At 34.0% G+C, this 260,175-nt stretch overlaps 2 protein-coding genes and 1 non-coding gene across 3 annotated transcripts; 2 read left to right on the top strand and 1 right to left on the bottom strand.

Annotated features, from left to right (window-relative positions):
• Nucleotides 1-26,348: 26,348 nt before the first annotated feature.
• On the bottom strand, nt 26,349-35,374 carry LOC147071474 (lysM and putative peptidoglycan-binding domain-containing protein 2-like). Its single transcript, XM_085948113.1, has 3 exons — nt 35,194-35,374; nt 34,743-35,035; nt 26,349-28,927 (listed from the first exon to the last, which is right to left on the bottom strand). The coding sequence occupies exons 1-3, from the start codon at nt 35,362-35,364 to the stop codon at nt 28,687-28,689; spliced, it is 705 nt and encodes a 234-aa protein (XP_085804239.1). The 5' UTR covers nt 35,365-35,374; the 3' UTR covers nt 26,349-28,686.
• Nucleotides 35,375-40,356: 4,982 nt separating this feature from the next.
• On the top strand, nt 40,357-257,471 carry Myo81F (unconventional myosin 81F). The gene is made up of 37 exons (XM_085948590.1): nt 40,357-40,549; nt 104,833-104,972; nt 170,779-170,841; nt 222,487-222,576; nt 224,303-224,501; nt 225,805-225,995; nt 226,294-226,393; nt 227,528-227,667; nt 228,013-228,180; nt 228,644-228,904; nt 229,127-229,252; nt 230,563-230,802; nt 231,089-231,306; nt 232,278-232,505; nt 233,131-233,272; nt 235,116-235,354; nt 235,718-235,952; nt 236,380-236,488; nt 237,612-238,050; nt 238,373-238,445; nt 239,656-239,833; nt 239,943-240,103; nt 241,096-241,224; nt 243,387-243,653; nt 243,808-244,037; nt 244,935-245,118; nt 246,165-246,338; nt 247,494-247,641; nt 248,534-248,705; nt 249,659-249,907; nt 250,034-250,424; nt 251,217-251,399; nt 252,443-252,650; nt 254,065-254,315; nt 254,711-254,971; nt 255,633-255,836; nt 257,349-257,471. The coding sequence occupies exons 1-37, from the start codon at nt 40,522-40,524 to the stop codon at nt 257,469-257,471; spliced, it is 6,942 nt and encodes a 2,313-aa protein (XP_085804716.1). The 5' UTR covers nt 40,357-40,521.
• On the top strand, nt 105,226-105,341 carry LOC147071473 (U5 spliceosomal RNA). Its single transcript, XR_015070856.1, has one exon. It is a non-coding gene; the product is annotated as a U5 spliceosomal RNA (small nuclear RNA).
• Nucleotides 257,472-260,175: the final 2,704 nt, after the last annotated feature.

Genomic DNA, 260,175 nt, shown 5'->3' with positions numbered 1-260,175 from the left:
ATAAGCATTTTTTTTAAATTTGGGATTTCCCTTTTTATCATATGAATGAATATCTACTATTGTTATATTAAAAATTTGTGTTCACATCTTTCACTTATTCTTACAGTTATCATATCTTGATCATTAAAAAAGAAGACACCTTTAGAAATTAGAAGGAAGTTAATGTTAGGCTAAAGCTAAAACAGAAATACTTTTTTAAAATTGTATCGATTGTAAGACACGTGTATTTTTCCTGTTTTGATATCTTTTATCAATCAATGGCGTCTAAGCCAGCTCACACATCTAAACTTGCCTCGTCTGCCGCACAGTCTTAAATCAAGCCTTCGAAGAACGGCGATCCGGTGTTGCATATGAAGACCGCACAGATCTAGCTAGCGACATTCGCACATAACGTTCAAAACGTATAGATATTTGGATGCGGCAATCGGCGAGCCGGTATAGGAATGACCAATTTGTATGCATCCTGGTATCTTCGACTCGGAGCCCAAGAAACATCCAACTTGTCGATTGGAACAGCAGATGTTTTTTTCAAACTAAACAGTCGCATTCGACCAATCTGCGGAGCTCCATTTGGCAACGTGAGTTTTGTGAATAAAGATGAAATGAGTTTTGATGTGAGAGCCGGCTTACAATCGCTGTCTAACACGATATTTTAGAGGAAAATGCAGAGATCAATGACCCTAAGTGAAAATGTGATTGAACAAAATCAGAAACTGAATCAAAAACAGTTTTTGACTCTAATGATGGTATTACAAATGAAAGTAAAAAGTAACTTATAATCAGAGGTGTCTGTCTTATAATATGAAGCTGCGGCTTGTCAAAAGACATGTCCACTATAATAGGTACTGAGATTTTGTATCTAAGGCACTCTTCATTATTAGATCAATGAAGGAGACGGTTTTCTTAAACATCTTTTAATATAGTGTTAAAGTAGAACAATTTAACTTTGAACCTGCATAGATGCAAGTTCTTCTATTGCACACGAATTACATAGATTGAATTTCATTATTTTTACGCATTGTATTCTCAACTCCATTTGTGTCTAGCTGATTGCATCACTTTCTCTCGCTCATTGTACAACTTGTTTTATGTCAAAATTGAAGAACTTCATGCTGGTGTCGTATGTTTATAATAATAACATTGTTTTTAGGATGGGACTGATGAGGCGTAGTGCAGCCATTTTCATCTGCAGTAAAGCGGTAGAAGTTGCCAGTATTGTGCATTACAACATGCCAGGACCTGCATCAAGCAATGCGTTAGCTGCAACAGCAGCATTATTGGTTAGTTCAAAAAACATTGATAATTTCAACTAAAAATCAACCCTGTCAAAATTTTTCATTTTCCAGAGAGATGAAGATTCAAAAGTTTTTTTAAAGATTTAATCGTCAATATAAACTTGTATAATTCGTGGGGTCACTGCCAAAAGTTGATAAGTCCGAAAATCATGTTATAGAGTAATTAATAATTGTATTTTGTAGTTTGACATGCCCTCTAAAATCAGACAAAATGCTGATTTCTTTGTGCTTTATGTGCATGTTTTATATATGGGATGAGCTTGAATTATTTTTTTTAGCATACATATTTATAATAATATATAGACACAATATTATAGTCTGTTGTTAATTCTAAATACCTAAATTATGGACTTACCAACTTTTGGTAGCAACTTCACGGATTATTACGATTGGATAAAGGAGTTAAGTCTAAAATTATCACCTACTTTTCAGGAGAATCGAAACAAGATTGACAGTATGTTGAAAAATATATATATCCGTCCCACATGAATTATTTCTGTTCATCTTTATCAGCTTTTTTCAATCGCTTGACCGCACCCATTTTTATGTTTAAAAGCAGGAGAAAAATTATAAATCAAGAAACCTCTTCCTGGCACTACAATCCTATATAGTCTAAATCTCCTCCAGCATCTTCCCCTTTCAAGGTCAGTCCAAAGTGACTTCCCTTCAAAGTTTATTATACGCAAGGTCTTTAAATCAAACTCTACGCTATCCCTCTCCATCTTGTACGAGGTCGACCAGGCATTGACTTTCTATTTCCCAAATTTCAGTTTATATAATTACGTGACTCATCCATCCTATGTATATGGCTCAGCCATTCGAAGTATCCTAACTGTACGACATGTAGGTAATAATATAAAGTCGGAAGATACCATGCAGTACGCTCCCTTCAAATGAGCTCAACACTCATGCGCCAGAGTAATGAGCCATATTTGAAACGAAGCATCAAGAGACGTCCATTATTAATAATAAAAGTTTTTGTATTTCACTAACTCCACCACACGTATGTTTACACCGCAGATAACAAATCAATGACAATATACATACTTATGATACAATAATATTTTTTATAATTCCAGGGCGTTGTAGTGTTTGGATGTTACATAATAAGAGATGAAACAGCAGGAGGACTTCGAAGATTACTTCGGCCAAAGGAGACAGACTGGGACTGCAGTTCAGACTACGTTAACACCTCGTTGAGTTGTAAGTTGAAATCCATTAATATTGTAGACTTACAGCAAGAAATTAAGTGACATTTGAGTTAAACTTGATGTATTAGTCTCTCTGTGCTTTTTTCATTATTATCTATGGCAGTCCATGAATGAAAACATCACTTATGCTACCATCATGTTACGTGACCACATGTAAGCTCATAGTAAGGTTGCGACATGGCAGTGTTGTCAACCGTACTATAATTATAGTACACAATACTCTAATTTTCATTCCGAGAAAAACATAAAACACTATAATTTTATGCGAAATATACCAAAATGAGGTTTAAAATTTTTCACTATGTTCATTGAACAAACAAAATTCATACTGTCCATGTACAGTTTGGACTCACCTGTGGCTTTGCGATATAAAACCTCATTGGCTGCAAACTGTTCTATACTAATCAGTTAACATCTCATTGGATGCATACCAATAGGCTGACCAATGAATGGCCCTGATAGATTTACTAAATATGAAATTAGCTATAAGCTTATCTTATATTGTATATCAATGAGTTTGACAAATAGTCATTGATCTACGCAATAATTATACAGTTGATCTCGGTTATTACGATCACAAATATAGCGAGATCTCGGATGTAATGAGGAAACATTCGTTGACATTTTAGTTTATGATTTTCTTCATACATTTATTCACTTTTATAACGAGCTACTTATCGGGTATACCGAGCTAAAATACCGTCAAAAATTTTCTTAAAACTGTTAATGTGTCGATCGTTTAAAAACTTTTCGACCCTACGCAGTAAAATCCGACCGGACAGGATGCCGCCGGGATCGGATTACGTTTATGACACTAGTTAAGTATCTAAGTACCTACCTAATTGGTGTTTTCGCCGACAATATTGAAGAAATACCTATCAGCGTTCATTACAATATACAACTTCTTTTGTAGTTTATGAATGCCATGCTTGTTTTGGGGAAAAATTCTAATTGTGTATTTTTGTTGAATTGCGAATTTTGTGTTATGTGACCGCTCATTTAAAAATACCTATTCTCTGATATAACGAGTAACGCTTATAATGAGCAAATTCAGTCGGTCCCATCTTCCTCATAATAACCAAGTTCAACTGTACTTTAGGGGTCTCGTAAAGGGACAAGGGCTTAGGGGTGACAGGTGTTGGAGGAGAAAAAGACTGATTGCAGTTACTCAGATGAATGGAAGAGCAAGGGTTTATTGCTGCGTAACGGTATACAATTGGTACAAGAGTAAATGATACAGAAGAGATGTTGGCGGTCCGAGGCTCGGTGGAAGTGATGGTTGAGTCCCAAGCACAATGAGAGAAAGCTTCCGGGCGAGAGGTGGCGAGAGAATGCGCTGAGAGCTCAGTGGAAGTGAGTACTGTACGGTGTGATACTGAGACTGAGGTATTGGACGGACTGAGCTGACCCATGAACTATGACTCGCTATTTATATAAGTACATGAATATTCGGTAAATAATTGCGAGAGTCATTGTTGATATAGTTTCCGATTGGGAAATCTGCTGACCGCCGCATCGTTGCAACTTCGAGACGTTTCGATGACAAAGCCCAAGATAGTCAACCCTATTGAAGTATGTCACGCCTGCAGAATATCTATGCTGATCGCAGATACGGCGATTGTGCGACAGTTAAATGACTCACTGATTCTTACATTGTCGTAATAACGCTGACAAGGCCTGAGGTTGTTGACCGCTATAATACTATTAACCAAGCTAAGAAAATATTATTTCTCTGAGAGACATTTTAATATCTAGAATCTAAATCTAAATTCTAGAAAAATCTTACTTAGTGACAAGTTGACTAATCAGATTGAAAGATTATTATAATTATTATTTAATAATAAAAATCTCATTGATTATAGAAAAAGACAAAAGATTATCTCACACCAGATAATGTCGCATTTATTATTTGTGATAAAAGTACTTATGATAATCCTGTCATTAAAAAATAATAGCTTTGATTATCGGATAAGTATTATGGTTATATAATAAAACGTCTAACTTATGAGTAGGTACTTTTTTCTTTACAGTTAAAAGCTGTTTTAGGGCATTATGATAACACTATTTACGCATAATTTCCCACAAAGTTGTTGTCATAAGTCCAATTTCTTGAGCATGGTGTCGAATTGAGGTGGATGGATCATTTTGATCACTTTATAGGACAGCAGCAATGTTTTCAGCTGATCTTCTCGTACGTTATGGCCCAAACCTGTACCTATCTGCTACAGAGCCTCTTTCTTCAAAATCATTCACTAAACGATAAATAGTGGGTTTTGATGGCACATTATTTCTAACCAAAATTTTACATTATTATCTAGTCGTCACAATAATTATTGATGATTGATTTTGATAAAATGTTTTTACGATTAAAACACATTGGTTTATCGAATATTTTTCTATAATAAATTTGCCACGTCTATACTTAATGATTTCCAAATATGAACTGTCAAAATTCATTTTTAACATAATGGCGACGAAACAAAGTAGTAAACCTTCCCGGCGAACACCCTGTATTATAAGACGAGCAAGTTTAGGATGTCCAAGGTCTTAAACCCAACTCGATTCTATCTCTCCGTCTTGTTTGAAATTGACCGGGTTTTCATTTGCTATCCAGCTTCCCGAATCTCAGTTCTTTGTCATGCACGACTCGTCTATCCATTGTACATGGCCTAGCCATCTAAGGTGGGTCAATTTGATGAACTGTACAATGTGCGGACCCCCGTACAAAGTTTACAGCTCGTAATTATATCTTCGTTTCCACCCCAACTATATACCATTGATTAGTTCGAAGATACCTTGCGGCACATTTCACAAAAATGAGCCCAACACGATTTCCATATTTTTGGTCTGGTGTTATTAATGTTTTGTGCAAGATATATTTCAAGTGTCGGTTCGATGCCTGGAAACGTAGCACTTTCATCAGACCGAAGCAACATTATTTATTTCCTAGCACAATTCTTCTTTTAATTTCGATTTCTAGGCTACACTCACTATTAATGGAGGACCCCAGCCTATTCTAATGTATCACTTTATGTATTCAGGCAGTTAATTATCACAAGAAGTTAACTGTCAAAAGTGCTATCTTTTAACACCCTCTCATGGCTATGTTAACTTTTAGAGCGAGATAGAGTATGTCAATTACATATTAAGATACAGGTGAAACTATTTTAAAAAATAATCTACATCCACGGGTCACGGCCTCAATTTATAGTTCAAATATCAAGTGTCAAGTGTCAATAGTTAAGAATAGCTCTGCAGGTATATGACATTGTTTACCCGCTTAAAAAAGCTGTTATCTGCCGTTTAAGTTTCACAAGGTTTGTCCGGCCTTCTGGATACAACTATATAAATAATTATAAATGTTTCTTACAGTCTTCATCAAACAAGGGTGTGAAGCAGAGTCTCGTAGCGCCCCTAATGCAGAGAGCATAATGCCCCTCGCACAGCAACCACCGCAGCACTGGAGAACGCCCCCTTCACACGGTCATCATTCGTCAGATCATAGAGATAGGTAAATAAATATTCATTTGATTTTAAGGAGAAATGTTGTAAATTTCGAATTTGTATGTATACTAAGCTATTAGAAGATTCCTTGTAAAATACTTTAAATATTTACATGTTTTAATGGCACCAACAAAAGCAAAATAGTTACAATGAATGATTAACCTTTAGTGTGTAGTACCTACAAACAAGATCAAAAAAACAATTTGTAGATGTTTCTTACAAATAATTAAAAGTACAGAATTTTTTAAAACGTTATTTTAATTTCGTAGGATTTGGTAACTATTCCAGCAAAAATTTACCCAGGAGGAAAAAGCTACTGGTCATAGCAGTGGCGAGGGGATGGAAGTAGGCTGTTAAGATTCAACATAAATAGTGCACACTTACCTTTATCAGTCATACTTATTTGTTTTCATTTAACTAAGAATACAATTTCCAGATAGTGCTGGTTAGTTTTTAAATTCAATTAAACCCTGCCAAACCAAACCATAATAATTTCGGTATGCTATGGGGGATCCGATAGAAATAGTGCACACTTTTTCAGTCACACATATTTGTTTTCGTTGAATTAAGAATACATAATAATATTATTACAGATGGTGTTTTTTAAAATATATTAAGCCCTGCCCACCAACCCATAATCGATAAAAAATATTCATCTATCTATAGATATTTTATAAATAAACAAATAATTTTATACTATTAGGTATCTACTATGGCTTGGATAGTTAGATTAGGCAGGGTTTAATTGAATTTTATAAACTATGAGCAAACACTATCTACACTTAGTAGTCTTAGTTCAATGAAAACAAATACGTTTGACTGACAAAGTTTAGTGTGCACTATTTATCTCAGATCCTAACAGCCTACCTCCATCCTTCACCATTGGGTCATAGTATTACTTCTAGTATTAAAGTCCCAATTTTCTAATGTGCATTTTGTATGAGATTTCATTTATGCAGTCCACATAAGCGTTAATGACTCTATATGGAATACGTGAAATACGGCTGCATTTTACTTGTGTGTACATCGCAAATGTTGAATGTAATACTTAGCATAATTACAACACTGATGTAATTTTATAATATTTACAGGTTGATGGCAAAGCAGTCAGACATAGTGAAAAGTGTCGAGTTTAAAAACATTCCACCGGGAATGGACAGTCCGGAGCGGTCGACCGTTAGCTCATTAGGAGGCCCTGTGTCGAGTGTTTGCGATTTGGTGCCATCCTGCGCCACTTCCATTCCATCCTCGGACCCGCCCCTGCAGCATCCTCAGGAATACGTTACCAGAGTGTGTGTGGAGCTTGGGATTCTCAGTAGAACGACAGCACCTCCACCTGGCCCCCAAGAACCGCCCATTCTGCTTTGTTCTGTTGATTTCGAGCCCTATTCCGATCATAAATATGATCTATCCGGTATGGATACGGCAGATAATTGTGTACTTTGCATAGGGAAGCCTAAACATGAAGCGATAGAACCGCACCCTCCTGCTCCTATGAAGAGTTGTTTAAAAAATAAAGAAGCGCATCCGATATATTGTAAGGAGTCGCAGTTAAAAGATTCCCCGACCACCGAATCGGAAGACGAGAGTAGGGCTGTATCCGAGCAAGACGACTCGGGTGATAATAAACATTCCAATCAAGACTGTGATACAGAATCTGAAGATCAAGCCAATATGGACGGCATGCTGGATCTGATATCTCACGATTTAGACTATCTACTGAATAGAACGGCGCCTCCGAATCCTGCAGTGGCTCCGGGAGGCAGTAAATCGCATTCGAGACAGCCGAGTGCCGATGGGAAAACATTCGGTGTCTTAGATAAAATCCAAGAAGAGAGCTTATAAGCTAAATAATATTATTAGTAATCAGAATCTGTACCATGATGTTTTATACTTGATAAAAGTGTGTTAATAAAGTTAGGTACTTTATTGGGAAGCATCAGACAATGTTAAAAAAACAACATGGCAACTTTGAAAAAAAAAACAAACATACTCTACATTGTTTTAATTATCTATTGAAAGAAAACCTTGAAGTGCTTTTGAAATTCCTAGTAAGAAATTCATTTGACAGTTGATGTGCTGCTTTATCAGCTGTTTGTTAAAAGCCGCCATCTTTAATTTTATGGGGGTTTGGAGGATATAATATTATCTGGTGGTTATCAATACTGTTACTAGGTAATAAGAATCGTTGATAATTAAATTGCGAGAAAAATGTTTTAATTATTTATGAAATATTTATAGAGTTTAATACAGTTGAGAAGACAGACACTTGCCGAATTTTTGTCTGTGGACCTCTAGCCGTCCAGCATTTAAAACATACCAAAAAAGAAAGAACTGCAGCTCTGCCTAATTTATTACATTACGTTGTACAAGTATACCAATACCCATTCTTCTTAGTAGCCTCACACCGTGGAGCAAAGGTTGGTGTATGATCGGAGTGACACAGATTCAAATCCTGCTTACTAAATAAATTCACATTTTGGTTTTAAAATCAATGTGTATTTGTATTCAGGGCATGTCAAAAATCTGTCAAAGTACCTTCATAATTTGGTTTATATGCTCCGTCTGAACGTGATTTACCGTTTTGCATAACTCATAGTCTCCTTAGCCAAGACTGTTAATTTATCATTCAACAAGTTTCCGTCAGTATATTACAATGAAAACAATCAATAACAAATTTCAAAATCTATGTGCGAGAGGAAACAGTAAGTAAGTTTAAAATTGAAAAACACATTGGATTTGGGCCAAGTAAACTGTAATAAATACATGCATAAAGGACAAATGGACAAGTTGAATCAATGTCGCTGAATTAGTAAATTTCACAGAAACATAGAAATGCATATACAGAGTTATCCAAAACTCAATCTTCTTTTAACTATCCTGAAAAGTAGTGAATTTTTACATTATTCTCCCGTTTCCCTTCATACACATAATTACGTATGTGTATGCTCAGTGGCGCACCCAGGATTTAATATTGGGGGGGGCCCAAGGAGGAGAATGTAAATTAGTCCCATAGGATCTTTTTCTTCTTCACAGCCTAATTTCTCGTTTATCGGTCTTTTGTCTATTGCACTCGGTGTACCTACACCATGGTCCCCACATCCTGAAACGGGCCCTCAGGCTACGATATTTGGCGGGCCCCCTACCTACCGCTAAGATTAAAGGCAGTCTGAAACACTACATTGACGTTCTTCAAATTGTGTTTCAGTTTAAATTAAGGGTACTTATACAGTGAATTATTGGCGATTTTTAATACATCTACTTTAATAATAGAGCTGTCGAGTATCGACACATAATAATCAAAAATATATTGCACAATTATACAAGTAATTGAAAATGTTCATGGCCATGAAGAATAATAGCGACTTTTTTTTACTATTAAAGCTAATTTATGATGTGTGTGTTATCTCACTTATCTGGTCAACCCGACATACCGGGCCCCCAGGCTACAGCTCTGTTAGCCCTCCCCAGCCATGACCTACACCACTCCGGAATTCGGGTGGACACCGAGAATTTTTTGACAGTTCCATTAGGGATTGTGTTTCTAAAAAAACCTGACATTAGTGTTTCGAAATTTTTGTGTTAGAAAATAAAATCTAAGACATTTTTCTAAAAAGGGTGCTGGAGAATTATTACAATTAATTTTTTTGCCGTGTCTTTATGTGTCTAAGCCTAAAGGTATAGTTTATTGGCTTTCAATTTCAATGTTTAAAATCATTCTGATGATTTTCATTTTTGGGGGGGTGCCAGGGCCCCTTGGCCCCTCCCCCCTGGGTGCGCCACTGTGTATGCTTCTTCATTGGTTACCGGGGTTACCAGTGGCGGCTCGACGACTTACTAGATGGTGGGGTTTCGTTTAACTATACATACCGACCTACTTTCTCACATTATACATTAACATCTAAAAAGCGTGCTTAAAAATATTAACTTAATTAATAATATTTATTATTATAGACTCACCATTATCAGTTTTGAACAATGACATACAGCGAGCGTTTTAACTCACCTATGGGTTATTTGATTCGCTCCCCAATGCATTCACATCCTTTGTAGAACGAGATTTGTACTGCGGCGAGGGGATCGGACTGGAGTGTAAAAATAATAAATATCTCTATAAATTGCGACGGGTATAGATGGATACAATAAATTAAATAGTTCATTATCATGTAATCAAGTAGGTATATTATGACAATGATAAAATGGTCAGATGTGTATTTTTGACATGATATCGATGTGGGGATGGTCCCTATGAACCCTTGAGGTAGAGCCGCTCCTGGGGGTTACCCTATAAGTTACAGGAAATATTATCACGTGGAATCACAAAATGTAATAAGTTGTCTTCAAAACTTAAAAAATGTTTTAGCATTCCATTTTTAATACTTTTTTTACACGTACCTTCAATAAGTTTCATATTTTTGATTCGAATAATATTAAGTAAGTATACTTCTATGTTTGATAATATTTTTTATGTATCTAAATAACAATACGACAGACCATGACGCAAAGAAAACTAGTAATTGTATTATAATTAATAATATTAAATTATAAAAATGATTTTTTTATACGCATGTTCAAGATAATACACATAAGACCAATTTGAAAACTTACCAATATCAAAAATAGATGTCTAAAATCAGTAGAATTTATTCACAACATACATACAGTCACACTGACTTCATTATTTTCATTGATATTTTGCGATATCACTGCAATATTATTTATATTTTATTTCAAATAACAAAACAATAAACATAATATTAATTTGTAAGGACAAAATGTTATTTATTGATCATGTTTTCTGTAATACATTTCAATAAATTGTGTATATCTGGTTTTAATTGCAATTTTGTTTGACATTTAATATTTATCAGCACAATATGACTAATTATTGATAAATTGGTGTAATATAATATTATGTTATTTTAAGTTATATTAACTTACTTATAAGTATTAGTAACTTCGAGTGTTGCCAACCTCTATGAAATTAAATCATCATTAATAAAGTTGTTATATTGACTGATTTTATGGAAATTAACATAAATTTGAATTTTGTATAGGTACTTATTCGAGTTTGGACGAGACATTTCCATTTGGTGCAAGGAAGTACATGGTAGATAATGTATGTCAACAATAATCACATAAAATTACATTTGGTCCGATATAGCAAAATTATCAAATGCCAAAATGACGAGTCTCGAATGACAGATTTTGTGAACAAGCGGCAATACGAATGTGAAGGCTTCCGTAGCAGATCACAGATTTTGAAGTTCAGATCGGACTGTGAATAAACGCTGCAACTGTCAGTGATTCCCAGAATTTTAGAGGGTGTACAATACAGTCGAACAAATGAAATTAAGAAAAGGTTGTTTAAAGCGGTAAGAATATATATTTTTACAATTACAAAATCCTCATGTAGGTATAATAATATGTAGCATCTATTTCCAAATAGGACATCTATAATTCAATGTAGGTACTTCAGTTGATGCATTTTGGTTACGTATTATACCATATTTATTTGTTTTTATTTAATATATTTAGTGACATTTCTCATTACCCATTTTTTATTAAGTTCCCAATACTTTACCAGTTCCATTGTTCATGAGTAATGCCAATTTAATGCGCTTTATCTAATATAGGTACCTATCTATTACGGTATTTCCAAACACTTCATATTTCCAAATCTAATTTTTAAGAAATGTATGAAAAAGCGAATTGTACAAAAGTGGAACATAGCAAAGTCAAGGACTGCCTGTGGTAGAAATCTTAAATCGGTTAGAATTACTGGTAAGCGATATGTTTGTGCTTCAAGTGTAGCTGATGAATGTTTCAACGTTGTCCATCTTGTCGCATTGCATTTTGAAATTAGAACAATTGACCGATTTTTGTTAACCAATCAACCTTTAATTGCAATATTACAAGTAATGTGAAATTGGACTGCATTTTGTTTGTATCGTTTTTATTTATCAGTGTTATTAAATGTTTTAACATCGATTATATTGTGTGAAATTATATTATATAGAATAATATGTACATATTTTTTTATTAGAATTTGATAATATATGGAGTTGTCAACTTTTGGAAATAGGTGCTTCATATGAGGCATCTAATAACAAAAACCGATCAGTCCACAATTCAATACACGTGGGAAATTACGTTTTAGTATGTCAAGCGTAACGGGTTGGTTTCACACTAGCTTCTTTTATCCATTGTATTTTATTTTCAAACGTTTAAACGTAAGCGATGTGCATATTTCTATTAGCTGCTTTACCGCTTTTTGAAATAAATCAATGAAAAATAAAATCGGACATGTCATTTATATCTTTTTAAATTATCAGTTTCTTTAAAACATATTTTATTTTTTTAATATCAATCTTGCCCACATTGTGTTATACCTACCTGTACTGGCAAATGTGAATGCTGGTTGACAGCAGCCAAGTATTATGCAAATTATGTAGGTACCGACGTGAATTCAAAATCATTATTTACTAATTGACAAAAATACCACTGTGGAACAATTTAACTTTGAACTAAGTCAGGATAAATAATATGATTGTTGTTATAGTCGCAATTCTTGACTCACACTTACATCAAAACTTTGGCATCGCTTTCTATCACTCGGCGCTATTCCAAATATGTCTTGTTTTCTGTCAAAATTCTAGAACCTCACGCTATGTGGAATATTTATTATAAAGATCTTTTTATTATTCCATCTACATCTAGTTTCTATTAACAAAATTATTATTATACTATTTCCTTTTGTCATACTAATTCTTCTATCATTCCCTCATATATGTGAAAATTTCGTTTTAAAAATTGTTATGAATAAAATTCATGTATCATGTCATTTGTATTTACAACGACAAAGCCAACTGTAAAATAAAATAATTAATCCTATCTCAAACATCTGTAAAATTCCCATAGTCATATAGATTTTTTACATTAAGATTTCGCTACCTGAAAGCGACAGTGGGACAAGTCAAAAATACTAGTTTCGAGATAATTTTACTTTAATGTTAGTTTCACACAACTCAAATCGTTAACAATACCTAGCCGGCTCTCACATCGAATGTGTCGAATACATCAATGTGACGTCATCATTATCCACAAAACACACGTTGCCATATGGAGCTCCGCAGATTGGTCGAATGCGACTGTTTCATTTGAAAAAAACATCTGCTGTTGCAATCGACAAGTTGCATGCTTCTCGGGCTCCAAGTCGAAGACGCGAGGTCGTATACAAACACCTACGAATTGGTCATTCCTATACCGGCTCGCCGATCGCCACATCCAAATAATATATAAACGTTTCGAAGGCTATGCGCTACTGTCGCTAGGTAGATGTGCACTGTGTTCACAAGCAACACTGGATCGCCGTTCTCAGGTTTGATTTATGGCTGTACGGCACACGAGGCGAGTTTAGAAATGTGAGAGCCAACTTATGTTGATTTTGTTTTTTTTTGCGGTTTACAATAGATTATAATGGTGAGATTGTTTACAGTGGGTTATTTCAGTTATCCCTCTGTTGCTTCGTACAGGACAATTCGCACCGTGAATGTAAAACCAAGGCAACTGCAAAAGACATATTTTGCTTTATTAGGGTTTGAAGTCTTCGTTTTGTTAGGAAAAATGGAGTTTCTAAAAAAAAACCAAAAATATTTGGTTTATATCTACATTATATTGCATATTCTTTCAGTTACTTCACTTTTACATTATCAGGTTTACGACTTTTGCAGTTGTTTTGCATATTATCTCGATATTGAAAAATTGGCAGATGCGTTGGTTTTACACTCACGGTGCGAATTTTTAATAAATCCAATATTGGTATTTTTCTTATAAATTGGTGTATTACAAATTTAAAAAAAAACCTCAGTGATTAAATAAAATTTTCAGCAATCGATTGGCATACTTATCCCAAAATCGTCTCTTTTCACTTTATGTCAATGTTGCTTTCAGGTAGCGATTTCTAGTATTAATAATAAAATTATCTATCATGTGTCTCTAGTCATTGTATAAAAAATAGGTTTACGTATTGTTAGAAAAAAAGAAGTGTCAAAACTGACTTGTACGAATTAATTTTTAATTTAAATGTTATCTGTGATATAGGGGATATTTCATATGAAATCATGTTAAAAGGGTATTCGTATTATGTATATAGATTAATTTGTCATATTGAGATGATGTTCTTTTTAATTTCAGAATAATATTAATATTATATCGTTTCATAATATTTCGTGACTAATAAACATGACAAATAAAACACACACCTGTATTAATGAATTCCTTCCCATTCCACAACTCCATTTTGATTAATTTATTACTGAACGGTTAGGTCAAGATAAATTATGAATACTAATTACATATTGTCATTTATGACACATGACAAACATTCTTTGAATCGTCTCTTTAGAGTTTGACTCTACCTGTGACAATGCAGCCTGTTGTCACAACAGGAGTGCAGATATATATGATGTTGAACCCAATTGTGGGATCCCAGGGGTATACTGAAAACTCTCTACAATGGCACCATGGGTACGGCAGAAGCGAATTGCAGTTGTAGTGATATTTATTGTTTACTAGTATTAAAATAGGCATTGTACCAAATAATACAAATAGTAGAATGATTCCAGTATATGAATCTGTAAGTCTCTAAATTTTTTTTTTATTGTTCTCTTCAGACTTTTGTATCTTCGAAGGAAACTAAATACAATCTAAAAGGTGTATTCAACATATCTCTACAAGATGCCGATGTCTCAAGAAGATGCAAGAGAACTACCAAACGGAGAATAAATTGAGCCCTTATTCGGAAAATAGGCATTATAAAACAACGACTCTATTTTTCAATAAATAAGTTCAAATGTGCCAAATTTTTGTCTAATTTTGTCTCACAAACAGATTTTTGTTTTTTTAAATAACATGTGATTTTACCAGACCCGGGTTTCAAAACTGAGACCCATGACATTATAGGCCGACACGTTACCGCTTGACCACCATGGGGCAAATACCAGCCAAAAATCATAATTTAATTTAATCTCGATGACAAGATATTGCACTTAGAATATCTCAAAACAAAGATTTCAACATGAGGTTACTTTTCCAGAGAGGGGTCTAATTAATATTGTATATATCGAGTGCTTAAAATCAAACAACGTTATCTACAAAAAAGTTTTTTTTTAGATAATGTTATTTTAAATTCTCGGCTACATGATAGTCAACAACTTTGTCAATCTTTTCTAGTTTCTTCTTAAATCGTCAGTAAAGTTAACGTTAACTACATAAAGTTTCCCCTATTTTCATATTTTTTTTAAACCATACCTATAGATTTTAGCATCACCATAAGCAAGATAAGTGTACAATATACATAACAAATTATAAAATATGAACATTAGGCTTTAAATAAACATCTCCTTCATTGAGTTACAAGAAACTAAAAAAACGTTTTTTGTCCCTCCTGTAAAGTTGCACTTTTGTAGATAGTGTTGTTTGACATTAAGGCCTCGATATGGTCGCCGATAAAGAATATTACAAAAATATCAGTTAATAATAAAATATAAACAAGCATTGAAAGTGTGACTATAAAAATAGTCATATCTTTATTATCCAACAGCATCGTAAAACTATTTTAACAAAAACAACAATTACATTAATTTTTCATCCAAAATAAAATAGTTGTAGGTTTTACATACCGTGTGGTTTATACAAAAAATAGTTCTATTAGTGGAAATGCGAATTCTGACATTTGCATATTGAAAATAACTACATAAAAATTTTATATTAAGTATAGGAATAAATCCATCGTTTATTGATGATTGTGATGTGGGAAAAATACAAGTAATATAGAAATAAATCAGCCATTCAAAACGTTTATGTTCGGATATAACTTTCTTAACAAAAGTATAAATTTTTAAATTTTTGAAACATGTAGATAATAGACTATATTATTATCCAATTCCAAACAATATGCTCAATATCCAAGCTTTTATTATTAATATAATAATTATAAAAATATATTGTACATACAATACAAAAATGTCATAACTCAAATTTTTCGATTTAACAGATTATTTCGGAATAATCAAGTAAAAATATTAATCTTTCCCTGATGAAAACGGTATTAATGTTAGTACACAATTGCTATGTTCCAAATGAGTAAAAATCGCTCTAGGCTCGAAACTAGGATTTTTGACTTATCCCACTTTCAGGTAGTGAAATACTTTTCAATTGTATAAAACATAAAATTTAGTTCCATTTAAATAGAATTTAATCGGAGATTGATTGCAATGTCGTTTATATTATTTTAAAAGCTGCCATTTTTTATATATTACGACTATGTTTAAACATGATTTTTTTATTAATATTAATGACGTTAAGAATATTTTATTTCGCGATTGGCTTTATCTAATTGCAAAAATAAAATATTCTATTTGTAGTTTTAAATGTGCTTGACAATTTTTCGCGATTACAATCTCAAAATGACGGTATATGAAGATTACCAACGAAACTAAAAGCCTCAGATGTCAAATTTTCTTTTCTCTGTTGTAATTTACTATTTTTGAGTTACAACACTTTTCTATGGGGATACAATATAGATGTGTAAATTTCAACGTGAATTACCTACTGAATGACTGATTGTTTCTGAACATAATATAAGATCAAAAATTAGAAACAGTGAGTGATACATTGGTTATTATGATTATTTCTAAGTATAGAAATATATATTATTATTCCTACAAAAAGCATTTCATTAAAAATATTATTTTACAGTTTGATAAATAATATACCTATATTATATTATACAATACAATATTTAATTTGGAATTAAATATGTGGTAAAAAAAAACATTTTTAGAAACTTATTATTCTCATTATCAAAATAAATAGGCCTTGTTGAATCATAATAATATATACATGGTGAATTGGGTCATTTTTTAGAAAATAAAACTTTAGATCCAATAATTTAATGTTATGGTTTGAAATCCCAGTATTATGAAACCCGGAATCTCGCTCGATTTCTTGATCCACAGTATGTTGAAATGCCATATTTCATGATTAGCTTTCATACAATTATTGTCAAAATATAATTTTATGTTAAAAATCTACATTTTTTTTACAGATAACATTAATTGGGATTTTGTTTTTTTTTAATATCAGATTAAATTTTTTGACCAGCGCATCTATTCTATACACAAGACTGCTATCGGCAGCTATCGAGGGTAGTTTTTCATATTTATTAGCACTTATAAGTTAGTTGTAATTGTTACAATAAGTGCTATGTTTTAACAGCACCTTTCTTGACTGTGCTAAATTTTAGAGCGAGATACAGTTTTGACTGTTTAGACGGCTAACTTATTGTAACAATTATAATACTTCAATACAAACATAATTATGAAAAACTACTCTCGATTGCTGCTGATAGCAGTCTTGTATATAGAATAGATGCGCACAGATTGCAATTAGCAGTTAGTGTAGCAAATTACTATTTTTCTACTTCTACTAAAAATCAAAGAGATATCGTAATTAACAATTAGGGATCATCCATACATGACGCCATGCGATATTCAGCATTTTTGACGAATTCATTGAAAATGATCAATTTCAATGAGTTAATATTTCGTTGGTTTTGTGACGTCATATTTTCTACAACCCCTACTTAATGACTCATCACTGTCTCTGCCTCTCCGAGTATGACGTCTAAAATGGATGACCTCTTAATGAACTTATCTTTTTTTGCCGAATTAATTACCTACCTAGAGATAAATAATATTGTCCACAAAATTAATCATTAAAAACATCATTATATTTTAAAGGATTATTTTTTTAGTGATAGACTATTAAAAATACTTTGTGACATAGTGGGTTAATATTTACAGGCAAAATTAACGTACAGTAAACATTAAATAGTTCCATTTTATTTTACTCCAATACAATTCCCAATTCCTCAAGTATACGAAGCAAGTTAAAAGTAATTATTTATTTACACCTAATAGTAAAAATTTGACTATAGATTTACATAAGGCGACATTAATTTAAAAAGAAAAATGAGAAGGAATTTATATTTCAAATGTCAAGTGTTAATATAATACTCTGTGAATATTGGTTTTATCTACATGTACAGAATTTCTAAAATGTGTATAAACTGATGATGTTAATCAAAAAAAAATTATGCATTATCTGATACTTGAAAGTAGTAGACTGTTTAGTAACCCGTATGAAATCAAGCAGGTTCAAAGTCCAATATTTCATCGAGAAAAATATTAGTTCTGGGGCCAATGTTCGACATGTACTCATATGATTTCGTGTCCGTGTGTATAATATTGTGTTGTAGGTACTATGCTAATATAGGCGAGGTGTGTTAATTCAAATAATAAACACATTAAAACACAGCAGGTGCGCACGCTTAAAAATGATTTGGGGGGGCCCATTTTGAAAAAAAATTCATGTTATTTTTTATTGATGTTTAAGGCGGCGGTAGGGGAGGGATTAACAAAATATAGCAGGTGCCTTTTATATTTACCCTTAGATTTTAGTCACTCCAATTGCGGAATATCGCAAGTTCATTCCCCATACCCAGTTACCTCGCACTTTCGTTAAAGCAATACACACCTTGCCTGCAGGTATAACTAAGGGTTTTCACCTATAACGTATTGTGACCTATTGCACCCACAAGTGGTTATCGAATGGTCATAATTATTATGATTATTAGTATGAAAGTGGACTGGATCGGTTACATACATAAAATGCCAGAGGCGTTACCAGCAAGGCAACGTCTGTATCAATCCCTCGAAGGCAAGAGAAAAGGCTACGTCAAAGCAATTGGAAAGCGTCGGTACGATCGACCAGAATGGATTTTTTGTGTTTGATAGAAGCTAAGACTAGTCAAGGATTGTGGTGCCGGAAATGATGATGAAGTAGTTCAATCAAAAATTGACAGTTAATCCCTTTAAAGTGACTAGCAAATGGTGCTGGCTGATCAATATAAATCATGAAAATAAAAAACAACCCAAAAGAAGAATAGTTTCCAGTCCACTACCTCTGAGGTTATTTTAACATTCGATACTTGCAAAGTTGTAATTATAAAAAAACATATCATCGACTTGGGAGAACAGTAGAGAAAGATTTTGTGACATGTGTCGGTGGCCATGATTCTTTTAGAACTGTGGAAAATATCAATTAAATAAGAAAAAAAATTAAACAATCCATTACATATTACATAGTAGGTACGACATGCCCTTCAACAATACAGTTAAACCATTGGAGACAATTGGAGCCAATTTGACACTTGTCATTGGTAAAAATGTTTATATAATGTAACATATTTATTTTTTTTAAAAGTAGAAATTGAAGGTTTTCAATACCTACACAAATTTTGTAGCAGTATTAATAAACTCTTTTAAAATTTAATCAGGTTGCTTGTATCTTCAATGGGTTAAAAATGTCACGAAATAGAAGCGGAAGATAACGTAATCTACAAGCCAAAACAGAACCAAAACAAAGAAATAGAATATATCTTGGCATTCTATAATTAAACTGCATTAATTTGGCTTCTAAATAAAAAAAAATACTAAATTCAATATTTACAATGCAATATAAATCAACCTTGACATTTAAAATAATTTTCAGATTACTGTATCTTACAATAACATTTTTTATATAAAACCATATTATGTTTACGCCTTAACAAAAAGAAAAATATTATATTTAAACGAACTAGCTATATATTATTGTTCAGTGCAAACATAATATAGTATGTTAAAATACAAAATGTACGAATCAGTAACAGTATCGCGCGAATATTAGTTATTTTAACCTTAACTGACTTTTGACTTCTCAATAACATCAATAAAATAATTTCAAATTTGTTCTGGTCACAAAATTTTTAATAAATGAGTACCTACATCATTCTTTGACATGTTGATATTGTAAACAAAAAAGGTAAATTTAGTATTCACCTCGTATCTCTGTAGAGTGCGTTAAGCCAAAAGGGCATTTGCTAACATATAAACAATTTGGAATGTTACAAATGAACACCATTTAAGTGATTAGGTACACAAAATTACGATAAATTCAAAATTGTAAAATCTGTGATTGCAAATACCTCAAAACAATATTATTTACGTTTGCTGATTTTTACTGACTACTGACTCAAACTAAATAAATATACCTAGTATCTTATTCTTTCTTAAAATTGACCTAAAGCAAGTTTTTCATAATATATCCACCTGTAGATCTATTCCAACTACATAACAACATAAATTTTATTTTAATCAACTTTCTGAATTGAGATAACAACTTTGTTACAGTGCACAAGGGTTATCGAGATCGCAAAGTAACATCTGTCAAACGAAAACGTTTATTCAATACAGAATAACTTGACCAGAGTGCTTCTGCATGTGCAGACTGCCACTGACTTTTATTAATTCATTGTCAAAATGACTTTCGACTAACCTAAAAAATTATAGCGCATGCGGAAGATGTGTTCTGATGCTAAGCAATCAGCTGTTGCAATGCCGCCATTTCGTTAAATCGTCGCAATATTAATTGAGATGAACCGCACAGATTCCGATGTCACATATAATACCAATATACTGTCAAAATAAGAATATAATTCCGCATAATAATACCTATAGCAAGATACATTGCCATTCTAATTTGAAGAAAATAGTTTGTGTAATATGTACAGCTAAATATTCTGCCTATAATGACAGCTCCTGGACTTATCTAGTATAATGCGATCGCCACAGGCGCTGTTAACATGTTATTTTTGACATATTCATTTCACGAGAATCGTAACTTTTCGAATACATCATGGAATATTTATCCAGATTTTGGAGTTATGCGTTATGTTGGAATAGATCTATTGACAGTCAGTGACGCAAACTTAACGCAATTCAAGATTATTCAGGTGTTTAATGATGAACTTATGGCTTCACGGTTATATGAATTTCAGGTTTCTGTTATACCTTCAGAAATGTATAATGTACAGTCATAATGATGTATCTAAGAACAAATGATAAGATTTAATTAATCATTTTTTTTATTCAACGAATAATTCATAAGATTTAAGAACCTAACATTCTAATTATTGAACATACATAATTTTGAAAACACTTCTGAGAAAATATATTATAAATAATAGAAAAATCTTTTTTGAAAAAAGTAAGACACCCAGCAGGAATCGAGCCTGCATCTCTCGGGTTTCGCGCCCATGCAGATAGATCACTATGCTATAGGCGTCATACTTAATTGTGACAAATTTTAACTAATGGCTCTTAATACTCTCTGAAGCGCTTTCTAAATTGAGTTAATATTGGCGATCGGCTTTTGTATTTTAAATATCGAAAATGGATAAAAGGATGGAAAGCGGAGACAGGAATAATGACACGTTTTGACTTCATTTCGTGAACATTAAAACACAAATGCGGTCTGTAAGTATATAACTCAATTGATACATGAATTGAATATTTCATAACCACAACAAAAAATGTACTTAAAAAAAGAATTTTATTAATTAATAATAGATAATTTCCCACTCAGGATTCAATATAAATCATGCCGTGTAATATTATGAAAATATTCCATTTATCTGTAAAATAACACCGCCTTATCAATATAATTATTTAATCATCTAGTATCAACTACTATCACAAAACTATTTCCAATATTATCAGGCGTTTATCCAATCTTACAGGTTAAATAATATTACTGACTGACCGTAACTCCTTGGCATCTCCGCAGTACTGTCAACTATGAACTATGCAGGAGGTGCCAAATAGGTACGGTTCGAATATAATAGACAATCCATGGAGGGTAACCTAAGTACCCAATACATTCCCAAAAATTATTTTTACAACAAATAATTATTAAATTCAAAATTATTCAAACTTTGTACACTTCCATACACGACATATTACATAAATCAACGATGGTGAACGCTTTTGCACGAAACTTCAAAAGTAGGTCTATCTCAATTCTTTAATTATTGAAATGATATTGAAAAAATCACTAAGGCATAGATTACACACAAAGCAGCGTGGCGGGGTCCACGCGCAAATTTTGCAAGTGGCGCGGTGAATCATCAAAAATACAACATAATCAAATATTGCAGAGCACACTGCTCGGGGCACACACGGCGCCTTAGCTGTCTCATATTTCAACGCATACAGAAAGCAGCGCGAGCGTCTTTTGACTTCGTAGCACGAAAATACTAAATATTCAAATACGTCAAGCCCATTGAATGCGACAAGCACATGGGCTGCGCGCTTTTTTATTTATCCGCTTCTGGATGCGTTGTCGATAAACGGGCGCCGGGCATTAAAAGAATAACAATAATATCATTGTTTAGTTACTGGCGTGCGATATATTGCTTGCAGAATTGTGTCATCGTGAATATGGATTACAAGCCGCTGATAATAATAATAATTTTGTGCTCCTCACGCTCCGTATTACATAAGTGAAGACTAATGCGCGGGTGGAAGGAGTGTCATTTCGGTTGTATTCATGTTTCACGGGCCTACTTCCTAGTGAGTGCCCCGATCCGCCGCTTTTGGTGGGCTTTGTCCCTGAATGTATGAAATTGAAGCAAAAAAAAGGACCTCTAGTCCACTGATGAAGCTGGCTACAGATGACTTTGCATTGCAGGTTCATTTGCAGATGACTTCACATTACTGCTATGACATTTAAATGCCAATTTGCAGAGTGTATGAAAATACAATCTGTCACGATAAGCAGCCAATAATAGTACACTTTGGCATTATTATTTAGTTGAAAAAACTGTTTATAATATAGCACTTGAGTAAGTAATCACAATGAACATAAAAAATGGCAGCCATTTTGCGTCAGTGAGAAAATCGGAATGGCAACTGAGCGATGTTATTTGCGGAGTTTACCAACTTAACCATGCTTGATGCGTTTGTTAAACAATTTTAAATGTCATAACACTAAGGCTCAAGACTAATAAGGCTCCTTCTATTTATAGTCCAAATTCTTTGATTGTAATATAATAAAATAAAACCATATAAATAACTACATAAACATAATTTTTAATCTTTTTGTGACTTGTTATATAAAATTCTGAAAAAGTTCATAATTATTATGTATTAACATATTTTCAATTTTTATCTTATATATAAAATATCCCCTATTAATTGTGGTCAACAAAATCAAACCTTGTCTGTTATCACAAGTATAAAATATATACCAATGACGAGGTTGTTTTGAAGGCAATTTTTTTATAGAAGCCCTAAATTTGTGCAAATTGTGTGATCTTTAGGTATTTTGACCACCCTTAAAGACATGCAAAAGTGTAAACTTTTAAATAATTTTGAATTTAAGCTGTATTTCTATACCCACCCTCAATAATTGAAAGTATTAATTTTCAATAAAGCATTGTAAAGAAATGTTCACTTCTTATACTAAGCGGATTAGGTTTCACTTAATCATCGTCATTGCGTCTGTGAAAGCGGATATGCTGCCCCACTAAGCATAATTACAGTATCTACTATGGAGATACTGCGTTCACTCTCAGTGAATCGGTAACTTCACAAAGCACAGAAGCAAAATTACAGTAAATGTGTATATACTGTAAATAAGCTTCTTATTTATCTCTCAGAAAATATTTTGTTTGATCCATAATTCACTGGATTTAAGCTTAGTTAAGCATTATAGACTCACTAGTTGTAAAGTAGTATTTTTGATTTTAATAAAAATAACTGATAAATAAATGTACCAAGGAAAGTAGCATAATATTATATATTCGTCGCCATTCAGACAAGTCACTATCAGCAGAAATGCCCGTTTTAGTGAGAAATCCCACAGGAAGCGTCGTGGCAACATGTGGAATTCATGCGGGGTTTATGAGGCATTTGCTCAGGATACATTGTACTCTCTTAACCCATTGGAGACAATCGGTGCCGATTCGGTACCGCTGTTTCATGATGTTTCTGGACATGGTGAAAATAAAACATTTTTAATCATATTTTAAGTTGAATTTACTTAATTTTTTAATGGTGTTATTTATATAGAGTCCGCTATATTTTTTAAGAATTATTTGATTTATAAAATCCATTTTTATTTAAATTTGTCAAAATAATGACCAGTTCAGTAGATATCAGACGTTTGAGAGTAAAAAACATATGGTGGCCCTCCATCTTCTAAATATCTAGAAGCGTATTATATTTAGCTCCAGTTTTAGTATATATTTATTTTATAATTACTTCTATCATAGACTTTTTACCTTTGTCATTTTGTATAAAAAATGGCTTAAAAAACACAAAAAACTATATTTGACATGTTTTATTGATTTCACTGATATAAAATATTAAATAAATACTAGAAAAATTTAATACCTATAAATATTTAAATGATTTATTGGAATTAAATGAATAATAGATATGTTATATCAAGTTTAGTAATCAGTGTTTTTTTAAGTGATCCTGCAAAATCTACCTGTCTCCAATGGGTTAAAACAGGCCAAAGTTTGACTAATCAAAGAGCAATGATGCCAAAATGTTGATTTTTCATACATCAACTTTCGAAGACTACTCTTATCTAAAAAGATTTCTTACGTTGATAGTTACTTTTGACTTAACAGCGATGAATTATTCATCAATACTTGAAAAATAACAATAAAATTTTTCCCCCAGTCAGCTTTGTCTCGCATGTAAAGAAAGATTTTAAAGATAACAGATAGACATTTTCGCTGACACAACAACGTGATAGTAAATTGACGCATGTGTCATTGAGATAGTAAAATTTATCATAACCTAACATAACAATGTGATAGAATGTATGTAGATTAGCAATAATTTTATTATTATTTTTAACATTCATTTCAAACTTAGTAGATTAGCAATAATTTTATTATTATTTTTAACATTCATTTCAAACTTAGTAAATTTTAAAATTATATCTACAGGATGATAATAAATTGATATGTCTTACAATAATAAAAATACATATTGACCTATTGAAGAGGTATTGACATGCAACTTACTGATAATTATAATAAATAAAAGTTAAATATTACTAGAATAATTATATCTAATTTAAAGCAAATTATGCAAGCATATTATATCGGACTAAGTATTAAATTAATTGAAGTTATGCAATATTATACTTTATGACATATATTTAAAAAAAAAAACTCTTCTGTTTAATAATAATAATATGAATTATAACTAGGCATTCTCTGTCTTCAACAAATACCGATACGCTATCATTATATTACATTGGTTTTAGTTAATTTTCTGAAGACAGTGGAACCTTGGTCTTCAATTTTGTTTTTCAAGAGTTGTTAATTAAAACTTAAAACTGAATAAAGCAGATTTTTTAGCATCGTTAGTTTTTTCCAATATTGTTAATAAACTCATTTTCTCAATAATAACTCTTCTGCAATGTCTTGTGAAAAATAAATGGGTACGTTACATACCTACTGCAAAGTGCTTTCGAATTGCCTGTTAACGTGTACAAATTTTTCTACTGGGAAATCTCAATTAGCAGGAGGAAATATAAACATATTATAAGTCGACATTTGTTTGAATTGGCAACTACTAGAAATAGACGTAAATACATCAATTTCTTCCTACGCAAAAAATATTGAATCTGAAAATAACGTAGTGGAAACCGAATTGGCTATCGGTAAGCATTACATTATCAAAGTAAATTGTTTACAGGCTTATTTTTATATATACACCAACAAAGTCTGCCCAATTCGCACTGTTCATTGCGTGGAGTAACAGGACATAAATGCGGAAACAACGAGGCACGGTAAAGTAATCGTCGGGGAATAGTAGGTAGTATGGATTGTGTGGTCTGCCTCAACGCATACTCCTAGAATACATTCTTATTGCCGGAGAGATCACTGATTACCTTTAAGAGCCTTGTTGTTTCCGCATCGATTCTTCATGCCCAGACAATCCATGCAATGAACAATTGGCCCGCAACATGTTGCATATACATCGTAGTTGAGCTGTTAAAACCATGGTTGTGACAAAATTAAAATTTGACATGAGAGACAGACATAAAACTGCCCCTATGAGCACAAACATCATTTGAAAGCCTATGGATAATTTATCTAAATATAACAATTAGTAAAAGACGTGTCATCATTTGTTTGTAATATCTCTGTTGTGATTACAGAAACACTATGTAACATTCATATTACAGTCTTATTAAAATGAGACATGTTAAATTGGAGGTTACTATAATTATTCATATTTTAATTTTGATGGTATATAGAAGATTGAGTTTTACTAAACTATGTAAATGAGCAGGAATTTAAAAAAAAAAAAACCCTAAAATTGTCACATAGAAGGTTTTAACACCTTATAACGATATATTTTTTGCCTGTTTCAATATTAAGTATAAAATATTTAGCTCTAAAACAAGTTAAACTTGGTTCCACTGTGTTTGTTAGAAAGAAAACATGGTCGTTACTGGGGGATTAAAAGATTAATTATTTTATTAAACGCCTGAATATTAAAATTTATCATGACAATAATTATAAAGCGGAATATATCACTATCAGAAATCATATCAAAACGCAGAGTTTTTAGACAATTAATATAACCTTGTTTATTTACACCCACTGTTACTGAGTCAAAACCATAAGTCTAATATCAGCCGCACATAGCAAGGTTCGGTTAAATATTAGGTGTTTTTTTTTTTTTAAATATAAATCGCCAATCGTTTTGGTGCATGGACAAAGATTTCGGCGAAATCGGCAAGCGAACGACGGGGCAATTCTAAAAGTTATTTTACTTAATCGACAACATTATAGGTTAGTGCTCTTCACCCTTTAACGTGCTATTTTAAACCACACGTATATAGAATGAGAGAAAATAAATCACAATCATCAAATGCGTAATCAACTCGAAATCAAACAAACGAAGCCAGCTTATTTTAATTACTAAACTTGTACGTACGTAACATTATACATATTTTAGAAATTTGCAAACGTGTACTTTTACAACAATTCAGTCCCATAGTATATTACATTTCATAGAGATAATAATCATTTTATTAGGAAAGCCTCTCTCAACAACTGTCATTAGTTTATATAAAAAAAAAATCATCAAAGAGACACTTCGATAAAAATAAAGAATGTTCAATTTTGCAATAATACTTTGACTAAATAAGGGGTCGTCCATAAATGATTTTCAGCATTTTTAACAATTTATCACATTTTATGACAAAATCATTTACCCCCCTATCTAAACTGTGTCACATTTTTGAAGCCGCTCCTCGATTGATTTCATTGGAATTATAATCATAATATGAATTATGATATAATCTCTTCGTCACAAATCATCACACTATATCAGACTCCCTGGGGCATGACATCATATATGGACGACGACCCCTAAATACAACTTATTTGTTCGTACAACAATATACTTACTAACTTTGACAATTTATCACTTTCAATATTACAAAACCAAAATTATCAAGATAATTTTACAGAAAACAATGTATTTTCATATCCTTATTGTTCTAATCAAACAATATAACTTGTGTGATCGTAAATAAAATATTTCATCCGGTACATTGTGATTAATATAAACCAAAATAAATGTATTATTACCCATTATCATAATTCATGGTATCGAGGTAAAACTAAATAAGCAACATAGTTTATTATCGCACTTGATGAGTTTTACCTCTGATAAGACTCAAAATTCATTTTATATTTACAAGACAGGGAAGTTTCTCTACTTATGAATGGAGTAGGTTGTGATATGACATTCTTTTAACCAAGTTTTGAATTTATAGATCAAGTCAGTGGTTTTCAAACTGTTTCGTTTCACAGTAAAAATTAAGTTTGGGAGCTTCTTTTTTAGCTCTTCTTACATCTTCACTTCACATCAAAGTGTGCGCCTCTATGATGCAATTAATTCCCATTCTTTTGTCTGCCGGAAATTAGGGTAGTTGTATCTAGTTTGAATCCAAGATTTGAGTAACTGTACGGTTCAACAACAAGCTCACCTATACCACCGACTAGTATTTTTTTTTTATAAAGGTCCATGAAATGGGACAGTTTGAAATCCACTGGGTTAATGAGAGTTTGAATCTAAAATGTCACTTGATCTATGAATACATAATCCAGTTCAATACACACACAAAAGAACATACTGATTCGTGAAATATATCATTTTTAGTACTACACTGTAATAATTCAGGGTCTATACAAATATAACTACTGCTATATAGTGAGCATCAGCAATACTGACGGATACAATATTAAATTCAAACTGCCAGTTTTGGTGGCACCCATTTCATTTTAGACTTATGGTACGGTCCACTTACGATGTTAGTAAGTGATCAATGTTGATTGTAAATAGATCTTACAATACATACGCATACAAACACCGTAATGAGACTGCACCTTTACAATGTACTGATATTTCGTAAGAAATATTTTAATACAGGACGATGTTTATTTATTATTGCAAACAATATTTAATATAATATGAAAAATCAAGACTTACCACGCTTGGCATCTCAGGTACGCTTGGGTGACGAGCACAATTCGTTCGGCCTGATGTAAAAAATAAAACGTTCGTGCTTTGCATTGTTTGATTTCAAATTAGACGAATATCGATGTGGACGCGCGTCGGACAGATGGACAACGTTGAGTTAGAGGGTAATCATTGCAGGCGAGTGTAGGCCTTGCGCTCCATATGCTACAACTGGAACCAGTCGTCTTGGGCGCGTTGCAACCGCTGCAGGGAGGACTTCACTCGTCGCCCCTGCGCCATCACCACCGTTTCTCCCGCGACGGGCCTCTGGTAGCTGCTACCGGCGTCTCTGTCCGAGGACGCTCCCATTCCAGAGTTGCTGCCCACGCCGCCGACCGATGCCGACTGACGCAGCCTAGAGGTCGGTCTCCGTCTTGTGTAGATTTCATCTAAATCACGGCCAAATCTATAAATAAAAAAATATTTAAATATTATTAACATCCTAGAAAACTCAATCAAGGGTGTGCAGCAACAAAACTCAAATAGATGACTATCAACTTCCAATGTCATAATCAGCCTGGATCTATTTATAGCACTTTTGAAAATATTCTTTTGTCAATATGTGCATTATAGATACGTTTAGTTTAATGATCACTTGACTGGTTCTATGCCTTCAGCGAGTCATTTCGCTCTATAAGGCCATGATCGACAGGCCGCACATACAAATTTCGCAAATTATCTCGCCTGACTTTAAACTGAAATTACCAGCCACTGTCAATTGATTAGTATAATCTAAAAATTAAACACACAGTGACATCTATTTGAATAATTATGAAACACTATGCCACAGATTATCAGTGTTACAGCGATTGTAGTAAGAGCTTTATTCTATGTTTAACGTAGGTCGTTAAAAATCTGCGGCCGGTCAGATACAAATTCTTCATTCTTAACCATTATACTGCACGTGGACCCTTAAACAATAATTAATGCAAACTTACGTTTCCATATTTACGATAGTGTAGTACATATTTACCAGCATAACTTGTCCACTGAACGAGGGCGCCACATGCTAACATTTTTCATACCTATAATATAGTATTTTTATACTGTGATGAGCTAAGTTCTAAATTCAAACAGTGGACGATTTATATTGGTATATCTATAGTATTTTACAGCACTAAAAGCTACAAAAATCCTACATACAGCCTTGTAATATTGAAATATAGATTATACTTTCGCATTGGCAATCCTGGTAGGCTTCTCATACAGCGTGTCCGAAAACTTGTACGTATGCAGTTCACCGTATCACACTTCACCGTGAAATGTTGGAAATAAATGGCCGTATATTGAAGACCTTCCAACCGCTTTGGGTCGTATAGTCAGCGCGCGAAATGGAAAAATTTACGAACCGGAGCGCTCGACAGTTTTCTGAAGATTTTTACATAGTAAAGTTATCAAAGTTATGTGTTTTTTTTCATAAAAATAAGTGTGTTAGATTTTCTATTATATGGCCTATCAAGCTCAGATTATTAGTTAAATTATTTATTCCACAAAACAGAGCGATAATTTTACCGATTTCACGAACAGGTACGGCGCTCCGGTGCGTTCCGGTCCATTTCGAGCCCTGCGTATAGTACTGACATAAAATTCATGTCTAAATAAAACACGGTTCTTGTCGGTTTACACTTTACACTTTACAGGAAGCCAGCAGCAAACAAATTTTGAAAATAGCCGATATACTGGATTATTTGTTACGTTAGGTTTTCATTCTTGAATTCATGAATTTTGCCAAAATCAGCTATGAAAATAAAATTAATGTTCATATTGAATCTAAAAAAATTGGAGACAGATACGGCGAACTGTACCACGGTGAAATGTTTTACGTACAATTTACATGTAACCCTCATACGGTTCAGACTCTGTTTCCATACATATATGATTTTATGAAACCTAAGTGTTTCTGTGATTGTTTTACTACTACATCAATTTTAATTGGGCCTCATGACTAGTTGTAAATAGTGTTGTTACTTACTGTATAAAAATTTCTTATTAGAATATTTAAAAAAAAAAATAGTAAACATTAAAGTAAACAATGTTATCGGAATAATAAAGGATTTATTACCATAAACACTTATGAGAATCAAATTTTAATTTATGGTCTACAGCGTGTACACAAAATTTGCATCACTGTAATAATATAATAATAATTTGCATGGTATAGGATTTTTACTTATCAAAGTTTTGATTTTTGTATCAACAAACTAATATTGACCCAGATAATTTATTTTTTACAAGATACCGTAAAAAACATTTTAATTGTCAAAACAATGTCATGAACACGGCATACAAATTTCGTACACAAAGAAATGTAAAAGATTAAGCATGTATATTGGTGTTGGGCTGTTAAAACTTATGATGCGACCAAATTGAAACTTTATAGTAGACAAAGAAAACTGCTCTATACGCACAAAAATGTAGACTTGAATTTTTCTGTAAGTCTGCGAATAATAATTTTGATTATCAGATTGTGAGGGGCTATTTCGGAGAAGTATTACGGTCTTACTAAAATGAGACATGTTAATCAGAGGTTTCTACAATTCATAATTATATTTAATTTTGATGGTACATAGAACATTTGTTTTACGAAACTATGCATAGAAAACACTAAATTGCATGTGAATAAATTTAAGAATATTTTATTAATTCACAAAAAATTGTAATTTTAAAAATAGCAACACTTCCATGTGTTAGTCACCGTTTTGTTGTCATTCCATTCCCATGTATGCATGGCATGGCCGCCATAAGGGGAGGGCTGACAGGGCTCTAGCCTGGGGGCCCGAGCTCAAAGGGGCCTGGCGTGAGGGGTAGACCAGATAAGTAAGATAAACATACATTACAAATTTACACTGAGGCGAGGCGATTTTACTTCGGGAGTGGTGGTTGTGCAATGCAATTTTTGATTATTGTGTCGATACTCGATAACTCCATAATTCAGAGGATATACACATAAACACAAAAAGTCACTAAAATACACAGAATACTTTTAATTTTACCTCCAACACCATATATTTATAGAGCGTCATACTGCCTTTAACCTTAGTAATACGTAGGGGGCCCACCAACGATCCTAGTCTGGGGGCTTGCATTAGGATGTTGAGGCCATGATACATGGTGTTCGTAATTAGTTTGTTTTACATAATGTCAACATTCTATGCATCAGGCCCTTAGAGTAGTGTTTCGTAAGCGGCGGTCCGTGGACTGGTGCCGGTCCGTAAATAGCATTGTCACCCATTTTTAAATACATATACAAAAATTCCAGCCAATTCGTCATTCACAAAGTGAAATATACAAATATTGCTTCAGTTTTGTATATCACTGAAATCACTGACCATGACGTCAGTAACAAAAACTAAATAGAGAAACCGAATGGATGTCAATGCAGCGCTTAAGCCACGGTCATCAACTATTCTATCAAAGATGCAGCACCAGATTTCGCACTATTTATTTACTTATTAACAATTTATTTACTAACTAATTTATTAACTATTTATTTACTTATTAACAATTTATTTACAAATCAGTTTCTGATTATTTCCTTTAACAATATATTTTTTTGTATTCATAATCAGACTGTTATATGTATTCTGTCTATCATTTATAATACAAGATTTAAAAACTAATAAACAAAATACTATATAAATAATAGTTTTTATATTGCATTAACGGTCTGCGAAATATTTCTATTATCACCGGTCCGCATGTGTAAAAAGGTTAGGAAGCACTGCCTTAGAGCACTGTGAAATGAATGAGTTTGACAACTACTGCTTTATGCATATTATGTTAGTATGTAGATATGGCTAATTTTAAAAACATTAAATATGTTGATTTTTTAAATAAGTGCTAAGCAGGGCAAAGAAATATCTACTTAGCGTAATGTTCATTATTTGATAAGCCAATATGTAAAACCCACGCAGCAAAATTGACCAAAACATTTAGTGTGAACTGGTATTATTATTATCAAAGAACAGCATAAAATGCAATTACTTGTGCACTACATGAATTATTTATCCAAAGTATTGAAATGAGACGCAATTATTCTTTTGAACCCAATTAAGACACAAATATTTAGTCAATAATTATACGCACAAGAAAATACTAATAAGGTATTCGTTATTAATAAACTATTGACTGTCATGCTAAATATTACTGTAAAATATTCATATTAGTTACATTGATTACGTTTCAAATGGCTTTATTTAATTGCACTGACAAAAGACAATGAGGGTGGTTAGAAGGGTTCCATAACAAAACAGAGCAACGATAAATATAAATATGACCTTTCAGGAAAAATATAAATTTAATATTGAAATTGTCCTATCTCTATTATGTTGATAGATTTTTAATAGCACAGATTTTAAATACGCCATAATAAATCAAATTATATACCTAATTTCTGCATTCCTAATCGCTAGAAAGCCTCAAATAAACGGGACTTAGCTCAGTGTTGCCGGCAAGCTTAGGATATCTCATCTTAATCATTATAATATGTTCAAAATGATTGGGTGACTAGGTACAACGAGATAATGACCTAACCTAACCTAACTTAACCTAAATAGATTCCACAAAAATTAATGTTTCATTTTTCCCAAGGTTGTTCTGTTTTGTCACTGTTCTGTTTTCTGTTTTGTCCGTTACCGTTAAAAGAACGTACAGAGAGGTGAAAAGGAGACAGAAATAGTTCATATTGTAAAAATTACAGCACAGAAATGAGTAACGTCTTCTTTCTCGACGGCGAAATTATTTTGGAGCCATATTTACATATTTACCGCCATCCTGAATATCTCAAAAAAAATGGAGTTAGTTATACAACTTTTATGACTATTCTGTAGTTATTCGCAAAAACACTGTTTTACTTTTAACGAAATTACACATATGCATTGAAGTAGACTGCAGTAAAATATTTTCTACCGTTTATCCATGGCTCAAAATATATTATTTTTCATTTGCTACATCTACATAACCATCCAATGTCAGTACTATCAGTGTAGTTTATGGGCTCTCTGTTTTTAATACACTAAATTATCTCAACATAGATATACCATCATAAATTGTCCGGTGTTCGAATTTAGAACTAAGCTCATCCCAGTATAAAAAGTATTAAATGGTATGTCAAATATTAGCATATGGCGCCCTCACTCAGAGGACAACTTATACTGGTGCATCTATACCAAATACTCTATTCATTGTTATATGGCAAGCATGTCAAACGTGTCGATCGCAGGATTGATTTTGGTCAATCACACCATAGGAACTGAATCGTGAAAATGTAATAAGGTTGTACATTACATTGTAATATAAAATGATTTCATTGATATTTTGAAAGGGAAGCATTGATCATTCCTATTGTTTAACATGAAAGTCATTTTGAAATTAACTATGAGGGACCCCATGTGACCTTGCCGTATCACTTGATTTTTATTGCATTATTCACGTAAATCCCGTGCTCAGTGCTCGAAATAGAAAATTTTACGAACCGGAAGGCTCGAAAATTTTCCAAAAATATTAACATAGTTATCTAATTTAATGTATATTTTATAAAAATAAATGTTAGATTATTTGGTTCTTGTCGGTTTAAGGGAAGCCAAACAGATTTTGAAAATACCCGATATACTGGATTATTCGTTAGGTTAGGTTAGGTTTGGTTTTCATTCTTGAATTCATGAATTTTTCCAAAATCAGCTATAAAAATTGAATTAATGTTCATATTGAATCTAATAAAATTGGAGACCGTATACCATAAGGTCATCTCTTTTCGCGAACTGTGCCACGGTGAAATGTTTTACGTACAATCTACATGAACCTTATATGGCACGGTTTAGAATGTTTAGACTAAAATCTTTGGATTCAATTATCTGAAAACTATGATTCTTCACATACTTAAGTCTGAATCCTGGATGACGACATACGAAAAAATACCCTCAATTTTTTCATGAATCCAGAGATGAGGTTGAGATGTTTTTTTTTCATCTAAAGATTAGTCTTTAATTTGTTTCGTGACTGATATTCGTGTTTCTTAGGGTAATTGTGATCATTTATCGATTTTACATATTAAAAAAATGCGTATTTTGCTACAAGACAAAACATATTGCTAAGAAGTGAATGCATCATAACAGACTTTCTCTCAAGACATTCTGTTGTTTGCCATTAGAACAGCTTCTGCCTTGATAAAACCTGGACATAGATACTCTTAGTAAAAGTGAAAGATGTGTATTGATACTTACTCGCTATTTTCACTAGTTCTTTGGACATCTTTCTTTATATTTGCTAATGAGGAATCAACCCTATTCAAAAAATCATCGAAAGTCTTTTTTTCATCAGGACTGCCAGGTTCAAAGGAATTGGAAGCACTAGGGAGACCAGCGATCGACGCTCGATGACTAATTAGGTCGGGTTGGCTAGTCCTCTCTTCGGGAGAAAATAATGTCGAATCTCTGGGTATTGGAATCATCAAAAATTCCCGTAAAAACAAGCTGTCCGACGCAAATAAGCGATTCGCTCGCCTTATCTTTTCCGTCTGAAAACACATTAGAAAGTTTAGTTTCATTAAGAGTGCGATAATAAATTAAACACTCAAAACATTGAAACGTCATGTGATATTTACAAAAGAACAGTTACGAAATATGACGTACTTTACGTTATTCGATGTGTTACGATATGTCAAAAAAAACTTACTGTCACTCCGTATTTTAAAGCTATTCCCTGAAGTGTCTCGCCTTTTAAAACTATGTGTTTGACAAGGTCATCCAGGCGCTTTACGTGATTGCTCGTGCTGCCATATTTCTTCAGAGATCTGCCAGAATCTCGAATAGATTTTCTCTCGTCGAACAACCACTCATCCTCCATATTTGACGGCAAATGAAAACATTTACGAATTTTAATGTGCTACGGTTGGTAGAATCAAGTTCAGTGCTGTCATAAGTAAAAATATCTTAAATAAGAAAAAACAGTGGCTCAAGTGGACGCACGAATTTATTCAATTGCCTCTGATCCATTGCCGCACATTGAAGAGCGCACCAAACCACTGTCACCCTGCACTAGACTCCGTCTTAATCGAACATAAATCACGGGAGTCTATGTTCGTATTCTAGTCATATATTTTGAGGTCGTTCGGCGGGTTTTTTTTTTATTTCTTAGCTTCAAAGTCTTTATCTAATGGCAACTAGCGTTCGCATTATTTTGATATTAGTTATCAGTGGCGGCCGGTGGTCTTCAGAATAGCATTTTTTGATAGTGCGCAATGGTTTACCTTCTATACCCAGCATTGGAGCATAGGGCAAGCACAAATTCGCGCCACTTCCCTCGGTCCAACGCCAACTCTTGCGCCTCCCGCCATGTCAGACCTGCAGCACGTAGGTCACTTTTGTAACACCGCTGCAGGGTGAGGGAGGGCCGGCCATGGCAACGGAACCCTTGAGGATGTGCCATAAGGGTATGAAGTGTCACACTCTTTGGCGGCATCAGGAGCACTTGTCCTAGCCACGCAAAGGTCGTAAAGCGTCTCTTCATGATTACCTTAATCACCGAAGATTGCCGTGTTAATAAGCTAAGATAATATCTTAGTGTACAATAGTGACTGCAACGTCGAACTTCTCAGAATGTAAATTAAATATTTCTTTAAACACTTGAATGATTTAATATCAATAAAGAAAAATAAATGTCACGGTTTATGGCTTTACGCTGCGAACAATGAATGCGTCAGCCAAATATGAACCGTTCTAAAAACGGATGACGACGCTGGGTCACTTTGTTAATAGTAAATAGCGGTATGTTTATTTCTTAAATTTTACATTACTATTAATTTAAGTGAAATTATAAAATAAACTAACATTGCATGGGTAATATTTATATTGTAAATCAGCGTTCCTTCGAACTCAGATTTATTTCTGATGTATTTATATGTCATTAAAAGTATGTTTCTCTTATATTATCGTTCTTATTTATTATTCAGCTACGACCTACTACTCATGTAGTGCTGCTGTGTTTTTTTTTATTATTTTGAATGTACTTGAGTGGTTTAGAAATAAATGCGGCAGTTTGTATTTTCGTAAAAGTTTGGCGATTCATTAAATCTTAAATGTGAAATTGTTAAAAATTAGCTCGCCAACATTGTTATAAAACAGAAACTGGCGTTTTTGTTTCTAGAGTCCTAATTTCGTGCGCCGATCATAAAGTGTGTAAAAAATTCTACACAAAACGCTACCACAGGAACATTGGACTACCGTTTAAGAAGTATACAATGACCTCATTGTAATCCTGTGCAAACTAAAAATCCATTTGGAACGCAATCGCTTTACGCTCATGAACGGATTATTTATTGTTCATAATACTGCTACATGTTCTACTTCGCGAAGTGAGTGATACACATATTAGTAACCAGTGGCTGCTCGTCGATTTTCTAAGTGGTGGGGTTTAGTCATTAATTATCAAATATATATACAAGTATGTACCTACCTACCATATCATATTATTATAGGTAGTTACATTATAAACGAAGCTAGTTGTAATAATATGATTTTATTAATGAGGAAATGAGTAATTTTTCAGAGTCGTTACTTACCCACATCTAAAAATCATGCTTATAAATATAAACTTAATTATTGATAATAATTATTATTGATTTACCATCATCAGTTTTGAACAACAACATACAACGAGCGTTTTTACTTACCTATAGGGTCCTTCAATGCGGTCCCTAGTATGCGTATAATATGCTAATGCATTCACATACTTTGTAGAAGGAGATTTGTATCGCAGCAACGGGATGGGACTGAGTGACCCCGATCAGCGAAAAATAGACGCCATAGCTTTCTCAACTTGTACATAGGTGTCACCGTGAAATATAGCGTATTTAATTTAATAGATAATTTATGTACCTCAGAGGCAGACGGATGCAAATGCCAAATACTCAATTGTTCAGGAAAGCCAAAAAACAAACAAAAACAATTTTTATTTTAAATGAATACTCATAACTTCCAAGAAAATATACATAGAATGATCATTATTTGTTGTATTCTAATTCAATTAAAGTACTTCTGGAATATGTAAGAAAGGAAGAAATATAATACAATTTTATATCTAAAAAAATAAAATAAAAAACGTAGTATGGATTTGCATCTTTCTGCCTCTAAAGATATTTTATTAATGTGGACTTGTATCTTATTTACCTAGCCAAAATAAAACAATTTATGAGTTAAAAAAACTTATGCTTCAAATACACTCTATGACGATTGGTCATATATATGTCGAAAAATCCGTTTCTTATGTTGGCGTCCTGTGTCATAGGGTGTCACAGAGTGTAAATACGATGTCATAGCTGTCTTACAATATGTATGTATAAATGTTGGAATGGCATAGATATGATCATAGACACTAAAACGCTCTTAGCATATATGTGCCCGATCGTCATATAGTCTATTTGAACCTTTATAAGTATGAATATAACAAAGCAAAACACATTTATTTTTAAATTGTATTATGTTATCATCATCAGCCTGAATCTATTCACTGCTGGATGAAGGCCTCGCTAATCTCCAAGCTGATTCTACTTCTCTCGGTCCTGTGCATTGCGTTGCCATGTACTTCCGCAGAACTTTATCATTTCATCGATCCAGCGGCCTCTGGGTCTACCTTGCGGACGTTTTGTACTTCTTGAATATTACTGGATGACTAGATTTGTCCAACGATTGTCTCTTCTTCGAGCTATGTGTCTAGCCAATCTCCATTTAAAGCTCTTCTCTTTTTGTCCTTTCGCGTTATGCTCGATACCACGTTGTGCTACTCTGAGTTTCTGGATCTCTCTTTTACTTAGGGTCCATGTTTCACACGCATATGTGATCACGGTAAGCACACACTGGTTGAAAATTTTGCGCTTTAGGTACAGTGGAAGGTCACTTTTGAAGACATTATTCAGGCGGCCAAAAGCACTCCAGCCTAGCTTTACTCTGCGAACAATTTCATCAAATATACATACATCTATAGACACTTGTTGTGCCAGATAGATGTAGTTTTTCACCTGTTAGAGCTGAATGGCATTGATGAGGATCTCTTTTTGGCCCGCAAAGCAGTTGAACATCACTTTATTCTTTGATACATTTATTTTCAAGCCTACTTTGTTGCTTACTTCAGCGAGTTCCTGCATTCTGCTTAGGAGGTCTTCTGAGTCTTGCAAACTACTATGTATTGTCATCGGCAAAGCGCAGATTACTCACGTTTTCTCCATTTATGGGGACCCTTGTCATTCCAGTCAAGTTGCCTGAATAAGTCTTCAAGGGTAGCTGTAAATAGTTTAGGTGAGATCGTATCACCTTGTCGGACTCCTTTGCTGATAGGAAATGCGCGATGGTTTATGGAGATGTTGTTGCGCTACTATATATATTATTGAAAATATTTATATATCACCCGGGGACTCCTTGATTTCTGAGTGCATCGAGTATTGAAAATTTCTTTATGGAATTGAACGCTTTCTCATAGTCTATAAAACTTATGGATAGCGCAGCTTGTATTCCTGTTACCGCTCTGATTTCTTTGATAACTTGAATATGGTCCATAGTTCTATCTTCTTCTAAAGCCGGCTTCTTCTCCCGGCTGGTTCTCGTTTAGTACATAATATTGCAGATAATTGGATTTGCATCTTTCTGCTTCTAAGGTAGGTATGGCATTTGCATCTTTATGCTATTCTTTATATCTTTTTTATTATAGCATCTAGGACTTTCATCTCTCTGTCTCTAATAAATAAAGCCTTTAGCATAACGATTCTTAAAAAAAACTCATTTTCCCCAAAAACGGAGTTGCATCCGTCTGCCTCTGAGGTACAGATTTTAATACCGCGTAATCATTATTATGTTATTACATAATATACAATTATAGGTTTATTTATTTATATAATAATAATAAACATCTCTCTAAAATTGCGACGGGTGTAGATAGATGAAATTAATTAAATAATTCATTTAATCATTTAATTAAGTAGGTATATTATGACAATGATAAAAATTTCGGACGTTTTTTACACACTCTCCCCATGATAACGATGTGGGGATGGTCCCTATGAACCCTTAGGGCTTGCGCAGACAGAGAGCGGTCGGAGTTCTGCGTTCAACCGACCGTTGACCGCTAACGTTCAGGGACAGCAGACAGGTGGCGGTCAACAATAAGCGTTCCATTTGTTTACAAACGTTGTACTGACACAAGCGCTGCATAATGCGAGACCGCTATATTCCGACTGCGAGTGGAAGTGAGAAAGCACCGCTGTTGCGTACTCACTCCCCCGTGTGCTTTCGCTCTATGTTGTGTGACTGCTCAAATTCATATGACGGGACTGGACGGGAGGTACGGCGTTCTTTGTAATTCCGGGCATAGAACTCCAGAACTCTAGCGTTCCAATTGACCGGCGCGGTCTGACCGCCGGCTATGTACCCATACAGTATGAAGTCCATACAGTACAAAGAACGCCGAACTCCGAACGCGGAACGACTCTGTCTGCGCAAGCCCTTAAGGAAGAGCCGCCCCTGTCAGTAACAATGAAAAGTTGAGTGATGTCTTCGAAAATTCAGGCAGTGCGTAGCACTTGGATGGTATTAGAGGAGCCGCCGCTGTTAGTTATCCAATCATTGGGAGTTTGGAAATATTATAAGGTAAGTTCTAATAATAACTTGCAACTATAATTTTCTTTGTTGTTCTTAATAAAATTATACCTATATTATCGCAACAATAGTAAATAATTATTCTACATGAAGTTGGGAAAATATTTTTTTAAATGAGTTAAATCAATATGGAATTATTTTTTAATATACTGGTAGCACTGCGCCAGAATAATCGTCAAGTCAAAAGATAGCCGCAGTTCGCGGGGTGTTTGCTGTTATGAGCGTCTATCGAGCATCTGTCATTTTGTAATGTTTTTATGTGTGAAAAAGTGTTTTTTATTCAATTTACAGTCAGTGTGTGATCATAATGGGATTATTGTGTGAAATAAAGGATTGTTTTATTCATACCAGCTAAAAAATGGTTACACTTAACAACGAAACAAGGGGTGAGTTTCATATTATTTCTCCTAAGTTTGAATGAAAAACAATTACATTTATAACTAAAAAGCTGATTTATATGTATATTTCGTCGCTCTTTCAGAAAACAAAATTGAAAATAATTCTCCGTGCACTAATTCACATATATTTATATATGTATATAATATATATACATTATTAATGTCCCAATTCGTAACGCGAAATAGCATGCGCCCGATTTTCGTACACACCCACCAGGCTATGCCATTTATTTCGAAAGATAACTAAGAATTGCAAAAATAATGTAAACAGTGAAATGTCTAGGGACTTTTGTGATCATTCTTTTCAAATTTTACACATGTTAACCAACATAGTGTACAATTCGAAATAATATTATAATCGCGAAGTTCCTGAAAATATTTCCCAGGATTTCAGCCCATCCCTTCTCTGTACATTTTCTTATAAAATATACCCCACTAGGTAATTTATTAAATTTATTTAACGGTTATGGCTTGTCTACGTAAACATTTTAAATGTTTATTTAAATAGACAGTGTATAGTTTTTTTTACCTTTACCTGATAATTGTAATATGGTAACTAATATAATAAACACTAAACGCTTCCTTCGGTTTTTTACCAAACACGAGTTTTCTCTGCTTGACACAGGTTCTTTCATTTTGAGTATTGAATAGTATCGAACAAGCTTTTCGTGTTTCTCTTATTAGTTAAATTAACATTTAAAAATTATATAATAATATCAATTAAAATTGAAAAAAAATCATAATTCACCGCAATACGTTCAATTGAATCAAGTCCTAATTTAATATGATTAAAAAAATAGACATGTATCTATCTAGTAAACAACATTATAATAATATTAACCAGATAAAATTGAGCTTCAATTTTCAATTTGTACATTGTATTAGGTATACTCATAGGTAGACATGTTTAGGTATTAATTAACAACACCTACCTAATTACTTATTTTAAGAGTTAATTGTAAAAAAATCTTTCTTATTGTCTATTCCGAAAGTCAACCTTATGAAAAAACGTTTTATTTTATTTACTATGGTAGCATGTTGCGTAAACTTTAAATAATGTGATAAAAGCATAATATTTAAACATTCAGCAAAATAAATAAAAATGTAATTTTTAAATGGTGTTTAAAAAGACCATCAATTTATGTGATTTAAAAATCCCCTTGATTGATAACATAATCCCCTAATTCTACCATAGTAATTTGGACAAGACAAGTGGCAACTACATAAAAAAAGTAAATAAGTAGGCAGGTAGAATGGTGTAAAATTCTTGTAGTAGTGCAGGCGACTCGTTTAGGTGTTGGTTTCGTTGCTTTCAAATGACAATAGCAGTGTTCCAAAGTGTTTTAGTCGTGGCCGCAATGCCAGAAGAATCTGTTCATCTACGTACTGACCCTATTATTATGATATTTCATACCATAATAATTTCTAATTAATTTCTATTAATTAATTTCTAATTAATAAATATTTCATTACCATATCATAATTTCATTATTTATTAATAAGTTGGTACTCAATTAATATAACACCAAAATCCCTTGATAATTTAGTTAAAAGGATACCATATGCAAGCGTTCGCTTTGAGAAAGAACTTCGTGTCTATAGTCTTCACATTAATATGCTTCCATTCTAGGTACCTACATAATAATCTAAATTCAAATAAATATTGTAATCCTATGTTTCACAGCAACCTAAAAGACTATAGATACATTAGTAATTATTACAACAGTAATTGAACTGAGTACCTACTGAAGTATTTGCCAATTATTAAAGGACCTTTTAGGTCATAATTACCTATTTATTGAATAATAGGGGATGCACGATTAAAATTAACCTAACTTTTGATTTACATTTTGCATTCCGTGCAGTACGCCATCCATTATCTACGTGCGCTACAACAGTTACCACCCCTAAAATATTAATGCCTTTCCATGCGCGAGCTATTTCGGTATCAGCTGAGTTTCGCCCCAGACGCCCGGGGGTGCATGACTCCGTGGGCCAGTGGCAGGGGGGGGGGGGGGGGGCGCGACGGAGGGAGGGCTCCAGCTGTGAAATGGATCCCCCCGCGCCACCTGTCATGCAGGCAGCTGCGTCATGGATGCACGCATCTTTTGTATTGCACTTTTTTTATCTGCAAAAAGTTTTCAGAAAAATACTCGACGTGTTATGCATGATTGAGTTATAGTGATTCATATTAATTACATAGTTTTAGTCAGCGTTGCCCGAAGCTGTTTAATTTGATAAATTTTCAGGAAGCCATTATAATATCTAACGTAGGTACCTACATATCTAGATAGTTATGGTAACCGGACAAAACATAACATGAAGAAATAGAACGGTGACAAAACAGAACATGAAAAAACAGAATAGTGACAAAACAGAACAGCCAGGGGAAAAATAAAACATTCATTTGTATCGTATCTATTTATTAATTAAATAGTTAAAAAACTTAAGTTTATAAACGAAATATATATAAATATTTAATATCTATATATAACCACTGCATGTTGGCCATTCGGCGTAAAAGCCTCAATTTATCTGCTTGATTTTGATAATCATGCACAACTCCAGAGAATTATTAAACTCATTATTTCGTTGTACCTAGTCACCCACGCATTTTGAACACATTAAGATTGATTGAGACGAGATATAGGTACCTAGCTTGCAGGCAACACCGAGTTGAGTCCCTTTTAATTGAGACTTTCCAGCGATTAGGAATGCAGAAATTATATACATAATTTGATTTTTACGGCGTATTGAAAACCTGTGTTATTAAAAAAATCTATACGACATATAGAGATACGACAATAATTTCAATAATAAATGTTTTATTTTTCCTGAAAGGTCATAGTTTTATTTATCGCTATTCCGTTTTGTCACTGTTCTGTTTTGTCACCGTTCTGTTTCTTCATGTTCTGTTTTATTATGTTCTCTTATATTATCATGTTCTGTTTATTCATGGAACCATATTTATACTTTCCACAATTATTATTCACCCGTTGTATGACGGCGGGTTGACAAAACAAAATTAATGATGATACATTCTAAAATACCTCAGAGTGCTTATCACTACCACCATTCACCACGATACCTGTTATAAAATATCGTGAAATAATATTGCACCGGACAGGACTTGAACCTGCATCAAAATGTTTTTCGAATTCAACCTCTTGCGCCCTGCCTAATTACGACGAAATTTGCTCATTTCGCAAATTCTATAAAAAAAACTTTATATGTGTGGGCCCTGTAGCCTACCTACTTCCAAAAATGACTCTTCGCCACTGATGTAGGTAGGCATTTTTTTCTTGAGTAGTCATATGTTTTTTTTAGTCTATTGGCTCGTCTTAAAACCTCTTTATTGGTTATGTGATCAGAAGAGTGCAGTATAGTTGATCAACACCTCTGCTGTAATAAAACCAATTCGAAATTCGAATTAAACAGATCTTATAAAGAATGTAATAAAATCTCCTAAACTTATTAAATCTGATTAGTAAACAAGGGAAATTAAAGTAAAGGGCAATATGTCAACGACATTATTACAATTGTAGGGTATTTCCGATAATTATTCTGTACCCTAGAACTGTACTATATTAAGTGCCATATCCTAAATTTCTCAGTAGAGCCATTTTAAGTTTATTGAAATGTATTTTTTCTTCTGTATTAAAGTTTTGGCAAAAGTTTTATAGTTCTTAATTTTTTTTGAGAAGACATTTGATTATTTTATATACTTATCACAGTATATGTGCATATTTCAGTGTTTTAACTTAGTTATATAGAAAATAAACACTTAATACTATTTAGCTTTAAGAAATAAATATTATGTTACTTTTAGTACTGCTTCAAATAGTATTATGTGCCATTAACATTCAGTGAAGGGATATATTATGTTGAATAAAGTACACTCAATATTGATTTAAAAATGTATATTAATCAATAATATTACAAAAATAATGTATGTTTTAATAATAATCTCGAATAGTGGGATTGCAAAACTGTAAATTTATTAATATGATCTCGAACATTTTGTTTAATAAATTCTGGTATTTTTGTTGATGGCGGTTGCTTTCCTCTTTTATTGTGTTCAACATTCCAACAGACTTTTTAGATAGTGCAGTAGTAATAAATGTTTGTGAAATATTTAAGGTATTTAAAAAAAATACTTTGCACACTTTAATAGACTGACCATCTAATTCAAAGTAGTATTGACGTGTATGATTTCTTTTATCGATCCTTTTATCATTTGTCTTCCTTTTTATCGGTACGGACTTTACATTTAATTCAACAAATTGCCGTTTGTGGTCAATGTTTTTTCACTTTTCCAAAATGCCTTGTGAATTTCATTTCTATGTTGAGCTGAAAAATGTATGGAACATTTAAGGCGACATTCTGTCTTGCAGGGTGCAAGAACTTTTTGTGCTGGGATAGTTTGTGTTTTAGTCGTACGTTCCTCTCCTGCAGCTACTTTTTGTTTTCTAATGTTATTTTTCCAATTTAATGGATTTCTCTATCTTTTTTTCCCTTTCTCACATTCAGTTGTGCTTCGTCCACGATATTAGTCAAATTTTGATCATCTGTATCTTAAATTTCCGAAATTGATACATCTGATTCAGAACCATTCTCGCTTTGATGGTAATCAGAATCGTCAGCTATACAATCTTCATCGATATGTATAGATGTTTCATGTACAATATTAATGTTATCGCATTGGAGAAGATCTGAAGTCTCGGAAGCGAGAGTGGGTTGTATTGGTTCAACCAATGTTTCCAACACTTCATAGTAAACGATGTTACCACTCTGACTAAATGCATATAGATTATCATCACACACAATATCACTATGGCTTATTTCTTGATAACCACAGTTTTGTTGACATAAATCAAGTCATCAAGGGGTGCATTTATTTGCCTTTCAATTGATGAACTCCCTGCATCGAAAACGAAAATGACCCATTATCAATCCTAAAAAATAAAAATATGAATACTGTATTTTTGTTTCACGGATCTTTTGTCAAATCAAATTAATGGATTTAATACTATGACATTCGGCTAATACAAAATTAAACAATACTATTTCCAAACTCGAATAATCGAGCAACACTATTATCTTAAATATCAGCCAGGTTTAATGTACAATTTAATAACATTGTTTGATTTCATAAAACTGATTATAAATTCCTACCTTTCGTTTCTAAATCGTTGTTTGACACTGCGGTAGTAATTCATCACAGTCATCAATAATATTATTGGTTTGTAATACGTTTACTTCTCTCCGACATTATTGTAATTAACTTTTCTTATTTGGAATAAATGTTTCAATGCAAAACTGTTTCAAACATTTGCACAAAGGAGTCGATACAAAAATGTGCAGTCGTCTGTCAAGTGTCAAACATTGTTCGTACTAACTCTGCAAGATAACACTTAATACTGTTTAATTGTATTGGTTGTTTTGACTGAGTGGACTTAATATCAATAAATAACAAAACACCCACAACTAAAGAGTATTAAAAGACTTAAGTATTCTTTGATTCCAAAATCAAGATGCACTTAATACTTTTTAAAACGCAATATCTGAGGAAATAATTGATATGGGAGTTAATACTGTTTACCATGGGAAAGGAGAGGCAAAATCATGAAGTTTAGTGCAATAAAGTGACTTTTGAAAATTTTGGAGTTAATACAGTTCGGTTCTAGGGTACAGTATTAGAGACTTGCTATCGATAATACTCGCGGTTTTGACGCGATTAACTAGGTTACCGAAGCGTTCACCGGTACCATTTTAATTGAAAAAAAATTGTATATTTTTTTATAATGCCACATTTGCAGTACATACCTAAAGTGTAAAAATCAAAAAGAAAACACTGCTGCGGCTTTTAGTAAACCGCACACCACATCTTTTTATCGTAATTGCATACGAACCATTTCCACAATGCACACCTGATTAACTTTCATAATGTCTAAATAAAATATTAACCTATAAAACTTGTTACATTATATTATTTATTTTATTAGTAGTACCTAGTCGTTGTATCGATATATCCAATTTCCTTCTGATAAAATGATTAATAGTAGGTACTGTATTACATAATGATTATTAATCTGTATATATTATGGTGAGTATTTTTCCCTAGCAAAAGTACAGCTAACCTACTAGTAAAAGATTTTTTTCTGAGTCTATTGAAAATTGCCGCAAAACGCAGCAGGTCGTAGCGCAAACTGCGGTGCGCGTGTGGACCGAGCTTTTGACCTATATGATCGAGCTTTTAAGGAATGTGACAAGTGGGCGTCAGGACAATTCGGCGCCGCACCGTCGAATAAAATAAATATAGGTACATTTGTTAAGATTTTATACAGAAATAGACGAGGAATTTAATCAGTTTCTATCTACTTACTATATAGTAGTTTTAACTCACTTTATTTTTAACATAAGTAATGTTTTTTTTATTGCGGACTGAAAATTATCATGCCGCGTTATGTAAAAATAAAAGAACTGTCTTTTCGTTGGAACTTGAACATAATATGCACAATTAAATCATTATTTACGTGTGCATAAGTAATTTCTCACCCCAAGTATTAAGTAAGTAATAATAAGTATAATAATTTACATAATAATAATAATATAATGTAGGTACTTAAGTATATATTTTAAAAGTATTATTCGAAAATTTTAAGCTTAACATACACAAGTAACATTATTTATTTTTGGGTTATATTTACCCATTATTATTAGTGTTCGAAAAGTACTTTAGCAAAGGTTATTCCTTGTCGATGTTATAATTTAATGAACTATGTTTTATTCAATGAAGGATTCCCAAGATTTAAGAATGTAACACTCTTTTATTGAACATTTATAATTTGAATACACTTTTAAAAAATATATAACCACCAGAAAAAATCTTTTTAAAAAACCCAGCAAGATTCGAACGTACGTCCCATGGGATTCGCGCTCATGTGCTTTAACCACTAAGTTAATTCGTGTCCTATCTAATTGCGACAACGTTAACTAGTGTTTTTACAATACTCTGAAGCGCCTTCTAAATTGCTTAAAACATTAGTTATCTTCGTCGCAGTTACATAGGGCACGTATAGCTCAGTGGTCTGTGCACAGGTTGCGAATCCTGCTATGTATAGATTTTATCTAGTGGCTATATAATTATATTTCTTAGAAGTGATTTCTAATTATGTATATTATAATTATTTTTTTAGGGTAGTTTCTGAAAAATTTATGACGAAATTATTAATATTGTTCTGCTGTGTTGCAAATTGTAACTTTACACCATTTTGTTTTCTGTAATCTTGGGTTTAAAAAATATATTATATTATAATACTTCCGACCAATGTGGACGCAAACAATTAAAAATATTCGCCATTTTTGCAAGGAGAATAAAGGATTCGTTGGTGTAAAAAGTCATTTGTTATATCACCCAAGGCAGGATGTGTGGTATAAACCATATCGCAACGATTCCTTTATCAACATTGTGAAATCCTCATATTTTATGATTTATTATTTTGTTGCCATGACAGTTTTTTTTATTAATTGCTAATTTAGTACTTATCTAAAGCTGTGACAATGAATACTGACTTGCACTACATATTATTATTTATAATATAATTAATCAATTATTATTCTCTTCTACTTAATTAATATATAAATGAAGCAGTACGTTATTTAGTTACTGTTATGTTTATGTATAAGTTGGTACTCTTATGTACCTACCATGTTTACAAGTTCTTTGTCATTTCTTTGTGTCGTATACGTTAATCAACTTATTTTATTTATGTGGTACTTACTTATTCTTACATGCGAATTGAATGCTGTATTTCGAAAACGTTACAAGTCACTAAATTGTGTTTTAGTCAAAATAATGAAAACAATCCTATATAAAAATAAATAGTGAAAAGCTTTTATTTAAAACATATTATTTTATAGTAAATTTTCACGGTTGTCTTCAAAAAACTATAAAAAAGTTACCTCACATTTGTATATTTAGGTAATATGACGATTTTTGCAACTCTCATTCTTTTTTACAACGTTTTTCTTAGCTCGTATTCTTATTTGTCCGGTGGTTGTTTGTCTGGTACAAATCTCGCAATCGATTTTAACTAACTTCCCGACTAGCTAGACATTTGAAACTTTTAGAATATATCAGAACACGGTGCCAATGCATTTTTTTAAATACTTTTAGCCATCTTTAAGTAGAATTGATTTCATTTTCAGTTAATTCTGTTTTGTATGAAAAGTTATTTCGACACCATTATTGGTTGTTAGGGGTCTGGGGTCCTAGCTACAAAAATATTAATATATACGTGCGTTACTATTGAAATCAATATGACATTTCAGTATTATTTCTATCAAGTGCAAATTGTTTTGATCATTTAAGCTAGTCAAGTCAAGTTTATGTGATTCAATAGAAAATTTAAAAACGTTGTATATAAAAAGTTCTTTTTATATTGTAATTATTAAATGTAACAACATTTGTAACGTTTTCGAAATACAGCATTCAATATTCGTGCAGTTATTTTACGCGTATATATAAATGAATCAATACTTACATTATATACATCGATTATTTAGTTACTATTGGTTTTAAGTGGGTACTTCTATGTACCATGTTTACAAGTTCTTTGTGTCATATATATGTAACTCAAGTTACATCTATATGTGGAATCTATGTGGATTTAGTGTAACTATCTGCAGAAATATCATAATCACATCACATCATAATAAGTGAAAGATTATTATGATCCGGAAATTTCAACACTGTAAGAATACTTTAATTTTAATATTATATTATCAATAAGATAGGATGGCTCAAAAGTCCACCAGTATCAGTGGATTGGTCAATCTCTTACTAAATGTGTTTTTTAATATTAATTAGTGACAAAGACAACTAGTACCTACTACTTTTTTTTAGTACCTGTAAGACTGAGGTAAACTAAAAGAATATGAACAGTAATTAAATGTTGTATAATATACATGTAGGTATCATTATACTAAAATACGTTCTGTATAGAATCTAAATCTTTCTTGTTTTGACAAAATGCAGCGTTACCTTTTTGTTCATACAAATTTTACTTTCGATTACGGATCCAATAATTTTATAGTATTTAAAGGTGTAAAGTTAATATCATGGATACTGCATCATTATACAATGCAATACAGTTAGCTCAATTTATGATTATGCTATGTCAGAAATACAAATTTTAAAATTATATTTCTTTAATATTATTTACTGACGGAAAGCTAAAATAAAATTGACATGCTCAATTGTATGCAATAAACAATAAGTTGATTCTTGTCTTTTCTATAGTGGAGCCCTGCGTATCTATTCTATACACAAGGCTTTTATCGGCATTCGGCAGCTATCGAGGGTAGTTTATCATATTTATGTATTGTTGTATTATAATTGTTACAATAAGTTAGCCGTCTAAACTGTCAAAACTGTCTATCTCGCTCTAAAATTAACACAGCTAAGAGAGGTACTGTCAAAACAACACTTTTTGACAGTTCAGACGGTTAACTTATTGTAACCATTAACCGCCTTAATACATAAATATGATAAACTACATCAATAACCGCCGGTATCAGCCTTGCGTATAGAATGGATGCGCTGGTCCTTTTTTACTTTATATTTGGGCTTCTTTTCCTGTAAAGAATTTCTTCAACATCTTTGGACTCGGGTTACCTACTTGTTTATTTTGATTTCCGAAATTTTAGAATACCCAATCCTTTACTGGAATTCCAAAGTGGGTGGCACCATTTTTAGGCAGAATTCTAAAGTGATCTTATATTAAATTTATTGACGCATAAACAGTGAAAAGGACGTTTATAAAAAACCCTTACCAACACATTTTGACTTCTGAGCCTTAGCCGGCTCTCACATCAGAACTCGCCTTGTTAGTAACATGTCGAAAACGTCGATGTGACGTCATCGTTAATCACAAAACACACGTTGCCAAATAGAGCTCCGCAGATTGGTCGCGTGCAATTGTTTGTTTGAAAAAAAAAACATCTCGCTGTCGCAAATCGACAAGTCGCATGCGATTCAAACTACTAGTCGAGATCGACTCTGCCGATATGAGCTAACTTGCGCAAACCGATCTCGTCGGTCATTTTACCTAGACATCAAGATGCACTGTATCAGGAAATTTGTACGTAAACAGTTCACCGCAGGACACGTATTCGTGCACCGCCGTACGTGAAACATGAGTTCGTGTAACATTTAATCAAATGACGAGTTCTTTGTTGAACATTTCACCGTGGAGTATATTTGTACGTATGCTACTAATTTTATGAGATGTCTTTACTAGGTTAGGTTAGGGCTAATGTAATTGGAACAGTACTATTTGCAAACTATCGCCGCATTTTGTAAGATAAGTACAAATGTATTCCACGGTAAAATGTTCAACGAAGAACTCGTCATTTGATAAAATGTTATACGAACTCATGTTTCACGTACTGCGGCGCACGAATAAGTGTCCCACGATGAACTGCATACGTACAACTTCCATGTAACTAAGATGCACTGTGCATCGATATAATATGCCAAATTAACGGGTAAATCCAATATTTTCGCCTTCTACTTAAATTTCTGCAGTACCAATAATAATTGTTATTTCCGCGTCTGATGACATATTTGCGTAATGGCGTTTGACGTCTAGTCAAGAGTATATTTTAACGTTTCGAGAGTTTACGCGCGAGTTCGTGTCGTGACATGCAACACTGGATCGCCTGTCTCGAAAAGTTTGATTTATGGCTGTGCGGCACACGAGGCGAGTTCTAATCTGCCCTTCTTAAGAAGAAGGCTGTAACTCGCAAAATTTGTGAAATTGAGTTATGAATGCCATCCGTTAGGTAATTTTGAAAGCTATATATTCTGTTCACTTTAAAATCAGTATTATCACTAAAATACTGTTAAAATCCTTAGTGAAAAAGTAGACATCTTCTAAAATAATACATTTTTTTAAGCAAAAAGGCAGTAATTGCACATATTCATTGCAGTTACTTACTGCTTGTTTATTATTAATTTGTTTGTATTTTAACTTCCTACTAATAAAAATTACAACCTTTTTTTTTATTCACAGTACTAAAGTTTGAGAAAAAACACATTATGTTATTTATCTCGAAAGTGTGTGAGAGTCAGTTACTGCCTTCTTCCTAAGAAGGGCAGCAATGTGAGAGCCGCCTTACATTTAATTTAGTTTTATTCAAATATTATAATATAATGTTATGTATAGATATATTTTAAAATGCTTAAAGACTTACTTATATAATAATTGAAAGAAGACGTGCTGTTACGTTTGTTGTCCAGGTTCCAGGAATCTAAAATAATTGCCTATATTCATTTATCATTTGGCCGCCAATTGAGTAAGTGTTGCCATTAATTTCTATCTCACAAGATTCTATTGTTATTTGTATTATATAAAACACAATAAAATATTACGGTCTTCCTACTATTAATTTGTTCAAAATGAAGTGAATGCACTTTCTTGTAATTAATATACTTCTAAGGTGAGAATTTCACATGCCAACGAGTCATTGAATTGTTCACACAATGGAGAAGAGAAGAGAAGATGAATATTATCTAAGTGCTCATTTAATTTTTTTAAATACAATTCAGCATATTATATTTTATTTTACATTTCGCCAGAATTCGGAATTGTATTTCAGCACGTTTAGAGATCATATTTTGATTATTTTAAATTGCTAAGTATATCAATTTATTACCAAAATTCAATAGCTAAGACATACCTACCAGTGGCGAAGGGTGTATATAGGCTGTGGAGATCCGACATAAATAGTGCATACTCTGTCAGTCATACTTTGTTTTTATTGAACTAAGAATACAGATTGCAGATGGCGTCCAAACCATAATAGATAATTCTCATCTTACTGTACGATTTAATGGAATAATTATATTATATTTTATTGATAGAAGAATGTTTTTTAATATAATATAATAATACATATAGATTTTTTTAAAATATTAATAACCATATCTTAACCATTGTTTGTAATTTTGAACAATCACAAACATCCAGACTTTGAGCAAATCACATAAATATATTGTGTCCTCACCGGGAATTGAACCCAGAAGCCGGATGGAAGGCCAGCGCCTCGCACTGCACCACGAGATCCGCCTATCTAATATATATCTTGGTTTTTTTGCAGGGTTTAATTATTGAATTTTAAAAACTAACCAATACCATCTTCAATTTATTAGTTCAATGAAAACCATTAAGTATGTCTGACTGTAGTATTTATTACAGATCTCCATAGCCTACATTCACCCTTCGCCACTGAGGCATACACGAGCAAAGTCGTATTAGACTATCAAAATCGTAAGGCCGGTATTAGACTATCAAAGATCTTTGACATATTATATATTTTATAAAATATGTCTTTCTTAAAAGATCTTTTATAAAATATTTAAGTACCTATCATAATTGATTGAAATATAATTTACTCCAACTCATGCGCGGCAGGTGCGTAAGTAGAAGGAGATTCTCTTAGAAGGAGATTCTCTTGGCTATGAAACTGCAAAATGTATACGGAAAGGGAAGAGCCGATGGTCCCATCGGACCGTATCCGGAAGTACCTATTACAATTTTTAATTTTGCCTCTACGTGTTTCTCTCTCCCATGGGTAGGTAACTAGGTACTCTTAACTAGGGAATCCAATCCCGAGCCAAAATTCTGATCCCGGGATTTCGGGATTACAATTTGACAATCCCGAAATCCCGGGACTGGTCCCGGGATTGGCATTTTTTTCCATTGTTAATATAAAAAATTTATATTCACAAATAACATTGATAAAATCGGTCAAAAATAAATCTAGTATAATTTATACTATTTAAGGCATTTATTGTTAATATTGTATATCTACGTTCAATCTTGGAAATACATAATTTTAATGGAGTAAATAATATTGTAATATAAATAATAATGTGAATTTAATATGAGATTGCTGTTTCTGATATTAAAGACTTAATGAATGGATTAGCGAGTTCCATAAAAATTGATAAAAAAATCAATCCCGAAATCCCGGGATTATGTTTATCAATCCCGGGATTCATAGGTATCGAAAATAGCTCGGGATCCCGGGATCCCGGGATTCGGGATCCCGGGATTGGAATCCCTACTCTTAACTTACGTTCATGTAAATTCAACCAAAGCACATTTCAGCGCATGGTGGCGTCAGACCTGGGTTACTGCTCCTGAGACGTTTCTATTTATAAAAAAATGATGCTTCACATCAAACACGGGGCTTGGTGGGGAAATCAACTTCAATGCCCCAGGATAGGGAGGTGTACCTACTGTCAGTTGGTCGCCAACAATCGATAGAAAACGGAACAAAAAGAAGAAAAACGTCTCAACATGTATAATAATAATATTATAGTGTGCTTTAATTTCACTTCTCGTTGGCAACATCCGTGGCGACATTGAAATACAAAGTTACCCCGCTCTGATCTAGAGCGTTATTTATTTATTTTCTCTGCGGTTAATTTTATTCCAGTGCAAATAACTCAGCAATGTTTGATTCTCGCAGTGGTTATAATATCCACTATTCAATTATTTTTGATTTAATTTGTTGAAATCACATTTGCGACGTCTAAGTATATGTCTACTATTTTAATAAGCAAGTAACAAGGGATGATTGTTATCGACTTTTACTCTGAACTCTGAAAACCGTGTATTTAAATAACTAGTTTAATATGTAGATATATCTTGTTTACAAAGTATGTATCCAGAGGAATTGTAACTTGTAACGATATCAAAATTTAATTAGATTCAAATTGTAAGGCAAATAAATACATTGCTTATTTAATTCGTTTGGCACTTACATGTCGACTCCTCGATTCTTCATGTACAGACAGGTACAGTGCAATGAGCACCAGGGCGCCAGGACAATTGGGCGCCGCACTGTCGAATGTAATAAATATACGTTCGTTACATTTTTATACAAAAACTAGACAAGGAATTTTAATCAGTTTCTTTTTAATTTTCAATTTTGCTCTTAACATATTGTTTTTTATTAATTTAAACCTATATATAAAAAATAAAGAACTCTCTTCTCTTTGAAACTTAAACGTAATATGCACAATTAAATCACTATTCACGTGTGCATATTTAAAATTTCACAAAGTATTAAATAATAATTTAAATATAAATAATAATATTAAATAAATATTTTAAAAGTACATGTAGCTGTAATTATTCACGAACGTCTATTTATTTACGAACTTCATAGGATTGCGTGGCGCCCAATCGTCCTAGACCCACCTGCGACATCCTTATAGATAGATAGATAGAGACAATGATTGTATCGACATTGCTAGATGTTATATTCGCAGATCGGGCCAAATATCTTTCGCAAAATTTTACGCTCAAACAAGTAAGTGGTTCTTAGGAAGTTAATGATACCACAGTTAATGATACAGTCTCCGAACCGTACCACAATACCGGTGTCAACGAGGTTTTTACCGGAAGGTACTAATACTAATTGTCAATGGCACTTAGTTACATATTTTTTTGTCATCGTGTCTGTGTTGCGCTTTGTCACTCAAGTAGGTAAGTAATTGCAGAATCAAAGAAATTTTTCACTAACTCTTCGAAACCTTGATCTATAAAAAAAGCCTGGCAACTGATGTTTCTGTTCTTACTTCCTTTAAGCATCGTTCACACTCACACAGTTATTAATACTTGATAATTATTATTATAATCAAAGCTTCACTGAAACGTATCTAAATATTTTTTGGTGAGACCTGAGACTGCGTATGGTTCTCTGTTAAGTTCTCCCAATCCTTTTCTATGACATAGAGGTGTGGACGTTAAACCAGGATATGTCACAGAGAGTTGAGGCTCTCGAGATGTGGGTATATAGACGTATTCTCAAAACTCCTTAGATTGATAGTTGACAACATATTATGTTGATTTCCTCAAACGACTAGGAAATGCCATCTCTTTCAGATATAACAGTTTACGGCGAACTGCATAATATGTACACATTACATCTAACCCCTTATTACAATTCTACCGACCATGTCCGATCCTGATAGGATCATATGGGCCTCCACAGAGTGGAGGTTTGTATTGACAGATTTTGTTTTTTACGAGAAATGGATGTCAGCCACTTGCTCAACCTATTAGGTCCATACCCTGACACACACAAATTGAAAAACAATATGTGTACTTGCCAGACCCAGGATTCGAACCTGGGACCCACGGCTTTGTAGTCCAACGCTTATGCCGCGGGATTACAATATCGGTATTTTACAACCGGGATTCCAGTATTTATTGATATATAAATACCGTTATAGCTATCGAAAATACCGGTATTTGCGGTATTAACCAGGCAGAAACGTTTACTTTTTCGAAAATTCTTCATTACTTTCTACTTTATTGCCTAGTAAATTGAGTGGAAGCTTTGTGCTCCCATAACGCAAATATTTTGAGTATACACGCTATCCTGCACTTTTTATTTGAAGCGTTGATCGTTCAAAATACAACATTAATCAATTATTTTAAAAATTAAGGATACGAGAGAGGTGATTTGATATTTCAGATATCTTTTAAATACATTTTAATTACTTAACATATTTATTTATACATCTGTTAATACCGGTATTGATATTTACATTCGGTATTGCAATCCCTAATTACAATCCAGGTAGAACTCATTTCATCTGTAGGTACATATTTATCTTGTTTATTACGAAAGAATAATTTCAATAAGAGTAGTCGGCATACTTAATTAACGTATGCGGCATGGTGTCGATTTTATTATTCACACACTCCGTCCATTTAATATTTTAATACGTCAAATGTACGTAGTACATACATTGCCCATTAAAATGAATCGTAATTGAACGTTTATGATGAGATATATTATTAAACCTTTCTGGTATGCAAATTCTGAAGAACATTGTAACGTACCTGTACCTACCAAATATTGTAGAATGTTAGTTATATACCTAATCATTCCCTTTCAAGAATCCTTCAGACCGTTGCATAAATTTACCTTACCCAATTGTTCCCAGTTTACAAGCATTTACCTGGGCTCCGATCAATATTGTATAACGTTAACTGAAGTTGTATAACTGGGATCACGCATAGGGATTGCAATACCGGTATTCCAATATTTATCAATACCGAAATACCGGTTTTTAATACCCAACATACCGGAATTTTCGGTATTAAGAAAGCACACTCTACGTTTTTGAAAATGAATTATAAGTTATGTGCTGCTAAAATGCAAATATATTGAGTGAATCCAACAGAGGTGAAAAAATAATAAAACAATTTTCATCAAATATATTTATATGAGTCTAATTGTCGCGATGAATTATCAAAATATTATTTCGAAATAGAAAACATCCGTGACATAAATGTTCAATTATTCTATAATTATTGATGACTGTACAAGCGTTGAATTTAAGAAGCTTTTCCTGCAGCCGGACTTATTTGCACTTGACGAAGTTTTGAGGGCTTTAGTTAAAATTATCAATATATTCAAATTATTTGTAAAAAAATCACTAGTTCTACAATTATGATCAATACATATTTTTAAATGTCAACATAATAAATGTAGGTATGTAGGCTTTTGCTATAAAATAATATTTTTAAAAGACTTTAATAGCTATATTTATTAATATGCACCTACTTCTGTTTTTTTAATCTTTAATAAATACCCGTATTAATACCGGTATTCCATAAGAAATACCGAAAAACCGGTATTGACATTTTCATTCGGTGTTGCAATCCCTAATCACACATAGCTCTTCAAACTTAGATCAACCAGGGAACAGCTCAGGTCAAGAATTCTCTTGAATATAACTACAATAATACTCTCATTAGATCCAATTTTAGTTACCCACTTACAAATCGGAGTGCTTGGACTTTTGAACATTTTTAAAAGAAAGCTATTGAGGATTGTCTTAGAACTCTTACAACCACCATGGACTACCTAAATGTGTCGACCCTCGATAACTCAACGTGTATGCTCGCCATTGAGCATTAACAACCAAAGTCCCTTTGTGAGTTATTTACTTCATTATACATATAATTATTGAGGTACTTTAGACTAAGTTGAATCGAGACACCGGTGACCAAGCCGACTTCAAAATTAAATTTTATACACTAGAAAAAATACTACGTAGCAGTCCCCCCCCCCTCGTGTGCATCTGACCATAATGGTAATATCAGGGAACTCAGAAATAATTGGAACTGAAATACCTAACGGGTAAGGAGTAGCAGGTAATCGATCACGAGTAAGGAATAATCTAATCCGGGATAAACGTGTCAAGAATACGTCATACGTCGAATACTGACAACTGCTCTCGGTTTATTCATTGACGCTCATTTAATATTGGTGTGTTACACACTCTATTACACGTGCATTCAAAACTATGCATCAAAATATTGTGTATTGAATATTGCCTATCGGAATTATATTTATTATCTGTTCTGTGGGTACTATTAAATAAGTCAACCGTAAGTTAGACAGCATCGTGCTACACCACGATAATTGACTGATACGAAATAAATTTTAGGCCCGTTTCAGATGGGATACCGGTATCGCGCTCGTATATAATAAGTAGGCCTTTGTATTCGAATAAAGGGGCCTTTGTATTATGTTTATGAACGCCCCAGAGCTAATAAGTTAACGCGTGTCCGGTACACTTTTCCGTCGGTCGCTACATTCTCAAGCCGCCGATACACTTGTTTTTATTACTGCAGCCAGTTTTGTGTTCTAGTTTATAACGCGAAATTATGCGTTGACAAAGGCCCCTTTATTTGAATACAAAGACCTCTTATATTGTATCGAGCGCGACACCGGTGTCCCGTCTGAAACGGGCCTTATTTTACTAGGTTGAAGCAACGTAGACTATGGAATAGGATTAAATACAGTCATTAAACTAATATCGTATTAATGTCAACTTATTTACATTAATTTACTGATTTTATCACATAAATATAGTAGTCAGAGACGCCTAATCATTATGCGATTAGAATCTACCTCTGCCGAGTAATAATTGTATTATATTTGCGTGATTATTTTGACTTTTCATTCAGTTTAACGCCTTGTGGCATGTTTACGTTCAGTGAAGCATAATATACATTCCATAAACATATACACGTAGACGTAAGTACATACATACAATGAACACAGGCCATTACATAATTTGTATATTGTGTTTTCTTGTATGACAATCTTTGATAAAATGAGAGTTGGAATCTGACTGTATATCAGTAGCGATTGGAGAAGGTAAGCTGTTGAAATCCGCCATAAATAGTGCACATTAAACTTTGTTAGTCGTACGTATTTATTTTTATTGAACTATGACTACAATTTACAGAGTGTGTTGGTTAGTTTTTAAAAATCAATTAAACCCTACCTAACCAACCCATAATAATTTTGATATACTTTGGGCGTTAGGACAAAATTGTGCACACTTTTTCATTCATACTTATTTGTTTTCGTTGGATTAAGAATACATATTACACATATTTTTGGTTCATTTTTTAATAAAAAAATATTATTCTATCTATAAAATATCCAAAGTTATGTATGATTTAATTGCATAATTTTAGATAGACGAGTATTTTTCGCAGGATTTAATTGAATTTTAAAAATTAACCAACACCGTCTGTAAATAATTGTACTCTTATTTCAATGAACACAAATACGTAAGGCGGACAAAGTTTAGTGTGTACTATTTATGGCGGATCTTAGCACCCTACGTCCACCCTTCGCCACTGCTGTATATAATTGGTAGCAGAGAAGTTGGAACCATATTTTTTTAATGGTTCTGTTCTATATTATGACAAGTAAATCACATCTACGCCTTTCTGTTCCTGTTCCTGTTTGCTAGATTATCACTCAAAAAAATTATTGGTACCTATATGTTTTATGTTAATGACTTTATCAATCAATCTAAAACGTCTCTTAATAAAGGTACGATGGCCGAGCGGCTTAAGCGTCGGCCTATAATGTCGTGGGTCCCAGGTTAGAATCCTGGGAACATATTGTTTTTTCAATTTGTGTTTGGAGTCAGAGTATGGACCTAGTAGGTTGAGCAAGTGGCTAACATCCATTTCTCACATCCATTTCTCATATCCATTTCTCATAAAAACAAAAATCTATTAACACAAACTTTCACTCTGTGGAGGGAGGCCCATATGATTCTATTAGGATCTATTAGGAGGAGGAAAGAAGAAGAGAAATAAAGAAATATAATATTTTAAAATAACAAGTATTTATTATATATAGTATAGATTTAGTGCATTTTGGTATGACACACGGATTCTTTCCTTATGATACTGATAATAAAATGAATTTTCCGACACGTTTTCTTTTGAGTATGCTATCAATGTAGGTAATCCCTGTCCACCCGAAGAGTGGACTATCTTTTAAAGCATTTTTTTTACTTCGTTCATTTACAATCTGTATACACCAACTGGAAAATATTAATTTTCATGTTCCGAACTACATACGGTCTTCATGATACCCGTCGCCGGACGGATGTGATGTTTCATGATGCTGTGTATCGTGCGATTAACTTATTTGATAGCACCATAAAGGTTGATTTATTTTTTATTAACTATATCAATTATTTGAGGACGTGTTAAATAGGTTAAATTTGTAATTGTATTTATCATTTTACTTTAATATCTACATAAGCACATGCTCTCTTTTCTACTTTCGTGTTATATTAGTTGTTATTTGTAATTGAGTCATTTTTATAATTTGTATTTATTATGTGTTATGGCACATTGGCCAATCGCTGTAATGGCATACTACTCTTTTCTAAATAATTTTCTAAATATAAGAATTATTTGGTTTTTTCGTTCTGCAGTATTTTGGGTGCTGTTGGACCCATCGGTCCGAACCATCGATCCGACCTGGTCGCCACAAAGGCCAATTTTATTGCATTTAGAAAATTTGCGGCGTCATACTGCCAACGTAAAGATCTCTTCACTTAGAATGTTCGGAATTTTAGTATTAGCTTTAATTTGTTACTTACTACAATTTTAAATATTGCCTCTACGTGCTCGTCTCTCCCATTGGTTCATTAACTTAAAGTCATGTAAATTCAGACAAAGCACATTTGAGTGCATGGCGACCTTAGTCTTGGGTAACTGCTCCTGAGACATTCCCAGTCATAAAAATAAAAATGATGCTTCACATTAAACGTAGGATTCCGTGATACGCCCGATTAAGACCGGGTGTGGTTTGGTGGGGTCATTAACTTCAATGTAGAATTTTCCATTTGTCACATAGCTCTTTTAAACATTCCACCCAACACTATATTATGTCATGGCCGTCTTTGATTCGCGTAAGGTTTTCCTTCATTTAAAAATGGTGTACTTTCATTTCAATGGATATATAACACAACATCTAGATATAAATATATTCTTGTTATATATTTGCAAAGCAACAAGTCACACGAGTGTGTCTCGGGGAAACTGCTGCCTCTCAGAAGAGTCCTCGCAATACAAAAGGGGAAAAGTTTTGTAAGAAAATCATAATAATCTGCCTCTCTCCGTTTATTGCGCACTCTGGAAATATGAGAAACATGTGGCGTCAAATATTCGCATATAGAAATACATTTTTAATATTAACTTTTTATAAGCACATTGCGGCACATTAAACATTGGACATATACCAAATACGTTGAAGATAACTTTTTCGTCCAGAGCCTCAGAGTAATAATATAAAGAGAGTGGCTATTGTTTGGCAAAATGAAGCTGTATTTCTTGCGTATAAGGCCCGTTTCTGACGGGACACCGGTGTCGCGCTCTTATATAATAAGGAGGCTATTATATTCGAATAAAAGGGCCTTTGTATTATGTTTATGAATGCCCCGAGTTAATGAGTCAAAGCGTGTCCGCTACACCTTTCCGTCGGCCGCTACATTCTCAAGCCGCCGATACACATGTTTTTATGACCGCAGCCAGTTTTATGTTCTAATTTATATCGCGAAATTATGCGTTGACTCATCAGCTCTGGGCGTTCATAAACATAATAAAAAGGCCCCTTTATTCGAATATAAATGCCTCCTTATTATATACGAGGGCGACAACGGTGTCCCGTCTGAAACGGGGGTAACGCACAGTAGAACCTCAATATTATTATTACTAAGTTAACTATGAAAAGTTCTACCAACATGTTGCTTCTCAGTACCGCTACCAAATTTAAACACAATACAGTTAACCATATTTTCTACTAAATTAACTAAAAATAATTACCACTAAATGTATATTTAACACAAAAAAAAAAAATTATTAACACGTGCTCGCAGTTTTTAAATGAATGTAGTCATTCAAATCAATATTTACCGGTGACGTTTACAATAAACGTTTATTTAATTCAGCCGTAGAAATGCTCTCTTACTCTAACGCATATTGCGGAAATATAAGCGTGTCAAATGCTTTCTCACTCGCACTTATGGTTCGTTTTTGTAGGGAACAAAAGCATTCACATTGTAGTGAAAATGTAGCTCTAATTAAAGACTCAACTAATATTATTCTACTCTTAACTCCGGTAAAAGCACACTGAAGAAAATCGCGTGACATACGCACGAAACGTCACAGACATCAAAACAGCTACCAAAGATGGCGACAATATGTTTGTGCTTTCAGTTTTGACAGATGCGGGTGACCCCTTAAAAATTCTGTTCGTTTTAGTCGCCATCAAAAACATTTTGTGTTATATTATACCAGCTGACGTACCTGGCTTCGCACGAGGTCGAGTCGTTGATCGATATATTATATTTATCTTACTTAACATAGTAATAATAATTACATTATTCCATATTAAAATATCTGTATCAAGGCATTCCATTGAACATAATTATTCTGACAGCCTAGTCAAACTAAAGAAATTACAATCGAATCCAAATTATGGAAACTTTATCTGTCGCAAAAGTTTAAAATTGGAATTTACAGGAAAGGTAATTTGTACAAACAAACTTTGTATTTTTATATATACATCTCAGTTGAGGCCAAGTAAGAAAAGGAAATCAAACATAATATTACATAATATTATATTGAGTTTTATATAATATATATTATGCTCCATCTGGTAAGGATATATCGAAAAAATAGTACCTACCTATATACCTATAAGTACTAATTTTCGTATTCTAAAATTAAAATAAAATATTGATATCCGTATGTAGGTATACCTTGGTAATTAGTAATCATATTTCTTTTTTTAAAGAACCTGAACTGAACCTCATTCGATTTCTCCACTGGAATCAAACGTTTAAAAAGATGAATCTTCCAACAGCTCTGTTAATTTTAAATGTGAGCTATTTTTTTAGTATATCAGATTCTGAGGTTCGATTCTATAATAACAATGACCTTATTTAACTTGTCTCTAAACCAGTGGTTTCCAAACTTTATGTTACAACGCCCCCCCTAAAAAAAATCTTATTTCATAAAATAATACACATATTTTTAAATGGTAAAAAATGTAGTAATACAAAAAATGAAAAAAAAAACGTAATCTACAGAATAATTACGACGTTTTACTATACTTATATAATAATTATACTCATTTTAAAATAAATAAATTTTTAATGCAATGGATTTGCTTGTTTTATTAGTACAACATTTATCAATTAAGCTAATTCGAAGAATCCAATTCGCAAAAATATGATGTTACAAAAGGCAGCATTTCTTGCATTCACTTCGATTCAATTAAAATTGAATGAAGGTTTTACTCTGAAATTTTTCTTTCAGTGAAGTATCGCAGTTTTTCTTTCTTTTCAATAGTAGTCAATTCAAATTCATCATCTTGATCGCGCCTCCCAGTTTGGAAATCGCTGCTCTAAACAGTCTAAACCTCTACCTAAACGTTATCTGTCAATAAGTTGGCGATAGGGGATGTTTTTTTGGCATTACTACCTACATGTTGCTAAGCTATTAGACGTGCCGTCAACCTCAACATCGACATCATTAATATTCCGCGCACGTTTTCCACTGGCACTTTAAGATGCGCCACTGACCTGAGGACCCCTGACAATCTTATGCAAGTGCACATCATGCCTTCCGGCGGATGCACTTCTGCCGCCCGGCCCAAACAATGCATCAGCATTTTCAAAACGTTTATTTTTGTTTACCAGTTGACAATAAAAAAATATTTTTTTTTTGTTTCGCGGGCATTGGACTGCAGTATAACCCAATTTCGTTCCGGACCCGCGGTCTCAAAACGACCGTCATTACCGTCAAATTGTGATTTTTATATTGTTGAGAATTTTAGGGGGAACAAATAATAACGTTGATTAATTTGTTTAGGAAAGTCAAATGAGTTTGTCGTAACAGGCAATTACACAATTTAAAGGGGGAAAATACTACTTAATATAACTAGAAAAGTGTAACATAACATTTTTGTAAAGCCTAGTCCAGGGGGGGGGGGGGCAAACTTTTTGGATGGAGGGTCAAATTCAAAAATTCAAAATGAGCGGCGAGCCACAAGTAAAATACCATTTTTAGATATACACTATTTATTATCACGAAAAATAAACATTACAAAAAAAATAATGAGACGAATAAAACTGTTGTACATATTTTTTTAAATTTAGGTGTTAATTTTGTAGTTGATATTCTCAACTGCTTGTAAATGGGCATCGGAGATATTTGATCGTAAAGAATTTTTATTGAGGTTCATGATCGAAAATGTTTGTTCACATATAGATACCTATAGGTTGATCCAAAAATAACGAACATTTTTCTTGCATAATCTTTAAGTTGGTCGAATCTGTCTGAATTAAGGGGCATTGTAAAATTTGGAGATTTCTTCACGACGATGCAATTCTCTTAAATCAGTGTCACACTGCAGATCAATAATCTCAAGTTTTAGCTCTGTCGGTACACTATCAATATCTATTGAAAATCGATAGCGTACTATTGCTAAATAAATTTTAATGTATTGTCAATATTTTTTAAAAAAATATGAAAAAGTTATTCGTAATTAGAAGTACAATTAATGATGGCGGGCCGCAAAAAATACCCGGTGGGCCGCAGTTTGCCCTCCCCTGGCTAGTCTATACCAAAATAATGGTTTCCACCCGCGTTGGAAAACAAAAATCGGTTTACAGGAAGCCAGGCAGGAACCGCGCCAATTTTCATGGCCGATTTTAGCGAAATTCAAAAATTCAAGAATTAAAACCTAACCTAACAAAAAATCCAATATACCGGCTATTTTCAAAATTTGTTTGCCGCTGGCGTCCTGTAAACCGACAAGAACCCAAAAATCCAAGGTCATTTGTAGCAGAACGTATTAATATAGGTACGTAAATGTTCAGATATGAATAATTTTGATAGGTACAACTTTCGAACGGTTTTTATCATAGATAGAAATAAGAGAGCCAGTCGCCATAGACCAAGACTTAGACGGCAGTTTTGGTTTATGACTTAATGAGGGGCAAGTCACTAAATGCAAGAAATACAGAGCCCCTAAATGCCTCAAATATTACCAATATTTAATTCGCGATGTATTTATGTGACAAACTTTAATACATTTTATGATAAGTACCTACTAAAATAAATATTGTAGATAACATATTCTTTAACACGTGTTTAAGTCCATCCCATATTTCTCTACACTCGAGAATCATACATCTTCACAACCACACCCATAAGGTAACGCACTCCGTATTTAATTGAGCTCTTGTCTGGAAAAAGAGCGTCATCGCGCTAATGCCAATTTTTGGTAAAACAGTTCAAATCACGCGCCATACATGAGTGACATGGGAGGGGGGAGTGTGCAGACATTAATTATTGAGTAACCCATTTCCAAAAATCATCTTATCTAGTATTGACCGAAAATGAACTGAATATGCAATATTTATTGATTATTAAAAAGGGCACACACATATTATATAAACAATTCCAAAACAAGTCTTGCAGTCAGTATAACGGTTGAAAAACATCGTCCAATTTCAAAATGCATCTTGTCCGTCTGGTGGCCATTTTCAAATATCATCTTTTCCATTGTTACAGAGTGAGTATTTTAAAACTTTCGCTCAATATGGGAAAAAACATGTTCCGCAAAACTTTCAAGTGTTTGTTTGGAAAAGCTCTGTAGTTAAAATATTAAAAGCTCTCGCCCAATGGCCCAAAAAATGGTGATTTTTTTCTATGTAGAGGTTACATACCTTACATACACTTTTTTGTGAATTTCGCGATACAAAACAAAATGGACAAGATGAATTTTGGAAATGGGCGACTCAATTGGCGTCCGATATACCTATACCTACGTAGTTGTTGAAATGCTCGATTTACTCGTATATGCCATTGATGATATTCGTTGTTTAGGGTTTATCAGATACTTGCATAGTGTTATCATATTTCAAGCTGAGGTTACATGTAAATTGTACGTAAAACATTTCGCTGTGGCACAGTTCGCCGTGAAGATATGACCGTATACTGTACGGTCTCCAATTGTATTAGATTCAATATGAACATTAATTCAATTTTCATAGCTGATTTTGGCAAAATACATAAATTCAAGAATGAAAACCTAACCTAACCTAACAAATAATCCAGTACATCGTGTGTACAGTGTTTTATTTAGACATGAATTTTATGTCAGTACTATACCACCCAAAGAGGTTGGACGGTCTTTAATATACGGCCATATATTTCCGATGCAACATTTCACGGTGAATTGTGATACGGCGAACTGCATACGTACAAGTTTCCGGACACGTCAAGTTGAACATTAAATAATCGCAAACCTAAGCAATTTTAAATAAAAAGAAATTTTATAGGTGCATTATAGTAAGTAGGTTAAAAATCTTTTCATCGTATAGCTTAATTTTCCTGCGGCGCCTGTGGTTTTTCTGATTTATTTTATCGAAGTTCTAAAGGTCTATTTTAGAGGTCACGTTATTACATAAATTGCACTCACCCCAGTTTCCAGGACGAGCACTTAGATATATCCCAGACGGGGTAGACGTTTTTCCCCATCCATTTTCAGAGACGTGCAAATATTAAGAACGACCAAAGTTCGGTAATCCAATGATAGGACGAAATCACAGGGCCGTATAAGAAAAGCTTAACGAACCTATCGAAGTAATTATATTGATTGTCATCCATTGTTATAGATTGCTGACAAAACTTGACTCTCAGAAAAGCTTCATCACGACAAAAGTTTTTCGCTATATATTTTATTACACACTTAGGTATACTAATTGACAAGTTCTAATACTTGTTTAACGACGAATTATATGATAGATATTTAAGTTAGATTGATATTATGTCTATAATTATAAATGTCTTCTTAATGGGCGCTCGAGTAGCAGTGGCGTGCTGTTCATTGATGTTGTGGATGCACTGCACCCCTAAATTATTCCAAGATAAAATATTTATTGTTGTTTTAATTTAATAAAACGCTTTTTTGTAGTACTGATTCCACATTTAATCAATAAATTAGGACCGGTTTCGTCCGCCTCAGAGGGACATTTTCAACTTTCAAGGGACAGTTGAAAATGTCTCTCTGAGGCGAACGAAACCGGTCCTAATTTATTGATTAAAAGTGGAATAAGTACTACAAAAAAATGCGTTTTATTAATTTAAAACAACAAAACAATGCAGTTCCACCATGAATTGACAGTTAACAAAATAAAAGAAAATAAAATATTTAAATAAATAAAAGTATAAACCCGTGGATATGAGCAAATATTATCATAATATATTCTACAACCCATTTTTAGAAAAAAAAAATATTTGTGCATGTTCAACTTCAAGTTGGCTGTGAATTACTTGCGAGTCCGTAGGGTATTTTTTTCAATTTAAACGATATTATATTTTGCTAAGATTTCCACCTTCCACAAAACATGAAAAGTTCGTTATAAAGGCTAATATCAGACGCTTCTGGCGTTTGGCGTTAAATCTCGTACACGTGCAACCGCTTAACACTTCTCAAAAAAAAATATAGAATATTAATTACACCAGATTTACTATAAAATCAACGTTCTGGCCTATTGTAGGTACCATAAATCTGACCAATAGAATAAAGGCAACATACGATATTTAAATTATGACCAATTTTCATATCTACATTATTTTTGAGATTTAATTATGACATATTATTATGTATTAATAAATTGCGAAACAATAAACTATTATTCAAGCATTTCTCTCTAAAACATTGTTATAAAATAATTATGACTTATTTTTTGAACTGCTAGTTTCTACACATTATTTTAATTTTGAGAAAGACTATCATTTTTTTTTCAGCTAACTAACTAGAATCTAGATTATTTTTAAGCTCTATTTTATCATATTTTTGTCAATCGCATTTTGGTAACACTGCTTCCAGGTTACAGCCTCTCAAGATCCAGGTTTGTGATATTGTTCTACTAGACAGAACACTAAATGTTAATGACGACTGATAATACTTCCCATTTAGCATCATGTATTACAATTATATAAATTGGTTTATGTTTTAATATTTACGCCAATTTACAACCTATTGTTTTCACTTAGACATCTTTAATAGCCTATTGTCTTTATAACCAATTGTTTAAATTTCTCTCTCAATATTACACTGGAATCTGTATTTATCAAAAAACAAAATAAAAAGCATTCCGAATTAAATGTTTTGTGTACACTTTATAGGTGCTTGCCCATTAATTATGTATAACCGTCTTTGAATATATCGTCTCTGTTCTGGCAGAACACACTAACTGGAGAATACTAGTTTTGAGTAATTTGACTTTGAAGTTGTTAAAATGTTTGAAATGGTCTATTATGTGAGTTTATTAAGTAATAGTAAAAAGGATGACTTTAAAATAAAGACTGTTTATTTATTAAGAAGGTTTCCAGACGGTAAAGTTTGAAATAAGGAATATTTTGTTATAACTAACTCAATATGTCATTTTTTCGAATTAGTGTCTTCTGCCAGAACAGTGACGATATTTTGTTTCTATTTTTAAGTTTCTGGGAAAATAGTCGACTTATTGCAATCAGCAATGTTGGGGTCTCGTTGAAGTAGTGCTTGCTCGTTGAGATTTTGTTAATTAGTCGCTGTTACCTGATAAAAGTTTTGTTCACCTTTAGGAAACATCTCCCTGCACTGCATTAGCTCCAGGGATTCGGTGTTTCTTTCTGCAATGTCTATAATCACAGACTAGGCCTCTTGACTCTCCTATTATTGAAGAGGGGCTTTTGGACGGTTGGGAGTTTTTCATCCATGGCCTGTGGGACGGAGTCGTTTCACTTTTTGTATAGTTCGTGGTTGCAGCTTCTTGTGATGCGCCATTTTTCTTGTAAACGGCTCCGAAGACCCTTCCAAATATCTTCCTTTTAAACTAATCCAGTTGACACGCCTTCGAGTTTCCAAAAAACTACATCTTTAGCAAACTTTAACAGACACTTCACTAGTGTCATAAACTTAATCCGTTCCCCGGCGGCATCCTGTACGATCGGATTTTATTGCTTAGGGTCGAAATATTTTTAAACGATCGATCTATTAACAGTATTTTAGCTCGGTATATGCAATAAGTTGCTCGTTATAACAGTGAATAAATGTATGGAGAAAACCATAAACCAAATGTTAACGAATGTTTCCTCATTACATCCGAGATTTCGCTATGTCCGAGATCGTAATAATCGAGTTCGACATTTCAAATGACAACATAAATAATTTATAAGGCTCCTTCTATTTATAGCCGTATATTAAAGACCGTCCAACCTCCTTGGGTCGTAAAGTACTGAGATAAAATTCATGTCTTAAATAAAACACGGTTCTTGTCGGTTTACAGCAAGCCAGTGGTAAACAAAATTTGAAAATAACTGATGTACTGGATTATTTGTTAGGTTTTTATTCTTGAATTCATCAATTATGTCAAAATCTTGTCAAAGTTTTGTCAATGTTGGTTCTGTAATTTTGGAGTTATAACCGAACAAACGGATTAGCAGTATTAGCACTCTGATTTTATTGTCAGTATAGATTTTAATATAATACACGATGTTACATAATATACATACCTAGAAGTAGGTAATGTAATATCGTCTCTGTTCTGGCAGAACACACTAACTGGAGAATACTAGTTTTGAGTAATTTGACTTTGAAGTTGTTAAAATGTTTGAAATGGTCTATTATGTGAGTTTATTAAGTAATCGTAAAAAGGATGACTTTAAAATAAGGACTGTTTATTTATCAAGAAGGTTTCTAGACGATAAAGTTTGAAATAAGGAACATGTTGGTATAACTAACTCAATATGTCATTTTTTCGAATTAGTGTCTTCTGCCAGAACAGTGACGATATAATATGCCATTCAGCTAATATATTATGATTCATCCAATCCAACTTCGTCTATATTGCCAGTCGCCGACATTGAGATGGAGAGAATTTACTTAGGCGCTATCCCACCCTTGGATAGCTTTCTGAGGGGTGTGAGAAGGGATTTTCCAACTGAGGCGCGCGTCACATCTTGTTAGGTGCTTACACTCCGTCGAACCTTTCTGTGCGTCAAAAGAGACGAAATCCCATTTCAGGGAGCTTTTGATAAGTCGACAAATAATGTCGTAGAAGTATCGAGCTTTCATACAATAATATAACAAGAATGCAAAGACTTAGATGGGCTTTCTCCTGTCATCGTTCTTATCACGAGTGGGTATATAGCACTGGCGAAGATTTCCTGTTGGACAGAATCAAAAGAAGAGTAGAATGAAAGAATAATAATTCACACGCTGATAATGAATCAATGTGTCCAATACACTATTAATCGAATTAGTGTGTACGTGGCTTTATGATTGAACGTTGTTAACGTTTAACGTTTTACTTCAAAGTGATGACAGAAAACAGAGTATTGTGTTTATCTATCTTCTTTCCATCGCAAAACAGTGGCGTAGTTCATATACTTATTTCATTAGAAAGGTTTACTTTTACAGTCTTGAAATATCTTTCGGTGTTAATTAAAACAGTTTTGAGAGAAGACAATCGGATAGCTTAAACGTTTACATTAATAATTATGTCGTCTATGGATTTTTGTGTAATGAATTTATTTATCTCAACTTGTGAACCATTACATTAACAATAATTACTCCTTATAAATCCTTTTAATTTATTCGGGTAAACTCAACCATTTCCGTGAATTAGCTACTTTGGAATTTTTAATTTTTTTAATTTGTACGATGGAATTCTAAAACATCTATTAAATTGCCACAACCGGCTTCTAGTGGTCTTATAACTAAGCATTGGCTTTAATTTATATTAGTAATAATTTTAAATTATACCCAAATGACTGGTCAGCCGAATATTAGCGTATCAAAATTCTGAGAAAGTCACGACACCTCAGCTGGCGAGGACTTTGAATAGACGAGAGCCTGCTCAAATGAATATAAACGTGCCAAAATTCTGATCAGGTCACACGGTAAAATGTTGTCAGTTTTCTCTGGCAGTGCAGGCGACTCATTTAGGCTTTTATAAGCGGAAGGAGACGATGGTTAGATATTGTCGTCACTTGTCGTTTACCTGAGATTCGTAACTCACTCGGGTCATGTCTTTGTCGCAGACTGGCCCCCTGTGCCGGCTGGATTTTTAAAATTACGTTCATAAATATTACGCTGTAATCGTTCTTTTTGAAAATAAATACCCCTTCGCCTCAACTTGTCGATTATTTTATTCGCCACCCCCACCCTTAACAGTATTCACACAATTAATTAACCTTGCAATACATTATGTATTATGAAGATATTTAGGTAAAATTCTTTACAATAGGAATAGAACATTGTGTTCAAAATAATAGTAGGTGACAATAAAAAAAACCAATGAAATGCCTTGGTTCTACCACTCAGCTGCAAAACGATGTACCTATTTCAACTTGCTGTACGGACTTAATATTAGTCTGTTGGCACTTATCTCTGGGTTTTGTGTGACAAGATAATCTCGGCGGCATCAAGTAAAGTTATGAAGGGGAAGTGGACGATCAGAGCGACGTACAAGGAGATAATGATATCCTTGCGAATTTTACAATCAATCTCGTAATGCGCAAAACGAAATGCTTTCTCGTGTGACAATTGACGAGGCAATCTCGGCCCGTCGACCTTTTCTCGACTGGTGATCACGCAATGAAATGAAACCAACTATATGATGCTGCAAATGTAGTAGGTACTTACTAGATATAGACTATAGAATCTAACAATTATGCTCTTATACTTCGGTAACCCAGAAGTGAAAATAAGTTAAGTACACTTCTTAAAACCTGAAGTATCATATCTCTCAGGGCCAATTTTATTATTCCACTTTTGACACCTGAAATTCCTAAATCCAAAAGGCCGAATTATGTTTACACTGCGTCTCAGATGCAGACATGATTTAGGTTATGTACCTATTGTTAATAATGAACAAGGAAGATATAAAAGCTAAAAATGCGTTATTAAGGTAAAAATTTAGTGTTTTTTGACATTTGATCCAGTTTGATATTTATTAATCATAGTTTTGTAAACATCAAAAACAATTAATAATGGCGGTACACTGTAATGCTCTTCCCTGATCAATTTATGCCCAAGTAAGTCGGTACGTTGACAACTTTGAAATAATGTGTTTTGTTCAAATTCCAACGTGTAGATTCATCTGTCATTTTTAATAGTCACTAAATTAAAAATGTTTGAACTAGATAAAAACACGTTGATACGAATCGGTCAGCAGAGCAACTTGGTTAGCTATAAACTGATCAGAGAAGAATAACACTTTCATAATACATAATATACACCCGTCATTATGGATTTATTCTGGTGTTTTAGATCTATGTATGTGTAAATCAGTCAGTGGCGAAGGGTGGAGGTAGGCTGTTAACATCCGCCATAAATAATACACACTAAACTTTGTCAGTCATACGTATTTGTTTTCATTGAAATAATAGGTACTACAATTATTTACAGACGGTGTTGGTTAGTTTATTAAAATTCAATTAAACCCTGCGAAACCAAGAAACTTATCAGTAGCGTGCGGTAATTTTGTTCCAGCGATGTAAGTCTTATTCTAATACATAATTATATGTAGTCTAAAAATGTTTATGCAATATTAATAACACAGAATGTAGGATTACAAAAAAAAGTAGTAAAATTTACCATATGATTGTATGAAACAAATACCTTCATAATATTGTTACATATTACTTGGTAGATTATTTCTGGGGATGCCTGCTTCCACAGCATTTGTAGATCGCACGCTATTTGTGTATAGCTAACCATTGCGGTATGTCACTAAAACCAATTCTTCATGATTATAATACATTCGTTATTATAGCAGGTGTGTTCGTTTTAACACGAATGCATTATCATGTTGCTAACAATACATTTGTTAATTATTTCACCGTTCAAATGACCCTAGCTTATTTCAATCCGGCTTTCTCTAAAAGAAAGGTGCTCTTAGTAATCCAATACAGTTTATTGTCCGTTCACCTTTTGTGACAGGTTTAAATACGTAACCTCTGTAGGTAGTGCAAGGGATATCTCTGCCCAACATCGCCCACGGGCCGATGACCTGTGGGCTGTGTTAGTCCACAAAATCCCTGTTGTCATTCGATTCGTGTATATACCTACATACTATCGTCCCGTTCTTTCCTTTCCTATTTGTGGTTTACTACAATAACAAAGGAGTCGCATGGGCGAGCACACCTGTAGGCGGATCACCTGATCCGATCATCGTGCTGTCTCATCTTTTGTGTAATTGAAATAAATTGTAAAGAAACTCGAAGTCTTTTGATAGTTACTGTATTCATTGATTGCCATAGTTACCATTGAAATATAATACAGGTGGTTCATTCCTAAAGATGGTTTAATATGTTGTCGAACTTATTATTTATTTATATCCTTTCAGGTTTAAATGCACGAATACAATTTCTATGATCTTTCATTCAACAGACTACATTCAAATTGTCCCGTTAAGAGATAAAATGGAATGTTATATGGCTGCCTGATTTCCAGGTTGTTCTATGTCACTTTCAGTAAAATGTTCAGGAGAGCAATTTTAAAGTTCACATTGAAATAATAAATTGTACCACTAATATATCGCTGTCTGATTCCCAGGTTGTTCTGTGTCATTTTCTGTAAAATTATCAGGAGAGCAATTTGATAGTTAACATTGAAATAATTGCACAACATATATATATATTAAAAACTGTGTTCTGCATATAAAAGAATAACTTATTTTCGAGATTATAGAGGCGAGATTCGAGAGACGAGAGAACAAATGCGTTCATATTTTTTATATTCTGACTAATGGGTTGAACAGAGTTCTGGAAATAGAACAAAATGGCATTAAAAAGTCATTTTTCTTAAAAATGTGAAATAGAACGACCTGACACAGAGTCTAATATGTAATTATTGAAAGATACGTATCGTCAGGCCATGTAGCGTAATCCTCAATGGCCCACATGCCCAACGTTGGTCAAAATGGAGATTTTATGGTATTTTCAGTGCATAACCTTGAACATTCCTTAAACGTTTCAGATAATCTATTTATACATTTTATCTACAACGTTTAAGGAATGTGCAGGCTAATGCTTTGAAAATACCATAAAATCTCCATTTTGACCTACGTTGGGCATGTGAGCCGTTGTGGGCATTGGATTTACTTCTTATTTTATATATGTACCTACTTAATTAATTGAGTTAGCATTTACTGGGTAGATTTCCATTTTACAAGAAATGAAAATATAATTAATATTAAATTCTACAGGTTTTACAGGTACATGTTTTTTTAAACCTTTAGAAATTAATATTAATTATATTTTCATTTCTTGTACCTACTTAATGTTTATTTATTATTTGATACATATTATTTTATTACAAATTGAGTGGCTTAACTCTGTACGTAACATGTGGATTACGTTTAGATAAGGTTACAGCATTTTCCTGGAATATTTTTGTCAAGTTACAAGTTTTCATTCTTGAATACTTACATGAATTTTGCCAAAACTATACGGTCATCTCTTTCCGATAAAAAAAGCTCACGGCGAACTGTGCTACGGTGAAATGTAATACGTATAATTTACATGTAACCGTGCCCACTACTATTACCAAACAATCAATCAATCGTTAGGATGTTCAAAAAGTATCAATACTTTTTTCGTCTCTTGTGATATTTTTACGATTAGGTACTTAGAGTTTAGACCAATAAAACTTTCACGGACAGAGATCATTTACCGTAAGTACCAATAGATATTTTCTTTCTGTACGACTTCGTTAGCAGTATCTATACGTTTTCTTCCGACGTGACATTTATAGATGTGTGAGAAATCGCACGTATTCGACGCAGTGACGTTGTGTATGTGAACGTCCCATGCAAACAGTATGCGATATGCAGGTAACAGCGTGTGGCAACCAAAGTATGTGGATAGTCTATCCGCCGTAAAAATTCGTATAGCTAAATCGGACATGCTGTCTCTGTCTTTTCACTTTCATGATACTGTCCTTTAATAACTTGTTTTTTTCCAATTGATTTCATTATCAGAACACAGCTCATGAATACTCTCAGGGAACTCAGAAATAATGGGAACTGAAATACCTAACGGGTGTGGAGAAACAGGTAACCGATTTCGAGTGTGGAAGAATATGGGATAAACTTAAACACGTGTCAAGAATTGTTCGCATTCCTTCTGACAACTGCTCTCGTTTTATGCACTGACGCTAGTTTAATATAGTTGTATAACACACTATTGGACGTCTATAATGTATGGTTCATTTTCGTAGGATACACATTCAAAACACTGCGTCAAAATGTATTGTATTAGGGATATAGCCTATTAAAATTCTATGTATTAATCTGTTCTGTGAATACTGCATAATACAAATTTAAATATTACATCGTATTGACAAGTGTTGATATTAGATACCACGTGATGCTGCGTTAAATTTTATTGACAACTGCCGAGGGAAATGTCAAAGCGGGACAGCATGTATATTTCAGTTGTATGCCATCCTAATTCTGACCGAGTGTAATATGTATCGCTCGTGGCTTGAGAGCTTCGGTGGGTGACACAGGCAATATGAAAAAAATCGCAAAGGGTTGACGTCCATTCAGCCCTGTTATATGACTCGCGGTACCTGGTATTTGTGGTAACATCTAGTAATTAATAATAGCTGTCATGACCGTGTGCTGTTTTATTTGTACGCACCCCTGTCGCTTTGAAAATAAATGGTGGATACTATGTTTGGTAGTTTTTCAGATTATGAGATTGTAAATAAAATTCGACGTGTGCAGAGAAACCCTTTATCATACATACGCCATTAAAATTATACGAGTTTTTGTGATTTATACTGACTTATATAAAACTGTCACAATGATTGGTAAAGTTGTCAAAAAATAATATGTTTATTACGGCTTCATATAAAATTTTGAGACAGCCATTAAATTCGTAATATAATTAATATGAATTTGCGAACGCCAAAACTTGTTCCGGAATGAAACTTTATTAGAGGATATAAAGCAGTTATATACAACATTTTTGTTCAGTAGGGCCAATGTATCCTATCTCTGATAACTATTCGCAGGCCACGAATTGTCGCTGGTGATAAAAATAATGTATTCTCTCCCATGTCTAGATGTCCTATTCATATACATGTTACTTGTAGCTCAACAGCCCTGGGTGGATCCTGGCCTCCTTCAATCCGGAATTTCAGAACACTCGTGCATCCTGGGCTATATCGTTCAAACACAGCAATTTGTGTCTTCCAAAACTTTTCCGTCCAGACGGATTCGTATCAAAAACTTTCGGGGTGTTTGACCTAAATCCATTCGTTGAACATGACCAGCCCATTTAAGTGGTTTGGATTATGTTGGTTTCTCTAATTTCTCGTAGCATCTAGACATATAATTTATTTAGTGGTGAATATTTATTTATATGTAAGTATAATGATTTTACATACATCTATGGTTTGTTGTTATGTTCTCTCATTTTTTTCTATGGTATCTACGCTAAACCAAGTATGTCACGTAGGGTTACATGTAAATTGTACGTAAAACATTTCACCGTGGCGCAGTTCGCCGTGAGCTTTCGTATCAGTAAGAGATGATCGTATACTATACGGTCTCCAATTTTATTAGATTCAATATGAACATTAATTCAATTTTCATATCTGATTTTGGCAAAATTCATAAATTCAAGAATGAAAACCTAACATAACTTAACAAATAATGCAGTATATCAACTATTTTCAAAGTTTGTTTGCTGCTGGCCTCCTGTAAAGTGTAAACCGACAAGAACCGTGTTTTATTTAGATATGAATTTTATGTCAGTACTATACGACCCAAAGAGGTTGGACGGTCTTTAATACACGGCCATATATTTCCGATACAACATTTCACGGTAAAGTGTGATACGGCGAACTGCATCTGTACAAGTTTAAGGACACGGTCACGGAGAGTAATGAAGCGCCTAGTTTCAAAAGCCCCTAAAACGGTTTTTGAAATTTTTTGAGTTAGATATGTATTTAAATGGATATTTTTGTTACCTATATGATGGCCAAAGATTGAACTTTAAAAAACGTCAAAAACCGTCAATACGTGTGATCAAAAATTAGGATATATTTCAAAACGTGCTAAAATGGTTGGGTGTGCTTTTCAAATACCCCTAAAATGGACAGCCAAAATACTCCTTAGAATGTAACGAATTAAAAAATAAATAAATAAAGTTCACAGATTTAATAGATATGATTTTATCTCATTTTTTTCAAAACTACCTAAAATAGGTTTTCTCATTTTTCTCAGAACTAACTAAAATCGTTTTAGGGGCTTTTGAAACTAGGCGCTTCAGTTGAAGCTTTCCAGACGTGGCTGTGTAGACGCCTCCTCAAAATTCCTGGGACTGACTGTGTGGGGTTGTTGTTGACTTGTTTCTTGTAGCCCCTGAAAACAATGGCTGCATGAATTTATACGATTACATTGTAATTAAAAAATACGTTGTGATACTGCTCAGAGAATTAGTCCCCTTTGGTCAGAATACGGATACAGAAGAAGGCGTTTCTCACATTCATCGATCTTTTTTACTAAAACGGACTTTCCGCCATCTACGAGAGATGTGCGAAAAATGTGGAGTTTTAAAAACTAATTGACATGTTTCGTCAAATAACTACCTATTCGCAATAATACATTCGCCTCACATCCCTTACTGGGTGATTCAAGATAATCATCTTAACTAATTAAATATGAAAATACCAGATATTCCTGTAAACTCCACTCTGCATTATATATTTATATTTACATCTCGCTATAGCATCCGTAGACTTTCATTTGTAAACAACATTAAAATTAACTAAACTGATGATTACCATGTTTCACTAAAACCCTACTCTATGTAATTGTTCTCATTTCATAATAGAATACATCATGCTAAAAGTATGCTTCGACAAACAGCATGGGGGGTCGTACACGGGCCGTAGGTTGTGTGCCACTGATATGAAGTGAATCATAAACTATTTTATATGACATTTTATGTCATCCGATTTTTTCATCAGACTCACGCATAGGCAGAAACTTTGCTTTTTTTATAAAACGGGTAACCCAACCTAGTTGACCCTACTAGTTCACCCTCCAAACGGGCCGATTTGGTTGGGTCGTGTGTCAGGTAATATAGTTACGTCATATATATTATGATATGGAGGGAGGATTTAATAATCATCGGCCCCATTATAATATATCGGCATATATTTCTTCTCTGGATCACTAATTTACTAGCAGCTATAAATGTCAAAAAACATGCCGCCCTATTTGGAACAATACTCTCGTAATGTTAACAGGTACGAAGCATACTGCGATGTAGAATGGTGTCAGAATCTTGTGGCAGTGCAGGCGACTCATTTAGGTGTTGGTATCGTAACTTTGAAATGACACTAACACAGTTACAAAGTGATTACGTCATGGCTGCAATACCAGAAGAATCTGTCGTTTCTCTACCTATATAATACGTCTGCATCGACAGCGACGAGTTAAGAATTCTCAGTAAAATCAATGATATTTTGGTGATGCATCTACCTAACATAGAAATTTAATAAATTATATAATATGTATTTACTTATAAATATGATAATCACTGTCTACAATACCGGTTTTAATACCGATATTCAATAAGAAATACCGGTATTGCAATCCCTAGCTACGCATGCACTGCGGTGCGTTCATCTAGCCTAGCGAACGAAAAAATGCCCCAATGTAGACTGGCCTCGTCGTGTCTTCTAGTCAGTGACGCCCCTTGACAAAATGACGCCCCTAGGCAGCGCCAAACTGCCGTCCAATTTTTTATACAGTATTTTTTATCATCCTTTCATGACTAAAATATCTAAGAAATGTGTTGTATACATACATTACTAACAAAATATGTACCACTAAATCTAATTTATGGCATCTCTGCTTCAATAGACAATATTGCGAGTCCACGGTTTCAGATACATTTAAAAATACACCTGACAACTTCCAAAACTCGCGAGTGACTGGCAAAAATATTTGGATGAATTTTAAGGTAAGTATGTACCTACCTATGATTCGAAAATCTGCACGTGTCATTGCTGATCGTCAATGAAGTAACCTCCATAGAAAACGGAAGTAAACTAGACATCGCTAGCCCGACAAAAATACGGTCTTGTTAAACCTTGTATGTTAATTAATATCTACATTTTGTTTCCAAGCAGTGAGCTGTTTTTTCAATGGAAAGATATTTCCGTTATTACTAAGTTTAGGTAGCTATTTCTAGATACCTCATGATTCTCCTCAATTTGCCGCCCTTCGAGTAACTGCCGCCCCCAGGCAACGCTCAATTTGCCTATGCCCACGGGACGTCACTGCTTCTAGTAGGTATATTATTTGCTTCGTGATTAACCAAAAATGGTTTCGCGAACGATTAGTTAATACCCATGTTCAACGGACTCACCTATTAATTTAATATTAAGGTGTGCTCGATTAGGTGCTCGTATCTACATTGCGCTGACAGTACGTCCTGTAATATGCATTGGAAATGATAACGATAATCCATTAAAAAAATATTATAATCGTAGTTTTTTTTTAATAATAATGGTGACCAATTTCTTATCAGTTACTGCAGTTACGGTTAAGACGGTACTTCAGTGAAATAATAAGGCAAATAATTTTCAACTATAGGTGCGACGAAATTTTGGACTCGCTGGCAATCGGAGAGCGAACGTCGAGCTGTGAACACATCAATTTGATTCGTGATGGCGACGGGGGTATTAATTCTTAAATCGTGTAAAGATGACTAAAAAACGTTACCCATTTACTTGAAAAAGAAAACATATCAATGAATATATTATTATTGTTACTAATAGAACATTAAATGGACGCATGTTGGATTTATATGACAAATTATATTTCGTTCGGCACGCGTCATTTGCACAATCCGCGCATCGCCTAGTCACGATCTTTTTAGACCATGCCTCAACTGAGGTATAGCCTTAACAGCTATTACGAATGTTTTTGTAACGTACGTATGGGATAGCACAGTATTACATCGATCGTATTATAATGCTGCCGTGTCTCTATTTTGTCAAATTTAATTTTTTACTGGGTTTTTGTCGGGGGTGTTTTTTACACGGAGGGTTTTGTCCAGTTATCCCATAAACTAAATATGAGCCAACAGAGTTTTTTATGTCATAGGTACCTATTACAGTATTTTTTTTGTTATAATATACTTACAATCACACGAGTTGATATGTGTGATGCGGAGTTAACATGACACCGCTTTTCTGGGTGTATTCAACTTATTTATTTTTTAACATATTGTGGACATTACAAAGTATAAATTTAAGACATTCACAACATGACATGAAGCATTATTATAAAGAAGAAAGAAAAAAAAGAAAAGTAATAAAAGGGATACAATTTAAAATATTAAAAGAGAACATACAAACATACAACGACAAAAGCAAAACCAGTCAAAATACAATTAAACATAATATTATATAGAAGTTCAAAGAAGTACACCGAGTTTGCTTAGTTAGCCCTATTTTAAAAATTTATAAAACAGCGTCCACCTAAACTCACCCTCACGCAAGTGAATATATCAACACCCGAAGCAATTTAGCTGAACATAGTTATCGCCCTCCCAATTGGCATTACCAGTGGCAGGTTAGTTCTGCACCTTATAGAATAAACAACTGATGCTCCCTAATTCTAAGATAATTATGAGGGACACACAGGTCAACACTGCCCAGAACGGCAGAGTTCTTATTTATACCTCGGAGTCCTTTTGATGAATTTGACTAAGAGCGGAGTAATTGGAAATTCATTGGAAATAGTTCCGGCTTGTGCAATAATTTATGCCTCGGTGATCAAATTTCCATGTAGGTACCTAAATCTAAAAATAAATTATTGCTATTATTACGATATAGTGGGTATAAAAACCAAAAGGTTGGAGTGGATCTTTTTTTAGCTCCTCAGTTTCGGACCTAATACTTGCTCCAGCTCCGCTCCAGGGTCTGCTCTGCTCCGGGTAAAAATAGGTATTATATGTATACAAATATAAAAAAAAAATAAGTTTTATTATTTGTCATTTTCATAAAGTGTCAAAAAAGGTGAGGTTATTAATTATCACTTGGTAGTGTTGCCGTATTTTAAATAATTCCAGTATTGCAAACTGTCAAATATAATATTTTCATTGGATTTTAAGATGAAAATTTAATAATAAAAAAAAACACCCGGAGCAGTGGAGCACTACAAATTTTCGATGCTCCGGGTAAAATCCCATTGCTCCACTGCTCCGTGCTCCTGCTCCGAGATTCGTTCCATCGCTCTGATGAAAACACAAACAAATTTATTCACGGAAATATTCATGTTTTGTTTTAGTCATTAGACGTTTGCAATGCGAAAAAGTGACTCGAGGCTTAGCGAATTTTGCGCCACTTTCAAGTTTCCACTTAATATATTGACAACAAAATATTCGATAACAATATTCGGTCGATAGTCGAGGATTCTCGAGATATTTTATAATAATATTTATTATCTGCACGCCGATATGCCGGAATTATCAATTAAATACCGTTTCACATCTTGAGTCATTCGTTTCCATGGAATTAATGTATGACGAAAATAATGTATATTTTTAATGTTAGCTTTCACAATACATACGTCACACGGATGCGTAAATAATAATTAATTTTATGTTTACCTGGTGGCTTGGTACTCTCTTATCGCGGTAAATTCGCAATAAAAAGTCGCACCGGGAACCGCCTTTGCGACGGAATCTCCGGTTTTGCACGTTAACACTGTAACAACCGAGCGATTAATGTGTTTGCTTCATTTCGTACCCAGGTGCAATATCTATGTTTTAAAACCTATCTCAAATCACTGTATTTTGTTGTTTTGAATTATAAATAATCTTTTACCACATGATAACGTTATTTTAATTTAAGTAAATATATCTACCTATTGATGGGCAGTTTTTAGACAATTGATATATACAGGGTTTGGTGCAAATTTTACCATGGGACCTCCATTTGGTATAAGTTACCACTGCTACACGATCAATACTGGAAGATGTATTACCATTTTGGAGTCGTCCATATATTATGATGTCACGCCCTAAGGGGGGGGGGTCTGATATAATTTGATGATTTTATGCGAGGGGGTTGTCGAAAATGTGACGACACAAAACCAACAATTTTTTATGATAATAAATATTCCGTGAAATCATAATTTTCGGCGAATTCGTTATCTATCGCATAGAGGGGGGGGGAGGGATAAAAATGTGACATTATGCTTTATCTGTAATTATTAATCCATTAATATATAATAATATACTTACTTACTAAAAGAATGGACTAATACTTGTGTGTAGGTCTTATATTTGTGTGTGTGGAAGGTTGCAAAATGTATTTATGTAAATATATTTGAATTTTACAATAATCTACATAATAATATGTGAACAATAGATATTTTAATAAAACTATCTTATAATAACGAACTAAATTATTAATGTATAAGTAACTACCGACTTTTATCTACAGTTAAGAGCGTAATGCAGAGTTGTTGACGCTAAGCTGCCATTCTAACAAGAAAAACAGGTCACTTGTTCTATCTCTCTTCCACTAGAAAAATATATTAAGTTTTCTCACTGAATTTAGGTATTGGCCTCTTAAAATTAGGCGCGTATCTTAGGGACTGCATCGCGCCCTAAACCCTTCTCAAAATGGCGAACGCCGAACAGCTGACGTCAAAATAAAACAAAAGGCGTCATTTTTCAATTATTTTATTTTTGTTCTATATTTGAAATTTTGAATATGATTAAAAATTCCATTATTATATTATATACCTACCCACATTTTATGGAACCGTCTATTTCAGACACCGCAGTTGCATGCGGGTTAGGCAGGAACAATCATCGCGGGTGACCGAGTGTCGCAGGTTTTTTTTGCATGATGCATTCGCAACATCCGTTGAATTTTATAATAATTAAAACACAGCTATTACGGCTTACCTGTCGTAATGCGAGTGTGACGTCACGGATAGTGCACTCTAAAATGAGACTTATCATATCGACATAATTACTATGTTGTGTATTCTTCTTTTTTGCTGAATGCAAGAAGCTATGCAATTATAATAGACACATTAAATCTAACTAACAACAAAAAGCTATAGAAAGATCAAAATTAAATGACTGAGAAAAGCTTACTAACCAGGCAACATTGCTTTCTGCGTTCAAAATTATTGCCATTTTTTAAATTCAGAATGCCCGATACTTATTAAAATATTTTTTAATTGACATAATATGGTAAAAGTATGAAAACTGTAGGTACACTATAAATTGAATAGTGAATATACATATTTAATATGTTTTATTGTCATTTATAAAATGGAAGTCTAACAAGTAAATGCTGACTCATAAAATATATGAATAAATTAGATAGTTGCTTTATGAGTGTTTATACCTACAGCGTCTTTATCATCCGTGTAGTTTTTTCTATTGACATCGCAATAACATCCATCTAGTGTCGCCACATGAATAGTTATAATAAGACTTAGATTAAACGATAATAAAAATAGTTTTATTTGATTTTTGGCTTAAATATGCAATTATTATTATGACAGCTGTCAGATTTGTTTCACTATTTGCCGCTAGTGGCGCTACCTGTAAACTTGTACGTTGAACACTAAATACGATTTTCCCAAATAGTGGCTGATTCGCGTTTAGTCATTAGTGAAATTCTATGCAACTGGGCTATAGTATATGTACACACACATTGTAAAACTATCGAATATAACACTAATAAAATGTATGTGTGTTGATGTTTTGTTGAAGTTAAATTTTTATGTGTTTCTTTTGTTTTGAATTTTAAATTTTAATGTTGTGCGGAAATAAAAGATAGGTAAGTATAAGTACCTATAGTACGATCCATAGATGCTGTAGATGTGGATAATTCCCAAAAATAATCGATCCAAGTACTTACCTACTATGTAATAATATTGATTGTGCAACTGCGTGGTAAATTTTACTAAGAAGATTTTCTTTAAATGTTTCGCCCTAAAAATATATACACGGATGCCTGATAGTGCCCGGCATGGCTATTCTAACATATCATTTATCTGCAAAATCAATAAAAAAGGTGATACATATTTGATACGTACCTATTCAAGCAGTTAATTATCCCGGGAACTGTCGAGCGTGATATTTTTTAACACGGCCATCCATGGGTTAACCGTGAGCTGTCAAATGTCGTTGAGTAACACAGTTAACACGTTGATAATCGCCTTGCTTATGGAATTGCTCCGAGTGATATCCGTGTTATTTTGAAGCAATAAAATACCGGAAACGTGTTACCGTGTAACTATTTAGAATAGTGAATAGCCCCGAAGGGAAACGGTTTGAGAGTTATTGTAAGAATTTTAAACATTGTCAAACAAGCGGAATATGTCGATATCCTAACATTAACGGATTAGTTCTTCACTTTGGTATAACAATTAATTATTACTGATTCTCCCGATCGATAATAATAATCTATCTGTCACATTTAAAGTGACATTTTTACAACACCAGTTAATTCAATAGAAAAAAAACAGTATCTATAATAATTAACATTGCGAATGTAATTCCTCCTACGTCGAAATTACTAGGATCAAAGCTGTGTGTACATATTCCATATATTTACAATTCTCTTGATTCTAGAAAAGAGCATTTGATAACTGTCATAAAACCTTCAATATAACGAACGATTTCCTGGTATCCAGAGGGTGACGCGTTCCTCCTGGAAATACTAAAAACATATTACAGCGAAGCCTTCCCTCTCAACCTTTTTTGACATTTCAATCCCGACCGCCGCCTGCCATGTGGGAGCTCTTGGCGAGATGGGTGGCGATGTACAGTGTACACCCCCGCAAACAAGGGTGGCTATTGCACTTTTCAGCGCCGCAATTTCGACACGAGTGACGCAGTGCTGCACCCGGGAAATATTATCGCCCAAATATTATTTTTAACGGTGCATCTATATTCAAAATAATCAGTCGAATAATTATACCTAATTGATTTCCAATGTTACTTACTTGTAGTTTCAGAACTACAATAGGTAGGTATCCACTTCCTTAACTTCTTAAGATGTCGTTGAATACGAATTATTAGGATGATACCTATATCATATTTAGATTAGTTTCTAACAATTAAAATAGGTCATATAAAGCTATGTTAAGCTCGCCAGTATCGAAGGGTGGAAGTAGGCTGTTAAAGTCCGCCATAAATAGCGTGCATTAAACTTTGTCAGTCATACCTATTTGCTTTCATTGAAATAAGAATATAATGTACAGATGATGTTGGTTAGTTTTTAAAAATCAATCAAACCATAATAGTTTTAGTATACTTTGGACGATACGACAAAATTGTGCACACTTTTTCATTTATACTTATTTGTTTTCGTTGAGAATACATAATATGTATTACACAATATATTGTATGTTCATTTTTTTAAATTAATTAAGCCCAGCCTGAACCAAACTATATCTAATAGATAATAATATATTATTCTATCTATAAAATATCCAAAGTTGTGTATGATTTAATTGCATAATTTTAGATATCTTATAGATAGACGAGTATTTTTTGATTATTATATAATATTATGGATTGGTTTTCGCAGCGTTTAATTAAATTTTAAAAACTAACCAACACCATCTGTAAAGTGTAGTCTTATTTCATCGAAAACAAATACGTATGACTGACATAGCTTAGTGTGCACTATTTATGGTGGATCTTAACAGCCTACCTCCACCCTTCGCCACCGAAGCTCGGTCTTATTAAGTTGTTAGCAATACTACTTTTTAGAAATAATTGATGTCAATTATTTAGTCATAAAAAAAACTTACTATCTCCTAAAAATACTAGCAACGTACGAAATTATTTTCTCGGTAGAACAAAAACGTTGAATGTCCGAAAGAAATACGAAATACTTCAGCGTGCACTTGTTTTAGCAACAAAGACAAGTTTTGTAACAAAACAATTTGTTTGTTTCGGAAAATTGATATTCACAAAAACAATAAAATTGAGTAAGTAGATGGCGCGATTTACTTAAATAAAAATCCGTTTCTGGACGGGATTTTATGCCTATATAATTTATATCTGGAAATCGACTACAAAGAACCGATTGATGAATATTTCAGATCGATTGGGCCAAGAGCTTCTAGTGACGAAAACTGAGTCTGAATCACTCTTACGACGGTCTCTGCTTGAGTGGTCGTACCGCTTACAAAATTGATACACAACCTACCTTATAATATGGCCTTTGCGCTGACCGGATAGAATGATATAATATTATATCGGTCATCGTGCTTGTTTTTTTCTGGATTTTGATGGATCTGAAACGTACGTTTTATTTTTGCTGTATTTGTTATGCTATGTCCTAGATTACATGTGTCATAATTTATTTATTATTATTGTTACATTTTTTTCTAAAACCTATAACTAAATTCGGATCTGGATATATCACTGCTGCAATGCACATACCAGTGCCCATTTTGAATCAAGCCCCTCGAAATACGCGCTATAAACCGCACAGGTTTTTCAGCCATATCGCTGTCTTTTGTTCAGGTTCAATTTTATTTAGGGCGAGACTTCACAATGTCTACAATGCTGAGCAGTTATATTGTCTAATATACCTACCTTTTCTCCGCTGGCAACTCTTTATTTCGCACAATCCTAGACTACAGTTTTCTGGGGTGGTAGGTAGGTATATGACTAAAAAACAAAAGATCTGTTCTAAATTTGAAATTTGAAGTATTACATTTTCACCTACATACTATGTTCTTGTATCCCTTTATTGTTTTCATTTCGAATATTTTTTTTGTAAGCTTTGATATAAATTTAATTCTCTGACTTTGTTTAGAATTTTGAATCATACCAATAGATTTGTACTTAATTAATATTTTTTGATCTTTTAATTATAAACCTAAATACCCGGCCTCTCGATCTTTGATTGTCCACTGTTTTATGGAGACTTTTCTGTTGGCATGCATGGCTTTGTCCCATGTAGTCACATCACACTGTCATTGAACATGATCCAATTTGTGGAGCCTCATAGCATTTGAATAAACATAAAATGTATCGATTGTTTTGTGATAGATTTTAATTCTTTTTTTCTGAATTGAAAGCACTGAAAAGGTTTAATAGACCGAGCTGCATTTCACGATTGATTTTTTTCTGAAATGGGACTACTTTCGGTATGGGGCGCAAGGCCCTTATCCCCTTCATCTCATGTTTTTATCTCTGGGGTGTGGTGGCGAATTGAAGCCAACCCCTGAAGGTTTCGCGACCGCTTCTAATAGTGGGTATTTGGTGATTTTATGTCACACGGGACCGTCTTCAAATGTTCCATCCTTCTTGCGACGGTTCAGGAGTGGCACTGCATTTGTTGGAAGACTAAAGAAGACATAAAATACAAAATATACAGAATACACAGACGGACAGTTTAATACAAAATAGTGAAACACCTGTGGCGTTGCCGAAACTGTAATATCATCGTAGAATCTGTACTTGATTATTTAATTTAGGGGGTCACCAATTTATAGTAGGTATACATTTTACGTGAGTTGCCATTTTGTAGTTGCTTGTGGATTATAGTTTCGATATGTGGATAATAATTAAGTAATTACACAGAATTTATGTTTATTGTTTGATTTTTCAAATGCGACTGAAGTTACAATGTAATATTAGTAGAAATTATAATGCTATCGTTAGTTAAATCTCCTGTCGATAGATGTTACCTACTATAAATCCACACCACGTAAAAAAAACCGAGAGCAGAGAGCTCTCGGTAAAAATACACGCTGGCGCTAGGATGGTTGATACAGTTACCTCGAGTAGCATTTTATCTTCTACGCTTTGTCCTTGATCTGATATTTATTTGGTATTTATATTTTATACTTAATACTTAATACCTATTGTGAGTGGGTCCTGGCCCTTGTACTTGTGTCAAGTGCCAGGATGACCGCCATCTTTTTATTTTACGGTTGAGGAAAGCTCGGTGTCCGTGAAGGCTGTGTGGAGGTACATTCCATTATGTGTTGCAGTCAAGACAAGTTTGTTTGTGCAACTCCAAAGATATTGGTACCATTGGATGACTATATTTGTCCAGCGGTAGTCTCTTCTTCGAGACCTGCCTATTGCTATTATCACATAGCCTTGTTTGTTGCCCTGTCCCTGTACGCGCGATCAATTTGATTAAATTTGTGTACTGCAGGCTGTGTTTAATCCACCCTAAATAATTGACGTGAAATCGATACCCTCCATAAATAAAAAAAGCTCACAGGTCGCCACGCGGATAAGTTGATAAATCGGGGCAGCTTGTATAAAAATATTTCGGTGAAAATATTGTTGACGGATGATGTATCGAATTTCTCCCCTTCTGACGAACGAGCAGAAGACATTATTGCGATTCGCTATACGTATTAAATTCGATTCGCATGGTTGGAATACCAAATGAATTTGTTTTGTAATATCGATAATAATAGGTTTTGTAATTCAGGGATCTCTTGATTTGTTCACCCCGGAATTGTGTGATTGAAAATGCGGACTCGGGATTAAATATAAAGATATATTATGACCATTATTTTTTAACATGATTTATCATAATAAAAACACAATGCCGCCGGGATCGGATTATGTATATGACACTAGTTAAGTGTGTAAGTACCAAATTTGTGTTTTCGCCGACAACATTGAAAAAGTATCCCCGCATATGGTTGAAATTGCTTGTAAAAAACCAAGCTTTGTGAAATCAGTGGTACGTAGGTGGCTCAGCGCTTCATTACAATAAACGACTTCTTCTGTCGTTTATGAATGCCATGCTTGTTTCGGGGATTTTTACGATGGTTTTCAGATTTTTTATGTTCTATGCTTAAATAGAATGTGGCGCAAAAAATATTATATTACGATATAACGAGTAATGCTTATAACGAGCAAATTCAGTCGGTCCCATCTTCCTCGTAATAACCAAATTCGACTGTATGTCTAATAATAAAAATATCCTGTATTTTTGACATGAAAGGGATGTGGGGATGGTCCTATAGGTACATAATAATATATCAGTGACATCTACTGTCTAGTGACCTTCTTTTGAATATGATGTGTTTTTGTTGACTTAATTAATAATGACGATGATGTATCAAAATGACTGATCTCAATCTTCAAATGTCAGAATGGTAATATTTTGCATTCGTAAACTTGGTCACGCTTCTCTGCTGTTCACCTGTCCGTCTAAACACCTGCCACCACCTGCCTGCAGCGTCGCGAAATTCACATTTCCCATCCACTTTTTTTTCTTTATTTTATTGTTCGACTTCGAACAATAACTTTTTGTGGTGATGTTTTTTTTCCTTTCTAAGCATCGGCTGCTATTTATTAGCCGAATTGGAAGTGATGAAAATATATAGATATTAAATTAATATATGGCAATATTATGTACCTATAGTACCCACAGCATAACTTGTCAATTCGCAAACATGAATATCATTGTCACTTACCATTCGACATAACATTTATGGGGTCCGTAACATTTTCTTACCGTGAGTGGCTATGATTAACACTGTCACACTATATGACTATAACAATGTAGGTATTGACCACGCTGTGTACAGGTAATCACAGCGTTTAATGAGACGGATATAATTTTGGCTTTCTGTCATGAATCTATTCAAAAGAGCAAATACATGATATGGTTTAGGGGATTAATCTATTTAAAAAAAGTACTTACTAATATTCATTTTTACGCCTGGCTTTAACAAAATTTAGACGATGTTACTAATTTCCGGGTACATTTCTCATACCCAGACACTCCGCACTTTGTGTCTACCGATGAACAGCTATAATTAAGGTGCATTGGGGTAATTCCGAATATGGGTATATTCCGAAAGTTCAAAAATTCTACCAATCGAAGCGATATTTTCCAATTGACAACATTTAGTCTAGACGCCATGTTAATTGTGCTCGCCTCGTCAGTCGTCGCTAGTCGCTAGTGTCAACAATGCGTGCATACCATCAAGTTTTTTCGGATAAGTGTTTTTCGCGCCATTTTTGCTGATTCGTAATTACCCCAACTTACATATCTTGGAATTCTGGTAAGTTATTTGAATAAGTGATTGCTTTTACGATAGATTATCGTTTTTTACGAATTTGTGAGAGAACACAACGTCCTAGCTGTGTTTTTAATTTTTTTCGGAAATACCCCTTTGGGGTTATTCCGATATATATTCATTTCGCAATAGCCCACTTAACTTTTGCATAGTAATTGGCAGTGATTCTCAATCTGTAAAGAAACTAAAATTATATCTAATTTAGATGTACATAATATACTTAATAAAAAAATAAATTTAAAGTAAGTAAATTCAGCGTCGTCCTAATAAGAAGCTATCGCACGTCCTATTATAATCTTGGGTAAGTGCGGTAACGCCAGCCTTCACCTTAACAGCATAATTAGTGTATCCGACATCATGAGCGAATATAGCGATTCTGATATTATAGATTATCTTGATTTTGAAGAATTGATGGATGAATATAATAAGAGTAAAGGTGTTGGCAAAAAAAGTAAAGGTAAAGAAAATCAAGCAGATAAAACAGACAAAAAAAAACAAAGAGAAAAGACACATTGAAAGAGATGACAAAGACAACGTTGATGTTTTTATAAAAGGAAAAAATATGACAACTAGAGAAGACTCAAAAGAAAAAGACAAAAATGAACAACTGCTACTAAAACTGAAAAATAAAGATATAGTATACAAAACTCAAGAAAAAGACCCTGCCATGAAGGAAAATTACAAATTAAATGATTCAGTGCTTGTCAGATATTCAATCAGAAAAAATAGAGGTACTATATTGGGTTCATAGAAGAAATAATAAAACATGAGGAAACATACTTCTCTATCAACTTCTTAAAAACTATGAGACCACAGCAGCAGCTAACCTTTATTACGACCAAAAGAAAAGATAGTGACAACGTTCCAGAGTCATTAATAGTGAAGAAGATAGAAATATAAAAAAAAAGTACTGATGAAAAATAATATTACTTATGTAATGATAAAGATAGAATTTATTTTGACTGATTGCGTACCAATTCAATAGATCATTATTATGTATATGTGTGGCTTTCAGACCATGTCTTAAGCAATTCTGTTATATTTTTTTAACAGTGTAACCCGCATTTTAGTTTTAGGTTTGCTAGCAGGAATAAATTATAAGTTTATGCCATAAAAGTAGATCAAAATGATTAAAAAGACAAGTTCCGACTTTGATTTAACATTTTTAATGTTGACTAATTTAATTGTATGGGTATGAAGAAAGTTTATTTTGCTATGCAAAAAGCAGTAAGTAAACAAAAGATATCTTTATAAAACATATTGTTCTATCAAAGTAGTCAAATAAGAATGTAGACTCAAATAAAAATTGATTTTTAAAATTATCACTTTCTTTGATTTTCCTCGTCTTTATTTTATTTATTTATGGTGGTAGGTACTTGTGTCATATTGGGATATTTTTTCTCATTATTTGTGACCGGTGGGAACAAAATTGGTAGTGACAACAGGGAATAAACCTGCTCTGCTCCATCCCGTTCCACAATCCCTATAATCCTAAGTACTTAACTGAAATGTTGAGAATCACTATCTTTTTTTGGGGTAATTCCGAACTAATAGTATCAAAAGTTAGGGATTATGGATACTATTAACAAAATTGATGATATTTTGTATTAGGCGTAATTACGGTCAAAAAAGAAAGGTAAACCTTCGGTCAAAGTGCAATAAAATCAACTTTTGAATAATTTTGGAATTACCCTAAGATAGTTCGTAATTTCCCCAATGCCAAAAAAAAATCCTCAATATTTCAAATTCTCAATTTAAAGAACCCAACTATATATTCAAGAATCTAATATATATTTATCATACATCTTTTCTTTAAGTACACAGAGGTAAAACAATAATGGCAGTAAATATAAAACACTTTGAAAAATTAACCCAAATATATAACCTCTAGTCATCTCATACAAATTCCTGTCGGAATTACCCCAATGCACCTTACAGATACTCCTCGACGATTTTCTGTGACCTTGTCTTCTTTTATTATATGTTAATGAACACTAAACAATATTGCGCAGCAGGCGCAGGGAATATTTTAAGTATTAGCAGTCAATTTTATGAAAACAGCGAATGAAAATACGGCTATATTATTATACTTACTATATTGCGAGAGTGAATAATATTCTAATAGTATAATGATAGCCATATTGGGCCTGGTTAAAAGTATAGATAAATAAATTTTATAGACGTAACCCTACTTAGGTACTAAGATAGATATGATATACTGGCTGGTTCTGAGGTACGACTATATATAATAATGTAAATTCTAATGGATTCAAATTCCATCAAGTACCTCCTTCGGTCGATATTATTAATATATTAATAATATAATAATGTAGTAAGATGGCAAAACACGATATGTCCGTTTTTCTAAATTCTTCAGGAGGGCAATTTTAAACGTAGAAAAACATTCAAATAACGAACAAATAATCACACATTGACATTGCTTATTTCTCCCTACCTATAAGACCTAGACATACCGTATTATTATCATTTATCATGCTGATGACGATTAAGTAATTCGTAGTAGGTTAACAAAATAGTTCAATTTCGAAATTACCAGTTATTATGAGCTTATGACATTATTTTTTAAGTGATTAATATGAAAGAGAGTAGGCTCACTACTCCAATTATTTGCAGCTTTAATAATTAAAACAAGCCACATTACTTGAAATAGCACAACGTAATCGTAATCATTAAACATTCAGTATTAATTATTTATAATTAGTGGTGTCATTCAGCGGGTTCTCGCCGGTTCGGAAAAACCGTTTGTTGAAACATCATCCTGCTCGAGAACCGGTTGTTACAATTGACTCGCAAAGTGTGAATACACATGGCGCTGCAAATCGATACAGATTGCGGTTTTGCCTAATTTCAAATGGATCCAATTGGAATCAATTAAGAAACATCACAGTTTGCGTAAATTTGCTGCAGTTAATTGCAGTGCCATGTCTCTTAGCCCTCTTCATATCATTTACCTCATTACTGAGGATTTTATCAGGTTTTATCAACAATCTTCTTTCATTGAAAGTGATCCTGCGCTGATCATGTTGATTCAGTCGTATTCTTAATAATGGCCTCGATTTGGAAAGTGCATGCCTTCGCAACCTCCTCCCTTCGACACAACCGGAGATCACTCTTCTCTCCAGACTGCTCGGATCTCTTCTTGTCACGCGATTGAAGAATTGGAGAACGCGTCTCTTGCAGTTGGCTGAGAGACGTTCTTTGATACCAAGATCTTCCAGCACAGAGACATTTATACGCCTGGTCATCAGCCAGAACTACACCTCAAACGCATTAATCCTCTTCCTGCCGGATTTTCTGAAAGTCCATGTTTCAACACCGTATAGGAAGATTGAAAAAATATTATTCTTTAATTAAAAAGTGTTTTTCTAGTTGTCTTAACCCTAAGGTATTTTAGTTAAGGCTATACTTCAGCTGGGGCACGGTCTAAAACGATCGTGACTACGCGACGCGAAGATTGTGCAAATGACGCGTGCAGAACAAAACATAATTTGTCATAAAACGTCAATATGCGTCCATTTAACGTTGTGTTTATTGTTCTATTACTAATAATAATAATATATTCATTGACATGTTTTCTTTTTCAAGTGAATGGGTAACGTTTCTTAGTCATCTTTACACGATTTAAGAATTAATTTCCCCATTTGCCATTACAAAACAAATTGACGTGTTCACAGCTCGACTTTTGCTCTCCGATTGCCAGCCAGTCTGAAATTTCGTCGCACCTATAGTTGAAAATTATTTGCCGTTTCACTGAAGTACCGTCTTAATTATTGTTACGTTTAATGTTTACAATGAAACATTCGCTTGTTTTCTTTCGAGATAGTCATGTTCGTTGTGCGGCTGATTTCGCCATTAGAGTCGGCGAAACACAAAACATTATTTCGCATGGCGCATGAACGCATCATGTGTCACGTTGGAAATTTCCGACAGTATTCGGAATTCGTTCGTTTTCGTGACGGTTTTTGCGTCACACTTTAGCGGGATGATGTATTCGCGCGTAAAAAAGTTTCATCGAAAAAACATCTGGAATATAGGACCAATAGGATTGCTTCCATTTCAATTTTTGAATTTGTCAACACTACCTCGAATCATACATTCGTATTATTAAAATACACAAATATACAAAACCTAGCGAATCATTTTTATTTGAATGTTAACAACGACATTAATTTCTTGGCTCCGGCAATGTTTTTTTATTATTCCATAGAAAAGTTTAGTCCTCGGGAGGGGGTATTTTTGCTTTTCGATTTGCTTTAAATAATATTCTTATCATTCCTGTCAAATAACAGGAAGGGATGAAAGGAAAATAAGGGATGGCTCTATTTAAATATTCTGGCATCTTCTCGTAAATGTCACGAACGTGGGTGTAGGTAGCTACCTACCTACCTATTATTTCGTTGGCATGTTCCTACCTTAAATAATATTATTATGCGTGCCTGCTAGCTATTCAGGAAACTATTATGAAACTTCATAGATAAACGTTTTTATAATATTATTTTAATGAAAACGTCTATGGCGAACGTACTTTTCCAAATCAGGTATAGATGGTAGAAGTAAGCTAGCTATTTCTTAAAACTTCGATTTGCACGTGCATTTATTAGTTATTAAATTTAAATTAACTATTCACCACAGACAGACCATGGCACAGAATTGTGAAATACGACGGTAGTGCTAGTTTTTGATTATCTTAAAATGCAATACGGTAACCTGTTCGCAAAAAATGAAGATTTTAGATTGCATGTTAATTCTTCAATAATATGCAACAATCATCATTGTCTACAGACAATTTACTAAATTGCTTTCGAAGTGTCAATAACGTCAATAACTATCACTACGATCAAAGTTTACAGTTACGTGTCACGGTCTGACTATAGTGGGCAGCAACCTTTTCCCATGGAGGATGCATTTTTTTTTAAATCATCAAGGGCACATCGATAATAATAGGTATAAGTACACAACACACATCACCATATTCGATCCTAAGAGAATTCTATGAGTCTCTACGCCTACGGAGTGGAGGTTGAATTAAAAGATTTTACGAGAACGTATTAGGTCCATACTCTGGGCCTAAATACACATTGAAAATACAACATTTGAATTCGCCAGACCCAGGATTCGAACCCGGAAATGACATTATAAGCTGATACGTTACCGTTCGACTATCACGAGTATCACATACAAAATTATCATCATCATCAGACGGGGTCTATCCACTGCTGGATGAAGGCCTACCCTAGCTCTCTCCGCTCTTCTCGGTCCCTATTTCTTTGCTGCCAAGTAAATTCACCGAACTTTATGAGCTCGTCTATCCAGTTGGTCTTAGTGTGTCCCTGTGAGCGTTTAGTACCACTGTATAACGGCATATGTCCAGCGATATTCTACTCGTCGAGCGACTTGTCCAGCCCATTGCCATTTCATCTGCTTAGCGTCGATTTGTGCTTAAAACTGAAAAATATATTTTAGTATTGAGTAAACACTATTAAAATGAAATATGTAGGTATACCTACATAACCTACATAATTATATAGTTACACAAAATTGTGCACAGGCGATTTTTTTACTGTGTAAAGAACACATTTATAAGGAACTATGACTTTTATCAGGTTTAAGAGAAAAATATTAAAATAAATCACTTTTTATGTCAAAATGGTTAGTCACATTTTTGTTAAGAGTCGGCAATACAAAAAAACATTCGATGACCCAGTATTGAACAGTAACAACTCAAAAAACGTAGTTTTGAAATAATCATGTTTTAATATTTTAATATTTTACAATACACAAGATTTGACAAGTTTTAAAAGGAAACATGTCAGATTTTTATCTAGTACTTATTCGAAATTGAAACCTATGGTCAATCGCCAGTTTTAAATAGAAACAATTTGAAATGAATCTGTACAAAACTGGTTTTGTTTAAAAGTTTGTAAAATTTCATATGGGTTTTTTGGCTCTCAAAGTATTTGTACAATACTGATAAGAGCTCATTTTTACGAGTATTTTGATACCAATATCGCGAAAAATGTCGAATTTTTGACTTGTTGCCGTTCAATGCTGGGCAGTGGCGAAGGGTGACTTTTGGAAACAGGTAGGCTGTGGAGAAAGCACACTTGTTAGATGTATTTACGGAAAATAAGAAGATAATCCGACATAACTACTGATGAATAGGTAGGTACACAAAAACCGATGAAATTTCAAAAGCTCACTGATGGTATAAAATTAAGCAATTATTTGAATTATGTATTTTCTTAAATATAAACGCAAGATACGCTCAAAATTTATTGAAAATATCCGTTGTTGTGAATCTGTTCCATAATAATTTATAATTTAACCCGTAAACTATACATTTTAAAATACTTCTATATTTAAAACACAGACAATATCAGATTTCAACGTACATAATTGGCTGAATAAATTGTCTTAGTCTAATGAATAAACTATAATATGAATAAACTAACTGACAAATAAAAATCGCGAGATAAATTATTTATTATTTTTAACAACAATCAATATTTACATATGATTGAATCCCTAGAAATTATTTTTTTAAAATTATATTATAAATTATTTTGAATAAATGTGCACTTACATAAAATGTAAGCGCTCCTTAAATAGTTTACCAATTTATATGGGCCGCCGCAGACGTCTTGAAATTATGCGAAACAAACTTCATATAAAAAAGTTTTCGATTCACGCGAACGTAATCCATACAATATGTGAAGCGAAACGAGATGTCGCTTATTTTTGTAAACCTTCGAGACATGCCATAAATGGTGCTTATTGAAATAGTGGAAAAGATCGTAAAATTATTATGACAATTATACGATAGATGTCGTTGGGCATATTGAATATATGAGTATGTGATTTTATTATTTAATATGACAATATACAATTAAAAAATATTTTTCTTAAGAAGGTAGGCTTTAAATAATCGCCTAGTATGGAGTCTTCGCCACTGATGCTGGGCCATCGAATCAATGACGAATGCATATGTATATGTATAACTTGGAAACACCTCAAGGAAACTCTAGAGGGAAAATACCTTAGACCGAGACTTTAGTATTCATACGAAATGCTGTCATTATTATCTCTGCCACAATCAAATTCTTCCAAAGTCATGGATTTAATATTATCTTATTGTTTCGTCGCCCGTGGCTTGTTGTATTTTTTACCTCGTAACGTTGTTTGCGATTATTTACTCTCAGAATATAAACTCGCGACTGTCAAAAAATACGCATACGCCTAACAAAAGAGGTAAAAAAATTGCGTGTTTCGCCCAAATTGATCAATTAAAAGTTCCGGCCGAACGAACGTGATTCACCTGGCAGACTTTAATCACGATTCGCGATTAGAGAGACAATCACACACTTGCCGGCTTAGCATATTAGCGCGTGTACACGTGCATGGATTTACTGAGACAAATAGTGTGTAAATTCAACTATCGCGATAATAACTGTTTATAATATTAATACTATCGACTAATACTTTGATGGAATTTGAATTTAAATTCTAATGAATTTAAGTTTTGTAATATTCCGTTTGAGTCGTTTTTTGCGAGCCGGGTTTCGCCTTTCGGCATCTCTAGGCACTGTGTGCACTCACCAAAAGGTAAAATAATACACCCTGACAACGAATACAGTTAATTCTAACTTATATAAAGTACTTAGGTAAAAACTTTAACACGTAGGTATATATATATATATATATATATTAAGTCAAGGATCACAATAAAAATTATAAGTATCAAACAAGTTATGAATAGTTGAAGTGTTTGTAAAAAAACTCCTATCACTAATAATACAATCAATAGGCGTATACATCGTCAAAACCCTAATAATAGATCATTAGATAATAATCAATTACACTACTTTATATTACTTTATTCAAGAGGTAGGTGTAAAACCATGTACTGGAAAAACAATAGGTATATCAGTAGGTATTTAAAAGTTCTTTTGTATTTTTAATATTATAAATCCACAAATAAGACCACATACATATCTATAAATATCAGGGACAAAGGGTGGAGGTAGGCTGTTAAGATCCGACATAAATAGTGCACATTAAACTTTGTCAGTCATAAGTATTTGTTTTTATTGAACTCTACAATTTGCATGTGGTGTTGGTTAGTTTTTAAAAATCAATTAAACCATGCCTAAATCAAACCAAAATAGTTTTGACACTTTGGGCGATCAGACAAAATTCTGCACACTTTTGTTTTCGCTAAATTAATAATATATATATTACACATGTTGTTGGTTAGTTTTTTTTTTAAATCATTAAGCCCTGCCTAAACCAAACCATAATAGATAAAAACATATTCTATTTATAAAATATTCAAAATGATGTATGATTTAATGGCATAATTATAGATAGATATTTTATAGATAAACGAGTAATTTTTTACTATTATCTATTATGGCTTGGTTTCGCAGGGCTTAATTGAGTTATAAAAACTAACTAATACCGTCTCTAAATTGTAGTCTTGGTTCATTGAAAACAAATACATATGACTGATAAGGTATAGTGTGCACTATTTATGTCGGATCTTCAGCCTACCGCCACCCTTCGCCACTGCTATATATACCCAATACGTTGCAACTTGCATGATAATACGTGCTTACACGTGAATTTTCTTATTATGCAGTAAATCCATACACGCGTAAACGGGGTATATATTATTATCTAATACAAGAATAGAACGATTTTACCATGTCGTATTTTATAAGGAAATTCATTTGTTTTGTTTACTTTGTTTGAAAATAGTACATAGTATAACACTATTATGATATACATACCATTAATAAGGATTGGTCAATGCCATACAACAAACCAACAGTAAAAATACATAACACGCAATCACGGTGTAATGTGGAGAACATACAATAGACAAAAAATGGATTAATTGCCAATGGCAAGAAAATATGGAACATTGATACGAAGAGCAGGTATGTCCAACTCCAAGTAAATAGGTTGTGATCTAATTTATGTTGTATTAAATAACAATACGTCTTGTCTTTTACCATCACAAAAAAAGTTAGTCGTGGAAATGTTTTGGTCATATTTTTGACACTATCGTTAAATTATAACACCTTATGTGAAAATGGCTAAAGACATAAGAGAAAATTACCCATGATTTTATTTTTACATATATATTTTTTTTAAATAACCATGCCTTTGCTCTTTCGTACAAGGTGATTGAGGGGGGGGGGGGTTATTACATTGATGTGCAATTAATTATGTTCCTCCATTTATATCTAGCCAGAATTAAACATGTTGTGTAGTGTTCTTGTGTTGTTTTGTTGTTTAGTATTTCGTAAGGTTTTAGAATGTAAATTGTAGTCCTGAGAGTCCATCGCTCCTTTTCTAGAATAGGGCAGTCGTTGATGATATGCCACACAGGCCGTCAGTTATGCAATGCGAATCAAGTAATAAGACGACGTCACGCGAGCTTCTTCGTGGTTAATTTAATAACGAGTTTCAAGTTAGCTGGTTAATGAAATAAGAATAGGAATGATTAATGCTTCTTTTTCAAAATCTTAATGAAACCATTTTATAATAATGTACACGTTTTTTATATTTTCACTACTCAATTTCTATAGGCCTATTATGGAATCGACTAAAATCCATCACGCATTGGATATGCCTGCACAACCCAATACATACGCTGTTTTATTTTTTGTCAAGAAGAATTAAAACCAAGAGAATTCTTCTTCACTCAATATGGCCCATTGCATTCAAAAGGTTTGACACCAAGACCGGGCATTGATCTAAACATATTGTATGTTATTAAATTTATTGATTATCATGTTATAAATAACAACCACGGTAGGGTAGTGGCAGACCAGCCGCGCTGAAGCCCTGGATCGCTCATGTGGTGAAAATCACATGCTATTTTAGCAGATATGTAGGTTTCCCGTAGGTATAGCCAATTATTTTTCAAATTTTTCACTTATCTCGATCGGCTAAAAAAAATAGTAGGTACCTATTAATTTCGTTTTTGGTAGAAAAAATTTCATTTTCACAAAATCTAGCGTTTTTTCCTGCCAAATAGCTTGTTTTCGTACCCCGTCTGGCATGGTTTTGTCAACACTGACCAGAATCACCACCGCCTTGCACTGAAAAGGGTTTTTGTAATGTTGTCTGATAGGCCCTGGCCACCGCCATCTTTAGATTAATAAAGCCTGAACATAACTTTTTGCACAAGCAACGAGTGGTCCACTTTTCAGCTGACAAAATCAGATCCCAGATTGCTTGACATATTGATTCGCCCTTTCTTGTTTCAAATTAAAATATAAAAAAATTCTCAAATCAAATATATCAGTGATATTGATATACAATATACATTCCTGTTATTCATCAGCTGTCAAAGTCAGACTAGTCCTTCACACAAAAACCGGTGGTAGTATCGATTTCCAAATAATATGTAACAGTGATAATATATGCATTACATTTGTAGAAGGTGTGTTAATATATGCATTACATTTGTAGAAGGTGTGTTAATGCTAGTGTATTATTTATAATGTAACTCATTTATCCAAATCAAACCATTCCCTGTGTGAACACGACAGACGCGTCGGTATGAGCGCTATATAGAACAATGACAGGCAATGACAGGCAATGACAGGTCACTCATAGACAACAACGGGAGGGGCGGAAAAAGTAAGACCAGTCGTTGTGAATGTATCGGCTTTCTACTTGAGTCGGCAATGCCCTGGCCCAATCCACATTAGCAATACCCGATGCAGGTAAATGAATTGTTGTTTTCAATAAGGCATTTTTGTCACCCGGAATAAATTCCCTTAGACTTAAGCATCAAGTAGAGTAGTTTGCGTGCTACTGTCCTTAAAGAAACTTTGATAGTAAATGCGAGGTAAGTATTCATAAAGGTATCCACTCTGCGGATGTACACAGACATCGAGTATCTAAAGCGTCAATTACATTGAGCTTCTTTACGAGCTGTTTGTTGGCGAATTTATAATCTGCCTGTAAAGTCGCCCAATGTAATCATCGAACAAGCTAACAAGCAGGTTATAAACACTCTACCGAGAAAAGTTGGAAGTCGGTCAACTTTAAACGCTACACGCCGGCGTGTAGGCCTACTGCGTCTGCGCAGTAGAGCGCAGTAACAACCTCCCGGTAAAAAAACGAACTACGTGATGTATCTATAGTCTATGAACTACGTTCTGTCAAAATAGTCGCTGGCTTGTGGCTTCTCAGCGAATGGAAAGTTTTGTGTGTAATCATTAAATCGCAGTAGCTGAATCGCCCGCTTTTAAATTCGCCAACAAACAGCTCGTAAAGAAGCTCAATGTAATTGACGCTTAACGAAAGTGATAATTTACTTTTATCTGTTATCTACAGATAGCACACAAATAAATGATCAATTTGATAATAGTATAGATTTATGGAAATGTCATCCATTCTCTCATTTCGGTTGAATAAAGATTATTATGCAAATCAAATTGTCTTGGTCGTAATCAGAATAATACCATCTGGCAAATTTTGATCTTCAACTCGCGCTTGGATTGATATCAAGTTTTCGGGTTCATTTGTCTTACTCAACTTCAATTGAATTAAGCGGCCAATCATTGTTGAATTGCTGAATTCGGTTTCTGCGACTCGAAAGGACAATCATTTAATTACCTTATATAACCAAATGTAGGTAATGGATTAGAAAAGTTATGCAATTCCATTACATAGAATTTATTCGTTCATACTATATAAATATTTATGAATAAAAATAAATATTTATGTTGAAACTATCTTCTTGTGTAGAGATTAAACCTTAACGTGTGTGATGACACTGATGACGAAGGGATTACGAAAAAGGACTACTATGATAAATTTAATGATTAGGTTAGCTACCTACATGTCAATCTCGCAATTTTTCCAACAGGGCAGAACTCATAAGTTCTGCAGGCCCGAATGAAGTTTTTTTAAAATATAATTCTTCAAAATTTTGTACCTACACTGAACTATAATTTATTTTCTAAATATTTTCTGTCTTAAAAATAAATTATTCATTCCGGGGAAACGCATGGAGATTCTTTTTTCTTTTTCGAACTGTACAAAAAGTTTTTTTCTACAGCAAAGATGCCATTTACAGTAAAACACTATTATTAATATTACTTACCTACATAAAAAACGAAACATAGTAAAAAAGTATTTTAGTACCTACCTACTAAAGTAGTAGGTACTAGTTATTAAACACACAAATCAATTAAAAGCCTTTTAAACAGGTTATAAATTAACATAAATGTTAATTTCATAGTGTATGGTGTTTTAGATTTTTTTAATGTCGATTTTAAATTAAGTTAAGTAGGTACCTATAATTTATATCTCAGAAATAACATAATAATACTATTACAATAAAGACAATAGAGATGTACTTAAAACGAATATGTTCTTCATACAAATTGATCTCATTGAATCGGATTTCGCCTTTCAACATCTTGTTGGTATACTGATCTATGGTAGAGTGGTGTCAGAATATTATGACGATGTATCTATAGTCTTAAAGGTTCAAATAGACTATATGACGATCGGGCACATATATGCTAAGAGCGTTTTAGTGTCTATGATCAAATCTATGTCATTCCGACATTTATACATACATATTGTATGACAGCTATCACATCGTATTTACACTCTGTGACACAGGACGCCAACATAAGAAACGGGGTTTTCGACATATATATGACCGATCGTCATAGAGTGTATTTGAAGCATTGATATATTAATATATCAATGATTTGAAGCATAAGATTATGACAGAACAGGCGACTCATATCGCTACTTTCAAATGACATAAACGCCGCTATGCCAGAAGAATCTGTCCTTCCTTTACCTATATTATATATTATATTTACAATCTTATGATGTCGAAAAGTCAAAACCTAGATAACCGAAACCAATATTTATGCAAGAGTATAAAACCAAAAGAAAAATGTTATTAATTCGACCTCATAATTATTTATTGGGTCTTATTTGTGTATGTAGATACTGAGATAAACATTATAGTTTTATTTGCACCTACTTACCTATTTAGTGCAATATATATGTACCTACATTCATGATAATTTGTAAAATAAAACATGTTATTTATGCGACAGGTGACACTAGTGTTTTTTGATGTATGTACCTAGGTATTTTAAGAAAGTGCTGATAAATAAGCATGTGAAAATGTGAGTGTGGTCCTGTCTTTATCGTCGATATAAAAACTGAAACGTCAGAATTTTTAATGCCGCGCCTTAAAAACACTCTGAATTCCCTTCAATATTTTTGATAAAAAAAAATCAGACAACTCTCCATCTTGTATAATAAATAATATGGAAGATATTTGAGTATAGTGTATAAACTCAATAATATGAAATATGCATAAATGTTGGTGAATATTGACAAATGGATAGGTGGGTACTTTCACATAAAATGTATTATTATTGGGCATTTCACGAAACGGTCTTTTCAAATATAGAATGCTAACTTATAACATGATTTCAGTTGTTTTATACATATACATCTTAGATCTTTACATCAGTGACGTCCCTAGATAAAATGCCGCCCCTAGGCAGCGCCAAAATGCCACCTCATATTTTTTATACATTATTTTTATCATCCTTCATGAGTCCAATATCTAAGAAATGTGTTGTATGGATACATTACCAACAAAATATCAGACTAATCGCAAATCTGCAAGTGTGGTCTCTTGTTTCTGGTCACCAAGGACGTTGAAGGGTAACGGAAGTAAACTAGATATCGTGAACCCGATAAAACCAGTGAGCTGATTTTTTTAATAGAAAGATATTTTCATTATTAGGTACTGAGTTTATGTAGCTATTTCTATATATTCCAAATGATTTTCCTCGATTTGCCGCCCATCGAGTAACTGCCGCCCACAAGCTACGCTCAATCTACCTACCCCCACGGGACGTCACTGCTTTACATACCTTACATAATAGGTAGGATGAGACATCAGCTGTTTTGTATTCGCGATATTGATACATACCTACAGTTGAACGAAAATACAATTAATTATTTTTTCAACAGATTATTTGTTAATTATTAATTCATTATAATTTATATGTAATTATTATTAAGTGATTTATTAAACAATTAATAATTATGTACTTACTTACCTTCATAATTTAATTAAGACAAAGTTAAAAATTTAAAATAATAAATAATAATATGTGGTCATTGTAAATTGCATGTGGTCATTGCAAACATTACAAATAAATATACATAGGCATAGGTACCTATTTATATTGAGTTATTATTAATAAAATAAACTTGTGCAATAGTTTATGTAACTGTCACTTGAATGTCAAGCCAAGATGAACTTTCAAAATGTTTCTGCATTGCATTATCAGCTCAATTATTAATGATTTAAAACGTTTAACTGAATTACAAAACGTGACAAGTTACAGCACTTTTTGCAAGCTTTTGTGAATTCTCGCGATACCTGCCTAGGTACTCCGACACGAACTCGCGGGACACTGGCTTAAAACCAATGGGGTATGTTATATTGGAACCAGTACATATTTTAAAAGTATTTATCTATTAGGAGGAATAGTCATTGACAATACAAAAAATACACAGTTAGGTAGGTAATATTCTAGCTAGCGTATACATTGTTAGGTATTGTCATTATTGTGTTAACAGAGTTTGTTTTTTCTTGTTACAGGGGCGGCTGGCAAAGTGTGCGATGTCCAGCCGGGGTCGGGGGTCGTGACGGGGGTCCCCGACATGACCCTCATGTCTGACATCACGGAGCACTCCATCAACGATAACCTCGAGAGACGATACGACAAAGATCGCATCTACGTATCCTTTTACCATCATATCGGATTAAGTATATATTCACTGCCATAATAATATTAACAAAAATCACCTGGTCCCCCGTGTTGTAGAAAGAAATACATTCGCTTTGTTATTGTCCTATCTCCTACCTGTCGGTCACCTTACCAAAAATTTGGCTTCCAAAAATACTCGACAGATGGCAGTGTTTAGATACGATTCAAAACCGCATGTAAAATGTGTTCTGCAAGCTATAAATTCTCGATTAATATTATTAACGATACTCTGGTTTCCCTTCAATACGTATAAATCTTTCGCCTTTTACTAAAGATTTCCGTGGAGGGGAGCACTCAAATGAGTCTATAGCCAATTTTTCAAATCCCGTCTCGGCGGGTACCAATCTATATCATTACTTCGTGTTGGTGCTGCCGATCGTACTATAAATATTATAGTATTGTTTCTACTATAATTTTGGCACTTAGTATGACGATATTCAACAGATGTCGGAGAATATAATATTTAAAGTATCTGCCAAAAATTCGATATTTCCGTTTGATACAAATTGGTGTAAAATACTCCGTATTGCCAACCGTACTATAATTATAGTATTTGTACTATAATTTTGGTCCGCGTACTATGTACGATATTAAACAGGTATAGTACGCCCAAAATACTATAATTTTGAATATCGTACTATAATTTAATATAAAAGTACTATAATTTCGCATTTGCCATGTCGCAATCGAGTCTTCTTTGAAAAAACCTGCGGCCCGCGGAGACTTTCAAAATATGACAACACTGAAAATACTATAATTTCGTAAATGTATAAGATTTGAAAACTTGGAAAAAAAATTGCAAAATCTCTTGACTGGTTTAAAATGAAATTTCTTGAATTCTTCGGTAGGTAAGCATTTTTGGTCGGAGGGTACCAAAATAAAAAAGGTCTCAAATTCTCCGTTTTTTTCTGAAAACAAAAAACCTATAAGTACATTTTTCATTAAAAATCTTTTTTTTTTTAATGTTTAGTTCTGAAAATTACATAATATTACTCTCTTCCAGCATTTCCAGTAAAAAATATCTTTTTGAGACGACGTTTACAGAATATTGATACCCATAGCCCACTATATTCACGCCACGGCACGAACCTGCGAATTTAGATTGTAGTGCTCGTTATTGCGTATAATAATATGTACTTCGAATGCAATATATTAAACCGTTTGTACAAAATGATGATTGTTTTATATTGAAAAAAATGGTATTACGTTAATTAATAATATGAACGAAATATGCAATCAATAAATCTTCATTTTATTAATCAACAGGTTACTAGCAGTAGCATCGAAACTCGCCATTTAGTGCCGCTGCCTGACTAGAAGATCTTGATTTAACCGGTATCATATCGAAAAAAAGTACCTGTCAATAATTTATATAGGTACATCCCTACTGATTTTACTTATTAACGCCTGCACGCATTATTAGAAATTGGAAGACAACAGTGGCGAAGACTCCACACTAGGCGATTATTTAAAGCTTACCTTCTTAAGAAAAATATTTTTTAATTGCATATTGACATATTTATATACTTAATCACTTCATTATTTTATGTTCTATAAAAATAATTTATTTTGCCAACGAGAGATGTGTATGTGTTACAAAACAATCTGCAAAGGTATTAAAAACATACCACAGCGCGCCATTTATCTTGACGTAATTAAATTTCCGATTATGTGTGAAATTATTCTGAATTTTTTTCCCCCTTAGCCCAAAGCTCCTATCGCAGAGCCTAAAACATTCGCGCATAATATTGTTGTCACGACTGCGCACTTTGTACACAATCATTGATAATTAGATAAATAAAAAAATAATTTCAACGGTGTTTAATCGAATATTAATAAATAAGTAAGTATAGATTGTTTATAAAAATAAAAATAAATTTTATAAAATGATTTTTGATGGGTACCTATAAATGTTTTGAAAAATGCGTAATTTAAACACATCGCTCACTTTTATGTCGTCAATGAGTTTTTGAAGTTTCATTCAATTAGTCAGCAGGGGGGGGGGGCAAACTGCGGCCCGCCATTATTAATTGTACTTCTGATTACGAATAACTTTTTTATAATTTTTTAAAAAAAATATTGACAATAGATCAGTGAGCCAACCGTACTATAATTATAGTACAATACTATAATTTAGATTTCGCGAAAAATGTAAAATACTATAATTTTACGCCAAATATACCAACATACTATAATTTTAAAGGATTTAAGACGAAAAATTTTCCTGTACTATATATTTTTTAGAAATACTATAATTTTTACGCCTTTGTACTATAATTAGCATAGAAAAATATGGCAACACTGCAATAGATTAAAATTTGTTTAGAAATAGTACGCGATTGATTTTCAATAGATATTGATAGTGTACCGACAGAGCTACAACTTGAGATTATTGATCTGCAGTGTGACACTGATTTAAGAGAAATGCATCGTCGTGAAGAAATCTCCAAATTTTACAATGCCCTTAAAGATGATGCAAGAAAAATGTTCGTTATTTTTGGATCAACCTATATATGTGAACAAACATTTTCGATCATGAACCTCAATAAAAATTCTTTACGATCAAAAATCTCCGATGCCCATTTACAAGCAGTTTTGAGAATATCAACTACAAAATGAACACCTGAATTTAAAAAAATGTTAAAAAATGTAGAACAGTTTCATTCTTCTCATTATTTTTTTTGTAATGTTTATTTTTCGTGATAATAAAGAGTGTATATCTAAAAATGGTATTTTACTTTCGGCCCGCCGCTCATTTTGAATTCTTGAATTTGGCCCTCCATCTAAAAAGTTTGCCCCCCCCCTGAATTAGTGTGTCGTTGTCATTAATTATTAGTGTGTACCTATTCATTAGTAGTAAATATCGTACTATTCTCGTAAGTATACCTAACAAGTGTGCTCTTTTTATGAGATCTCCACAGCCTACCTTTTTCCAAAAGCCACTGGAAGACAATGGCTAACTGCATCGAATATTTACTCATGATTCAAGGCAATGCAACACGACATTGACTACCTACTGGTAACTATTTAACCACAAAAGCGTGAACAGCTTCAGATATTTTTACGCCGGCAGTCACGGAAGACACGTCATGATGGAGGAATTCTCCTCGTTACGGAATTACTCTGTTCAAAATCGTGAGTTATGCCGACGATTTGTTGACTGTCCCATTATACCTTTCCAAAAGCATGGCAGCAGCGAGTTTTATCGTAAGTGCATGATTTTTCTATCCCTCAATAAATGCGTTGTTTTTTAAACATTCAGAGCGGAATGCAGAAACATTTGTCATAACTAAAATTTCCTTAGCAGAAAACACTATGCAGAAACATTGTCCTTAGTTAAGATCATTTCTATTGAAAATAATACCATATTTAAAAATTCTCGTTAGGTAAATTAGGTAAATTATTTTATAATTGTTAAACGATGACAAAAATATGACAACTGCATTTTATAAATGCAATAACTATAAATACATATCTATATTAAATTATAATACTCTTATGTTTCCGTTATAAGTCATTATACGTGATTCCACAGGCACCGCAAGATATTTTTTTAACATGGTAACACTAGCGTTAAGCGTTATTCTTCACCTGGTATTTTGTATTTTTGCGGGTTGGCGTATAAAAGTAAAATAATATTCTACAAGTACATGCCAAAAGAATTAACACTATCAATATCCATATTGAGATACATTGTTAAATGAATTTGAGTGTATGGACTGTGTTATGGACATGCGAATTTATTTTGACAGCAGCTGTCAGTGGTAAATGGTAATACAGAAGGGGGCGTGTTCATAACAAAAGTAGTCTATGGTTAAGGATTCCTTAACTCTATACTCAGGATTGTCTATAGTTAAGTCATGCTTTTCGGCGACTTATCCTTAGGCACGAAATCTTAATTGTGCATTCCGCTCTCAATATCTTATTTTACTAACATTTATCAGAGTTCAGGTTATTCATCTTAGGTATAGGAATGTTTTTTTTTGCAATTGTGGAACTTGAAAATATATTTTTTTAATAATTTGTTTTTAGAATCTGTATATAGATGCCAAAATAATTTAAATTAAATTGTTAGTAATTTAAAAATATGCAACTGCCTATGTAATAATAATATCTTCTTCAGTAAAAAAAAGGTTTATGAAAGAATTATCAAATTTAATGATTATGTTTAGAACAATATCCTCATTTATCTATTGTGTATTGTCAGTAATTATTACGTTAATACCCGTTTATTGGTAAAAATAGATCATAGTGTAGTGATAATAGGGTAGTGTAGATATATAGATAAACCACACCCGCCCCCCACCACACCCGGTCTTAATCGGGAGTATCACGGGACCCTACGTTTGGATTTGAAGCATCATTTTTTATGACTGGGAATATCTCTGGAGCTACAACCCAAGACTAAGGTTGCCATAGACTCAAATGTGCTTTGACTGAATTTACATGACTTTAAATTTAATTGTCAATGCTATACGTTTAAATCTTTCCGATATAATACGAGGGTGGGTCAATAATTCCTTAGAAAAAAGCATTAAAACAGTTTTTTTTTTGTATTTTTTTTTATTTCTCAACATAATCTCCTTGGAGCTCAATACACTTGGTTAGACGTTTCTCAATATTTTTTAAACCGTCAGAAAAATAAGTTTTCGGAAGGTCCTCAAAATAAGCATTTGTCCGATCGATGACTTCTTCATTTGAAAAAAAACGTTGTCCACTTAGCCATTTTTTTAAGTTTGGGAAAAGGAAAAAGTCACTGGGGGCTAAATCTGGCGAATACGGTGGGTGGTCGACCAATTCGAACTTCAATTCTTCAATTTTAGCCATTGATCGTAAACATGTGTGAACACGGGCATTGTCCTGATAAAAGAGGATTTTTTTCCTGTTTAAATGAGGCCGTTTTTCTTCAATTTTGTTTTTTAGCTGGTCCAATAAAGATGCATAATAATCCCCTGTTATTTTTTTTCCTTTTTCCAAATAGTCAACGAAAATAATTTCACGTGCATCCCAAAATACAGTAGCCATAACCTTACCAGCTGATTTTACGGTTTTCGCCTTCTTTGGACATGGTTTGCCTTCGCAATCCACTGCTTTGACTGTTCTTTCGTCTCGGGAGTATAGTGGTGTATCCATGTTTCATCTACAGTCACAAAGCGACGAAAAAATTCATCCGGATTGCGTTGCATGAGCGACAACAGGGCTTTAGAGGCCACCACCCTATTGCGTTTATTGTCGACTGTGAGCAAACGCGGCACCCATCTTGCAGAAATATTTTTCATGCCCAATTTGTCATGTAAAATAGAAATGACGCTACCTTTTGAGATCCCTGTAACCTCAATTATCTCACTCAACTTTAATCTTCGGTCACTTAACACCATATCGTGGATTTTATTGATCATTTCTGGTGTAGTCACCTCTACAGGACGTCCTGAGCGTGGTTCATCCTTTGTTGATGTACGACCACGTTTAAATTCATTTAACCAGTTATAAATAGTTGCAAGTGAAGGAGCAGATATGCCGTGAACTAAATCCAACTCATTTTTTTATTTCCTTTGCTGTTAACCCTTTTATATTAAAATGTTTAATAACAGCTCTAAACTCAATTTTCTCCATTTTCCATTTTTCCATTTTCCACAAGCAATTTTTTTTTAAATGTACGAGAAACACACAACAACCCGACCAATCTGATTGAAACTCCGCAGCATACTGAATCGGTAGTGCCGCTGCATGAAAACAAACCGCTTACAGTACTAGTCGCGCCACCTGTCAGCTTTTCTAAGGACTTATTGACCCACCCTCGTAGATCACCGTAAACTGTGATGAGAAATACGTACAATTTTCTGGACACGCCAGTAAGTATGACTGTAAATAACTTTTTTTCGTTTACTCCATAGCCTACCTATCTCCAACAGGGACTCGTCGACACTGTCATATAGATCAGTGGTTCTCATGTGCGGCCACTAGCGCTTTACAGAATAATATTTCAAAAAAATATTTATAAAATTATGAAATTGGTTGACTTGTCTTGAATTTCTGTGATGAGATCATGTGTGAAATAGTCCGTTTCTGAGAATAAAGTCAATTCAAAGAATTGGCAACAATTGCTTTATTAATATTGTCGACTTTTCCTACTACTGTATACTATGAAAGATCATTCAGTGTAATGCTCTTCATATAAAACAAATATCGAAGCCAGTTGACAGAATGATGTAAACTAAGAAGCAGCCATTGGAAAAAAGAAGTAGGTATTGAGGAATTTCCATTTAAATTATTTAAAAAAAAAAGATATGTATGTACTAAAATGTTCAAATGTCTTTTATTAATGGACTTGTCTTTCAATAAATTGATCCATTTTTTTAGTAAATTAAATTTAGCTTTATTTTTTTCAATCACAATAAAAGTGAAGTCTGGTGCGGCCACCAGACGTTTCCATAGTTGTCAATTGTGCGGGCACAGTTAAATTTCACGTGAGAACCACTGATATCGATGCATATTCCGAATGATTTGTTGCGTCGTTGAATTTGTTGATTTTTTCTGAATCAATTTCTCCACAGGTATCCAATCAGAGTAAAACAAATACTGAGTCAAAATACCAGGGCTTTTAATTAAAAATAGGAACATGTACGAATGATAATATATGTCTGATTGACATTACTGTTTATCTAGGTAGTATGTATCTTGTAATGTTTTCTCATCTGCTACAGCTACATGCTATTCCATTTGTCGTTTCACGCTGAACATGTTTTCATAGCTCGCAGCTGTAAAATCGATCACTGAAACCGCAGCCAAATTCACTTCCGATCTAGGATGACATGATTCCGTTCTAATTACAATACATAGAGCATGATTAATTTTCAATCATCTGCCATCCTAATAATATTATTGTACTTATGTAGGTATATGGCCCTTCCCAAACTATATGTATTGTTTTACTTTCGTTTACTACGACATAATATTTATGCGAAGCAGGATTTTCTTATTACCTAGTCCAGGAATGCAACTTTCTAATATTGTGCCTGATATTTTTTTTTTTTTTTATTTTATTTATTAAGGGGGGACATGCTCGTCGAAGGTAAAAATTGAATTTTTATTGTATTTTCAAACCATGATCCTGGACACTCCTTAAACGTTGTAGATAATCTATTTATATAATTTTGAAGCCTTATTATCCTTTATAGTTATTTTAAACATTTGATGACTGCATAAAGTATTTTTGTTACATAAAATAGTATTCTTTTAAACCTCTCATGTTCAAACACGCGCGTCAATATGATTTTACTCCCTACTTCAATTATAGTTTGTCAATTTATGGCTACGGCCGTAAGTTGTAGTTTAACTACTGGGGAATGACAAAAGAAATGGCGTATTTCAAAAAAACACTACCTTATTCTTAGGTCAATAATTATTATAAAGCAATCATTATTCATAAGATGTTTATCACACTTGAATGGTCAAAGACATAGCTTATAATAAGTATCTTTAGAATCATCTTCTAATGTGTTAATCTTGCCGATTTTTTGAATAATAAAATGCCTAATTCTTGTCAAATTTGGGATCACAGAGATTATCAATATAATTTTTTATCGTGAATATTTTACAAAAATTATCTCGTGATAAATTATACTAATGGTTTTATAAATGCGTTTAAAAATGAATGAATGTAAAAAATCTTAACACCACTGCACAGTTATGTACCGAAATATGACTATATTCTAAAACATTAGAGCGAGAGGTTTAAAAGAATACTATTTTATGTAACAAAAATACTTTATGCAGTCATCAAATGTTTAAAATAACTATAAAGGATAATAAGGCTTCAAAATTATATAAAAAGATTATCTACAACGTTTAAGGAGTGTCCTGGATCATGGTTTGAAAATACAATAAAAACTCAATTTTGACCTACGACAGTTACATATTAATTACAAAAATTTAAAATATAATAATGAAAAATTATTGCAACCAGCAAAGTTTCCATGTATACATTATAATATAGTTAAGCATAACAAGATAGAGAGTAAGAATAACATAAATTTTAAGAAATTACATGAGAAAAATGAGGAAGAATAATGAATAATTAAATTATATACAAAAAAAGGTAACATAAAAAAAATATATATAATATTATATTATATAAGTATATATATCTATTTATACAACATTTTGGAGATGGCGCGTTTAAATGAAACAGGTGTATTATTAAAAGGATCAACGGTGGAGAAATACATATTATAATTTAAACAAGAGCGCCTGATATCAAGAAGATTTACAATTCGAAGACCCAAAATTATCGAAATCAGTAAGAACTTCTTCTTCTTGGTCGTACACTCATGGCTGACGATTGTGACCACTTTTTAATTTTACCATCCTTTGAGCGACCAAGACTTTTCATCCTTCTAGATCTTCCGCTTCTCTCAGGGCAGAATGAATGTTGCCCCCAAGTCAGCTCTTTCACTTGGTCCAGCGTGCAGACTCTCTTCCTCCGCTTCGCCTTCCCTGGAGGCCATCCAAAACCACCAGTCTCTCCAGGTTGTCCGGTCCGCGCCATATGTCTAAAAAACCGCAGAATGCGTCTCAGACATATTGTCGAGATTAAGAACTTCAAAAACAAAATAATTTAAATATTTTCATATTTTTTTTACATATGGAAAAGCAAGGAAGAATAAAAAAATCGTCATGCAGTTTTTCATTAATTCAAATATATTTTATTAATATGTATGATACTGTTAATTCTGATTTCAATTGAATGTCCATTTTGAGGTTAGCTAACAAAAGTGTCAACAAACTATCAAATCATACAATCACAAACAAACAATCGACCATTGCACGATTGATACCCAAGCACGAATCAAATCGCGAAAATACCTTTTAGTAAAATTCTTCCGTTATCATACTCGTATTATACCTAGTTCTAGATTTTTTGGGCATAGTAAATGGATATGAACGTCATTGTAGTTATTGATTGGTATATTTTTATATAATAAATGACATTTGACACATTTGGTTAGTTTGATTAGTTGCAAAAAACACCACCGGAGCGCGACCATCTATTTTGACCAATGCATGAGCAATTGACACATTTGGTTTAGTTGCAAAAAACACCACCGTAGCGCTACTATCTAATTTGCCCAATGCATGAACTAAGCAGAAAATTACTGTCGAATTCACGCACTTTGCAGATATTTTGCCTAATTCATGAATAAGGCAACGGGCTTCAATTTTCATGATTTAGGCAAAATTTTGCCCATTTCATGTAATAGTCAATCGCGCACATTCGGCGTAACATGTACCTATAATTAGTGAGATATTTGACATTGTGTATCATTAGCAATCTTCAAATAATTCGGCTCATAATATTACTTGTTGCAAAACGTAAACAGTATCTAAACAAAGTCAAACAAGATCATCCGTCAAATAATGTGTTCGATATTTGGATTTATTAAATTTCTCGTAATAGATTTTTGGATTTTCACCGCATTTCCTTGACGTTTCGGGCTCAAGAAATAACTGTTAATGTGTTATTTCGATGCATATGCCATTGTCTCTTGAGAATGGCTTTTGCAACGAGTCCGAAACGTCGAGGAAAGAAACTGGAAGAACACGTGGTGAGACCCAAAAATCAATTAGGATCGACCAAATTTTGCTTCGCGATTGACCGGTTGGGAACCCTTGTGCCTTGTCTTACGCATTTGACTACGAGACCCGCCAAAGTTCTATTCTGCTAACATGTCCACTAGGATAATATAAAGATTTTGTATATGTTTCTTTAATCTCTTTAACTGCCAATTCTTGGTAGAGAAACATTGTATTAATCAAAATAAAACATAATAAGTATGTAGTACTTCTACTTAGTTTTGTAATAATCCGTCCGCTTCAATAGGACACCGTCAGCTGATAACAAAATAAATATAATATTTAAGATATTTATACTGTCAAATTTTAAAGGCAAAATTATTTATTAAAACTGTGGACATACAATTCTAAGAAATTCTTGTTCAAAAATAAATTTGATTCGCCTACAAATTGTATGAACCTACCTATTTGACCGTGCGATTGGAAAATATATTACCAGCTTTATTTCAATTTATTTTTCGGGCTCCTTTCCCCCTATCTATTCGGAGGCATTGGGCCATAGCCCCTTTAATCCTACGATAAATCCGGCTCTTAGTACCTATATGGGTACATATATTGTATACCTATACTCTTGGGTATGTACATATAGCTGTTACCTATCGTGTTATCGTAAACCGATGGCCGTATAGCATTGATTAAATTCATGTCTAAATAAAACTCTTAAAAATACCTTATAAAAATCATCAGAATATAAATGACTGAAAAAATATGTACCTTGGTAAATAAATTAGAAATAAAATCATATCGTAAGTATATATTTATATAAATGATAAAAATGACAGGGTTATTATCAGATCAAATCTATGCAGCCATCTCTTTCCGGTATGACAGCTTACGGTGAACTGTGATACTTCAAAATGTACACGTACAATTTACACTAAACCGTAACTAACTTTATAAGTCTTTAGACCAGTGATCGCCAAACGGTCGCACGCGAGCTACCGGTAGCTCGCGTAGGATATTTTATCATATTTATAAATTTGACATGACATTGAAAAACTATCCAGCTGTATCGTCAAAAATTTTCAAGAAGATGGAACTCCATCAGAAATGGAATTGATATAATTTCAATGTGATTTGTCGCGTAAGAGTGTTGCCTCAGCTATATAATCTGTACGGCCTTTCGTCTCCACAGAAAAATATCCAATTTTAGTTCGAATTGCGCTCAAAATGAAGGCATTGTTTTGTTCTACCTACACAATGTCATTGTACCTACATATGTGAATCAACGTTATCTAATATGAAGGTGGTTAAAGGTAAAATTTACTTTTATATTTATTTTATTTATATTTAACATAGAAACAGGCTCACAGATGTACCTACATCTTGATAATTGCATTCGGATGGAGCGACAAGGTACTCACCGAGAATTGAAAAAAAATTGAAGGAAAGTGAATGCCTTTCTTTTCACTAATTATTTTAAATTTTACTCACACTTATTTCAAGACATTTTTTAATTATTATTTTGTTTATAAATAAATAATTAAAGTACGCATTTTATGTTTTATTGGAAGTCTGATGTTTTAATTTATGTTAAGCAATATAATAGATAATATTATGCATCTATGGTGCGATAAAGGACGATGATAAAAAATATAAAGATGGAATGTGTATAAGTATCCCACCAGACAATATCAATTTCTGAAAGTAGCTCACATCCTTATTGAGTTTGGAGACCACTGCTTTAGGCAATGTAATACTGTCAAATGTTTGATAATATTATCCGTGTTGCTAATAGGTATATCATTTCGTAGGCAAATTCAGTTTAAAAAGTACACCTCTGAGATGATACAGGAAATAACTCCATATTTACCTGTCTGTCTGTCAAGGTGGATATTACATTACCGACGTCTCGAATACAAAGCATGAACTCGTAGATGTCATTAACATTCAAAGCAGGTGGACACTTTTAAATCACAGACTACGGCGATAGGTTTCTTATTGTTTAATTTTCTATCGATAGATAGCTAAAGACTTACTTAGGTGATATTATCAAATATTAACTCTGCAGTCTGCTGTCACTGATAATTATTAGGGTTTGCAATCCCGGAACCCCAGTCGATTTCTTGATTCCGGGATTGAAAATGTCAGTTTCCCGGTATGTTTTTATTTATAAACAAGATGCCTATAAATTCTAAATTTTAAAAAAATATTTTACTTCACACTGAAAAATGGTATGGAACCGCATACCACTATTTCTAAAAATATACATAATGATTTAATATTGATTCTTTTATGACGGCAGAAGTGGGTAAAAACTATCAGATGCCGCTTAATTCCGCATGTGCCCCCCCCCCTACCCTTGCACTTTTCATGGTGCATCCCCATACCCAAACACTCAAATACACCCTTGCAGCTAATTTTATCAATATCCTTACTATTTTTTTATTTAACGAATAATTGCTAAGATTTAAAAATGTAACATACTTTTATTGAGCATACATAATTTGAAAACATCTCGAAGAAATATATAACCAGTAGAAAAATCTTTTTGAAAAAATACGATACCCGGGGGATTCTAACCCCGCGCCCCTGGGATTCGCGCCCGTGTGTTTTTTTTTTATTTTCAATCAAAGTATTATTAGTACTTTGATTTTAAATATAAAAGCCGATTGTCAAAAAAATAATGAAATTTAGAAAGTGCTTCAGTGAGAATTGTAAAAACACTAGTTCTTTGAACTTCGTCGCAATTAGATAGGACACACATGGTTTAATGGTTAGAAAGCATGGGCGCGAACCCCAAGGACCGAGATTTAGAATCCACTAGGTCTCTTTTTTCTAGTGTTTTCAAAGTGAGGTGTTTTCAAATTATGTGTGTTTAATGTTTTTCAGCTTTACTTTATTATATTAAATAAAATATTCTATATAGAAGAGGACTTTATTCTCTTATTTTTCCTTTTGCAGTAATGCATTTTGCAGATGCCGTAAATATAAATCATGCTCTCCTTTTATGAAACCTGCATGAACGCAGGGGTGCATAATCTTGGGTGACTATAATGTATTTTAAACACATTTTCTTATCGCTGAAGTTTTACGGTTTCTCTCTCTGAGGATCGACATTACTCTTTTGTGCCGCTACACCGTAAACCAAAGACCACATTACACGATGACTTATATTTAGATGATGTTTAAATAAAATTTATAAAACTGAAAGTGATCTTCTTTATTAAGAATAATGATTAAATCATTAGCAATTAATTTAGCATTGCTATATAATTGACTGAAAAAATTAACATCATACTATTATCGCCCGCATCTGTTGAAAATTGCGTTTATTATAATATTTTTTTAAATTCACATTTCACAAAATCATTCAATTCTACAATTGGTTAAAAATGTGCAAATATTTCCATGGTGAATCCTGAAACTATAATGAATAGTACTATTTTATAAATTACTGCCTACATTAATATTATTCCCAATACGAAACATGTTCGACTAGAACCAGAACCAACGCATTAAAAGCGTGATACAAATTTAAAATTATCAAGTATGTGTACATATATATCCAGGCAATACACTGAATCATTGGTATTTATAAAATATAGATAGATGGACAAATATTTAACGCATTATAACAAGCTGTCATTTTTAATTGCGCCAACGTAAGAAATAATATTTTTTATATGACTACGGATTCAACTACGCTGAAAAACGTTGTGAAATCGCCATCAAGTCCTTTAATACATAAAAAGCTTTCAAATACCTTCATACTACCGTATATTATCTGAATTTTTTTAAAACACTACGTACCTACTAGTTTTGAGAAACTCATATAAATATAAATATATTATGATCTCGTCGGAAATCGAACTCAGAGCCCTCGGACCAGGGGCCACCAGTACATTGGACTACGAGGTCTTACTGAATTATTGTTAAATTTATTAAGGGCGGACATGCTCAGCGTAGGTCAAAATGGAGCTTTAATTGTATTTTCAAAGCATAATCCTGGACATTCCTTAAACGTTGTAGATAATCTATTTATATAATTTTGAAGCCTTATTATCATTTATATTTATTTTAAACATTTGATGACTGCATAAAGTATTTTTATTATATAAAATAGTATTCTTTTAAACCTCTCGCTCTAATGTTTTAGAATATAGTCATATTTCAGTACATAAATGTGCAGTGATGTTAAGATTTTTTACATTTATTAATTTTTAAACGCATTTATAAAACCATCAGTATAATTTATGTCGACATTATTATAGTGAAATATTTACGATAAAAAAATATATTGATAATCTCTGTGATCCCAAATTTGACAAGAATTAGGCATTTTATTATTCAAAAAATGGGCAAGATTAACACATTTGAAGATAATTCTAAAGATACTCATTATAAGCTATGTCTTTGACCATTCAAGTGTGATAAACATCCTACGAATAATGATTGCTTTCTAATAATTATTGACCTAAGAGTAAGGTAGTGTTTTTTTGAAATACGCCATTTTTTTGGCATTCCCCAGTGGTTAAGCTACAACATACGGCCGTAGCCATAAATTGATTAACTATAATTGAAGTAGGGAGTAAAATGATGCTAACGCGCGTGTTTGAACATGTACCGTTTAAAGAAAAATCGGTCACAACATATTTTTGAATTTTACAGAACCCTACTTAGTCGACACTATTAGATTCATAAGACGAGTTTGGTTGTGCTTTTTAGTAAGCGTTTGTGAATTCTCGCGGAACCTGGTTTGGAATCACTGACATAGTAGGTACGATAGGTGAAGATTATAATTATTCCAGTTCAGGTTCAAAATTAAAGATGTCGAATCATCCAGAAGGAGCCTTCATCCATCTCTATAATAGTTTAGGATTTGACGTAAATGCTGTTTTATCACGTTTTTCTTAGCTCGTATTCTTGTTTGTCCGGTGGTTGTTTATCCAGTACAAATCTTGCAATCGATTGTTATCTAACTTCCCGACTAGCTAGACATTTGAAACTTTTAGAATGTATCAGAACACGATGCCAATGCATTATTTTAATACTTTTAGCCATCTTTAAGTAGAATTGAATTCATTTTCAGTTAATTCTGTTTTGTATCAAAAGTTATGTCGGAAGAAATCCGTAATCCAATCCACTATTATTGGTTGCTAAGGGGGTGGTCCTAGCAACTAAATTATTAATATATACGTGCGTTACTATTGAAATCAAAATGACATTTCAGTATTCTATTATTGTTTGTTTGTTGCAAAGTAGCAAAAAAATGATTTGTTGACAATTTATTAATACATAGAATTGTCAACGTTTATATGATTCAACAGAAAATTTAAATACGTGGTATATAAAAAGTTCTTTTTATCTTGTAATTATTTGTATTTATGAAGGAAACGACTAGCAAACTTATTAATCTTGACGGTTTGTATGAAAATTAGAGATCCCAGAGATCCCATTTACCCCATTTTTATATATTTCGATTTGTTTGTTGAAAACGCCAAATTTTAACTAGAATTATAGATACGACATAGGTAAAAAGTTATATTATGTTTTTTTGTTATCGTCTTCAGCTCGGATTTATCCTAATTTCATCTTACAGTGTGAAATGAATGCCGCACGAGAATCTTTTTTTTTGTAAGCAGCCGAAAGCACGTGTCATACATTTTAAACACGTGCCCAACGAAAGGATCTTTCAGTATTACATAATAATATAATTTATAGGTAGATTTCAAACAAAGCTTTGTAAGATCTGTGGAAGAAACACATTTTGATGCGTCAATATTTTTACTGCAGTAAAAGTATGTTTATTTTAAATGCGAGAATAAAATATAGCCAATATAATCATCATGAGTTTGTCGTTTCCTGAAAATTGTATGTATGCAGAAGTGGCGAGGGGTGAAGGTAGGCTGTTAAGATTCGACATAAAGAGTGCACACTAAACTTTGTCAGTCTTACTTATTTGTTTTCATTGAACTGAGAATACAAGTTGCAGATGGTGCTGGTTAGTTTTTAAAATTTAATTAAACCCTTCTTAAACCAAACCATATTAGTTTAGGTATGATATGGGCGATCCGACAAAATAGTGCACACTTTTTCAGGCATACGTTTTAGTTAAAGTTAAAATTTTAGTTAAATTCATTAAGGCTATACGTCAGTTGAGGCACGGTCTAAATCTAAAAAGATCGTGGCTAGGCGATGCGCGGATTGCGGGTCGCGAGTGCAAATGACGCATGCCGAACGAAATGTAATTTGTCATATAAATCCAACATGCGTCCATTTAATGTTCCGTTTATTGTTCTATTAGTAACAATAATATATTCATTGACATGTTTTCTTTTTCAAGTAAATGGGTAACGTTTTTAGTCATCTTTACACGATTTTAGAATTAATACCCCCGTCGCCATTACGAAACAAATTGACGTGTTCCCAGCTCGACGTTCTCTCTCCGAATGCTAGCGAGTCCAAAATTCCATCGCGCCTATAGTTGGAAATTATTTGCCGTTTCACTGATATATCGTCTTAAGCGCTGCCTAATTAAACTATTATCGATAAAAAAAACATTCTTCTATGGCATAATTTTAGATATTTTGTAGATAAATGAATATTTTTTGACTAATATGTACTATCGCTTGGAATAGACATGGTTTAGTTGCGTTTTAAAAACTAAGAAACAATGCTATCTAGGTACACATTATAGTAAATGAAAACAAATACGCATGACTGACATGCGACTAATGCGCACTATTTATGTCGGAACTTAACAGTCTACCTCCACCCTTCACCCCTGCTAGGTAGAGTATAGTATAATTTTATTTCCTTAAAACTTCATGGTTTACTAAAAGCCCTCTGGCGTTGTAAGTTTTTATTCAATGTAAGGCTTTATTATTTTTCTTTGTTTTATAAAAAGAATGAAAGAAAGACTCAAAGTAACTCGATTAAATTTATAGAGCAGAGGTAAATTTTACTTTTCAAACTGGATTAGAGTGAAATTTGTGTAGCCAGACGGCTCTTAATCAAAATAAAGCCTTAAGTAAGTAAGTAGGTACTCAATAACTGTCGTTAAAAGGTCAGGGCTCAGGACGAATTTATGGAGAGTTTAAACATTAAATAAACAAGATGGATGATATAATTTTTAACCGACTTCCATAACCAAAAAACAGGAAAGTACATAATATGTTACCTTACAAGAAAATTTGAACTGTGTTATGCATTACATTCGTAGATTAATATCGTTTAATGGGCCATCAAAGTATTCTAAGACAAAAATCTCCGACGAATACTTTTGTCAGTGAAAGAAAACCAAATATAGCGCATCCGCATCGGCGATTTTTTTTTGAATTTCGTTTCGAATAGTTTTGTATTTCGATTATTATTTATCGATAGTTTAGCGCTTTTTATCTGATTCATTGTGTTTTTTTCAGCTTGACAGCTGCCAAAAAATATATAATGTACCCTTGGCCATTTTTAAATTTCGTATTGTACCCTTCATGGCAACATAAGGTTACCGACCTTTGTGGTATCATACATAATATGCACAAACGGAACTAAATTCTGTTATAAGTTACACCACGCTTCAGTTATTTTTCTTTTATTAATTTGCTAATAGGTATAAGTTTTTTTAACTTTCCTAAGTAATTTCAATGATGAGCGTAATTTATGATCCATAAATTCACGTAGTTACTTACCAGCCATAATATAAATACTTTAAAACCAATTCAATACTAGTTTTTCGTACCTAATACCTACTATTCCGTCTTAACTTTTTATTCATGTTTTTAAAATTATTTTTTTGTTCTCTTGCTGAAATAACTTAACATGAGCAAATTATTCATATTATTACGCTAGATTTTGTATAACACTAATATCAGTAATATCTCCTATCTAAACGATACTTTGTTGATTTTTTAACATGTTCACTTCGTTTCAACACTCCCGAAGTACTCGTACCATATTTTTTAAAAACAAATTGCCACTTCGAACTATCGAATACCTATTAGAAAATACTGTTTTCTTCCCGACGCCATACTTTTGCTGTTTACTATCGATGTGTCAAAAACTAGAGTCTGTCTGTTACGGCTCTTCGATACCATATTATTTCTAGAGATTTCAATAATTAATACTTCGAATTCCACGAGAGTATACGCAAAATGAATTTTTGCCGTAAAAAATACAAATCCCGATTGATATTAATTTAACCATTTAATCTAGAATATGGCAGCATCGATTTCCAGACTACATAATGTTCCAAATTTGAGTTTATTTTGTTTTAAATATTTTTATGGTTGTTCTCAATCTACTGATTTCTATGGAAACAATGAAATACAATAATTTAATTTAATTTTCCGAAGTAACCAAGAAATAATCGGATTAACATCGAATAATCAACCGAATTGAATAATCTATCTTATTAAAAAGTAAGTTAATTAATATCTGGTGACATTATATACATATTTACATTACTAATATCAACATCAGCCTGGATTAATCCACTGTTGTATAAAGGCCTCTCTTGGCTGATTTTATTCCTCTATCAAATGCATTACGACCGTTGCGTTTCTATATATATCAAAATATACTAACTTACCCCCGGTGGCCGCGCGTCTTAAGTGTTGGACTATCACGCCGTGGGTCCCAGGTTCGAATCCTGGGTCTGGCAAGTACACATATTGTTTTTCAATTTGTGTCTGTCAGGGTATGGACCTAATAGGTTGAGCAAGTGGCTGACATCCATTTCTCGTAAAAAAACAAAATCTGTTAATACCTATCAAGGCCTGAACAAAAACGATGCATAAGTGCGAGTGAGAAAGTATTCGGCACCCTTACAATCTCTGCAACACGCGCTAGAGTAAGATAAAAGGTCTACATATCTGTGAGCTAGTTTCCAAAAGTATCGCCATCAAATCGGGGCGAAACGCTTCACATAGCGTCGATAACTTGCGAGCTCGAGTTGCTAAAATTGATATTTTTGTGTTAAACATAAAGTCAATGGTAAATATTTTTAGTTAATTAAGTAGAAAAGATGGTTCTGTGTGTTGTCTTAAAATGTGGTAGCCGTACTGATAACCAAGAAGATGGTATTACGTTTCATAGGTAAGTTGATACATGTTCGTGATAATTTATTTGTATTTTATTATATATTTTAATATCAGTGACCTAGTGTTTCTTTAAAATAACTTAAATTATGGATATGTTTACCTAATGGTTGCATTTTGACCGCTTAAAAATACTATATAACGTAAAAAAAATAGAAAATTATATTTTAATTCTGAGCGTCTAGTTCGAGCACTTTGGGCGAGCGCTAGCGAAATGGTCTATGGTCTTGAACATTTGTAGACGAATGCGTTCGCTCGCCCACAAACCAAACGCAAAGCACGCGGCTTCATTTAGCAATGCAACGGGTGGCGTCTAGATGTATCTATAGTCTAAGGTTAATACAAACCTCTACTCCGTGGAGGCCCATATGATCATATTAGGATCGGACATGGTCGAAAGAAGAATTGATAACATGTGTTTTGCGGCTGTTTTGACGTCTAGAAAGCAGCGTCAAGGTAGATGCAATGTCTAGCGAGACACCTGGCTCCGTTACTAAAACTATATTGGGTATCGAATGAATCTGTTGATTCGGTTTTATCGCATAACATTTAATATAAACCAAAATTTCTCAAACTTTTTCGGACTATCGCTACGTTTAGACTGTTTAGAGCATATATTATTTTATCAGCCATGATGAAAATTAAATTGTTTATTTTTTTTTAAATGCTATGTTTATATATTATTTTCGTAAGCATACAGTTATTTACATAACTCCAAACACATTATAAACTGATTAATGCAGGTGAAGGTTAGAAATACCGCTCAGCATTCTTTTGTTATTTTGAGCATTTTATTGTCCCCTAATAACTGACCTCCAACGATTGCTTTTTAGTTTTTTACCGCCTCCCTAAGGAGACGGAAACTCGCACTCGGAAAACACAAAATAAATGTAAAACATCCCAAACGGTGGTTGACTTATAATTTGGCGGTATCTCTATCTTTTGAGTTTTTTTTTAAATCAGCACTTACAGTGTTGAAGGTAACTGCTTCAGGGTTGACTGGCCGAGTTTATCCTACTTAAAACTTGCGCTTAAAAGCTCTGGAATTATACGCTTTTTCCTTTATCATTCAGACACGTCTGAAAGCGTTTAATGGTCAAAAAACTCGAAAGCCAGTGCTAATAATACTTTTGCGGCTTAAATGTTTGCCCGATTTTTGCGCCCCAACGATGTATTTTGTACATACATATTTATATTTAAGCTGAGTTATCATAATATTGTAAGTACCAAAGTACCTGATAATATTTTTCAGCTACCGAGACTCCAACATTTGAATATATATCTTTGTTGGGAATAGTGGATCGTTTAAGGATCGTAAATTATCAACTTAGTTTTTTATATATGATTAACTTTATTTATTATCTACTTAATGAATAATAATATACATAGTTATTATAACAGATTACATTTTATATGATCGCGATACAACTGTCCTTCGAGTACTAACTATTGTCACACCGTACACACAGGTAAACATAAAACAGTAATTAGTAATTGCGTTGGCGCGCAGCCAGTGCCAGAGTTAAACACGTATTTATTTTATTCTAATATTATTACTTAAAATATTTAGTTATGTTATTATTATATTAGACGGCTATACATCAACAATCTTTTCATTTTTACGATTAATACTAGCTGCCCGATACTGCTCCGTATGGAAGCAAATGTGGTGTGGTGTGGGGTTTGCTATTTATGGTGGCGAAAAAAATATTAAGTAGGTACCAATATATTATAATTAGAATATTGTCATTATTATGAAATTGACTAGTAGTTATTACAAGAAAATGCATATCAAATTGCCTTAATTTTGGTAAGAATTTTCTTTTAATAACCACTAGTTAATGTTGTCGTAATTATATAGGATGCCCGTAGTTTAATTGTGTAAAGCACACTTGCAAAAATTCAGTGGTTACAGGTTCAAGTCTCATCGGTCGTCGGATTTTTTCTAGTAGATATATTGTATCTAATGTGTTTTCGAATTATGTATTTTCAATATAAAGAATGTTACATTCTTAATTAATGAATTATTTAACGAAATATGCAATCGAAAATCTTGATTTACTGCGAACATGTTACCGCATTGTATTCAATATTAAGCAATAACTAGCGCTACCATCGGAACTCGCCATTTAATGTCGCGGCTTGACTATAACGGTCTTAACATTTATTTTGTTGACGGCACAATATTATAGCGCCATGAATTTACTGGCAGCAATACTGCGTATTTTAAACTATCGTGACAATAACTGTTTACACGTAAAAGTGCTGATTGTCTCTCCAATTTATTCTTTAAGAGTGAGCGAGACGCGATGTTATCATTTTATGGTAGATACTATTTGACAGGTAGTGAACATCGGTCAACCTGGAAAAAATCCTACTGTCTAAAATTCAGAAGCTTCCAAACTTGTTTGTAACATGCATGTAATATTGCCAACTGCAGGATAATACATGTTTACCCATACATTTTTTTTGTTATGGCCGCGATAATACTTACTGTCAACAGTAAATCCATGCACGTGTAAACGGGGAATTACGGACTAGTGGATAGCCTAAAGATTTTTATGTTATTATTAAATCATTCACGACACACTACACAACTTCTAAGACCATAGTAAACAAATACTAATTTGAATGTAGCGGGCGTTTCGGTGCACATAGTAATCACTTCCGCTGATGTCGGTGCGCGAGTGACGCAGATGCGATTAACGATTAACCCCTTCAGCGCCAAAATGAGAGACGGGTCAATAAGCTAATGAATTGTTTTAGGCCAGTTTCCGGTCATAAATTTTGTCGAGTTTGCGAGTGAAAATTAATTTTGCTTACAGAGTTTAATTAATATGCAGTCAATAAGTATTTCCACAGCGTCGTCAAAATTATATAATTAGTTTTAATTAGTTTGTATTTTGGCGGTATTCTTCAGAATTAATAGGATTTGTTTGTGTGCAGGCATTTACAATCATTATATTTGTCTTAAGTGAATAGGTAGCACAGAATGGATGATTCGATAAAAATATATTGAACTATCAAAACAATATAATGTATCATCGCGAGTGAATATAACGCCCAGCAGCTTACGCGTCGGCTAGTAATGTAGTGGGTTCGAATCCTGGGTCTGGCAAATACACATATTATTTGCTAATTACTTGTATTTGGAGTCAGAGTATGGACCTAATAAATTGGGCAAGTTGCTAACATTCATTTCTCGTAAAAACAAAAATCTGTTAATTCAAACTACCACTCTGTGGAGGCCCATAATATGATGTTATTAGAATCGGACATGGTCAAAAAAAGTGAATTCTAGAATAAGTGAGTGATTAGGCTGCTAGAAGGTAGGATGTTCCAGTGTGGATAAATTTGGGATAAACTTAAACACGTGTTTGTCTGTATCATAATTCATAATATGTAAACGAAACTTACATTATATAATATTGGTAATATTTGAAGGCATTTAGGGGCTTTGTATTTCGTAATGCGTTTACTGGTCTAACCGTCATTAAGTCACACTCAAAAACTGCTTTCAAATATTCATCTATAGAGATAGGCTTTCACATTTATATCTTATTAATCTGTTATGTGGCAAATACATATAGATTGCAAAATGTTGAAATTTTATCAAAATTGCAATCCAATATTACAAACTCCTGAAACCGCGAAGCAGGGAACTCATAAATAATGGGAATTGAAATACATAACGGGTAAGGCGATAGCAGGTAACCGACTCGAGTAAGGAAGAATCCGGGTTAAACTTACACACGTGTCAAGAATACGTTTTACGTCGAATACTGAAAACTGCTCTCGGTTTATGCATTTACGCTCATTTAATGTTGGTGTATTACACACACTATTGCACGTGCATAATGCGTGCTTCATTTTCGTAGGATACTCACACATTCGAAACCCTGCATCAATGTGCGGCGTATTGAATATAGCCAATCGGTATTCTATTTATTATCTGTTCTGTGCTGCGAAGTATATATTATGTACTTATTTTACCATAATATAATGTTAAATAAAATTCAAATTGGAGATGTTATTATAATATAGGTACCTACATGACTACAAAATAATAATCTAAAAAAACCATAACCACGGACATTGGTTATGTTATAGGTATATATGACTTAATTCTCAATTTTAATACAACGACGTATACAATAGTATTCTTTTATGGTGTTAATATAATAATAATTTATGTTATCTGATTATGAAATTTTTTTAGATGGTAAAAGACAATGAGTTACAATGACATATTGTTACATATTTCCTACAAAGTTTTAAGATTTTAAGATTTGGTATTAAGGTTCACCACCTAAAGAAACCACAAATTCTTAATTTTCGACCTTCGCCTATTAGAACTAGAACCGAATCAGGATCTGAACCTTCAAAAGTTAAATCTATTCTAACGTGATCAACAATAATTGAGGCGTCTAATTACAAAAAGCGACAAGTCCACAATTAAATATTTTCGGGAAACAACGTTTTTATGTTTCAAGCTTCAATTATTTGTTTTAACGTGAGATTATTTTCTCCGTTGTATTCTATGTCGAAATTAGAACCAAATGGCAATTTGTTTCAGCCGATAAACTCCTAAATGTAATAAATATAGGTAAAATAAAATTGGGCGTAGCGCTATTTGTACTTCACTTTTTAATTTACTCCGAATAAGGCACATATTTCCGTGGCACTGTCATGAGTTTACCAGATGCTACGGCATGGGAGACGCCCTTTTCAATATTGAACGTTCCCTTATTGGTTGACTTAAACACGCGCGAAATCAACCAAGCTTTAAATAGTATGAAACAGGGACTATTGTAATAAAACGAGACTTAAAATATTTTTTTTCGTAGGGTTATGTCGCGTTTTGGAATTTATAGATCAATACATATTGTGTAAAATTATACAAAGAATACGTGCGTATTTTTTCTCGATTTTGACCAAATGTGGACTTATCGCTTTTTGGAATTAGACGCCTCAATTAATGAATTATTTATCGTTAATTATAAATATTATAAGACAATTATTACTTAGTAATTTACTATAGTAGCTTATTTTGTGGGTTTGTTTCGATATGTTGAAGTTTCATACCTTTATGATAAAAAATATCAGTTATACACAATATCAACTGAATAACCACATAATGTACCTACATTTATTTATTAGTTATATTCAGTTTAATGTATCCAGTTATGTTATTATTGAGAATCTGGTTTTAAAAAAATGCAAATAGCACAGTGTTAACCCAGATGTTTCACTTTAATATCCACAAATCGGTCAGCGGTCCTAGAAATCCAGAATGCGGTCAATTGCACATCGTCTCCGGGCGTCTGCGTCACGCTCAGCTGGCCACGGTGGCAGCCTGCGCCGAGCCGGCCGGCTAAGCGGCCCGTGGGATATTCTCACGGCGTCGACAAAACATCCGAAACGAAGCCATTGCTCATGCATGGTAAACAAAGAAGACCATCTTCTCAATCTTGGGTAGATAAATTATTATTTTATTTCAGTGATTCAGAATACTTTCGCGAAATTTATTATTTTCCCCGTAAAATAGATTAATAAAATATAAATACATATGAAAGCCAGTCGGCTTCGAAGCCAGTTTAGAATTATGACTTAATGACGGTCAGGTCACAAAAGTTAAAAAAAAAATACAAAGCATGACTGAATGTTATACTTATATTATTTTTTTTACTATTAATGCAAATTTGTGCTGTGTGTTTATCTCGCTTATCTAGTCGGGCTCCCAGGCTAGAGCACTGTCAGCCCCCTTTAGGGGGCCATGATCTAGACATTCGAGAATTAAACCTTGTTACAACCTCACCCATAAAGCAACCCGCTTCCCATAATTTTGTTTTCCCGGATTATCCCTCATTTAAAAAAAAAAAGTATATTATATACATAATTATAGTGCTCAGTAAATTAAATCACAATATATGTTACTTAATACATATAATTTAATAACGACCAGAACTGGTTTCGTTAATATGAGCTATTTATGCAATTAATATAGGTAGACTATTTATAGAATATTTTTAGTCCAACAATCTTTCTTTCGCCGTACCCTCTACCGAATAAAAAACAATACATCCGTCTGTGATACCCCAGTGGCAACGAGTGGCAATATTATGCCTGTTTACAAAGCCGTAGGTCGCGGGTTTGAATATCAACACTGGAGCAATGCTCGTGTAGTTTTTTTGATAGGCATTTTGATCCAGAACGAGAACCCATCGGTGTGAGCGAATACACGAATCCGCGAATCACTTGTAGTCCAATACGAAAGACATAGGATTCTCGTCCGGGGTTCCAAAAATAGGAACCCCAGAATCGGGGTTACGATTTCACTGGACTATGGGGGTTTTAACCGCTCTGGTTAAGACCGCATCCACTAATTAGTATGCCCATAATAATACATATGTGAAAATGATTATCTAGCTCTTTAACACCGATGTAGCCGATATTTTAATAAACGAATAATTATTATTCGAGATATCGCAGTATTTTATTATGAGAATCTCTGGTTTAAGTCGTATTACCTGTGCGTGGTAAAATTTGCATTGAAAGGCTTTTTGTATAACTAATAAAAATTGTCTGCAGGTAGTTTTTTGTATGCTAATAATAAATATAAATAAATAAACAATTACTTTATAGCCGGCCTTTTACAATATGTGTAAACATTATTCGGTAAATTCGACAAATTTTGTCGACTTGGCACATTATGATTATTAAGTCCCTAATTATGGTTTGGCACACACACTAATTGATAAAATGAAATATGATTATTTTCAAAGATAAACGCAACCCAAAGTGAGTGGGAAGCACCATGTCAGAGATACGGGGTGGAAACCTTCGAAGAAACGTATAGAGTTGCAATTATTAAATATTTGTTCGAATAAACTAAAAGCACGAATAATTGAAAGAAATTAAATACACATGATTCTATAATATACAATTATAAATAGATATTTATATTATAAAACAAAAGTAAGTAAGCTATGTTTACTGAAACTAAGGATAATAATAATAAATATAGTATATATTTTTGATGGTTTTGGACTCAGAAGACTTCCAAAGCAGAATGCAGGAACTCGCTGAAGTAAGCAACAAAGTAGGTTTGAAAATAAATGTAACAAAGACGAAAGTCATGTTCAACTGCTTTGCGGGCCAAAAAGAGATCCTCATCAATGGCACTCAGCTCGAACAGGTGAAAAGCTACATCTATCTAGGACAATAAGTATCTATAGATGGATTTATATTTGATGAAATGGAGTGCTTTTGGCCGCCTGAATAATTTCTTCAAAAGGGACCTTCCACGCGCTTCCCGTGATCACATATGCGTGTGAAACATGGACCCTAAGTAAAAGAGAGATCCAGAAACTTTAGTAGCACAACGTGGTATAAGGTGCATGCTGGGCATAACGCGAAAGGATAAAAAGAGGAATGAGTGGATAAGGAAGCAGACAAGGGTTTGCAATGTAATAGAGTTTATTAAAAGCCTTAAATGGAGATGGGCTGGACACATAGCTCGAAGAAGAGACAATAGTTAGACAAATCTAGTCATCCAGTGGTATCCAAGAAATACAAAACGTCCGCAAGGTAGACCTAGAGGCCGCTGGATCGATGAAATGATAAAGTTCTGCGGAAGTACGTGGCAACGCAATGCACAGGACCGAGAGAAGTAGAAGCAGCTTGAAGAGGCCTTCATCCAACAGTGGATAGATTCAGGCTGATGATGACGATATACATATATTATATAATAAGGATTAGCCCTGTCGCACATTGAACATTGTCTCGTCTAGAATATAGTTTTGGAAGTGGATGATGAGGTGGAGGTGATAGAAGATCGTTGTTGCTTGGTTGTTTGGAGATTAGTTTATTGATCGATAGAAGAATAAAATAACACATTAATAAAGATGACAATTATAATCGCGGTTAATGATGAACTGGTGAGATCGACATGATCAAGAGATTGATTATAATAATGAACTGAGAGACTTGTATCGAGTGGAATGACGTTGGTTATATCGAGTGAAGGACTCGTGACAATAGTAGTGCATCTCGTGACGGACTCGATGAGGTGAGTTGAGGATTCCTGCATTATCCTTCCAATTTTATAAAAATGCAGTACATAATACATGAGTTATTATAGCAATTACCAATCGTAATAGTATTGCGCATCTATTCTATAATTATACAAGACTGCTTTCGGCCGCTACCACAGCTATCTAGAGTAAGTTTGTATCGAAGTATTACCACGAATTGTAACAATTACAATAAGTTAGTTGTAATTGTTACAATAAGTGCTATGTTTTAACAGCATTTTTCTTAGATGTGGTAAATTTTAGAGCGAGATAGACATTTTTTACTATTTAGACGGCTAACTTATTGTAATTATTACAATAAGTGCTAATATTTTGATACATAGAGTCTATGCGTACACCCGAAGTTGTAAACATTCTAATGAATATTAATGTCAACAAGAAAATTAACGGTAAGGAACTAGGGTTAGTTTAGATTTATTACACAAAAATTCATTGTGTAACATGCCATAATACCTACATTATATTCAGTGACGTCCCTAGATAAAGTGCCGCCCCTAGGCAGCGCCAGAATGCCCCTTAATTTATTATCATTCTTTCATGAGCCCAACATGTTACATGGATGCATTACTAACAAAATATCAGACTAATTATTCGTTAATCTGCACGTGTCGTTTCTGGTCACCAAGGACGTCGAAGAGCAACGGAAGTAAACCAAAAATCGCGAACCCGACAAAACCAGTGAGCTGAATTTTTTTATGGAAAGATATTTCGTTATTACTATGTTTGGGTAGCTATTTCTATATATTCCAAATGATTCTCCTCGATTTGCCGCCCTTCGAGTAACTGCCGCCCCCAAGCGACGCTCAATCTGCCTACCCCTACGGGACGTCACTGATTATATTTGTGTACTAAGCATCATTTTACGACCAGCGGACAGCCTTAAAGACCATAAATAACTATTTATCATCGATTTATCATAATATTATTATGCTGTCAAAATATTATTGATATACCCACAACGGAAATGAGTGCTTCGTGTGCTGGCTCGTTTATCGGATTTTCGCTGCTGGTGCTAAATATTATTATAATCAACTAAAATACAACTACTTATGTATACAACTGTCATATTATGAATCATAGTGCTAGGTCTTATCAAAGCAGGGTTAGAGAAGCAATGCGTATTCGGATGGAAGAAGATGAGAAGAATTGTAGTGGCTGCTTATATAATAATTATTAGAAACGTAATATACATATTCTAGTACCTATACACGAGAATACTATATCAACCGACTATAAAATGAATTAATACAATACAATAACAATAGAAATGTCACATTTACTACTGTCGATAAAACAGTTTCCTAAATCACATTAGTGCTATAATTAGGGATTGCACTACCGAATAAAAATACTAATACTTGCCGGTATTTCGGTATGTTCTATTGAATACCGGTTTTCAATAGAAAATATATGGAAAAACGGACGTATGTATCTATTAATAAAAACATATTATATTATATAGGTATATAATAAGGTCTTTAAAATACCAATTAATATGTTATATAATGTACCATTGCTGGTCTCCGAGGGCGTTAAGGGCATTAAACCACACATCGCGTAACCCGACAAAAATACAGTCATATTAAACCTTTTATGTTAATTAATACATTTTGTTTCCACTTTCAATACCGAATATATCGGTATTGTCCAAATTTTAAAATTATTAATTAAAAATACTGGGATACCGATTTTGAAATACCGGTATTGCAATCCCTAGTCATATTGAAAAAAAAAATATTGATACTAGTATCAATTGATATCATAGCTCTTTAATATATACGAAGACCGCTAAAAATGGTCTGCTAGGATATCACTAGGGAATCCAATCCCGAGTCAAAATTCTGATCCCGGGATTTCGGGATTACAATTCAACAATCCCGGGACTGGCCCCGGGATTGCCATTTTTTCCAATGTTATTATAAAATTTTTATATTTACAAATAACATTGCTAAAATCGGTCAAAAATAAATCTAGTATAATTTATACTATTTAAGACATTTATTGTTAATATTGTATATCTAGGTTCAATCTTGGAAATACATAAATTTAATGGAATAAATAATATTGTCATATAAACGAACATATATCCTTTCCGCTTAAACATATATTTAATTTAATCATAGCATCCAGCACTTTTCCTGATGCATGGAAAATAACCCGCCTAAGGCCGCTTCATGAAAAGGGATCTAGATCAGAGATCTCTAACTATAGGCCAATAGCAGTTCTTTCGGCTCCATGTAAATTATTTGAATCGATATTACATATACACATCAACCGTCAAATAGACTCTCGCCTCTCCGATTCGCAGCATGGTTTTCGACTTAGGCGGTCCACAGTAACAAATCTTATAGTATATAATAATTTTATTTCAAATTCTATGGATAAGTCAATTCAAGTTGATTCTGTGTACACAGATATTTCCAAGGCATTTGATCGTGTTGATCACGATATTTTATTACAAAAGCTTTGTACATTTGGCGCGTCATATAGTATAATATGTTTTTTTGCTTCTTATTTGAAAAATCGCCGTCAATTTGTTGATTACCATGGGAATGAATCGCGGATTTTTAGAACAAACTCTGGTGTTCCTCAAGGTTCAAATCTTGGCCAAATTTTGTTTTTAATATTTTTTGATGATATTGTCAAAGTTATAACCAATTCTTCTTGTTTGCTATTCGCAGATGATCTTAAACTTTTTCGAACTATTGAAACCCCATTATGCTGTGCGATGATGCAGTCTGACCTAGATGCTATCTCGCAATGGTCTATATTGAATAAACTTGAATTCGCTACCTCCAAATTTAATATTATTTCATTCAGTCGTTCAAGGCACACCTTATTGTTCCCATACACATTGTCTGGTATAATATTGAGTAGGGTAACGGAGATAAAAGATTTGGGTGTATTGTATGATGCAAAGTTCACTTTCAATCAGCATATTCTTGACATCAGTACTAGATCTAGCAAAATGCTTGGTTTTGTAATGAGGGTTTCAAAATCATTCGAAAACGTCCGAGTGCTACGTACATTATACGTATCATTTGTGTTGAGTATTCTTGGATATGCCAGCATTATTTGGAGTCCTAATAGGTCCATCCACACAATTAAGTTGGATCGAGTCAACAATAGATTTCTTAGATTTCTCTAATTAAGAACACACGGGTTCTTTCCTTATGATAATGACAATAAAATGAATTTCCCGACTCGTTTTCTTCTGGGTATGCTATCAATGCAATCCCTGTCTACCCGAAGAGTGATTGTTCTTTTAAATCATTTCTTTTTACTTCTTCGTGGGTTCATTTACAATCCGTATATACTGGCAAATATTAATTTTCATGTTCCCACCAATATCACTCGTAGCTCCACGGTCTTCAGGATACCTCGTCGCAGGACAGATGTTATGTTTCACGATGCTGTGTATCGTGCAATTAGCTTATTTGATGGCACCATAAAGGTTGATTTGTTTTTTATTAACTATATAATGTTTGTGGACGTATTAAATAGGCTAAATTTATAATTGTATAAATTACGAGGGTGGGTCAATAAGTCCTTAGAAAAGCCGACAAGTGGCGCGACTAGTACTGTAAGCGGTTTGTTTTCATGCAGCGGCACTACCGATTCAGTATGCTGCGAAGTTTCAACCAGATTGGTCGGGTTGTTGTGTGTTTTTCGTACATTTCAAAAAAAAATTTGCTTGTGGAAAATGGAAAAATGGAAAATGGAGAAAATTGAGTTTAGAGCTGTTATTAAACATTTTAATATAAAAGGGTTAACAGCAAACGAAATAAAAAATGAGTTGGATTTAGTTCACGGCATATCTGCTCCTTCACTTGCAACTATTTATAACTGGTTAACATTGATATTATTGTACAAGAGCTTCGTTCGCTCCGTAATTGACTATGCTAGCTTTGTGTACTTTCCTACTCGTAAAGATCTAATTGACAAAATAGAAGGAATACAATATACAGCTGTGAGAGCTGCACTAGGATATCGCATTAGTACGCCAAAAAATATTTTGCTTGCTGAGTCTAAGCTTACCCTTATTTTAGAGCGTACAAAATTTCTGTGTAATTGCTACTTGAGTAAAACACTATCAAATAGCGGTTCACAAACGTATGATAAAATTCGCAATAGTTGTAATCTTTTTAAAAAGAAAAAGCACAAAAGAAAAATAAAAAGGGTCTTACGCTGTTGTATCGAAAATATAATGGACATTAGTGGCCAGATAAATATTCAAAATAACTATACACCCTACTGCCATGAATACAAAACAACATTTACTTCGATTGACATAAATACTGAGTTAGGCCACAGTCTTAAAAGTTCCAATAATCCAAATTTAGAAATAAACAATATCATTTCTCGGGGTGGTTTGTGTGCAATTTATACAGATGGCAGTAAAGTTCAAGATTCCCCTTCAGTTGGAACTGCATGTATTTGTCCGGAATTGGATATTCAAATAAAAAGAAGCATTAATCAAAATGCATCTGTATTTACTGCGGAATGTATTGCTTTGAATGATGCACTTGACATAGCGCTCAAACACGTCAACAAAAATATAATCATTTTTACGGACTCACTCAGTGCTCTCCAATGTCTACTTTTTCCAAAATTTGGCGTAAAAACCAATTTATATATACTTGAGATTAAAAAAAGGTTTAACAAATTTATACAAACAACTTCAAATAACAGCAAAATTACATTCTACTGGATTCCTTCACACGTTGGAATTCTGGGGAACGAGAACGCAGATAGCCTTGCAAAAACAGCAACTCTTGAGAGGAGCAGTGATAAACTCCCCATACCGTATACAGACGTTTTTGAAACATTCAAGAAAATAGCCAAAACTGAAACAGATAGTTTATTAAGAGAACAAGGTCTAACAAAGGGGAAAAAGTACTTTCAAAGTTATTACAATCCTGAAACCAAACCATGGTATACCAATAAAATGCTAAATAGAGAAACAATCGTCACAATCAATCGCTGCAGAGCAGACCATTATAATCTTGCCTCATCCCTGGCTCGCTTGGGTATAATAAATGACCCTGGGTGCCGGTGCGGAAGTGAGACTGAAGATGTTAACCACGTAGTTTGGCAATGTTCTTTGTATGAGACAGCGGCTTCTTAAAGATTTAAGTAAACAAAACTACAAATTGCCACTGGATCTCACGATATTTTTGGCTCGGCCGAATATCAAGGCGTTCCAGTGTGTCCAAATGTTTCTGAGTGAGTGTGGCCTACAAGTCTAAACTTCTTTTCTTTTTCTCTTTTTTTTTTCTTCTTCCTCTACCGTAAATTTGTATTGTAATAACTGTATGAGAAATTATTGTTATAATGTGTATATTTAGTGTATGTTAAAAAGTAAAGCTAAATAAGACTCAATTGAGACTTCAGAGCTTAATAAAAAAAAAAAAAAAAATGAATTTAAACGTGGTCGTACATCAACAAAGGATGAACCACGCTCAGGACGTCCTGTAGAGGTGACTACACCAGAAATGATCAATAAAATCCACGATATGGTGTTAAGTGACCGAAGATTAAAGTTGAGTGAGATAATTGAGGTTACAGGGATCTCAAAAGGTAGCGTCATTTCTATTTTACATGACAAATTGGGCATGAAAAATATTTCTGCAAGATGGGTGCCGCGTTTGCTCACAGTCGATAATAAACGCAATAGGGTGGTGGCCTCTAAAGCCCTGTTGTCGCTCATGCAACGCAATCCGGATGAATTTTTTCGTCGCTTTGTGACTGTAGATGAAACATGGATACACCACTATACTCCCGAGACGAAAGAACAGTCAAAGCAGTGGATTGCGAAGACAAACCATGTCCAAAGAAGGCGAAAACCGTAAAATCAGCTGGTAAGGTTATGGCTACTGTATTTTGGGATGCACGTGAAATTATTTTCGTTGACTATTTGGAAAAAGGAAAAACAATAACAGGGGATTATTATGCATCTTTATTGGACCAGCTAAAAAACGAAATTGAAGAAAAATGGCCTCATTTAAACAGGAAAAAAATCCTCTTTCATCAGGACAATGCCCGTGTTCACACATGTTTACGATCAATGGCTAAAATTGAAGAATTGAAGTTCGAATTGGTCGACCACCCACCGTATTCGCCAGATTTAGCCCCCAGTGACTTTTTCCTTTTCCCAAACTTAAAAAAATGGCTAAGTGGACAACGTTTTTTTTCAAATGAAGAAGTCATCGATCGGACAAATGCTTATTTTGAGGACCTTCCGAAAACTTATTTTTCTGACGGTTTAAAAAAAATTGAGAAACGTCTAACCAAGTGTATTGAGCTCCAAGGAGATTATGTTGAGAAATAAAAAAAAAATACAAAAATAAAAACTGTTTTAATGCTTTTTTCTAAGGAATTATTGACCCACCCTCGTATCATATTTCATTAATATTTACACATGCTGTCTTTTTATTGTTATTTGTAATTAAGATATTTTTATACATTTGTATTTATTATGTATTATGGCGCATTGGCCAATAGCTGTAATGCCGTAATACTCTTTTATAAATAAATAAATATTAATGTGAATTTAATATGAGATTGCTGTTTCTGATAGTAAAGACTTAATGAATGGATTAGCGAGATTTAAAATAGTAAAGCAAATAATCATGGTGTACTTATGGCGTTTCCGTTTCATAAATCTAATTAGTCAGCCAAATATGAAACTGCCGTAAAACGTATGGGATCTTGGTGGAATTACTTTGTTAAAAGTGCGAAGCATTGTTTTTTTCCAATCTTTCTCATTTTTTTTTAAATTGATGTCAAAAAATAAAATGAATCGGCAACTTACACATAGGTATAAATCAAACTTCATTCAAACTCAGTTTATTTCTAATGTAGTTATTTGTTATTAGAAGTATTTTTTCTGTTATATTTTCGTTTTTATTTTATGTTCCATAAAAATTGATTAAAAAATCAATCCCGAAAGTTTCGGGATTATGTTTATCAATCCCGGGATTCATAGGTATCGATAATAGCTCGGGATCCCGGGATTGGAATCCCTAGATATCACTAAGTGACTCTTGTCCGCAAGAGGTTTTTTTCTGAAAAAAAAAACGCAAAAGATATGTATTGTATCGAAAGAAAGTATCGATAGATACTTTTTTTACATCCCTATCTGTAACCAGCTTTGTATATTTTCTTTCTTACTGTAATATTGAGCCGTTTATGAGTCAATAGTATTTCTCTTTATTACCTACGACGTAACATCTAAATTATTGATTTCAATCATTAATTCATTTCTTTCGTCTATTACGACTCTGTAAACACAGTTGCCAATACAGAAAATATTAACATTTCTAACCTTGCCGCAGCTACTCGCTCATATAACAGTAAAATCATAGCATACCCCACAACCTTGATCAGATTGAGGCCAAGAAAAATAGAGAGGAGATCTATGCCTTCAATGGATCCCATCGCATATAGGTATTGAGGGCAATGGAAGGGCGGATGATCTGGCGAAGGAAGCTGGCCGTTCAGGGATACCATATCAGAGGAAACCAGAAAACCTCTACTGGAATGAGGCCATAAAGAAAATATGGCAAAGCATGTGGATAGATTTTCACCATAGGGCATCCCTAGAAAATGGGAAATTGAGTGAGTCCATTCTACCATTCCCACAGTTGGTGCCCAGTGGGTCTATTCTATTCTTATCGACCGCTAAAGTCATAAAGTGATAAATATTATCAAACTTAAGGTAGGTTTGTATCAAAATATAGCACTTATTGCAACAATAAAAACCAGCTTCGTGTAATTGTTACAATAAGTGCTAATATTTTGATACAAACCTACCCTAAGTTTGATACTATTTATCAATTTAGTGTTCCATAAGTATAGAATAGACCCACTGGTTTGTAGAGTTTCCTTTGAAGAGAAATGAGCTGAGACCTGAGAACAGGTCACACACTGGGTAAAAGATTTGATGTCCTCATGGGAAGAAGCGATTCGCAGCTCTACGATGAATGTGATGTTTTGGAGGACATTATACATATAGCCGTACAATGCCCTAAATATGAACGACACAGAGTACAACTGCGAATTGTGGATATCTTTGAGAATGTCGACGAATTGAAAGGTGCCCTGGCGGTGAGTAAGATGGAAGAGCTTGGCAAAATTGTAAACTTCTTCAACAGAATTGGAGTGAGGACCTGATCGGCGGATCCCCTTCTAGAAGAGAAGAGGCGATAATATTATGACAGCGAGTCGCAGTCAAAGCCTCAAAAAAATTAACATTTCTATATACAGATATATATAAATCATTCTGGAATTGCTGTAATATATTGTAATACAAAAGATTTTCATGAATCCACTTTTCCATAGTTCAATGTCTATTAATTATATATAATTATATACCCTATTATTAAACTAATTAGAGGTCGTCTTCGCTTACAACAGTCTCATCGAACAAAACAAAATTTATTAATACATAATTGATCGTCAATTTACCTCCTATCAAACAATATTGTTTAATTATGGGTAGTTAGTCGTACCTAGTGATTACTGATATTATCGGTTATTAACCCTTTGGCTGCTACGATGTTGTGCAAAATCCGGTCGAGGATTTCTACCAATAATTGTCGATAAATTAAAGTATTGTATTATTTTTAGACACCTTACCACTCTAATTGATTCTGCGAAATCGGAATATTATGAAAACACGTTTCGTAATTAATTTATCGTTTTGAATAGATAATGTGGAATTGGATATCCCCCGCTTCATGTGCCGTTAAAATTAATTGAACTTCTCTTTCTCGCTCTATCATACTGACGATCACGTGTGCGAGCGAAACGAACTATCGAGTTTTGATTTTTAACAGCTATTGGAAACAATCGGTTACTTCAAAATATTATTTTAATTCCATTCGATTGCGTTAGCTAACAACATGTACTCCCCATAATATCTTATTGAGAAAATAATTTCTCAATTGGATTATAATTTTAATTCCTGCAAAATGATTATGGACAGCGAAAGTGATAGCGAAATAATGGCAGCTTTTCGAGGAAATAGTATAATCTTTAGTATTTTTAGGGAAACACTGCTCTAAAATACTTTTCCCACTGTTTCAAATGTATAAAATAAAATAAAACAATATCCTTCCACCAAAAAATTAACTGCAAACAAATCAAAAATGAAATACGTTTATATTGTAATTGTAATAGAAATTTGTATTTGGAACTCTATGTTTTTATTAAAAAGATGCAGATGCTATGAAAAAAATACAGTAGTTGTCATTTTTAAACCTATCCAGTCACAAAACATAATATATCAATCAGGGTATATTACACAACAATAAAACTAAATAGATGGAATATTTCGTACCACTGAGGCAGTAGTATGTTCCCAAATTAACTTTACATTGCAGGCATCAAAAGCAAAACGACGATCGTTGTTAGCATTCCTCCCCATAATCGAAAACAACGATATATCGTTGCGTAGCATTCTAAGGGTTAACGAAGAATTTGCACTATAGCTAGAGGGAGTCATTTCGTATTACAATACTTTGATAGCGATTTCAAAATGTTTTTAGTGTTGTTGGATTGTACCTAGTCATGGAACAAATATATTCTTCACAGACATTGATGCATTGAAAAATGTAAGAACCTTACGTATAGCATACTGTTGTTTCTGATCTTGTGTCCTTGTCCATCCATATATTTAACTAAATAATACTTCTTCTTAATTTCTCTAAACACTTGTACAGTGACGTCCCTAGATAAAATGCCGCCCCTAGCCAGCGCCAAAATGCCGCCTCACTTTTTTATACTTACAGTATTTTTATCATTCTTTCATGAGTCCAATATCTAAGAAATGTTTTGTATGGATACATTACTAACAAAATATCTGACTAATTATTCGCAAATCTGCACGTGTCGTTGCTGGTCATCAAGGACGTCGAAGGGGAACGGAAGTAAACTAGATATCGCGAAATGGGTTAAAACCATTGAGGTGATTTTTTTAAATGGAAAGATATTTTCGTTATTAAGTTTAGGTAGCTATTTATATACATATATTCCAAATAATTCTCCTCGATTTGCCGCCCTTCAAGTAACTGCCGCCCCCAATCGACGCTCAATCTGCCTACCCCCACGGGACGTCACTGCACTTGTAAACTATTATTTAACATCCCAGTACCTACAAATATGTAAATACAAATTACAATACTCTTTCTGAAGCGCTTTCTAAATTGCGTTACTTTTTGTAAATTGTATTTTAAACCTTAATTACTAACCGGTGTCAGGGTCACTCTTTTTTCACACAATTTTTGTTATAACGTACTTGCACTTGCTAATAATTAAATAAACTATTTTTTATTCAACGAATAATTCACATGATTTAAGAATGTAACCTTCTTAAAATTTGTTGTATTGCTATCTAATAATATATATATCTAATAAGTAATATATAATAATAATATCTAATAAGTACACGTACCTACTGTTTTATACGTAAATTTTATCGAACATACATACTTATGAAAACACTCATGAGAAAATATAGCCAATAGAAAAAATCTTTTTTGAAAAAAGTAAGACACCCGGCAGGAATCGAACCTGCGTCTCTTGGGTATCGCACCCTGTACATTACCACTATGCTACGACTACCATGCTTAATTGCGACACATTTTAACTATTGGCCTTTTTAATACCTGTTCACAAGCGCTCTCCAAATTGAGTTACGGTAGGTGTTTTCAGAATTATTATGTATGTTCAAAAATTCGAATGGTACATTCTTAAAATCTTGTACATTTTATCGTTTACTCATCTGGTCTCGTTCTCAAAATTAGCACGGCTAAGCGAGATGCTGTTAAAAGATATCACCTTTTGACAGTTCAGACGGTTAACTATAATTAACCGCCAGAATACGTAAAGTGATAAATGTGATATATTTATCACAGCTAGCTCTTTTTTGATGTTAAGTGATATGCTAGGGCCTGCTGGACCATAACAATAGGGGTTTATTGTAATTTTAAAAAACTGTCTGAAGCGTTCTGTCATTCATAAAAGGTTGGGAAACATTCATATGGATTGAAAAATATTATTTGTTCTTCATTAACAAATTCGCTCTTGACAGTGTGTTAAACAAAGCAAAATTATTGCAAATTCTCACCCAAGTTATCGAAAAATATTGCCTATTTTTTACAACGCTTTTCTTAGCTCGTATTCTTATTTGTCCGGTGGTTCTTTGTCCGGTACAAATCTTGCAATCGATTTTTAACGAACTTCCCGACTAGCTAGACATTTTAAACTTTTAGAATATATCAGAACACGATGCCAATGCATTTTTTTAAATACTTTTAGCCATCTTTAAGTAGAATTGAATTCATTTTCAGTTAATTCTGTTTTGTATGAAAAGTTATTTCGACACCATTATCGGTTGCTAGGGGTCTGGGGTCCTAGCAACTAAATTATTAATATATACGTGCGTTACTATGGAAATCAATATGACATGTTAATAATAAATAAGCTAGTCAAGTCAAGTTTATATGATTCAACAGAAAATTTAAAAACGTTGTATATAAAAAGTTCTTTGTATCTTGTAATTATTTAATTATGGGTAAGTGGTATCTAGTGATTACAATTTTTATTGGTTAATCCTTTATACAGAGTGCTTCAAAATAATACTCGCACAATAAAAGAAGCTGGACACGAAAATAATAAAACTATAAATACATCTCCGATAAAACGAATTCCGTTTTCGTGGGGAAGCTTTCAGTGACGGTTAACCTTTTTTCGAGCGGCCCGACCGGAAAATTGAGTTAAATCATGTGAGGAATCAATCAGAAGAACATAAATATTGAAGTTAACGGGTTCTGCTCTCAACAACATTTTGTTAGGAGTGTATAGTAATACTATACATTATATATTATGTAGGTTTAGTTATTTACCTAGGTCCTAAATCGATCCTCGTTCTAAGAATAGGTACTTGTCGTTAGTATTGACAGGACCTACCTACCTGACCAGTTGTCATGTTTTTTTTGTTTACATCTATTTTACAAACGAAATAAAAAAAAAATAGGCAGATTATACGTTTTATAACTTTGCAGTCTGCGCTTTTTACTACACTGATATCCCTCTTTGCCGGATTACCTCGCATAAAATTAGATTAAATGATATTCACTTGTATTAATATATGTAGGAATAAGAAAATAAATAGATAATACTTAAGTATCTATAATATGTAACAAAAATAGTTTTAGAATATATTACATCATTTTCATCCTAGAGCCGGAGTGCAAAGTTATGCAACTCTAATATTCGAAACATAGCCAGGCTTGCCAGTCGCATAAACTATTGTCATCAGTAAAAAAGCTTCACACATTTCTAATAGTGCCGGTAGGCCCCTTTTTGATTTAAAAATCAAAATGGCACGGTTCAAAAACGCGACAAACGCTTTCGCATGCATCTGTCATCCGATCATACGACGTTGGAAAAAATCAACGTTTTTACATAGGATTAATACACAACAAGTACAATGTAATCGTGTAAAGCAGGGCTAGTCAAGCTTTTTATACCTACCACCCACTTTTGCATCTCTGTTAGTAGTAAAATTTTCTAACCGCCCACCGGTTCCACAGTAATGGTGATTTGTAAAGTAATGAAATAACTTTACTTTATCAAATTTATAAAGCAAGTTAAAGCATATATTAATAATTTTATTTCTTACCAAATACTTTATGTCAGACTTCTGCTAAGTTTGGCAGAATAGATCTTTATAAAACAACTATAGTTAAATCTATCTTTTATATATAGAAGCATGAAGTCTGATGAAAGTACATTAATTTAATTAATTAAATTATTAAGGAGATCCCTGAGGCTGATGCTGCGAAACTAAATACTGGATATCTGGCTCAATTTTTGAATATTATGAAAAATAATGAATGTTTTTATAACCCCTACCGACCACCATGAAAGCTGGAACGCCCACTAGTGGGCGGTAGGGACCAGGTTGACTACCCCTGGGTAAAGTCACACTCATTTTTTCGGGGACTGATATATGAAAGGACCCGATATCCCCGTTTTGTATTTTTATGTAGTGTATTTAACTGCGAATGTTTGTGTTTGAGGTGTTTTTGTTTAATCAATAATTACTTTCAATATTAAATCTTTGTATGCATAAATAACATTGACACAAGTGCAGGTAGTAACTTTTATTGTTTTTAAACGCGCTATCTCTAATCTAATTGGAATCCAGCCTTGTAGCTCTCTGCCGAATAGTGGAAACCTCAAAGGTAACCGCGAGTTCGTAAGCTTTGTCAAGATGTGCGAATATCTCGTCTCTATTTACTATAAATATTATGATAAGTATGTATAATATTAAATTTATGAATCATAGTTTTTACTTTTAACCATCAGATGTTGAATACCAAACAAGAGCGATCCGTGTGGTCGGTCAGTTACAGTGTAAATAATATAAAATTGTCCAGTGGGTTAGTTACGTGATAAAATTATTATATACACATCCTAACCGAACAGGGGAATAAAAAAAACTCGCTGACGTGGTCGCGGCAGATGTCTCATTTTCGGAATAAAGTTTTTTTTTGTCTTAATATGAAATTTAATTACTTACTGCAAAAGCGTCCCAGCGCCATAAGCCACAGCCACATTTACTTATTTTTTTTCATTGAGGTTGTTGTATTATAATAATACTTTACATATTATAAACTTCATGACAAATTACAAAATAGAAAATAAAGAAAATGTGGTTTAAGAATATTTAAATAAAAGACAGAATAATCTGAGTAAAAGTATATACCTACAAGAAAGCACACCGGGAGACCTTATTTTAAAAATTATCAAACAGCGTATATCTGAACTCAATCTCACGGAAATGGAATACATAAATTAGGAAGCGATTTGATTTGGCATTACCAATGGTGGATTAGTTCACCTTGGAGAAAATACGGATACTTCCGAATTCTAAGATAGTTATCAGAGATACACGGAGTTTCTATTTACATCCGCGTCGAAACCCAGTCGAAAAATTATGTAGCCAAATATAAATTCCAAAGGTCTATTTATAAATGACAATTTATTTACCGTTTTTCTGGGACTAACTCGTTGGTTGTGTGGTATGTGACTACGAGGTGGGAATGGTGAAGTTTATTAAATCGATCGAATTCAAAAAAATGTCGGCGATCCGCTCAGCTGAGTCTAGCTAGAGACAGCTGGAGAAAAACGTTAGTAGAATATGAACTGTTTCTGAGGAGCAAAATCCACAGTAATGAGATAACGACTGATGAAAAAAAATATATAGCGGCGTGACTTATGGATGCGAAAGGACACAGTATTGGTACATTGTTTAAACTTACCCTTTAAGTATGACTTTAAATGCCTAGTAAAACGAACTATGTTCTTACACAGTTTCACAGATTTCTCAAAATTTTAACATACAATTTTTAATAAAGAAGTAAATCGTCAATCCATAATCAACCCATCGTAAATCCGGAAGATATTTTCATAGATAGAGTTGCTTCTTTGCTCATTTCATTAATGTCGACTTTTCGTTGTCGATTTTTTTTATATATTTTGATACGGTACCATCAACTGCGGTAAAGTTCATAATTCTGTAAATATTAAATCACAAAATAGTTAACAATTATGCTATCGCCTAAGTGGGAAAGGGGCTGATATAATGTGACGTTGTAAAACCATCAAAATATAAACTCGTTTAGAATAAAATATTCTGTGACGGCATACATAAATTGAACATGTTCAGTGATTGTGGGGTTCAAAAATGTGATGTAACCAGACGGGGTAAAAGGTTTTATGAGAAAATTTAACAATAGATCATATAATTTCGACATATTGGAGACAATAGGTAACCCACATTGACCTAAGCACACTGACTCATCATAGTGAGTTAAGAGTTTTATTTTTAATACATTTTATCTAAAACGACGTACAATATGGTTTCTGAATACTATTAAACCACTTCACTTATCAAATGATTAAAGACATTATTTTCGTCTAAGTCGTAAATGCTTGTAAATTGAACTTTCACATCTTTAAAGTGCCTGAGAGAGCTTAAAAGCTTCCCGTACAACACGCACTTAAGTGATGTTATAAACCGATAGAGAAATGCATTACAAACTATTTATTATTTTTAGTGTCGTAAAAATTGTGCGTAAGTGTGAATGCATCTTTGGGATGACTATAGGCTCTTTTTTACGTCGCCCAGTGGTGTGCGTACTACGAGTCTCTAATTAGGAAAAATACAATTATTATGAATTAATGATATGTCCAATTATTTCCGAGCACTGTGAATCACAATCATTTCGGGGGAAAATATTTTTTTCTGGGAAATGATTTAAAATTTTTAACAGGTGTAAGTATACAATGAATTAGGACTATAAATAGAAGAAGCTTTATAAAATATTTCTGTTATGAGGGTTGTGACATTTGAAATTTATTCACCAAGCGCGTGAAGCATGGTTAAGTTGTTCAACTCCGCAGTTGCCATTCCGATTTTCTTACTCACGCAATATAGGTACTGGCCATTTTTATGTTCATTGTGATTTACTCGAGTGCAGTTTTAACCCACGATGGCCGCGCGGCTTAACCGTCGGCCTATATCGTCACGGATTCCAGGTTCGAATCCTGGGTCTGGCAAGTACACATATTCTTTTTCAATTTGTGTATGAGTCAGAGTATGTACCTAATAGGTTGACCAAGTGGCTCTCTGTGGAGGCCCAGATGATCCTATTAGGATCCGGACATAGTCGAAAGAAGAAGCAGTTGTAAACGGCTTTACACAAATTTACAGATTTTCAACTTTAATAATAACAACGGACTGCTTATCTACTCACCGTAAAGGATTGTCTTTTTATACGCCTTGAAAATTGTCAAATAAATGTAACACCAGTAGTGTGAAGTTTTCTCCAAACAAATCTGCAATGCGAAGTCGCTTGTAGCTATTTTAATCAGTGGATCAGTGGTCTCTTTTTTGCTTCAATTTACCAGTTTTGTGCCGCAGTCTGAATTTATTGGGCTTTGTGGAGACCCACATGTTTGACCCGCTTAGAAGCTGAAATGGTGATTTCTGTTTACTCTGTATTCAGTCTAGAATAAAAAATAAATAAAATTACGTTTGTTTCGTATATAATCCATAGTAGGAATAAAAAAAATGGGATCCGGCTTTTTCTGGGCAACGAAATTTTTTTACATACTTGATGTTTTTTTATTTCTATATTTTCCATTTGCTTTATTATTTTTGTGGTTGGTAACCCCTTTTGTGTAGCTTTTACTTATTCATAAAACAATATTCTACCTATATCAGGAGGCAATTTTCTAAATAGGTCATATCCACTTTTTGAGAAAGTGAAAAAATGCGATATTTTCACTCATCCTTCGTAAAAGGTTTGTGTTCACAAAGAAAAAAATAATCACGTCGTCTCTTTGATCACATTTATAATGTATAGCATTCCTTTGCGATGACATGGTTGGTTGTTATTAGTGACGAAGGGTGTCTGTTGAAAGTAGGTAGGCCGTGGTAGGTTACTGAATAAAATCCTAGATAGCCATATTTTCAGGACTTGAGACAGAATTTGAATTTTCTTTAATTTTAGCTGAACAATGTAATCGTATGTATGTTTTGTATGCGTGAAATGTTCGAAATTACTTGCAGCCTTTTATTGTATTAGTGCTATAATAGCTAGTTACGTATTAGTGCGATGTACGTATCGGTCTGATTAAGCGAGCGGGGAATTAATTTATAGTACTTACATACATACAGATGTCATTGACAGGTAATATTATTTTTTGTAGAATATAAAATATTGATGTTATTATTTAGAGATCTACGTTAATCGACAATTTAAAATATTTTTATTAAGAGCATCGGCTTTAAGTTTTAGCCCTAGTATGGAGTCTTCGACACTGGTTGAAATTTGATGCTGTTTTACCTGCTGGATTTATCCATTTTTGGAATTTTAGTCCCATATTTAATTAGTTCTGTAAGCGATTTGGTGTTCAATTTGGCGTTATCTGAAAATCACAAATTGTCAAGCACTCTTTTGGGATTGCTCTAGCCATGGCCCCCACAAGGAGGGGGGAGCTGACAGGGCTCTAGCTTGGCGGCCCGGCGTCGACTAGATAAGTGAGATAAATACTCTTCACAAATTTACACTAATAGGAAAAAACTCTCCTGCGGCGTTATTTCCTTCAATAGTAGTGGTTATGCAATACAATTTTTGATTATTGTGTCTATACTCGACGACTCCATAATTCAAGTGGATGTCTACATAAACACAAAACATCGCTAAAATACACTGAATATCCTTAATTATACCTCGAACAACGTTTGAAAAACGGTACTATGGAGCGTCACACTGCATTTAATCTTAGTGATAGGTAGGGGCGCCGCCAACGATGTGGGGCCCATGGCTCTAGCATTGTCACATTTTTTTTTATTGGAGTTGACTACTTTTGAAAATTACTTTCTGATACATATTTTAAAATTACATTCTCCTCTTACGGCTACGCTACTGCTATCAAAAGCATCAGCTATTGTGACGATGGCTTGGGAGGGAATTTGGGCCATATGGCATTTCGCTTATATCATTAACTTACTCGTTTTAGGAACGTCATCCAGGATATTTCTTTCGGGCTTTCATGTCCAATTCAGTAACTGGCAACTGTGTTCATTCTATAGCTCAACATGCAATTAGAAACATACTGACTGGTTATATCAGCGATTTCCAAACTGGGAGGCGCGAAAAGATGATCAATGTAACCAGCGGTTTTCAATTTGCAAGTGCATAGTTCATAAAACGACATACTACAGAATCCATATTTGTCGATGGACAAGCTGATTAATTTGGATTTTGACTACTAAACTTGCTATTGAAAAGGTAAAATTGGTAGAATTATAATGCGATGCTTCATTGAAACAAACATTATTAATAGCACTCTCCTCAATGACACTTATATTAAACATTTGATAACTTTGTGCTAATGAACAATCACAACCATCGCAAGACAATTTTTTTTAAATCAATATATTATTGTACTTATAATAATAATACATAGTAAACCATGGCCCCCACAAGACGAGGCTGACAGGGCTCTAACCTGGGGGCCCAGCGTGACGAGTTGACCAGATAACTGATATAAACACACAAATGACAATTTTTCTATAATAATAAAAAAATGCGCTATTTTACTTCGGACGTTCAGATTAACATTTTAAAATATGTCATTGTGTAATGCAATTTTTGATTATTATGTGCCGATACTAAATTTCATAATTTAAGTGTGTGTAGGTATTAAAATATACAAAAATACACTGAATACGCTTAATTTTATCTCGAACACCTTTTGAAAAACGCTGGCGAAGAGTGGAGGTCGGCTGTTGAGATCCAACATAAGTGTGTATTGTGTTTGTCGAAGTTTCACGGATCACCTTTACTATTATCTTTTGGTCTCGGCAGGTTTTAATTAAATTTTAAAAATTAACCAAATCCTACTACAATTTGTATTCTTAGTTCAATGAGTGCTATATTTATATCGAATCTCGACTGCGTCATACTGCCTTTAAATTTAGTGATAGATAGGGGGCGCGCCAAAGGTCCTGGTCTGGGGGCCCATTTCAGGATGTGGGGGGCATGTTCTTATTATTCTGTAAATTTTTTTTTTTTTTCATTTTTTGGACAATTTTTTTTACCATTTAAAAACTTGTCTGTATTATTTTATGAAATTAGAAGGGGCGGGCGCCAAGATTGGATTTTTTTAAAAGGGGGGCGTATTAACATAAAGTTTGGAAACCACTGGGTTATATATTTATTTATTATTTGCTTCATACAAGAACAATGCTAAAAAAATCACAGTAGGTATAACGAATGGAAAAGAAAAAAAATTAAACCACCGAGGACATGACTAAATTAATGTAATAGTTTTTAATTAGTATGTATTTATCATTTTTTATATAAACCTGAATTATTGTAATGGTCCCAATACTTCCACTCGATACAACATTTTCAAGTAACTTTTCTAATATAACACCTCAGATATACCTATAACTACTAGAAAAAATCTTTGAAAAAAATACGACGCCTGACGGGACGCGAACCCGTATCCACTTAATTCGCGTCAACTTACTTTACCAATTAATCCACGTTCGTCATATGTAATTACGACGATATTATAACTCTAACTGACTCTAAAAACTCACACTTTGCAAAAACTGTGTGTTAAGATGGTAGGTAGGTACTTTGTTTCTGGGTGAAATTTACTAATTCAGATGCATTGATTCGGTTCGACCTTTTATTATCATTTATGCATATTATAATAGTATACATTACGGTTAGAGGCAAGGTAAACTATATTCCAGTGGTGAGGGGTGGAGGTAGGCTGTTTAGATTCGAAATAAATAGTGCACACTAAACTTTGACAGTCATACTTATTGGTTTTCATTGAACTAAGCATGCAGTTTTCAGATGATCCTGGTTAGTTTTTGAAATTCAATTAAACCCTGTCTAAGCCAAACATAATAGTTTAGGTATACTATGGGCGATCCGACAAAAATAGTGAACATTTTTTCAGTCATACTTATTTGTTTTCGTTGAATTAAGAATATAATATAATATTACAGATGGTGTTGGTTACTTTTTTTTAAATCCATTAAGCCCTGCCTAAACCAAACCACAATCAATAAAAACTATTCTTCCATCTATAAAATATCCAAAATGATGGAAGTATGTTTTAATTTTAGATATTTTATAGATATACTATTTTTTACTATTATCTACTATGGCTTGGATTAGACAGGGTTTAATTGAATTTTATAAACTAACAAATACTATCTACACACTTAAGTTTTAGTTCAATGAAAACAAATACGTATTACTGTGAAAGATTAGCAAAGCTTAGCATTGACGTCCCGTGGCGGTAAGCAAATTGAGCGTCGCTTGGAGCGGCAGTTACTCGAAGGGCGGCAAGTCGAGGAGAATCATCATTAGGTACTCGTATATATAGAAATAGCTGCCTAAACATAGTAATAACGGAAATATCTTTCCATTAAAAAATCAGCTCACTGGTTGGATGAATGTATTAATTATTAAGATAAAGGGTTTAACAGGACTGAAATATTTTTGTCGGGCTCGCGATGTCTAGTTTACTTCCGTTGTCATTGGACGTCACGTCTTTGATGAGCCGTAATAACACGTGAAGATTTGAAAATTATATTTGAATTATAGGTAAGGTACAACATACCTTCCTAATTTAAAATTTATCCAAGTATTTTTGCACTAATATCACTCGCGAGTTTTGGAAGTTGCCGGGTTTTTAAATGTATCTGATACCGTGGACTCGCAATATTGTCTATTGAAGCATTTGAATTAGATTTAATGGTATATATTTTGTTAGTAATGTATTCATATAACACATTTCTTAGATATTGGAGTTATGAAAGGATGATAAACAAAAATGGGGCGGCATTTCGTCTAGGGACGTCACTGAAGATTAGTATGCGCTATTTATGTCTATATTTATGGTAAACTATTTCTAGACAATGATGATTGTTTCATATCGAAAAAATAGCTATTCTTCGATTAATATGAATGAGAACTGGTTACTAAATTGCATTCGAAGTTAAGCAAAAACTAGCAGAATATTCGTAACCCACCATTTAGTGCCGCGGCTTGACTATAGACGGCCTTGTGACACTGTGCTTTATTTTACATATTAAGACTATACCTCAGTTGAGGCATTGTTTAAAAAGATCGTAGCTAGGCGATGCGCGGATTGCGGGTCGCGGGTGCAAATGACGCATGCCGAACGAAATATAATTTGTCATATAAATCCAACATGCGTCAATTTAATGTTCTGTTTATACCTGCGGGCATGACCACCAAGATGTTGAACACATCCTCTGGGATTGCCCGCTTATGGAACTCGAACGAGCGGAGCTGTTTGCCAGGGTCCGCCCTCACACGGGCCCAATTGGTCATGGAGATCTGATAGCAACCGAGGCCAACTTTGCGGCATTCGAGAAAATTGCAGCGTCGTATGGAGAGCGGGATAGTCCCGACTCTTCTGTAGACTCAGCCATTTCAATTCGTGACACTCAGTATGCGGGTACACAAAGCGCTTAACGTCAGCGGACAGCAGAGCCAGTCCAAAAAACAAAAAAAAATCTCTCTTAACTTTCTTCTTTAAGCACTACGGTGCATGGTTGCAGCATCAGTCCCGTGCGGCTCCGTCTCGGGACGGAATGAGCACTTAAAATCACTTCTTTCAGACACGTTTAAAGCGTCATAAAAAGCGGCCGTGCATATCCACGGCTGTGCATATATGATGGGTGGTGGTGGGAACTTTAACGTATGTTCTATTAATAACAATAATAATATATTCATTGACATGTTTTCTTTTTCAAGTAAGTGGGTAACGTTTTTAGTCATCTTTACACGATTTAAGAATTAATACCCCCGTCGCCATCACGAAACAAATTGACGTATTCACACCTCGACGTTCGCTCTCCGATTGCCTGCGAGTCCAAAATTTCGTCGCGCCTATAGTTGTAAATTATTTACCGTTTCACTGAAGTATCGTCTTAAACTATGTAATATTAAAATTTTTAAGAATTATCTTCTTTTTTTTTCGCACACAGATTTATTTGTTGGTTTAAACTGATTACCTAGTTTTGGCGGTTGTCTGTCGAATGCATAAGAATCGAACGAATTTTCGGTCACATGTGTGTTTGCGTTGTTGAGAGAAAAAATACAGTATTTTTATACCGTCTCAGCTTCTCGTGTAAAGCTCATGCATAATGCATGGGATTCGGGAAAGATCTTCAAAGAAATCTCGTCTGTGAAGTTTGGGATATTCTTCTTTATTTATGTTTGCTGGAGAAGGCATATTTTTCCACAATGACATTTTGTTTTTGTTTTTACTTCTTACAACGAGTTATAAAAGAAACTGTTTTTTTTTTGTATTTATGATATATGTATATATTTAAATAATCAATCGTTATCATCCATCATTGGTCTATCCGATGAAAGCACATTTTTTTTTAAAGGGCATTGAAAATATACAAGTTTTTATAACATTCCATTCCTTTCCCTGTTATATAAGCAAGGTTACAGCCAAGGCCCATTACATCAGTAGCGAAAGATGGACGTAGACTGTTAAGATCCGCTATAAATAGTGCATACTAAACTTTGTTAGTCATACGTATTAGTTTTTATTGAATTAAGACTACAATAATTTACGGATGGTGTTTGTTAATTTTTTTAAATCAATTTAACCCCTCCTAAACTAAACCATAATAGTTTTGGTATACTTTGTGCGATACAACAGAATTGTGCACACTTTTTCATTCATACTTATTTGTTTTCGTTGGATTAAAAATACATAATTATAACACATATTGCTGGTTCATTTTTTTTAAATTCATTAAGCCCTGGCTAAACCGAACTATATATAACAAAAATATTATTCTATCTATAAAATATCTAAAGTTATTTAATTTTGTGTTGATAGTGTTGATTTAATTGCATAATTTTAGATATTTTATAGTTAGACGAGTATTTTTTTACTATTATCTATTATGGCTTGGTTGTCGCAGCGTTTCATTGAATTTGAAAAACTAACCAACACCATCAGTAAAATATTGTACTCTTATTTCAATGAAAACATACGTACGAGTGACAAAGTTTAGTATGCACAATTTATGGCGGATCTTAACAGCCTACCTCCACCTTTCGTCACTGCACTATATATTCATAAGTTTTGAAGGCATCTTTATTTAGCTACATATTTTTTCCTACTTATATTTAAATGTAAATGGAAACTCTTCCTTTCTTGGTAGTATTGGCTAGTGTGTCTTTGATAATAATCTTAGAAATCGGGGGCATCCGTTGTTTGTTCTCCCTAGGTGCAGAACTGACCTGACATTAGTAATTCCAATAGGGCAATAACTATGTTTAATCAAATCGCTTCGGATATTGAAATATTCCACTTACGTGAAGGTAAATTTAAGTAGACGTTGTTTTATAAGTTTTTAAGATAGGGTGTAGGTATCAACCTAGTTCACTATGTGTGCTTCCATGTACTTTTATTTTCATTATTTTATTATTGTAATATTTAGTCAAATTACCCTGTATTTCTATCTTACTTTAAAGGGGACGTGCGCCGCGTAGATCAAAATGGAGATTTTATGCTATTTTCAAAGCATGATCCTGGACATTCCTTAAACGTTGTAGATGTAGATAATCTATTTATAAAATTTTGAAGCCTTATTATCTCATATATTTATTTTAAACATTTGATGACTGCATAAAGTATTTTTATTACATAAAATAGTATTCTTTTAAACCTCTCGCTCTAATGTTTTAGAATATACTCATATTTCGGTACATCCATGTGCAGGGGTGTTTATATTTTTTTAGATTTATTAATTTTTAAACGCATTTACAAAACCATTAGTAAAATTAATGTTAAAATTATATAGTGACATATTTACGATAAAAAAATATATTTTATAATCTTTGTGATCTCAAATTTTACAAGAATTAGGCATTTTATTATTTAAAAAATGGGCAAGATTTACACATTTGAAGATAATTCTAAAGATACTGATTATAAGCTATGTTTTTGACCATTCAAATGTGATAAACATTCTATAAATAATGTTTGCTTTATAATAATTATTGACCTAAGAATAAGGTAGTATTTTTTTGAAATACGCCATTTCTATTCGCATTTTCCAGTGACTAAGCTGCAACATACGGACGTAGCCATAAATTTATAAACAGTAAATGAAGTAGGGAGTAAGATCATGTCAACGCGCGTGTTCTTCTATTACCTTCTATTGCCTTATATTACGGAAAATATGATCGAAGGCACACAATTAGTAACACTTTCTTTGTAAAATGCGATAAATATATTATTGGGTTTTCAAGAGTCATTAAGAACCTTGAAAAATTAGTAGTTATAACAGCTCTGACAATAGGTATCTATCTATCAACCTAGGTACATTCAGATATCTTGGTAGGCTTTATCTGCCTAATTGCAAAAAATCGTGCGAATTTAACCGAGGGAGGCTCGTGGAATCTAAATGAAACGATGACATTAAATTATGCAGCAGACTGAAATAACAACGCAGTGAATTAAAATTAAGTAAGATGACAGGTAACTGATTAGCGGCAGGTCGCGCAATGAACTTCCCACGGCGAAAGTGGCGGTAATAACTTCGTGCCGAGGATAACAAACTAATTAATTAATATTTTGCGCTGAACTTAACTTGTATTCGCTGCATTAGGTATACTTAATTGTTAATTATCCTTCAGTCTTGTGTAGTGATTCATTACCTTTCCCGCTTGGATTTTGGAACAGCACAACCCTCAAGTAGATATGTTGTTTCTGAGAACCTCTGCCTACATCATCACACATTCAAACTCATCTCGACTGCAACACGTCGGACGTCGATGTGATCTAGTTGTTATTCACCGTGGCTCCCTAGGGGCGGCAGGTTATATGAAAGTATGGTGAAGCAGTCAGGTCCCTATAAAAGTATGGTGAAGCAGGCTGGTCATAGACTAATTGAGGCTGGTAATCAAGTTGCGGCAAAACTTCCACGTTAACATTATTATATTATTTGGGTATGTTATAACGACGGTCAAAAGGCCAAAGTAAATCCTACGTGATGCCCTGCATTTTTTTTATCGCGTCGCTATTTCTCGTAAGTTGTCTATTGGTGGCCTGCTTGATTCGTTGTATGAGAAAGCCGATTTCTTGCCCCTCCGTTTATTTAATACCTATATTGTCTCTTCTTTGTGATTGCAATATCTTTGGTAGTAAAACACGCATGTAGGTATATAAATAGTATATGTACAACATGTATATTGTGTGTACTTAGTTCAAAGACTCGCCGCTTTCTTGCATAGAGTCGATACCATGTTGTTACAGCGAATGAGTAGCCTTCCAAGCTAGCTAGTACAGTAGTCAGTGGTGCCAACTGTACTATAATTATGGTACAATACTATAATTTTAATTCCGCGAATACTATAATTTTACGCAAAATATACCAAAATACTCTAAGTTTAAAGGATTCAAGACGAAAAATGTTACCTGTACTTATTTTTCAGAAATACTATAACTTTTACGCCTTTGTACTATAATCAGCATAGAAAAAGATGGCAACACTGACAGTAGTACACATGATCGCCGCACGACTGCGGAGGGCCTGTCAGTGTCAGTTCTCGTAAGAGCAAAAATAACTATAAAGTTAATGGCGGTGATCATAATTAAATATCATTTCAGGTTAAAAAAATATCCTTCAAACGATTTAAATTCTATGCATTTGCATATTTCTGACTGATAATGATTGTACCCAATATTTCCGCCAATACAAATCGCTGCTTCTTTGTCATATTACAATGACGTTTATCTGTGTTGACAGGACATAGCATCAGTGGCGCACCCAGGATTTAATATTGGGGGGGCCAAGGAGGAAAATGTAAATTAGTCCCATAGGCTCTTTTTCTTCTTCACAGCCTAATTTCTCATTTATCGGTCTTTTGTCTATTGCACTCGGTGTACCTACACCATGGTCCCCACATCCTGAAACGGGCCCTCAGGCTAGGATATTTGGCGGCCCCCCTACCTACCGCTAAGATTAAAGGCAGTATGAAACACTAAATTAACGTTTTCCAAATTGTGTTTTAGTTCAAATTAAGGGTACCTACTTATACAGTGAATTATTGGCGTTTTTTAATACATCTACTTTAATAATGGAGCTGTCGAGTATCGACACATAATAATCGAAAAATATATTGCACAATTATATAAGTAATTGAAAATGTTCATGGCCATGAAGTATAATAGCGCCGCAGGTGACTTTTTTTACTATTAAAGCTAATTTATGATGTGTGTTTATCTCACTTATCTGGTCAAACCGACACGCCGGGCCCCCATAACTCGGGCCCCCCGGCTAGAGGTCTGTCAGCCCTCCCAAGCTATGACCTACACCACTCCGGAATTCGGTTGGACACGGAGAATTTTTTGACAGTTCCATTAGGGATTGGGTTTCTAAAAAAACCCGGCATTTTCGAAATTTTTGTGTTAGAAATTAAAATCTAAGAATTTTTTCTATAAAGGTGCTGGTGAATTACATTCTGATAATTTTTATTTTGGGGGGTGCCAGGGCCCCCTGCCCCCTCCCTCCCTGGGTGCGCCACTGCATAGCATTGCACTAATGTCGGGGCTGTGCGCGCGGGAAACACTAGCAACATTACGGGCGGTGATGATTTATGGCCATATTCGAGTCGAATCAAATTTCAATGTACATTTAGAAGCACACTCAGATTCGACTCGACACTGACATGGCTATTCATCATAACTGCCCGTAATGTTGCAAGTCTGCCGCGCACACAGCCACGATAGTGACGCGACGCGACCTCCTCTCAAAACGGGTTAACGTCATTGTACATCCGACGAAGAAACAGCGATTTTATCAAGGCGCACTATAGTCAGGCCGTGATGTGAAACTGCAAGCCTCAATGGTGACCACTGATCAGTTATTGTTCATATTTCAAATGCAATATTAAAAACTATTTATAGAATTAATGATTATCGCATATTGAAATAAATGGTAATAATTTGAACGAAATATGCAATTGAAAATCTTTATTTATTCCGAACAGGTTACCACATTGTATTTGAAGATAATCAATAAGTAGCACTAGCATCCTAATTCGAAATTCAGTGCCACGGTCTGAATATAGTCGACCTTGGATTTTGTATTGGCGTTTAAAGCCGCGTTGACACGGTCCAAGTACGATCCAAGTAGACTTGGATAGGAATAATTAGTATGAAGATGTCTCATCCAAGTGACAGCTTCATACTATTTATTCTATCCAAGTGACAGCTCCATACTATTTATTCCTATCCAAGTTAACTTGGATGAGTAGGACGCGGTCCAAGTAGCTTGGATAGGAATAATTAGTATGAAGATGTCACATACGAGTGCACTTGGATGGCACTCGGTCCAAGTGTACTTGGATCGGGTGCCATCCAAGTTTACTTGGATATGAATAAATAGTATGAATGAGACTTGGATGAGACATCTTCATACTAATTATTCCTATCCAAGTCTACTTGGATCGTACTTGGACCGTGTCAACGCGGCTTTAAAAAAATAATAAGTTAGAAATATTGGATACAAGTAACTATTTGTTTTTTGAATGCGTTAGCCGATCCCGATGTACGATGACAGCTGGTATTGTCTGCCTTCTCGGAAGTGAGCAGCATAGGGAGGCAGGTAATTGGTACATTAAAAAATAAAACTCAATATTACATAATATGTTGAAGCAAATTCTGTTTATTTGTCTGCCACGTGCCGGATTTGGTTTTTTTTTTGAGGGAACCCTAAATATAGACTAATTTGAATATTATATTGTTTTTTGTATCGTAATCAGGCTACAGGATCATCGGGCCCTACTTTATAAGATTATGCTCGTTAGTTTTGACAATAGCATGAAGCAAAAATTTTAGCAAATATACAACGGATATTCTTTGCTAACCATTATTTTTTATTTTTTAAATGAGATATATGTAGTGAATATACCGAAAATGTTGAGCTATTGACATTGTGGGAAAGCCTCTTTGTTAACACGCAGTCATATAATATCATCACAGCCGTTTATTTTCGCATACTGGGCGTAATTTCTAAGGAATGTGTTATTATGGTGGTTTTCAAAGTGTGAGCCTCGTTGCTCTGGGCGCCATGATTAATTCTCAGCGAGGCTATTTTAACATATCACTTAACATCCAAAAAGAGCTAAATGTGGTAAATATATCACATTAATCAGTTTATGTATTCAGGCAGTTAATTATTACAATAAGTTAACGGTACAAACTGTCAAAAAGTGCTATCTTTTAACAGCCCCTCTCTTAGCTGTGTTAACTTTTAGAGCGAGATAGAGTACGTCAATTTTACATAGAGATGCAAGATCCGACTGTTTTGAAAACTAATTACGTCACGGCGCCGCCTTAATTTATAGTTCCCCCAAGCTGTCAAATATCGAGTGGCTAGTAGCAGCCGCCTTATGTATCTTTCCGTGTTAATTTATACCAATGAAAATAATGGAAATAAAGAATAATCTGTAAATATACCTACTTTGGTAATCGGCTTAGATCTACGTTGTATTGTGGGTCATATGCTTATGCGGCTGTTTTCTTTATGCGATCACAAAATTTCAACGAAGCATACTGGTCTTCCCTTACCGTAAACATTCCGCATGGAGTCGAAATCGAACATGAGTGCCCTCTGTCCCAATCACCAATTAACACACTACGTCTCGCTGACTCGGAAACAACAGGCTTTTTAAATACATATTTTATCTTACCAATGTGAAGTTAGGTTTAAGGCGGCAGTTAGCTGTAATAATAGATACCTACTGGTCATGACTACACGTGGAATGGGAAATGATGATAACTGTTGCCCATGATAGCTGAACAGTAACGTGTCGGCTTATAATGTTGTGGGTCCCTGGTTCTATCGCCGGGTCCGGAAAATTCAAATGTTGTTTTTCAATGTTTGTTATGAGTTAGAGTTTGAACCTACCAAATAGATTGAGCAAATTGCTATCCTCCACTATTACTAGAGGCCCATATGATCCGCTTAGAATTGAACTTGGTAATGGTGTATCTATCTTGAATCCTAGATTTGAAAAAATGTGTTGTGAGCAACAGGTTTGTTTATTGCACCGATTGGTTTTTTTCCTGTGAAATAAACAAGTTTTAAGACCACTGGGTTGCCCATTAAAAATGTTTTTTACGTAATTAGATTTAGAACAGTCGTAAACTCGAAAAAAATTTGATATCACATTAATAATCTAGAAGAATTATTGTATTGTTTATGGCTCTTATGCATAATAATTATTGTAATAATATAAGTTCCGGGGGTTCCGGGTAAACAGTTTGGTAAGCCTTAAATTGGATTGGACAGGTAACGTTTCAGGGTTAAGAATCGTACTGCCTCTGTTGGTGAATTTCAAAACTTTAATACTTTTAATATATTACAAAATGTTGATATTTTTCATTTAAGTATTTAATACGTGTCTGAAAAGTGTTTTTTGTTTAATTAAAAATAAACTTTTTAGGAATTTAGAAGAAGAAAAAAACTATATAAAAGACCACAGAACGATTTTTGAAAAATGAAAGATTTTAACCCGTTTAATGTACCGTAGGTATATTGTTTCTAATAATTTAAAGAATTTCGATTTGTCTATAGAATATAACTTAAAATCATTTTTATTTCTGTGTGATATTGTGGTCGTAAGCATTATATATATATACATATTTTATTATAAAAATAGATAGTTTTTAAATGAAAAATAATAGATACGTTAAACTACCATTTCCTTCTATCTGCCGTATCTTCCTCGGATACGACTCCAAGGAAGCCACTCAGTACCTACCCTTTAAAGCTGGGATACTCAACCCTGTACCCTTGAGCGTAGGTGCGCCTTCGAGCATTTTTGTGTGCGCTCACGGACGTATTTGTATATTATTTTATCATTATTAATTTAAGTAAATATTATTTAAAATATCTATAATATATGGTTGTTGAATAGGTATCGTTAAAAAATAGAACTTATACTAATTGTCAAATATATCTGTAAGTTTTGTAAGTTTCATTGGAAATAATGTGCCCACCATTTCATTTATGACATTAAATGTGCTCCTGTTGAAAATAAGGTTGGTAACTAAGAAAGAGTATAGTTTCCTCTCTTCATGTTTTGATAAAGCCCAGCACTCCGGTCCAAAGGTCAATATGGGCTAACGAAAATCTTGTATAACTTTATTTGAATTGCCAATGTATGTCACTGTAATTATTTACGATAAGGGTTAAGAATAAGTTAGCCAAGTAAAAAAGTTTGAGAATCACTGGCCTAGCTAGAAAAAAAGAAATGTCATTTATATCTACTAGTATAAATAATGTGGTGTCAACACTGTTTTACTTGCGGGCTGCCAAGAGGTTGTCTCTGGTACTATTTTATAAAACTTTGTATTTTGTAAATCCGAATTAAGACCAAAGTTTCATTAGAGCTTATATTACGGGCTTCCTAATTAGGTTTATTTAATTTCTTAAACAAAGTATTACCATTAGGTAGGTACCCACTGTGCTAATATGTTTCAAGAGTCTGTGTTGCCAACTTTGTGTTTATATTTGTTTGTAGATATTTATTAATTATAACTCGGAAATTAATTTAGAAACCATTTAAGTACCTACTCGGTAGAATAATATTAAATTTCACAAATTAATTATTACAACGTTTTTATTAGCCCGTATTCTTGTTTGTCCGCTGGTTGTTTGTCCAGTACAAATCTTGCAATCGATTTTTAACTAACTTCCCGACTAGCTAGACATTTGAATCTTTCTGAATATATCAGAACACGATGCCAATGCAATCTTTTAATACTTTTAGCAATCTTTAAGCAGAATAGAATTCATTTTCAGTTAATTCTGTTTTGTATGGAAAGTTATTTCATGAAAATCCGTAAAAAGTAAAAGACTATTATTGGTTGCTAAGGGGGTGGTCCTAGCAACTAAATTATTAATACATACGTGCGTTACTATGGAAATCAAAATGAAATGTCAAAATGACATTTCAGTATTCTATATTTGTTTGTTTGTTTTTTATTTACTTCATATCAAGTACAAGTTTGAGCATAATAATTCAACAGAAAATTAAAAAAAACGTTGTATATAAAAAGTTCTTTTTATCTTGTAATTTTTTAGTATATATTAGGTACCTATATAATAATATATTATTATACTTAGTAGTATATATAAAAATTAATATTTTTTACTTGCTCATATATGCTCATAAATAGCCATAATTATATCACATTTATTATAATCTTCGAGACTTCGAGAAGAGACCCAAAGATGGAGCTGCCCATTGACTGGACGCCGCAAGCGCTATGTAGACGGATGAGGATTTAACTTTATCTTAACTCCGTAATTTTTATATCTCACAGTCTGTCAGGTTAGTCAGATTAGCTCTGACCCTTTTGATCATACATGTCCTCTATTTTTGAAACTAAGCACCTTACATTACCGAGATTCGTTTCTAGTGATAAGTGTGGTTTCTAGTTGCAAATGTGATACGTACCTGAACTGAACTAATTCTTTGGCAAGTTCATCTGGTTATTTGGTCGAGCGATTCATGTGTACCGTTTGAAGTATTCTCTGTTATTATTGATTAAATCTCTGTGAACTCTGAATACATACTAAACCGGAAGTGTTTCTATTTTATAAATAAAACATACTATAATGATCATTACGTTCTATTCTAATGTCCATACTATTTATAAAAATAAATCATTTTTTTACTTTTATTTGGCGCAGTACCTATGTTAAAAGTATGATAGGAATGCAACATTTTCTATCCTTTTTCGTGCAGTGACCGATGAGTTTGTATTCATTAATTAAAATCCAAGTGATGCATCACATTTTAGTCATCCTTCTATGTAAATAATCATACATAAATAAATTAACTTAAAAATTAACCATCCATGCAATTTGTGCCTGTCATGACGATATATTACTTTAGTACATTATGTGCTGTAAACAAGATCATGTCAGTATAGATAAAAAAGTCATTTAATGGAGTTTTCGGTTTGACTTTTCACTGGTATAGGTTATTCAAGAGAAAGAATTTTTTAATAGACAACAATTAATGATAATTTATGACAACGGCATAATATAAATCGAGTGATTATTAATTTTATTAATAAAAAACTCTTAACATACCTTATTTAATGTATGCTTTAGCACAGTGTTTTAATTGGAAAGTCACGCACGATGCTAAAGTATACCTATGTACGGTGTCATGCGCATATATTTTCAATAATTGACATGACAAGATATATGTATATCATACAAAGATAGCGTCTGTTTGCGACAGTATTTGTCAACTATGTTGATAATACAATAAGAATAAGGCGTAGGTAGGCGACTTTAATATCTTTGGTCTTTCGTATTTGCGTATATGCGCACACATTGTGACATTTGCAGATTATCGATCTCGTGCGCACATCGGTACCTATACGCTTGTTTACTTTAACGCTGAGGCCTTGTTCACATGGCGCGATTTGACTCGCATGCATTCCAGGTACATGTGACCTCATTGAGCCGTCCACATGTAATCGCTGCGTGTCATTTCTCGTGCGCGGTCGAGGTGCAGGTGACCTAATTGAGCTGTCCACATGCACTCGCGGCAAGACACGCGTCATCTGGACAAGCTCTAACCGCCAATCACCCGATAACCAGCTGAATAGTATTTTGTGATTCAATATAACCTATATATCGGCCTGTAATTCTGTATATCGATCTCACCACCACTCAACAATTTTCATCAACAATCAATGGCTTGTCGAATTTCATTTTTCATACTAATGTCTTAATTGCAATCTTTATTAGAGAATCAGTGGACTGTACCTATTTGCGGGATGCGGCACTGCATCTGCGTGAGAATTGTGCCAGGAATATATACGCATGCAGGTCGCCGTATCACAGTTCGCTGTGAGCTGTTGTATCGGAAACAGGTGGCCGTATATCGTTGAGATCAAATTCATGTCAAAATAAAACAATTAAAAATACGTAATGAAAACCACGGAATACAAGGGAAATACAGTAGAAAATAAGTAAGTAAATTAGAAATACAATCATATCGTATTACATATTAATGTAAAATTCTGAATCATTCAAAAGTAGGTCAGCAAGTAGGTGCTCGTGAGTTTTTATGTCAATACCATATGATCATCTGTTAACTCATAACATCTGCTCACGGTTAACTGTGATACGGCAAACTGCATACGTACATTGTACATGTAACCCGTGGGAATGTAACGTAGCGAATGTGCATAGACTAGGGGCAATGACATTAATATGGACGAAGCATCTGGAAAAAAAATGACACTCATTTTTTTGTCGGGTCTGCCAAATGGCATAATCTGTTCTAACGCCATTACAATAAAGGTGTATGGTTGCTATAAATTCCCGATGCCTTTTCTCGGGTCTGCCGAATGGTTCGGTTCGAACGGGTTCGCTCAAATGAACATTGACACTACAAACACTGTTCTAACGCCATTACAATAAAGGTCATATTGCTATAAATTCCCGATGCGTGATATCGCATAATGGAAATTGCGTGACGTCTACCTATACATGTGCGAACGTCGCTATGCCCGAATTTACTTGCTAGCTACTGTATTGAGTGCGTTGTTCATTAATAATGTCATTGACTAGGGGTATTAGAAATTTTGTCGTTTCCGTTTATAGAGATTGTCTGTCCATTTGCGCCAAAATCGTACATAGCCCACTGTCAGTTTTGACTACCGCAGGGGTGGGCAAACTGCGGCCCGCGGGCCGCATGTGGCCCGCCGCGTATTTTTTTGCGGCCCACCATAATTAATTGTACTTCTGATTACGAATAACTTTTTTATATTTTTAAAAAAAATATTGACAATTGATTAAAATTTGAAGAATTTGTTGTTTCGTAAATGTATTATCTCAGTAGGTACGTCTTCCTTGCGTCTTGTCTCACACTATGTTACCACACAGAGCTACAACTTGAGATTATTGATCTGCAGTGTGACACTGATTTAAGAGAATTGCATCGTCGTGAAGAAATCTCCAAATTTTACAATGCCCTTAATTCAGACAAATTCCACCAACTTAAAGATTATGCAAGAAAAATTTCGTTATTTTTGGATCAACCTATATATGTGAACAAACATTTTCGATCATGAATCTCAATAAAAATTCTTTACGATCAAATATCTCCGATGCCCATTTACAAGCAGTTTTAAGAATATCAAATACAAAATTAACACCTAAATTTAAAAAAAAATATTCAAAAATGTACAACTCTTTCATTCTTCTCATTATTTTTTTTGTAATGTTTATTTTTCGTGATAATAAATAGTGAATATCTAAAAATGGTATTTTACTTGCGGCCCGCCGCTCATTTTGAATTCTTGAATTTGGCCCTCCATCCAAAAAGTTTGCCCCCCCCCTGGACTACCGTGAAGTCAGCATTTCAATAATAATATAAAATCTCGTCTCGGCTGCACATCAATCCACGTAAAACTGCAAAAAAGTACATCCACATACTGAATGAAGTAAGTATTAAATTCATTCAAGTAAAAATAATCTTTTCATGAAAGGATTGCAGTCAATTAGGCGCCCCATTCGGAGTAGTGAATAGGTACGTAGTTATGTTACGTCCCTTATATGCTGAGTATCGCTTAGAATGTACCCTCGTATTTCAGGTTATTTAATATAGAGCCGTGTTGAAATCTGTCACCCGGTTAAAGCTCGTTCACAATGTGCTAGTTCCATTTTTCCTACCTCCGTAAATAGGTCACACTGGGAAATCAACGCCATAGATCTTTTCTAAGGAAGTATTAGTTATTTTTTTACCATAAAATATTTTAACGCAAGTAAATGTTTATGTAGTATTCTGACGTATTTATTAGTTTTGGGTACGAATTCTCAATCATGGCCCCCATATCCTGAAGAGGGCCCGCAGGCCAAGATGTTTTGCGGCCCCCCTACCTATCGCTAAGATGAAGGGCAGTGTTATGTTCTACAGTAGTTTTAACCACTGGTATTCCATAAGGCAGTGGTTTCCAAACTTTATGTTACTACGCCTCCCTTAAATCTAATCTTGGCCCCTCCTCACCCTTTATTTAGTTTATTTCATTAAATAATATAGACACCTTTTTAAATAGCCAAAAATCTACTACTTAATACAACAATGAAAAAAAAACTTAATTATAAAAATAAACAAGATTTTACTACTTTTATTATAAGTATTCATTTTTAAATTAATTCGTTTTTCATGCGATGTATGTGCTTGTTTATTACCACAAAGTGGTCTTTTCCTACTAAACGAGGTCGATATTTGGATTTCATTGCATCTAATGCAGAAAATCCTGTTTCGCATAAATATGATGTTACGAATGATAGCAGTACTTTACTTACAACTTGAATTGCTTTTCTTGACAAAGTATTATATTATTCTTCACTTCAATTCCATAAATATTGAACTAGGGTTTTTGTTTCCATGGATTATCGCATAATAATTCTATCATTTTTTTTCTTTTCAATAGTAGTCAATCCAAATTCATCATCGTTCATTGACAAATGGATTCTATCATGGGCCCCACATCCTGAAGCGGGCCCCCACGCCAGGATCATTGGCAGGCCCACCTACCTATCGCTGAGGTGAAGGGAAGTGTGGTGCTCGAAAGTAGTTATCATAAGTTATCTAAGTTATCATTTAATTAACTACCTATTTAAAGCGATCATCGTATACATCATATCATCACATCAAATTACAACGGACAACCACATATTTAAAATATTTAATAGTCTTGAACTATTAGAGTAAATTTGTGATGTCTGTTATGCCCGGGCCCCCAGGCTCTTTATAAACTATGCTTTTCCAAACTGCAAAACTGTGGCTACACTTGTGTTAAACTTTTCGCGCCCCCCTTTGCAACACTCCGCGTCTCCCCAGAAAGGCGCGCCTCCCAGTTTGGTAATCGCTGCCGTAAGGTGAAATCAAGGGTATTTTTTGTATTTTTAAATAAATCCTAAATTATTGAGTTGTCGTCACTTGGCATCTTAATATAAAGCGATATAAATCACGATTCCCTTTTGTGGTAGTCAAGTAACATGCGACCTTAATATATTATATATAATCATAAAATAAAATTTTACACTTGAATTTTCATTTAATTATCTCAATCATCAAATCACATTTAATTGCATCGGAAAGCGACATATTTTTAAATGTTATTATTCTTTAAATAAAATAGCACCGCAGCTGACTTTTAAAAACTATTAATAGCAACTTTGTGGTATAGTTATCTCACTTAACTGGTCGAATCGCCACGCCGGGCCCCCAGGCTAGAGCCCTGTCAGCCCCCCCCCCCCCCTTATGGGGACCATGTTAACTTAATATTCAAATGAAATTATGGTGAACATATTATTTTACAAAAAAAAACATGTTCCGTGCGTACCTACTTATATTGTGACGTTTAAGCCTGAACATAAAAAGTTTCTAAACTGTGAACTTCTAAACCTTCTAAAGAGTGTTTACCCATTGAATCGTGTAGGTTAGTTACTATTTAAAATAGGTTGAATATTAATTTATTTACATACTTTAAATATGTAAGTAAAACTATGCTTAATCCATGGTAAGTCCGTCATCGTCATAGATCGGGGTTTCCTCTATGCTAAGTGACATCAGTGCCGAATTAATATGACATAACTTTAAGACTTAATATAGTATATTCTGAACTTATCAACAAGTTTAATATAGATAAGCTATTCTGATAGAAACGCTGGAGTGGTGAGGTGAGGCGTGGGTAGAGTGGTACGCGCCTAGATTGAAACCTTTTTCTATCTCATTATCTAAAAAACAATCAAATATGACCAGTCTTTTTTTTTATTGTGTATATTAACCTAGTTTTTATTTTCTTAATTCATGTCAATTAAGTCGTGGGGTATGGCTGGTAATAAATAAATATATGTACTTACGTGTATTTTTTTCCTAATCGTTCGTCTCAATTCACACTTGTGTCTACCCGCCTGGCTGAGATACAGCCTCCTTTCTAGGGAGTGTCACAAGGGGTTGTTAATATGTATATAAGTACCAACTCGTATACAGCCCAAGAAAACTTAATAACAATCTAGGAGATTTGTTCGGTCTGAAGATTACCTCAACAAATCATCCTTATACGGAACAGCTGGCCTCATAAAATAAATTCCTGGCTTTAACTAACATTTTTGTCAAAACGTTAAAGTCGGGAAGTTGTTTTTTTTTTTTTAAACATTTAAAATAATGATCTTTTTTAAATATAAATCAGTAGGTACCAGTGGCGAAGGGTAGAGGTAGGCTGTTAAGATCGGCCATAAATATTGCACGGTAAACTTTATCAGTCATACGTATTTGTTTTCATTGAAATAAGACTACAATTATTTACAGGCAGTGTTGGTTAGTTTTTAAATTTCAATTAAACCCTTCGAAACTAAGCCATAATAAGAATAGTGAAAAAATACTCATCTATCTATAAAATAACTAAATTTATGCACTTAAATCATACATTACTTTGGATATTTTATAGATAGATTGAATAATATTTTTTATCTATTATTGTTTAGTTTAGGCAGGGCTTAATGATTTAAAACAATATGTGTAATATATTGTATTCTTAATCCAACGAAAACAAATAAGTATGAATGAAAAAGTGTGCACAATTTTGTCGTATCGCCCAAAGATTACCAAAACTATTATGGTTTAGTTTAGGCAGGGTTTAATTGATTTTTAAAAACTAACCAACACCATCTGTAAATTGTAGTCTTAGTTCAATAAAAACAAATACGTATGACTAACAATGTTTAATGTGCACTATTTATGGCGGATCTTAACAGCCTACCTCCACCCTTCGCTACTGGTAGGTACTTAGGTTGTAGTTATCACGAGGGTCTTTAAAATATGGAAATGATTTTCATCAAAACTGTCAATATTACTGATTCATTATTAATGTCAGTAATATTGACTGGGTCCAGGCATATAATTTCAAAATAAACACTTACCTGTAAATAATTTATTAAATGGGAGACTTGTTATAGTATTGGCTAATACCCAGTAACAATATACCTACCAAAAGTCAACATTCGTACATGCTGTGCTACGGCTGCCATCTTGGAAAATGTCGGATGATCTTTAGTTTTTCAGCGATATCCCAACAACACCTGATAATATCAAAAAATGTTTCAAGTAAAAGTTAAAGGAAAAATTAAAAAAATACACCTCTTATATAGGAATACTTTTTATCTGCGCGATTCCGCACACGAAATTCCGGACAGGGTTGCTAAGTCCGTACAAGTCAGACGTATATTATAGCAAGTCTAGTTATAAGTACATAAATACGTAAGTAAGTCCTCACTGACACAAATTAAACTCAAGGGTGGGGTTTTTAAAGGGAGGAAAAAAACATTTTTTCGCTGTGCTGGCTAAACAATATAAAAAAGTTTTGCAGAAATTCTTGTTAATTACTCGCTTGATAAATTTAAGAATAAATTTAAAACTTGTTGTTATTTTTTATGCTCACATTCTTCGCAGCTAATGAAAATCAGAGTTACTACGGCAACCCGTAAATCAGTGGTTCCTAACCCTCTTTCCTTGTAATATTTCGCATAATCTCAGGGAATCCCTAAATGACTAGATTGAAGTAATAAATTACGCACTGTTCGCCTCGAGTGTGGACTTAGGTACTAGTAGGGATTGCAATACCGAATGAATATATCAATACCGGTATTTCGGTATACTTTATTGAATACCAGTATTAATACCGGTATTCATCAAAGCATATTATAGGAAAAAAGAAGTACTTACCTACTTATAAATAAATATAACTATTAAAATCTATTTAAAACACTATCGTATTTATAGCAACCTTAAATAGGTACCTACCTACATTTTTTTATGTTGACCTTTATACCTAAATATGTGTAGATCATAATATTTTAGATCTAGGTACTCATTTTTACAAACACTATAAGTCTGGGTACAGAAAAATCCGTTATGTGAAAATAATAAAACATAATATTATTCACCATGCCCATGGATACACTCTAATTTTGTGAATAAAATGCTTATATCTTTTCATAAAATGCATTAACATGTTTGGATCCTGTGTTTGGTGCATTATGTGTATAGATCATCTTCTTTTAAAATTGTATGTTACCTGTACTTGTTTAATCCTCAGCAATTCAATTATAGGTATACTATTTTATATCGACACTAATACAATTAGCAATAAGACAAAAAAAGCTTATCTATGTTGTTATGATTAATATGTCATTATTAACCATGTCATACCATTATTGATTTACTATGTGTACCTATTTTTTTTTTTTTTTTTAAATATTTTGAAGCGATTTTCCTTAACCAGTTTACTATAGACATACACTGGATCCATCCTGGTGGCTGTGAACCCCTACAAAGAACTCGACTGCTACAATGCGGTAAGTTACATACTTTTTTTTTTATTAATATTGTGTAAATCCACGATGACGAAGGTTTGTCTCATGAGACAAAAATCTCACAAATAACAAAATGGCATACCAACGAGTAGGGATTCCAATCCCGGGATCCCGAACTATTTTCGATACCTATGAATCCCGGGATTGGTAAACATAATCCCGAATCTTTCGGGATTGATTTTTTTCATCAATTTTTATGGAAAATAAAATGAAAACGAAAATATAACAACATTATAACTACATTAGAAATAAACTGCGTTTGAATGAAGTTTGATTTATTACCCATGTGTTGCCAATTCATTTTATTTTTTAATTACCACATTTAAATAACATGCTAATTGCATCCAATAGCTGTTTAACGGGGACACGGCAGTCGTGTTGTTCGCATCGAACGAGAAATGAGAAAGATTGGAAAAAAACAATGCTTCGCACTTTTAACAAAGTGATTCCACCATGATCTCATACGTTTTACGACAGTTTCATATTTGGCTGACTAATTAGATTTATGAAGCGGAAACATTAAACCTATGTATTTCCAAGATTGAACGTACACAATACTAACAATAAATGTCTTAAATAGTATAAATTATACTTACTAGATTTATTTTTGACCGATCTTATCAACGTTATTTGTATATATACAAATTTAATATTAACTATTGAAAAAATGCCAATCCCGGTATCGTCAAATTGTAATCCCGATATCCCGGGATAATGATTTTGGCTCGGGATTGGATTCCCTACCTACGAGGAAACTCAGCATAGTATATCGTTTCAGTCTCCGGTCTTTAAGATATTTGTCTCTTGAGATAGAAACTCGAAACTCGAAACACTCTGTGGCGATCAACGAGTCCTGTGAGAACAAGCTTTGTCAGCAAAATCCGTGACACATGAATCGATCGCGAAAATATTATTTAATTATTTTTTATACAGTAAACTCCCGATTATCCGTACATGAAGTTAATTTTTAAAAAAATCGCTAGCTTTCGTAAACATGAACCTCACTTAAGAAAATTCGGACTGATATTAGAAAGATCCTGCAACCAAACTAAAATCACAGATTTTCTTAATAAATAATGTGTATTAAACATGTTATGTATTATTATTTGTAGTATTTTAAAAAGAAAATACCATAAGTAGTACGGATTATCCGTGTTTTCGTTTATCCGAGCCGTCTCTCCCCACCATTTTCCCAGATAATCGGGAGTATAGTATGAACTTTTCACAAGCCGTCAGCGGTATCGGTTAGCGCTTACACAGTGAGAAACGCTGACGGTGAAAAAAAAGATTGCTTAGTACCTACTTACATACATTTTAGTATACAAATTTCACACGAATCTTATTACCAATTGCAAATAAGAATTTTTACCTCAGTCATCATCATCATCAGCCGGGGTCAATCCGCTGCTGGATAAAGACCTCCCCAAGCTTCTTTCAACTCCCTCGGTCCTGTGTCGTTCGCTGCCACGTATTTCCGCCGAACTATATCAGTTCGTCAATCCAGCGGCTTTTATGGCGACCCTGCGGCCGTTTCGTGCCCCTTGGGTACCATTGGATGACGGCATTTGTCCAGCGGCCGTCCTTTCGGCGAGCAATGTGCCCCGCCCATCTCCATTTCAGCTGCTTGGCAACGTCTATTACATCGCTTACTCCCGTCTGCTTCCTAAGCCATTCGTTTCTCTTACGGTCCTTTCGCGTGATGCCCAGCATACACCTCTCCATGCCTCGCTGTGCGACTCTTAGCCTTTGGACATCTCTCGTGTCGCAGCCATACGTGAGCACGGGCAGCACACATCGGTTGAACACCCTACGCATAAGACATAATGGTAGGTCATTCTTGAAGATACTATTCAGACGTCCGAAAGCACTCCATCCCAGCTTTGTTCTGCTATCAATTTCATCGTGCATGCTTCCGTCTATGGGAACCTACTGTCCGAGATAGACGTAGCTGCTGACTTGCTCGAGTTGGGTGCCATTAGTACAGATAATCGCAGGGTCCGAAAAGCAGTTCCTCATCATTTTTGTCTTTGAGACATTTATCTTTAGGCCGACCGTTTGACTGACATCTGCGAGTTCTTGCATTCTACCTTGGAGGTCCTTCGGGTCTTGTGTGAATATAACAATATCATCTGCAAAGCGCAGATGAATGAGGTGCTCCCCATTAATTGGATCACCTTACCTCAGTAATATTCATTAATATTTATTATGTTAAAATGCATCTCTCTCCGAAGGCTCGATACTCAGTGTCAGCATTATTCAATCTTAAGGGGTTCAATAAATAGGCTATCACGATTCTCCGCATTTTATTATCGTGCCTCGGGCTAAAATATCTACCTCACTGTTATCTTGTATCACTGTACCTACTTGTGTTAATCCGTCAAATAAACACGCAACCGCTGTCAACAATCACACTTCACAGTTCTTCACTCATCTCGTCATCACACCATCATCAGCTTACTTCCAAATATCTGTATATTATATATGGTGTGTTCCAGATAATCAACAAAATTGACTTTTAATTACACTTAAAGTATTATACTTAATTGCTTCCATGGGAGCTAATTGTGATTTTTTTCGAAAGGCATTCGGCAACCCCTACAAATAAATTATTTTTTACTTTGTTGAAGTCTTAGGAGGGCGTCTCTCCAATACGTACTCAAAATTTGCATATTTTTCACTTGATTAATAATAATTACCCTGTTACTCTTCCCCAATTGAATTTTTAAAGAAACAGTTAAGTCGGATGATTTATTATATAGTACCTAACTAACCCGTGAACTGTATAAAGCAGTGCTTAGTGTTTCCCAACTAGTGTGTCGTGAATTTTTTCCGGAAACTATAAGTGCAACTGTGTTATTATTATCTAACTAAAGCAAAACTTTTAAATTTAACATTTTTTGTGCGACGCGATATCCTAATTAGTTTTATTGTGTGTCGCTAACTGAAAAACGTTAAAAACACTACGACTAGAATAAAGTATAGTTAGGTAAAAAAAAATGAGACTTTAATGGTTGTTTGTTATCGTAATCGGGTTTTCGGTTGTCACCGTGTATTCTCCTTCTTTCTCAGAAGCTATTCTCAAGAGATAATTTATTGAAGTGTACTAAGCCATGTTGCTTGTACATTAATCAAAAGCACGACAAATTCGAATCGATAGGATCAGAAACAAAAAAAAAATGCGAGTTGCGCTCACCGTTTTACCCACAAAACAGATTAATCATATTGAATTGTGTAGGCCAGTTGCTAAGAACCAAGGCTTTGAAGCCAGTTTCCGCTTATTATTTGATGATGCTCAGAATATAAAACGGAAGAAACATAAAGAGCGCCGAGTGTCTTCAAGTATTATTAATAACTTGTTGACTGCGGAGCATTTAATTACCTTTTAATTACTGCATTTAAATAACATTATATCGATTGGCCAATTAATAGTGTACAACAGGTGTACGGTCCGCGTGGAATTTAATGCGCGTTTCGTTTATGTGACAAACTTTAATGCATGTTATGATGCTGACGTAACTTTTTAAAATAACATTCTTTAACACGTCACATGTTTCTCCACACTCAAAAATTAATCCTTGTTACAGCCTCACCCATAAGGTAACCCACAGCCTTATTGTTGTATTCCCTGGTTTCACGATACATATAACGGCGTAAACTGTGTGACCTGCATGTCCCTTACACCGCATTGTATTGTTCTAGCTTTGTTTTTTTGTATCTAATATATCATTAAATTATTATTTTTCTCTTAAATCTCCGTGATTTTCCCTCCCATGGCACCTTTTATTAAATTACGTCTTTCATTAAACTCAGTCAAAGCTCCCTTGAGAGCGTGGTGACCTCAGTCTTGGGTATCTGCTCCTGAGATATTCCCAGGCATAAACAACTGCTGATGCTTCACATTAAAATGTACGTGATACGCTCGATTAAGACCGAGTGTGGTGCGGGCGGTGGTTTTCTCCATGTTTGTGTTGTCCCACGCTTACAGTATTTCATCACACTGTATGTTGATTGAGCGACCATACCGCACAAAAAGAGACGCGCACGACGCCATTTCTCCGTCGCCTTCTGTAAGATTTTATGCTCGAATACTTGCAACTTTTGAGAATCGTTGACAAGTCTCCCAACCGTAGCATAAAACCTTCTATTTTTTTTTCTGATGACACCTTCCTTATTTCTACAAAAAGTACCAATAACAGTAAAATAAGAAAACATTTAATTAAATTGAAATACTTCTCGAGATAATAATCTAATGATAAAAAAGTATTGTCACAAATTCCAGAGCCTCTTAATAATAAGTATAACAGAGCGACAAACAACTTCCTATTATAGTTTATTATATTATTTTCTACTGGTATTTTTTTATACGGCAAAAGAATTTATTCCCCACTGAGCCATAGAATTTTTTTATATAGCCTTATTAAATGAGCGTCGCGGCGTCAGCGCCGATGTGAAAATTCGACGCCAGTTTATTATACTGTATTATACTTATTGTATTGAAGGATATTTTGAATGTAAACTCGTACACACATGTATTTTATAATATATTTACATATAATGAACTTTTACAAATCATAAATCTAAGACGTTCACAGCATGACATGAAAAAACAAATAAATATAACCAGTATAACTGTAAAAACTACAAAACTATAATGTAAATGCATAGATGTACACCGAATGACCTAAGTAGACCATGTTTTAATATAAGTGGTCAGATATTAGCAGTGGAGCATTTTAACCTTGAAATTGCGTAGATTGCGACTTCTTCTGTGGCGCACGAATTACAGAGGGTAAATTTAACGGGAAAAAAAATTAAAACGCCCACGGTGGCCGCGCGGCTTAAGCGTTGGACTATCACGCCTTGGATCCCAGGTTCGAATCCTGGGACTGGCAAGTACACATATTGTTTTTCAATTTGTGTGTGAGTCAGGGTATGGACCAGGGAACTCAGAAATAATGGGAACTGAAATACCCAACGGGTAAGGCGACAGCAGGTAACCGTCTCGAGTAAGGAAGAAGCCGGATTAAACTTACACACGTGTCAAGAATACGTTGTACGTCGAATACTAAAAACTGCTCTCGGTTTATGCATTTACGCTCATTTAATGTTGGTGTATTACACACACTATTGCGCGTGCATAATGCGTGCTTCATTTTCGTAGGACACTCACACATTCAAAAACCCTGCTTCAATGAGCGACGTATTTAATATAGCCTATCGGTATTCTATTTATTATCTGTTCTGTGGTATGGACCTACAATATATATATAGTTAATACAAACCTCTACTCTGTGAAGGCCCATATGATGCTATTAGGATCGGACATGGTCGAAAAAATAAATTAATTAATGTTATCGTTATTATTTCCGACTTTACGACTACGAGTACGTCATATTTTCTGTCAAAACTATCGAACTTCACGCTTATGTGATATGCTTACAGTAACGATGTAGTAATGAGGTGTGACGCGGGTTGAGAGGCGCATGTCTAGATTCGATCCATTTCTACACTGTGTAGGTATATATATATATTTACTTTTTATTTTTGTTTTTCACGGTTTAGAAGTCGCAGGCTATGTTGATCCATAATATAATATAATATCAGTAAAAATATTAAATACATTGCTCTCACTTTTTATTTAAATGTCTCAATGTAATGTTTTTGTCTTTTTATACTATTCTTTCAAAGAGCTGGTTGTCGCATGAGGCTGCTATTGTGTAAATTTTATTAATTGTTTGTTTTTAAGTATTCAGGTCTATTAGTCCTACGCGCACGACCCCTGAGCCATAAGGGCCCTGAAGGTCGTTCCGGCCAGGTTTTTTGTCAGAGATTTCCTTAACGTAGCCAGGGGGGTAGTTGTCGCTGGTCCCTTTGCCTCCAGCTATTAACCACAGCCGAAAGAGATACCAGCAGATATGACTTAACGGATATGTTGAGTTTCCCAAATTTGCCATGTGCACATATTCTAACGTCAACGGTCTCCATTTGACCTTTGGAAGCATCTTGTTGTTGACCATACAATTATGCCAATAATTACAAAGTTTGCCAAGAACAATATGTCGGTTTATGTGTAATAAAATCACTGCCAAAACCGGAATAATATGACAATACAAAAACTAAATTTATACAGTTCATATAGCGAAATTAGTATACTTATTCATATTTAGAACCGTGACTATCCATATATATGCAATATGGGATGGAATTCAACCGGTTCGTAAGAAACGGTTCCAATAATTTCTCTTTTTTACCGAACAAGTCATTAATCCTCATAGATGCTGTATGATTTTTTTTAAATACTTGTTAAATTTGGGATCACAGAGATTATCAATATAATTTTTTATCGTAAATATTTCACTATAATAATGTCGATATAAATTATACTGATGGTTTTATAAATGCGTTTAAAAATTAATAAATGTAAAAAATCTTAACACCACTGCACATTTATGTACTGAAATATGACTATATTCTAAAACATTAGAGCGAGAGATTTAAAAGAATACTATTTTATGTAATAAAAATACTTTATGCAGTCATCAAATGTTTAAAATAAATATAAAGGATAATAAGGCTTCAAAATTATATAAATAGATTATCTACAAGGCTTAAGTTATGTCCAGGATCATGCTTTGAAAATAGAAAAAGCTCCATTTTGACCCACGCTGAGCACGTCCGCCCTTAAGGCAGAAAGTGGATTTTCCACAATGAATATTATATTTTTTTATAACCAGGCATGTTTATCAATATTAAGTGATATTATTTATCAAAACAGTTATTAGTCGTAAGTTAGGTACATGCATGTTAAAATATTAGGTACTTATTTTCTTATCTCGCCAATAGTCAATAACTTAAACAATGCACCGATCACAACAAATAATAGTATAGTATTAATTTATACCAAATATGTTTTTCGCCCTGGTTCGAATCCCAGGTCTGACAATTTCACACGTCGATTTTCAATGTGTGTTTGAACCAGAGTAATGAACCTAAGATGTTGCTAAGTGGCTAACATACATTTTTCGTAAAAACAAAAATCTTTTAATGCGACCTCCAACCTGTGGAGGCCCATATGATCTCAGGATCGGACATGGTAAAAAAAATGTTTTTCTTATAATATGATAAGTACCTATACTTATGTAAAATATTATTATGATAACTTTTTCTCATTTCCACAGTTTTTACCTATTAGATATTTTTAATCGTGTATTTTGTAATATTATATTATTTATTTATTAAGAAAACAAAACATTGTAGACATAACAAATCAAAATGTGGGACGTCACTCTCACGAGAGAGAAGAAAAACATAAAAAGTTTTATAAATTAAAATAAAGTTACAAAAATAGTTATGTATGGTTATATAATATATTATATGTGGAAATTTCACTCATCATAACACTTACTTTTCTTCATTCTTTATGTAGGTATGTATTTATCCTTCCATTATATGCATGATGCATATTGTAATCCGTGTACATCAGTGCAAAACTTGCCTAAGAAAGGTAACCATATGGCAGTGGCGAAGGGTGGAGGTAGACTGACATACATCGTGCACATTAAACATTGTATTTATTTTTATTGTCTTGGTTTCGCAGTGTTTAATTGAATTTTAATAAACTAACCAACACCATATGTAAATTAAAGACTTTTATAAATTATAGTTCAATGAAAACAAAATACGTATAACTGACAAAGTTTATTGAGGACTATTTATGTCGGATCTTAACAGCCTACCACCACCCTTCGCCACTGCCATATAGAAGATTTAGGTGATAACGAAAGGGACATTTGAAAGTTGTTATTTGAATAAAACTGAATAAACGAAAAAATTTAGGGATAGAAGAGGGCGAACCCGTTGTTGGAATGTTGAGTCCCACCATTGTCTGCAACCCGCTAACGACGTCCCACGGCGCCCTCCTCCTTCGACGTCGCGTCGTTTTAAAAACGAGCCATCGCGTGACTCGATGACACCACGAACTCTATGCATTCCCGCCGTTTTTTATGTGTACGTACCACCATTTTAAGCCGAACAGTTGCATAAATTAGTATGATTTATTGCTTCTTCTTCTCTACTTTTATCAGTACAATAAATTTCCGGTAAAAAATCCTCCAAAAACGTGGTAAGTACTGAACAATTAAAACCAAGTTAATTTATAGCAGCATTGTCGCATCCGCATTGTCATTTTAGGATCATTTATTATACCTAAGCGAGCTAGGGATGCTGCTAGATCATAGTGTACAGTTATACAGCGATTAATTATTTTATTAGCGTGCCAGGGTTTGGTTTTACTATTGTCTGACAACAAGAAATCGGCGATAACAGGAAGTCACTGTAATCGCATGTAGAAGACTTCTAGTAACGTACCTACCATCATGGCAGCAACGCGTGCTAAAGGCGTGTTTAGAAAATGTATTGGCTCTCCTTTTAGATGCTACTCCTTGTTTTCTTCGCAATAAACCATATGTTTACTAATAATAATTCTAACATCACTCCTGATCGTTTTAGACATTTTTTTATTATAAAAAGCTTCAAATTACGTACATTGACAGATCCGTACGCCACGAGAGCAAACATTGAAATGACTAGCTGCACTGGAGGGGATTGTTAATTAACAGTTTTGACACGTGGACAGAAGTTCTTGTTCGATAGTACTGTAAAGCCTCCTTTAGACCAAGCTTACGAATGTTTGTTCTTCCCCAACTCCAGCTAGATTTTGGTTTTCAGGTATATTTTTTTTAAAAAATCCGTCGTTTTTTGGCCTAAAGCATAAAGTCTTTCGCAGTTAGAGATGTTATAAGTTAACCAACTATTTGAATAATAACTAAAGTTTTACTTTGGTTACTGAAACAGAATTAATGTATTGTTCAAACGATGAATAATTATTCGCGCCATCGCACAAATAGCAGAAGTTCTCGTAAACTTCGTCTACCTTTAATATTATTTTATAATTCGATATTATAACATTGCGAAAGGTAAATTATAACGCGGCGTATGTGAGAGATATTGTTTTTGTTGCGCTCCCACTGGTCTAACCCTCAAATGACCAATGTCCGATTTTCATTTTACCTAAATCTCGTAAAATCTTATACTTAAATAAATCATATTTTCGTACACTTATCTCATACAAAGTGAACTGATAACATAATATATTTTAAATTCTACATGTTCAATTCTTTCGTAGTTTTGTATCACAAATAGATTCATAATGGCCGGTTTCCAGATAGAAATTTAAAAAAAACATGGGTGCTGTCGATCTACTTTTAGAGATATTAAAGTTTTAACATTGTATTAGCGCGCGTTGTCATTTTTTGCGTGCAGCAAACGGAGGGCAAGGGTGGAGCCTCACTATTATATATTATATCGTCATCATCAACCTCGTAAGTCTGTTTGAGAAGAATGTTGAGGGGAAAGAAAAAACGTAATAAAACAATATAATGGATGAATCTGCTAACACTGGTTGTGAAATATGAGGTTTTAATTCCATGTTTGAAACCACGAGACCTACGAGTTTTTTTAATTTGTCGATAAATGGACAGCATACTAGTCAGAGAACTGAGGTTTTGACACGATTTAAAATGTTTTTTTGTTTTAAATTTTGTCTAACACACTTCATTTTTCCATAATATTGGACTTACGAGGTCTTAATTAGTAAATTGACGATTTATTATAATACCTATACATACAACTTTCAAAAAATAATATAAGTAAGTAATTATATTTCATATTTTATCTTAATCTTACGTAAGTCCATCTAATGTCTCCATGAGAAATATTGCAAGCGAAATAGGTACGAGGCATTTTATCAGTTACCTACTATCTAGATTATAGACTAGGGATCAAAATTAAACGTATTTTGTAAACAGCACGACTAGGAACTGTTTTTAAAGTTCGCAAATGTTTTACAGAATCTACAAAACGAACAAGGGCCTCAACCAAACGTTTGTCGCAATGAATGCAAAATTAGAATGACATTTGAAAGTGACAGCTGAGGCAGCCATTTTTAATGGCGCGTGACGTCAGATCGCTTACGTCACAAACAGTGTTATAAGCTATTCGATGGACAATCGGTTAAATAGCTTATAAAGAATTTGGGAATCTCATACATACGGCACTTAGGGTCCAGTCGACAACCCTTTATCGACTCATTTCTGAACCCTTGTTATCACAGTATAAATTAATAAAATAGAGTTGTGAAAGCCAGTCGCCATAGACCAAGACTTTGAAGTCAGATTTAATATACGACTAAATTACGGTTAGGCCGTAAAACATAAGAAGTTAGTACTAAGTCCGCTGGACAGGGAACACAATAATAATGGGAAAAGGGGTGCCTTCTAGGTGAGGTTGTTTAAATCACGAGCGTGGAGAAAGAAATTTGTATTAGCTACGTATGTACTATAATTTATATTCAAATTTGTCACATAAACGAGACGTGCATTCAATATTGGTAATATTTGAGGGCATTCAGTCCCTGATATTATTATATTAAATTATTAAGAGTCCAGGTTTAAAACATTAATCCATGGCGACTGGCTTTTACATTTATATTTTATTAATCTTTACTCTGCCGCTGAGTGACATGAAATATTTCCAGTATTGATTGTGCGTTTGGTTAACATGACAAACTTATTATGATACAGATTTAACTATTAAAAATAATGTATTTTTGTCAAGTGTTTGAATTTATCTTGTATTTCTTGACACTCAAGAATTAAACCTTGTTACTTCACTCAGAAGGTAACCCGTTTCCCTTATTTTTGTGTTCTTTGCATGTTACGTATCATTATTCGGTAATAATTATATGTACATTTATGATTAAACTTAATGTAACCATAATTTTACACCACTATCTCAATCACTCTTATGTTTTCACTGAAAAAAGATAAGCCCGCACATATATTATATGAAACATATTATTATATCACGCCTTTGGATGGGTCACAGCACGGAGGAAATGGTCACTGATATAATATGCATGCCCACTTTACATTTTTCGTTGTAAAATTAAGGCACATTTCATAGAATTGATACAAACCCATTTATCACGTTTTTTACATGCAGTATTTCCTCTTTGTTATGCAGTTAACTCGAGATATGATCATTTATTTCGATGATTTACATGCCAGATATAGTTCACGTTTATATATTTAAATAATCATTCTATTGCTTTTACAGAGAATCCCAATATTTTTAGAATTTATACATTATTTACTTCCTACGTATGCAACAATACATTCATAAATGACATAAAATAGCTCTGGAATCACTGAGAGCCTATCTAATTGAGGTACGATAACTGTTGTCCATGTGGCAGCAACACGTCTCAAACTGTGTGGCATGTCGTTAACTACTGCCCAATACTAGAAAAGGATGCGATATGCTATGCGGACAACATAATCACGAAATTTACCTTCAAACCCCAAACGAAACACTAAACAACAAAATAATACAACAACACTACGCATAATGTCTAATTCTGGCCGTTAAAAAAAATTAGAAATAAATGAAGAAACATTACACAATACAGACTGCTTCTGAAATCTTAATGTAATAACAGAACCATTTTTTTGTGAAAATGCAAGAGTATGGTTCATAATTATTAAAAAATGACTTCCAAGGTGGTATGGTAAAAAATATACATAAGTAGTATATATTTTTTAAATATTTGATAAACGACGCTTGCAGAACAAAACATAATTTGTCATAAAAATTCCACATGCGTCCATTTAATGTTCTGTTTATTGTTCTATTAGTATCTAACAATAATAATATATTCATTGACATGTTTTCTTTTTCAAGTAAAAGGGTAACGTTTTTTAGTCATCTTTACACGATTTAAGAATTAATACCCCCGTCGCCATCATGAAACAAATTGACGTATTCACAGCTCGACTTTCGCTCTGCGATTGTCAGCAAGTCCAAAATTTCGTCGTGCCTATAGTTGAAAATTATTTGCCGTTTCACTGAAGTATGCTCTTAATAAGCTGGCATTCCAGACACATATTCTACCGAATACCTGGCTTGTAGGTGTAAATATTGGCGGAATATTGAACCATTCGCCGCGATCTATTGCAACCACATGTGGATTTATGTTAATAATTTCGTAATTACGAAAATGTCATGGTATCAAATATTATACAAAGTGGGGATACGCGAGTCGATCCGTGGGCTTGATAAAAGATGATTCTCGGCAAATAAATTGTTAGAAATTTCGATAACGTCTCGACTTTCGTTTGGAACGGAATTTGTGAATTTCGCCAGTAAAATATTTTTGGAAAAAAGAGCTTAAAAAAGCTCTCGAATTTCGTTTAACGGTATTGAATAATATTTAACTAAGTACTTGTTTTATCTTTTTAACTTTCAAATGGTATCTGGGTATGTCATTCACTCGTGTCTCTTGGCATCGTCTCTATGATCATATTATAATCGTGTCCGGAAATTTGAACGTATGCAGTTCGCCGTATCATCACACTTCACCGTTAAATGTTATATTGGATATATGAAGCGCGTAGTTTCAAAAGCCCCTAAAAACGATTTTAGGTAGTTCTGAGAAAACTGAGAAAAATGAGAAAAACTATTTTAGGTAGTTTTGAAAAAAATGAGATAAAATCATATCTATTAAATCTGTTAAATTTAACTGTCTAAATTTGTTACATTCTAAGGAGTAGTTTGGTTTTCAATTTTAGGGGTATTTGAAAAGCACACCCAACCATTTTAGCACGTTTTGAAATTTACCCTAATTTTTGTTCACACGTATTGACGGTTTTTGACGTTTTTTAAAGTTCAACTTCGGCCATTATATAGGTAAGAAAAATATCCATTTAAATACATATCTAACTCAAAAATTTTCGAAAACCGTTTTAGGGGCCTTTGTAGCTAGGCGCTTCATATATGGTCGTATATTAAATACCGTCCAATCTCTTTGGGTCGTATAGTACTGAGATAAAATTCACGTCTAAATAAAACACGGTTCTTGTCGGTTTACATTCTAGATACTAAACCATTTCTATGAAGCTGACTCTCAAACAGTGTAGGTGAGGACCTGTAGCGCTGACAGGTTTGGAGGCACTCTTGTGAAAATTTTACCTGTACGATTACCCGCCATTAGAATACAATGGATATTTATAATGCAACATTAAATTTATGCTTCGATTAAACTACAAGGTCGATCGTTTTTAATGAAGCGACCACACCGTGGAAAATCACCACTGCTCTAAAAAAATGTAGTTGAATAATAGAATAGAAAAAAAATATATATTCATCCCCCACGATGGACAAGCGGCTTAAGGCTATGCCTCAGTTGAGGCATGGTCGAAAAAGATCGTGGCTAGGCGATGCGCGGATTGCGGGTCGCGGGTGCAAATGACGCATGCCGACCGAAATATAATTTGTCATATAAATCCAACATGCGTCCATTTAATGTTCTGTTTATTGTTATATTTCTATTTAACCTATTGTTCTATTAGTAACAATAATAATATATTCATTGACATGTTTTCTTTTTAAAGTAATTGGGTATTTAGTCATCTTTACACGATTTAAGAATTAATACCCCCGTCGCCATCACGAAACAAATTTACGTATTCACACCTCGACGTTCGCTCTCAAGACTGCCAGCGAGTCCAAAATTTCGTCGCACCTATAGTTTAAAATTATTTGCCGTTTCACTGAAGTATCGCCTTAAACGTCGGCCTATAATGTCGTGGGTGAGCAAGTAGGTAACATCCATTTTTTTAAACGTAAACTTTACAGGAAACCACGGCAAAAAAAAATTGAAAATAGCCAATATACTGGATTATTTGTTAAGTTAGGTTAGGTTTTCATTCTTGAATTCATGAATTTTGTCAAAATCAGATGTGACCATGTTGTTTTAAGCTTACGGTGAACTGTGCTACGGTGAAATGTTATACTTACGCACAATTTACATGTAACCTCATATAATAGGTACAGTTTATGAAGTTCCATTAATAAGATAGCTGTTTAAAACACCACATAAACGAATAATATTTTCGTCTGCCTTAATTAATGCTCAAAACAATCGTTCTAATCTCATGTTTATTTCCCTAACGTCTTGTTAATCTAATTTTATAACTTTTTTCTCACTATCTATCCAAACAGTCAGTGGCGGCGTATCTTGATAATCAAAAGCACATCATACTTATTATCAATTTAATATGTCTAACTGGAATACGTTTTAGTTTATCTCTTTTTACCCAGCTAAAAAACGTATTCGCACAACCCAGTAAACAAAAGAAGTGTCTTAATTGAGACCGACGAAGAAATGAAGCAATTTATATTAAGCCGCAGAAATTCAAAAAAAAAATATTAGACTACGGTGGAGTACTATTTATATGTAATGCACATATAAATAGTGACCTTATTACGAGACAATATGCTGTTTAATGAAATTAACTTTGAAAAAAATAATTAATAGATAAAAAGAATTTTTTATATATAACGTTTTTAAATTTTCTGTTGAATCATATAAACTTGACTTGACTAGCTTAAACGATCAGAAAAATTTGTACTTAGAAATAATACTGAAATGTCATATTGATTTCCATAGTAACGCACGTATATATTAATAATTTAGTTGCTAGGACCCCAGACCCCTAGCAACCAATAATGGTGTCGAAATAACTTTTCATACAAAACAGAATTAACTGAAAATGAATTCAATTCTACTTAAAGATGGCTAAAAGTATTTAAAAAAATGCATTGGCATCGTGTACTGATATATTCTAAAAGTTTCAAATGTCTAGCTAGTCGGGAAGTTAGTTAAAAATCGATTGCAAGATTGCTTTAAGTAGAATTAAATTCATTTTCAGTTTATTCTGTTTTGTATGAAAAGTTATTTCGGAAGAAATCCGTAATCCAATCCACTATTATTGGTTGCTAGAAAATTATTAATATATAGTAATTAAGTGCGTTACTATGGAAATCAATATGAGTGTCAAAATGACATTTCAGTATTATTTCTATCAAATACATTTTTTTTTGATCGTTTTAGCTAGTCAAGTCAAGTTTATATTATGATTTAACCGAAAATTTAAAAACGTTGTATATAAAAAGTTCTTTTTATCTTGAAATTATTTCTTATTTTATTTCATATTTTATTACTTATTAGCCTGTATTTTTATTTGAAAAATTGTTAACACTTACTTTATACGAGTATCATGTGAATGCTTTGAATGTATAATTTGTTATGTTCATTATTATATGTAAAATAAATAAATTTTAATTTAAAATTGGGGGACGTTAGGAAATATTGGGGATATGTACATTCCTAAATAATTATAGATGCCAACATAAACTTACTACTAATAGTAATTAACACGAGTTTATATAGTACCTATTCCGTAAATCCTTAGATGAAGTTTCCATATAGTTCTTAATAATAAGAAAGTTACATTATTAGATCTTGTGTACATATATATATATATATATTATATGAGGCGTCTAATTACAAAAAGCGACAAGTCCACAATTCAATATTTTCAGGAAACAACGTTTTTACGTTTCAAGCTTCAATTATTTGTTTTAACGTGAGATTATTTTTTCCGTTGTATTCTACGTCGAAATTAGAATCAAATGGCAATTTGTTTCAGCCGATTATCTCTTAAATGTAATAAATATAGGCAAAATAAAATTGGACATAGCGCTATTTGTATCTCACTTTTTAATTTACTCCCCATAAGGTACATATTTCCGTGGCACTGTCATGAGTTTACCAGATGCTACAACATGGGAGATGCCCTTTTCAATATAGAACGTTCCCTTATTGGTTTACTTAAACACGCGCGAAATCAACCAAGCTTTAAATAATATGAAACACGGACTTGGCGCTTTTTGTAATAAATCGAGACTTAAAATATTTTTTTTCGTAGGGTTATGTCGCGTTTTTGAATTTATAGATCAATACATATTGTGTAAAATTATACAAAGAATACTTGCGTATTTTTTTCTCGATTTTGACCAAATGTGGACTTATCGTCTTTTGGAATTAGACGCCTCATATATTCAGTGTTGACTAATATAAATTAACTACATCTCTGGATAGGTATACACCTTTTTAATGTTAGTCTTAGTGAGTACAGACTCTAATCTAAATTAATTATTGTTAACGTACGGAAAATTTCTTTGTGGTATTGTGTGACTGTATAATATTTTTATCTGTTTGGATATGATCTGAGAATAGTTTCTATTGTTGTCTTGTTACTAATATGGGTAATTAAGTGTAATTTTAAATTCCTACAAATGCAAATTGACTTAATTTTGATTAAGTAAATCATTACTTGCGCTCCGTCTTTTAATACAGACTTTTTTATTGTGTGCTCAAGCAGGGTCGGACTAATGTCATCTCGTCAGACCTAGTCAATGTGCCTCAAATTAAATTATACATACTAGTACATATTTTTATATAATATTGTGTTGATATAATAATGAATGAATATTAAACGGAGATTTATTGAATGATAAATAATGGAATTTTCTATTAACCATTAAATCACAATACAATAAAAACATCGTAGAGCCTTCAAAACCAGATAACCAAAAGAAATAACGTTTTTGTACAAAAAATCATCTCCATCGTTCATCAAAACCGGCTATGTACCTATACGTAAAGTTAATTTGTCAGGAAATTATTTGGAATAAAAACGGCTGTGACTTTTTAGTTTTTTTGTTTACATAAGTCCGGTTTTGCAGACAACACACAGTTAGTTTCTAAGGAGGCTCGTGGCAAATATATATCACATAAAATTACGAGTTAATTGTAAACGTCAATATAAGGATATACCGAATATATTTTATGAAGTATATAATGTTTTGAATTTTTGAATAATTGCATAAGTGTATATTGAGAAAAGAATAATTTAAAAAATACTATAACCACAAATGTCTGATGAAACAAAGCACGGACTTATTCTTGTTTATGATAATACTATTTTATGATATAAACATATTTTGTGTAACATTGATTTGAGTAATGAGAAAAGATACAGCATTATAATGACGCAAAAATTTTTTCTTACAAAGTTACCAATTGCTCAGATTTAGGCCCCTAACATATTCAGAAATCTTAATTTTCAACCATTATAAGGCACTCACTTAAGGGGGAGGGTTATACCTACAGAGGCACCTAGTGGAAAAATACGAAGATTGCAATTTGATACATTTTTTTGATAATTTACAATTTCAACTGTATTGATTAATAAATATGTATCTGAAAACATTAAAAAGCTTTTTTTAAGTCAAAGATAAACTTACAATTGTAAAAAAATGTGAATTTGTTACATATTACATTATATTTTGTGGTTATATTTATTTTTTTAATTGTAGTTTATAATTTAAAAAAAATTTATCATGTAGATTTTTGACTAATTCATCGTTTTAATATTTTTTATATTTATTTAAAAAAAAAACATCGATTTTTATAAAAATATATATGTGTATAACTTGAAATCCTTTTTATTTATATCAAACCGAGCTTCAATTATCAAAAAAATGTCTCCAATTGCAAGCTTCGTATTTTTCCGCTAAGTGCCTATGCAGGTACAACCCTCCCCCTTAAGAGGTCACCATTCAGAAGCGGATTAACACAATTTGATTATGGTACTTATAAAACTTTCAATTGCATATTATTGATTATTCATATCTACCCGAAGTGGAAGCTTAATGGCACCATACCATGGAGGTTTCCTATTATCATTATTAAGATTATTGACCTCAATCGTTTTGAAAGTATTGATCTAAATTATTAGAGAAACTATAACTTCATTTCCAGGTCGTTCCACACGGTAGTTGAAACATTAGCAGCATGACTTCGCTGGCTGGGAAAAAGTTACAATTTTGTCCTTTTACATAAATGTAATCATATTGGAAGGAATTTTTGTATTTTAAAATAGTCTTAAGGGCGGACGTGCTCAGCGTGGGTTGACCGTTACCGGTTACCGTTTAAAAAAAATCGATTAGGTACATGTTCAAACACGCGCGTTAACATCATTTTACTCCCTACTTCAATTATAGTTTGTCAATTTATGGCTACGGCCGTATGTTGTAGCTTAACCACTGGGGAATGCCAAAAGAAAAGGCGTATTTCAAAAAAACACTACCTTATTCATAGGTCAATAATTATTATAAAGCAATCATTATTCGTAGGATGTTTATCACACTTGAATGGTCAAAGACATAGCTTATAATGAGTATCTTTAGAATTATCTTCAAATGTGTTAATCTTGCCCATTATTTGAATAATAAAATGCCTAATTCTTGTCAAATTTGGGATCACAGAGATTATCAATATAATTTTTCATCGTACATATTTCACTATAATAATGTCGATATAAATTATACTGATGGTTTTATAAATGCGTTTAAAAATTAATAAATGTAAAAAATCTTAACACCACTGCACATTTATGTACTGAAATATGACTATATTCTAAAACATTAGAGCGAGAGGTTTAAAAGAATACTATTTTATGTCATAAAAATTCTTTATGCAGTCATTAAATGTTTAAAATAAATATAACGGATAATAAGGCTTCAAAATTATATAAATAGATTATCTACAACGTTTAAGGTATGTCCAGGATCATGCTTTGAAAATAGAACAAAAGCTTCATTTTGACCTACGCTGAGCATGTCTCCCCTTAAGTCTTTCCAAAGTAAAATTAGTCATTGATACTTGATATCTGCACTTCCCTACTATAATTCTTCAAGTTATTTTTATTCGAATTCGATTCAAACGATTAATTTTCATATATAATACGCCATTCGAAAATAAACGATAGGCTTCGTCAGATTTGGCGAATAATTGTTTATCCGGATAATCAGCATGATAATCAATATGATCGACGCAATTGAATTTGGTTCAGAACAATTTGCGTTGCCGAAGAGAAAAAGCTTTTGTCATTTATAAAAAAGTATATTTTGACACTTCGTTAAAATCGTCTGTTGATTTTTCCGATAGCTAATATGTATTTATTACAGCGTTTTTATTTGCTCGTATTCTTATTTGTCCGGTGGTTGTTTATCCAGTACAAATCTTGCAATCGATTTTTAACTAACTTCCCGACTAGACATTTGAAACTTTTAGAATATATCAGAACACGATGCCAATGCTTTCTTTTAATACTTTTAGCCATATTTAAGTAGAATTGAATTCATTTTCAGCTCATTTTGTTTTGTATGAAAAGTTATTTCGGGAGAAATCTGTAATCCAATCCACTATTATTGGTTGCTAAGTGGGTGGTCCTAGCAACAAAATTATTAATATATACGTGCGTTACTATGGAAATCAAAATGACATTTCAGTATTCTATATTTGTTTGACTGCTGGTTTTTTATTTACTTCATATCAAGTACAAGTTTGAGCATAATAATTGAACAAAAAATTTAAAAACGTTGTATATAAAAAGTTCTTTTTATCTTGTAATCATTATTATAAAGATTCTTTTTAAATCCGTGGTGGAACATAGCGGAAAATTGTAGAGGTTTCTTCTTCTTCTTTGTGTGTCTAAACTCTTAACTAAACTAAACGACGGTTTTATTCTCCGTTCTATTCATTGAGCATATGCTTCATATAGGAACGAAGATGGCACATTACTTAGCGCCTGTACACCAATAGTGTGTATTTTAAACTATCCCGATAATAACTGTTTACACGCAAAAGTGCTGACTGTCTCGCCAATTTCATTATTCAAGAGTAAGCGAGACGCAATATTGTCATTGTATGGTACTATTTGACAGGTCGTAAAAATCGGTTAACATCAAAATGAGTCTCTGCGCGGTGCAGTTCGTTATTTTACCGGCAGGTTCGCTACTATCGTTCTACTGGGCAGGTGGAGATATTGCACGGTCCAATTCTCGCGGAAAAATTCAGAATCTTTTGAATTTTTTTGATCCATGCATGCAATCTTTCAATTTACACGATAATACGTGTTCACATTCTTTTAAACGGGGTGTAACGGTTTATGCCGATACAATCTAGCTAGGGGCTAGGCAGTTGGCACGGAACAATCGGAACCAGTGTGTGTGGGGGAGGTGGATCCAAAAAGAAAGCAGAAAAATGTTCGTTCATCTTTCATACATACATTACTATAGTTTATAAATATTCACACATCTGTCTAACCACTAAGTAGATATCACTAAAAATAATTACAAGATCTACAACGTTTTTAAATTTTCTGTTGAATTATTATACTCAATATGCTCAAACTTGTACTTGATATGAAGTAAATAAAAAACAAACAAACAAATATAGAACACTGAAATGTCATTTTGTTATTTCATTTTGATTTCCATAGTAACGCACGTATATATTAATAACTTAGTTGCTAGGACCGCCCCCTTAGCAACCAATAATAGTCGTTTACGGATATTTCTGAAATAACTTTCCATACAAAACAGAATTAACTGAAAATGAATTCAATTCTGCTTAAAGATGGCTAAAGGTATTTAAAAAGTGCATTGGCATCGTGTTCTGATATATTCTAAATGTTTAAAATGTCTAGCAGTCAGTGGTCGGCAAACTCATTAGTCAACATAGCCAAATATCAACAGTTCAACAATTGAGATTTCTTTTGAGAGCCAATTTTCTTAAACTGAAATTATATACCTATGTAGGTATACTGTACATTGACTTAAACTTTAGTTCAAGATTTAAGTCTTATTTAAACTATAGGTACACTGAATAAAACTTGATATTATACTTAATAATGATCTTATTTATTGATAAAAATTAAATTGTAAGTAAGGAATCCATAAAATTAAATCATGACAATGACTGACAAACACACTCAATGTGAATAACGGCCTTACATCTCCTTGGAAAGTTTCGGTAAGTCAGGTTTGTATGTTGATGTTTTTAATTTTAAGTCTTATTGATGATTCGAGGTTCTCATCAATTAGACGACTTCTCAATTTACTCTTGATTTCCTCTCTTAGAATATTTTTTCTTACCATAAAACATGCAATGTTAACATTGTTGGAAGATTTTAGGTATTCAGTAATTAAATACAGAACTTTATTTTTCTTGACTCTTCTAAAGTTGTTCAACTGCTTTCTTCCTTACATCACCGACAGAATATTTAGTGCTAAATGACGCGTGTTTACCTGTAAAGTGTTTCTCCAAATTTGCCTTCTTATTATCCGCCAATTTTTCCCGACAAATAATGCAGGTCGGTAGGCCATTTAAGATTTGAATACACGCGAAAGTCTCGGTCCGTTCAACTTTAAATTCACGGTTTTCGTCTTCCGTTTTTCTTTGCTCCTTCTTTGTAGCCATGTAAAATAGGGCAGAGGCATTTGTGGCAGAGCCGCACTCAAGGGGCCAAAGAGCCGCGATTTGCCGACCATGCCATGCATTAATAAATTGGAAGCAGCGCACCAAGTTCTTCCTTCTTATTAGGATTATTTTTAATGTTATTTGCAATTTTTATGTTTCGTTATTTTAATTTTGCGAACATTCCTATGGTTATTTTTAATACACTTATTTATAAATAGCAACATGACATCTTAGAGCGGCATGCACAATCTAAGATTTCGATCCTAAGGATAAGTCGCCGAAAAGCATGACTTAACTATAGACAATCCTGAGTATAGAGTTAAGGAATCCATAACCATAGACTACTTTTTTTATGAACATGCCCCCTTCTGTATTACCATGCGCCACTGACAGCTGCTGTCAAAATAAATTCGCATGTCTATAAAACAGTCCATACACTCAAATTCATTTAACAATGTATCTCGATATGGATATTGATAGTGTTAATTCGTTTGGCATGTACTTGCAGAATATTATTTTACTTTTATACGCCAGCCCGCAGAAATACAAGATGCCAGATGATAGAATGACACTTGACGCTAGTGTTACCATGTTAAAAAATATCTTGCGGTGTCTGTGGAATCACGTATAATGACTTATAACGGAAACATAAGAGTATTATAATTAAATATTAATATGTATTTATAGTTATTGCATTTATAAAATGCAGTTGTCATATTTTTGTCATCGTTTAACAATTATAAAATAATTTACCTAAACTATAGGAAAGAGAATTTTTAAATATGGTATTATTTTCAAAAGAAATGATCTTAACTAAGGACAATGTTTCTGCATAGTGTTTTCTGCTAAGGAAATTTTAGTTATGTCAAATGTTTCTGCATTCCGCTCTTATTTACAACATTTTTGTCTTTATTATGTTCCATAGGTAGAAATATAGAGATAAAAAAGAACGTCTGTTGTCACTGTATCTTTCTGTTTATTCACTTAAAGAAGGTCGATTGAATATTTAAGCGGGTTAAATTAATAAATTTGGGAATTTCTGAAAGATTTTTTTGTCTAATAAACCACTTCAGTAATGCTGTATTAAATTATAATGGTGAAGATTATTGTTATTTATTTCGTTCGTGTTTTTCTGATCATCAGTATACACATTTCGAAAGCAATTTTCCGTATCGACTCTCGGGCAGGATTAAATTAAAAATGGCGTCTCTTGGACGAAATCGATTTCCCCTGTGCATTCCGGGTCACACCTCCAGGAAATTTCATTTTTAATATCAACCTACATACGAGTTCGAAATATTCGTGTCACTACCCTTTGCAATCTATTTACACACCATACACTCACACATTATGTATATAACTGGGCGAATATTAAAATAGTTCACACCCTTATGCATGCACACCCGTGGACGTCACTTTTTTAAGCATCGTTGTATGAATTATTTTAATTTTATGTTCATGTTAGAAAACGTAAGGATTGTAACTGAGGAAACTAACGTTCGAATTTAACGGTAACTGCTAATGGTTTATTGTTCATTGGATAAAAATATTATTATTTTTTGTTATTTTATTTATTAAGGGCGGACGTGCTCAGCGTGGGTCAAAATGGAGCTTTTTTTTCTATTTTCAAAGCATGATCCTGGACATACCTTAAACGTTGTAGATAATCTATTTATATAATTTTGAAGCCTTGTTATCCTTTATATTTATTTGAAACATTTGATGACTGCATAAAGTATTTTTATTACATAAAATAGTATTCTTTTAAACCTCTCGCTCTAATGTTTTAGAATATAGTCATATTTCAGTACATACATGTGCAGTGGTATTAAGATTTTTTAGATTTATTAATTTTTAAACGCATTTATAAAACCATCAGTATAATTTATACCGACATTATTATAGTGAAATATTTACGATAAAAAATTATATTGATAATCTCTGTGATCCCAAATTTGACAAGAATTGGGCATTTTATTATTCAAAAAATGGGCAAGATTAACACATTTGAAGATAATTATAAAGATACTCGTTATAAGCTATGTATTTGATCATTCAAGTGTGATAAACATCCTACGAATAATGATTGCTTTATAATAATTATTGACCTAAGAATAAGGTAGTGTTTTTTTGAAATACGCCATTTCTTTTGGCATTCTCCAGTGGTTAAGCTACAACATACGGCCGTACCCATAAATTGACATACTAAAACTGAAGTAAGGAGTAAGATCATGTTAACGCGCGTGTTTGAATCTTTTTTTCCGGTTAGGTACATGTTCAAACACGCCCGTTTAAAAATTAATAAATGTAAAAAATCTTAACACCACTGCACATGGATGTACTGAAATATGACTATATTCTAAAACATTAGAGCGAGAGGTTTAAAAGAACACTATTGTATGTAATAAAAATACTTTATGCAGTCATCAAATGTTTAAAATAAATATAAAGAATAATAAGGCTTCAAAATTATATAAATAGATTATCTACAACGTTTAAGGAATGTCCAGGATCATGCTTTGAAAATACAATAAAAGCTCAATTTTGACCTACGCTGAGAATGTTCGCCCTTAACGGTAACTGCCAATGGTTTATTGTTCCTTGGATAAAAAAAAAATATTTATTAAGGAAACAAACAGTTACACATTGATTACAAAAATTTAAAATATAATAATGAAAAGTTATTGCAATCAGCAAAGTTTCCATAAAATAATCCATTATGATTGCAGATTGGTGATTAAAATAAGATTTTTAAAAATCGGTGTGTGTACTTAACAGCCTTTATCGACCCCTCGACACTGGTATTTATAATATGGTCAATACAAATTAAAATTACGCTGAAAATAATGGATAACAATATTTTGGGAATATTAGCGTTATATGGCATTTAAATATTCCGACTAGGTAACAAGTATCGAATGATCCCGATATTGACAAAAAATCGGTTTGTGTACTTATGTACGCGCGTTAGAATTTATACTTCTTTGGCGTAACAAAACAAAAACAAAACTTGTGATAAACTAGATTCTTTGACTAGCTCTTAATTTTATTATCTTGTTAAATTACACACTCAAGAAAAGGGATCGCTTATTGGAACGCCGTTGGTTTATTTCTATACACTTTAACTTACATCACTCAATAAATAAATAAATATTACTAATATAATGGTTTCTCGTTGTTTTTATTTTTAAAGTACCAACTGTCAGTCTGACGTTTAATCGTTTGTTTACGTAAGGAATTGCAAATGGCCGACAATAATAAATTCGCTGCCTAGGAACAATCGGTGGTTCGAATCCAATCGAGTGCGTTTTTTTTCGTGTGAAAAAATAAATTAAGTATGTGTTACATGTCAGACGCCAAAAATACACTCTGGTCTGATTTCCCGAACGCGCCAAAAGAAGTACAACTTCAAAAAGATTTTTTCTATTGGTTATAATATATTTTCTCAGAAGTATGTATGTTCAATAATTATATTGTTACATTCTTAAAACTTGTGAATTACTCGTTGAATAAAAAAATAGTTAATTAAAAATTATTAGCAAGTTCAAGTAAGTTACAATAAAAATCTTGGAGTGATCCGTGACCTCGGTTAGTAATTAAACTTTAAAGTAATACCTACGTTAGCCGATCGCCAATAGCAGCTCAATTTGGAAAGCGCTTCAGTGAGTATTAAAAGCCATTAGTTAAAATTTGTCGTAATTAAGTAGGTACGACTCATTTAGCATTGTAGTCAATGTGCGTGGGCACGATACCCAAAAAGATGCAGGTTCGATTTTTGCGGGGTGTCTTACTTTTTTCAAAAAGATTTTTTCTATTGGTTATAATATATTTTCTCAGAACTGTTTTCAAAATTATTTACATTTAGAATGAATTGAGTCCGAGCGAAATTAATATACCATTAGGAAAACGCCAACAATATGAGAATATATCTACAATCTAATTATTTCTTCACTTGGTTTGATACTCGCGTTGGAGCTTTCAACCTCAAAGCACGACGTCGTACATGCATCCGTGCGTTATCGATTCGACAGCCTAAGGATGTTAGTCTATATTAGAAAGTGAGTCAAGTGGCGGTGGAGGTACACAGGAGGTGGTGGTTCGTTGACACCGACGGCGACGCTTCAAGACGCCCAGAGCTTTCCCCGATAATAATATCGCTGCATCGTAAGTGCACCCACGTGTCCAATCCATCTTAAAAGCTCGGATTAGTTTGCTATTAATAGGAGACTTTGTATGAGGGGGCTTAAAGGCGCATGTGAACAGCTTTTTAATTAATACCTCCTACACATATACGACAATAAAATTAGTTTCTATTTTTGTAAGTACCAAATAGTTTCACTATGACAAGAGGGCGCCTTTGAAATGTTTGTATACAAACACCTGCGCGTCTATTCTATACACAATACTGCTATCTAGGGTGGTTTTTTTGTATTGAAGTATTATAATTTTTACAACAAGCTAGGTGTAATTGTTACAATAAGTGATATGTTTTAACAGCACCCTCTTGGCTATGCCAACTTTTAGAGCGAGATAGACAGTTTTGACCGTTTAGACGGCTAACTTATTGTAACAATTGTAATAATTAAATACAAATATATGATAAATTACGCTCAATATCCGCCGATAGCAGTCTTGTATACCTATAAAAAGATGCTCTGATCCATTTTCTGGAAAGTAGCCGGAGCAATTTTTTTTAGTTGGTGGATTGACATTAAAACGTTGGTAGCTTCTCTACTACCGCTAACTGTGTTTACCTTTCGATATAAATGGAAAACGTGTTTGACATATTCGTGATTTTTCATCTAAATATTCTTTAAATATTTGAAAATTTTCTGCGGAATTCACAAACTTCCTTAATACAGGAATAATTTAGATTCAATTTCACAAATTATCTATTATTATACACGAATTTGGTCATTTCAATTGAATGTATTGGGCATTCAATTCAGATTCAATCCGTAGTTTATGGAATTTACTATTTTATTGAGTATAAAACTGTGGTCAAATTTGGTTGGAATGCGAAAATAGTGAAGTTTGCTACAAATGTATTTCATCTAATTTAAACAGTAAACCATTAATGCTTTTTTTCAGCTTTACTTTCGTATATTTAGTCCGGTCCTTTCAACAGAGACAGTATTCCTCAACGTCTATGGTTTTCTGGACTTGTCTGTCAAAATTCGGTAGTAGATATTTTTATACTATCAGTACGCAACACAAAGGACCGGAAGTAATGTAAACAGCTTGTGGGGTGTCGTCACCAAGTGGTGGGTCCATCCAGGCTGATAATAATGCTGATTAGGACACACCGTTGAAGCAGTTTAAATGTAAGATCATACGGTTATGGATTATGATATCAAGATGTTTTTTTTGTAATTTCTTAGAATGAAATTATTTCACATTGTTAGTTAATACCTACCTATGTACTAATTACAAACATTAGGTATCGCGTACGATATTTCGAAACTGTTGATAAAAAAAACGGTGTGTGCGTTAGAAGTTATACTTCTTTGGCGTAATAAAAACAAAACTTGTGATAAACTAGATTCTTCGACTAGCTCTTAATTATCTTGTTAAATTACACAGTCAAGAAAAGGGACCGCTTATTGTTACGCCGTTGGTTTATTTCTATACACTTTAACTTATATTACTAAATTATATAATTATTTATCGTTGTTTTTATTTTTAAAGTACCAACTGTCACTCTGACGTTTAATCGTTTGTTTACGTTAGGAATTGCAAATGGCCGACAATAATAAATTCTCTGCCTAGGCAACGGAACAATTCTAAACTATAATATCGTCTCTGTTCTGGCAGAACACACTAACTGGGGAATACTAGTTATGAGTAATTTGACTTTGAAGTTGTTAAAATGTTTGAAATGGTCTATCATGTGAGTTTATTAAGGTGACGCATCAGTGAAACGCCAAATAATTTCCAACTGTAGGCGCGACGAAATTTTGGACTCGCTGCCATTCACTGAGAGAATCTCGAGCCAGAAGCACGTCACTTTGCTGCGTGATGGCGACGGGTCAATTAATTCTAAAATCGTGTAAAGATGACTAAAAACGTTACCCATTTACTTTTAAAAGAAAACATGGCAATGAATATATTATTATTGTTACTAATAGAACAATAAACAGAACATAAAATGAACGTATGTTGGATTTATATGAAAAATAATATTTCGTTTGACAGGTGTCATTTGCACCCGCGACCCGCAGTCCGCGCATCGCCTAGCAACGATCTTTTTAGACCGTGCCTCAACTAATGCATGGCCTTAAGTAATCGTAAAAAGGGTGACTTTAAAATAAAGACTGTTTATTTATCAAGAAGGTTTCCAGACGGTAAAGTTTGAAATAAGGAACATTTTGGTATAACTAACTCGATATGTCATTTTTTAGAATTAGTGTCTTCTGCCAGAACAGTGACGATATTATACTGTATAATCGTCACGATTGCAGTATCATACTGTGGCGTAAAGGTAGTGCGTTCGGCTGATAACCGAACAATCGTGGTTCGAATCCAATCGAGTGCGATTTTTTCGCGTGAAAAAATAAATTATGTGTTACATGTCACACGCCAAAAATACACTCTGACCTGATTTCCCAAACGCGCCAAAAGAAGTATAACTTCAAAAATAATCTTTTTGTTTGGCTTGAAAATAAATGTTTCTCTATCGTTTTGCTCTTATCACGTACTGTGATATCTCTTACAAAAAAATCGTGAAAAATGAATCAATCAATTTCCGGTGTTCTGCGATTTCAATTACATTTTTTGCATCAAGTTTATTTTCACATTTTACGACGCGACCGAAGAATTGCTCATTTTTTTGTCAAAATGTATCAAAAAATAACGTTGTAATTTCTTTAACCGCTAGAAGTGAGATATTGTACCTAACCTTGAAGACTTTCATATTAGTTAGGTAATAAGCAACAATAATTTGTTATAAACATCCCACATAAGCGTAACGTTCTATAGGTTTGATAGAAAATATGACGTAGTTAGAGTGACGTCGAACGAGGGAAAACGATGCAATAGGCTTCATATCGTCGTTCCCTATTAAAAAAGTCGGATCTGCAAAATGATATTTTTCAGTACGAGCAATCAAAGATGTTTCATCAAATATCCTTTGTGACCTATTGCTTGCCATAATGAATACAAATACGGGTTATAGAAACTTTTCTATACGTTTATAAAAACATCCGTCTGTAGATAGCAGCAACTGTCAGATCCGACGCATCTTGCGCACCCACACCCAGCCAACAATGTCGGTTGGTAAGAACCGACATTGTTATTCGGACACTCTCGGTAGATCCGTCGTTTTTAACTTTCAAACAAAAAAAACTGTGATTGTGGTATAAATGTTTAAAGTGTTTAAATAACTTTTACGTAATAATCCGAAAATGACAAAATTTCAGATCCGACTTTTTTAATATAAGGTGTAACCATAATAATATTTACCCTGTGTGTAATTCATGCGCAGTATTAGAAATCGCAATCTGCGCAATTTCAAGGTTAAGTTGTTCTACTATAGTAAATTCTACACAGAAGTATATACTTACATTAAAGTATTATTTTAATTTTAACAGGAAAACACTGAATATTGTAGCGCCTGTACACGTGCGTGGATTTACTTACACCAAGAGTGTGTATTTTAAACTATCGCGATACTGTTTACACGCTGACTATCTCTCCAATCTCATTCTTCAAGCGTAATAGCGCCTGTACACGTCCATGGATTTACTAGCAGCAATATTGTGTATTTTAAACTACACTAAGTATAATTACACCCACGGTGGCCGCGCGGCATAAGCGTTGGACTATCACGCTGTGGGTCTCAGGTTCGAATCCTGGGTCTGGCAAGTACACATATTGTTTTTCAGTTTGTGTGTGAGTCAGGGTATGGACCTAATAAGTTGAGCAAGTGGCTGACATCCATTCCTCGTAAAAAACAATAAAATCTGTTAATACAAACCTCTACTCTGTGGAGGCCCATACGATCCTATTAGGATCGGACATGGTCAAAAAAAAAAAAAGTATAATTATTATGTGGCTTGATTTGTACGCATCGCATCGTCGTTTTATTCATAAGATAGCTTCAAAAAGTTTGACTAGATATAATTATTATTAAATGTTTTAAGAAATCAAAACATTTTTAAAGATATAACTTTACCAATGCCGAAGTCTCCTGATCATAGACAAACGATTATCTTCTACCTAAGTCATCTTGAGTAATTCCCAATTAGGAGCAGATGGCAAGTTAGACGAGGGCATTAATTATCTATTCTAGTCTATATTGGAAAAAGCCCCTTGCGGATAAACACTCGCTTAGCTCTAGGTCTAATTCTGATACAACGGAGGAGTTAACCGAAATTGTCTTTAAATTGATTGAGCATCTGACAACTTAATTTGAGTTCATTAAACTTCCTAAACAAACAATAAAAATATTTCGTCGGATCATAGACAAACTTATTACAAAGTATCTAGTACTAGGGTCATCAACAAAGTATTAATGCTTTGAAATATTTATGCGTTTTGAGCGATATTTACATTTTTATCGATGTGTTAGTAGTGTCGATTCTTTTTGAAGTTATACTTCTTTTGGGGCGCTTGGTAGAGAGTGAAATTTGAGAGCTGCACGCGCACACCGTTGCGAAAGTGCGCGACAGTATGAAGTTAGCTGCGAATCAGTCAGTTGTATACAAACGCAAGTTTGATAGTAGAATTCTTCCGTTGCCTAGGCAACGAATTTATTATTGTCGGCCATTTGCAATTCCTTACGTAAACAAACGATTAAACGTCAGAGTGACAGTAAAGTTGTTACTTTAAAAAGAAAAACAACGAGAAATAATTATATAATTTGGTAATATAAGTTAAAGTGTATAGAAATAAACCAACAGCGCTCCAATAAGCGGCCCTTTTTCTTGAGTGTGTAATTTAACAAGATATTTAAGAGCTAGTCAAGGAATCTAGGTTATCACAAGTTTTGTTTTTGTTTAGTTACACCAAAGAAGTATAACTTCCAACGCGCGTACATAAGTAGTACACACACCGTTTTTTTTTTTTGTCAATATCGGGATCATTCCATACTTGTTACCTAGTCGGAATATTTAAATGCTATATAACGCTAATATTCCCAATATATCGTTATCCATTATTTTCAGGGTAATTTTACTTTATATTGATCATATAAATACTAGTGTCGAGGTGTGGAAGTAGGCTGTTAAGATTCGACATAAATACTGCTCACTAAACTTTGACAATCAGACTTATTTGTTTTCGTTGAACTAAGAATACAATTTGCAGATGGTGCTGGTTAGTTTTTAAAATCCAATTAAACCCTGCCTAAATACCAAACCATAATAGTTTAGGTATGCTATGGGCGATCCAACAAAAATAGTGCACATTTTTTCAGTAAGTATATTGGTTTTTGTTGAATTACGAATACGTATTACAGATGGTGTCGGTTAGTTTTTTAAAATTCATTAAGCCCTGCCCAACCAAACCAAAATCGATAAAAATATTATGTCTATAAAATATCTAAAATTATGTATGGTTTAATAATAATGGCAATATTTTTTGACTATTATCTATTATGGGCTTGGATTAGGCAGGGTTTAATGGAATTTGAAAAACTAACAAACACTATCTACAATTTACATCGTGTAGTCTTAGTTCAATGAAAACAAATACGTTTGACTGGCAAAGTTAAGTGTGCATTATATTTTTGTCGGATACTGTCGGTGGCCAAACGGTTACAGGCTTATAATGTCGTGAATCCCATGTTCGAATCCAGGGTCTGGCAAATTGTTTTTCAGCATGTGTTTGGACCCAGAGTATGAGTCTAATAGGTTCAGCAAATGACTTAACACCCATTTCTCGTAAACGCAATAATCTGCTTCACTCTGTGGAGGCATATATTATGATCTTCTTAGAATCAAACGTGGTAATATAATATATACATATATTATAAACATTAAGCAGAAAGCGTGTTCTTCTGTGTCGTTGTTCACCAATAATTTTATATAATATATGTATATGGTAAATTGGGGGATTAGCCGAGGACTGAGAAAAGTGTGGAGAGCTAGGGGAGGTCTTTAACAAGCAGTGGATCGACCCCGGCTGACGACTACGATGATGATGATATTGTAAATAATATATATACACTGTTTTTAAGTTAATAATTTCAAATTTGTTTTGAGTCGATGTGTCAAAAACATCAAACCAAAACATTAAATTTGAATTCAATGAATGTGTATAATTAAACAATTCGCCTTAGCACATTAATTCACCGTGAGCTGTCGTACCAGAAAGAGATGGCCGTATAGCATCGAGACGAAAAATAACGCGTTGTTCATGGAGCAAGTGTGATAGATTCAATTAGAACATTAATTTAATACATACGACGTAATACTTACCTACTTACGAGCACCTACCAGAATTTTATATAAATATATACGATATGATTTAAATTCTAATTTACTTACCCACCTATTTTCTTCTGTCTTTCCCTTGTATTTGGATGGTTTTTATTACGTATTTTATTTAGACATACATTTGATCTCAATACTATACCGCAATCTATTTCAGATGCAACACCTCACGGTGAACTGTGATACAGCCAACTGCATACGTACAAATTCCAGACAGGGTGTGTTTACACCATGTTAGTATTGATAGTTTTTTTCTTTTGATATGTCAACCCTACGTATCCTACACTAAATCAACCATTTCATTATTTACTTGGTTGTCGAAGTTATTTGGGACCGGTCAAAAATAATGATTTTATTCGAAAGCTTAGTGGACCTAATGATTTTATTCGAAAGCTTAGTGACCCTTTTACCTGACAGTTTCTTGGCGAATTAAGTTTGAAATTGATTGATTTTTTCTGCTCCGTTATTCGGACATACTTCGCTAGGTATTTGGAAGACGTAACGCGTTTTTTCTTCGTTTTTTTCCGGCCACGGTCCATTTGGAAAGATAAATGACACGGTATAATTTCAAATCAATGGAAACAATGCGAGGCCGGCTCCAGACACAATGTCGTCGCGCGTTGATTCGGAATAATCGTTCTTCTCTTCGCATGAAGTTGGATATCGAAGTGGATAATGTCTTCACATACATTGGACCGTCTAGAATATTCCGAAAACTTAAAAAATCAAAATGGCTGCTTTGGCAAATATTTTTTCTCACTCTATAGCAGGTATGTATGTTTTTCACGATCAGAAAATAATACTAACGGCAATGGGTGTTGTTTTGCTTTGATAGAACTTACGAAAGTGTTACCTGTCAACGAGTCGTGATACTGCACTCATCTCGTGACAGTAGGTAGGTATCTATAGTAAGGTAAATCATCATTAATAGAGTCACGATTGAACAACGCTATTAAACAAATTATCCAAATTTACTTTGATAATCAGTCGTCTGTTCGTGCAACTAATAGAAGTTGTTTTACCGAAAAATTGCGTTCAGCGGTGACGTTCATTTTTGACTTAACGGGTTTGTTAATAGGAAAAATTGCCACACATAGAGTGAGAGTAGTGAGACGAATCTAGGATAGACCCTACAGTTTCCATTACACCCACAAAAATGCTCTGTTTGGTGCGGCTTACTCGCTGGTGGCATCATCGGACATTATTTTTTCAAAGACGAGACCGTAACTCGAGATGAGATGTGGTTTCAAAAATGATGGTTTTGATTTTTTAAAAAATCAGTATTATTACAGGAACTCATTACCCGATAAGTTTAATTCAATAAAAAATGAGTGAACCACCACTTTGAGCATCTATAACATTTCAAACAAGTATTTTCGTCGATGAATTATTTCAAATCAAGTAAAACATCACATTCGTAATGGTTTGCCGTGTCTTCAATTATTCTTCGATTATAAACCGCAAATAAATAGTTTGCCGTCAGGCAATCAGAAAATATCTCAATAAATTGTAAAAAAAAATGTCTTTAAGCTTAGACATTTAGAAAATATATCGTTCTTAATCTTTTTTGGGGGTTTTGATTTCATTTATCTAACTTGCGACTATTTTTTCATGACTTTTTCATACAATTTTGTACACAGTTACACACATATAAAAAGGGTTCGCCATCTTCGGCTTAGTAGGTACATATTTGGCGATCCCTATGGGGTCGATACCCGCATATTAAAATATTGCAACGGAATATGGGCCCAAAATGCTTCCATATTAGCTGTTTGTGATTGACGACAGGTTAATCTTACTGTTATGGAAGCTGTAAGTAGTCCTCCATCACTGGATGCGCACCTGCCAGGACTTAAGTGTTACGGAGACCATTAAATCTTTCTCTTACATAATGTATTCACCCACCGTCGAATCTTTTACCCTTTGAAACAGAAGCCTGTTTACCGACATCTCTCTGTAAACCGGTATATTATTCTTTTGAAATATGCTAATTCTTGTGATATGCATAACGTTTAACACGCGATGGCGGCCGCCTGACTGGTGTCTTTTGATGCATCAGCTTCGTTGCATTGTGTCATTTTTGGCGCCGGATGTTCTGTGTTATACAAATAAAAAAGTTTAACGTGCGCCAACCTGCCATGCATATTAATAACTTCGCGTGTTTGGTCACTTGTGCATCGTCAACGTTACACGCGCGTGTCAATTTTGGAATTTTAATCGACCTGTCGAACCTGGCCTTATTGATGAGATAATACACATTATCAACATGTAAACCTACTGACAGGCCCGCCACAAAAGTCTCGGTCGCCCCTGCTCAAAATCTAAAAAAACGTCCACCCAATTTTAATAATTATTAAAAAAAAAACTATCGAACATTTTTAATTATGATTGGGCAGTTTTTTCGTAGGGATAAAAGCTATAAATTTAATATGTTTAGTACGACACTAAAACATTTCTAAAAATACGTAACATAACACGCGTATTATTTTTATGGGTGGACCTTCGCCACTTCAAGCGGACTCTTCCACTCTATCCGGTCCTCCGCTGCCCTTCTCCAGTCGATCACTCCTAACTAGGGAATCCAATCCCGGGATCCCGAGCTATTTTCGATACCTATGAATCCCGGGATTGATAAACATAATCCCGGGATTTCGGGATTGATTTTTTTATCAATTTTTATGGAAAATATAACAGAAAAAATACTTTTAATACAAAATAACTACATTAGAAATAAACTGAGTTTGAATGAAGTTTGATGTGTAGGTTGCCGATTCATTTTATTTTTTCACATAAATTATTAAAAATGAGAAAGATTGGTAAAAAAACAATGCTTCGCACTTTTAACAAAGTAATTCCACCATGATATCATACGTTTTACGGCAGTTTCATATTTGGCTGACTAATTAGATTTATGAAGCGGAAAGGCCATAAGTACGCCATGATTATTTGCTTTACTATTTTAAATCTCGCTGATCTATTCATTATGTCTTTACTATCAGGAATAGCAATCTCATATTAAATTCACATTATTATTTATATTATAATATTATTTACTCCATTAAACTTGTGTATTTCCAAGATTTAACGTATACAATATTAACAATAACTAGATTTATTTTTGACCGATTTTATCAATGTTATTTGTAAATATAAAATTTTTATATTAACAATGGAAAAAATTCCCAATCCCGGGACCAGTCCCGGGATCCCGGGATTGTCAAATTGTAATCCCGAAATCCCGGGATCGGAATTTTGGCTCGGGATTGGATTCCCTACTCCTAACGCTCATAAGTCTCTTTCTAGACAATCAATCCACCGAAGTCGTAGTCTTCCCGCACTCCACGTGAAGCGCTTTGTGGGCGGCGTGTTCATCCAAACCTGTCACGTGGCCGCTCCATTACAGACGTTGTGTGTTTGATAAATCTGACGACGTCAGACTCAACAGAGTCCCTATAGAGATCATTATTATAGCAACGTGCGTCGCCAGATGCTATCCATAACAATAATTATGAAATAGATCTTTTACGAGATTCTGCACTCCAACATTTGTATTTCTTTAAATCACACAAAATACGCGATTATAGATCTATATTAAAAAAAAAACACTAGATACAGATTCATTGTAGATACATAAGTAGGTATTATGTAAAAAGTAAAGCATTCGGGTTCGAAGATGGCATTGCAAATTAACGGAATCAATATTTACAGCTGAAAACTTTTCATTAAAATGTGTAAGGATCTACTTAAAATGGTATTAGATAACATAGAAATATGTTTAGTTTTACTAAGTTTAATTTCCTCGTTGTTGCAATAATTCACCAATGTTGGAAAATAACTTATGCATGTGTTTGGTAATGCTACAAGTATGAAGACATGTTTGACTTTTAATGTAATATTTTAATATACCTACCTTCCTGTTGTAATATTATAGTTCCTCGCCTATCCAACTTAATTAGCAATGTTTCGCACTCAGGAAGTGACACATTTTCTCTCCACTTAACTAAGACCGATTGTCTATCCTTTCATAGACAACGAATATTTGGACATGTCGTTGTCAAACCATTCGACCAGTTTAATTGTGTTTCTCTTTCGCCAAAGTACATTTATTTCGTGAGTGTTTCTGTTGACAAGAATTGTGTTTTTATGTAATTTCTATGTGTAGGGGTGTGAGGCTTTAGAAAGGACCTCGGAGGGTTCACGCCTTGTTGCAAGGATACGGAAACCACGAGTATAATAATTATTTACATATAACAAGACACACTTACATATTATTACTTTGTCTACTTCATTTTTGTTTCGTTAATGTGACAACCTTTATTGTATATTATGGTATAGGAATATAACATAGTCTTTAATACGTGTTTAAGTTTGTATCCGGAAATTTGTACGTATGCAGTTCGTCATATCTCACTTCGACGTCAAATAAATGTTATATCGGAAATATATGGTCGTCGAGATAAAATCATGTCGAAATAAAACACGGTTCTTGTTGGTTTACACTTTACAGGAAGCTAGCGGCAAATAAATTTGAAAAATAGCCGATATCCCTGAATATTTGTTCGATTAAGTTAGGTTAGGTTAGGTTTTCATTCTTGGATTCATGAATTTTTCCAAAATCGTGTATGAAAATTGGCGCGTTTCCGGTTGGCTTCCTGTAAACCGACTTGTACCTAAAATACTTACAAAATACTTCCGAAATACAGTAGAAAATAATATGTAGGTATGTAATTAAATTAGAAATACAAAACAACGCGTATGTTTTTCATCTCTTTCCGATAAGAAAGCTCACGGCGAACTGTGCTACGGTGAAATATAATACGTACAATTTACGTATCGTAACCGTTTAACTTGATCCCATATCTCGCCACACTTCCGTAACCTGTTATACCACATCCGGCAGGTTAAGCCAGTTTCTGTTAAGAGCATGCATCAGTGAAACGGCAAATAATTTTCAACAGTAGGTGGAACGAAATTTCGCACTCGTTGCCAATCGGAGAGCGTCGAGATGTGAGCACGTCAATTTGTTTTGTGATGGCGTCGGAGGAATATATTCGTAAGTCGTGTAAAGATGACTAAAATACGTCACGCATGTACTCGAAAAATAAAACATGTCAATGATTATTATTATTATTATTACTAATATAACAATAAACATAACATTAAATTGACGCATGTTGAATTATTATGACAAATTATGTTTTGTTCCGCACGCGTCGTTTGCACAATCTGCGTGTCGCGCAGTCACGATCTTTTTTGACCATGCCTCGGCTGAAGTATAGCCTTAATTGTGTGCACCCTCTAATCTGTAATGCCCGTACATATAATAATTGTTTACTGCTAACATATGCACTAATACTAGAGATAATCCTTTGACAGTCTGTTAATGTACCAACCCTACAATCATATTATTGATCTGTGCCGAAAGAGTCGGCAGCACGGTGTGAGGTGAATTTTAATTCATGAATTAAGTGTTGCCCCACTTCTGGGCGCCATTGAAAACAGTTGTTAAAGTCTTTAGTGAAAGTTAATAATGCGTACGGTGTGAAATGCACAATATAATATAATATATATTATGTACCTTCAGGTACTACTACATAACAGAGGTTATTCACTCTTACCGCTATATGTTAAACATTGCCATTAAAACTGTCGTTATATTATAATACAGGAATCTGTTTTTCTTACATCATCTTTATTCTATGGCAATGGCAAGTAGGGAAACTTTTCAGACAGGAAATAAAAAAATAGTAAATCAGTTTTCGCAATCGACTGTCTTTAGTTTTAACTTGTGATTTTGTTCACTCAATTAACAGTAAGTTGTCGAATTTGTCATAAGTTAGTCCCCTTACGCACTATCGATATGTCGCCGGCAAAGACGTTATGCCGGGTCCACACTGGCAACATGTCGCACGACAACCTCGTTAAATTTTACGAAAATTATGATAAAATTTAAAAATAAAATATATTATAAAATATATATTATAAAATTTAACGAGGTTGTCGCGCGACATGTTGCCAGTGTGGAACCGGCATTAGGGCCAAGATACACGGCGACTCAAACGGTGATGTCAGTGAAATCGGAAACGGTGAAATCTTATTGAACATACATAATTTGAAAACACCTCAGATAATATTAGGTACTATATATCTATATGGTGATAAACAACTCAATCATTGTCAGCATATTGATCGGCGATATTAAACAGTCATTTCTCGTAGTGTCTAATTATGGCAAACTCAGTAAATAGCTTACTGCAATTATAATTTCCGCGCTATCCATTTCTCCACATAGTCAGCTATATCCGATGACGCAAATTCCTTATAGTTGCTGACTCAATTATAATAATTATTTCCTAAATAATCTTTTCAACCCATCAATAAATAGCGCATCATAATTCATTGGACATGTCATTCGAATATAACTTCCCAGTCTCTGTATCGCTCCGCTCAACATCTTATCCTACCAAGTTTCGGACCTCGGAACACTAGCATAAATATTGTAACATAACTACTGTAAAATACTCGTGTACCGGCTGTTTACAATGCAAATAAAACTCGTTCCTCCATCCGTCGGAGCAACCACCAAATCACGACCTCATCATCCATAACACCATAGCTCCCAAACCCTGACCCCCACACATATATTAAAAAAGATAGTTTATTAAATTCTTATTGGCTGAGAACTGTTCCATATCAATCAGCCAACACCTCATACTGAATAATACCAATACGCTAACCAATGAACGATCCTGATTATTTTACGAAGTAACAAAAATTATGCACGCTTAAAGCCTATACGGAATTAGCTAAAAGCCTATCCTGTATGGTAAATAAGTAGTAATTTTGACAGACGCGGGATTTGATCGCGCTTTAGACAAACAATTGTAGTGGTAGACCTGGAATTCGAACACGCGACTCAAGGAATTAGATGTGGATGATCTACGACTCATTTTAAAATCTTGAATAGGCTCTATTAATTTGTTTTATAATGACACAAGCCAGCCTTTTATCCCTCTTAATATCTTGCTAATTACATCTTTCTATCTGTTTTATCATTTTATACCGACGCTCGTTTTTAATTGAGTCGCCGCGCAATGAATGCTCGTAAATGGAACGACTCTGAAAGTTTTCGCGCGCTTTCTTTGATCTGCCCTGTCAGTGTGGCCGTTCAAGGAAATTCTTTAATTCGAAAATTAGGTTCGCCCTCTGCGGACGAGCTCATTTCCCGCCACGATCTACCGCCAGTTTCCGCACCCCCTACTGACATCACCTCCCCTCATATTCCTATCACGCTTGAGGCATCTTGTATATTATTATTATCATTATATTTTTCTATTTCAATTATATTTGTGATGGCAGTGTCGCCATCTACTGAGCTTGTTTTATAACTATTCCAAATTTAATTTATAGCTGTACACATCAGTTGACGATTTTTTACCTATTAATTTCTTACTGTACGAACCACTAATGATTATTTTTGACGTATATATTGGCCACTCTGTTTAGAATTAATTTTAAAACTACCCATTGATCACAGAACAGGCTATTAAGATAGAAATACGAAAGCCAATCGCGATAGATCAATAGTTTGAAGCCAGCTTTAGTTTATTACTTAATAACGGTCACGCTGTAAATCTCTAGAAATACAAAGACAGCTATCTTCATATATAACCAATATTGAATGGGCGTTTTGTTTATGTGCAATGTAAAAAATTACACAGACGTAACTATTGAAAATATCATATTCTTTAACATTCATTTAAGTTTGTCTCATATTTCTCCACACTCAATAATTATATCTTCTCATAGCCTCACTCAGAAGGTAACTCATTTCCCTTATTTTTGGTATTGTGTTCCCTGCTATCGATCTATACCAGATATAACCAAACTTGACACAACCTTAACTAGGGCCGTCAAAGACAAAGAAAAAGTATAAACAGTATATTTTTGGCGGCCATAGCCATAACCCAGTATAGTTAATATCATGATATATTATAATAATTGCATGACAACCGAAATAACTATCGATTAAATAATCCTATATTATGGTTCACATGCGAGACTATAATATTATGGTCAATGGTATTGATATACAACATTTACATGTGCCTATGTATGAGGATGTAGGTATGAATACGTGTGTAAAATATATATATATATATATATTAGGTGAGTTTATTTGTGGCTTTCTTTTATTTAAAAAATAATGTATATATATAATAATATATAAAAAGTAGGTATTATGTAAGAATATTAATTGTTTAACTAATAACTTTTAAAGACTGATATCATAGATATATCTCGTTAGTTAACTCCATTAATTCCCAATACGTTACCATTGTTCCCAGAATAGACGATTTTACACCTTTTGAGTGGGTATTTTTATACTAATGATCTATTATTAGGTTTTGACGATTGATTATGCCCATATTGAGTGTATTATTATCGATAAGGTAGGGGTTTTTTTTTACAAACACTTCAACTAAATATTCATAATTTGTTTGTTATTTTTTTTTATTGTGACCCTTGACTTAATAGGTAGTGATAAAGTTTTTACCTACTTTATTGTATTGATATGTTATATAAATTAGAATTAATAGTATTCGTTGTTAGTGTGTATTTGACTTTTGGTGAGTGTACACAGTGCCTGAAGATGCCTAAAGGCAAAACGGATGGAATAGTACAAAACTTAAATCCATTAGAATTTAAATTCAAATTCTATCAAGTACCTTCGGTCGATAATATTAATATGATATCATTACCATTGACTCTACAATCCGATCTGGATCACGGCCGCATCCCGAAGAGAATTATTGGATTATTATCATATTTTAATTTACGATAAATTTGTGGTAGCCTCCCTAATGTAATTTTACAACTCGTCCATCGCATATAACGGATACCTACATATTATGCTTTTTAATCAGAGTAATCTACAATGTCAATTTGTTCTTCACAGCAAACATACATAAGTAATGATATATTGTTTACCTGTGATCAAACATTAGGTATACCTACTTTCTTTCAAATCATTTACCTAACACGCAAATACGTAATCCATCCTATATCCGATAATATGACTCGATGATGACGTCGGGGTTTCCCCCCTATGGCTCATATTGGGCACAGATTCAAACCATCAATGAAATTCGCACCCCCTCCATCCGAGGGTGGCAGCACCCCCGGCAAACTCGACCCACTTCATTTCCCGTCCGTTCATTGAGAAGGTTGAATAAAATACAATACCCCCGAGATAAGGATATAAATTCATTGAAATCATTATTATTTTGCTTTGATTTAATTAACTATCAATATTTTGACGACCAGGGTATTGCGCAGATAATTGGTTTCTCATATCGAGGGATTCGGATTCGATGCCTGCGCATCTATTCTAAACACAAGACTGCTTTCGGCCGCTACAGCAGCTATCTAAGATAGGTTTGTATCAAAGTATTAACACTTATTGTAACAATTACAATAAGTTAGCCGTGTAAACTCTAAACAGTCAAAGCTGTCCATCTCGCTCTAAAATTTACCACAGCCAAAAGAGGTGCTATTAAAACAGCACTTATTGTAACAATTACGACTAACTTATTGTAATTGTTACAATACGTGCTAATGCTTTCATACAAACCTACCCTAGATAGCGGCCGAAATCAGTCTTGTGTATATAATAGATGCGCTGCGGGTCTATTCTATACACAAGGCTGCTTTCTGTCCGCTACGGCAGCTAAATACGGTAGGAAAGTATCAAATTATTAACAATTATTGTAACAACTACAATAATTTAGTTATAATTGTTACAATAAGTGCTATATTTTAACAACATCTCTCTTCGCTGTGATAAATTTTAGATCGAGATAGACAGTTTTGACATTTCAGTGGGTCTATTCTATACTTATCGAACGCTGAAGTAATAAATAGTATCAAACTTAGGGTAGGTTTGTATCAAAATATTAGCACTTATTGTAACAATTACACGAAGTTGGTTTTTATTGTTGCAATAAGTGCTTTATTTTAACAGCAGTAAGATAGGTGCTGTTAAAATATAGCACTTATTGCAACAATAAAAACCAACTTCGTGTTATTGTTACAATAAGTGCTAATATTTTGATACAAACTTACCCCAAGTATGATAATATTTATCATTTTATCACTTTAGCGGTCGATAGGTATAGAATAGACCCACAGATGGCTAACTTATTATAATTGTTACAATAAGTGTTAATATTTCGATACTTCCCTACCCTATTTAGCTGCCGTAGCGGGCCGAAAGCAGTCTTGTGTATAGAATAGATGTACAGGTGTGGTTAATACTTAATACATATATTTAAACTGTCGTACCTGTGCGATTTTCTCCAGCCTGGTTGTTTCTATGACATGTTTCACTACTGTATTTAGGTGCGGCCTCAATGCGGTAACCTTAATGCGGCCCTGGCAAATAAATCACAAAGTATGTGTGTGAAACTTGCTGCAAATGAACCCATAATGCGAAATTACATTCACCTAATGTATATAAAATCACCATCTGCACGGAAGACTTTTCTTCAACATCTTGATTTCACATACATGACATTCTTGTGTTTTTGTAAATTACGATAAGATAATATGTCGCTTCCATAACTTATATTGCAATGTAATCAACAGTATAAATATTTATTATGTCCATGTGTAATTCAAATTTTTCATTTTTTTTTTTAATTTTATTTAATTTTACATATAGTGAATATTACAAATTATCAATTTAAGACATTCACAAAATTACATTTAGAAACAAAGAAATAATATTAAAACAGTATTAAGTTATTAAACAGTAGAAAAGTGTAAATACAAAAAAATATATATTAGATAAGTACAAGGAAGTACCTACACCGGATGAGTTAAGCAGACCCTATTTTAAGATTTTATAAAACGACGTCCATATGTACTCATCCTCACGTAGGTTGAATATATCAACATCCGAAGCGATTTGGTTGAACAGAGTTAATGCCCTCCCAATCGGCATCACCAATAGCAGGTTATTTCTACTCCTTGGGAGAACAAACAATGGATGCTCCCGATTTCTAAGATAGTTATCAGGGACACAAGTTAATACTACCAAGAATGGCAGAGTTCTCATTTACACCACGTATATGTCTAAAAAAATACATGGCCAAATATTGATATCTTCTAGCATTTAAACTACAGTATGTAAGCATACCTAATACCTTAATATCCAAATAATATGTTCTTTGAAAAAATCGCGTGCCAACAGTGCCTACTATCTCTTTTAACTTCCCGCGCGTTTCCTTCTGATGATAAAGATAAAACTATAAAGCGAATTTGTTGCATCCACCTTTCGGACAATAAATTTGAAATTGGAATCGAACTTTTCTTCAAGTGGCCGTAAATAATTTCGTTCTAGTAGCCATAAATTATTGTATTTTCCATGAATGGCCGCGTGTAAAATCGCGAACCGACAACCGGCGATTATGGCGGAAAGAAGAATTTAGGGTTGCCAATCTTCTGCCATAAATTTCCTATAAATTTCTTTCGCCGGATCTAAATTACGGCGATATATTGGTAGAATGTAATGCGATGTCTTCGTGAGTATTATTTATGACTTTCCCATATCAATAAATCGCAATAATAATCTTGTGTAAGTGGAATATATTCGAAAAAAAAATGGCGATTTTTAAAAACTATTGCCGGCATATTATTATGTAGGTAGGTAACGTGTTTAGTGTAGGTCTTTCCATGCTAATATGTATTGTAATTTAGATAATCTTGTCATTTCAGTAACCAATTTCATTTGTATTTAATATTTATATTCCTACATTTTCTTTATTGAAAGCTAGTTTATTAGAAATAAATTATTTGTAAAATGACAGGCGGCCATTTTGGATAACAGGGAAAATTATATCAACATTTTTTGCTAATTCAAGATCAAGATTCACTCGATTCAAGATTCTTTCTACTACATTCTTAAATGTCGTTTACCTACGTCTTTCAATAGTGAATAAAAAAAACTTTTATTTTCTATAATCAGTGAGTAAAATATTCATGCTACAAGTATGGTAACCCTGGGGGTGTGTTTTTCAAACGATTTCCGTCTCCCGCTCGGATTGACATTCTGACGAGTAGGCAGGCAGGGGAAAGTGTGTCATTCCCGTAATCGCGTTGCGAATTTTATTCTTCGCCGTTCGCGCCACTTTACTCTGGCAATATAATGCCTTAAGCTCATTTTTCACGCTCATTTATTTGGTCAGAGAGATTAAACGCGACTTTATCCGGTTAAAAAATCGTATTGACTACAGTTACAAAGTTTTTAGACTTCTTTTAAAACGTTATGCTCCAATAAGAATATCTGAAAATTGATCATCACAATATATTACATTATACTTGTAAACAAGAATTTCTCATGGAACATAAGGGTAAATAGAAGCAAATTTAATGTTAACGTGCTCCGCCCTTATTGGAATACCGCGGAGACATCACTGATTTTGTAATGTTGTAATATTGTACGAGCGTGGTTAAAAATGTATATTTTATATTACAATTTTCAAATTTAATATTAGCAACCGCTTGCTGTCGCAAAAATACTTGCAACCGAACGAAAATCAACAATAACCTCCATAATACGTACTTTTTATAATATAATGCACCCAACATAAACATCTGTTTTAGCCATTTCATAGTAAATATAATATTATATTCAAGATCAGTTAATGCACTCCCTAAAAACATATACATTATTCAATGATCTAAGTACTTTGCGTTTTGTTTTTAATTTTTTGTTTTGTCTTCTTCTCTCTTGTGATAGTAATATCGATAGTAATATTTTATATCCACAAATTTTGTTTTCTTAAATAAATCAATAAAATATTATATTCCTTACATATTATTTAAAATAAAATAGCTAATATATTAATACAAGTGAATATCATTTGATCTAATTTTATGCGAGGTAATCAGGTAAAGAGGCGTATCATTGTCTATTGTCTAAAATCAGTGTAGTATAAAGTGCAAAGTTATAAAATGTATACTATAAGTACCAACCATGACTCACTATAGTCAGGCCGTGACAGAAATTGTAAACTTGTAGTGGTAGTTATCGTGATCGACTGCTAAAGTGATAAATATTATCACTTTATAGTATTTGTGTATTGAGGTATTACAATAAGTTAGCCGTCTAAACTGTCAAAACTGTAAGTATATCTCGCTCTAAAAGCTAAAATTAACAATTAACCTGATAATACATAAATATGATAAACTACCGTCGATAACCGCATTGTGTATAGAATAGATCCGCAAGTGTTGTAATATAGAACACTCATAAGATAAATACTATTCGAACGACGATTCAAATATGTTCTTAATTTGAATACCTACCTACCTAATTAATTCGAATTTCAAATAATATAAATGTTTTAAATCAACAGTGAGTGATTCGCTTTCCCCGTACGCTTGAAACTTTTTAATGACGTGAGCTTTGATTCACCACCTCGCCCCCCTCGTACATTGTGCCCAATTTTGTTTTGTTGGCTGCGGAAAACTCTGGACCACTTAGCCATAATATTTTCCTTTGTGCGTCAATCTCTTCCTTACGCGTGATCCTCATTCTTTTATTATTATCATTGGGCACGCCTCGCACGTTTTGCGTTTATTCTTTTTACACCGTAGGTACTACTCCGCAGGAAGAGCTTTCACGTTTCCGCATTAAAAAATACTACATATGAAGCGACTAGTTTCAAAACCCCCTAAAACGGTTTTCATAAACTTTTGAGTTAGATATATATTCAGAGATATGTTTTTGTCCTTTATATTATGTTAGCCAAAGTTATAGTTTCAAAAATGGCCTAAAATCGTCAATATTTCTGATCAAAAATTAAGCGTAATTTTCAAAACCCCCTAAAACAGTTGGCGTATGAATTTCAAAACCCCCTAAAATGAATAAACCAATCAGCGGCTGCTCTGATAGTCATGTGATAGTATCACAGTGATATATATAGATATATAGATATATATAGTGATACAGATTTCAATATGTCTGCCTGAACAAAATCAAAGTGACTTCGTGTTGATCGCTCTGTAGAATATTAATTGTGTTTTTCAATATTGATAATGAATGTTGAACTGATTAATGTTAATTAAATGTAAACCCAACGAGACAAGAAAGCGTTTGTGGGACCAACATCATAATGCATCGTTAAATCATAGATTTTTATTTCGCGATGGTGTCCTGGACTAGTCATATTACCAATAAGGAGGCTTTATTACGAACCAGTAAGTCAAAAGAACTAATATCTACAATGCTAAATACGTTGGCCGTCGCTTGAGAAGTTTGATTATTTTTTTTCTCAGAATAATATGATTATTGCAGCCTTTGAACGCACGATATTGACCGTAAAAATACGACACAGTGTATATGCGGGTATATATTATATTGCGACAACTATTACATTATATGACATATTATTATGTTTTTTCTGTTATTGATATCATTATCATCATCAGCCTGAATCTATCCACTGCTGGATGAAGGCCTCTCCAAGCTGATTCCACTTATATCGGTCCTGTGCGTTGCGTTGCCACGCACTTCCGCAGAACTTTACCATTTCATCAATCCAGCGGCCTCTAGATCTACCTTGCGGACGTTTTGTACCTCTTAGATACTACTGGATGACTAAATTTGTCCAAAATAAAAATACAATGCAATGGTAATGTGAGTTAATAATACAATAAATAATAAAATAAGAAATAAAATACCATAACATAAATAAAAGTACATGGCAGCACACAGAGTGAATTAGGTTGGTAGACCGTATCTTAAAAACTTATAAAACAACGTCCAACATTTTTAGCGCCTTTTTACAATTAATATCCATATGACCACTAAACGTCAGTTTACTGTCAAACGTAATGTCAAGATCCCTTACAGATGTTATTCTCGAGAGAACTCTGCCATGCATCGAATACTGGAAAAACAATTAATGCTCGTGAGGCTTCAGTAAACAATAACACATTGCATTTATCAATATTGAAGTCCAGTTTGTTACGCCTACCCAAATGCAATATCTTATCTATATCAAGTTGGAGTTGACGACAATCGTCTAAGGTGACAACCTCCATGAAGTGTTTCAAGTCATCAGCGAACAACAAAAACATAGTAGCATTACTGCAGTTTTATCATCAACTTTCGTTAGTGGACATCAGATGGCACGAAAATGATGATAATTAAATTTTACTTATAGATACCTATATCACGTAAGCTTAACCCACTGTATGCCTAAAAATTTGCCGAATATGTTCATAAATTACAGCGATTATATTAATAATAATAATATGATACAATGTATATTAGGCTGAATATAGTCACGAAACTGCAATAAATCACGTGCTATATGGTCATAAGTCGACACATTATTAATATTGTGTTCATGGTATTATTTATCATAGGTGACTACTGCCGAAGAATTATTATAGACTGCTCGTGTCACGTTCAGTTCCTGCAGTTTATTAAGGTTATCCCTAGAGTCGCGCTTCAATACACATTTACAGAAAACTATACATATAAAGATGAAGCTGTGAAATAGTTTATGATTAAATTAGCTACAAGTATTCACAGTATTTTAACAATATTTTTGAAGTTATACATATTTTGGGGCGTTTGGTAGAGTGAAATTGAGAGCTGCGCGCGCACACCGTTACGAAAGTGCCCGACAGTATGAAGTTAGCTGCGAATCAGTCAGCTGTATACAAACGCAAGTTTGATAGTAGAAGTGTTCCGTTAGGCAACGAATTTATTATTGTCGGGCATTTGCAATTCCTTACGTAAACAAACGGTTAAATGTCAGAGTGACAGTTGTTACTTTAAAAATAAAAACAATGAGAAATAATCATATAATTTAGTACCTAATATAAGTTGAAGTGTATAGAAATAAACCAACGGCGCTCCAATAAGCGGCCCTTTATCTTAAGTGTGTAATTTAACAAGATAATTAAGAGTAATTGGGTTATCACAAGTTCTGTTTTTGTTTTGTTACGCCAAAGAAGTATAACTTCTAACGCGCGTACACACACCATTTTTTTATACACTTTTAGATACACCCAATCAAATGGAAACATAGATATGTAGCATTTTTTGCGGCCCGTAAATGACTGACCATGACAATGTAACATGCGGCCCATACATACGTATAATTATTTAAATATTTAAGAGATTGTATACTCAGAGTAATGATATATAGAGAGCGCCTATTTTTCGGCAAAACGAAGCCGTGTTTCTTGCGTATAACGAACAGTAGAACCTCGATTTTATTATTATCAACTTAACTATGAAACGTTATACCATCGTGTTGCTTCTCAGTACCTACGGCTATCAAATTTAAACACAACATAGTTAACAATATGTTCTACTAAAATAACTAAAAATAATTACCACTAACTTTATATTTAACACAGAAACAATAAATTTCACTACTATTTTATGTAATAAAAATACTTTATGCAGTCATCAAATGTTTAAAATAATAATATAAAGGATAATAAGGCTTCAAAATTATATAAATAGATTATCTACAACGTTTAAGTCCAGGCGTATGCTCTGAAAATAGCATAAAATCTCCATTTTGACCTACGTGGCGCATGTGGGCCCTTAATGTTAAAAGAGACAGTGGAGAGTAGAGACGTATTCTGGAGACGGCTTGGTTATTGTGCTGATAATGCTGCTCAAATTGACGGAGATTGACCCAGTTTTAGAAAATATATATGACAGCAAGCCTAGGTTACATGTCAATTATACGCAAAACATTTCGCCGAGGCACAGTTCGCCGTGAGATTTCTTATCGGAAAGGGATTACAGTATACTATACGGTCTCCAATTTTATTAGATTCAATGTGAACATTAATTCAATTTTCATAGCTGATTTAGGCAAAATTCAAGAATGAAAACCTAACCTAACCTAACAAATAATCCAGTATATCGGATATTTTCAAAATTTATTTGCTGCTGGCTTCCTGTAAAGTGTAAACCGACAAGAACCGTGTTTTCTTTAGACATGGATTTTATTTCAGTACTATACCTACGACCCAAAGAGGTTGGACCGTCTTTAATATACGGCCATATATTTCCGATACAACATTTCACGGTAAAGTGTGATACGGCGAACTGCATACGTACAAGTTTCCGGACACGGTAAGCCTAGGCATAGTCATAGGTAAACTTTCGTCTGTGAAAGCATAAACATTGTTTGCATCGCGGGAGTTCCCTGAAGTGTTTGATATGCCGACATATTTGTGTGGGAGTCGAAATGTTGAATGGAATGCCGACGCTTGCCGCTTTTCCTTGCCCCGTGAAGCGACGCCGACATCAAACGACGCCTCAATACAGAGTCGAATTGGAGGATTTTATGAAAATACAAAAACGTTAATTATAACGAACAATCAGATATTAATTTACAGCCGCATAAGTCACCAATAGAACTTTAAAAAAATCGTCTACCTTCCATTTTTGGTCACGATATTTTTTAAATAATCTATCTATTCATCAAAAACTAAAAGACTGGATCGTATTGCAAGATAAATCGTTCATAGTCCAAGCTCCTACATTGTGAAGTAGCTATGTGTATTTATTTTTGGGGTTTGTATCATATAATATCGTGTATTTTACATCCCTATTTTTGAATCGCCTGATCACTTCGTGACTTATGTATAGCCTAAGACCTACTAATAGTCAGGCTGTGACACGACACTGCAAACTTCAATGATAGTGCTAGTTACTTTTCATACCCACGTTAAATGCAATATTGAAAATTTTTTATAGAAAATGATTGTTGCATATTGAAAATAAATGGTAATAATTTGGACCAAATGTGCATTCGAAAATCTTCATTTATTGCAAACAGTTACCACAATGCATTCAAAGATAATCAATAACTATTACAATGGACCTCAAAAGGGGGGGGGGGCTGACAAGGCCCTAGCCTGGAGGGGGGCGTGGTTGGTCGACCATTTAAGTGAGATAAAAACACACCACAATTTCTCTCCAATAGTAAAAAATTCGCGAGCGGCGCTATATTACTTAAATATTTTAATTTATTTAGCTGTGGGGTGGAATTTGATGTGATAGGTTAATATAATAAATTGATAATTCAAAAAATGTAGAATTCTATTTTATAATTATTTTTAATGTGTTTTTTGACTAATAAATTGACAGATTCTGACTAAATAATTGATATATTTTATCAAATATAGCGAAGGGTCGCGTGTTCTTTGACTACCACAAAAAGGGGTCGCTACCAGTGCTTTTAATACAAATTATCGCTAAAGATACACTGAATGCTCTTAAGTTTACCTTGTGGAACCCTGTGGTTCCGTTTAATAACATTTAGGGACACTACTGTACAACAGCACACTGTCTTTAACCTTGGGTGGGTAGGGGGGCCGCAAAGCATCTTATCCTAGGGGTCCGCTTTAGGGTGTGGGGTCCATGACTAGCACTAACATCGTAATTCGTAATTATTCAGTGCGACGGCCTGAATATAGTCAGTATAGATAGCCTGAAGTAAAATAATAGTAATTTAATATTTGTTTAAGATCAATCCAATTTAAATATATATATTATAAATAAGACGTACTGATGCATTCAAATTTACTATACCGTCCCTTCGACTTCAGGGCCAGTTACATACCGCATTTTCCTAATATTACCTCTATAAATATACCCTTAGTTAAACTTTGTAATACGTCTCTGTATGTAGAAAAATACATCATTTCCTCAGCGGAAATTTCACCGGTAACTAGAGATACATTGTCCACGAATACCTATTTACATATTGGCTATACATTACTAATGCTAAGTGAGTTACATATTACTTTTATTTATTTTTAAATGCATTTCTTTTCAAAAAATCTCCTTTGCATTTCAAAATGTCTTCAAATATATCGATTACGCATTTTACTTCACTACTTCTAAGAACACACTTTGATAAGTAACCTTTTAACTAAACTATTTTCTATTTCGATTGCTATATTGCCCCCTCAGGGGTCGTCCATGTATCACGCCCCAAACGTGATCTGCGCATCTATTCTATACACAAGACTTCTATCGGCCGCTATCGAGGTCAGCTTATTATATTTATTGAGTTAGCCGTCTAAACTGTCAAAATATTTTGACGGCCATGGGCATTGCGCAGGTAATTGGTTTGTCATATCGTGGAGTCCGGATTCGATGCCTGCGCATCTATTCTATACACAAGACTGCTTTCGGCCGCTACGGCAGCTATCTAAGATAGGTTTGTATCGAAGTATTATGACTTATTGTAACAATTACAGTCAAAACTGTCTCTCATACTGTCTGTATCTCTCTCTAAAAGTTAACACAACCAAAAGAGGTGCTTTTTAAACATAACACTTATTATAACAATAATTACAACTGACTTATTGTAACAATTATTATAATACCTCAATACATAAATATGATAAACTACCCTCAATAGCCGCCGATAGCATTCTTGTGTATGTAATAGATGCGCTGATATAATGCGATTTCTGACCGAGGGGTTAGGGTGAGGGTGTGTTAAAATGTGACGTCACAACTCCAGCAAGATGTAAACTTTTTTCCCAGAATAAGATGACTATTACAGCCTTTGAACACACGTAAAAATTCCACGTAGGTAGCTTATCTGCAGGTAGATATATTGCAACAACTATTGAAAAAATGACTTCATTCTTTCATTTAAAATTACTACCTACCTACTTATTATATGTTTTTCTATTTACGTCAATTAAAATCTGAAATGTCCTCCGCTCAAGAGAAATTGTATATACCAACTTATTTCTGAATCAATGGAAGCACAGCCCGAGTTCTCCATCTTTGGTATATTAAATTAAAAATACTAATTAAATTTTTTTGTTTTTTTGTAGGATTCCGAAAAGCGGTACCGCGGACAGAAGTTGGGAACTTTGGAGCCTCACATCTTCGCCCTGGCTGAAGCAGCATATTCCTCACTTCAGGTAAATACACAACTGTTATAATTGATTAAAAATAAAATCTTTTAAATCATATTTTAAGACATGTTTTTTCATGTGTTTTTTTTTTTTAAATTTTAGTTATAATCCAGTATATTGATTAAAATTAGTACTTTTTTATGATTTTACCGAGGCTTTGACTGCGACTCGCTGTCATATTGCCTCTTCTCTTCTAGAAGGAAATCCGCCGATCAGGTCCTCACTCCAATTAAAGAACTTTACAATTCTGTCAAGCTCTTCCGTCTTACCCACCGCCAGGGCACCTTTCAATTCGTCGACATTCTCAAAGATATCCGCAATTCGCAGCTGTACTCTGTGTCGTTCGTAATAGGGCATTGTACTGCTATATATACAATGTCCTCCAAAACATCACATTCATCGCAGAGCTGCGAATCGCTTCTTCCCAAATCTTTTCCTTCGTGTGTCCTTTCTTAGCCTCAGTATCAGCTTAAGCTCATTTCTCTTCAAAGCAGACCTACAAACCAGGGTACCAACTGTGGGGTGGTAGAATGTACTTATTCCATTTCCACTTTTCTGCCCTATGGTGAAAATCTATCCACATGCTTTGGCACATTTTCTCTATGGCCTAATTCCACTCCAGATTTTCTGGTATCCACTGATATGCCATCCCTGAATGGCCAGCTTCCTTTGCCAGATCATCCGCCCTTTCAAATTAGTACTTTATAATATTGTTTTATTTTAATTAACACAATGTATTTCCAACCAATATCACTTACGAACTGTGAAAAACTATGTAAACCTCAAACCTACCTATGCGAATGTAGTCATACGTCCATCGTATGCCAAATAGAATACGCAGTGACGTCCCTAGATAAAATGTCGCTCCTAGGCAGCGCCAAAATGCCGCCTCATTTTTTTTTAACATTATTTTTATCATCCTTTCATGAGTCCAATATCTAAGAAATGTGTTGTATGGATACGTCACTAACAAAATATCAGACTAATTATTTGCAAATCTCCATGTGTCGTTTCTGGTCACCAAGGACGTCGAATGATAACGGAAGTAAACTAGATATTGCAAACCCGACAAAACCAGTGAGCTGAATTTTTTAATGGGATGATAATATTTTCGTTATTACTAAGCTATTTCTATATATTCCAAATAATTTTCCTCGATTTGCCGCCCTTTGAGTAACTGCCGCCCCCAAGCGACGCTCAATCTGCTTACCTCCACGGGACGTCACTGAGAATACGTCGATAATCTTTTGCCGTTGAGGGCGTAATACAACAGTTTAAAATCGCCAAGGACTCTTGCTTGTAGATATATTTTGAATTTATGGAAAACTTAAAAACTAAACATTTTTTAAATGCTTAAGTAGAACTTTTAGATGTAGTATTGTCACAAAATAAAATTGAGCCGCAGCCGACTTCCAATACCTATACATGGAACATAATAAGAAAGTGTAAAAAAATATTACTTTTCATCAGAATTTATCAATAGATTAAAGGAAATCTCGTTTTTTTGTTAGGTGTTTTTATCAGGTCAAATGGTTTATTTTGTTACTTCATCTGGCACACTTTTGTCGACAAAAGTTGGCAATACTGGTAATAGATCTTCCGTGGACACCGCGTTGCTGATTCCTGCTATAATAAGTTAAATTAATTGTTAGTCACAATATAATATTCGCACGACATCTCACTTTTCATTGACTTGAGCGTTATAATAATGTAATCATTCTCCATCTTCCAGGGTGATATGCGAAACCAGTCAGTGGTGATATCTGGTGAGAGCGGTGCTGGAAAAACGGAGACCACAAAATTCATCCTACAGTACCTGTGCTCCGTGACGGTGCACGTCGGCCACGTGGCTCCCGCATGCGCCTCGTCTCTCGCCTCCGCCTGGGTGGAGCAGCAAATCCTCGAAGCCAACACTATCTTAGAAGCTTTCGGTAATGATACTATTCAACACACAAGTATTGATATTTACAGAAACCATCAAATTAAACAAGCCTTTTAAATTTCATCTGTACGAAGCGTGCCTGATGGCTAGTGAAATTACTAGCTTGAAATACTCTATTGCACTATTGTCGTTTGACTGCGCCCTTGCAATGGCACGTACAAGAACCACTAGACATTACCACAAGTCGCAAGAAGTATGTAATGGTTAAGAGTTGTTAAAAGGGATGAAGGATAGGTACAGTATGGAATATAGGATTAAGTATGGAATAGCATTAGGAGAGAGCATGGACTATTAATGGGTCCTGAGTTACCTGTTTCTCAAACCACATCTGTCATTACGCCGAAGTTAGCGTGACCGGCAATGTATCGTATGCTACGATATGAGTGTCTGAATTTATTAAAGAGATATCTCCCAGGCTTGTACAATGTACAAAAAATATCCATGTTGTTTTTTCAATGTGTGTCTGATCCAGTGCAAGGTCCCAATGAGGTGGGCGAATGGCTAACAACTATAACCTTATTAAAATCGTTAATATAGACTCCACTCTGTGACGAAAATGGCAATATACTTTTATTTACTTTAGACCTAGGGATATTACATGGGGAGATGAAGAGGTTCTATATGTACATTGATACGTTAGTAAAGTTGTATAACAGGAAGAGTAGCGCAAACGATTTATTGTAACGTCTATTGGTTCTTGTGTTCGGACAGTCTTTGTGTATAAAGATTTTCGCAGCTCCCTTATAATAAATTAATGCGTTGGGTGTGATTTTTAATTATAGCTATCTTAAATCAGCGCAGTTAGAAACAGGGTTCGTTGAGCTTTATCACTAACAAAACTTTGAACAAATTGTTCCAACAATTCCACTACAGCCTTTTTTTTAAATATGCAAACAAGGATCAATCTAATAGATTCAAACAATGATAACCATGACTAGAATATATCGTCACTGTTCTGGCAGAAGACACTAATTCTAAAAAATTACATATTGAGTTAGTTATGCCAAAATGTTCTTTATTTCAAACTTTACCGTCTGGAAACCTTCTTAATAAATAAACAGTCTTTATTTTAAAGTCATCCTTTTTACGATTACTTAATAAACTCACATGATAGACCATTTCAAACATTTTAACAACTTCAAAGTCAAATTCCTCAAAACTAGTATTCTCCAATTAGTGTGTTCTGCTAGAACAGAGACGATATTTACAAAGGCTGTCAGAAAACAAATGAGACTGCACGGTAACAATGTGAAATTAAAACGTTAAATGATAGTCATATTGTAAATTTGCAGGCAATGCGAAAACTGTCCGGAATGATAACTCGTCAAGGTTTGGCAAGTTCATGCAAGTGTGTCTGGATGCCCGAGGAGCCATCGCCGGTTGCATCGTCCAAGATTATCTTCTCGAACAGTCTCGCATCACATTTCAAGCACCGCAAGAACGAAATTATCATGTTTTCTATTACCTAGCCGAAGGTGTCAAGGTTGGTTAAATTGTTTTCCTATAGTGGTAATTCGAAATTTGGAGAACCAAAATTCGAATTATGAATTACAACCAATTACGAATAATTGAATGATATAAGCATTACCATAATATAAAATGGTTTGAATAGTAAGTGGTCTTCTAAGATTATCTTTTGCTTCATCCAGCGATTAACACCGCGGTTTTCCATCACCCTGTCTTCTTGTAGATGTAGACCAACTATTTTAATTCCTACCTCGTAAAAATATATATACAATAGTTTATATTTATTTAAGTTTTCTTTGTAAATCAATTTACAGAGTGACCCCGAACTTCAAACAACTTTGCATCTCCGAGAAGCTGCCCATTACGTTTACTTAAAGCAGTCTGGATGTCTTGGAGGGGCTGGTGCTCCACCGGGTAAGAATACTAATAAAAAAAACTACAATCAATGTGAAATACTTACTCCAAGATGTTGAAGACAACCTTCTCCATGATATAGACAGAGCCCAAGTACATAATATAATGAAATTAAATGTCGGCCAACTCTCTCAAATTCAACGTTTGTTGGATGTACTATCAATGTTGGATCAATAGTAGTTATAGAATAATTGGAAATATTTGCCATGAATATTTTCTTTTTCGAAATATGTTAATTCATCGCAACAATTCTATAAGTATATTTGAGGGATTTTGTTTAATTTTTATTGAACTTTTGATGTTTTCAGTCAATATGTTTGCGTTTTGGCAGCGTAAAACTACAATAAATTTACTACCCAATATAGTAGTATGTAATTAAAAGATAACATTAAATTCATTTTCAAAAAACATAATATTGTGTACGTGTATGCTTTCTTATTAATACCGAAAATACCAGTATTTTGATTTTTTGAAACCGGTATTTCCGGATAAATAATTTAATACTGGTTTTGAAATCCCTAATCTAAACAGAGCCTAATTACACATGAGACAAACGATTAAAGTAGCTGGAAATTATTCTACATTGCAGATTCATTATAGCAAATTTCACATTGCTATCACTTGTAATTGCTTGCGTTTGCAACCTCAATGCCAAGATGAACTCTGAAGCTTGAATTTGTTGAATGGATGATATTATTTATTTTACTACATACATTGAAAATTTCAAATATAAATCATATTCGACTTGTACGGAAACATTCATGTTTTAATAATCCTTTACTGCAAAAATAACCGCAATATTATCTTCAGTTTGTACATTTTTATCTCTTAATTTTAACTTAACTTTTCTAATCATTTTAGTCTACATAATTTTGTACTGCAAATTTCTCATGGGATGTCTCTGGAATTGGAACGCTAATAGTGTTTGAACAAACTTCATTGAATTTGTTATAAGACTCGGTCACGGGAGACTTACACCATATCCAATATCCTTTAATGTTGTTTTAAAAAGACCATAATGAACTTAAATCCTATTAAAGACAGCGAAATAAAATTAAGATATATTTTAAGTAACTTTTCTTTATACATATTTATATGTTTCACTTATTAATGTTTGTATTGTTTAATTTCCAGGAACAGGGTGCAAAGGTGAATCGGAGCGCCTGGAAGCCCTAAGGCTTGCCTTCACAGTACTGCAGGTGCCCCCGCACATGAGCGAAGGTCTTTTCAAAGTGCTCGCTGCTATTCTCTGGCTGGGAAATGTTGATTTTGAGGTTAGATTTTTTTTTCAATTCTTCATGTAAATTGTCTATAAATAGATAGATACTACGCTTTACCACCGTCACCTGATGTGGTACCTTGTTCTATAGAGACAGAGCCTAAATATATGAAAGTGATGATGGAAAAAATATTGCTTATTCTAATATTTAAATTTAATCAACACGTATTTTTCTATTGCAGATTCATTTGTAGCAAATATCACACTTTTGTGGCTCGATTTTGTTTCTATGAAATGGATCTATATGCAAGAACTTAATTTTACAGGAGAGAGGGTAACACTTCTCTCTTATCCTCTCTATATTAAATACAATTAATAATTTTAATGATTTATTTTTCAGGATGTGGACGGGGAGCGTTGTGCCTTGGTGGGTGGGGAAGAAGGAGAGGCAGTGAAAGCTGCGTCAGCTCTACTCGGGCTGTCCATTCAGAGAACCGCTCAAGTCCTGCTCCAGCGACAGATCAATGTGCGGGGAAACATCACCGAGATACCACTCCGCCAACAAGAGGTAATTATATTGTGGCACATTAGCATTAGTTTACTGATTTTTTTATAATATGCTTAACTTTTATTTTACGAGAAATGAATGTTAGGTGCTTGCACAATCTTACTAGTTTTATGCTCTGGGTACAAACTTTCATTGAGAAACATGTGAATTTGCCAGACTCAGAATTCGAAACTGAGACTCACGACTTTAGAAGCCGACATGTGACCATCGTGGTCAAGTCACTTGCTTCATACCAGGTACTTCAAGCAAAATGTATTTTTAAATCAGATGGCTTAATCGAGTAGTATTTTTCCAAGTTTAATTGGATCTCCTATCTGAAACTCAATTTTCTTTTGAGTCATCTGAAAAGTAGTGATTTAAGACTTATCCCTTTCGCACAAAGAAATATGGTACATTTATACTTTAGTGCTTACAAACAGCATGATCCTATTTAAAACTAATGGGTATTGATTATTATTTCTAGGCGCGCGAGAACAGACACGCCATGGCGAAAGCTCTGTACTCAAGAGTATTTGCGTGGTTGGTGTCACACATAAACCGCTGCACCAGACCGCCACCCTCCCCTCCGCCCGCGCACGGCCACGCCCGCTTCCTCGGAGTCCTCGACATCTTTGGCTTCGAGAACTTCTCCACCAACTCCTTCGAGCAACTCTGCATCAATTATACTAATGAGAAGCTGCACAAGTTTTTTAACCATTATGTCTTCGCCCTGGAACAGGATATCGTGAGTTTGTTGCCATTTTGTTTTCGTTTATTAATACTCACCCATCCTTACATATTTTTGTCTGTCAAGGCAGACGGTGTGTCACTGCATTCTATTTACATGTAGGTATGCCAGATGTTTGATTAGTGACCGTAGACGATTATATAAATTGGAAAATTTCATAATTTTTCGATTCGATTCGATCAGGCCTAATTTATTTTAAAAATAATTATCTTTTTTCAGTACCGGCAAGAAGGAATCGTATTTTCTCACATTCAGTTTACTGACAACACCGCCTGCTTAGAACTCATCGAAAGACCACCGAGGAGTTTGCTCAAACTTCTGTCAGAACAGTGTCACATGCCAAAGGTAAATAATTCAAATTACTTGTTTTGAATCATTGTACATTACTTTTATAAAAGAATTAGGTGTAACACCACACTTTTACTATGAGATTTATTTTCCAATCAAAATGAGTAGATAAACAGTCAAACACTTTGGCGTTATTATTTAATTGAAAAATACTGTAAAATCGTTCATAACTGCACAATAATATGAAGTGTAGACACAATATCAAAAAATAACAGTGAAGTGACAGTAAATCAGAAATACCAACTCAGCAAATGCTATTATCTATATAGCTTACGTACTTAACACATTCACTGCTGACCAGTTAATTATCACATTTAATTATCATGCTAATAGTATCTAATGGCCACGCACCAGTCGCGTTGTCAGCGCTAAATGAGTTAACCATGCTTCATTCGTTCGGTAAATGGATTCAAATGTCCTATTAGAAATAGTGTACAGGCGGCCCTCGACTTTCGAACGTTCTACATCCGCACAATTCGCTATTTCGTATATTTTTTTAAATTTAGATTTTTGTTGATAATGCAAAAACTGTGCGTTTCCATGCAGTCGCTCCTCTCTCGTCTCGTCTCGTCATCTTTTCAAATAGGTAAAAGGGTAATTTTCAACTATCTCTTGACAAGTTTATAAAGAAAACACTTCATTGCTAATTTTTTCGACCATGTCCGATCCTAATAGGTTCATATGGGCCTACACAGTGTGGAGGTTTGTATTAACAGATTTTGTTTTTACGAGAAATGTCAGCCACTTGCTCAACCTATTAGATCCATACTCTGACTCATATACATATTGAAAAACAATATGTGTACTTGCCAGACCCAGAATTTGAACTTGGGACCCACGACATTATAGGCCTCGTTAACTTTATTATCTTCTTCTTCGACCATGTCCGATCCTAATAGGATCATATGGGCCTCCACAGAGTAGAGGTTTGTATTAACAGATTTTGTTTTTACGAGAAATGGATGTCAGCCACTTGCTCAACCTATTAGGTCCATACCCTGACTCACACACACATTGAAAAACAATATGTGTACTTGCCAGACCCAGGATTCGAACCTGGGACCCACGGCATGATAGTCCAACGCTTATGCCGCGCGGCCACCGTGGGCGTTAAACTTTATTATACCCATTGATAAATAAATATTTTATAGTACACTTTTTGATGTATTTTTTACATCGCTCTACTTTCGAACAAATATTCAGCAACCAATTTCATGCAAAAGTCAAGGGCCGCCTGTATAAGACATCTTCTATATTTTCCAAAATCTTTGTGTAAGACAAACCAATAATGTTATGTATCTTTGCAGGGGTCGGATGCAGCCTATTTGAACAATGTCCATGGTGAATTCTCAGAGCACAACTGCTTTGTGAAAGGTGAAGACCGCAGACGTTGGGAGTCTGAGTTTGGGGTGCGGCACTACGCTGGCACTGTCACATACTGCGTGGCCGGCTTCGTCGACAAGAACCGAGACACGCAGCAGGATGTCTTCCTGGATCATCTCAGCCGGTCTGAGAACCTCTTTGTCCAGGAACTCACTATGTATCAGGTTAGTCAAAGAGCTACACCACATATCAATACAAAATTTCAAATTATCTTATTGGCATGCTAATTAATACCTACATAACACTTGCTAATACTTGCTTCTTTTGATTGATGTGGATTTATCTTCATCTGCATGCAGCATGCAAGTTATTCAGATGCACTGACGGTGATGATCTTTTGAGTGGACTTGGCATCTATTCATGTTATATTACTTATTGTTAAGGTAAGATTTTGTCAGCTTGGTAGGGTGATTTAGGATTAATACGATGGAAATATTTCTACATTTTCAGGAGAACGGGTACAGCGTAGCAGGATCTCCGCGCCCGACAAGTGCATCGAGTATCAATAGCATCACAACGTCGCCATCCCCCCTCCCCGCAGCCTCTCCCGTTACCCTGTCCGTGTCTACCAATCAGAGAGGCACTTCCAAAGGCCGGCCAACCGTCTGCGATACTTTTCGAATGCAATTGCAGCAGTTGGTTGATGTTCTACAAGCTACAAACCCATGGTAAAAATTAAATTTGAACAGAACTACTAAATGTACAGTCTAAATGCCTTGTTGACTCGTCTTGACTATACGGCAACCTTTTTATGAAGTATTCAGTTCACCAGCAAATTGAGGTATTATTCAATTCACTAATTCGTTTCTTCTGACAGTTAGGTATGATTACCATACGCCTTCTTTTCCCCGAACATGTTCTCTTATTGACTGACGCCTTTCAATTTTATCTGGCTCTCCGTGGTCTCCTTGGCATGCCCTTCCAATACCATAATTATCTCAAAACCATAAATTTTACGCCTTTTTTCCTTTATGGTCTTTTAGAGATACCTGTGAACAAAAAGAACAAGCTAAAACATAGCTTTGAAACTGTCTGCTAGAGGCAACACATAATAACGAAGAAATTGTCAGTCTGTCAGTCACAAAGTATTTGCCCTTCATTATAAACATGTAAACTAATCTAGTATTTCATCTGTATACCTGTTCGCCGTTCGATTTACTCATACTGTGCCTGTAAATGTTCAACTGTAGGCGGCTCTCGTGGTGCAGTGCGTTAGGCGCTGGATTTCCACCTGTGAGTTCTGGGTTCGATTCCCAGTGAGGACGCAATATTTGTGTGCTTTCTCAAAGCCTGGGTGTTTATGAATGTTCAAAATTACTAACAACCACCTTGTACGAAAAAGCAAGGACATGGTTATTAATAATTCTGAAAAACAAAAAAATTGTACAACTTAATGTGGGTAAACACAGTAATCACGGAAATAACATATTTTTATCATTCATCCTATATTTCCAACTTGCTCACACCCTTCGACTAAATATGATCTTGGTCAGTGGATTGATTGTTAACATAATGGAATCGCAACAGAATAATCCATATCTTAATACCATAAAAATGGATGAAGATGATCAGAGTCTTGACCAGGTGAACTTTGGAGATTATAATAACTATATTTTATACAATACACATTATATTCCAGGTATGTGCGATGTATCAAGCCAAATAGTGAAAAGGCTCCAAGAAGATATGACGGAGAGATGGTTTTGGCTCAGCTCCGTTACTTGGGAATGCTGGACATCGTGAGAATTAGGCGAGAAGGCTTTCCTGCTCATTTGACGGCGCCTGCTGCTATGCAACGCTACCGCTGTTTGCTGTCGCCTGCTGCTAGGAAAAAAATTTCCACTATGCCTGTCAACGATGCTGTCAGGTATTAAATAATGCATCACTATTCTTTATGCCTCGGTAGTGAGGATTTAAAACTGTAACATGATTTTATTCGGCTGAGATGCCAAAATGAAAATATTGATGACAGAATAAAAACAAATGATATAGGAAAACAAAAAAAAGCAGATTTGAAAACAGAACAAAAGAGTGTAGTTTTCTTCACAGCAGTGTTGTTAACTGTATAATCAAGAGACATAGACAATGTAATACTTGTTTTCATTCTGATGTCGACTACATATTTATTATATTCATCTACTAACATTTTTATTAAAAATAATGAAACTATTTTGGTAAGAATGTCGCCAACAGTCAAGGGTTGCCAGTGTACATAAACTTTAATCATCTCACATATTTTAAAGTGATCTTTAGTGTAGACATGCAAAAATGATGTTTGAATGTTGAATAATTAAATCGAACATAATAATATAAAAATGACAGATAAAAGATGATGTTAAGTTGATTGTAAGTATGCTTTGGCGCTAACCTAACCCTGTTCTTGTTAATAATAATTACAACTCTGCAAGTTTAGTTTAGTTAAATCTGTAGTACACAGGTTTGTTTTAAGAATATTTATTCAATCGATTGATGAATTAATTTTTTCTTTTCAGTCTCGTGATGTCAGAGATGGGTATCGAAGATGGGCAGTGGCAAGCAGGACGGAGTAAGATATTCTTGAGAAATGGAGCGCATGCATCCTTAGAGGAAAGACGGGCTCACATCCTGGCTAAACAGACACTAGTTATTCAAACAGTAAGTGATTTTTATTGACAGATTAGTGTGTAATTAGGGTAACCCTTCAATTACTATGTCATGGGAAAGTATTCTTTTATTTTCTACATCACTAAATGTTGATGTATAATTTGATGTCAGTTGAATTTATTAGGTATCTAATCCGTATCTAATCTGTGTCCGGAAACTTGTACGTATGCAGTTCGCCGTATCACACTTTACCGTGATCAGAAATATATGGCCATATATTAAAGACTGTCTAACCTCTTTGGGTTGTATAGAACTGACATAAAATTCGTGTCTAAATAAAACACGGTTCTTGTCGGTTTACACTTAACAGGAAGCCAGCAGCAAACAAATTTGGAAAATAGCCGATGTACTGGATAATTTGTTAGATTAGGTTAGGTTTTCATTCTTGAATTCATGAATTTCGCCAAAATCAGCTATGAAAATTGAATTAATGTTCATATTGAATCTAACAAAATTGGAGACCGTGTAGTATACGGTCATCTCTTTCCAATAAGAAACCTCACGGCGAACTGTGCCACGGTGAAATGTTTTACATACAATTTACATGTAACCTATCTAATCTCCCAATGAATCTAAAGTGTATCTTGCAGAAATATTTTTCATGCCCAATTTGTCATGTAAAATAGAAATGACGCTACCTTTTGAGATCCCTGTAACCTCAATTATCTCACTCAACTTTAATCTTCGGTCACTTAACACCATATCGTGGATTTTATTGATCATTTCTGGTGAAGTCACCTCTACAGGACGTCCTGAGCGTGGTTCATCCTTTGTTGATGTACGACCACGTTTAAATTCATTTAACCAGTTATAAATAGTTGCAAGTGAAGGAGCAGATATGCCGTGAACTAAATCCAACTCATTTTTTATTTCCTTTGCTGTTAACCCTTTTATATTAAAATGTTTAATAACAGCTCTAAGCTCAATTTTCTCCATTTTCCATTTTTCCATTTTCCACAAGCATTTTTTTTTTAAATGTACGAGAAACACACAACTCGACCAATCTGATTGAAACTTCGCAGCATACTGAATCGGTAGTGCCGCTGCATGAAAACAAACCGCTTACAGTACTAGTTGCGCCACCTGTCGGCTTTTCTAAGGACTTATTGACCCACCCTCGTAACATAGGGAAAAAACAAAGAAATATATATCAGCATTGATCCAGGTTGATGATGATTTAGTAACAATACGACTATGACTCTAATTTTTTAGTTTGATGCACTGATCCACCGCCATCTTCAGATTAATAAAGCCTGAGCATAACTTTTTGCACAAGCATTGAATGGTCCACTTTTCAGCTGTCAAAATCAAATCCTAGATTGCTTAACATATTGATTCGCCCTTTCTCGTTTCAAATTGAATTATAAAAAAATTCTCAAATCAAATATATTAACTATCAGTGTTATTTATAAATAATGTACATTCCTGTTATTCATCAGCTGTCAAAGTCAGACTAGTCCTTCACACAAAAACCGGTGGTAAAATCGATTTCCAAAAAATATGTAGCATTGATCTATGCATTACATTTGTAGAAGGTGTGTTAATGCTAGTGTATTATTTATCATGTAACTCATCTATCCAAATCAAACGATTCCCTGTGTGAACACGATAGATGCGTCAGTATGAGCACTTTATAGAACAATGACAGGTCATCCATAGACAACAACGGGAGGGGCGGAAAAAGTAGGACCAGTCGTTGTGAATGTATCGGCTTTCTACTTGAGTCGGTAATGACCGATCTGAAAGTCTAGGTCTTCTGGCAATAAGATATAATTTTAGTGAACAAATTAATATAATAGTCGTGCCGAATTGCAATAAAATATTTCAATTCTAGTGGTGGCGAAGCATAGTACAGCGACGCTGGTACCTAAAGCGGCGAGCTGCCGCACTCAGTCTTCAAGCGGCGGTACGAGGGTGGCGGGCCAGAGCGGCCTTCCTCAGATTACGACGCGCAGCTCTGGTACTTCAGAGGCATCTGCGAGGCGCTTTCGGGCGAGAGGTGGCTGCAGCCCTTCGAGAGATGAGGCGAGTCGACGAAGAAATGCAACGCAGGGAGGCTGAGGCGCAAGCAGCGTAAGTTATCACACATTATCGTTGGAGGTAAAACTTCATATATTATGCTCATGCAAAAGCTAATGTTTTCAATGAAAAATGATATCCCTAACGATAGTATCCGATAAGTATCCTATTATTAACGATAAGTATCCTATTATTGTTCAGACTTTAAAATTCAATGATACATATTAAAAATGCTCTGTTTTACACTTAAGCAGAATTTGCTTAGTTAACTTCCTGTTTTACAGTGCTGAATGTCTGAATTGCTCTGACCCACTTGTGGTGCATTAATCACTGTTGTGTGTTCACGATAGGATAAAGCTTAAGTGGAGAAATCGGACGGACGTTAATTGACTAAAACACCATTTATATAACTTCCAGTGCTGAAGCGGCAGCTGCAGCTTTGAAAGAGGGAGCTGTGGCTCCTGAACCCAAACCGGAGACCACAACAACTACCGAAGAACTGTCTCGTCCCGGGGCCTCTGTGGATCTCGACAACCTGTTCGCTTTCCTGGCTGATGTATCCAACGGAGGCAGGTCGGCACCTGCCAAGAACCAGACCATCGAGGAGATCGGAGACCGGATGGATCAGCTCGTCGGAGATCTTGATGAGGAGGTCCATATGACTATTTTTTATATTCAAAATAGACAAATTATTTTTATGCCCATTTGTTGACTTCTTCCTATCAGAAAATTAGACCACCACAAGCCGCTATCGTATCATATTATGATACCATATCAAAATGTAAATCTCTCTTGTAGCATTACTGAGTGATATGGTCAGGCTAGTAAAATATAGTAATTGACCAACGGGACTCTCCGGGGCCTTGTTATTTAGCGTTGCAACGCTGGTCACGTCGGAATAAATATGCTTACATGTTATGTAAAATTATGCATATTCAATAAAGAATGCTGCATTCTTATATCTTGTGTATTTATATTCATTTAAATAGAAATTATTTTAATTATCGATAGTTATCATTTCAATTTCTCTAATAGTCCTAACTCTGTGTTATATAATATACATTTCTATTAATTTTCAGTTGGAGAATGTCCTGCAGGCGGAGATGCGAAGTTTGGCACTCCAAAGAGCAAGCCTACCCGCTCCACAAGGACCCCCTCCACCTCCTCCAGCACCATTGCCCCTCATTGGTAAGTACATTTCACATGCAGGTGGTACGAGTACAAGGACAATTTTAGTAAAAGATTGGAAAAAAATATAAAGTACTGAGATCTTGAAGAATAACATTCTCTATAGAATGAAATTATTCCTGGTTTAGAATGCATTTATTTTTGTAAAGGAAAGGAAGTAGAACCTTGGTTATGCATACCTCGATTATCCTGATTTCTTTTTTATTATCGGTTTCATATTATGACTATAAAAATAATGTACAATAATTTAAAAAATATAATCAGTAAAAAAGTGAATTTTTAAAAAATTGCTGTTATGAAGGTTTATTCTGGATAAATGTTTTCTAATTGTCTGGATGTATTGTTTACTTTCATCCCAAATTTGTCCGGATAATCGATGTCTAAGTAACTATAAAGCAATTTCTACAAAAAAAATTCCAAAATTCAAACCAATTCTGTGGAAATTGTATGTATTTGTATGGAAGTAAATGATTTCTTACGGTCAACTTTCCACGAACATAATTAATTATGACGCATCTATTTTCAAAAATTAATATGTCCATATAATTTTTTAATCTTAAGAGCGAACATAAGTGAAACGGCAAATAATTTTCAACAGTATGTGGGACGTAATTTCGGCCGCGTTGCCAGTCGGAGAGCGATAGTCGACTTGTGAGCACTTCAATTTGTTCTGTGATGGCGTCGGAGGAATATATTCTTAAATCATGTAAAGATGACTAAAAAACATTCCGCATGTACTTGAAAAAGAAAACATGTCAATGAATATACTATTATTATTAGTAATATAACAATAAACATAACATTAAATGGACTCATGTTGAATTTTTATGACATATTATATTTCGTTCGGCTCGCGTCATTTGCACAATCCGCGCATCGCCTAGTCACGATCTTTTAAAAGTTTAGTAAAAATACGTAAATTTAATGCATGAAATATATTGTAATGATCTATAACTGCCGAAAAAATGACTTACAGAAACATATTATTTGAAATGAGAGAAATACTTGTTGATATGATTTTGTTTAGATTCATTTCAATAAAAATAACTGAGGTATTAATGTACTTTTATTAGTTTTAGCGACTTTCAAGTATTTGAGATTACAATACTGTTTAATTTCACAGAAACCACCATAATGGTAAATGGCGCTCTTCCACCAACGAAAAAGAAACTTGGCGGAGTTGAACCTATATACGAGTCAGTCCTACCCCGCACTGAACCCCCATTGCCCCCTCCACCGTCGCCCCCACCTCCCCCGCTACCACTTCTATCACCCTCACCTCCCCCACCTCCACCTCCCCTCACACCGCCTCCCCCACCAGCCCCCTTCACAACTGCAGCGCAACAGGCTCCTCTTTCAGTGCCTCAGGCTGTATTTATGCCCCCTCCTCCGAGTGTTGCTGCACCCCCGCCTCCCCTTCCTTGTCCTTCGCCCCCTCCTCAATTTGCTGCCACTAATAATGTCCTGCAAGTGAACAACGTGCAGCCTGTTATGCATCAGAACGCTGTGACACATCTTCCTCAACAGCAAGAGACAAGGCAGCAAATCACTCAACACATGCAGTAAGTCATACATTTTCTCTACTCTACTTGCCATAGAGTCAAATGCTTAGTCATGTTTATGTAAATAAATGGCATTATGCTTCATGTGGCCGATTTTCTGCGACAAACAAAGAGTCAAAATAAATCTCTTCTTATTTTCTATTTACGCTCCTTAGATATGGTGCTCCAAGAATTCCTATAACTCGTCAGTATTCTCATCTTTTGCCAGGTCATACCACCCGTCCTGTAACTCCACCAAAAGATTATACGTACGAATAAATAATTATACAGATCCGCTGTCATGGAATGGACTAATGCACTAAAAAATTGTATTTTCTTATAGGACTGTTCCGGAACAACCGATGATGAATGGCCATGCAGAACCAAATAGTACCATCAACTCTCCAGAACCACAGGTAAACTAATTTTTTATTTAGTTTAATAATTCAATGATCAATTCGCACGTCAGTGTAAAACCAAGACATGTGCAAAAGACATATTTTGGAGATAAAAAAAACCATAATATTTGGTTTATATCTACATTATATCGCATATTCTTTCAGTTACTTCACTTTTACATTATCAAGTTCATGACTTTTGCAGTTGTTTCGCATTTAATCTCGAAATTGAAAAATTTGCACTTGTCTTGGTTTTACACTCACGGTGCGAATTGTTAACGGGCTGAAAATTGAACAAATACAAGTGCACCAGTAATGAACAGTAAATCGATTTCAAAGTTAAATATGCAATCGTAAATTGTACATAACTCTTTTCAACATTCTGTAAATGAGGTCTTGTTCTTAAAAATAATCCATTATTACTATTCCAAGAATGCTGATATATGAGCACAGTGGAACCCCAATTTTACATGCCTGGAATTCACGTTTTCCTACTACTTTAGTGTAATTTCTTCAGTTCCATTTAATTTTTGTACATTTCATTTCTGGTTTACATTTTTATTTCTCGCAATTTTCGTCTGAATGAACACATTCAATTTACTGCATAATTTCAGACACATTTGTGCATTTCTATTTATAGGCATGTCTGGAATCCCATGACCAAGTTTTTTATTGATTTTTGTACCCGTTTAATGTCTCAGCAAAGAATTAGCATTGTCAGTTCAAGGGAAATGGAACATTCTCGAAAACATTAAAGATCGTGTTGACATAATAATATGCTCCAAGCAAATTTCAATTTTACTGTACCTATTGTTTTATTTTTATTAATGTTTTTAGTCTTTGATGGAGCACAATTCACGATAAAACATTCAAATCAAATATAATTCTAAGAAAATAATAAAACATTTCATGCAACTTGTCTTTTGGGATATAAGCTAATAATGGGAATAAAATAGTTACATATAACTTTTCATACTAAGCAGTTACGTCATGTTTTAATCCTATTTCATGCATAAATATATATCTATGTGGTGATGTGAAAATTCCTAATTACATGTACTCGTTGAATCCTCAATTAATGAATTAGTCTTCAATATTTGATTTTACGTTGAATTTTTATATTTCGTGATTGTCATTTCTCATAATGTAGTCTTTGTCTTGTAATATTTAATCTTATTGACTAATTAATTGTATAGTTATGTACTGATTCGTGTATTTTTCATTGCAGAGATCCGGAGCAGCAGGAATCGTGTGCGGGGAGAGAACAGCCCGTCGAAGAGGACGGGTGGAGAGACGGCTGCAGGAGAGGAACGAGCCTCCTGCTCCCGTTGCCCCTGACGATCTTCACCATGACATCCTTGAATTTGCCGAAGTCCACTTCAATCAACATCCTAGATCTCCAGAAGGTCTGCACCAATATCTCTTTATTTTCTACAATGAACCATTTCCATTATGACTAGTGAATTATATTTTGAAAGTAGTGAAATGATACTAAATGTTTTATTTCATTTTTAGGAACCATAATGGCAACACTCACCCGTAAGAATCGCTCCAAGTCCATTGAAATGATTCCCAAATACGAAATGATAATGTACTATAAGGGCAACACCATCCCAACATCACATATACACATGCAGGATCCGGATAATGTCTCCATTGCTTGCAATATATTCAGGGTAACTATGTTAAATTATTTAATCCATTTCAAATCCAAGTTAATCCGCTCACATGTTTTCATTGCGGACACGAGACTTAAGATATAGTAATTTTACATCATGAATGCCCTCAGTTAATACTCCTCGCTGTAATACCCCGTTTAAATGTGCATGGATTTACTGCTGACAGTACATATTATCGCGATCATAACAAGAAAATGCACAGTGTGCATGTTTACATGTCATGTAAACATGTATTATCATGCAAGTTGCAAGATTGCATACATGAATCAAAAAATTTCGGAAGCTTCTGAATTTTCGCGCGACAGTTGGGATTTCTTCTATATCTGCGCCAGCACATTTTGAGGTTTACCGATTTTCACAACCTGTCAAATAGTACTATAAAATGACAACATCACGTCTCGCTTAGCCGGCTCTCACATCTAAACTCGTCTCGACTGCAACACGTCGAATATGTCGATGTGATTTTGACACAAAACACATGTAACTAAATCTACCGCCGCATACTGCATGATTGCAACCTTTTAGTTTGAAAAAAAAACAGCTGGAGTTACATGCAACTATTTTCACCTGACTTGCAGCGTATATTTTCGAAATATCACACTTCATCATCCATTTTGGCTTGCCGTGTGACGTCACTGTCACTGTGAAAGTTGCATGTTGCGCTCGGTTTTGATTTATGACTATTATCCCAGTCGAGACGATTTTCAATGTGCGACTGGGCTTACTCTTGAAGAATGAGATTGGTGAGACAATCAGCACTTTTACGTGTTGTTATTATCGCGATGGTTTAAAATGCACACTATTGCTGCAAGTAAATCCATGCACGTGCACAGGCGCTATAACTGTATTTATTTTAAGATTTAAATATCCCTACAGACACTATCTACATTCTACGGAATCCATAATTAATAATAATCTTCTGCAGAATTATTTTAATCCATTAGAATTATTTTATTTCGTTGATTAAAACATTCGACTGATTTTTGCAGGAGCTCTGCAAATACATGCGTGGAGAAATGAACGCCGACCGAGAAACGCAAGTGATTCAAAGCATTGTTCGGCACGGTATCGAGAGAGAGGAACTCCGAGATGAGATCATAGTGCAGTGTATGCGACAGGTATCGTATACCAACTTAACAAATATTTTCAATTTATAATGTAATTATGCAGTATGGAATGAATTATTTTATCATTAAGATATAGATGACTGTTATGAGTTGAGGCGTCTAATTACAAAAAGCGACAAGCCCAAAATTCAATATTTTCGGGAAACAACGTTTTTATGTTTCTAGCTTCAATTATTTGTTTTAACGTGAGATTTTTTTTCCATTGTATTCTATGTCGAAATTAGAACCAAATGGCAATTTGTTTCAGCCGATAAACTCTTAAATGTAATAAATATAGGCAAAATAAAATTGGATTTAGCGCTACTTGTACTTCACTTTTTAATTTATCCCGCATAAGGCACATATTTCCGTGGCACTGTCATACGTTTACCAGATGCTACAGCATGGGAGACGCCCTTTTCAATATTGAACGTTCCCTTATTGGTTGACATAAACACGCGCGAAATCAACCAAGCTTTAAATAATATGAAAAACGGACTTGGCGCTTTTTGTAATAAATCGAAACTTAAAATATTTTTTTTCGTAGGGTTATGTCGCGTTTTGGAATTTATAGATCAATACATATTGTATAAAATTATACAAAGAATACGTGCGTATTTTTTTCTCGATTAGACGCCTCAGTTATGGTAATTTATCTAGATATTTACAAGAGACAAAGCATGCATCGAAATACTGAGAATCTGACATTCTAATTGCAATATTTTTAACTGTGTGACTTCATAAAACTACACACACTTAATAAAATTGGCCCCTTTCTCCCTTATTCATTAAAAAATAATTTCATTGAAATTATCTCACATTTTCTACACCCCCTTTCCTCCCTAACCCCATTGTCAGGAACCATCACATTATATCAGACTCCCTCCTCTCCGTTAGGATGTGACGATAGATTACGAACGTAAAATTCTCCTTTATATATATTTGTCTTTTGATGTTTGTCCTATACATATTTTCAAAATAATGATGAAACGAAAAACTACTGTACAAAAATAATGGAAAGATGAACAATGTTTAGAAACAGCAGTGACGTCCCTAGACAAAATGGCGCCCCTAGGCAGCGCCAAAATGCCGCTCCATTTTTATACAGTTATTTTTTATCATCCTTTCATCTTTCCAATATCTAAGAAATGTGTTGAATGGGTGCATTACTAACAAAATATACTTATACCTTCCCAAAAGTTTTGACGTTTTTAGGTAGTAGGGACAGTATTTTCTTACATTTAATTTTTGCTATAGGTACATTAATTTGTTATGTCTTGAGGAATTAAGGGCGATCCGTGTCGCTTTTCTTCTAATGGAAGGATATTTTGTTATTAAGTACTAAGTTTATGTGCTATTTCTATTCACCTCGATTTGCCGCCCTTCGAGTAACTGCCGCCCCCAAGCGACGCTCAATCTGCCTACCCCCACGGGACGTCACTGACCTACACGAACCTTTGAAGGCATATGCAGTTGAACCGTTTTTCAAATAATTATTTGCTTAATTTGGATGTTGGATGCTATTAGGGTCACCACTGTGATGCACAATGCGATCGTCAACCAATTTCTTTAGAAACAAAATACTTTAATTTCTTGAACCTCGTACTATAATTTGTTGATAAAAAGATGGAAACACTGTGTCACTTTATGGATAATGGTGTTCAAATAGTAAATCAATCTTATAGCGATAACCTGACGACATCATGTCCTTATTCCTTTCACGTCATCACTCTGGAATGGCTTCTGCGGAATTCTAGATGAGTTTTCTACATCTTTCCCTATCCTCTGCATGCCCTGTGACAGATGCTACGGGTTTTCCAATGAATTCTTTTAAATGGTCACCACCTCATCTGTGTTCCCCCTCTGCCTCTTTTGCATAACACACTGCCTAAACTAAATAACCTTTCAAAGCTTTCTTTGAAAGAATCACATAATACGAGATGCGCGCACATAGATCAGTCTCTCACTGAAACTCAGCTTATATAGTATCGAGATATTAATTCTGTTCTCAGTCTAGGACACCCTCAGCAGTCATCACCAGAACGACATCGACAATATAATAAATCATTTTGTCGTGCAGGCAATTTAAATTTAATACTACAATTAATATGTGTGCTGTATGGCTTTATGATAGTGCTGATTTTACGGCACCTAACCTGCAAATGTGTTGCCAGGTGTCAAACTGTCCATGCGCCGATTGGTCGGAGCGTCTCTGGCTGGTGCTATGCTTAGCTGCAGTCGCGTGGCAACCTTCACGAGCCTTGCATCGGTACTATGTGAGTTTTCTTCGAGGACAACTGGCCGCGTCGGCTCTTGCGGCCGTGACAGCAGAAGGGGCGGCGCCCCCGAGAAGAGCGCAACTGGCACAGTGGTGCTTGGACAACTGCCGACCGGCTGCGGCTCAGCCTAGAAGACACCCGCCAAGCACCGTCGAGATTGCGGTAAGGAATTTTTTCTTGCTTGCGGTACATAGAACTTTGATTATCTTAACTAAGACCATGTTCATATGATCAAAACGCCTGAGCATAGAGAATGTTTCCGGTAAAGTGACAAGGATTCCAATGTATTTGATGGTTTGGTATGTTATTTTTACAGGCGATGAGACGTTTAGGAACTATTGTGTGTCGCTTCTTCTTCCTTGACGGGCGAACGAAAGCTATTGATGTCCACCCGACAGACACTGCGGCAGCTGCCGGAGCTCGCTTGGCGGACAAGTTGGGACTACGCCAGAGAGACGGTTGGGCCGTCTATCAGAGTCGAGGAACTGTAGAGGAGCATGTCAAAGGACACCACTTCTTGTATGATGTTATCGCCAGCTGGGAAATGTAAGGAGATCTTTCAATTACCTATTATCGTTTATAGGTTTATCATTAATATTCGAGTATGGTTATTACGTTTGTGTATGGTAAAAATTTAGGGCTTCTTACCATACTAGTTTTTTTTTAATTGTTGATATTGTAGTCATGTGAATAAATAAGTATGTGTCATGGTATTGACAATAAGAGGTAATACCATATTTACATAGTACCTACATATCGGTAGTGATGGGTGTAGGTAGGCTGTTAAAATCTGACATTAATAGTGCATACTAAAGTTTGTAATACATAGGTAGGTACTTATTAGTTTTCATTGGACTAAGAATCCAAATTGCAGATGGTGTTGGTGAGTTTTTGAAAATCATTTAAATCCTGCCTAAACCAAACCATAATATTTTAGATATACTATAGGTAGGCGATCTAACAAAAATAGTGCACATTTTTTCAGTCATACTTATTTGTTTTTGTTGAATTAAGAATACATATTACAGATAATATTTTAGTTAGTTTTAATTCATTAAGCCCTGCGTAGCCAAACCATCATATATCAAAAATATTCTTCTATCTATAACATACCTATCTAAAATTATTTATGATTTAATGGTATAATTTTTGATATTTTATAGATAGACAAATATTTGTTGACTTTTTATCTATTATGGCTTAGTTTACGCAGGGTTTAAATGAATTTTTAAAACTAATCAACATCCGCAATTTGTAGTCTTAGTTCAATGAAAACAAATACTTATGGCAAAGTTTAGTGTGCACTATTTTTGTTGGATCTTATCAACCTACCTCCACCCTTCACCACCGCTGCAAATGCATACTTTAATATGACCATGACCTTATCCAATACATAATAAATGGTACACGTTTGCATGACTAATTGATATTTTGTTAATCCAGGAACCAATGCGCAATGGCTACCAATGGAGGCTTCCCAACAGTAGCCAGAGGAGCAGCCGGAGGCGGGTCAGCTGAGAATCGTTTCGTTTTCAAACGAAGATTGTTCAGAGGACCAAGAGCCCTCTCTCAAGATCCTGTCGAAGTAGCTCTCCTATATGCTCAAGCTGTTCATAGTGTAGTCAAGGTGATCCATCTAAACTCATAATATTAATATATGTATTGGCTCAAGCAAAGTACAGTACAATGAACCAAAGTTTGGTAGCGCGATTTAAATTTAAAACATATTGGTATACTTAATTGCTGGCTGCAACTAGTACAGCAGATACATACTTTTGAATTCAGGTTGTTTTTGATGGCAGGAAACTTGTGAGTTGTAATTTTATTTTGTTGGAGTGATAAATGATAATAAACTATTTTATAAGGTTGTGTTTCCGACAAACAAAAGTATTTAATTTTATATTAAAATTAATTATGGTTATAATGAATGGTGGTAATAATGGTTGAATATACCCCATTAGCCTTAAAACAAAAATAGTGTGCGGACAGTAACTAAAAAAGGTTCAGGCAGGTAGCTGACAGTGATGAAGCTTATCGTCCAAGTTTGGGCTGTTGATTTTCTCTCAAACTTCTTGTGACAAAGTCGCACGAATTTTTAAATTTACAGAATTTAACCGGACATGTTTTAAGTCAAATCATTAGTTTACAAGCATTATCATGATGGTGATAATACATCGGTAATAAATTTTCTTTTGCACCTATTTTGGTATAGTGCGTAAAGCGACTGTCTTTTTATAAATACGAAGCCGTAGATCATGGGTTTGAACCATCAATTGTATCAAAAAATTCATGTTGTTTTCTAATGTATCCAGTCCAAGAATCCAACTGGTTGGGCAAATGTTCCAAATGTGTTTTCAAACTATTCCTCGTAAAAAAGTCTATGCTTGACATTTTTTTAGTAGATATTCAACAAATTACCATGAAATGTGTAAGCCTTTATTTGATCAAAGGTCTAGTCAGTTTAACATATTCCAACATAAGAGGCCTCGAAATTAGTCAGCGCCTGACGCCTCCGCATGCCTTAAATATTGAGTGTAGTAACCAAACCAAGCAAGAGAAAAATATCTACTTTTCTGGAAATTGATGTATGAAAATGAAGTTGATTATAAGATTGCTTGGACTAATGCAAACATTGTTTCTTTTGTCGTCAATTTGATATCTTCTTGATTGCAGTGTGACGAATTCCCAGTGAGTGCCAAAGTGGCTCTGCAGTTGGCAGGGCTACAGGCTCAAGTATCCCTCGGGGAGCCTGCAGCGCCTCCCTCCACTGCCCATACAGATGCCTACTATGAACCTCACCTCTACATGCCTCCGAGGGTCGCCAACCTAAGGCAGCATCAGCACTGGGTTAGTATTCACATATCTATTCAGAATAACTGAGATGCATCAGTTCAAAAATGTTACATTGCATATTTAAGTTGCCGTATGGCTATAAGAGCTAGAAACTATTTACATAGTAGGGTATAAATAAATAATATAAAATAGCTGAAGTACCCAGTTTCGCACAAGATTGCTTCGTTGATTGATATACATTTATCTTACTTAACAAAACAATAATAATTACATTCTTCAATATTAAAATATGTGTACATACAACATCGAAAACGAAAATAATTTTGACAGCTAAGTCAAACAAAAGAACATAAATTCAAATCGAATCCAAAATATGCAAACTTTATCTCGATCCTTCATGAAAATTTTAAATTGGAATTGACAGGAAAGGTAATTTGAAACAAACAAATGTGTTGTATTTTTTTATGTAATGGAGATGTCAGTTGGGGCCAAGAAGTAAAAATAAATCAAACAAAGATATTTTGACTTTTATATATCACTACATGAGGTATATGTGGTGAGGTAAAGTGAAAATAGTTGATTTTGAGATGAGTCTGCCAATTTATTGCTAAAACCCATACCTACATAATGAACCACTAAGATGTTTTTTTAAATATTGTAATAATATGATGTATGTACTTCATTTAAAAGAAAAAATGCCATTGTTGCATTTATTAAAATCGTCCTATAACTTCAAAACAACCAAGTGGGATAACTAAGATACCTGGGTGTTAATAATGGTTTACGAAAAATCCTACCATTATCATTTATTATAAACCGGAGGAAAAATAAAATAAATGTATAGTTAACTATTTAATTTGTATGACACAAGCATTCCAGTTCAATTATCTCGAAACTAGTATTTTTGACTTATTCCACTGTTGCTTTTTAGGTAGAATATAGATAAGACATTTGGTTTAAAAAGATAAAGAAAAAATAAAACAACAAAACAAAATCAACTAAATAGTCACAGTGAAACCGGTCAGGCATCAATCAAATGTCTCGGCAAAGAAAAACATTAACAGTTTTAAAAAAAAAAGAAACATTCTCAAATGCTTCAAACCAATTTTTATGATTAATTTTCAATACCCCTAATTTACGTCCATTGAAAAGCGTAAAATCAGGGTTTCACTGTATATACATAATATTATTGTTCTTTCATGTTACCAGGTTAGCGTAATAGCAGCTGCTCATCGTCAGTACGGAGCAGGCCGCAGTGAACTGACTGCCAAAGTCCTCTACCTCACATGCGTCATGCAGTATCCACTCTACGGCACGACTCTCTTCCCTGTCACTTATCGGACACATTGGCAACACGGTATGTTTCAATGACTTATCATAAATGTGGTATCTAAAATAAAAACCGATATGTCCACTTTGCAATGATAGTAAACGACGTTTTTGTTTTTCATGCTTAAATAATAGTGTTTTTTTTTGTTGCATTGTATTACCTACCAATTAAGAGCAAACTTCAGTGGAATGGCAAATAATTTTCAGCAATAGGTGGGATATAATTTCACACGCGTTGCCAATCGGAGAGTGATAGTCGACCTGTGAGCACGTTAATTAGTTTTGTGATGGCGTTGGAGGAATCAATTCTTAAATCGTGTAAAGATGACTAAAAAATGTTACGTATTTACTCGAAAAACAAAACATGTCAATGAATATATTATTATTATTACTTAAATAACAATAAACATAACAATTAAATGGACGCATGTTGAATTTTTATGACAAATTATGTTTTGTTCGTCACGCGTCGTTTGCACAATCTGCGCGACGCATAGTCACGATCTTTTTAGTGCCTGCCTCAACTGAAGTATAGCCTTAAGAAGAATAATATGCCTATTTTTATTAGTCAGTCAACTTAAAATTACAATAAATATAAGCAAAATAAAATTGGACATATCGGTATCTGCCTATAACTATTTAATTTGTCGGTTTCTGCATGTCATTAAGAGTTAAAACAATTTATATATCATTACGTCATATTGTGTGAAACGATTTATAGTACATGTACGTATTTATTGTTTGATTTTGACATAATCTGGACTTATCGGTTTTTGCTTTTAGATGCCTCATATTGTGTAGTACAAAGTGTCGATACCCAGTCCGGTCTAGCAATAATAGAAACTTTCCCATTTCACTTTGATAAATACCTAAGCTATATTCCATTGGAATAGTAATAATGTAATGTTTTTTACATGTAGGTCCATCAGTCCTTCTGGGAGTGAACAGTGACGGGTTGGTACTTGTACGGCCAGAAGACAAACAAGTGATGGCCGAGCACCGCTATGAGGATATAGAATCTCTCATGGTGGACCCGTCCGACTGCTTCCTTACAATCACACTAAATCAGGCCGCTATGCATAACAATCAAAGGTATATAATATATTTAATATCATTAAAGACGTTGAAGAAAAACTTCATATAGATGGAGCAAAAGAAAGTAAAACTGAAAAAGGGTTACGAAGATTAATGATTCAATTAGCTGCAAGCACTTCAACAACATCTTATATTCGTCCAGTCAATTTCATTCATTATTAAATGCGCAACTATGTTACCAAGATAAACCCGGTGTTACTTGTATTTATTACGAATGAATGTTACTGTTTTATTAAATTACTACATAATATGTGACCGTTTCAAACATGACTTGTACTGAACTTTTCCATACATGTATGGACGCAAACTATACACTTATAAAGCAAATACATTCCCACAAAATTATCTGTAGAGCGAACAAAAATGGAATTACAATAATGCCTTATTGAATACGTAATACCACTGTCAGATTCTGTTCAGTTGCGAGTCTTGATTGGGTAGTTTTCGACTACGTCGATGTGTGGCACTGTAACTATGTTATCTATTATAATATGAATGAATTGATTATGTAAATTATTTGTACATAGGAAGACAGCTATATATTATAATATATATATATATATTGCGAAGATATTTATTTTATTTAGTATAAATTTTTTCTCAATATATATATTTTTTTAAACCATGTCCGATCCTTTGAAGATCATATGGGCCTCCACAGTGTGGAGGTTATGTTAACAGATGTATATTTTTTACGAGAAATAGATGTTACTCACTTGCTCCTCAAAAACATCTGAACATCACACTGAAAACTATGTTTTTTTTTACCAGACCCCGGATTTGAATACGGGTAACCATGACATTATAGGCCGGATGCATAAACGCTTGGCCATCGTAGGCGTATTTCAATATCTACTGTTATTATAATTCTTCTTTGTCATCAAAGTTATTATTGTGACTTTTAATAATTGTGTACATGAGGTATTTATAAGTTTTGTTTCATATTTCAGATGCCTGGTAGTTGAGACTGAACAAAAGGTGGAAATAGCAGAATTGATGGTTTCCTACCGCGCAAGTCTGGGTTCGTGGCTGCGAGAAGAGGAAGGTGGTGGGGGACCCGGCAGAGGAGGAGCACCTGCGGCTGAGAGAGCCCGCCTTCACGCCGCGCTTGCCGCTGCACGCCGACAGGCTGTCGATTCTGGACTTCTCAGGAGGCCGCATGATCCTGCTGCCTCTTTCTTGAGGAATACCCTCAGAAGGTAATAGTTTTGTGACAAGCTAATGAAATATATAGTACAAATTTTTTAGCAAAGAATGACACCAAACGTTCTATAATATATTTATGAATGATTGCAATATAAATACATATTTTTTTTTATTCTTAGGTTAAGCAAACATCGCTTGGACAAAGGCAAAAATGATTCAGGAGGCGGAGGCGGGGGAGGGGGATCAGATGGTAACTGTGGAGACTCCATCTCCGGACCCACCGGAGAGACTTACAAAGGTTTCCCAGGAGGGTGGTGGGCCTTCAACCGAGCCCCTATCACCCACTCCCTCACCAGATTGCCCGAGGCGGAGGAACCCGCAGCTGTGCAGATGTTCTGTTCGGTGCTAGCGTGGGCTGGCCTCGCCCCCCTTGTCACCCCCAATGGAGAAAACAAGGAGCCGAGTGGCGGAGGTGCAGAGGAACATGTAGCCATCGCGCAGGGCTTACTCGAGAAGTGTTTACGAAGCGAATCGCTTCTGGCAGAACTATATGTCCAACTTATTAAACAGGTATGTTGCAATTTTTAACATGATATTTTAATTTACTGATTACGCTGAGATGCATAGAATGACTCAAATCACTGGTTATTATTTAGTCATTTACGAGCTGATTGACGGTTAACACTAGAGTAAACAATGACCCATGATGGCCGCGCGGCTTAAACGTCGGCCTATAGTATTGTGGGTCCCAGGTTCGAATCCTGGGTCTGACAAGTACACATGTTGTTTTACAATTTGTGTATGAGTCAGAGTATGGACCTAATAGGTTGAGCAAGTGGCTGACATCCATTTCTCTTAAAAACAAAATCTGTTAGTACAAACCTCCATTCTGTGGAGGCCTATTCGATGGTTTAGTGCGCAGATATTGTATGTCCAGTTTAGTATGTTTTGAGAAAATCGAAGTTTAAAATTTGAGATGCATGAGAAATGAACATACGTATTGTGTATTTGAATGATACAGTATCTTCTTAAATATCCTATTTGGACGTACAATATTTTTACAGCATAAAGATATGATGCAGATGAACATTTTGTGTATGTTAACTCAATTTCGACAAAAACTGGACATAAAATATCTGTGCACTAAACCATCGATATGATCTTATTAGGATCGAACATGGTCGGAAAACAATGACAACTGGTATCTGAGTGCATCATACAAGAGGCAGTTACATGAATTACATTGCGGATGCGTCTCTTGTTGGGAATTTTTGACAGTATTTGGAAGACAGAATTTTCTCTTAGATACACTTCAAAAAGATTTTTAGGCATGATATTATAATATTACCATTGACATTACAGACTACGGATCATCCGGAGCCAGGAAGTCGATCAGCTCTGCGGCTGTGGGCACTGGTTTGCGTGTGCGGAGCCGTCGCCCTACCCACTGCCCGTCCTCTCCGAAGACTACTCTTAGCGCACCTGAGGGCTCGAGCTGGCGATAGGCATTCGCATCAGGCTAAATATGCACGCTTTGCTGAAAAGGTAATATATTCTTTAATTTTCTTCTCACATCACCAACAATTGTATTGTATGTCACACCAATCTGTAGGGAATAACATGACCAAAATTTTAATCCATTTGGATTCTTCTATCGTCGAACAAGAACTTCTTGTCCACGTGTTAAAACTGTGAATTAACAATCCCCTCCAGTGCAGCTAATCACATTTCCGTTTTCAAATGAGGAACGCCCCCAAATTTATCATTTCATTTTACGCTCCCGTGGTGTACGGATCTATCAATTTACGTAATTTGAAGCTTTTTATAATAAAAATATGTCAAAAACGATCAGGAGTGATGTTAGAATAATTATTAGTAAACTTTTGGTTTATTGCGAAGAAGAAAAGGAGTCTCATCTAAAAAGAGAGCCGATACATTATTTAAACACGCCTGCCGTGCGTGCATTGCTGCCATGACAGGTGTGTCACTGAGAAGTCTTCTATATTATGCGACTACAGCGACTACCTGCTATCGCTGATTTCATGTTGTCGGACTATACACATTGAACTGTATATGGCCACCCATAATTATGAGTTTCGACATTGTCATAAAATGGCATATTTTCAATGAAATGTTGTAACTGATATTACAACATTTTTTGTGAGATGATTTAAAATAAAAGGATCTTTTTTGGGTAGGTATGTATGTATTAAAGTTAAACAAAGCATAATTTATTTAGAAATAATGAGGCTTTATAGATTTACTGAATAATAATACTTAATAAAACTGAAATAACTGTTACTTGGCACAGAAAACGATGACATGTGAAGATTTTGCCATGGAATAATGTTGCAATTCAATATTGTGAGTTACGTAAATGTAGTAATTGAAGTTACTATTTTATTGAACTATATTAGGGTCGCACACACAAACTTGTTTGGACTGTACAATTACCATTTTCACTTCTAAACGGAGCATATGTGCATATATTTACAGGGAATGATTGTGAGCTCTCTGAGTAAGTCACTGAGAATATTGTACTTTTTCGAGGCTTATTCCTAATATATATGAAATGTTTCATTGCACAGGCGGTCCTTCGCACGGCGGCAGGAAGACGTCGTCAGTGGGCGCCGTCGCGTGCAGAAGTACTTTGCTCTGCAGCACGAAGACCACTCCACACTCGAGTACACTTACCCGATGGTCACTTCCACTCACTGCAGTTCCACCCGGCCGCCACTGCCAGAGACCTGGTAGCCATGCTTGCCGAGAAAATCGGTTTGAGCTCCACCGCCACTGGTAATTTTTTCTTTCAATATCAACACATTTCAACTTCATTTGTATTAACAGATCAAGCAAAAAATTACCGTAGAACGGGGTGAATAGGAACAGTTCCCGGTAAAAAGTTTCAGAGTGGTGCAATTGCCAAAATGCTATCGTTTGCATTCTGATGTATATGTTATTTGACAGATAATTTATTTGTCTGCCTTTTGGAAACTCCGATAGGACAGAAAACTTGTCCGTTTGTTATTCATCAGACGTGAAAAAGTTTGTTGCGGTTCGCATGTTTTGCTTGTCTGAAAAACTTTGTCGAACGTGGCTATGTCCAAGAATGAACTCAACAAAATTAAATAGGTACATAATTTTGTTCCAGCTAATCCACTGATTAAAGAAATAATACAGTTTCTGTTTTCTAAATAAATATTTCTTTATTTAATCATGTGTTTTAATAAAATTTGCAGTTTTTGACTCCCCGATCCTATTGACCCCGTTTCGCTGGTGAATAGGAACAGACCATAATATTGGGAAAATATATCGATGGCGAGTGAATATTGAGTGTTCCCATTCACCACACCATACTGCTAAATCACAGACACAAATTTTGGCAAGCGAATTTAGCTTTTCAGTCATACAGCGTAGGGTTTAAATTGAATTTGAAATTTGAAAACGTTCCTATTCACCCCGTTTGACGGTACTTATAATTTATTGAGGCTTGTTAATCAATAAGCTTTTATTATATTTAGTTGAGAATACATTTACACATAAGTATCGCCACTCGATGCAGTGGGCAAACAGGTACTACAGAATCAAAAGACTAAGCATTAAAAAAACAGAGCTGATTACCAATACGGTAGTTTTAAGATGAGCAAATAAGTCAACAGAATATAGCTACTATAAACTAGTGGCGAAGGGTGGAGGTAGGCTGTTAAGATCCGCCATAAATAGTGCACACTAAACTTTGTCAGTCATACGTACATGTTTTCATTGAAATAAGACTACAATTTACAGATGGTAGTAATAGATAATAGCCATAAAATAATTGTCCATCTATTAAATATCTAATATTATGCGATTAAATCATCGTGCGCACCTGACATCTGTGATTGTCCATGGTTAAATAATTCCATTCATTTTCAATTATATCAAGTGTAGAAAGATTATACTCTTTCGCCATATTTTCCTTAATGATTTACTGCATCTTAATGCTGAGAAAAGTAAAGAGCAGCATAGGCACATGCAGAAGGAGATTCTCTTAGCTATGCAACCTCTGTAAATGGGTCAATGGTTAAAGCAGTGATGACCTAATAAGACTGGCCAACGATAGGGAGATGTACTGTTATTTGTTCGCCAACCTTCGATAGGAGATAACACCAAAAGAAAAAGAACATTTACTAAATGTAAATGTACTTTAACCGGATTTTCTTTCTTCCAGGTTTCGCACTGTACGAGGTGTGCGGAGGTGGAGAGCGCAGCGTGAGATTTGGAGAGAGAGCTGCAGATGTGTTGGCGAGATGGGAACGACCTCCTCGCCGTCCCCCACAGCTTCTGCTCTTCCGCAAACACCTCTTCCTCCCGCCACCGCTCTCTCCCTATCCTCCCTGTCCTGCTGAGCTACATCTCCTCTATCATCAGCTGTTGCATCAGCTCAGAGCCGATCGCCTGCCTGTCTCACCCAATGAAGCTGTAAGTACTTATTCTTCTTCTTAGTCCACATCTGCTCCTTAGCACAATCTCCAAGCCTATTTTCATTTTTCCAAGTCATGTCATCATCCACCTGTTGCATATTATTGAGTGGCCTTCCAGGACACTGAATGACGGTTGGCTTGAAAAAAAGGCAGGCCAGGTTGAGACTCCATTGAGTCATCCATAATGTATGACCAAGTCAAGTTGTCTGACTTCTATACTGATGTGTTTATTGTTGGTCACCATGTATCGAAGCTCCACAAATTTACTCACAGTTTTGATGATATGGTCATTTAACCATGAATCCTGTGAATTGACCCTCCTTCGGGGTCAGGTTTTTCTATTTTAACCTGAATTGATCAAGGGTAGTAAAAATATAATTTCTTATTCCGCAGGTGATGTTAGTGGCCCTACAAGCACAGGCCAACGGAGGCGACGCAGAGGACGAAGACCAGAGCCCAGCAAGCAGTGACGCGATGTACGCAGAGGTGGCATCGCGCACTCTGCCGGCGCGTCTCGCAGCTGGGCTTGCAGGCGGTGCTGTGCGTCAACACCATCTCGCGCTACGCGGCACCACACCCGCCCAAGCTCGACAATCACTGCTCAATCTGCTGCAATCTTGGCCATTGCATGCCGCCACTATTTTTGATGTCATGGTATGCATATTTTCGCCGACTACTTATTTTTGCTCAATATTCTCTGACACTTACTAGATCGAACTATCCTGATTTTGGTCTTCCTTTTGGTTATTTCTACGCATCACGATTGTACTGAATAGTTTACGTTACGCGTGTGACCAAGAAATTCTGAATGTGCACTATAAAATTTTCTTGTACCTAATATAGACAAACACGAATTCAGTTTTTAATTTTTAAGCCAAAACGGGTTTTTTAAAATTTACCTCCAAAGAAATTTTTTGTTCTTTGTTATTAAAGACATTGTCAATTACTGCTATTTACAGTAAAAACAAAACAATGATTTGGTTCGTGGATTGTGTGTACCAATACGTGTACCGTTGTCAGCGCTACGGGCCCATCGGCTGCCAGGTAATTAGTACCATTAGTAGGGCTCGGACATCCGCACGCACACCATCGACCAACCGCATTATTGTTTTGTTTTTACTGTACAATTTTGTAGAGAACAAAAAAATTTATTTGAACACACGTACAAAAATTTATTCGATAAAACTTTCTATAGTAGTTTTGTAATTTGCAATTCTTTCAAATGATTCATATTTTGTTCTATGAATAAGTATCCTGTATTTTTAGCATTTCACTGAAATCTTCAGATAATAATTCTCGATTTGTCTTTTGGCAGCAATCCTTCACATCGAATTGGCCGCGATCTTTGTGGTTGGCGGTGGGCGCCCGTGGCCTACAGTTGTTGAGGCCTCGAGCACGCTTGCCGCTGTGCTGTTACGAGTTTGACAACCTACTGAGTCACTCCCCTGCACCGGATTGCCTATTGCTGGTCACCGCGGCCGGCTCCAAACATAGCAAGGTCATACTTACCACACAACAGGCAAGTTTATATATCTAATATTATCTTCTATAATATAGTATTAAAATTATTATGCCTAGTTCAAACCAAGGACATTTATTTTGTTCATGAACATTTTTTTCTGTCCATGGCAGAATACAAAAGAATAATATGGACATTAATGTAACAGAATATTGAAATGTTCATTCGTTCATTCACAAAAATTGCTCAACTTTCAAACAGTTTTTATATGTACAATGTTCATTTGTTTCATGAATAGATGAATTGAGTCGCCTAATCGCTAAACCCACTCTAGAGGTTTTTTATAGTTTCAAGTAAATCACGAAAAACGGTTTTGTGCATTTACGATAATGAAGAATGTAGTAGTTAGTAGTGACGTTTGTATAATGATTGAAACGTATGCCAAAAATCATGGTTTGATAATGACATCCGATTGGTCGGCTATGTGGAGCAGATTTAGTAACCTGTTATTTATCCTAAAGCAGGTTTGGTGACTCAAGTCAATATTCATTTTGATTTTTTCACTAAACAGGGCGGAACTTAAAAGTCCCACCTTGATATATGTAGCACATACGTACATTTAAAACTAATGTTATCGAAAAAATGCCCAGAACGGGTTTGACGACAAAGCAATTCAATTTATTGGCCATGCATATTATTATTTAAAGATCAAGCGACATATCCAAAAAATTGATTTATGTACAAATTGTTTGGGCTTGTAACTTTGAAATTGCACAGATTTGCAATTTCTTCTACGCACGAATAACATAGCGATGGTCTAACATTGACACCTTTTATATGACTTTCAATATTTTTGACAGTGGAGTATTAAAATGTTATACAAAAACTATTAAATGAAATTAAATAAAAACAAAAATACCCTTAGTGCTAAATAATTTAGTTTATTTAATTTGATTACCTGATTTTTATAACATTTCAATTTCCCCTATCAAAAATATTGAATGTCAGATACGAGGTATCCACGTTAGACCATCGAAAGGGTAAATTTAATCATTGTTCCCATCACTATTTCCGACTGCTCTTACGTGAAGCCTATTGCATCGTTTTCTAATATTCATCATAAAATTATCAACTTTCTGCTTATGTGGTATGTTTATAGTAACAGGTTACAAATGAAAAACATAGATGGCACTGTACGACAATGACTCCTATTTTCGGCTACCGCAAACTATTCATAATCATGTGCGACCGTAAAATGGATGCGTCTACTGGATTCATCCACAATGTATAACCCAAATTCTGAATGCTATAAACAATGCAGTGACTTCTGTACGTATTTAAAGCAAATAAAAGTTGTTAATTAAATTTCTGTTCACGTCGTAGTATTCGTTATAATATCAACCAAGATGTCTATAAATGAAAGTTTTCTGCAGAAGGTCTTACAACAATTAGTAATGCAATTTAAAAAATAAATATGAATCCCTCTAGGGTCAATAATGTACCTAATTTTCCTACACATTTTATATTCAGAATGGTTAATAGTTATAATTATTTTTTTCTTTCTTGACACAGGCATTCCAAATCTCAACTTTAATCCAAGAATATGTGGAAGCCCTCAGCCCGCCAGCTGCCAACCCCCCTGCGAGACCGCTCAGCTCACTCCAACCTCCTCACCCTCATGCTGTCCAGGCGTAGATTCTTTTTCTTCTTCAACCAAATAAACCTACAGATTAGACTATTACCAATCTATTACATTAATTGTATGTTACGCTAACAAAAGGTATTGATAATTTCATAACAGGATTCTTCATTCAATGATCTTAATGCTGCAATGTCTACAACGTGATGGTATCCCAAATTCCTTAATACAAATCGGTTTATTATCATAGTAATGGTGACATAGCAGTGTGAAAATCATATAACGTTGATTGGGTAGGTGTATTTTTAGCCAATTCACTTTGATGACTTGTTGTTTTCTAAAATTGGTATATCTGTGGGCGAATGGAAAAGGGAGATAAGTTTTAATTGTAAAAATGAATTGAACAATCATAATGCATAATATATAAGATTAGAGACAAGCCGAATTAACAACTCTGAACTAGTGAATTTTATACACAAACATTTCTTTTTCATTTGGCTCTCCTAAAAAGTAGTGAATTCAGAATCTCCCTTTTTGTTTCACACGGAAATATATATACTTATTTAGCTGATTTATTGAACTCTAATTTTCATAAAATCACAGCAGGATTGCTATTAACCCTACACGTTATGTTATTGTCTCTTTTGTGAGTAGTTATTGCTGGCATTTGAGAATTTTAATAAAGCAACACCTGAGACTGCAGAAATCTTGCAAAATCTCGTATTCTGACATTACAGAATAGGTGATCTTTCATTGCAATAATGCAGTATTTTGACTATTGAATGTCTTGTCAAATACACGCTCATAACCTGTATGTTATCTATAATACAGTACAATCAAAACTAATGTACATAAATAATTCTTATTTTGATAACTACCTATCTATCCTAGCATATTTCTTATCGGCTATCAGTACCTATATGATGAAGTTATCAAAATTCTTATAATTTTATATAAAATAATGGAAAAATATTTATGTCAACGAAAGACAACCATACAACGCGAGATAAGTAAGTATTGAAAACTATAGATGATATGGTGCATAAATTTAGTAAGCCTTGTATATAAAGTGTCCATAACACCATTTTTTATAATAATAATAATGGATATTTAAACAGTTTTAATTAATTTTATTAATCCATTTGATGCATGCATAACTTCAAAATTTGCAGTAAGTAGGTACATTATTTTACATTAATGTTAAATTAATAATATACAGGTGTAATAATTATTAATGAGGAAAATTTATTTTTATTGAAAAAACATAATATAAATACAGTAAAACTCCATCAATACGAACACGGTTAATTCTAAATTCGCCGTAAATCGAAATTTTTGTGAAAATTCATAAAATCTATTTACAGTGATTGTGAACAATTTTACAAAATTGGGAGAAACAACTTATTAACCGGTTCTATGCCTTCAGCGAGTTTTCACACTCTATGAGGTCGTGATCGATAGGTTATTGTGAACAATTTTACAAAATTGGAAGAAAAAACTTTTTAACCGGTTCCATGCCTTCAGCGAGTTTCCACACTCTATGAGGCCGTGATCGATAAGCTGCATATACAAATTTCGCGAGTTATCTCGGCCGACTTCAAACTCAAATTACTAGCCACTGTCGATTGATTTGCATAATCTAAAAAATTAAACTCAGTGAATAATTATGAAATGCTAAGCTTCAAATTATCGGTATTACAGCGGTTGTAGTAAGAGCGTCGCTCAACATTCAATGTGTGTCTTTTAAAATTTGCGGCCTATCAGATACTGCCAGAGTAATATTGTGAGGTATAGAAAAGGAGAAGCTTTACTGTTTTTTACCATACATTTTGTGTTTCATAATTCGAATTTTCTTTCGATTTTCTGTCACATCGATTTTGAATTAACAGGGTTTTACTGTACAGCTTCAGAAGTATACCTATTAGATAAATCATATAAAAAAAACTTAGACTTGAGTGGTATTAATATTGGTCTAGAATTTTTCTAATAGTTACTTCTAAATATTTCAGATGCTGTTATATTATGTATTTTCAATAAAAATAATTCTATTCAGTATTGTATATTCAGTACGTTCTTAAATCTTGTTTGTATTCAGAATTGAATGTATACTTAATGATTAATAATATAAAAAAATGCAAAATTTCATTTATTTTAACAACCCACAATATCATATTTGGTGTCTGAATAACATAAAATTAATTCACAATAGAAATAGTTACAGATTATTAACATTAATGTTGAAATAAAAAAAAATACTTTATATTCAGATATATCCAAGTATTCATTCACGCCTGTCGATGAGTTATTATGAATTAATTACATATGATTATAAATAAATGTGTATGTATAATTAAAGCATTTACCTGAATCATTTGCCTGAATTTATTTAAAAGGTTATAGGTTGTGAATCAAAAATATATATATATTAATAATATATGCATTTAACCGTTGCAATATGAAATTTGCTGCTAATATATAGTTTATCGAAATGTAGAAGCCTATTGATTAGTTCTAATTAAATTTAAAGGAGCCAATATAAACAATTTACAATTCCTCGATTAATCTACAATAAAAAAATGTATTAATTTATTGTTTCTGTGCTTGCAATTATATTATGCACACTTATTCCAAAATGGTATCTTATTAATAATAAATAATAACATATACCTTGTGTAATATTATGTATGTATCTATTCTTCATAATATTATAAGATTAGTAAAATCTATTTGAATCGATTCCCTATATCTCGAAAATCCTAA

Source organism: Rhyacophila brunnea, unplaced genomic scaffold (genome assembly GCF_057557595.1).
Source record: "Rhyacophila brunnea isolate RB1 unplaced genomic scaffold, BYU_Rbru_1.0 scaffold_20, whole genome shotgun sequence".
NCBI lineage: Eukaryota > Metazoa > Arthropoda > Insecta > Trichoptera > Rhyacophilidae > Rhyacophila > Rhyacophila brunnea.
The sequence above is the reverse complement of the archived record's forward strand: the minus strand, read 5'-3'. Positions and strand labels throughout refer to the sequence as shown.

What these genes read in the sequence shown, in the direction of transcription:
- LOC147071474 (XM_085948113.1), bottom strand. Translation starts at nt 35,364, where the DNA reads ATGGAGGATGAGTGGTTGTTCGACGAGAGAAAATCTATTCGAGATTCT. An exon ending in CTTTAAAATACGGAGTGACA is followed by an intron (nt 35,036 to 35,193) that starts GTAAGTTTTTTT and finishes ATGTGTTTTCAG; the next exon opens with ACGGAAAAGATAAGGCGAGC. An exon ending in AGAACTAGTGAAAATAGCGA is followed by an intron (nt 28,928 to 34,742) that starts GTAAGTATCAAT and finishes TTTTATTTATAG; the next exon opens with ATTTGGCCGTGATTTAGATG.
- Myo81F (XM_085948590.1), top strand. Translation starts at nt 40,522, where the DNA reads ATGGTTACACTTAACAACGAAACAAGGG. An exon ending in AGGAACTCACTATGTATCAG is followed by an intron (nt 230,803 to 231,088) that starts GTTAGTCAAAGA and finishes CTACATTTTCAG; the next exon opens with GAGAACGGGTACAGCGTAGC. An exon ending in TTGAGGAATACCCTCAGAAG is followed by an intron (nt 249,908 to 250,033) that starts GTAATAGTTTTG and finishes TTTTATTCTTAG; the next exon opens with GTTAAGCAAACATCGCTTGG.